Here is a 221,807-nt window from a genome sequence, read left to right as displayed (position 1 = left end):
AAGTGGTCTTTTTTCACTTTCAGCAGTTCATGATGACTAGAAGCACCTTCAGGTGACCAGTATGTGGCTTCCAAAAATTGCATATAATTACAGCTAGCCAGCATGTTCTTCTTAAGGACCCAATTTTAAACGTGCGATAAACTAGTCCTTCTGAAGTTTTTACGTTTGTTACAGAGATTATGGAGAGAGGTAGGTGATGCTGAAGACATCTAAAAGATCTTGTCTGCTTAAGGTTAAACACTTCAGTTAGGTGGGCAGGATCTCCCTCTGGAGGCCTTGAGAAGCACCTGACTCTCTCTGGTGATGTATGAAGCTGTGTTAGGCGCTTACTTCACGAGGTCTGTTTTAGTGACTGCCTAAAACTAAGCAGCAAGTTAGCTACTGCATGGCCAAGGCCAGACACAATGCTGGGGTAGTAATTACAAGTTATCGTAAAACTTTAGATATCCTAGCCCATGTTTCTTCATTGTTGGTGGCCTCATATGGCAACTCGGAGGCAGAACGCATCTAAGGTGAGCAGAAGGTGGTCCACAGGGCAGAGACACAACTGCTCACCTTCCCTGGACCATCTCACAAATAAAAGCTACCTTCTGCGGAGGCTCTTTGAGCACAACAGCAACATCCGCCATATCAAAACAATCTGTTGATCAATCTTCGTAAAACTCTTGATCAGTTTGAAAAGAATCAGAGCATAGTCTTTATCTTCATTCAGTGCTAGGACAAGCTCAGTAACTAGTGCAAACAATACAGATTTGATCCAGCTTGAGAACGGTAACCTAAATGACCGAAATGAAATTAAGGAACTAGCCTATTTACTCTGTCATGATCATCTCAATCATTTTGCCCAGAAATGAAGACTTAAGACAAAAATTATAATCCAGACTTGCCAAATCTCATACACTCAGCATGCAATTCAATCGAGCTGTTTCTTCTACCTTTTCCTCTGCAGCAAGACCTATATCATAGCACAGTGTTATATCCCCTCTCCCTCCTGAAGGCACAGCAAATGTAGCTCCTGGCAAATTGTTTAAACTTAACCCAATGCATCTGATACTTATATTCAATACTAAGAAATGAGGTACAGTGTTGTGCTGCAGCAAAAGGGCATGCTGCCTATTTTCATGCTCAGGAGACTTACACCTCAGTGCATCTCACCTTATTTAAAGAACCAAATTAATCTCACGTCTCAATACCAGTGCAGAGCTTTTTCAAAAATCAAGGCAAAGTAAAGACCTGAACGTCTGGATAACTTTTGACAGTTAGCCAGACTGCCAGCATCAAGACTTTCCTTCCTGAGGTGTGGGCTGCAATATGCTTTTTAAGAATTAGTGCCATCTTGCACTAGGTACAGAAATATTTCCTACAAACCTTCAGCATACACACTGCTTTCCAATAGGCTTTACCACGCCAAACAGACAAGAGTACGACTCCTAAGTTCTGGCAGAAAGTCGCTCAGAACTTTGTGTGTCCAACAAAGCTTTCAGACCAGAAACAATGGATGGCATCCCGTCCCTCAGGCGTGTCAACCGCACTGCTCAGCTTGGTGCGGTCTGCAAACTTGCTGAGGGTGCACTCAGTCCCACTGCCTGTGTCACTGATGAAGATATTAAACAGCACTGGTCCCAGTACGGACCCCTGAGGGACACCACTTGTCACCGATCTCCATCTGGACATTGAACTGTTGACCACTATGCTCTGGATGCGACCATCCAACCAATTCCTCATCCACCGAACAGTCCACCCATCAAATCCATATCTCTCCAATTTAGAGAGAAGGATGTTGTGGGGGACTGTGTCAAAGGCCTCACAGAAGTCCAGATAGACAACATCCGTAGCTCTTCCCTTGTCCACTGATGTAGTCACTCCATCATAGAAGGCCACTAGGTTGGTCAGGCAAGACTCGCCCTTGGTGAAGCCATCCTGACTGTCTCAAATCACCTCCCTGTCCTGCATGTGCCTTGGCATGGCTTCTAGGAGGATCTGTTCCATGATCTTCCCAGGCACAGAGGTGAGGCTGACAGGCCGGTAGTTCCCAGGGTCCTCCTTTCTACCCTTCTTGAAAATGGGTGCAATGTTTCCCTTTTTCCAGTCCCCAGGAACTTCACCTGACTGCCATGACTTTTCCAATATCATGGAGAGTGGCTTGGCAACTACATCACCAAAGAAGCCAGAGGGCTGACAATATGGATACTCTATAGCGATTTGGAGATCAGTGGAAGAGCAAAAGCAGCTGGCCAAAAGAGTTACCTAGCCAGGGAGCGGGTGAAGAAAGAATGGTACAAGGCTGCTCAGGCAGAAGGCAGCAGCCACCAGCACTGATCAAGGGACTAAAGCTGGGTCCAGCTCTGCTGGGTCTCTCCAGTGCAGGAGCATACCAGGTGCAATGGACATGCTAGTGGCATGAAGTGCAATCCTCTGCCCTCACAGCAGACAACTCTTTCTCTTTCAACCAATGTTTTTGCCAGTGCTTCAGCCAACAGCAGCAGCCACAGAACCACGCAATCCCAAAGATAATTCCTCCTTGCTACCTGCTTTTGTCCAAGTTTAAGGAAGTATCTCAGCACAGAGAGAATGGAGGGATGTTGCTTCCAAAGCCACACTTCACAAAACCACCTTTTGATGCTCTTTCTTCTCTGCTCTTGCTACAGCTGCTAACTGTATGTGCATAATGATGGACTCTCATCCACTTAGTAAAGAGGCCTTTGAGGACTGTAGACAGTTTTCTGAAAACATCAGCTCAATGCTCACTAGTTGTCGAAAAGGCACATACAGTATTAGGAAAAGAACAGAGAATAAAGAAGAAAATACCAGTTTGACATTGTATTAAGCCTTGTATACTGCCTGCATATCTGGTCATGAGATCATAGGACAATTCAGGTTCAGTGCCTCCAGAGAGGGCACTACTTTACACTTCTGTTTCTTAAACTCTTCCTGAAACTGGATGTTCCTACTGTCCATTATCATGGACAGAATATAAACAACATACTTTGGTACCACATATTCTTAGGAGGCAAAGTTTTCTGTGTACTCTCCTGCATCCTTTTAATAAAACACATTTCTAGCAATTTTCTTAGTAAAGTGAGATGAAAAATCTTCACATACATAAAACACCAATGCTATAATTCAGTAGAGGCCACCAAGTTCCATAAAGATGCTAAATGTTTTAAAACAATACATCACATAACATTTAAAGATACAATCATGTAGTGGATTTTTATTTATTATACTTTGATGTAGCCACAACATGTAGTCTTCAAATACCTATGCATTTTCATCAGCCATGTTTAGCACAAGTCTTCTACCATGGACACTTCTTAGAATCTCCACTGCTTCTTCATAGGTCATTTGTAAATCATATACTGCTGCAAAGATGTAATAAATGGCATTGATGTGGTGCTAGATCAAAAATATCCAAGTTCTCAGTGGAGTTAAACTAGCAAATGAATGGTATTTTCCCTCAAGGCTGACTGTTCCTCTCAACTTCCAATGACAGACCACCAAAGCAGCTTCATGGCTTCATTAGATCAGCTACACTATGAACTCCAGAAACAAAAGACAGTGATTGCCTATCCAACTTAAACAGCAGAATCATATTTTTGGCAGAAGCCCAGGTTTCCGAGCAGAGCCTACAGATCTGTGGAACAGCCCAAGGGTTGTCGTGGCAGCTATGAAATTCTGAACTAGTCCAGAAGACTTATTCTCTGTATGCAGAGAGTAAGTGCCTGCTTTATACATCTAACACCAACTATGAGCCAGATCATTCCAACTCAGGCATCAATTTTAGCACAAGATTTCAATTCAGCTATAATCACTAAGCTGCACTCTTCTCCTGTTTTATGCAAAATATAAAGAAGCTTTTTCTAAAAGTTTACAGACACTCACTGTGAATAAAATGTTCAAACAAAAGGCAAGTCTGTCTTCAAGAATTCACTTTCTGATAGGACTCAATATTTATTTTGCATTATTGCACAAGCAATCATTTTAGGTGCCTAGCACCTATTTTTTAATTTGTATCTGACCCAGCCTCCAGTCTTTTTAAGCCTCTTAATAAACTAGCAAGAAAATTCTTTGTCACTCATGTTACAAACATTACCTGAAGCAATATAAATTATATAAGCAATAACATTTAAAAGAAAAATACTAAATATGCAATATATCCTTGACAGATAAAGAAAGAGTATCTTGGGGATGGATTGGTGTGAATAGAATCATAGAATCATAGAATCATTAAGGTTGGAAAAGACCCGTAAGATCATCGAGTCCAACCGTTAACCTATCACTGCCAAGTCCACCACTAAACCATGTCCTCGAGCACCACATCTACCCTTCTTTTAAATACCTCCAGGGATGGAGACAGTGACGCTAAGCATCAGATTCTTAGTAACCAATGAAGTTACCACTTAATCACCACTTTCCTAATTACAAAACTCAGTTGATGTTGAAATGCTAGGAACTAAGCCATCTTTGACACCCTCACAGAGACCATGCGAGACACTTCACAGCTATCTAAAACATTCTAGTCATTATCAGAGAAAAGAATCATTGTCCAGTTTTTATGTCTAAATGTTGCATTAAATTCTTGTCTCTTCAAAATCACTTCTTCACTTGTCTCTTCAAAATCACTCCTTTTAATCATATGAATCCCAGGTATTCACTATACAGTCTACAGAGCGATCCACCCTACCAGAACAATTAATTTGGCCCATGGCCTTTTTTATTCCCTCTCTTTCTAGGATACAGACTTTTGTCCGCTCCTTGTCTGGAATAGCACTCATAACCAAAAAGCAGTTGTTTTCTAGTGCAGGATGGATACACATCCAATCACTTCTAACGAAAAAAAAAAAACAAAAAACCAAACAAACAAAAAAACCACCAGCAACAACAATCACCATAATATTTCACTGTGACAGTAAGAAAATTAGCATCTCTAAAGCATTTTCAGTCATATGGCATGCTTATTACACGGCCAAAATACAGGCATGCCCATGCATGTGACTAAAGGTAACCCAAAGTTAAAGCACATGCCTGCATTTTAGTTAGGTAACATGCCAGTCTGATTATTCCTGGAAAAAGGACATTAAATATGGCAATAAATGAATGTGTCTAAGAAACTGAGTGTGTCACCGCAGCTAGAATGGTGGCTATGAGTAGTAGAAATTACTCCAGCTGTTTCAGAGTCAAGTTCAAAGACATGGTATCAGGCTACAAAGTAAAGGCAAACTTGTAAAGAGAGATATCATCTTTGTTAGACCAAGAAATACAGATAGAACAACAGAATTTTTCTATTCAGAGGAATAGGATTATGGTAATTCCATCTGGTGCAATAACGAAGATACCTCTCCACTTTTTTTTTTTTGCTTTGCTAGGGTTTATCTTTAGATAAATGTGACATTTACAATCAAATAATTTATTATTATTTATTAGAATTTGCCTTCTGATCAGAAAAACCTCAAGGTTCCTCAGTATTGTAGGCAAAACTGAATTTTGCCATTCCACGGTCAGCAATTATTTCGTTCTGTCAGTGGTAATAGCTATTTTCTATTTTGCTTGTGGTGGCAATGCAAGAGGAAGGGAAGGATAAGAAGAGGCGTAGAAAAGTCTGCTTAGCTTTAATGTTCTGGGGATGGAGGTGATCTAACTTTGCTGGAGGGCTGGGACCTGTTCACGAGGGGTGTTACTCCCTAATGGCAAAACATGGAAGCACTGGGCCTGGACAAGCACAGCGTGGATGGCTGGAACGCAAATGCCTCCAAAATGGAAATGACTGAGTTTTCCCAGTGTTTTCTGCTTTTCCAGCATCCTCCTACAGTATGTCTCCCAGTGGCAGGTAACCCACCTTCCCAGAATCTCTTTTTCTTCTACCCTTCCCTCAGCGCAGAACAGGTGCCCCAACATTTCTCAGCCATTTCATGTTCTCACTGCTATAAGGCAGAGTGAGAAACTGGAAGAAAGGATGGCAGTGGCCAACCCAACGCTTCCCTGTTAGGCTAGAACTACTTTTACGCACCTAGAGACAACCTTGCCATCAGTGAATGTGCTAGATTATAAGCCTCAGTGCACACAGAAGAGCAAGTTACTCTAATTTCAAGTAGGTGCTACAGAACACTTTTTCATATTATGAAACAAAATTAAATAATAAAATAAATTTTAAATAATACTAAAACTGCAATGGGGAAATCTTCACCTAGGGTAAATAAAGTAACTTCAGAGATACTTTGAACCTCAAGATATAAAGATAACCATCTTATGATGAGGTACTTCAACTTTTCCATACATTTAAAGCTGACAAAATGAAACTATCAGGCAATTCTGCCCCCTCTGCAACTCAAAAAATACAAACAACAATTATAATAGTGCCCTTTTGCAACAGGAATCTTCTTCTGTTTATAAACTCCTTAGCATGGATGAAAATTTCCAGCAAGCTCTGTTAAGACCTTTGCCTAGAAACCCTCAGGCTCTTTCAGATGGGAGATGGCTTGCTGCCAACTTTCAAAACCTTACGAAGAACACCATATTCACCGAACCTTTTCACTAAAATACACCAGTGTTCATATGCAGCAATCACTTGCTATTTACCTAACCCTAATGCCATCTTAAGGGTACTTTTTCCATCTATATAATTTCTTTTCCGGATTGCAGGTAGAAAAACTAGGGGCTTCAGTTTATATCATGTCCTAAGACCTACATCTCCAACATGATACCACATCCATGACTTTTAATTTTATTTCAGGTGTGCAGTTCAGGACATCACAAAAGAGAACGCTGTTTAGCACTGTGCTGTTCAGATCTGATTAACTGACTCGATATTCCTCATACTCATACAACAAAGTGGAGAGATAAGAGATTTGCCTTCTTAAATTAATGGATGACTATTCACTGCATATACAGGAACAAATTTTTTGAGTCAGGTTAAGCTGAGCCCATCAAGAAAGACTGTACTATTACCAGAAACAGATTTAAATCATTACATTTTACAGCATAAAAAATTACATAGTAGTGTTCCACACCTTTATGCCTAATTGTAATGCAGTGGTGAGGACCTTAGTAGGAGCTTAGGGAGGCTAGGAAGTTTATACAGACAGACATATTACTATACAAAAACACGGATTATTCTATCATTCTATGTAGTTTAAGCAGATACTTACAGCTATTTCTGTCTTTCATGATCTTGTACTTTTGCATCTTTGCAGGAAGATATTTCCTCTGGCTCATCTTTGCAGCAATACATATGCACCTAATGGAAGATCCAGTTACAAGATTATCATTAAAGGGAAGATTGCATTTGATACAGAATTGTACAGATCTTCACAGAAGGCAGCCTTGGCTTTAACCGCAGTATGTTGGAACTACTATGCACACAAATAAAAAAAATACATATCACATAAGGATATAAAGGTACCTGTCAGGTGATATAATTCCCAAATTCAGGATTACACACATAGGCTAGCAAATATTAATAGGACATTAGTGGAACAAAAAAATAAAAGAAGATTAGGAAAGTAATGGCATTCAAAACAAATTTTAAAATATTACAACGGCAATATGAAAACCACAAAAAAATCCTATTTTGCATGAAATCCAAACCTTGCACCATTACAGTGCTGCATGAAGCTCACCAGTAACAACTTTTACAAAGCAGTCTAATTTCAGCTGCTCAAAATAAAAGTAAAACCTACATGCCTAAGTAGTGCAGAGTAAAATATTAAAATATTAATTTAATTGGCATTAAAATACGCAAGTGAGGCATTTCTAAAAAAATTATTTTTTGAATTTCACATATAGTCCCTCAAAAATTTTAATGAAACCACTGTTCATCTGTATTAATGTTAAAAAAACCCCCAGATTTAGAAAATGGAATTATTGCCCCCTGGTGGCAGATTAAGAATCGATGCAATCGAAGAAAACGATTTCAGATAAATAAGCAAATCTTTCATTTTAAGAATCATGTCTTGTACGATTAATGCCTGGAGTTATTAAAAAGAATGCACAGCCATTTACATATGCAATAAGATAACAGTAAACAGGGTATAATTTACATTTTCACCTATAAGAGTAATAAAGAATGTGGGAGAAATTTGATTTTCCACTTTATAAACTGTAAATAATAACACACTAGAATCAAACTCTTTGATCAACAGAATGCCACAGCCAAAACTCCTGATAGTCCAGTCAGTAACTTCAAAATCTATTTTTCATTTACAAAAAGAATTAGACTTTGTAATTTTCATGTAAATATAGAAAAACGTTCCTGAATCTGAATCCATGCAGGGCTTTTCTTCGCTCAGTTAGATACGTCAGCAGCCAAGGACAGAGAAGGACAGGAACAACAGAATTTGATCTTATGACTGGCTAGAACAACAGCATAGTTCAACGTTGATGCAATGTTTTCCACATGGGTTAATACAGAAATTCATGTATCCTAATCCTCAAATTATGAGTTGTTAGCCGCCTTCCTAATATCTGACTACCCAACAATCATCAAAATCCTATTCAATGATTTTTATACTGCATGGCACATTCCTTACACCACCCCAAACTAAAGCTGCCCAAGATAACTATTCCAAACCATTTTGCTGTTCCAGCTGAGAAAAAACTGCTTTATCACAGTGGGTTTACACAACTTTTAAGATATGACTTCCAGTCAAGAGTATAACAAAGGGGGAGAAATATTCATTCCTTATGGGACTACATTTATCACCACAGAGTAGTTAGCAAGGATCATGTTGCCCATACAAAAATGAGTGTTTTTACATTTCAGTGATGCGTTCCTTCCATGACAGGAAAACCTTTTGCATCTGCAGCAGTCTAAGCTCTCTAAGGAGCTTAGATCAGTATTCTAGGGAATACTGACAAGCAACAGTTGCACGATGTCTTTAACTGCACAACTCAAGGCTTCACGTCTCCTGAAGCACAGACATCGTGCGTTTGAGGAGCTGTAACATATTTTTCCCCCTTTTTTTCTTATAAATTGGTTAGAGCAACCCACCTTAGTTCTACACACCTCTACAAGGACAATTATTACCATGCAAGTAATTGAAGAAGACTCCATCCTTTATCAGGGCATCTGATGTATCAGTGGTGACATAAGCTACTCCAAAGAAATGTCTAACCTGAAGGGATAAGAAACTGCTAGTAAATTAAAATTAATTCAGTATTTTTTCAAGATAAGAGAGTGTTATTTGACCTCTCCAGACTGGCATATTAGAAGATGAACAAAGTTCTTCATGGCTTTGAATTCCTCATACCAGACTGGCAGTTTTACACACTCTCCAATGAAATTCACATTTCTCCAGAGCACCTGCCCTGAGGATGGGGAAGGGAAGTGACTGGAAATTTCACCTAAGGTGTAGGTGGGGGAAGTAAAATAGTTCACAAATTCTTTAAGCAAAAAGAACTCCATGACAGACCTATCTGTTGTACAATATGGTAGAGGACAATGAACTGCCATAAAGAGCAATCAAGCAACAGATCGGCGATCTAACAAGGAGCTGTGTTTTAAAGAAATGTTTTCGTCTGACAAACAGAAGTTACCTACTAAATTGGAAATTTTGAGATTACTGCTGATGCTGACAAATGAGCAAGGCAACAGTCAGCACTTGTAAAAGGTTATCAGAAGAAAGGGCAGGAGGTATGGAATTGGAATTTGGGAAAGGATCTGGGACCTCTTGCTGGGGGGTAAATGGACAGGCTGGGTTCAGACAAGCAACATCTCTTGGCTCCTCTCTGGCCCTAGAGGAACATAGCTAGCCCTTCACCCACAAACCTCTCCCAATTAACTTATTCTTGACATGGGCATGGGATCCTGGTCTCCCCAGTGAGTGACATACACAGCTTTGGCCTTCTCGTACTAGCAAGTCATGACAGAAGTAGGTTATTTGGCAAGCAAGCAATACTAATTATTCTCACACCTATTTACACGATGGTGCTTCGGCAGGGCGCTCTCCCCTTGCTCGCGCTGTACACCGAGGGAAGCAAAACCTCCTTCCTTGCTGCAACCGAAGTGCTAAGAACTTCCCCGTTTTAACCCACTTTAGCCCACCGCAGCGCTCAGGGGAGCTCCCCTTGCAGGCCGACAGGGCAGCGGGCGAGCAAACCCTTTTCTCCGCCGCTCTGGGAGGGTGATGAGAGCGGAGGAAGCGCCAATCCGGGCGATGCCGGGAGAAGTCCCCTCCCTCCCGGCGCTGGGCAGAGAGGACCCCCCCTGACGGCACACCTGCCCGCCGCTGAGGGGGCGGAGAGCCCGGCCCGGCCCCTGCCCCGGCCCCGGCGGCCGCTGACGGGCGGGAAACCCGGGGTGGGCGGGGCGGCGGCGGCGGCGCGAGCGCGCCGCAGGGGCCGGTGGGAAAGGGAAGCGGCCGCCTCGCCGCGCGCGCGGGGGTGCGGGCCCGTCGTCGCCACCGTCGCTCGCGTCGCGTGCGCAGGGGGCGGGGCTTCCGCGCTCCCGCCCGAGCGTCCGGGCGGGGCGGAGCGGCGGCCATAGCGGCTGCGGCGAGGCCGGGAGGGCCCTGCCGCCCCCTCCTCCCGGAGGTGGGGTGGGGATGGCGGCGGCTTCTTCCGACGTGGGCCCGCGGGCTCGTCGTGAAGGCCTCTGAGCGCCCGCCCTCCCTCCGCCGCCTCGCCTCAGGGCGGGAGAGGCCTCCCGCCGCGCTAGGCCGCGGCAGGCCGGCCGGGGGAAGGAGGAGGGGCCGGGCGAACATGGCCAGCCCCGGCAAGTGGGAGCGCCTGAGGCCGCTGCGGCCGGACACGCTGCGTGTGAGTGAGGTACACGGCGGGCGGGGAAGGGAGGTGCTGCCTGTGGGTGGGAAAGGGCGGGACGGCGCGGCAAGGCTGCGCGCCCAAGGCGGGAGGTTTTGAGGAGGTTCCCGAAAGTCCTTGCTTTCGCCTGCCCGGCGGGAGATGCCCGAGTTGGAAAGATGAGGCAGGCCCGGCCGGAGCGGTGCCCGAAAGGGGCGTTGGGGTGCATCCCTCCGTCGTCGCGCTTTAGCAGGCTGCCTGGGAAAGGACAAGGTAGTGATGTTAGTCATGGTCAAAGGGACGGCTTTCTTAGCTGTGTTACCTGTAGTCTCTTAATCGGGCTAAATAGGCTGTAGCTGTGTTTGAGAAAAACAGACTGCAACTGTGCGTTCTGTTCTCTGTGATGAACATCTGTGATGTTCAGGTTGTCGTCTTATATGCAGCTTCCACTGCTACTTTTAGTAATGTTATGAGGTAGCTAACAAAAACCAGGTCTACTTCTAACTCTGTGATACTTTTTAAAAATGTTTATTGTTATTAACCTTGGCTGTTGGGCTAAATGATATTTGGTAGTATTGTCTTAAAGCCATGAAAAAGTTTATGTAAAGTTTTACACTGGTAATTGGAAATTTCTTATTATTGGAGATGATGATTGTAAGAAACAGCGAGTGTTGGGCACAGCTTCTTATGTAGGTGTGTACATGAATCAACCAGAGGTGATGCTTTTCTGAATCTGCAGGAGGTGGAAGCAAGGACAGGCTATCAAGGAGAAAGATAAAAAAACCCGCTGTCTGGACACGTAGGTATGGTGCTAGGAAGGCCAAAGTTCTAGTGTTGAAACTAGCAAGGAGTGTCAAGGGTGACAAGAAGAACTTTTACTGCTACATTAGTGATAAGGGGGGGTGTGTGAACCTGCTGGTAAATGGGACAGGTGATTTAGGAAGAGCAGACTCAGATAAGGCTGAAGTACTTGGCCTTCTTGCATGGGCCTTCAGAACTGATGTCCCCTACGCTTTGTCTAAGAGACAGGATTCAAGGAGAGGAACAACCAGCAATGGAAAAATGTCAAGTTAGGAATCTCTTGAGGAATCTCAACCCATACAAGTCTGTAGGACCCACTTGGGGTACATCCTGAGAGGGCTGAGAGAGCTGGCTGATGTCATTGTGAGGTTGCTCTCTTATCATCTTTGAGAGGTTGTGGAGGTCAGCTACAGCTTCGTCTTCATTCAGTCCCTTGGAAAGTCATGAAGCAAGTTCTCTTGGACATTATTTCTCGGCATGTGAAGGAGAAGGCAATTGGGAATAGCCAACGTGACTATACTTGCAAACTGATTACCTTTGGTGATGAAATGACCAGATCTGTAGATCCAAAGCCTTTGATGTCATCTACATTAGCTTTAACAGGACTTCTGAAACAGTCGTGTGCAGCATGCTCCTCCTGGAGTTGGGATGTTACAGATTGTAGACTACTAGATGAGTAAAAAAGGAACCTGTCTAGATCGTCAGGCTCAAAGAGGAGCAGTTAGTCGTTCATACTTTACCTGAAAGTGGCTTACAAGTGGAGTTCCTCAGGGATGTATCCTGGCACCTGTCCTGTTGATAGGAGGAGGAGGATGTGGGATGCACCCTCGTGATGTTCATGGATGGGGAAGGTGCCACAGACAGCTAGGAACAGGCTGGAGGAATGGCTTATCAGGCACCTCAGACTTCAACCAAGGAAGCTGAAAATTCAAGTGTGAAGCCCTGCACCTGGGCCTGTACGCTGCAGTGGTACGGGCTGGGACCTGAGTGGCTGGGGGACCACCCTGCTGAGAGGACCTGGGGGTGCTGATGGACAGTGGGCTGAACACGTGCCAACGCTGTGCCCTGGCATTGAGGTATGTCAGGCTGTATTAGCAGGAGCATAGCCTCCAAATCAAGGGAAGTGATTCTTCTTCTCTGCTTGGCACGTACTAGGCTGCTCCTGGAATGCTCTGTCCATTTTAGGCCCACCAGTACAGGAAGGCTGTTGGTAAACTGCTGAGGGAGCTTGGTAAAGCCACCGGAGCCCTTCAGTACTCGCAGGGAAGTTAACAACAAGGTGGAGCCAGGCGCTTCACAGCTGTGCATGATGGGAGGCTGAAAGGAAATAGCCATGAATTGAAACAAAAGAAGCAAAAGAGGTTGCAACTTGATGTAAAATGAAACTTTTTCACTGTGAGAACAGGCAAGCAGTGGAGTGGGATGCCCAGAGAGGTGTAGCCTCTATCCCTTGAGATTTTCAAGACCCACTTGGGTAAAGCCTTGAGTAAGCTGCTCTGATCTAATGGCTGCTCCTATTTGGAGTTGGAGGTTGGACCAGAGACCTTCTCAGGTCTCTTCCAATTGGAATGAGTCTGAATTTGAAAATACTCCTTTTGTTAAATTAGGGTGGGGAGTGGAATGAAGTACTTACTTAGGCTTATCCTGTGAGTTTCTTGACCAGAGCAGACTCTGCTGCCAGTCTGCAAGTCTACTACAGAATAATTGTAATGCTGTATAATAGCGGTGTATCTTCTGTATGTGAGCTGGAATAGCTGAAACTTGTATTTGCAGAGTTTATACAGGTATCTCTTTGTGTTGTGACCATTGCCTGAGTGTTAGGGAGTTCGGTGGTGTTTCCTGCTTTCCAAGACAGAGGGAGATGTGCTGAGATTAAGGGCTGAAAATTCTAACAGGAATTAATGAGCGTGCATCCCTTCTATCCCGTGACACTCCTTCATCGTAATATCTGTTGAGTCGTCAGCACTCTGATGGCTGTAGCATGTGGAGTTGATTTGGGTATTTCCTCTGGAGAAGCTTCCTGTGTATATAGCATTTTATGTCAGTTATTTCTTTTTTTGTTGTTGTTTTTTTTCCCAGCCACCAATGATCAACCTGAGCGTGGATGATGACGTACAGTTTGTGAGAAGTAAGTTGCTGTGTTCTGTGTTTGAAGATTATTTATGAAGTATTTCATGCTTTTCACAATGCTGAGTACATGGTGTAAACAAATGATAAATTGTCATATATCTAATATAGGCAGAACAGGAGGAATGCTGCACATTAAATGAAATAACAGATATGAAGCAACACATTCTTCATAGTTTTTCCTCTTTAAATCTCCTGCAAGTATACCTTCCCACTGCTGTAAAGAAAATAACTTATGGGAAAAGTGAGTTAGAGAAAACTGGAACATTGTGCTGGCAAACATATGTTTTCAACCGGTATTAATAAATGTAAATACAAGCTTGAGTGAATTTGCGTTGTTTTGGTTTTTTTTTCTCACAAATTGAATAGTCTCGCACATCTCACAGTAGCACAGTCCAAAACTGAGTTGTTGAACCTGTCACTGCATGCTAAAGAGTGCACAATCGTGCAGCCATGGGATGGGTGTGATGTACTGCGAGTAAAAGTGCATTTCTCATTCATCCTGGTAAAAATACTGCAGTTTGAAGTAGAGTGTTTCCTAGGGAAGCTTCCTTACACATGCAGCCATGTGCACGAACACACACGCACGTGCGTTCTCTTGAAGCATTAGACTGGAATATTACTCAGTTTGATCAGGTATGAAATACCTGGTTTGCTTTGCAGGAGAAAAGACAAGTAACAGCAGGATTTGACAGTCTTTCATTGACTCTAGCATCAGATGAGTGCATGTGTACCATGTCTTTTTTGTGCTTTAAAAATACATACTTTTTTGTGCTTTATGGATACATAAATAACAATCTGAAGTTAAACAAGGTGTTCATCAGTAACTTCTCTGCTGTTTCTGCAGATATGCTGGTAATGGATACACATAGCACAGGGACCTCTCTTAAACCTGTGGTGTCCTGGTGTCTTTAGATCTTTGTGGCATTAGTAAATTAAACAATGGCATCACCGGTTCTTTTTGTCCTGAGGCCAAATAGTACAGCCAGATTTTGTCCATATATTAGGTTCTCAGACTCCAGAACAGATTGGTCACATCCAGGCTGAAACAGTCCCTGAAATGAGGCAAACTCCTGAACCATGCCTGAATGTTACCTGGGAGATCTACTGGTTAATTTGGGCCAAGGGGGGGGCGGGGGGGAACAACAACAACATTTTAACAGTGTGATGGAGCTGATGATAGAGCTGCAGTTCTCTGGCAGTGCCCTGACACTATCTATAGTTAATCGAAGGTTTCATTGGTATTCATTCAGTGGTCTGAGCTCCTATAGAGCATAGTTACGTACCTGTTAGTGTCCATACTAGCAGTCTGAAGTCATGAACGTTGAAAGCCTGAAGATGCATGCTTGCTATTAAGATACAATCATTGCAAACAAATGAAGGTATATGTAGTTAATAGACTTTATATGATGCGATTGCAATGTCAGCATTAATAATGACAGTGTTTTCAGCCTTTTATCTTCATTGCTACTTCATCACTATTGTTCTTCTAAGGAACACTTCATACTCGTGTAGTAGTTTACCCCAAATATTCTATCAAAACTTTACAGGAACTCTGAAAGTCAAAAAGCCTCGATTTGATGCATCCTTGGTTCATTTGACCCGAAAATTCATGGATCTTGTCAAAACAGCTCCGGACGGTGTCCTTGATTTAAATGAAGTAGCAACAACACTTGGAGTACGGAAACGAAGAGTGTATGACATCACCAATGTGTTGGATGGAATCCACTTAATTCAGAAAAGATCTAAGAATCTTATCCAGTGGGTGTGAGTTGGCTTTGAAACTTCTAATTTCTGAAACAATAAAACCCAACAATGTTGAGTAATGTTTATAACTTTGAGAGTACTTTTAAGCATATTGAATTACTTTTAATAGATAAAAATATTCTAAGTTCTTCTGTATCCTTAGGCTCTCTGAATTACTTACTATATTAACAAGTATCAAGTGCAAAAGCACAATGAAGCCTATTTCAGCAGAGTAAAGGATGCCAGAGTTCCTTGTTGTCTTCTATTAGTATACTTTGTGTTCAATAAACAGGATCTTATTTATATAGCCATACTGGACAACTTTCATATTCTTCTAGAGGTTCTAATCTTGACCAAGTTGTCGGAAAAGCACCAGAGCAGCAAAACCTTAAAGATGAACTTTCTGACTTGTCAGCCATGGAGGAAGCTCTGGATGAATTAATCAAGGATTGTGCTCATCAGTTATTTGAACTAACAGATGACAAAGAAAATGCAAAATATCCTTTTAACTCTTGCATTGCTTTAACACGTGGTTTTGGTTGCAAGTACTCAGGTATCTAGTAATAGGTGTAGGCTGATACCACAGGTATGCAGTAATACTTGATAATGAGTTTTATAATAGGAAATTTATCGGTTATTTTATATTGGTGTATACTAGTCACGTGCCCTGCTTTGCAGTATCATGTGCAATCTAGCCTGTTCTCAGGGGAGTGCTACTTCTGTGACCTTCCCACTGCAGAAGAATGGAAGTGGGGCAATAGTCCTGGTACCCTGACCATCACCTTGTTCTCTCCGTTATAGAATAAAGTTGTCTCAGGGGCAGGTCTTGACCTACCAGTGAGATTGAGTTGCTTAGTGAGATGAGAAAGAGGACCCAAAACAGAGTCCCAATGGCCTGTAGCCGAGAAGATCTAATGGTACGTTGGTTGTGTCCTAATACTGTTCTGTCTCTTGAGAGAGGTTCCAATGCAGTCTTGTCTTTCAGAGGGGTTTTGATAACAGAAAAGGGATTTCTTTTAATGTGACATAAACATTGGATTTTGGCTTTAGGTTGCAATAAAATATTACTTAGCTCCCTTGCCTAGCAGAATGTTAAGGTCTGTGCTCAAATGAAATGTGTCCATTTTCTGTATGATAGCAGGAAAACTTCATTACACTTTACTTGTTCTGGTTAAGAAAATAATTCCATAGTTTTCCAGGAAATTATTTACATGCGTAGTTATTAGAAAACAAAGAAGTAGTTTCTCAAGGGCAGCATTCCTCTGCTTTATGGAGGGAATGCTCCCTTAGACTTATGACGGCATCTGTGAAAACGGTTTGTCAAATTTGTTTGTTTTCTTAATATTGAATATCTCAGGTTTTTTTAAGCCTTTTCCTTCCTAGAAATAAAGAAAAAAGGTTTTCCACTTATCAGCTAATACTAAATTTTACAAAGCTAGTATTAAAGTAACCTGAGCTAAACTGTTTACCACTTTTCTTAAGCTGGTATTCTGCTTCAGCATATCTTACCATCATACTCTTTGCTTCTGCCTGTTAGCAAATTACTTTACAGAATCCTTGACCAATGTATACACTAGCTTATGTGACATATCAAGATATCCGTAGCATTCAGGCATTTCAAGAACAGATTGTGATTGCAATCAAAGCTCCAGAGGAAACCAAATTGGAAATACCAATTCCTAAAGAAGTAAGTTTTATACATTCCTGTCTTAAGGGAACAAAAGTTCTCTAATTTGATTTTTTGCAGCAGCAATCAGTAATTGACTTCCAAGTTCTTTGTCATGTACAGCAAGTATCGGTGCTTTATTTTTCTTGTGTTCTACTAAACAACGCTGTAGGGATAATAGTCTAAGAAACTTATTTGCAGTATTTTTTGTTTACCTAAATTATTAAACAATAAACATATCTGAGCTTTAGTTATTTGGTTTTGCTAGAGAGAATGGAACAGCTGTAATAAATGTTACTTATTTCCACTGTTGGTTTGTTTGATAATTGCTAGGATAATGAAACTTGCAAAGAGCTGTTATTGTTTGTATACTGAAATCTACAAAAATTGTAAATCTAATCAAACAAAGCAATAAGCATGATTTGATAATGATCTTAACAGCATGTAAATGCTGTCTTACTGCGTAATGAGTAGACAGTTATTGTTACTACAATACTAAAGTATGAAAGGCACAGTGTGGTCGGTTTCGGCCCTCTAGGGGCTCGTGTCAAGGTGGATTTTTCACAGAGGTGGGGGGCTGTGCCCTGTCCTCACCTCGTGGTACAACAGGCATCCCCCCTTGCAGGTCAGACAGAAGGGCCATAGCCTTACCCTCTGCTCCCAGTCCCACTGCGCCTGGGCCTGTGTACTGGGAACCCACAGTTTAAGGTAGTGCTGTGAAAGCGGGGGAATACTGGAAGCAAGCTTAAGATAACAAATGGGGCTTTAATTCTGTTTTCCTTTTCCGTGTGCATTTTTTATAATGTCCTTAGTTGTGTAGTCATCACATCTGCCTTGCTGTGTGCACAGAAAGGGAGGTGATATTGTAGGAAAAGGAGGTACGACTCAATAGAACCAGAAGACTTAGATCCACTGCATGGATCTGCAGTGGTTTCGCTGGTAAAAGCAGCTGGTGCTCATCCTGTGGAGATGAAAAAGATAAGATTTCAGAGGCTTCCTGAAGCAAAAGAAGGCAGGATTTTAAAAGCTGTACTTCAGAGAGAACAGAATCTTCTCTCTGTTGCTCATTTAATTTGATTTGCTCTGTGCCTTGCAACATGATGTCTGCTAAAGGAAAGCAGTAAAATTAACACGGTTTAGTTGCTTTGCTGTATTATTAAAGCTGCTACGTGCTCTGATTTGTTTTCTGATCCATGGCATTGACTTGTCAAGTTTTAAATCCTGTTACTCTTCCTAAATATATAGTAAATCTTGGTCATATATCTAAAGGTCAGTAACAAGACTAAACAAAGTTTCGTTTAGGTGCACGTTCATCAAAAAGGAAACCTTGTTAGCTTAATGGTGCTTAATAATTGGTCTACAAATCTCTGTAATAGTCGTAATTTATGTAGAACTAGTAACACAATTTTATATAGTTATGTCATTCTTGTATTTGTTCTGTTCTTAGTCTATTGGCTTAAAAATATGTGCAAAAATAGATAACTGATGTGTAAGATTTGTTCTTTGGTTTATACGCAAGTCGCTGTTTTGTAGGATTGCATAGAAGTACATGTGAAGAGCACAAAAGGACCCATCGATGTGTATCTATGTGAGGTGGAACAAGAGAAGCCAGGTGCCAAAACTTTTGAAGATATGGATACCGTCACTTCTGAAACTGAGCCATCAGTTCCTCCTGATGAAGGTAATGTCTTCCATTTACGTTTTTATCCCCATGTAATTTTTTTTTTGAAGACGGTCATACCATTCTGATAAAGTTGAAAACTGTACTGTACAAGTATCATTTTGTGGTCATAGTTTGTGGGCCAAGATGTGTGGGACCGTAGGAAACGCCTGAAAGAGAAGTCGATGCTGTTGTGTTATCGCAGGAGGTCAGAGCCAGGCAGGTGCACACGTAGCAAGGCACTCTTGTTCCCTGACCCCTTTCCTTCCTCTGCTCGTTCCTGGTTTCCTGTCGGAGCTGCGCTCTGCGGATGGAACAGCGCGTGTCAGTTCTCCGCTGCCTCGCTGCGGAGTCCAGCAGCTCAGCTGAAATAGTTGTCGTGAGAGTTAAGATGCTGTTTCAAACGAGAGCGTGCTGCTCTTGCTCGTTACTGCCCTGTCTCGGGGAGGGCAGACAGAAGAGGGGATGAAGTATTTTGATCTCCTAGAACAAGACTGGCTGGAATACAGTCTCTCAAGAGCCCCCGTGCTGCAGGATGTTGTGGTTTAAAAATAAATGTGGCGGGAATTGCAGTAGCTCAGAACACAAAAGATAAATTATTTTTAGCAGTGCTGCTTTATAGTTGAGGGCAAGAGTTGACTTCTTAATCTTAGGCATTTTTTTACTTTATTTTGCTTGCGAAATGATTCGGAATTTTATTTCCTACAATGACGGTAATCTTATTCCTTTTTTTACTTTTCCTTTCAAAGTGAGATCTCCGGGGGAAGAAAAAAACCAAACCACCTGAGATGACAGACTAATTACAACTCAAAAATCTAATACGGAATGTAAATACCTGTGTTATAGAGCTTTTCCAAAGCCGCTTGGATCTGCAAACTTACTAACCTGAAGTGTTCCAAAGTGTTTTAAATTTAAACCAGCAGTGGGTTGGTTGAGTGCTTTCACAGGATTGCTTATCTTCCCAAGTCAAAAGACAACAGTTCCTAGAGTTGCTTTTAGGAGCTCTGTTTTCATAATTGCATGTGATCTACAGAGCTTTGGGAAAATGGTATTTTTAGCTTATGAAATAATTGTAATTGACGGAAAACATAGGCCATTAATTACTTCTGAAAACGAAGATTTGAAAACTATTTCTGGAATGATCCATAATCCTTATGAGAATGTATATAATACAGAAATGCACTTTTCAGTTCTGAGGCTGCACTACTACTAAGCAGGACTGTCAAATACGAGTGTAACAAAGACCTGGTGTATCGGAAGCCTTCACTATAGGAACAAGATGTAAATATCGTGAGAGTTATGCCTTACACTGTGTAGATGCTGTTTGCATTGTTTGCATCCAGCTCTGCATGAACTATGGTATCAACACTGAAGTTAAAGAATTGGGCTTTTTGTATATATCTGTATCATGTCTAGGTAGTTACCAATGTAGATTTATTGAGATGGTTTGCATTTCAGCCTTTGTACAGCAAAGAAATAAAATAAGCTTATAAAATATGAAATAGTCTAATCGGTCAGTCTAATGAAACACGTTGGGTTGTCTTTGTTGGAATTCACGGGGTAACTACAAGCATGAAAACTGATGTGAAAATTTTAAGTCCAGTGCTGGCAGCTAGCAGTTAGATCTGGTTCTTGTGATGCCACAATGCTGTAGCAATTTTCAGAAGAAACATTATGATCAGTTAACTACTTAAATTGGTCCCTTCCACTTCCTAGAGTTTACATACAGCGTAGCTTTAGCCTAGTACCATGATCTCTTTGTGGCTTTAGCTTGCAAAAATACGTAAAATACGTTAGAGCTACATCTGTATTCATCCATCTTTTAGTATCTGTAAAATGAAGCTTCAGAATTGTGATACTGGGTTTTCTCAGTGAATTGACTGTCAGCGTACAACTGCTGTCCTTAGGCTCATTTCACTGCAGTACTGAGAAGTGTGCTTCGTAGTTGTCTGTGTGGGGAGGGGGGGTTGGTTGGCTTGTTTTTAAATCGGAACTCAAAGTCCTTGCTTTCCCCGTCACACGGTATCAACAACTAGCCATCTACTCAGAAGTGAGAACACCCAAGCTAATAAACCCCTGAACATTTTAACCAGCAACTCTACAGCTATTTTTAGACAGATGCTGCGAAATTAGATGCCCTGTATTCTACTAATAAATACAAATTCATAACAGTTGATGCTGAAGAACTTAAATATACCTAAATACAGACTGAGAGTTAATCCAGTTTTCTACAAGGTTCGCTAGTTCTGCAAAATGCATGGTATTATAGTATGCAAACTGGGAAATACACCGAGTGCAAGCCTGTCTCAGAAAGTAATCTTGACTTCTCGTGTACGTGCTACCGCCTTCCAGTTCCAGAATACAGGACTTCAGTGTTGGATACTATTTTTCTGCATCTCTGTAAAACGCAAACTGCAGGCTGAGCTGTTACAATTATACATAAAAGCAAAGTGAAAGCACATTTCATACCTAGGTCACAGTAAAAACGGGGCAGGCGCTCCTCCAATGAAGCTGGGGGCGGGGGTTAAAATTAAGAAATGATCATTTTGCACAGCCAGGTCGTCCTTTCCCTTCAGTGTCTGGCTTTTTCCAGATGGCAAATGTGCTATTTGCATTTTTACATTGCTGTTCTCTTTCAGTGGGGAGAGAGGTCTGTGCCCAAGAGAAGTGTTGATCCCCCTACACTGGTTCAACAACTTGGGATAACCTTTGCTTTGAAAGGTGTGAAAATTTCCAGCACCAACAACTAATGCTATGCCCTTGGGTGGGATGTTGTTGCGTGATGATACAGCGTTTTGAACTGTGGAGTAACAAGTGTACTTTTACAAAATAACCATCTTATAAATGTTAAGAAAGTCTGTTTTCAAAAGCAGAACATACCTACTTTATTTAATTGAAGCATTAAGATCTTTCTTTTTGAACAAACCTCTAGTGATTCTGGTTTTCTTCTCTCCTTTGTGCAGGTTTTCTAGCTGTAGAACTCACTTTTTAACTTCAAGCTACACAATTATCACAGTGAAACGGGAGAAGCTGTAATATGACAGTGATACTATAATTATTTTCTTAAATACATCTATTGTTTTAATAGCGCACCTTCAGTGGAACAAGTGGACTTTTGAAGATTAAACCACTCCCTGGTACTACTTGGATACTGGAGTATTGCGATACTGGAAAACGACGTACTGTATAAGCTCAGTACGCCCACTAGCTGAAAAGACCAGACTTGGACTGGAGGAAAAGTTCCTGAGTGATGCTGACCTTAAACACAAGTTACAAGCTCACTTAAAAAGTAAACGTGATAGGATCTTACTCTGAATTTGTATAATAATGCTTGATTTTTTTTTCTGAAAGGTTATTAAGATTAAAGTATTTTTGTTGAGTCCGCGTCTGTCCATTTTCAACATATTTGTATGTGTAAGCACTTCCCTCAGCCATTTGAAGACTGCCTGTAATAAATTAAAAAGCTCTAATAACGTTTTTGTCTTTCCTTCAATAAGAATGGCTGAGTGTATAAATGCGTTAATCAGCACCAGCCAGGATCCGTAATTATAAAACGGCCTGGTCTTGCTGACTCTGTAACTGGAACAAACGCCGCAAGTTGCCAGTCCAGCCCTTATTTGGTACGGGAAATCACTCGTCGGAGTTTTCAGATGTGAATTGCAGTTTTTAAATAATGTGATTTATAAAGAAGAGAGAAGATTGCTTTGCTTTAAATTACTATCTTTTGGAAAGCACTTAAAAGACAGCAAATTCCTTCATTTTGAGTAATCTTTTTGTTGTGTGTGAAGAGCCTCATTTATAAGCATAATTAAATTACGCTGATTTCAAAAGTCACTTTAGCTCTTGTAATTTTCAGTGGTGAAGTCAGCCTGCTTGCTAGAGGATCGGCTGGTCCCGAGGAGCTGGAGCTGTGAACCCTTGTGCTCCGCGCTCTCGGTGTATCGGCTGGCGCTGGCACCGTGCTGGGACTTGAGTAACCGCTGGAGTGCTTATCCGCAGCACTGATCTGCTATTTTTGGTTCCACTTCTGATCTGCCGGCAGTAACTTGGGAGAAGTCTGTTGAGGCTGAAATCACATAAATTATACTTGGTTGTGTACGGTTTGTATAAATCTACACCAGGCGTCTCACGCAGATGTTTACTGAAGGATTGGGATACTCACTTGTAAAAAAAACTATGTTCGGAAGGAAATCTTAATGATGTTTGGAGAGAAAGAGAAGCCTGGTTCTCTCCACGCATCTCGTACGTGGTTCCTTCCCTCCCTCCCATCCCGCTGCAGCCTGAGGGCCGTTGCTGCCTGGACGCCCGCCGCGCGCAGGTGGGCTCGCGGTGGCTCCCCACGAGGTGATCCATGAAGGAGGTGGTGGTCGTAATCGCCCCCGGACTGAGCGATGGGGCCACAGGAGGCCCTCCTCGAAGCTGTAGCAGCACATTCAAAAGATACAAGCTCAGGACATCGTTAGTCTTTTACTGACTTTTATTAGGCCTCTAACATTTCATTGCATCCTTCTTCAAAAGGAAAACCTAGCATTAGCACTTCAAATGAAAACTTTAGGAATCTAAAAATCTGCAAGAAGCTATTCAAGTTCCTGCAACAGTTTTGCTTTCAGTCTTTTGTAGGTTCTAATGCAAATCCTGAACAGATCTGCTTTTAGATAATGCAATATTCTTTTCCAGACAGACAAGCAATGTTGGTGGTACGGCTGTCATTTTCTAAGGAACTCTTTTTTTTTTTTTTTCCTTCTTTTTCCATCTGTAGCCGTAGAAGTGTCACAAGCAGGTTACAGCCGTAGTTGTTACTCCTCTAACATGCAGCCAAACCGCATATCATGAAAAAAGAAGCAAAAATTGTTAAAGATTTTCTTGCAGATTAGGAAGGTGTCAGATCAGATATAAAGTTTCAGCCAGCTCAGAAAGAGAAAACCTGGCTTTATATATATTGTAATTACAAGGCACACAAATTCTTAGGAGGCTTGCTGGCTCCTAAATCTAGGATAACATTTGTGTTCACAAACTGTGACCTCAACATAAAAGAGTTTGTTTCCAAATGTGAAAATAAAAGAAGTTATCTGTCAGAAGAAAAGTTCAAAGTCCAGTAAAAACATTTCAGAATTTATTTGGATAATAAAGTTTTAAAGGGGATTGTAAGTTAGAGATGGGCCCAGACCTTTAAGTGCAAGTTAAGAAGCAAGGACCTGCAAACTTGAAGAGTAAAACAAGGTCAACAGGCCCCATGTTTATTATACCAGTCGTTAACAGCAAAGGTTGAAGCTAGATACAGACTTCTCTAAAGACTGAGATTTCTGGCTGAGATTGAGCGTGACCAAAATATTTGTGAGACAGCTGGGATTCCAGCAGAAGAATTCTGGATCTAGAAACACCAGCAAAGGGAGAATTTCCCTCATTATTTGCAGCGGTAGCTGTTTGTAGGCAGTTACTTACTGCTTTATTTTCTTCACAAGCACGCAAAAAGAAGTTCTTGAGCACGGGTACCTGTATGAAACATATCCTACTAAATATTGCAAGTGGTAAAATTTTGGCATGGCGTCTGGAACGAGGGAAGGCATTAATGCGATTTTGAAAATGAGGACGCACAGTCCGTATCTCTAATGCTCTTATTGGTAAGATCCATCTTTCTGCAAACTGTGATGACACTGTCTTCTGGTGTTCTCATCTGCTAGGTGGTACTCTGCCTGTGCTCTTGCTCAGAAGTGTGCAGAAAATAAATTGCATGTAGAATGAATGAATGAACAAATGAATGAACGGAGGAATGAACGAGCTCCCATTTTCCCCTGCTGAGACTCCTGAACATTCAGACCATTTCAGACCATTTCTTCCTGACCACACAGCAGCTATGAAAGTACTGAGAGTAATACCAGACGCTCTGCTGTTAGCTGGACACTCAAGGATCAAACCAAGCTTCCCAGAAGTTAGTTGTGATCTCTTCATGATCCCTAAAACACCTACAAAACCAGGACAATATCCACACGCTGCCTCCACCCCTTACACTAAAGCTGGTTGCACAGAAGTCGTAGTCAAGAGCAGAGAGACGTGATTTACTTGATAACGCTGCTCCCCGCAAATCATCAAAGAACCTTTTTACCAAGCAATGTTCTCATCACCAACGCCGGTAATACTTTAGTTTTGTGTAAGAAACAATTTCTCGTGGCAAAAATCCCCCTGGTGTTAGAGACAGATTCAACCTTAACTGCCCAGCAACGTGTGCAAGGCCTTCAAACTGGTGAGAAGCTATCGGAGATGATGATTTCTGTCCTTATTCAGCTGAAGAGAAAACAAACACCTTTGAAATGATGCAAAATGATCCCATCCTGGGAGAATACTCGTGGGGGAAATACAGAGATTTGCCTCAGGAACTGCAGCATCAATTCTTCCTGTGATCAGAGGTTTGAAAATAAAAGCAAAATACTGTGAAAACATTAGCGTTGCCTTTCCTTTGAGATCAAACAAGTCTTAATTGCAGATTTTTCTTGGAGAACTGAATAAAGGGATAAATCCAAATGTCAGTCTTTCAATTGCCAAAGTTGACACATCAGTTGGCAGTCTCAACGCACAGATCGGTGGTTTTGATCTGTTTGGAAAGTATCAAAAATACTGACAGCCCTGGGCCACTGAGTAGCACAAAAGGAAAATACGGATTACTGTGTATTTATTGATTAATTATGTGTTTCTCCCCATCCAAAAGACTCTAGACTGTATTAAAAATTTACTGCAGATTGAAGCTCAGGAGTCTTACTTCTTTTCAAAAAGGAATTCAATTTGTGACATTAGATGATCACGCCATAGAGTTAAAAACAAGTATCTTCCATATGAAAATATCTTTTATTCCCAATCTGTAAAATACTGTTCCTTTATACATGGAGAAAATATAGACTGTTCTAATCTGGAGAGAGGGGTTGGAAGGCTGTCCAGATATTGTCTGTATGCTGTGTATTTGTCTCTGAGGATCTGTTGCCTAGAAATGAAAACAAGACAACAATAATTGTTTACATAGATGTTGCCTGAAAACTTCTCAGGCATTTATGCTCCCTCTGCTGGCTTTATGCCAATGGGCCATTTCTTAAATTGACAAGTGGGAGCTATTTTTGTGGGGTAAGGAGGGAAGTCTACAAAACAGCATTTATGATTTGGAGAGAAAATTATACAGCTGTGAAGGGAAAAAAAAATCCCCCCAACGCCACTTAAAAAGTTTTTTATCACCTTTGAAATGAAAAACTGATCAGGATGGCATCTGTTCATTCAATTGCTTCTGATCAGTTTAAAAAAATCAAGGTTCAACCAGAAATAGTCATTCAGCCACGTGCTGTATTGACAGCAAACGGTGGCTCTGAAATGGGCACGAGTGAGCAGAATAAATTATACTTGGAAGTGAATTGTTACACTTGCATATTTTGCATAGGTAATTCTCAGTTTAAAAGTAATAATGGATTCACAATGGTAACACTGGTAGTACATACGAATTACTGAGATACAGAACTATGATTATCAGAAGGATGAGATTTGGGGTTTCTGTTTCCATATAGAGAGAGTCTCAGTGTGGGCTGTCCTCTAAGGACAGTATTACTTACATATAAACCCATATATCCTTTCACCCCCACATCGCGCTGCCATCAGGCAGCTTGCTGCCTCTAGACGAATCATTCCTCTGTGCTGTGCCCATTTGCAAAAAGGGGGTGAGGCTGCCTTGATCTCCTTTGCAAAACCCTACCAGTTCTACTCTGCAGCGACTCCTAAGAGCGTACCGGCTTCCCCAGGACCTTCCACAGGATGCTTGTCCTAGAAACCCCAGCACCAACAAAGGCAGTCCTTGGATTTCTTGCTGTGCTTCGTGAAGCAACCGCGGTGGGTGCCAGGACCTCCCAGGTGCCCCAGGAGAGCATCTTCTCTGCAGACAGCACCGAAAAACTCTCTGCTATCTTGAAAGATGCTGTCCCACGGCTTATTGATGCCCTCAGTCTTTACTGCATGTCCTTTAACAAATTAAATGGCAAAATAAATTCAATGTTCCAAACACATAATCAAAATTAGCATCTTATCGACAATTTCAATTGAGAAGCCAAAGTTTACAAATGTACAAATAAATATTCTTTATGTTTATTTTACATATACTGGGTTTTTTTTCCTATCTGGCTTTTGTAATAAAACAGGAAAATGTGCAACATCTGATTAATCTTCAGTATAACTTGCATTTTGTTCAACGATGACAAAATTGTTCCCTCTCTGGGTTAAATAATCTGACATTTAAAAAAGCTTAGTGATAGGATTAACCCTTTCCTCACCCCTTTTTCATGTCCCAATACATCTTTTTTACAGTGGCCAGAGAGGAACTGCAATGGGTACATCCTTCCAGCATCGTGGCTTGCATGCAATAAACACTCGAAGCAGCCTGAACCGGTGCGGAGTTTCAAGGGCAACTTTGGCAAAAGGGTAAAGAGGGAGAAATTACCCACTATATCCAGCTGTGTCAGACAGGGCCCAAGCCCCACGCTGACTGAAGTGCTCGGCGCACAAAGACCCAACTCTACAGCCCAGCGCGTACGTGGGCCCGCGGCCACGCTGCGCCTGGGGACGGCCAGAGCAGCTCGCTGGCTTCCCAGAGGCTGCGGGGCCACTAGAGGGATGTCTGCAACCATCCTTCCACCCGCTTCCGAATTGCCAGACCACCACTTCTCATTCCTGACCAGTTGCAAATGACACTCGGCATCAAACTGTAATTGGAAATGCTGTAAAGAATCTATCAGAGGGCTGCTCGCCATGGCCTAGCGAAAGTATCTGGAAACTACTGATCTGGAAAGATGCGACGCACGCCGGTGCGCCACAAGGTTCAAGTGAGCTGATCAGAAATCTTCTGCTTGAACACTGTGAAATTCCAGTTTGGTGGAAAGCAAACGGCTTGCCCCCAGTTCCCTAGCTGCTGCTTTCCTTCCAGCACATCAGACACGAGCCACCCAAGTCTTTTTGACAGCCCAAGTTCAAGGACATCCAGGTCTCGGAAGATCAGGGGGGCTGGGCTGTGGCGGCACCAGCCGACACTCTGCGGGCTATGCAGCTGCCTGCCTGCCTGCGGTACCTGTTGCAGGGCAATCCTGGACAGCTGCTTGGAAAATTCTGAAAAAAAACCCAAATTTTGTTCTTTTCTGCAGTAAAATCGCTTTTCATGATGCCACTCTGCAGGCAGCTTCAGATCCAGCACTTGGTTTGGAGCTGGAATTCTGTTCTACTGTAACATTTCCTACACTTCTGTCAATTCCAGCTAGACATATCCTTTTTTTTTTTTGTTTCCTATGGTTCAGCTTGTACCTTATGGCATGGCATAATCTATCTAAACTATCAACAAGTTAGCAGTATGCTCAGTGACAAAAGTACTTCTTATTATTTTTTTTATTAGTTCGAAATTAGTTGACTAGAAAAGGATGAAAATTTAATAATGCAGAGTCCCCCCTCCTACAGGGACCAGCAGTTGGAACTGACCGGATGAAAGGGGCTGCAAACAGAGGAAAAACTTGGTAAGCTGAAGAAATAAGCATTAGTTTTAAGTGCTATAATAGTCCTTGTGTACCCCAGAACAGCCTAATTAATGAGCCCTAATTTATTACCCTGGCTGGGTAGATGGGTCGAACTCTTATACTTAAAAAAAGATAAAAATGTGGTTTAATTTAGGTGGAAAAGAAGCAGCATCGATTTTAAAAGTGGTAAGAGTCAGAGTTGGATGATTTATTTATTTATTTTAATAGTTAATTCCCCGGAAAATGTGGTTTCAGTCATGTCTAAACTATTTGCTTCAAATTTGCTGAATAGTTTTGGCTGGAAAAAAAACAAAGGAGGGGATAAACTCTGTTGGAAGAAAGTCCCCAATTACCCAATAGCTCAATGATCAGAGCATTTACTTAGGTAGCAGAGACCCCTTAGCAGAGGCTGGTTTGAGGCAGGCCACACTCAATCCTTCCTGTTACCACTGTGATTTTGTCCAGATGGAGAGGGATGGGGACGCACCTCCCAGGGGAGCGCGCTGGTTCCCAGGGTGGGAAGCCATGATTCTCATGCTCCTCCTCGCTGACCCAACGAACTCGGTGCCTTTGTGCAGGGCAACAGCTTCAACGCGAGGAAGAATTTCCCCTTTCTCCCATTTTCGGGATCCCCAGTCCTTTGACAGCTTCCCAAGAAGTAGAAATCTGCTTCAAATTCCCTTCGACAAAAGTAGGATTTCCTTATCCTAAGTATCTCCATGCTATGAGATTAAGAGACCGCCTCTCTTCTTTCAAGCATCCAGAGCAAATATTCTACATCGGGTCAAACAGAACATTTAATGGTCCACGCAAAGAAACACCTCCACGTTATTTTCTTTCAGCAAGGAAAAACAGCCAGTTTGCTTATGTCCAAACTGTGCTGGTTTTTATTATATTCAGTGTGGGTTTTGAACAAAAATGTAACCTCCACAAAGTCTTTAACTGGTCGTGAAATAGTTCGGTTTCACTTTTGTCCAGGGTGCGCTACGCTTCTTACAAACTATCATGTCTGCAGCCACAGAAACAAAGAACTGGAAACGACTTTGAGGGCTCCCGACGCCAGTCCCTACCATGCCGGTCACCACATCGTACAACCCTTTCAAAATGCACTGATCACGCTGCAGGTAGTTATTTTCTTGCTGCCTTTACTCAGATGAAGATTGTATCATCATTCATAGCTAGAAACTTTCTTATTTCCCATCTAAGTCTATCTGTGGCCAGTTTACAGGCATACGTTCTTCTGCCAGCATTGTTCTGTAACGCAGAGAGCTCTTAGCCTCCGTGCCTTGATTTCTGTGGTATATCTACAGACACCACCATACCTCAGTCACCCCTCTGCTGGACTTCACAAACTGAGTTATTCAAGTCACCTCCCATACAACAGGCTGCCTTGTTCCTTTACCTCTGCCCAATTCCCACTTTCAGTTCCTGTCCTTCAATACAGATGCACAGACCTATTTATGTCCTAGCAGTATTTTTACTTGATCTCGCCCTTACCCTATCTTACTTGAGCATCTTTGTTAAATTTTACAATACCATTTACCCTTTTAAATTCCACATTTCCATCAACGAATGGAAGCCTGCAGTATTTCTCCTCAGCTGTTTCCAAACAATAAGTTCCCACATTATATCAGAATTTCTTACTAGTCCCAAAGGGCACATCCCCCTATAGACTGTAGCATTTAATTTTATCCTATTTCTATCATTTCCGTCATTATAATCCAGATCTTCCAAGCAATATCCCTACCCTCAGCCCTCTGTTGATGTTGTCTTCTGACTCTGTGCAAACAGCCTGCATCATCAGCACACTCCTTGATTTTACGCTGGTAAACAAAAAGGTTCTAATTTCAAAATGTTAAACAAGACAGACCAAGCCTGGTGCCTGTAATTCCTACCAATCCAAATCTTCAAGGATTCAACTAATACCGTCCTATTTCACCCCATAAGGCATTGCTGTCCTACCTATAGTCAATTCTTTCTAGTTTAGGAATAGTATGTTACCCTCCAGAATGTTTTATAGCTGGATCTCCTACAAAGAACGCACATGAAAAGTTCCCTTAATAATTCCCATTAACTCTGGCCTTATCAAATTATTGATAACTCCTACCATATCAAATTATTTACTGAAGACAAGGCAAATGAGATCAGCTGCACATTTTTTTGCCATTATTTTATAGCTGTGATTAGTCTGGTGCGATGTACATTTAGACTGTTGCCTGTTTTCTTCCATATCTTTGTTATTTGCTAGAAATGTGCTTTTAAACATTGTACGCTACTGAGGTCACAGAAGGAGTTTGATAACTGTCATATTTGTCTCCTTTTAAGATACAGATCTATACTTATTATTTTCAATCATATGGCAACATCTGGGCAACAGTAATTTATCTGAAAATCACTTGTTATTGAAATTGAGATGCAGTTTTAGTAATTCCAGAATTCTGATGTTTATCTGACACTGAATTTATTAAAATCTTCAAAGCTTTTCTTCCAATTTGGTTGTAACTATAACTTTTATGACAACTTTCATAGCTTAATTCTGCTGACCCACATAGTGTTTTGTTTGTAACAGTTACCATCACCAAAGCCTAGACGAAGTATTCATTTGGACTGGGAGAAAACTGAGATCATTTCTACGCTAGCCTCTTCACGCAGTCGTCCCTTTTACAATCTGTCAAGTCCAGTGATAAAAGTTGTTAACAAGACGGTCCTTCTTGTTGGACAAAATGAGGAGAAATAGGAAAATCATATTTTTGCGAAATAGAAAGAAAAAAAAAGGGTTCCTGGATATTCTTTTTCTTTCTTTCTTTCCTTCCCTCCCTGTGCTGAGTGTTTACTTTGCTGCTCGACTCTGATGTTGCTTAAATACAAAACGACATAATTTCTCCAAGAGCGTAAACCCTTATCTGCAAAGCTATGTCTTCACTAGTGCACTCACGATTGTTCTTATTCCTATTTTACAGCCCCTGCAAGTTCCCCAAGAGTAGGCCCAGCAACTGTAGTTGTTTACACCCAGTATCAGCTAGACTGGCTTGTTTTCCCCACAATTAACAGTAGCTAAGTCTTGATGAAAAGCAGATCGTAGGAATGACAGTGCTAATATGGAGACACATAATGTGGGTATTCAGAGATGCACACAGAACTACAGCAATGATCATCTTTATTTAGCCTGTTCTATAGAAGTCATCTTCTACTGGCATTTCCCCCTAATTGCAGGGAGTGTTCGGTGCCCAGGGTTTTACTGTCACTTTCCAAGCCAGTTCCTGCATACTTATGGCTAAAGGCCAGATCAAAAGACGGATTTATTAGGTGCCTACAATGGCCCTTACACCAAAATCCAGGATTGCAATCCAAAAATAGTCTTCTCAATAGCCATCTAACTGTGAAGGTTGCTAAGTTTGCTACCTACCTCTCTGCCTCCACCCTGCTGAGTGCTCTCATCAGTAGGCTGGAGAGCCTTTTCTTCCTGGCCTCTTTATTTTCTCATTAATGCATTTTTACTGCATAAAGACTGCTTCAGCAGAATGCATCCTTAGAGAGGCAAAACCACATGCAAACCTGCAAGATAGTGGCTAGGAACTTCATTTGGAGGTGGAATATGCAGCATGAATTGCCACAGGATGGAGAAAGGAGAATACATACATGGGTTCTCACTCTGCTAAAGAGTTCCAGATCGGATCAGGATGGACATGCTGGTTCAGATTACATATCATCTGGGAAAACACAGGATTTCGGGAACACTTCTTATAACAAGTTCTGTTCAGTACACAGTTGGGCACTGCTTTCTAAAATGTCTGATTCTCCTCAGGTTTTCTATAAGGAGCCTATTTGCCCAATTCTGGACTTTGGGTTCCATTTTGGGAAGCAAGTATTTAAATGTTTGATCCAGAATAAACGATCAGAAATGCTTCTGTTCATATGGGTACATGTTCACTGGAAGAGATAAGTATTACAGGCATGCAAGTGATGGGACTGAATCAATCCTTAGTCCCCTTGTCAGAATTAAAAGGAGGCAGAAACAGCTTTGAGAAGCTATGGCCAGCACTTCCAAGGGACCAGCAGCTTTGCACCCTGCACACTTCCAATTCTGCAACCTTTACAATGTGTCACACCAAGGAAGTGCTGGAGATAATGCTCAGAGTAGAAATAAGAGTGGCAGAAACCCTCCTCTGCTCCGAGGTACTGTGAGGTATAAGCAGCCTACTGACAGCACGACAAGGAGGATTTCATAAATGAGTGCAGCCCCTTGAACTGCTGTGACTTACACCTATGGGCCGTACAGCCCCAAACTTAGCCTAAATGTAGAAAGCAGCAAAGGAAAACCTGAGGTCACTTTGTCCTTACTCTCCAAGCTACGCTCACCGCAAGTTTCCTCCTGAGACTTAAAGCAGAGAATCTGGCACATCAACATCACGTAAGCATTTCAATTAACCTAGATTCACAGTTTCACTTCTGTCTTCCCAATGCATCCAAGAAACTACGAAACTACCTTGTTAAGAAAAGCAATGTTAGTTAGCTGGGGCGAATCAGGTAACCAATTAAAAGAAAGACAGGCAGAGACCAAGGCCTGCATTATCAGGACACACCCAGGCATTATGCAGCCACTTTTGTTTCACACCTCCTTTTCTTGATCCTCTGGTACTTGTGTTTAAGATACTGAATTCAACACAGCACAGAGAGCACCAACTAATATTTCTGCATTTATCAGCTATATAGCAAGACATGCTGTTTGAAATAGTGGGAAGCGACGATACCTGGCATACCTATCAGAGAAAAAAGTATATTCCTTGCCAAGTAGAAACAGTAGATGTAGACCTTCACCTATGAAGTTTACCATATGAAGATATTTTCTTTAACATTTGCTTCATTACTTTGGTTTGCATTTAATTATACAGATGGCTGAGTGGTTTTGTAATTTTATAGCTGGCCTGTGCTAGTGATTGATGTGGTAGTGTCATTCTTACTGAGGGCTGCTGGTTTGGAAATACATGGGGTTTGAAAAGCTGCTTGTATTTAAAGCTGCTAGTTGCAATGCAACAGATGCTGTACCATGAATTAAATGAAAGAATGTTAAAAAATGGGTTTTTGTGGACTTTACATAACAATAATATTTGCACCAAGACAACACTGCAATCAGAAAATCAACAATGATGATGATTGTGGGTGACTGTGACTCCTTCAAAAACATGTGCTTTTATATCACCTAGACACAGAAGTCATGTACCTTTCTTCCCATCTGTTTTCATTAACCTAAAATGAAGTAAAAGGGTTTTTTTTTTAATACAGAAAAAAAAATTATTAACCCTTAGACTGATTAAACACTAGCATGTGAGAAATGAAATTTAAAAAAAAAATCACAATACACGTATTCCTTTCTGTCCCTATTTCATATTTGTGAATCTAAAAATAAAGAAACCCTTATGCTAGTGAAGTAAATGTAGATTATTTTCTGAAGGTAGAATGACAATCTTTAGCTACAACCTCCAAAGTCTCGAGACCTCATTATCTAAAAAACCACCTCTTGTCCTATTTCCATCACAACAACAATGATCAACTGTGACTTCAAACGGTCAGTGCAGCGTCCTGGATGCCCCAGAGGGGAGGGACGATAGCTATGCACCTTTGCCCATAGCAGTTTGGCACAGCTTAATTTTGGCAGCTTTCAAAGACTGTGTGTTTGCTTGGACTATTTGTTTTGTCCTTCTTACTCTGTTGTCACAATTTGGTTCTCAATCTGGATGAGAGTCAATTCACGTCTCTAAACAGAGATAGCCCATGAGATCACTGGCAACTCACTTAACTTTTCTATGCATCTGTTTTTCCATATGCAAAACATAAAAATGGACTAGATCCACATGAGATGCTAAACCTAAATTTTAGGGACCCTACCAATTAGTAGAATCAACTCGCCCATCAGTAGTGCTCTTATGCTCTCTCTACAATCCCTGCAGAGAGTGGGAGCCTAAGAAGAGGATTTGCAAAAGCCTTAACTAGCCAGCAGCAAGTGCTAAAAACATAGCAGCCTCTTCTCCTAAAACAGATGCACAGATGGGTAGTTTCTGTTCTTTTTCTTTTGCAACAGCTAGTAGTGAAAGCATGCCTGAGGTCCAGGCCAAATCCCTCTTCTTCCTGAGAAGGCTTGATACTTATGGAATACCCTACAGGAATGACCTGAAGCTGATGACTTTTAACCAATAAGCCCAGTTTACCAACTTCTTACAAATCTGCTCCTAAAAAAGGCCAGTTCTGAAAACAGTCAACAGCAAATTCCTGACTGCCTCGGGACACCTAAGGCATATTTGGACCGTAGACACCTAAAGAGTTAAATGACATTTCAGGGAGTAGAGAGGTGAAGGATCCAACTGTGGACTCATAGGCTTAAAGCTGCAGCATGCATGCCGAGAGGCTTGGACTTTGCTTTACAAAACATGTTAAATAACATTTGACAATTCACTGCATTGGACTTCGAAACTACAGTACACGGACCAAGTAAAAACAGTTCTTCCTTAGATGGTCTTTGTTAGGGATAGGTGTTATCCTATCCTAAGAGATACACGCCACTCTGGGCAGAAAAGGTAGAACTGTAAAAAGACAACAAAAGGTGCTGTTATTTTTCCTTCAGGACATGTTAAAACAGTGTTTTTCACAAATACTAAGGGAAGGATCTGACTTTCTGGGTGCTCTTTTTGCCACTTAATCACTTAGAACCAGCAATAAAGCTTCTGCTGATGATTTTGTTGAGGATTTGTGTCATACAAAGGAATTCAGCTGACTCTGCCATTGTCAATTTGTCCCTGTAACAGAGTAAAACTTGTTTCCTCAGTAAACAGATATGTCCTGAAGGCTGAAAGAACAGATCCATTGGGCAAGAATTTCAAGAAGGTACTGTTTCTACACACTTGCTTTTGAAGTCACAATCACTTTTTTTTGTATGCAAAAAGGGATGTTATGCTTATTTAAGAATTTGTTACCTTTGTTTAAATAGTGCCCTGAAGAATGTCACTAAATCATGTAAGCTAGATAAAGTAAAGATTAGTTTTAAGAAAGCTTATTTTATAGATAAGAAAAATGAGGAAAAGCGAAGCAGCTTGCCTATAGCCAAGGGGAAACTGAAGAGAGCTTAGATCTTCACATCACCCAGCGCTCAACTCAAAGCTCATAGAAATCACCCCCAAAACTGCTGTTGCCATTAGCAAAATCGAGTGTGGGCTCCTTATTGATCACTGGAGACACACTTCTCACGTTTGGTCTCTAGTCCAAACCTATTTTTAATCCCTTCTTAAAAAATCCAAAACATTTCTGCTGTGCCGCTTACAAGAAATTAGCCAATGAGTAGGCTGTACATGAAGAAATCATGTTACTTTTAGGTAATTTAGAGCTTTTAATGGTTGACATGCTAGGCCGTGTAACTTCATGATCCTACTAGTACCCACGTCCTAATCCTTGTAGCAACTCTACTAGTTGTTGCACCTACTTCTTTTATCTTGTTGCAAAGTAAACTGCTCAAGCAAATGATGTGGGGTTTTTGTTGGTGTTGCAGTACAGCGGATCCTAATCTGTTTTAGGGATGAGGTAGTCCTATGATACAAATAAACAGTGCCTCTCCCAAGCAGATTTTCACCAATTCGTTCAGAAAACTCACCAACTTGGTGAGGTTCACTGAAAGAAGTGCGAGTCACAACGCCCAATTTGCCTTTTCAAAACGTTCACGTGTGTGCGTGTGTTTCTGTCAGGTTCAGGGATTTTGATTCAGAGGACTGTAAAACATAATCCAGTTATGGGGTTTGGGTTGATATTCGGACCCAACCTTCCCTCGAGTTGGGGGCTGTTCAGCGCCAGGGCCCTGACTCAGAATATCAGAGAGAGTGATCTCACTCAAAACCATGTGAGTGACTCATGTATTTACTTTTCTTTGACTCCCTCTCCTCTTCCTTTCAAGTTAAAATATTGGCCCATTTTTCTGACATCAGCTCACTGACATCCAGCTACCAGCTGACACTCAGCACAATAAAACTGTTAACCTTTCCTCCCTGAGGTCCCTCCACCTCTGCAGATGGCACTTCCATGGCCTCTGTCGCTCTGCCCAGTCATGCTGGCCGCATCTCCAGGCTGCTGGATCCACAGTTCAGCCACCACCTCACCACGTCGTCCCGTGGAGCATCCCTGCCGTCCAACTCGCCTCCTCCATTCCCACAGCCACAACTCGAGCCACCAACGGCACTCTCCCTGCTACAGCCTGCTCTTGCCTGGGTCTGATAAACTGGTGCCCCCCGGGAAATGCCCACCGAGCAGTAACTGCGTCGGCACAGCGTGTGGAGGCTCCTCTTCCTCAGGTGAACGAGGGAGCTCTGCATTTTCCCTGCCACAGCTCCTCGCCTTCTAGCTCTCCATCCTCCCTCTCGTACATGCCCTGAAACGCTGCTCACCCGCTTTCTCAAACGTTTACTGTTTTTTTGTGTGCTTTACGCTACACGGGCAGGATAAGGTCTCGGGCAAAGCTCACCCAGCCACCACACAGCCCTTTCTCTCTCCGGCTGCTGTGCCCAGGCCCGGCCCCTCCGCCGGGCCTTGCCCGCAGCAGCTGCCTCGGGGGGCCGGCGAGGCGGGAGGTCACCTTGGTGCCAGGGCCGGCCGGCGGGCTGAGCACGGCGGGGCGGCCCCGACCCCGGCCCGGGCCCCGGGCCTCCCGTCCCGGCCGCGGGGCGCTGAGCTCAGGGTTATAGTTAGGCGGTGAGTGAGCGCTGAGCTATGCGCCGCCGCTCGCAGCGGGGCCTTGTGGGTAAGGGCGGCCGCCTCCGCGGCGCGGGGCCGGGGGAGGAGGAGGCCGGGCCGGGCCACGCCGGGCGAGGGGCGGGCGCAGGCGGCAGCAGCAGCGCGCCGCGGGCGGGCGGCGGCCGCACCATGGAGTGAGCGGCGGGGGCGGCCCGGAGAGGCAGCGGCGAGGCGAGGCGAGGCGAGACCGGCGGAGATCGCAGCTCCCGCCCGAGCAGCAGAGGAGGCGGAGGAGAGAGAGCCGGACTCCGACTCCGCGGCGGCCGCTTCCCCCTTCCCTCCCCGCCTCCCTGCGCCCTCGGAGCGGGCACTCGGCCGGTGCGATGGCCCGGCCGGCGGCGGGGAGCGGGCAGTGAGCCGGGGCCCGCTGAGGGACGCCCCAAGCAGGGGGAGAGGCGGGGGCACGGCGGGAAGCGCTCCCTCCCTCCCAGCTCCCCCCTCCCTCTGCCCGCGGCCGGGCGGAGCAGCGGCTGCTTCCCCGCGCCCTTCATGCCCGGGCGGCCGCCAGGCGGCCAACGGCGGCGCGCTGCCCTCCGCTCCCGCCTCGCTGCCCAGGCCCGGCCCGCCGCGGCCCCCGCCCTTCCCCCGGCCTCTCCGCCGCGCTAGGCCCCGAGCCGGCCCGCCGGGCGACCCCGCTCAGTCCCCTCCTCCCCGGCAGCGGGGGACGGTCTCCCGCCGCCGCTAGGCGGGCCGGAGGATGAGCCAGCAGCCGGCGGTGAAGATGTCGGCGGCTCCCCTCACGGCGGAGGCGCTGGAGTCGGCGGCGGGGATGCTCGAGGGTCGCCAGAGGAAGCTGGAGTCCATGATCCGCGACCCGCGCTCCCCGGTCAACGTGGAGAGCCTGCTGGTGAGGGGGCGGCCGGGCCGCGCCGCGCCGCGCCGCGGGGGGAAGCGCTCGGCGGGGTAACAAAGGGAGCGCTGCCCTCGCCTCGGGCGGGGGAAGGAAGGAAGGAAGGAAAGGGCTCCCGCGTCCTGGAGGAGCTTTCCTGGGGGAGGACGAAGGCTCCTGCCCCGGGGGTGGGGGGGCGGCGCCTCTCCACGCCCCCGGTCGCGCCGCCGGCGAGGCGGGCGAGGGGCGCCCGGCCACCTGAGGGGAGGCCCCGCCGGGCGGGGAGGTGGCGGGCAGCGGGCCCTCGGCCCCCGGGGCTGGTGCGGAGGTCTGCGCCGGGAGCTGAGGTGCAGCTTATTTGGGGGAAAGCGAGAAACGTCTCTGGAAAGATTCGACCTGGGGAGGAAAGCGCCTTTTTTTTTTTTTTTTTTTTTTTCCCTCTCTCCCAGCATCGTTTACACCGTTTACCTTCGCGCCTCGTAGTCACAGCGTGTCCGTTCCCAAAGTACCTGCCTTTGTGTGCGCTGCCGGGCAGCCGGCACCCATCCCCTCCGCCCCCCGTAAAGCCGCCCCCGGTAAAGCTGAGGTTTGCTGTGCGCGGGGAAATAATTCAGGAAAAGGACACGCCTAAGGGAGAGATGTAACTGGGGGGTCCTGGGGGGTCACGTTTATTTTCCACTGGGGCAAATTGATTCCTCTGTCTCCTATTTCAAATAGCATTTTTCTGTGTGAGTGTATGAAATATAATTTCCTTTCGTAAGAAATCCATGCCCTCAGGACGGAGTGGGGAGGGAGTTGTATTTCCCCGTTTAAAACATCCAAACCCTGGAAAGGCAGTGAGAGGGAGTTTTTATTATTATTACTATTTTTTAACTGAACTTAAGGGTCTTCAAACCTTATATTTCCAGTCTATCCCAAGATTTCCAATGTGTCCCAGTTCTGAGGAACAGAAAAGGGGGGGGAAAAATCCCAGTCCTTCCAAGAGTTGCTCAAGGCACTTAGACTGAGTCTTTTTTTTTTTTCCTGCTTTCAAATGACTCAGTTCTGTTTGGCCAAAAATACAGGAACTGACTGAACAGTATGTATGCCTGTGCTGTGTGGAGAATATAGGAATTTCCTATAACATCTGAAAAATGTTCTCGAGGCTTTAGTACTGTATTACTTCTCTCATAGATGTTCAGAGGCATAATGACACCCATAGCAGTCAATGAAGGGGAGTGGGAAACAGTGCTACATATCTAACTGGATTCAGATAAGTTTTCGCCTAGGCCAAAGCAAAGAGAGCTGCCTCTGGGCTTCGCTCCCAGCATTTTCATTTTGGTATTTTGCTAAGAAAACTTTGACCTGTGGCCAAAAAAGAGCAGTTAAAAATAGTACAGTCGTTCTGAAAAATGCATCAGGTTAATACATAACCCCAGTAGACTTTTTCACACTCTCTGCTTTTGTACTCAACAGTGTGTTTCTTTTATTGTCTTGCCTCCCCTGCCTTGGACATAGATTAGATACACTAAAAACTGTTTATGTTTTTGAAGAGAAGTTCTGATTGCAAAATTGGGACGGGCCTGCTTAGCACTTGATTATTTTGTTGTTGTTTTGTACACTTACAATGTAGACCACTTCGTGTAATACATCAAATGAGCAAACCATGGGAGAGTGTTAGCTGGATTGTAAATGCGTATTTTTTTATGGTAAAAGTTATCCCTTTTCTCTCTGCACTCTCTCTGTAAGTATTGTTTAAAAAATTAGCAACAAATAAAATATAATGCTAATCAATCAAATTTCCTAGCTTGTGCATTCTACATGTCTATGTATGAAATAATGAACTACTTCAGGTTTGTTTGTTTATTATTCTTATTTAGGAAATTTGCAATGGATTTCCTGTAAAAGCTTTTTCTTTTGGGCTTTCATATTGTTGCTTTATGCTATTTGACATTAATTTTGTATTGGCATTCTGCTAGGCAGTCTGAGTATGAAAACATCATATTCAAATTGCAAAATTTACTTGTTTACTAAACAGCTCGCTGTCAGTGTAAATTATCATAAGTGGAAATGTGTTTTCAGTTAAAAGTAGAAATACAGCAACAGAAACTAAGAGTCAGGGAAAATGTCTTAAAAAGACTAGCTGGAATGCCACTATTTCATCCTCCAAAAATAACATAACCAAAACTAAAAATGTGGAATGGAATTCAAAATGGAATTCATTTCCTTACACTGTAAAAAGTCATAAACAGCTGCTATTCTGCATTTTGTGTGCATGCTTTATTTTTGGGAAGCTGTAAAAAGCAAAAAAGTAACTGTTAATCTACAACACATGGTGCAAATTTGAAAGATGTGAAAAACTGAGGTAATAGGCTGTCCTTCTCTAGATACCAAATCCACTGCCTATCAAGAGATAATTCATTCAGTGGCTCTAAATGAAGAGACTTTCTTTGTGTACCTTCCCAACCACAGGATGGCTGACCACATCCATCTGTTTCTTCAGCAGGAGAACCTGTGAAGCCAAATACATTGATTGATTATTTTCCTCCCATCCCCCTTTTGGGCTCAAGAGAGACCATTAGCTTTTCTAATGTGATTTTTGCTATATTGTATGCCTTAACACTTGTCTATTTATGCCCATGTTGAGCATAATAATTTGTGTTTGATTAAAATATATCTTTGAAAAAGACATGCAGTCTCAATTCAGAGACATTAAAAGACGGAGAACTCACCATTTAGTTTGTCCTGGTAGTTAGTTATGAAGGCAGAATTTTTAAAAAATGCAAATGGAAATGTGTGGCGTGGTTATCACCACCCTTTTTCTGCTAAATTAAAAAAAATATTACCATAGAGGGCTTTCTGCTCACTAGCATGGTTCAAATGCATAGCCTGCACTTGGTGGGTTTCTTCTGGTTTTGGTCTAATAAAAAGATGAAAATGGGAACGCAAGAACTGTCTACACTGTTCCATGATAGGTTTCAGCAAAGAGCCCTACAAAGGGAAGTGGTTTTTGCAACCTCCTTCAGACATCCACTGAGTGCTCTTTTTCTCATTGTATCATGTTGAAAGCCTGTGTTAGGTTGCCTGTGCTAAGATAAATAACTTCTAATTGTCACAGCTTTCTATGATACGGTCTGTTACTCTTCTTGGTCGTGTAAGATTGCATTAGTGGTTATGAAAACCTGCTTTGTGTGTTACGTTTAGATTGTGCGGATCACTTCGTAAAACTACTGTATTCTTATTATTTGCTCTTCTGCCGGTTTGTGTCATCCACTAATTTAATGAAGTGACATTTTTATGTGTACTGCATGTACACATTGATGATAGCGCTTAATGGTATTTGACCTTGGGTGATCTATAAGAAACCCTTCTATAAATACATTCCTACTGAATAGTTCCTAGTTGACAGCTACATTTAAGAAGAGCCTAACGGTTCTCACATACATTTGTGTATTTGTGCTTTTGCATATATGTTCTATCTACAGTATTAACTGAGCTATTTTGTTATAGTATTAAATACATGTTATTTAAGGGTGCGTTGGTAAGTGTTAGCTGAACACTTACTGTGGTCCAAAGCTAGAGCAGATAGGTCAACGTAGGCTGTGTAAAACTAATCCAGACCTCCTTCCTTGCCATGTGTAATTGTATCACGTCAGCACATACTGAACTCAACTTCAGAGTTTTATGGTGGTGACGAACAGCTCTGATAAATCTTATCGTCCTCCTCCCTGGAGTTGTCTGCCTGGTGCTTTTGCTGGAGCTGCAGTCGACTGTGGTTGCCTAGAGAAAGGAACTGGTGTCTGCCCTTGGTCTTGTTCAGTTGAAGCCTTAGGATTTTAGCGTTAAGCTTAAACCTTGACATTACACTAGAGATGTAAAGTGTTGATTCTGCCTGTTCTGCTATGGTTGTGTCAGCCTTTGAAAGAAGGAGTTCTTAAAGCTGTTAATGAAGCAGTGCAGCAGTGAAATCGCGATCACAGTGCTGGGCTATGCTGGGAACACGTTCATGGTGGACTGAGAAATGGAGATTAGCAGGAGAGTGCTTAAGTGTCTTGGAATATACTTGCCTTAAAAAAACCCAAAAAAACCCAAAACCAAAACAACCCAAAACCTAACTAATTTGCTATTTATTTCTTTGTTAAAATAAAGCCAATGGGTAAACTGTGTATTTATACTAGTTTGAACATGAATAGATGTTCATCTAAGTTGATCCTTGCCGTTGAGACCCTAGAGTTTTACTCCTAATGAAAAGTGGGTTGCAGATACAGCTGTGACTCTGATCCTTTCGATAGGTGCATCTGTCCGTAGCAATCTCATCAACTGGATAGATGCCAACTTTATACCAAGAGTGTTAATTTAGCAGATCACTAGGCTGAGCTCTGTTAATACAGGGTCTCCAGGTCATCATGGCTGACACACATATCCCTTTGCAGGATTTTGGCCTTATGAGCTTTCAAAGTGTTTCATATTTAATATGCAAGTTGCATATTTAATATTAAAGTTGTCTCATTTTCCTAAATTTTTTGCTGTATAATTTTGAATCAGTAAGAACAATCTGTTGTGTTAATCTGAGCCAGCAAGCACAGGGAAGAGCTGAAAATGTAGCAGTTAGCAGGATCTGATCTGAAATTCATTGCCCAGTAAGTAGTCGAAAGGCCAAATGATTCGCTGTTCTTGAAGAAATATTTTTCTTCTTGTTTGTTATAGTTCTTGTGCTGTTAATTCTCTCTTAGCTCCTGTCTCTCTATAAATTTTCTATTTTTGATCTGTAATTTCAGAACATCTACTGCAGAGTTGAAAAAGATGAGCTTTAAAGAAACAGAATTGTCTTTTGTTCATTGTTCCTGTGTGATGGATTTATATATAGCAGTATAGTTAACTGGAAGAGGACAGTTCTATTTTCTGACAGTTTTACATATTCTTATATTCTCTTTTATTCCGTGCTAGGATTAAAGCATTTCACTTTTAGTTTAAGAAAGGAAAGAAGCCAGTTTGCTCAGCTTCAATACTTTTACTGCCACACATGAGATGCATGTGGATTTTGTGTGTGCATTCACAAGAGGAATGTTCTCTCCCAGTATTTTACCTGTATTGATCAGATTGCAGCGTGGGCCATTAGTATCCTTTCGTTGTTCACTCTCTGTAACAACTTAAGGGGGAAAAAAAAAAAAGAAGACAGCCACACTAAAAATTAGCACAATTCTCTTCTGCTTTATATGGGATGGAATAAAAATTCAGGGACTCTTCACTTTTCCAAATATTAGTAGCCTCAGTGTCAGTTGGAGAATGTGTGAAAATGCTGATTAAAACCTGTTTTTTTTTAAGTACATTTTCAGTTTTCAACTAATGGCAGAGGAATGCCAAAGCATTTGACTGTTTGCCTGGTAATGCAATCCATAACAAAAGCTGCCTAATTTAAAAATAAAGAAAAATGCTACCACAGCAGCCAATCTCTGCAGCTATCAATTGGGGATTTCTTGCCAGTGTTTAATCTACAAAATATGGCTGGAATTGTATCACTGCCATAGAGCAACTGACCTTGGATTTTAAGGATGAAAGTGAGTGAAGCTTGGTAGTAGAGTTTTACATAATGAAAGAATATAAAAAAAAATTCTTAAATGTATATGTTTTTATAACCCATAAGGATGGGTTTTGGGGGGGGGGGGGGGGTGGGGGGTGGAAGATGCTATATTGTGTCCAAGATTGTTCTAAGCTGTTATACTGAAAAGCACCAAATGTTTCTGGTAACAAATTTATTTAAAATACTCTTTTCTTGGTACATCCCATTGGTTAAGAACAAGAATACTATGTTTATATTGGCAGCCTTTGCTGGTAATAAACTTATTTTAATGAGTCTTTCGCTATGTAAACAGAATGTTGAATGTAGCGCTCAGTTCCGAAGCCATACCTACTGTGCATGAAGCTTTTGCTGCTACAGTAGTGAAACGTCAAAACACTCCCTGTATTGCCAGCAGCAGTGCATCTTCACAGCCAGCGACATTTAAGCTTTTGTAGTGCAGGTGAAGCGACACTTGCATCCTTATTTTGGAACATTATATTAATTACCTGCTAACAAAGTTTTAAGACCACATGCTTAGAAGGGTGATTTGGGCACCCCCTAATGTGCAGAGGCTCTATACTTGGAAGATTGTGATTCTGTGAATTTTGTCCAAATTTCACTAGTTTGGACAGTCTCAGTCAGTAACAGCTGCTTATGTGGTGTGGACTTAGCTTTTTCTTTTTTTCTGTGTTCATCTACTGAGAGAGGGGCCTTTTTTTCTTCTACGAAATATCATGGAGTTTAGTTGTTTTGTTTTACATGAAGGGATGGACGCAAATTTCTTCATTGGCTTGTGAAACATCCCTCCTGTTCAATCTCTGCTTCAGTTTTTGTAGGATCTGGAAGGTGATAGACATGAGAGGAAAAACAATCTGGATGCCACATAACAAATGTTTTTTCATTGTGCCTGTCTTTCATTAATTTTATTTTATGTAGAATGACTTACCTAAGTCAAATCTTTTGCAAACGGTCACCAATCACATATTTTGTGTTTTCTGTGTGCCCAGACTGATGCAACTGGGTTTTGATGTTAATGTGCAGCATTGCTATTTTAATGCCATAGTCATATCATCAGTGATTTTTGTTAGTAGGGTGGTGTCATTCGGACGGAACAGCCAGAGGGATAAGTAAAAAAGATGGTGTGCAGGAGGGTCTGAACCTAGTGCTGGCAATGCATGTCATCAGACAAATCTTTCTTTGTTTCCAACTATATGAAATGGAGATGATGAAGCTTTTTATTTTTTTTTAAACCTGTACTGGAGAAGGATTTAATATTTAGAATGAACTTACGTGATATAAAAAAGGTGATCACAGGGAAACTTTATGTCTAATTGTTTAATTCTGAACCTTGAAGATTCAAATAACTGAGTGGTTGCTTTATTGCCTCTTGACTGTTCTAAATCGTGGGTACTGATTTTATTAGTCTGTATTTAAAGTACAGAATAACAGGATCCTGCATAAAGCAGGATAAAGTTTGGGTGACTCATCCAAACACCAGAATTTTTTTATACTTTTCTTCAGGAGGAAATGAAGAGGAGGTCACATACAGACATGAAAGAAGGTTTGAACTGCGATGAAAGAAGAGAAGCTAATCTTTACCAAATAGTCTTTTTATTCTTTTTTTTTAATCTCAAAACAAATAATGTTGACTGTTACTATTACCAAATAAATAAATAACTAGAAGGAAAAAAAGAGGTAGTTGTCCAAAGTCTGTAGCTTAGTTGTTGATTAAATATCAAACATTGCTCTCTCAACAATGTAGATTTACCCTAGTGTGATATGGATGTCGAGAAATACCTTTGGCTGTTTCTTGGAAATTACTTTTTATTGAATGAGCTGTGAATTTGGAAAACATAGTCTACTTGTGTTTGTTGCTACTGTACAAGTTGATCCTCTGTATTTTTTTTTTTGTTCAAAGTGAAGAGTGCTGCATCGATAAATTCACTGCAGTGTGTATGTACATATCTTCGAAGAGATTATGCTCTAAAAACTATAATAGCACAGGTTTTGGTTGAGGGGTATACATACAATCATTTGGCTTGCCTATGCTATGAAAATTTCTATTTCATACCGAAACTAGTTTTAAACTGGTTTTCCCTGTGGTTTCTGAAACTGGTTTGTTCTGGTCTCCATTTTCAGTTTAGCATTGATTATGTTGTGTGCAAGATTAGGGAGACAAGCCTTGTCGTTTGTTGCATGTATAGGACACAGGTTTTTATTTGTAAATTACTTTTAGCACCATCTGGTATACAGGGGAGTGTGTGTTGTGGTTGACCTCTAATATGTGCAGCTAAAGTCATTTGGAACAAGCTGTAGTAAGTAGATATAAGATGTTATGGGGTTACTTAATATTGTTTCCGTCCCTTCTTACACAATTTTATAACCATGCTTGACTTCTGAATGCTTTTTTTGTGGAATCTTTAAACTTTTGTGATGGAATAACCATGAAGTCTTTTGCCTTCGGAACAGAATTATTCCCTCTAACAGTGCAAGAAGATGGAGAAGAGCAGGAAATAATACCGTGTTGGAAGCTGTTGGTTTAGTGAATGATGAAAACCTTTCTAATGCCAGCTGTATGCACGCACGATCTGTTTCCGTTAGTGAACATTTCAGGACCTTTTCCTCCAGCAGTAAAAGTCAGCCCACTTAGGCATTAAGCCATAATTTTTAATACTTGGCTTATTCAATTTAATGACCTCTTTAGGGTGTATAAGCCTGGATTGTGAAGTACCCCTCCACCTTTTTTTTTATTTTATTCTTTCATATGAAAAGTGACTGAAAACAACTACTTGAATTACTCATGTGGCAAGGAGGCACTGACAGTTTGGTATTGTATTGCAGCTACTGCTATTAATTTAAACATTATTCTATGTTTAGTTTTTTCTCTGTGGGTACAAAGTAGTTAGTAATCTTGTTAAACTTCAGTTGCATCCATGCTGGTATTATAAGCACCTGAACTAAGCTATAGATCTGATCGAGAAAGCTAAAAATAACTGCGTTTTCAAGACAAAAATGTATTCCTGTTGCTAAATTGTAGTTTCCTAAAGCCCTGATTTTAATTGCTGTCAAGTTCACTGTTCAATATTACTAGGAACAAATTTCTTGTTATATGAAATGTACTTCTTTTTTCTTTTATTTTTAATTCATTTTCCTTAATCCCCATCCCTAGGGGTTTCCCCACTGTTCATCTCCCCAGAATTGAAGGGCTTGTCTTGGCTTGGGAGATGATGGTGTTTATGCCAGTGAGGGTGGGGAGCAGCAGAACTCCAGTTGTCAAAATTCTGGGGGCAAAATGTGAATGTAGCAGCAAATAAGGTAGCAGAAACACTGTTTTGTACGTGCCTAGTGTTTGTTCTGTTTTGGGAATATTTTAAGCTTGAATTAGAAGATAAATATATAAGAAACAATAAATATACTAATACAAGCTGCATCTCCTGAAAAATACTATGATGGCAAATCCTTTTAATTGTACACATCCAGCCAGTTCTCTGTTTCGAAAATAATTTCTAACTGTTAGGATTATGAAGAAAACCTCTATATATGGACAGTATGATGAAGAATGGTTCGTGCCTGTAGAAGCCTGAAACAGTAGTGCTATGAGGTGTGAATCACTTCATCTATTTTAATGGTTGGCTGCCTCTGAAGAAAGGCAATTTAAGCGTCAAAATAAACTATTTCAGTGCTTTTCATTTTTTTTAGAAGAACTACCAGTATTCTTTCCCACGTGTGCCCTGCAGTGTTTCTCAAGTGCCAGAAGTCCCAACTGCCCCCTCTCTACCTGTCAAAACATTTTTGCCAAAATTCAGCATGTTAAAAGTGGAAAGCGCAACTTTAAAAGCAATTCTGTAAAGTATGGCAGTGTTCATTATTAAAAAACTCCTAGATTTATTTTATATGACTCTATTGCAGGACTTGTTTGACTGAATCAGAAAGCCAGAGGCAATGTTGAGCCTAACTATAGGGTTTATTTTAAGTTTTCTATACAGTATGGTATGTTTTGGTTAGACTGTATTGCTGAAAATGTGTTTGGTAATACAGTGTTCATTTTTTGAAATCACACTGTCTAAATTTATGAGGAAAGATGCACAGAGTGTCTTGCAGACTTAGATATAAATTGGTGACGTTTCAGTGTACTTGCAATCCAGGTACTCTTTTGTTAAATCAAAACCAAGCAATGTACAATGAGGTTATTTCTGTTTATCAACATGTTACATCAAATGGATGCTGAATGTGAGCGGGGAGAGGAATGGCATTATGTGTAAGCTGTTTAGCTTTTTTGTAGTATGTGGAAAGCAGGATTGAAGAAAGTCTTATACACATTGTATTCCAAGGTAAAACTTTTTAGTTACGTTTTGATGTGAAGCTTAATTTCTAGAGCATAAATATCAGAAGAGGCTACCATGTGATTGGACTCCTTTCTTGGCACATGGGAATTGTTGTTGGTTTTATACACTAAGTAATTTTCTGAATTGCGGAATTGGTATTGTTTTTACTGTCATCATGTCTTGATTTATTTTCTCATGTATGAAATCTTATCACTATTGGGTGAGTTGTCCTCTCAAATGGAAAAGAAGCAGGGAGAGGAAGAAACAAACATGTTTGATGCTGTAATATTGTAGGGTCAGTGGTGCTGAAAGTATGTACAGATCGTGAGAGGATCAAAACATTTTTTTTCTTTGTGTTTGCATGCAAAATAGTCATGAAAGTAAAATATCTCTGCTGTCTGTAAGTCTGCATCTATAACCGTAAACCAGGCAGTGTCGGGGTCCTGCCGTGCTCTGGCTGGCATGGTCTCGCCCTGTCCTAGCGAAGTTCTTAGCCTGCGGTTGTCCAAGAGCGTGCCGTGGTTACAGCGTGGGGAGTGGAGGTCTCGCACAGGCGCTGCTGTTTTTCACTTGCTGCTACAGATGTGCTCTTCTAAACCATCAGTCACCCTGAGCACTGTGAAGGTTCATTTTAAGCATAAATTGCTGATTATTCTGCTGGTTTTGACTTAATTACTAGATTAGGCACAGTGTGACAGAACTGGCTAAGAAATAACATGGTGAAATTCAGTACTACCATTCTTTCAGTAGAGCAAGAGGTAGTAAAGTAGAAGCAATAGGTCTTTTCATCTAAAATAATGCAACTCCAATTATCTGGTCTTATTCCTATGTTCACTTTCTGAAAATGCTGGTCTGTGAGTAAATGGATGTAGCCATATTCCATAATCCATAACCAATTTTTTGTATGTTCGTACTCCCTTGGACAGCGAGGTGTGTATAGCTAGTTGTATGCAGATTTTTCGTGAAGGGTAGGAAGGAATGACAAGAAACCCAAGTCAGTTAGGGACGCAACTTTGTCTGGAATGGCCTGAAACACTGGGGTCATGCTCTTGCCTAAATGATGTACAGTGAAGCTGACAAACTGTTTTTTGTTGATGTAAGGACTTTGTTTCCCCAGATTTAAATGCTGCTTTAGTAGACAGCTAGTAACAGTCTCTGCTTGCTGTAGGGTAGTGCCACACTGGTGTGGCTGTCCCGTTCCTAGTTAGCTCGTGGGTCTGTGCTCTGTACTTGGGTATACACGCATAGGATGCCTGCTGCAATACTCTTGTAAGAGACATACGTAAATTTTCTTCTCCCCCACAACATTTAGCCAAGTGCATACACCTCTTCTGTCCCTGGTGATCTTGATGCACAGGAGTTTTTCCTTCAAATGTAAAAAATTTGATTCCTCGAGGAAGCAGCTGATTCAGATGGCTCTTGTGGGAATTGATCTGCTCAGGTCTAATGGAAACGTGAGATAGTATTTGCCTATCAGAATCACTTGTTGCCAAAGGTTAAGGAAATTTTAGGAAACATAAAGTTATTATCTATGGGAAAACTATTTTTCAGTTATGGAACCATGATGAGCTTGAAATCTATTTTCTATTTTGTTTTGTTTTCTCAAGTAACTTGGGATATTCACTTAGCCCTGAATTTCTTGCCATATTTTTGTTTCACAATCATGGTTTTTTAATTCTTTGTATTCCAGGGACATATTTGCACAGATCACGTTGGAATAAACACAGGCTAAATAAACTAAAAAATATTCTTCCATTTTAAAATTCCTTTTAGCTACCATAATCTCAGCTGATATTTTTAATACCAGTATGTAAACAAATTCTGACAGAATTGTAATTTAACTGTCTCATTAAAGGCAGGCATGCATGTCTTCTGTTAAATGACATGGTGATTAAGGCAACGTTGCATTGGCCAAATGTATGAAGATAACGCTGCTACCTTGTAAAGCTGTTATCTGTTGGAAGAAAATTTTTATACCTGGTTTAAGTTTTACAGTACAGGAGTCTTTCCTTGTAATAGCTTTATCTTGAAAAGACTGTGTCCTACAATTTGAAGATACAAGGTACTTTAATTGTCAGATTGAGACCAAAGTTCCTGAGGATGTGGGTTCCTTTGTGAAGATCTCTATCAGCCATAGACAAAGACCTTTAGAATGTCTTTCTGTCTTTTCAGATAAGCTCTGTCGTCATCCATATAAGATCCATGAGTAGTCAAGGGATTAGGGAAACCTTAAAATGCTGTAGGGTGCGGTATCTGTTTCTGAATGACTTCTAGAAGCAGAAGGAGATGAGATTTTGCAGACACGAGCTTACTAAACAGGCAAGTATGGTCCTTGGGTCAGACAACTCTGGTCAGCGATGTGGAAGTAAATACAGCAGTAATTAAGACTAGCCTAGCTATTTTAAGGTAGTCTATAATGTTCTGAAGGAAGGAGGATGCAACAAAGACGGTGACCCTTTTATTTTTAAAAAGGTGGGCACAGCAGAGGACAGACATGCATTCTTAGTGGTATGTATGTGCAAAAATTATTATCAATGGAGCCAACTTGGCTTTTCTGCCTTAGTAGCACATTTAGAAGAGGAGTAGACACGATCGCCTTGATAGTTGAAATAAGGTTTTCTGGGTTATTCTGTAATAGTCCAGATTTTAATTTTTTTAAAAGAGGTATGTTTATTTTTGTATTTATTTAAGGGCTTCAGTCATTAAGGATAGTCACAATCCAGTTTTTATATATTTAAGAAAAATATACTCATCTTGCAAGAGTTTCTAAATGAACCAATAAACTTGTATACTGTTGGAGGGAGAAACCAAGCAGCTTTTAGTATTAGAAAAGTAAGTACTCAGAAATCTGAAGAAGGTAGAAGTTTCTCAGTATGGGAAACTGAGCCTGAGTGATCTCAGAAACTTCTTAACTTGTCTTTCTCCCTTAGGTTCCATTTAAAAACAAATGGCTAACAGAGTTCCACAGGTAGTTTCGCTATCAGTTAAAGAAGTAGCTCCACCTGCTTCCATGGGGCACCACCTTGATGGTGACACAAATGTTTGTGCTGGTGTGTTGTGAAATGACTTGAGTAACTAAACTGGATTAAAACTAACCCGAATCATTTTTCCCAGTTAATCCTGGCAGATTTGCAGAACACAATGGTAACTACCGCTATGACATTTAAAAAAACCCAAACAACCCACAGTCCTAAACCTGTCAAAACAAACGAGAAAATCCACAGTGTATCTCCTTTCCTCAAAGAACTAGGTTTCAAATGGATGGTGTGTTTATTAATTAAAATATGCAGCTTACTTTTTTTGAATGCAGGCCATCATCTCTGTGTCCTGCCACACTGTCAGTAATGAAACTTTGCAGGGAGCGTTGGGACAAGAACGAAGCTCCGTGTACTCCTGTGCAAATACTGCAGCTACTTTCAAAATTGCAGAGAACGTAAATTCAGCTAGAATCTGCTAATATAAACTTAGAAGAAAAGCAAAATAGAATAAAAGAGTGAAATAAGTTCTGCTATTGCATTCAGACCTATGTAAGAAAGTAATGGGGTAATAGCACACTGACTTACTAGCCTACATACAGAGGAAATTGTAGAAACTGGAAAGGTTTATTTTTTTAAAGAAACTTGTATAAGACCAATTCCTTTTAGTACTTGTCTACTTTTGAATTCAGGTAACTTAAACCTATTTTTTGTATTGTAGTCTGTCGCTTTAATCTGTTGTTTCTTCCCCCCTGTTTTAGGAAGCAACAGGATTATGTGTGTAAACAAGCTTGTTTTAAAGATGAATACTGGCTCATATTTTCTTCTGAAAATAGTGGAATCCATCAACATAAGAAATGCCAAAATGCGTAATTGAGGTCTTAGCTGCCAGTGCTTATTTGGAAGTTGTTTTTAGTGCCATGTTACTATTGCTCCATCTCCAATATGTACATTATGTTACACTGGCACAAAGCAGACTGATATCAGTGCAGCCTGCTTTGATACCTGACTGGATTAGATTATACAAATACTAATTTGCCCTTACACTTGTGCAGTGTTTTCTGATTTCATATTCTCACATCAGGGCAGCAACATCAACTACATCAGTACATCAGTAATGTTATATTGAGTCAGAATTGTTTTAAGTTTAAAGAGAAAAAAGTGTTACTTCTAGGTTGTTAATGGAGAAGTGGGTATGTTTATCACAAATAAAACTGTTCTAAAGGTTCCATGGAAAATAAACATTTAATTTTACAGCTGGTAAAACAAAAAAGTATTTTTAATGACGGATGCCATTTACAAATTATTAAGAAAATAGCTGATTATTGATGTAGACTGTCTTTTTCAGTACTGATGACAGAAGTCTTTAAGAATCACAGAAGGGTTTGGCTTGGAAGGGACCTTTAAAATCATGTAGTCCAACCCCCCCACCATGGGCAGGGACATCTTCAACTAGATCAGGTTGCTCAAAGCCCCGTCCAACCTGACCTTGAACTTTTCCAGGGATGGGGCATCCACAGTCTCTCTGAGCAACCTGTTCCGGTGTTTCACCACCCTCATTGTAAAAAATTTCTTCCTTATATCCAGTCTGAATCTCTTTTAGTTTAAAACCATTACCTCTTGTCCTATTGCAGCAGGCCCTGCTAAAAAGTCTGTCCCCACCTTTCTTATAAGCCCCCTTCAAGTATTGAAAGGCCGCAATAAGGTCTCCCCACAGCCTCCTCTTCCCCAGGCTGAACAACCCCAGCTCTCTCAGCCTTTCCTCACAGGAGAGGTGTTCCAGCCCTCTCATCATTTTCGTGGCCCTCCTCTGGACCCGCTCCAACAGGTCCACGTCTCTCCTGTGCTGAGGACCCCAGAGCTGGACGCAGGACTCCAGGTTGGCTTTCTGAACTGCGAGAGCACGTTGCCGGCTCATGTCCAGCTTTTCATGCACCAGGACCCCCAAGTCCTTCTCCTCAGGGCTGCTCTCCATCTCTTCATCCCCCAGCCTGTACTGATATCGAGGTTGCCCCGATCCATGTGCAGGACCCTGCGCTTGGCCTTGTTGAACCTTATGAGGTTCACGTGAAGGAACAGGCCAGTAGTTTAGTGGAGTTAAAACTTGAATTGGTATTCTTGATTCTTTGAAAATCTTACAAAACTGTGAAATATGATTTATGGAGGGAACAGACACTTCCAGTGTCACCACAGTCAGTTTTATGTTCAGTTTGTTTCCTGTTTGTAGCCTGATATTAAGCAATTCAGAGCCCTGTTTTGGTAACAAAACAGGTTGAGGGTGGTACAAAAAATATTTTTTCACCATTAGAGTGCAGGAACTGTGACTGGCTCACTTTCTGTAGATATTGGGTCTCCTGGTCAGACATGCTAAAGGAAATTTTCTTTCAGAGAAGTATGTATCACAGGGGATGGTATTTGTCAGTTACTTCTATAAAAGTTCCTTTTTTGACAACACTAATGTGAAAAATCAAATACAGCAAATCTAAAATCTGTATTGTTATACTATGCAGATGTTCCCAAAATGTGAATTTATCATCTATTCACAAAAAAGGTGACACAAGTTTCTCTGTCACAGTGGGGAGTTTCTTTGGGTGTTTGTATGTTCTCTCATATCTCTCTTTTATTATAAATTCCTTTCTTCAGGATAAACAGATTTGATAGCTAGACTAGGATTTTTTTATTATTATTATTATTTAACAAATCATGTAAGTGAAATGGATCCTAGAGAGATGGATTCCTGAAAGTCTTTTGAAAGGCACTTTGGGGCGGGGGGAGTGTTTTTCAGAAATATTATTAGGATGCAGTTTTATAGGCACTTACATGCATGTTTAGCTTAAAACATTTAATAGATGCAATTAAGTGGGTAGGACTACTTATGGGCCCTGAATTAGACAAGAGGTTGTTTTAGTGCAGAGGACCATGGACTTGGTGATTGTTGCTAGTGACTGTGTAACTTTTCTTTTTTGTCATCCCTTTGATATGTAAGACACTTGTTGTACCTACTTCATTCTAATATTTCTTTTCATCTTAGAGCAACATGGAGCCATTTCAATTGAGACTAACAAATGAAGTCTATTTCCTAATAAAAATGTTTTGTTTAAGTGGATTCCTGACATCTTAGACCTAATGTTTGAATGTGGGTTCTGTTAGCATGTAGTTCTGTGAGCGTAGTCATTACTGCTTTGAAGCCAAACAGTTTATCTTATGTGAAATTTAGTAATACATTCAATAATTTAGTAATACATTCAACTTATTTCTGTGGAATTCCGCCCCTTCTTTCTTAGGTATTTCATTGTATCTTTGGAGTGAGTTTTTTATGCCTTATGAAGAAGTAACTGGAGGAAGAGGAAAGGTCAGTCGTCCTGGGCCCAGTGATGATTTGATTTTATTTTTTTCAGACCGCAGATGTTTTGTTCTGTTACTAGAATATCTGGGTGAAATTTGAGTTGGAGTGTAACTGGAATATTTGCAACTGTGCCGCTATGATGAAAATCACAGAATTAAAATTACTGATTTATCACATCTTTAAGTATGAACAGGTTGATAGAACCTTCTTATTATTTTTCTTAAAGGGTTGTATTTTAAAGACATTGAATGTTTTCCATGGTACTGTCAGCTCTTCTTTGAGATCATTGGTAGGAGCTACAGCGTGTCTTGTAATGCATATATATATGCGCACTTGGACGTTAATATTTCTTTATGTTACTGAAAGTGAATTTTGGCCTGAGATTTGTTTCATGTGCATGACTTGAGTAGTTACAAAAGTGTGTTACTCTTCATATCGCCTATGATTATTTAGGTAATTGTTTATTTTCCGAGTTATTCATCCACTTTCACAAATATGAATATGTAACACTGGAAATAATAATAAAAAGTATTTTTTAATGTTTATAGTGAGGAAATACATGCATTACCTGTCTTTTCTTTCCTCTGAGCTTTTCAGTAAGTTTAATCAGGTCATATTGGCTGACAGGTGTTCTGTCCTGTTCATCTCATTTTGCCAAGCATTTAGTGAAAATTACTTCAATTTTATATGTAGTTTGCTCATCTTAGTGCAAGTTGCACTACCTTTATTAGGCTAGCCTTTGAAAAGCAATTTCAACCCAAATTGTCAAATAATAACCAGCTATTACCTCTTTTTCTCCCCTTTCTCTCCATATGCACATGGTCCATCTTTAAAGAATAAATATATTTTAAAATTTTGAGATAAATTATACTATTTCCTAACTGCTTATTTTATAAGTAATTGTGGTAGCTGCTAACCTCTCTATTGTATGTAGGAGAAACTTTCTGCAACAAACTTCAAATGTTGAAAGAGCACACTTTAGTGTTATGAAGTGCATTTTAAAAATGAGTTTGGCATAAGTGAAGAAAACTATGATCTGTCTCAGACTTGCGGGGCTGGCTGCCCTCAGAGCTCCTGCAAACTCTTTGTCTTTTGAGTTTGGGGAATTATATTTGCCTTTCTGTAAGCTGTTATGCTGGCTTTCTCAACTACAATATTTGGAGACAAATCTTGTAGCAAATAAGCAGCATCTGACTCGAAAATGCAACTTGCACTGGAGAAATTGGTGAGCTTTTCCGTGATCCTTAATTTGTGTGGAATTTCATTCCCTAGTTTTGGACCAGTCCCTCAAAAGCTCAGGCTTCTAGATAGAGATGATAAAACTCATCTGTTGTAGAAAGCCTCTTTGCTCAAGAGGAACATAATTATAGATGAGGATCTTCAGGTGGGAGACTTCACCGATGTCTTGATACTGTAAGGTGCAGTTCATGAACACAGCGTTTCTCGAGGAGTGCTAAGATCAGTCTTGAAAGTCTAAATCAACCACAGGACCCGAAGGCGAATGTATTGAGACAGCTGGTCTGGCTGTGGAGGAATATTGCAGTGTTTTGTACAGCAGGATTAGGCTCCAGAAGTCTTCATGTCCATAAAATTGTATGGCAGTACTCCAGCCAAGATTTAAGATAAGTGAATAACTAAGGCTTATCTGCAGAACGGAATAGGAAGTTGAGGAGGAAAAGTGTTGTTCAGATTTTTGCAGGGTGGGTTTTTTGGTTTTTGGTTTTTTTTTTGAAGGGTAGGCAGGGAAGAGATTTTCAAGCTGACAGTGCAGATGGATGAAACTCAGGATAAACATTCTTTCAAACTACTTAATATAAATCCAAACAAAGCTTTTATGAGAGGAGTCATGACCATTGTCTTAAATAGAATGAGAAAGAAAATCTATTTCAAGAGGTGAAGTGATGGTACCATTTTTCTATAGAGGATAGATCAATTTAAAATAGAATGATTTAAATGACAATAGTTTGTGATTAATCTTTTCCCAAAATATATACTTATTAACATAGCTCTGTGTGTTAATTTACAGCTCAATGTGACCCTTGTGCAGTGTGTAAATATAACTTTCTTACAAATGACCTTTCTCTTTTTCACTCTCTCTAAATTTCCTGCTCTGTTTCCTAAGCAAAAGAAGGTACTATATTCATGCTTGAACAGTTTTATATTTAATTATGTAAATATTCACTGTTTTGACCTTTTGCTATTTTTTTGTTTGTTTGTCAGGAATTAAAGGATGAACTTAGTGGATGACTCTTTAAAATATGTAGGGAGTATTTTGTTCTTGAGACATCTATCTGTCCACTTGGATGTGAACCATAACTCAGTGAAATGCAAAACATTTTCTATGGATAAACTAATAGCTATTGGTAGTATGCATAGCATATTTTTCTTACAGAGTTATGAAAATATTTTCTGTTCTTAAAATGGACTGATTAGTATGACCAGAAACAATCACTTCTAAAGACTCGATACATCTCCTTTTCAATTGAAGTTGTATTGGTAGAATAAAAGAAACAAGTTCTTTCTGGCTTTTGGTTTGGTTCCCCCCCACAGTTTTTCAAGTTTGAATGAAATTAAATTTTCTCAGGAGTAATTCCCCGCGCATCTAACTTATCTGTCTTGGTTGCTATATATTTTCTGTCGCCTTTCCACTGATTACGTTACTTATCTGACCACGCAGTGAGCAGGTTTAAGGAGCTAAATGGCCAAAAATGAAAACTGCAAAAGACCTGTCCAGTTCAGGGAGCTGAACTGGCTTGCTCAGGATGAGAAAGGCATCACTGCTGAGTCAAAGGAGGGGTGGGGATTTTTGTTTAGGGGATGGGGAGACTGGTTTAGACTGTCCTGGAACTTCATCCTCAGACCTTGAATAGATCATTGCTGTATGCAAACATATGCTGCTTGACTGGTTAATCTGCAACCCTGAAAATTACTGTGGGTTGCTATAATTGATTTACTCATTGTTAGATGCCTGCAACATACACAACTTTGGAAGCAAATGATAATGTTAACCTGCTTTCGAAGTTTGTTTTGAGAAGAGTCAGGTGGAGCAAGTGCTTGAGACATCCACCTTAACTGCTGAGGATATCACATTTCACTTAACTATAGCGTAGGCTTGAGCTTCTGATTTCTCTGCAGTTTTTATTTAAGTGCTTCTTGATAGCGTCAACAATGTAATGGCTGTTTTCTGCAGTTTGGGGCAAATGGAAGGAAATAAGCTTCCAAGGGTTCTTTTACAATTGTCCTTGATACAGCATGTATATTAGAATGCTATAGAATTATAATTACTTCATATGAAAATTAGCGGGATTGGTCAGTCTATATGAGAAGTACAAGCTGTTGACTAAACTCCATCTCAGAACCCCTCCCAAAGAACTACTTTTGATCTTTTTTTCTTCAGTGAATTAAAACAAAGCAATTACCAACATATTTTATAATTTCAACATTTTCACATTTGTTATTTGTGGAAGTCCTTCAGGCTTTGTTAAAAGACGTAGCAAATAACTACTTCATCGTGTATTCCAAGAGTCGTTTATTACAACTTCTAGGCTTTTTCTCATTTTACCTTTAACACAATCCTATTTAAATGATTTTAATAGGCTATAATATGTTTAGACATAAGTTTCAAATTTATTAACTTTATTTTTTAAAACTTGCATTTTAAAATAACTTTTATACATTCTGTATGGTTAATGTGTGCAATATCCGTTACAATTTGTTTTGTATAAGCCAGATATTTTGAGACGTTGAGACCTGGAGGTGGGCGATGTGGGAGGGAGAGAGTGCACAGATTTTATTTATAAATCTCTTAGGTGCATTATTGTTAATGTCATGTTAGGGAAGGAATTTATAAGAGGGGAGAGCTTGTATTAATGTTCTCGTGTACTTACCCTTTTTAATGAAAGGCTTAATTGGCCAAAAGCCATGTCTTGTTCAAGAGGTGAAATGGCATCACACAGCTAAAACTTAAAGATTGGAAAGACTTCTGTGTTAAACTATGAACTGCATTCCAAGAAATTATGGAAAATAAATACTACGAATGTAAAGCTGCAACTTCATATGGCCACCCAGGCGCTCTGTGGGTGTTGGTGTTCTAAAACCCCAGTGGTCTATGCAGTGATTTTGTCTCCTTAGGAGATGGTGCCAGGCGAGACTGTCTTTTGCTCCCCAGTCAAGTTTTTGAAGTGTTCTTAAATAACATTTCTATCAAACGTTTGCTGATTTACTGACAGCATTTTTCAGTTATGTTGGGTACTTCTCTTGAATTTCACTGTGTAGTCTTGCCCACTGAAAAATTCTCTTTGAAGCATATGGAAATTAGATGCTTATAATAAAGCTACAACTTACATTAACCACACAATTTTAGTTAATACTTTCACAGAAAATGCTGAGATAGTATCATTCAATGCAACAGACCTCCAGAACCTCTTTCTAAGTGGTTATTAATAGTATTTAGAATTTCTCTGCTTTTGTGAAGTTGGTAGAGTGCCGTTGTTCAGCCGTGAAGTAGGCTTGACTATTGTTTTTGCCATTGAGTAGACTAAAAACCGAAACAACTTCAGAGAGCAATCTAAAGAAGGCGCTAAGTTCAAGGAAAAACTCCTGGTGTCCTCCACAGGTCTGTGTGTGCATCTAGGGGAAAAAAGCTGAACTGTTGTAATGTAAAGAGAAGAATTCTGAAAATTATTATTGAAAAGCTTGACTTTCCTAAAAACTCCCCAATATTCTAAAGTTTGTAGTCTGTTCAGTCTGAAAGTTTGAAAAGGTCTTCTACTGCATGATCTGATGAGAAGAGCAGCGTGCATTATTAATACAGCAGACCTCTTCACACATAATGAAGGGAAGAAAAAATAGTTGTAGGAAAAAGTGACATGGCAATCTGGACTGTGTAGGTAAGATGAGTTTAAAAAGCTGTAAGTGTGCTGGCTGAGTAAGACATTGCAACTCTGAAGAAGACATTCGGCCGTGGTCAAATATTTCATATTAAGATGATGACAAATTATGGCAATAATGCAAGATCAGTTTTGAGGGAATGAAATTTTGTCTGGGAATCAAGCTGAGATGGAGCTATAGCAAGGAAAGAAACCCCAAGAAGGAAAAAGCAGGAGACGAGGAACCCAGGAACATGGCTTTGTTAAATAACTACTTCTGACATTGTGTTACTGACACAGTTAAAGCACCACTTTTAAAAAAAGCCTTAAATATTAAAGTGAGACAGTTCCGCTGACTTCAGTAGAAGTAAAGTGAATCTTGACCGAAGTGCCTTATTGCAGCATGAAGTAGTAAGAAATCTATAGCTTTTCTTCCTTCTTTCTGTAGCATAAAGATCTGGTGCAACTTGGTTTGCAAGTGGAAGTTGCAAAAGCACTTAGCTCATTTTCAAGCCCGCTGTGCAGAATAGCTTACCTCTGCATTTACGGGGACAGTACTTCATGTCCCTCTGAGTTGCCCAAAAAATCACAGCATAAATTTCCATTGATCTTTATGCTTCTCTCTTACCTTAAAATGTGCATTCAGTCCATTTCTGTCCTGGGAAGGACCTAGATCTTTTAGTGGGACGCGAGGTGCCAGCGGGAGGGTTGTGCAGCTGGGAGGCAGCTGTGTCATAGGGCTTTCGGAGGGCTTGTTGAAGGTCTCTCAATGCTTCCTCGTTTTGACTTGGGGAGAAGAGTTAAAAGGAGGGAGTTGGTTTACTAAGATCATGGCTAGTTGGAAGAATATGCTTAATTACACTATGCCATAACTATGTAGTCAGTCAGAAAGTGAGTTTGCATTGTGATTTACATTGTCACAGTTACATTGAGTGTAGCTTGCACTTTTTTCTGTTGTGAGTGTCAGAGTTTAACAAATGTATGATATCACACTTCGAGTTAAGTTTGACATATGCATAATTTGGATAAATTACAAGTCACTGTAATGTTAAAAATGCCTGCTTTTCACACAAACATTCACACAGTAGCTCATGCAGATGGCTATGTGTTATGTAGCACCTTCTTAAATTTGAGGCAGATCAGGAAATTAAATAATTTTCCCATCTAATCATGTATTTACTAGAGGATAGTATTTGAGCAGCTGTTCACAGGGGTGGGCAGGTGCCCTATTCTGCTTTTGTTCAACTATCTCCTGTAGTTAGTGGAATATATTTTTAAAATGAAGCAAAGTATGATTATAATTTCCTAAGCATTTTAGAAGATGGAAATGTCATACTGTTAACTTTGCACATACAATTTTAATTGCAGCAACTGAGGGGGTAGAAATTAATATATAGCAAAGCATGGTTGCAGGTTTCCATGTATATTATAAAGTAAGATCGGATTGCAAATTTATAGGTAGCTTCAGAACTTGGGAGACTTGTGAAAATGTCTTCTCAGTATGATTTCTACTTACTTATAGCTAATTTTGCCATAGTAGATTATTTCTAGCACTTTTTTTTAGTACAAAAAATGTAAAATTGTACTAGTAAGAGTTTTCATATTTAAAATATTTCTCCATGACAAAGGGAGTGAGTTAATATCTTCATTAGCATTCTTGTTTGTTGGATAACACAAATGTAAATGTAAAATTGATATGCAAAACAGCATATCCTAGCAAACAACCCTGATTTCTGGTAACCTGCATTTTGGTAAAGAGGGATAACGTTTGTTCAACTGGAATAGAATTCCATGTCAGAAATAAGGATAAGGCTTCTGCTCCGAGGGCAGCGTTGGCTTTCATGTGTAGCTGAAGGACAGTCTCTTAGTTTTGAAAATGTTTTTCTGTGCGTTTGGGGATATTTTTTTTTTTTCTTCCCCTCTGCAGTTTTCAGACGGGCAGATGTTGCCATGAGGTAGGGGGGGAGAGTTGGCAAATACTGGTGGGGAAGAAGCTCCAAAGGCTTCTTGGCACAGGGGCGGAATTCTGGCTCTTAATCCTGAACGTGTAAAGGGACCTGAAGCCCGTGCCCCTGCCCACACCTGTAAGCGTGGAGGAACGGGACCGGAGTGGCTGTCCCCTGTCCGTGGCCACGATTCCTGCCTCGCTCCCAGCAGCGCCCGGCGCGTCGCAGAGCCCCGGCTGGCTGCGGGGGAGCAGGGTGCTGCCTCCCGGCTGCTGCCATGAGGTACGCTTCTGCGCAGCCTCAGCTGGTGGCCACAAGAGCAGCGGTTGGCCTTGCTAGGAGTGCTTGGTGAGGGTGAAGTGACAGATCCCTTTTGAGCATGTATTTGGATATAGTATATTTTGCATATTTGGTTCAAGTTGTTTGAGTTTTTTAAAGCCAAATAACAGCCTGTAAAATTCAAGTCAGCAGATTAATTATATAGTAGGAGGGTCAACTTTCATGCACAGTTCTGAATGATGGTGGTCCGTGAAGATTTTTCCCAAGTTCAGAAAAAGTTACAGGTTTTATTACTTTGAAAGATACTTCATAAAAAGATACTATGCTTTCTTAGTTTATTTAAAGTATTCTTAATATATACAACACTTAGCACTTTTAACAAGTCTATTTATTCAACTATAGACAAGGGGCACTTCAAGTAAGTACAAGGTTTCTAAGTGCTGAGTAACTCCTGACTGCAGAAGCCCCTGCCAAAGTGGGAATAAGCAGGTGATATCACAGAAAATGATGCTACTGAGCTGCTCTAGTTGCTTTCATGCATAGGTAGATGTTTTCTCACTAGTGGATGATACTGGTACACGTTTGCCTATTGTAATTTATGGCACCTCACAAACTTACCTTTGATGTTGAGGCCATTTGCCTTTCATTCGCAGCATACATTCTCCTGCTGTTTTGGGCTAATAAAGGGGTGGAAATGCAGCATTTTTGTTAAACTGATTCTATTTCCCAATGAAGGAAGTTAGTCACTTGCCTGAGTGTTGAGTTTGCAGCATGGATGAGATATGAGCTATGACATTGGTAGAGTGAAAATTAGGAAGAGGGAGGAGAAAGGAAGCACATCAGTAATCTTGTGTGGTTGTGCACCTACTCCAGGCACAAGTCTCTGTCTAGAAGTCTGCCTGCGTTTCAAGTTACAATGGGAAGCGCAAGTAACAGCTGTTGAGATCATCCACCTTTTCATTTGCAGTGCAGCGATAAGGCTGTGCTGGACTTGGGCGTAATCTTCACTGCCGGTATTGCTCTGAAACAGTCATGGGCATAAAATACAGCTAACAATCTGCATGGGGGCTGAGGGAATGGGCGTTTTCACTGAGGAAGACTTCGTTGGCTTGTTGTAAAGTACCTTTCTCTGAGAACGTGGGGCACTTGTGATTCTGAAATCAGGGCTGTCTTCTTGGCAGAAGATAGGACTTTTAAAGTTGGCTTTTTTTCATTTGACCCGTACCCTACACAGCCTGTGCTGTCTACCTGAAAGGCATCCCATTTGCCTGTGCCCTCGTGTCTGAGGTGCTGCCATCCCCACTCTTGCTTTGTAAGCCTACTGGATTGCTTATCATAGAATCATTCAGGTTGGAAAAGACCCTTAAGGTCATTGAGTCCAACCATTAACCTAACATTACAAAACAACAAACTTCCATTTCCAGATTATTTATCCCCACATTATTCCCATGGATATAATGTGGGGGATCCAGGAAACAATTTACAAATAAAGAATCATATACTGTGTGACGTACATGTCCTGATGAATGACCTGAAAGAAATCTATCTTACTGGGTCAACAAACAACTTTAAGGGACATACTTTTTTCCCCAGTTGAAACTGGGAAGGACTCAGATAAGAGGTTGTAAAATCTGATAGTCAATTTATGATGCTTTATTGGTGTGCTATTTTTTATATAGGTATGTAGGAGTACCTGCAAAAAAATTACATGGTCCTTTTAGTAAAGAAATTTATGAACATAAAATTGTAAATAATTTTAGAACTAGTTCTAAAATTCTAACATTGGTTTGCGTTAATAGTATTGTAAAATTTTACAGGAAAGCTCACTTTTGAAATAAGCAGCTTCAGTTTCTCCCACAGTATGGTCCGATGGTAGTTAGGCAGTTAAATGTCCATTTAATTCATTTGCTGACTTTTTAAAATTTTAATATCTAATTACAATTTGTTGTATAGTTTAGTAGCTAATGAGATTTAAAGTCAATGCAGAGACATTGGTTTATAATTTGAATTAAACAATTCAGATTGAAAAGGCCATAACAATTTTATCTGGTCCTCTCTTCCTTTTGCCCAAGTCTAAGCGATAACAATATTTAGAATTCCTTTCAAAATGTCTTTGGAATGATCTTTGGCATTTCCCTGTGTAATCCTTCTCTATCCTTTCATCTTTTTAACACTTCTTCCCCTTTCTTGTCTGCATTATGTCTGCTAAAAGTCTGGCCTGTTTATTCTGGTCATTTTTCTGTAAACCTGGATTTTCGGTACCGTGATTTACTGTAGAAACCTGTCTGTGGATTTTCATTCTTCCAAATCCTTCGCATGAACAAATGGGATCTAGTTTTCAAGTCAAACTTTCATCAATATTTGTGGTGATTAATGTTTCAGGTCTTAAATATCTCCTAATTTGATGACTGCAGTATTTCTTAGCCTATTTAACACTTCTTCGCCTATCCTTCGTAGAATGGGTTTTATGTTGCTGCTATTAGGCAAATACAGTTAAATGTACTTTTCAAACAGGCACTCCGTGGTCAGTTTATTATTCAGAAGTTTTTAAGTCACTGCAAGATCAGACAAAATGGCAGAGATTAGTTGCACATTAGTGAATTTTCACAAATAGTTGTTACTGTGGTGAAAACAACAACTGAAATTCAGTGTTTCTCAAAAGTACACTTAAACATGGGTGATTCGAGAACATAATGAAGTTACGTATATGCTTTCGAAGAACTGACGTTATATTTTCAGATAAATGAGTCAGCATAAAGGATTACTGCTTCTAGGAGTTCTATTTTGGTATCTAACTAAAGTATTTCCACTGAGAGTGATGGCATTCTGAGTGAAGAGATGGCTTAAATATAGAATTACATAGTGTGTAGTACAGGGTGATATCAAAATTTAGAAATAAGTATTAGAAAGTAAGCTGCATTGTGGGTTATTGCACCTTTGTTTTAAGTAATTAAAATCAACACACTGAGTTTTTATAGTGCTGGGTTTGTGCATTAGTACTGAAATGTTTTCTTGTGCGTTGAAAGTAAAAAGAGGATCCTTTTTATCTCTCACCTGCATTCCTTCATCTTCCTGATTTGTGTCCAGGAAGTTCGGGACCAGGAATTCTCTTGAAGACTAAAAGATGCATGTCGACTTCAAAACGTAGTGGGTTTGGACAGGATTTTTTCTTGAGAGCTTGAAAACTTGTATGTCCATCTGAAAATCACATTACAGGTCCAATGGCTGAAAGGATGAACGTGCATACGTACAGCAAAAACTTTAATTTTACTTCATCTGTAATGAACAGAAGAGTGAGTGTACAATAGCTCAGGAACATGTTTCTTACTGTGAAGAAAATATATTTGCTCTAGTACTTCTAGTTTCAGAACAATTTCACAATACTGCTTGTGTTAGTAAAGATAAGTCTTCTTTTGAGTTGGATTTGAAAACAGTAATTTCCTAGGTTGGTAAAATTGTGCAACTAATGCTAAATTGAAAATGGAGATAGCTGTTCTGTCTTAAAAAAAAAAAAAAAAGACACTGCAGTTCTCTGAAAGATAAATCTTATATTTAAAATATTGCTGCAACTTGCAACTGTTTTCGCTCTTAGCAGTAAAAGACCAAGGAAGTGCATTATGATTTTGAACTTCTTCTAAAAAGACTACAGTTTCCTTTGCTAATTTGATGTGATTCCTTTTCAGAAATGCAAACAAAAAGATCTTGTATACATAAGCACACCCAACTGTTTGATTTGCACCTACAGCTGGAACACTTGGGAAGAAGAATGTTCTGGGAACTTGTTAGGCGAATGCCAGACCAAGTGTCCCACTTTTTCAGAGTTGCCATCTAGAGTATTACCACAACAAATAGCCTTTTTTTTAACTAGAATGAGGTTTAACCAGCTGTAAAATTGATAATCAGTCATGGTATTTCAGAAACTGCAGTGTGAGTGGGTTTTCCATTGTCTGTGCAGTAATGAAAATCAAGTTCCTAGAGCACTGAATGTACCTGAGATGTTGTTTTTAAACTACCAAAGAGAAATTTTATACGCTTAGTTCCCTTGGTTTTGTTTTCACTGAGCAAGAGATGAAGCTGCATCCAGGAAAGAGGATGCCAAGCAATATTGCACAGCCACCCGTTCCACGCTGGAAGGATTATCATCATGTGGAAGGGGAAGTGAAGTAAGGTTGGGCACTCAATCTTTTTTCTATTATATCCTAAGTTTTGAAAATTTTTCCTCTTAATATAGCTGTATGCGTATGTAGTTGAAATGCCACTTCCAAGATTTACAAGTTAGCTTAAAATAGATGCAGTATGACTTTAAAACGTCACTAAATGGTAAATAGTTTTCTTGTTCTGTGTATTGCTAAGATTAGAAAAATCGTTTTATTCCACGCAGGGCTGATACTAAGTCCTTTCAAGGGTTTTCTGCAAACTCATAGCCTGCTTTATAGCAGTGGCACTTGATTTGGCTGTTGCCAGAGCTGGTATTTGAACCCAGCCTCCCATTTTCTTATGTTTGAGGCAAGATACCATGTACTGCTGGTTTCAGAACAGTTTCTCTTAGTCTCTGTTGTCAAAACTCTTTTTACATGTGTATTTTTGAGTTTGACACCTGATGTCCTCTTTTGTCCAGAGCATGTAATACTGAGGCTGAAAGAAAGTCTCTGTCTTATTTCCTTAAAATTACTTATAGGGATTGAAGCAGCTTGTGTAGGAATAAAAAGGTAATTGTCCAAAGTAGTAACATGAAAGTGAATCACTAAAATGGAAACTAGATTGAATCAGGAGTTTGTCTAGCCTAAGTACCCTGTTTCCAGCAATAGCCAGTAGCTCAGAAGTGCCGGGGACGGAGTGCAGGAGAAAGACTCTTCCTATTCCATTACATTCTCTCAGCCTGTGGAGACAAGGCAGCTCGGGGACTCTCCAAGGTAGATGTGGTGGTTTTCTGTCTCATAGCTCTTGACAGCTTTATCTCCCTTGAATCGAATAGCCTTCAGCCCAATGTAAACTTCTTGGCAGCAGAAACATCCCGTGACAGTAAGTTCTAGCTTAACTCTATGATGTGAAAAAACCCCTTCCTTCTGTTTTGAGTCTCTTGCGTGCTAGCTTCATTCGACTTCCATCTTCGTGTTAATGGGAAGCTAGCCAGTGAGTCTGAGTCACCACATACGCAGGAGACCAGGTTCCAGTTGATTACCTGTGATAGTCTGATGTTGTCTCTGCTTATTTCAATTTGTGCTTATCCGTCAGGCATCTCTTGTCTTAGATCTGATTGCAGTACAAAACAAAACAGTCATGATCTTCCACAGCCAGTCCCCAGTCCCTGATCGATGACACTGTGCTAATACAATTCACGATGAAATATTGTTTCACAAAATATCCTGTTAGCTCTTCAACAGCAGTGTCTAGCCAAATCATCTGTGTTATATCTGGAGATTTACATGGCACCCTGTCAGTAACTGAGCTCTGGTTGAAACTGTTTTCAGAATTGAATGAAAATACCCATCATAGGATAATTTAGGATGCAATGCACCTGTGGAGGTCTTCTGGTCCGAACCGCTGACACGCTCTTAAGCAGGTTCAATCAGATTATGTTTAACAATTAAGTTTTGAAAATCTCCAAATATGAAGATGCCACATCCTCTCTGGGCAACCTGTTCCAGCGTTTGACCGTGGTAGAAAAAATGCTTCCATATAGCCAACTGAAATTCCCCAAGTGGCAACTTGTGTCTGTTGCCTCTTGCCATACCCCTCTGCCTCAGGCCTACTACTGACTCACGGCCAGCTTCTTGTCCACCAGGACCCTCAGATCCTTTTTCTCAAAGCTGCTGTCTAGCCAGCGAGTGCCAGCCTCTCCTGGTGTGTGGTGGTATTCCATCCCACGTGCGGGAGTTTGCATGTGTCTTTGAACTGCGTGAGGCTCCTGTCAGCCTATTTTCCCAGCCTTTCTAGGTTCTTCTGAATAGCAACTCTGCCCTCCAGCATATCAGCTGCTGCCCCTGGTTGTTGGTATCCATGAAGTTGCTGAAGGTACACCGTGTCCTAGCTTGTGGGCTATTAGTAAAAGCATTAAACAATATTGGTCCCAGTATCAGTCCCTGGAGTATGCCAGTGGTGACCAGCTGCCAAGTTGGACTTGATACTATTGATCGTGATGTTTCTTTGAGCCTGAGGGTCCAGCCAGCTTTATACCCAGCTGATTGTTTGCGTACCTGATTGGCCTGTGAGATTACTATAGGAATCCATGTTGAATACCTTGCTGAAGTCCAGATGAACAGCATATGCTGCTCACTCCTTGGGCACTAAAACAGTCATCTCATTATAGAAGACAATCAGGTTGATTAGGCACAATTTGCTTGTGATCAATTTATGCAGTTATCATGTGTTTGGAAATGGTGTCCAGGGACCTGAAGTTAACTGGAATTCTGGCCTGTTCTGTAGATCTTCCATGTTGCCCTTGTTGAAGATGGGCATGACGTGCTCTTTTCCAGTTAACAGGAACCTCCTCCAGTTGCTATGACCTTTCAGAGGTGGTGGAGAACAGCCTGGTAATGGTTTTGATGGGCTCCTTTACCCCCCTCAGATGGATCCATCAGGGTCCCTGGTGTGGAGCTGTGTATGTCCCACAGTGGCAAAGAAGGCATCAAGTGCGTCTTCTGTCTCTAGGTCTCCTACCCCACTGAGAAAGTGTGCCCACATTTACTTTGTTTTGCTGCTGATTTATTCATAGAAGCCTTCCTTCTTGCCCTTCTTACCCTTTCATTGCCAGGATCTGAACCTGTTTTTGTGGGCGAGGATGTACATGTATGTCTGTATATTCTGGTTTTCTAGGGACAGTGTAATTCTAAATGCTTCCCAGTTTAAGACAAACAGGTTTAATCACAGTCATTCAGATATATAGCTGCTCTTTTATGCTTGGCACAGGATGTTTTACAGTAACCAAAGTGACACAATATGCGTATTTTATTATGGTCTTGTGTGGCATTTGAGTATTTCACAAACACTGATAAAGTGATGTTTTTTCCTCACTGAAGCAAAACTGAGGTGCTGTGTATTAACACAAAAAGTATTTATTTATTATGGTTCGTCTGTTCAAGCTGCAATAGTTTGGAGTTTTTCTCTTGGCTGTCTAGTATTATATAACATGTAGCTTATTTTTAAACATGGTTCCTTCTGATATAACTTGCAATTAGCATTAAAAGCTTCGCCAAATTGATTTATAAAGCACAGGGTATAACACCACCCACTGACGGGAACTTATGGCTAGATAAACAGATAAGAAGTCAAGAGCTGTTATTTTTCCCAGTTCATGGTCAACTGTGGTAGAAATCTTAAATTTTGTAATGAATTCTTCTGTTAGCGACTTCTAAAACAAGGTTCTGCACTTACCTTGATGTCTTTTAAACCTTAAATGGATTTTAGTGACTGAACAAGTAGCAGTTCTTCCATGACTAAATTAGTTTATTGGTGAAGTAGTTGAAAAATCCTTCAGAAGAAATTTTCTGCTGTCTTCTGTGGCCCTTCGCATCACCTCCTCTTCAAAGAAAGAAGGCCAAATATCTTAATAAAGGCTACCCACAACTTTGGGGAGCAGTTGTTTGCAATGTGAAAGTCCTGGCTGATCTTGTAGGTGAAACAGCCAGCTAACAGAGATTTGTGCACAGAACAAACTTGTTGCTCAGGGAATTGAAAAATGAGTAATTTCAGCAGCAGATTGTAGTAGGCACTGGCTTCCTCAGGCTTTCTGAAGTAAGTCTCCCAAAATCTGCAGAGGGGAAGTTCCTGTCAGCCACACTTCTTTGCTACTGCTTTACTTCATACCTTTTTACAGTAAAGAAATTCCTTGTTTAAGGACTATCTTTATCTTCTGCTAGGCCAGAATTTTTGGATTCATTGGTATAAAACCTGATTTTAATGGTGCTGACCCGCCTGTGCTCAGGTCAAAGGTAGTTGTAGCATCACAGAAGAATTCAGCTTTGAAGACCTCATGAGGTCATCTAGGTTCAACCCCTGCTCAAAGCAGCTGCTTAGTGTCTATCCCAACTGTGAATCCCGTCTCTTTTATACAGGACAGCCAGTTATGTGGGTCTGATAGGTGGGGGAGGGTTGTTTTTTTACCGTATTTTTTTTTTCTTTTTCTTTTCTGGCAGGTATTTCAGGAATAGGAAGTTTCTTGAAATTATTTCAAACAACAAAGACAGTCTTATTCTTTTTGTTCCACAGAAAAACACGGGAGATCAAACACTTCTAGTTGGACTTGTCAGGAAATCCAACATGTTCCTTTCCACTCCTAGAGACTGAGGCTAGTGACCTCTTAAATACCTTTTTATTATTGAAGTTGGTGAGAAAACTTCAATTCTTTGCTAATACCTCATCATCATGGATTTTACGTATCATGGAGTTATTACTCTAGTCAGTCCCTAGAAGCGTATGTATTGAGTTTCAGCAGAAATCATCTAGAAAAGTTCCTGTTCTGCTTTAAAACCTAGAATGTTGCATTAGTAGTCCTGACACAGGAATTGGAATTGAAATGGTAGTTCTGTTATTTTACATACTTAAGCATTTTTAATATTTACATAGTTTAACATATTTACATGTAGGCTTATTTTATGGGAAAATGCATTACCTGTTTGAGAGACAAAATTAATAGTGAATTTGACTGCAGTCTAGGGTCATCAGTGAAGTTTGCTTCTAGGATGTACGTTGGACTGTGGAACACGGTATCGCAATGTGTTAGTTTGAAACTCCAAATGAATATAATGTCATGTATGAAATGGGAATTATGCTATGTGAACACACTCTTCTACTAAAAAAAACCTAAAAATCATTTCTTCAAATGAATTCCATAAAATCTTTTTTTTTCGAGTTGTATCCCCTTTTTTTGTCAATAATGGAGAAAATCTGTGTTAACTAAGATTGTGAGCAGATACAACTACTTTCAAGAATGTCAGTTAGACTTAAAAATAAGGCACTCATATTTCAAGAAAATACTGTATACTTTACTAATTAAATAAATTAAAATGATTGTAAATAATTTCCTTTATTGTCAAATCCATTTCTGTGAGAAAGGCATTTTTTAGGGCTGCTTAGCTTTTTTTTTTAATTAAAAATAATCTCCTTACTAATCAATCATGCATATATATTATTGCAAAAATAAAAACTTGTTTTCCTGATGTTGATACTCTTTTGCCCCATTTATTTTAGATATTGGTGATGGGTATAAATGGATATACATATTAATTTGTTTAAATTCCATTAATTTTCCTTTAGTGTCATTAGGTAGCTACTTATGCAAAGATAATCTTAAAATAATTGTTTTGTCCATATTACTAGACAGTAGACCAAGAGTAGTTTAAGGTTGAACAAGATCTTTTCACTCATCATTATTTAAAATTAATTTTTACCCCTTTTGGTTTTTTTCCCATGTCTATTTAATCTTTCCTGCTTTCTCTTACCTGCAAGCTCCCTTTCTTCCAGCAGTCATTTTTACAACTATTGACTTTTCCAGAAGTTGTCCACAAAACACGCCTGTGTGTTAATATGTGAGCAGCAGCTAAATGGTAGGACTCTCTGGTTTGACTATTTCTGTTTGACTTGAATTGTTTCTCCTCTGGAGCAGAAACAGAGCCTTTTTCTGCTAGTGTATGGATCAGTGCATCCTGATACCTGATGGATTGCTCTTGATATCTTGACCTTAAAAAAAAAAAAAAAAAAAAAATCCATCTGCAGCAATGTGTTCTGCGTTTCTCCATACCTCATCCAAATTCTGTACTCCAAAATTAGACGTGATTTTGATTGCTTCAGTTTTATTCATCACTTTAACTGGAAATCTGGGCTCATGGAATTATGGTGGAGTACAGCACTTATATTTTAAGAAATATCTGATGCAGCTGATTAGAATATGCTGCTGACATCAAATTTGCAGTTAGGCATGAGATAACATGATAGGCAGGCTATTATTTTTTGGGTTAGAAATGTTCTAAAGAGTGATTTTAAACAGTTGCTGATATTTTTAGTCCAGGGAAATTTTCTAATCATTTGTTCTGAATCAGTGATTAGAAAAAACCAAGTACTTCTAGTCAATCATGCTTTTAAGGGAGGAGGATTCTAGGTGATACCTTGATTTTTTCCTTTCAAGCCTTGTTGTTTGCAATTCCAGTTATTGTAAAACAGATTGTTATAATTTTTATTATTTACTCTAATAAGTATCCTTTTTTAGTTATTAGGTCGTGTTCTTGCATCATATTTATCCAAGTCTGCTAAACAGATTAGTAAAAATATATAATATAATGCAACTATTTGCATTATGTGAAGGAATATATAACAAATATATTTGTCCAAAAATAAGCTCAGAGTGGAATCAAGGGATAATGACCCTGATGGTGTAATGTGCAATGGCTAGTTGCTGAAACTAACTGCACAGACTGAACTGTTTGAAGGTACAAAAAGATAAATAGAATAATTTTCATTATGGAGAAGCAGGACTTATTTAATATGAAACAAAGATGGCCTTGTGGTCAAAACATGATTTTAAGAATAGACTGTACATCTGTCTCCTACCTCGACCACATATGAGCTCCCTGACCTTTTATCTGTGTTCCTGGTGTTACCTCTGATTCCTGTAGCCTTTGGAAGCCCTGATTAGGAGAAGAGAAACGAATAAGAAGCTAGATCTTGCATTTGGATTTTTATGAAACAGCAGGTAATTCCACTTTTTCAGGGTGTCAGAGAAACAATTCCAGGCACGGGTTTGTTTTCTGTGCATTTGTGGATAGTCTTTGCAGTTCTAGTACTATTCTGCTTGATTGCTTGGGAAATCTTCATCTGAACTGATGCATAAATGGCTTGCTGTGGGAGAGTAACAGTCGAAATTACCAGACTGCTTTTGTTCTCTTGTTAAGGAGCTAAGCTTGCTATTAAAGCGCTTGGAGAATTCCAATTAATAGGAAATTATCTCTAGTGTTATTTTAACAGGTTTGCAATACTGGGCTTCTGTGCACACTGATTTTTATTTTATTTTATTTTTTTTCTTTGAAAACAATAAGAATTCTAAAATCAAAGGTAGCTAAAGAACCTGGAAGTGTACAGGGACTTCAGATGAAAGCAGATTATGCTGAACTACCGAATTTTCCATGGCTACAGTGGTAACCAGCAAGACATGCAAGACCAGTTTTATTTTATTAAGGCTATTAAGGAAATAGCAACAACTGATTTGGAGGAGAAAATGCATTTTTGTAATGGTTAAGTGTTAATACATGGTTTTATTAAAGTGAATAACATTTTAGAGATTATTCACAGCTGCTGGCTTACTCCTCTTTCTCAGTCCTCTCTCTTTGGCTTAATTTACTGCTTTTGTGTGTTTCTTCAACTAATTTATGGGAATTTCAGAGATCACTAGTAAAGTCCTCTTCACAGAGGTAGGATCCACAGCTGGATCTACTGTAATAAATACTTTTCTAACCTGTGAATCTCTTGTGAAGGTGATCTATCAGCTTCATTGGGTAGGTATATCATGTCAGTTCTTTGCTACTGCTATTTAGAATTTTTTTCCTAATCTGTAACTTAAATCTTCACTCTTAATTCAGCTAAATTTTTACACTGTTTCTGGGGATATGAGGAAATGTCCATCATCATCGCTCGTAACAGCTTTTTATGTTCTGAAAGAAGTTGTCTTGTCTCCTCTTAGGCTAAACTTTTTAAAGTTTAAAATCTCTGGTCTTGACAGTCTTCCCTAGCACAAACCTCCTGCGTGAACCTCCCTTCAGTTCTTTTCCAGCTTGTGTTCTGCAGTCCTCTGTATAGGGATTCACAGAGCTGGACACAATATTCTGGCTTAGGCTATAACAATATCAGCAAATGATTTCTGATCTTTATTTACAAAAGAACATTAGTTCTCTGTGAGGTCTTATACAATGAACCTCCTGTTTATGCATCCTAGATGGGACTTCTAGTCTGCTATAACCCTGCATCTTTTTCCATTATCTTCCTGTTTACTCATTCAACGGTTGGACTCGATGATCTTAAGGGTCTTTTCCAACCTTAATGATTCTATGATTCTATTCCCATTTTCGTGTTCTGTGCATTTAATCTTTTTCAAAAGCATATGTTGGGGGGGACTTTTTCCCCTCTTTTCGTGCTTATTCTTTGAGTTGCATCTGATGGATTTTTTTCAGATTTTTTCCTTCATTTTGAGGTAATTTTAAACGCAATAAAAAGCATGTGCTCAAAACTCTGAGCTTGGTATCATTTGCTGATTTTTATTTGTTCTTAATAGATAAGTTTCTTATTCTGTTGCTTTATTGTGGTAATGAAAATATTCTGTAGAACTGGAACAGGCCAAACCCAGGGGAATTTCTTTTTGACACACTTTTCCAAGTCCTGATAATTACCAAACTCCTGATAATTACCTTTCGGACATTTTCTCCATGATTTCCTATACAGTATTTTTTTTACTTGGCTAATGAGAATGGTGAGTCTTGTGCTTTATTCCTATTTTAAGATGTTATGCTTTATTGATTACATCATATGTTCTGCCAGAAATCAGTTACATGACACTATTTTATTTTTGAGAAGAACACAAAAAAACCTGGATCTTACATGTTAATCTTCTAGGTGTTTACAAATTGATTAACATCTTGTTCTAACTCCCTCTCCCCAAGTATTCTGATCGGTAGTTTGCAAAGCCTTCCCCCTTTTAATGGTAGTGCTTTGGTTTGCCCTTTTCAGTCCTGATGACCTCTCCTATTCTCCCAAGTTCTCAAAGAAAATTGATTAAGACAGTCTCCGTAAATATTTTAGAGTGAATTTCAGTTGATCTTGCTGTCCTCATGCAACATTAAAAGAAAAAAAAAAAAGTTGAAGAAAACATGGAAAACTTAAGCCTTCTGTGCATTCTTTGCCTTTCTTAACTCTTAATGGACTTTTATTTTAATCATTCTTACATGACGTATCTTCCATTCTTTCCTATTGTGCCTTGTAAACTGCAACTCATTACACACCTTTGCCTTTCTGATCTTTATTTACATGCTTTTGCTGTTGCATAGCGTTGTTCCTTAAAGTTCTTTTTGTTGCATCTTGAACATAATGTTGTGATTATTCTTTTTTTTTAGTATTTAAGGATGAAGCTATTTTTGGTCTGTTGTCATCCTATCGTTACTATGGAACAGTTTGACACTGTGCCTTTCAAAGAGCAAGGTAAATTGTATAAAACCATTAAAATATGCGTGTAGGATGCAGCACATGAGATGACGGTCCTTAAGGAGTATTGCTTGTATGATGAAGAAAAATTTGCATGTATTCAGTAGTAGACAACATAAAAATCATTTCAGTCATTTAAATCATTTCAATATTTGTTTACCTCCATATACAGAAATCAGATTGCAAGTAAAACCTGTTGTTAAGTATTTACATACTTATTTGTGGATAGCAGCTGCTTTTAGGTTTCTAAACTGTACCTACTCAACACTGTTAAAACTTAAATCTATTAATTAATGTAGAGCTCTTAAAGAACTTCTAGAAAGCAAGACCTCCCAACAGTAAATATTGGCTACATTATCATGCACTGTATTATTCCTTCACATACTAATTACTCTTCAGTAAAAGAAAAATGAATTGCAACATATCCTAATGAGCACTGAGTAGGGTAAGCTTGGGAAAATGGTATATTTGCCTTGCATATGACCTTTCAGTTGGTTTTCGTATTGTATGCTTTTACTGAGCTGTTAGCCTTATATCTAAAGGTAGCTTCTATGATATGGAAAGAAGTAATCGCGCAGGGAAGACCAGAATTAATTAAGGGTCCATTTGGCATATGGAAGAATATAGTGGGGGTTTAATCCTGGTAAAGTCATCAGATGATCAGTTCCTGTGTGCATGGATTTAGGAAGTTCTGCTTTAAAAAGCATGTAGGTCAAGTTAGAAAAATGTAATCTGAAGTTACAGACTTTTCTATCCTTACTTTCCACTGCAGCATAGATTATTAAATTTTATTTGAGGACTTGGAAGGGGAAAGGAATAGTGTTTTGGTTTTCTTATATGTAATGATTTAGTGAACTTTTCATAGAATCACAGAATGGTTTGGGTCAGAAGGGACCTTGACAGATCTAGTCCAACTCCTCTGCCACGGGCAGGAACGTATTTCACTAGATCAGGCTTCTTACGTTTTCCAATCATTGCAGGATTATGAATTGTTTCCTGCAGGTACTAAGGAAGCAACTGATACCTCCTCTGGTCAATTGTCTTACTTTTTGGTCTTGAGTTTTACTTCTTTCTCATCATGAAAGTGGAGAATAAATCGAAGTAGCCAAAGCTGTTGTGACATCCTGTGGAGTTTACATGTACATATCAATGTTAGACAGGTTCAAATAGCTATTTTAATTTCAGAAATTCGTATCAGTACAGCATGGTTTAATTTGGTGAGGACTTCAGTGGGATTGCCTGGAATTAATGTTGAGCTGCTTATTTAGAAGCTACCGTTATTTTTCGCTATTACTGCCCCTTTTGTCAGAAACAACATAAACATTTACTTCCCGTATCTCCTGAACGTTTCTTGCCTGGTTTTTTTTCGGTTCATTCAGGTCTGTAACAGTGCAAGCTGTTTGCTGGGAAAGCCACGCTCCATGTTGTTACCAGAGGTGGTCGCTGCTGCCAGAGTGGCCAGGAACCCTTCTCCTGGTGTAGGAGGGTGTTGAAAAATATCTAGTTTGGACTTTTCTCTTGGAAAAAAACCTGTGGAGAATGTTCTAGCAAGTTTGCTGTGAGCAAAAGCTTTTAATGGGGGCAGAGCTGTCTTTGCCAACAGTGCGGTTGTTTGGAAGCTGCTATTTTTGGCCTGTTAGCTTCTGAGCCTTTTGTAATAGCAGAAAGAGGAAGCGAACAGTGAAATCACTTTAATAACATATTTCCTGGTTGGAGTGACTTATCTGTGAGGCCTAGACAGAGGAGATGTCATTTCCTGGATTGCTTCTCTTCAGTTTGAACGGTCTGTTTTACTGTGTAATCTTTTGACCCAACTTCTTAATTGTAGTGCAATTTTCATGTTAAGTAATGTAAACTAGGCCTTTTAATGAAAATGTGAAGCTTTAAGGAAACACCTTTTGACAAAATGCTAATGTGCAAGACAAGTCTTTCATAAACTACTTGTTGATATGAACTTGAAAACCCTTACCTTAAAATTATGTTCAAGAGCTCAAAATCTTGTCTTTAAAAGACTGATAATAAGGTTTGTTCACAGGGATAAAAAAAATTGTCGCTTTTTCTATTCTTTATGATACTGATACTACTACATGATACTCCCTTTGATGCCAACTGTAGCTGACTGTCCTCAAGAGTTAGGACTCTTCCAAATAGTTAATAGGCAGTTGCACTGTTCTCAAATTTCTGTTCATTAGTAGCTACTTGTGAAAATTGTTACCAGAAGTCCATGAAAAGGAGACAGAAAGAGCTAAAAAAAATTAGCTGCAAATATGGTTCTCAGTTTTTATATCCCACGAAAAGGTTGTGGAAGTGGAATGACACAGGGGAAAAACCAGTGACATCTGAAATGATAATATACAGCTCAGTTTAAATTGGAAGTTAGGTTGTTTTGGACCTTGTAATCCAATTTTACTAAAATTATTGTTGAGGATTATAACCATTCTTTTCCCTGACTTTGTGTATAAGTAGAACACACTATAAATGTTTTACTTGGTCAACCTCTAAAATATCTTTGCATGAAAAGCATTAAAATATCAGGTGACCTCGCTTCTTTCATTGATTTGTGTTAGCACAGAGTGCTTTTACATCTCCCTTAAAATGTCTACCCGGTTGTTAGTGATCATTAAAATACTGTTTCAACAGCAATGAAAGAAGAATGTAGAAGAAGTGATAAATAAGGTATTAGGCTGTGAAGAGAGAAATAGAGTAAGAAGGTACTCAGAGCTCTAGAGAACTATTTTTTTTTTTTTTTTTAATCTGTGCAGTAGAAACGAGAACTGTAATTCATCAGAAGAAATATGCTCAGGACTAATTATGAAATTCCAATTGTATTAAGGGATTCTAAAGAGTAAGAAGGACTCTCACTTTGATACTGTAAATTGATACTACAGTCATATATTAATGCAGTTATATTGCAAATATATTAATGAAAGCATAGCTTCAAGTCCTATTTGATGTTGGAATTAGGTGTTGTGTGTAGACTACCAGCTAATTGGAATTGAGACTTCATTGTGCTAGGTAAAATCATAAAGGATGGCCCTGCTGTTCTCCATCAGGGCATTCGGAATGGTCTTTTCCTTCATGTCGCAAGGTGAAGACCCATATTTCTGCTGACATACTGTGCTACAGAATGAGATATCCTTTTTTGGAAGGCAGTGTTTGCTAAATAAAGAGTTTGGTATTGCACATTCTATTACGTTATTTTGCAGGAAGTCACCTCAAGTCAGAGTACTTTCCGTTGGATTTGTCCAGGTTATTGGGCAGTTCCTGTGCAATTCATGCAGTGACTAATCCATAAGTATTTAACAACTTTGGTTTAGTTTTATTGTATCTTTCGTAAAAATGTCATCAAATTTAAGAATAGGTACTAAGTCTTCTGCCCCTCTGAAAGACGAGTACAATGTCCTAGTGCATCACTCCTTTATCTTTAACGGGTCTTGCAGGAACAGTTATGGTCAAGGCTAAAATGATGCCTATAAATATTGTTCTGAAACTAACAGTTGGTACTGTATTTTCTTTATTTATTTCCCTTTTTGCTTATTAACACTGTTTTATGTTTGTTTTTGTAAGGAAGTTCTAAAATGTGATGTGTAGGACCTTCATGACACAGTTCATGTTACACAGATTCAAGAGTAAAATTCTACCTTTTCTCTGTGCAGCGGTGGATATATTTTAGGTGTTACATCACAGAATGGTTGAGGTTGGCAAGGACCTCTTGAGATCATCTAGTCCAACCCCCTGCTCAATGCAGGGTCAGCTAGTGTAGGTTGCCCAGGACCACGTCCAGTCAGGTTTTGAATATCTCCACTGATGGAGACTCCACAACCTCTCTGGGCAACCTGTTTGAGTGCTTGACCACCCTCACAGGAAAAAAGTGTTGTGTTCAGATGGAATTTCATGTGTTTTACTTTGTGCCCGTTGTCTCTTGTCCTGTCAGTGAGCACTACCTTTTCTTCATTCCCTCCCATCAGGTACTTATACACACTGATGATATTCACTGCCCTGAGTTTTCTCTTCTCCAGGCTGAAGAATCCCAGCTCTCTGAGTCTTTCCTTTTCCAAGAAATGCTCTAGTGCCTTAATTTTCATGGCCCTTTGCTGGACTCGCTCCAGTAAGTCCCTGCCTTTCTTGGTTTGGGTAGCCTAGGAGTGGACACTGCCCTCCAGGTGTGGCCTCACCAGTGCCGAGGAGGGATCACCTCCCTTTACCTACGGACAATGCTTTCCCTAATGTAGCCCAGGATGTTGTTGGCCTTTTTCCTGTGAGGGTGCATTGCTGGGTCATGGTCAGCTTATTGTCTACCAGGACCCTCAGGTCCTTCTTTACAAAGCTGCTTTCCAGCTTGTCAGGCCCCACCTGGTGCCTGGGGTTATTCCTTCCCAGATGCAGAACTTGGCATTTCCCCTGGTTGAACTTTGTGATGTTCCTCTCTGTCTAGTTCTCCAGCCCGTCAAGGTCCCTTTGAATAGCAGCACGATCCTCTGGTGTGTCAGCCGCTCCCCCCAGTTTTGTATTGTCTGCAGGGTGCAGCAGGTATAATGAAGGTAATGAAGATATTAAACAGTACAGGCCCCAGTGCTGAGTGCTGGGGTGCACTACTAGTGACTGGCCTCCAACTGGACTTTGTGCCACTGATGACAGTCTTCTGGGGCTAGTCTTTCAGCCAATTTTTAATCCACTTCATTTGTCTAATCCATACTTCGTCAGCTTGTCTATGAGGATGTTATGGAAGACAGTATCAAAAGTCTTTCCAACATTGAGGTAAACAGCATCCATTGCTCTCTCCTTGTTCACCACTCTAGTCACCTCATCATAGAAGGCTATCAGCTTGTCAGTTATGATTGCTCATTCTTAAATCCATCCAGTCGCCTTCTTATCCTTTGTGTGTTTGGAAATGGTTTTCAGGAGCATTTTTTCCATCAGTTTCTCAGGGATCAAGGTGAGGCTGGCCCGCCTGCAGTTTTCTGGATCTTCCTTCTTTCCCTTCTTGAAGACAGCAGTGACGTTTGCTCTTTTCCAGTCTTCAGGAACCTGTCCCTGTTGCCGTTACCTATCAGAGACTGAGAATGGCCTCTCAATGACATCAGTCAGGTCCCTCAGCACTCGTGGGTGCATCCTATCAGGGCTCATGGACTTTGTATGTCCAGTTTGTTTAAGTGCTCCTAGTTGTGGAGCACTTGGTCCGGGCACCTGGTCCTCCTCCACCAAGTGTAAGTCTTCCTAGCTTCAGACTTTGTCTGGTCTGAGGTGCCTGGAAGGCTTCCTGAAGGCTGGTCTTACGAGTAAATGCTGAGGCAAAGAAGACGTTGAGTGCCTTGGCCTTTTGCATGTCCTTTGTCACCAGCTCCCCTGCCCCGTAGCAACAGGCCCACATATTCCCCAGTCTTCCTTTTGCTGCTTATGTACGTGTAGAACCCTTTCTTGATGCCCTTCACACCCTTCACCAGATTCACCTCCAGGTCAGTTCTGGCTTTCCTAACCCCTACCCCTGCACGATCAGACAGCAGTTGTCCTCCTCCTGGGTCACTTGCCCGTTCTTCCACCTCTTGTGCACTTCCTTTTCATGTCTGAGTTCAGCAAGGAGCTCCTTACTCATCCATGCAGGCCTCCTGCCACCTTTGCTTAATTGCCTACTTGTCCGAATGGACCTTTCTGAGTTTTCACCTTTTTTGAAGTTTTATGCTTTATGCAGTGTTCTAGTGCATCTGTGAGGCTCTGATGTTTTATAATAGTTATGTCAAATATAATGGATGCAATCTTCTTGTCACAGATGATCCTAGTGAGATGCTAATGATGTTTCCCTATCAATTTAAAAAGAACAGTAAGGCAAGCTTGTATTCTGTGGCCTTTAGTAGAGGGAAATCGTCTGTGTAGGAAATCACACGAATACACCTCGGGTTATTCCTCCCCAGATGCAGGACTTGGCATTTCCCCTTGTTGAACTTTGTGATATTCTTCTCTGTCCACTTCTCTAGCCTGTCAAGAATGCCTTTGAATGGGCATTTCTTGAGCAAGTGCTGTTTACCGTATGACTGCTACTGCTACTTCCCAAGACACTTGCATTTGTTAGGAGGTAAAAAAAATAAATAAATCGTAATCAAATCTCTTAATTTTGAAAATGTGCTTAATCATTAATGGGTTTTGTGGTGAAAAGCACCATCTCCAGAGATGAGGTAGTCTTATTTGTGTATGTGCATGTTTAGGACAGTCTGGCATTCAAAATTTATTTAATAATCTTGGGCTTTGCCTTTAACTGTATCCAGGTAGTTAGATTATTAGAATGAGTATAATAATTGTAATGAGATTTGCAACAGAAATGATCCCTTCCCAGATATATTAAAAAAAAAAAAAATCAGGAGGTTCTTAGCTATAGCCTCAGTTATGAAGACGACTGAAAAGCTGTCTAGTTCTGTTGGCTGCCTATTAATAAATGTGATGTGGTCTCTGACTTAAATCTCTGTGATGCCCTGTCAAGGCTCAAAAACCTGAAGAAACAATCTCAGGATTTTGTTCTTAGGGCAATGAACAAAACTGCCAGTTCAGGCAGAACACTGGAGATTCTGAGTATGAACGGAGTCTCTGGCTCTTCTTAGTATCTGAAACTAGTTTTTGGTTTTGTTTGTCCTTGTGTAACTGGAAAGGGCTGTGTGTTTTGAGGACTAATTTTTTAAGATTTTGTAGGTTGCTGAAAGGTGGAATTGAGTAAAGTCTTGTAACAGGCGTTGAAAATACTATTTTTAGTTTAGATTTTGGTGATCTCATCTCTTGACATTTTAAGACGTCTCAGTTGTTTTCTGTGGAGGAATTGATAATTGGTAGCAGAAAGGCATGTAGAGTTCTGGCTTGTCTTCTGTTGAGTCACTTAGAAAAAGTAATCTAGTCTTGTGAGCTTGAATTATGTGGTGAATTGTCTTCTTAAGTTTAGGTCATGTCTTGCTTCTAAGAGGAAAAATGTGCAGTTGGTTTTTGAATATGCAGAATGAAAAGGTAGAGAGAATGTGATCAAAGCAATTACATGGATAATACTAACATAAAGTTTTTAAATATGTAGGAAAAGTGTAATGGAAATAAGAAAAACAGATTGAACTGAGTATCGTAAATCAGTGTTTAATGAGTAAGATTACTTACTGGTTAAGATTAAAACTACTACTCCAGTTTAAGTCCCAGTGCCACTCATCAGTGGTAATGTATCTGTACTGTTTATAGACCAACTTGGAGCCAGTCAGTGTGTGTTGGCTCCTTTGCCGTGACTGGTTTATAAACATATTTGAGAGCTTGTTTGATTTGCCTGCTAGGAATGTAATGCATGCTTGAATAATATATAAACAGTCTTGGTGTAGTAGTTTTAAGAAAGTTGTTAATTATGATTTTAGTACTCAATTAACTTCTTTTTATTTCTTTTCAGGATGGCTTGAATTCTTTGGTCCTTGATCTGGATTATCCAGCGCTGAGGAAGAACAAGAACATCGATAATTTCTTAAATAGATGTAAGTTAGAAGCGGCCTTTAAACAATGACATGGTTGTGATCTCAGTCATAGGAAGCTGAGTGGTCAGAAATGCATTGCTGATGTTCATTTTACTAATTTTTGTAACTCTGAGCTTCTATATTCAGAAGGCTTTGGAGGACCATTTGTTACAGAGAGGTTTCATTTTGGGGAGTCATTGTATTGCTGAAAATATGTTGGAAAATACCAGCTGTAGATTGTAATTTTTACAACTACAGTTGAAAAAATCCTTTTATGTTATTTTTTTATCTTAAGTATGTGCTGCAACATAATTTGCAAAGCATATCCCAGTTACTATTCTTTAGGAATTAATTACTCAAAATGTCGACATTGTATATACAGTCTTATTTAATGTAACAGAGAAGCTTTCTGTTGATTTTTAAAACTAAATTATTGTACCTTAAAATCTGTTGGTACATTTTTGAACCTTTGTGTAAATGTTTGTGATTCTCCCTAAATTAATTGTAGACAGGATCTTGGAGTTTATTGCTCATATGAAAATGTAAGACTGTTACATCAGAGTAGCTGTATTTTGTCTTTTTAAAGTGTTTTCTGTCATGTAGATAAACAATTTTTTTTTTCTTGTAAAAATAGTGGATTATTTGCTTTAAAATGTTGAGTAAGCCTTCTTGGAACAACTGTCTTTTGCAGTGAGCTTATTTTGAGATTTTTATTTTTTTTTTTAGAAAACCTTTTGTACTGCATATTTCAAGGTTACTGTGGATGCAGTCTTACCAGCCACTCCTCTTTTGATTCTTTACTGGTAGAGCTATGTGTGTCTGCCCTCTGTTGCTCTGGGACTCCTTTGAATATCCACTCACGCTCCTCAGTTAAATGGTGGCTGGTGTAGTCATTTGTGGTGAGTTCTTAAGTTTGGGATTCAGTGCTTCTCCGTGAGGTTTAGCAGAGCCCCATGGCTGGACATACAGCTTTACAGTTGCCGGTAAAGTCTTATTTGGAGAAGTCACTGAAAACAGAATAAATAAGAAGCAGCAGATGAGGAAGGAGAGACATACCATGGGATTTTTCTCAGTTTGAGCTCAAAGGAATTCAAGCAGATATTTATGAAAGAAAGGATCAGGAACAGCATTTTAAGTAATTTTGTTACCTGCAACTGTACATCATAAGTGTGATGTGAGGGAAAAGCCCTATCTACAGCAAATACAAAAATGATGTAAATGACAGTATCAGTAACTTTTATGAGCTGTTCATATTCGCCTTTACGCTACAATACTGTTGTTGCAGTAGGACAAAATTAGAAACCTTTTTCTAATCAGAAGACCAGTATGTTCTGGTATCTGGCTATTAAAAATAGCAACTATGGGCAAACAATTTAACCTTGGAAACAGGTTCTCGGGGTTTTTTTTCTGCAGCCCCTGAACATTCTTCCTTTCTGTCTTCCCTTTTATGAAGGCACTTGCTCCTTCTCCTACTCCAGCTTCTCTCCCATTGTTGTAGTAAATATTGTTAAGCATCTGATGTGGCCTGCAGACTACCAGCAATGGCAGAAACCCCAAAATATACTTTGGTTCACAATTTTATTACTGCCCTTTTTTTTTTTTTTTTTTTAAATCAGCTGACAGTTTACAGTTGAAATAACCAGGTAGATACTGAGATGCATTACAAAGAAATTCACAGTAGTTAATTCAGAGTTTTCAGGGGTGCACTTCATCCTTACCTGTGGAACTTCAAAAAAAGCATGTAAGAGCTGACTGTTTTGGCTCCCATATTGTGAGGCCATGCATCTCTCTGAAGAATCACCCATGTAACTTCTCTCCTGTTTCCATACTGCCTGGGAGAGAATGAAAAATAGTGCTGCATATCTTCTGATTTACACTTCAAAAAAAAAATATTTCCGAAAGGAGAATTTCGTAAACATTTGAAGCTGGTAATATTTTGGCAATGCAGCTGAAAGAATCAGTCCTACCACAACGATCTGTTTCAAAGTCCTTTCCGACACAGGTGTGTGTTTGGTTTGTTATCAGCCAGATTGGGGAACTGAGCAGAATTACTGCAAAGAGTGGGGTGGTTCGTTTGTTTGTTTCTTGTTACTAAAGCTAGTCAGGCAAAAGAAAAGCAAAGATCTGTTTCTGATTTTCGTATTGCTTCACCGGTATTTGTGCCAGCACAAAGGGAGCTGCTCGGGTGCAGGAAAAAACAGGAGGACAATTGGGTTCTTATTGGCATTGCCATTTTATGCGATTTAAAGTTGCTGAACCCATAGCTCATGTCTTTTTGGAAACTGTTCTGAGGGTAGCAAGTATCAGTGGAAAGGAGGAGCGTACACGTGCTTGCTGAAGCCGCTCGCTAGCATGGGCTTGGAAGAATAGTATTAAGAATTTATGCAACAGTAAGTTGTTGCTCTCTAAGGTTAGGGAGCAGTGAGTTCTTGTCTCTTCTGATTTTTCTTGGCATCTGAAGAGCTGTAGCAAATGCCTAGATGAGAATTACTGTCAAAAGGTTCTGACAGACTCTGATGAGCGGTCTGTGCCGGGGGCCTGGAGCCTGCATCCCTCCTCAAGGCTTCCTGAGGCAACCGCGCAGAGGCGGCGGGGCCGTCCTGCGAGTTAGCGCTCTGTAGTGCGAGGTGAAGCAGCTGAGGCAGAGTCGTTTCTTACGATTGTTTTAATCCATGTTACACAAATCTTCAAAAATTATGGAGAACACTGCAATAATCATCACGCTTTCAGTCAATTTAATCACTTAATTCTTCCACAGTAACGCTTTGAGAAGGAAAATTTTTTTCTGCCATATTCCCAAGGGTTTGAATACACCCTACTTCAGACCTACTGCAAATTATTACTAATCAGGTTAATGTTTTATTAATAGCTTATTTTAATGTAAAAATGAAACAGTTTGCATCTCAGCTGAGACATTAATTGATTTTCAGCTCAACTCATAGTTTCAAGCTGAAACTCAACTGTTGTAACTCATTTCACAAAGCTACAATTTATTAATTGCCTGTACTGTAGGAGTTTGGTATATCCTGTTTCTGTGACCACTTTGCAGAAGCAGCCTCTTCACGTGTTTAATATGCAAGAAACTTTTTCATTGCCTGCTTTCCCTTACTATTCTGATTTCTTACCACTTTCTCCAAGGCATTGAACCAAAGTAAAGCATATATTTATCATAAGAGGCACATAAGTATCTCATATAAAAGTACAACCATTCCTTTTCAGTCTTCTGTATTGCTTTAATCAACTGTTAGGATTCTAGTTAAATTGCTGCTTTTTTTGGAGTATTCATGGGACAGGAAGGCATAACGTAATATTTAATTCCCAAAACAATGAGAGGAATCTTATAGTCCTCTGAGAGCAAAAGCTAGCTTGCTTATTTCAGAAAAGAAGCTTGAGCTTTCCGGCATGGGCTTGGTGTAAAAGCTCTTTCTTGGTCTTTTCTTTTCCTGTTCTGTCAGCTAGGCTATGACAGCAGGTTGAGTAAATTCTTCCAAGTCACTTTTTGTGCCATCTGAGATTTGCCAAGTGTTAAATCGTGTTTTAGTGGCTTGTGCCTTTTTTGGTGGTCTCCCATGCAGGTACTACACAGCCTGTTAGCTGCTTTAACTTCTGGGAGCAGAAAGTTAAACAATTAAGCAACCATTTTAAGCAACAGTTAAAAATATTTAATGATTTATAATATTCTCATCAGGAATAGAAAGGCATGAAGAATGGATTTTGAGGAAGTCCAGACAGCAGCACAGGGAGTGGTGCCATCAGCAGGCCTGGTACAATCCAGAAGCCTGGACTCCCTAAACGGATCAGTGACTTCCTATGCATTAGCCAGCATCACTCAAAAATTGGAAACCTCTATTGTTAAAATGATTTGGTGATGTTTTTTGAGGCTGGCAAACTTCTCGAGTGTAATGGCAATGGACATTTATAGTAGAAGGAGCTTTTAGTACAGGTGTGTCACTCGTGCAGTAGCTTTGCTAACCCCCTGAATAAACTTCCTGGAAAGTTGCTTTTGCCATTTTCCTCTCCAAACAGACACAGCTTACTTAGAAGATTTATCTGTTAAGATGAACTTCTTGCAAAAGTAACAGTTCTGGTTCCTTCCCTTAGGTTTTGTCATGTCGCTTGAAGTTGCTGAATCATACGGCAGCCATGCAGTTACCAACAGAAATGCGTTATCTGGCATGGTGTTAATGCCTGTCATGGCTGTAATTCTCTCTGCTCCATACTTCCTGTCAGCGACACAGACGAAATGTCAGATGCCATGAAGAATCTTAGAAATTTAGTGCACTGCAGATCTTACATTGAGTTAATGAGCTAATTGCCCCTCTGTTTTTCTCTTGGCTTTTTTAAGCCACTCCTTGCCCGGTATTTGCAGTCACCTTGGCAGGTTGGGCTCCAGTTCCGTTCCCCATGATAGTTGTTCTGGTAAGAGTAGCGATGGGAGAGGTATCAAACAAGCAACTTTTCCCAAGCAGAGCATGAATTATAGCCACAGCGTTTAAGACAGAACGTCTTACATGTATAAACAAGTTATATGTCAGTGTTATTAACCACTTTTCCATTTGGGTAGCTGGTAGATAAAAAGCAATTCAGTTCTCCCACCAGGCTTACTTTCACTAAGTCAGGGATGTGTCCTCTGCAAGTCAGAGTACTGCTGCTTTCTGTTGCCCTATCTTCCGCTTCTTTCTTCTATGCAAGATAAAATACTTCTTGTGTCCCCCTTCCCTTTTTCTGGAGGGGGAAATGCTAGCCTGTCTGAAGCTTCTGCTGCTTCTGCAAGGTCTCCAGCAGCTTCTTGTTCCTCACACACCTTTGACCAGATACTACGTATGCGCTCCTAATAACTTCAGTCTTTCTGTTGTGCTTTGTGTTTGTTTTTGGGCGGGTGTGGGATTGCAGCACTTCCTGGCTGTACTTCAGCTTAACTTCTGGCTAGACTTTTGCCTAGGGCAGCAACTTTTGACTTAATGTACTCCATAGAGGCACTCATTGACTGACTGTGTCTGGTCTGTGGGGATAAAATTGCACTCCCTTGCATTTTTATTCCTCTCATATACACACCCCAGAACTGCCTGATACACATTCTTTTTGACGTTTAAGAAAATAACCTGGATATGAGCTTTTTTTTTTCCCCCCTAAAAAGCAGGAAAGCTTGGTTTTCTCTGCCTCCCCACCCCCCTTTACTCTTCTAGTCAGGTATTTATTCCATTTTCACAAGCACTTGTAACCTTCAGCCACATTCTTGCTGCCAGCTGTCAGTGACTGATCCAAACACTCTGCCCTTTCAGAAAGTAAAGCTTCATTTGTTTGAAGGTTATAGTGCCATTTTCAAGTAGTAAATCAAAAGCTGACTTTAAACACTCATGCTATCCGGCATTCCTGGTTCTTCCTGTGTTAAAGAAGAAACCTGAGTCATAGGTGATGACATTCTCACATTTTAAGACTTTTTACTCAAATGTCACAATATTTTTATAAGATTCCATTATATTCTGGGGCTGGGCAGTCCATCTAATGTCTGCCTTTAAACCTGACATTTTTCTTTTGCTGGGCTTCGTGCTGTTGCCAATTCATGAGGCTGTAAGATACAATCTGTGGTATCTGTGCATACAGATACCACAAATGTACAAACTCATCTGTGTGATACCTTCTGAAAATTCAGTCCTCTAGTAAAAGGATAGTGTTGGAAAGGTCTCCAGCACCTTGAATTAGATCATGTTATGTGATATATGAACCGAATCATATGATCCAGCATGTTGCAATTATGACATTGCTTTAGGGTTTCTCTGAGCTTGCCTTCTTGCAGCCCGTTTCTTTCAGGTTAGTTCCATGCTTTGCTTATCTGTTCTGTGTCCGTTAAATTTTATGACAAAATAGACGATCCATCTGTATAACTGATACCTCCACAACACCTCCATCCCTCGATGATGATGATTATTTTTAACTAAGATTATTAAATCTTTTAGTAGAGCAAGGAGGATTTCTCCATCCTCAGCATTTCACAGGGAGGATAAAACTGGTAACTCCTCAGTTGGTATCTCATTTGCTTACTTCATATATTGTTGGGTTTTTCATTGCTTAACTGCAGTGTTTAATGCTTAAACAGTTTCACTGGAGCTGTATTAAAATGGTTTATAATGTCTGTATTATAACACAGAAGTATTCCTGTGAGTTTCTAACAAATAACGGAGCTGTGTAAAACTACACCCTACTCTTTCAACATGTTTAAATCCCTGCCATCTCAGCTCACACCTCTGAGAACATTTGAAACATCTCAGAAACGTTTGAAAATACATTCATGTGATTCCCCTCCTTCGTGAGATGTAACGTCGTGTTCAGACATGTAATCGCACATTCTCTCTGACTTGAAATTTGCTGCTGTTCCTTAGCTACTGCTGCTTCCTGTGAGTTTGCAGATGTCCTTCTTGTCTTGTGCCAAAGCTTCTGATTTGCAATTAAGTAAGCTTCCAAGCACAGTCTTCCCTTTTCAAACTACAAAATGAGTTCACATCATGAACAAAATAATAAACTTGGTGCGGGTGAAGCCCTGTTGCTGTCCTGTTCTTCCTGTCTAAGCTTTCAGGATTCACTGTAGAAAACAGCCTCAGCATTCTCTCAACTCCTTTTCCTGGATTACTTCACAGTCTTAATGGTACACTGAATGTAGCAAATTTGTCTACTTCTGCAGTTTTAATTGCCTCCATCCTTACAGCTTTACTAGCAGACTCTTCCCTGATTATTCTGAACTTTTTTTTTTTTCCTTTAAATCTCTCCCCTTCCTCTTCACACCTAATCTTTTCCTCAGAAGAAGAAATTTTTAGTTGCACTTTTGTGTTCCGCAGGTTAGGAAGGACCTCTGGAGGTCAGCTGGTCCAACTCTCTGCTCAAAGCCAAACCAGTTTTGATGTTAGATCAGGTTGTTCAGCTCCTTGTGCAGTTGAATTCTGAAAATTTCCAAAGACAGAGGTTTTGCAGCTCTGCCAGACGGTCTGCTCCATTCCCCAATTCCAGGGATCCTTTCACTACGAAGTAGGATTTCTGGTGTTCCAACTTGCCTTTTGCCTCTTGTCCTTTCACTTTGCATCTCTTAAAAGGAAAACCTCCTTTCAACCTCTGTTGAGGCCAACCATTTAGACTTCCTTAAGCTGAACAATTCCAGTTCTCTCAGCTTCTCTATGAGCATCATGTGGTCCCACCCTCTAAGCATCTTGGTGGCCTTCCATTAAGCTAGGGAATGTTTTGATATTTTTCTTGCAATGAGGAGCCCCAAACTAGACATAGCATTCCAGATGTGGTCTTACAAGTGGAAAACAGAGGGGAAAAATCACCTCCCTCTACCTGCTGGCTATGCATTTACCAACACAGCCTTGCATGCAGTCAGTGCAAAGGCTTGCTGCTCGTTGCTCTTTGTTCATCTTACTGTCCACCAGGGCTCTCAGGTCCTCTTTTCTCTAGCTGGTGAGTGCCATCCTGTACTGTTGTGTGGTGGTGTTCCATCCCAGGTACAGGACTCTGCATTTGCCTTTGGACTTTGTGAGGTTCCTGTCAGCTCATTTACCCATCCTGTCTGTCCCTCTTAGGAGCAGCCCTGCCCTCCAGTGTATCAACTTTGAACTTACCGACCATGACTCCAGCAAGTTTTCCACCCACCTTGTAATTTCTCTGTGCAACCCATGTCGGCCTGGTTTGGCTACAAAAATACTTTGAGATGCTGTGTTGAAAGTTGTGCTACAGTCAAGGAAAGGAAATGTGTACTCCTCTCCCCTTGTCCACCAAGACAGACATCTCCGTATGGAAGGCAGTCTGGTTAAGGAAACAGTTTGTCCTTTTTACATCCATTCTGACTGTTCCCATCCTTTCTTGTCCATGAAGTGCTTGGAAGTGGATTCCAGCAGGATTTGCTCCATGATCATCATGGGCAGTGAGGTTAGGCTGCTGTTCCAGCCTGCAGCTTTCTGGATTCTCCTTGTTGCCCTTCTGGAACAGAGACATGACATTTACCCTTTACCAGTCATCAGGAGCCTTCCCAAGTTGCCATGACCTTTCAAAGGTGATAGAGAACAGCCTAGTAATGGTGTTGACTGGCTCCTTCAGCACGCTCAGATGCACCTCGTGGCCCGGTATATGTCAAGTTTGCTTTATTGGTCTTCGACTTCCCCCACTGTGATAGTTCACTGCCCCACACCCTGCTGTTAGCTTCGGGGAGCTGGGAGGCCTGTGAGCAGAGCTTGCCAGTGAAGTCTGAGGCAAAAAAGGCATCGAGTACTTTGATCTCCTCCATGTCCTTTGGCACTAGATCCCCTATCCCATCAAGAGCAGCGGGCCCACATTTGCCCCATTCCTGCTTTTATTGCCAGTGTATTTATAAAGGCTCTTGTTTCCCTTCATAACCCTGGCTAGTTTCAGCTCCAGCTGAGCTTGGCTTGCCCAATTCCATCCTTGCATGCTTGGGAGATTCCTGCTGGGTAGCCCATCCCCACTTCATGTTCCAAACCTTCACTTTTTGTGCTTGAGTTGAGGCAGAGGTTGCCCATTCAGCCAAACTGGCTCTCTGCCATGCCTGCTCGATTTCTAGCTAACTAGAACAGACTGTTCTTGTGCTATGAACATGTCATCTTTGAAGATCAACCCACTCTTCTACCCACCACAGCAGCTTCCCACGGCATCCTGCCTATGAGTTCCCTGAACAAGCTGTAGTCTGTTCTCCTGAAGTCCGAGGTCTGCTGTTTTCCTTCCTCCGTTCTCTCAGGGTCTTAAATTCCACCATCTCACAGTTACTTCAGCCAAGGCTGCCACCAACTTTATCATCCCTGGCCAGTTCTTTCTTGTTTGCGAGTATTATATCAGAGTGCCTTCCTGATTGGGCTTGTTGCTCACTTGGGTCAAAAGAAAGGTTCTTGATGGTCAGGCATCTCCTGGGTTGCTTGTAGCCTGCCAGGTTGCTGTTCATGAATATGTAGGAATGGTTAAACTGTTTACTAGATGTTCGTTATCATTAACTCCCTGCTGACAATGTCATCTTTAATGCCATACTGAGTTAACTGTACCTCTGATCCTTTTTTTTGCTGTACTCAGATCTGAGATCCTGCCTTTCTAGGGATCAAATTCCATGATCTTTGATCCTAAACAGGGATCTCACAATATACACCTCTAGTCCTCTCTGAATATAAGCATCCACAGCTCTTAATACAATTGCATGCTCTTCCCTGGTAGAGGTCTTGCTTCAGCCAACCTGTTTTGCTGTGTTTTGTTCTTCCTCTAAGCATGTGTGGGGGCAGTGTCAAAGCTTGTCATGCTTAAGAAAGATTACCTCCAGTATTATGGATTCCATTCATTGCTCCCATTATCTTTTGTCCTTGTAATAAGAATAGATTTTTAAAATGCATTTAGCCAGGAATGCATTCACTAGCATGCTACATTTACAAAATTAAAGGGTCTAGGACTTTGCATGTTTTTAGAATTTGTCAGAGGTCAGAATTTCACTGGTTTCCCTTACAAATTCCCACAACTGCCAACAAGAAAAATACTGAAAGACAGAGCTTATCTGCAGAATATTGCACCAGAGGGTAGTTGAACAGAGCATTATAGACCTAATTTTAAAAAGTGGAGAACTACATATGCCGTGAACACTAAAAAGCACTTTTGAGATTGCCAGCAGTTACATAAACATACGTAAACTTGTATTAATATTTCATATGGAATGAATGAGTGGATCTGAAGTCATATCCCTACATGATCTGAAGTTGCATACGAAGGTTAAGTTATATTCCTCACCATTTGGCTGCTGTTGAACCCTCCAGGTGTGTAGGAGCGGGTTGCACCTGCAGTGCTTTTGTGTGTACCAGGTACTTCACGCTCCTGCGTTATCAATGGAGTGTCAGTGGATCCTGGCAGCACAGCGGGTGGCAATGAATAATTGTCTGAAAATTCAAGACAGGCATCTCTGGTTCTTTTCATTACCAGCATTTTCCTGTAAGCTTGTGAATGATTATTAGAAGCGCGAAATGAGAGTCAGTAAAACCCAAAAGACATTTCAGTTGTTACAGCTAAAGGTAGATGGTTAATGGTTTCCAAACAATAATGAAAGGGGCTATTAATAGTGACAGCAGATTTCAAGAATTACCACAAAGGCTCTAAATTATTTAAATAAAAATAGCTTATTTTGACTATAAATGAAAAATGTTAGAGAAAATTCTTGTATTCTGTTAATACATGCATTATTGATTTGATTTGTTTTAGATGAGAAGATTGTGGAAAAAATCCGAGCTTTACAAATGAAAGCTGAAGACTATGATGTTGTTAAGGTGATTGGAAGAGGGGCTTTTGGAGAAGTGCAGCTGGTAAGAATGTAATGATTTAATGATTAGACAGATTTATGGCTCTAGCCCAAACCTTTCCCAGTCTTGCATGCTTTATATCTAAAAATGCATTCTTATAAAGAATAAGTGTTATTTTCTTTCTATCGTGAGGTCATTTCTGTGCATAGCAAACAGTACATCCAAGTTTAAAACATAATGGATTGGAAGGGAAGGACTTGGGAAACAGTTTGCTATCCTTTGATCAAAATGGAAAAGGCAATGGCAATTCTAAATTTTTTTGGCCACAAGCATCACTGTACAATAATATCTGAAACCTTCCTATGAAAGAACAAGCTAAGAGTGCAACAAAAAAAATTTGTTTTGCTCTTACAATTGTGATGCTTGCATTGTATTTAACTGATATGACTCATGTAAGATTTTTTTAAGACTCTTTTCTTAACACTGTTCACTCAACATTGTATCCTATATAGTATCTAATGTAAAAATGGGATTATTTTTTAAATTTATATTGCAGAGAAATTCTATTAAAAAACCCAATCAAAATACAAAAAGTAACTTAGTACATCATGCATGGTCTGCTTTTCATTTAATTTTGATTTTTTTCTGGACTTCCAAGTCGTACTGTGTGATAAATAGCACAAAAATTTGAACATATGTATAAGATGGAGTGATATGTTGGTTTTGAAATATGCTATGAATGTAAGCACCAAATAGAATCTGAGAATACAAACACCAGGGGCAAGTTATCAGGAGCTAACAGATAACTGCGTATCAGCTGATGCACAATAATTTTCTGTGTAAGTGTTTTCAGAGGAAGAGAGATGTGAAGCAAGTCAATGGAAAGGGGAGCAACTACTTTGCAGCAACTGAAGCTTGTTATCTTGTTACCACAAGGTAACAAGCATTACCCTTTTGCTTGTGCCTTTTGACATGGAACTGATATTTTACTGTTCTGCACTAATTTTGCACTAGGAAGCTGGGAAAATCATATTGTCTTGTAACGTACAGCAGTTTCGGAAAATACAAAGATGTTTTGGAGTTTTGTTGAGGAATGTGGCAAGATCTTAGCTCTGAAGTACTTATAGGAGGTATACAACATATAATGGCAATAAATTTATTACCCATTTATAAAATTATTTGTATTTTCCATATTAGTATTGGTGAAATTGGTTGGAACTGGGGAAAAAACCCTGCAACTAACCTAACGCTATTTGCATGACACATGGGTAATTTGCAAATTTAGATGTAATTCATGTGGCAGTTAACAACATTTAATCAGCAATTTTTGTTCATTTGTTTCATTTTCTAAGGCAACTTCATCCCAGTGTGGCTACATGAGAATGTAGCTCCCTCTTCCCTGTTTCTTTCTTGATCATTTGCACTTTTTTTTTATCCAGAAGGATTTCTGAAGTATGGCAAGGAGTATTTCCAAAGATCCCCACTTTTGAACAGGACTTTAAAGAATTAATATGTATCTTGCATATGCTTTTATGTCGTTGCTGGCAAGAGTTTAAAAACAAACCCAAAACCTTCAGCAGAACCTTACTTGAGAAGGGGATGTTGCAGGGAACTTTGTAAGAAAGCAGTCTATTCTTTATCTTTTCACTGACAGTCATGTCATTTTCTATTAGGCATTTTTATCATTTTATAGATCCACTTACAGTAGCTAGTAGAGATGCTTCTTTTTCATGCACTTGCATGGGAAGTCAGCAAAGAATCAAACTGTAAGGAGTAGGGTTTCTTGTCCATTTGTTGGGGGAGGAAGATGAAAAAGAGAAGATCCCAATAACAAAAGTCGTGCGGTTTTTTGATATCGCACTGATATATTTTGCTGGAAGCATCCAAGAGAATTGTATTTTTAATGGGCTTCAGAAATCAAAATACGTTGTTTTCATGCGTATATTTCTAAGAATTTAAGGGGTTTTCTAAATAATTTTCCTTTTCTTTTTAACATTTCATTTTAAATATAAGGTCTTAATTTGTTCTGGTTTAGAACGGAAACTTTTTTTCTTGATTCACTGTCATGCACAATTTAAATTCTAAAGTAGAGATGATTTTTCACATCTCACAGAGTGTATGTACTGCAGTTAGGTAGTTTGAGGGGTCTGAAAACAAACTTCTCATTTGCCTCATCATTATAATGTAATGGTAAAATGCATAGTAACTTGGTCATATAATGATGTTGTTTTGTTTTTTGTTGTTGTTATGTTTTTGTTTTTTTTTTTTTTATTCTTTAAATAAGCTCTTCGAGCCCCAAAATAAAAAAGCTAAGAATGCTTGGTACTGGATGGGAACTTCTGTGGGTTTGTATAGAGCTCTTCTGTACTTCATGCCAGTTTCAAAGAACACTCCTTTTCTGGAGTGTAAAAATATAAGTAGAAATCATAATGTTATGTAGTCTTACAGCTAAAAAGCAGTGGGTTAATAAATACAGCTGTAGATCTGAACTAATATTAGCTGGTGATGAGGGCAGACATGCCTAGATTTTTTGCCTCACAAGGTATGATACAAGTTTAAAGTATTGAGCTAAGCTATATCTATTTCTACTCCATTCAAAATGTTAACACCACAGTTGCAGATGATGGATTTGCAGTAATCAAAATATTTTGCAACACATTCTGGGATCAAAATAGAAATTTGCTTCAGTGGGGGCTAAATGCAGGAAGAACCATAAATAAAACATGATTAAGTACATGAGTTAAATGCATGAATGTCATGTTATCAGTGTGTGCCATTGTGCATAAATATTTGTAGCACAAATATTTGTTAAATATTTGTAATATTTAAATATAACAAGCCAAAAGATGAGTATGTTAACATAGCATAAAATAGCTCTGACCTCCTTCATTTAATTTTGTTTTCCCCAAGCTTTCTGCTCCAGCATAGCATTTTCTTGTGAAAGAAGTGTGTGTCGAGATCAGCTTTCTGGATTCTAGCAAGAAAGGAAAACACATTCTTTGCTGTTGTATTTTACAGCTACATTTTTTAAAAAAGCCTCGTGCACCCCCCCTCTTCCCCCCCCCCCCCCCCCGCAATTAAAATTTCAGTCCAGTAAAGAAAGATGACTCTGGTCCGAGCATCTGACTATGGTGGAAAAACAATTTCCTATAACTCCAGAAGTATTAAACTACTCTTGAGCTCTTGAGCTCTGGCCTCTGGCTTTGCTGGGTCTGTAGTGATGGGGAAAGCTAAGAAAATAATTGCCAGCTGCCATGCTTCTCTTATGCAGTGCTGTAAATAAAAGTGACTGGTATCTAGGGCAGACAGAAAAATTGAATTATGGTGCTTAATATGTTATTTGTGGTTTATGCAGAAACAGTAATTTATGAAAGCACATCCTGAGTACCTCTTGTTTGTTTTCACTTGAGGAAAAATCCTCTTGATTTGAAATTGAAACATATCCTCAGTTCCTTCTCCCAGGTCTAATCACAAAGTACTGTAACGGTGCAGTGATACAGCAGACTGACTTCATCATGTACTGGAATAGAAAACTAAAGCAAGGCTAACTCTTTCTTGTATATGGGTAGTAAAGGATGATCTGGGTGACGTTCTTTACTATGTGCTTTCTTAGTGTTGCAAACCAGCGGTTGTCATGGCCTATGTGAACAGGTGCTGATTTAGTTTTTTCCATTAAGTGCTTTGTTTATTAGGTTTAGTTCCCCAGCCACTGTTGATGTACACTTCTGTAGTAACACAAATAAAGCAGTCATGTTTTATTACCTGAAAATGTGTCAGGACCTGAACTGTGGTACCCTATCTGTAGTAATTTCTTATGGCTCTATTAAGTATTTTAAGATATTTGTGATTATTTCAAACCTTAGAGTTCATTTCACAGCTCCACTCTAGGATCTTCATTTTGTTTTACCGTAGAAGAGATGGTACCGTTATCAATACTACGTACTCAGTCTGATAACTTCAAATGGCTATGTTATTTTCTTTGCCTACAGATTGTCTTCTGACGTGAATGCTGTAGAAATTATGGATGCATTTTGTGCATACTTGTTTCTTGAAAGTCTTAGATTGATGAAGCAGAGTAGAGGGAAATTCTTATTTCTTAATGCATTTTCATAAGTTAAATGAGGCCATGTTACTCAGTGCTGATGGCACGAAGGGATTTTCCTACCTATTTTGAGAGTTACTCTGGTGAGCTGCAGTTTAAATTTGGCAGTTCATTTAAACAGTTGGAAGAAATTGAAACATCATGACAGTTTAATACATGAATAATCTGCTATATGAGCCAATACACGTATGTACAAATATAGCTCTGGGTAAAGAGCACAGTGGCTAGTAGCTAAATAGGCTGTCTCCAGGGGCCATGGTGGTGATAGGAGAAGTAATATCCCCGGTAGGTCTGTTCACCTGTAAGGCATGCCAAGACACACTCAGCCTTTGGGCGTGCCAGTATGCTAGTTGTTGCTTTGGTTCCTTGATTTTTGTACAGAGAATGAACCTATCTTGACATTTTCTCAAGAAATAATTTAGCCAACTAATAACGTATTGGCACTACCTCAGAGCGGCGCACAGGCTGTGATTTCTGGTCCCCGTATCCCTGTTTACTTTGCTTCTCCTATGCCTGAGCTTGCTTCAGGCTGTGCTGGCTTTTCAAGACTTTTTTTTTCCCCAAGTATTGGGAGACAACTATTCTTGTAAGTGGAGGCAGCTATACTAACTACATCCAGGCAAGAGTACACAATGATCTTAGGAATTGTAAGCTACTAAATACACTCCAGAGCTTTATGTGAACTTTCACAGAAAATGCATCTTCAATTAGACAATATCTTTTTGAGGTTGCTGGTCTTTGTGTTTTTCTGGTTTTGAGCAGGATTACAAAAGCTCTACTTCATGACATATAGTTTGTGGTGTACCACCAAGTCTTTGTAAATAATGCCATGTAGGATTAGTAAATGGGAAGGAGGTAGTTTTCAAAATCCTTTTTTAAGACACCGTCAATAGCTGGTTAATTGTTAATGTCTTAAAATATACGCGCTTACAGAGTTGTTAATGCATGTAGATAACGTGTTTCTGTTTTGGTGTTTGCTTGGAGGTTTTTTGATCTAGCTATACAGAAGATTGTTGGTTAGTGTTAAACTATGCAAGATGCTAATCCTAAAACTTTTGTACCTATATCTTGAGAGCAAAAAGCACCAATTTCAAAAACAATAAGTTCATAAATAATCCTGTTTCTGTTGATCTTCTCACTCTTTCCAAGATCCCCCCTGCCCAAGGCTCCTCCTATTTCTGCAGATCTTCCTGTTGGCTTCAGCAACATTGATGTTTACAGCTCCTCAGGAGCAGGAGACTGATGCTCCCAGATTTGTAGACCAAATAGGTGCCTCTCTGAAGCTTTGTGCTGCAAACATAATGGACTTGAAACATCAGGAAAAGAGCCTATTAAACATTCTTTCAAATAGCGTAATTTAACTTGGACACTGTGTAAAACTAAGAGGTTGGGGGATATGGTTTATTTTACTAAATGTGAGGTGTTTAAATGCACCAGAAAGTCGTAACCGTTTGGTTCTGATTTCACAAATTAGTCCACTAATTTTTTTATTTTCATGTGAAGAAAATATGCAGTAACTTAAGATGCAGTTAATTTCTTTTTTCCGCTGACTCAGACATCTTACAGCTGAATACTTCTTACCTTGATTTCTGTAAGCAACACTCAAGAATGTTAAAAAACTGGTCCTTTAGTAGTTGTTTCATAAATTAGCATAAATCTAACATTTCATTAACAGGGTAATGACTTTACCGTTTGTGCTTTAAGGATTTTGTTTCATGTCCATATTTGGATGAAGTTTTCCTAAATATTTTCAGATTTTGTCATAAAAGTTTTAATTTCAGTTTTTCAACAAGATTTATGTTATGAATTTTACACCATTTAAAGTGAATTTAATAACTACTTACGAAAAAAAATAGGAGTAATCTTTTTTGTGAAAAATAAAAATTGGAAGAGACCGAAGTGAACATGAATGAATGCAATGGATAGGTGGTGTTCAGAATAAGAAATTATAAACAGAGGTTCGTTTTATTTCTCCTTACACGATGGAACTTTTGAAGGGGGAATACCCAAGCATTTATTTTTTCTGTCTGATTTGAAGTAGGCATGTTCACTCAGAAAATGTTAAGAAGAGCAGTCCAGTTCTTCGGAGAAAGATGGTACTTTTCTCATTCTGAGTTTTGGATTGGGTTTTTTTTTTTGTTTGTTTGTTTGGGTTGGATTTTTTTGTTGTTAGGGTTTTTATGTTGGGTTTTTTTGGTTTTTTTGTTGGTTGTTTTTTTGTTATTGTTGGGTTTTTGTTGGTTGTTTTGTTTGTTTTTTGGGTTTTTTTTTAAGCAATTTCAATTTGAGTAAGCAGACTACTGGAGTCAGCTCTCATTTTTATGTTCATAGCCATAGTGAGGAAGAACGTATGCTTGTATCAGTGCGTCCTCAATAAAACAGCTACGTCCTAAGAGCTCCTGCAGCCCCGAGGCACATCATTCTCGTGGCCCTGCAGCTCCTCTTCTGGGGTTGCAGCGGCAGCTGCGGCAGTTGGCCAGGCTCTGGCGTATGTTCCTTCATTTGGCATCCTTCTTGTTCCACCCCTGGTATGTTTTTTTGGAGCAGCTGTTAGGTTTTTCTTTCCGGGTTTGGAAGTTCTCAAATCCTTACCCTGTAGAAAATTGGGTATATGAAGACCTGGAGGCATCTCATCCCAGAAGGCAGTTTGCATGTAGCAGAAGTATACTATGCTGGTATTCAGTTTTTTTACAAGGCATTTTTAAAAAGTTGTTTCTCTTCTTTCTGAACCAACAGGTTCGCCATAAAATGACACAGAAGGTTTATGCAATGAAGCTGCTTAGTAAATTTGAAATGATCAAGAGATCAGATTCAGCCTTTTTCTGGGAAGAAAGAGATATCATGGCCTTTGCCAACAGTCCGTGGGTGGTTCAGGTAAGGAAGATAAGTAAGAGTAAAATAATAATAAAGCCATAAATCTTTCCCAGTCTTGAGCTGATTTTGAATTTACATGTCAATTCAAATAGTGGTTTAAGTTCAGATTTTAATTTTTAAAGATACATATTTACAGCAATTTCATGGAGTTTTGTGTATTTGTGTTAAAAAGTAGCTTAATTTACATTTGATTCACTACAAATGCACCATAAAATGGAATTCAACAGATTTTTTAAATATCCACATAATTATTTGGAACAATAGGGAGGTTACCTTTCCATCTAAGAAAAAATCTGTATAGAAATGTAGAAACAAATGTCAACATTATTTCCAGGCTTTCCTCATGATACAGTCAATCACAGGCAGTTAGTGTTAAGAGTGCTTTAAGTAATTACTGTCTTTTAGGTTGTGATTTGGTGAATGGTTGAGTGCACACTCCTGGTCTCCTGCAAGACAGGAGGTTGTAGCAGTGGTTTGCTTGAAACCATCTTCTGTTCAGTGGTCAGTTACTGCATCTCAGCTCAGAAGTAATATGCAAGTAATGGAGAGCTGACTTCTTCAGCCGGTCTGGAACACCGTTGCAGCTGTCTCATGACATGTATCATCATCATGTTTGTAATATGAATTATGCCTTTGGGAAGAATTAGTACTAAATATTGCCATTTGTTGTAACTGGTAAATTACACCAATTAATAAAATGAGTAGTGAAAGCATATGCTTAGAGAAATTGTTAGTACTTCATTTTGTTAAATAATTAATACGTTTAAATGCTCTAACGTACATTGTCATGCTTCTGTATATTTGATAAGTAAAGACTGGCCTTCAGCTTTCCATATATTCTTCATAACCCCTTAACCTCATGTGTAAGAAATGTTTTACAAGGTTTTTTATTTAGATGTTTTGCTCTTCTGAGCATATTCTGTGTTCTTGCCTATATTCAGCAGAAATATGTAACCAAATAGATGAGTTTTTATTTTGTTCATTGTTTTTGTTCTAATGACAGCAGTTGTCTGGAATTGTTTTTATTTTTCACATGCAGTTGAGAGTAACGAGAAATGTATGATGCTCAGTTTTCAAAGGAAGGTGTAGCAAGCATGATATAAATGTGTGTGCATTTGTAAATAGCAAATGAATTAAAGTGTAGTTGCAATTGTGCCTTCTATGATGAAGTGTACTACTGTGATATATTTAGATAATGTGGTCCAGTGGGATAGGACATCGAGCTGGTTTTAAGAAAATGTAGGTCCTGTTCTGAGCTAGAAACTGGGACACATCACACTGCTTCTCTGTGCCTTCTTTTTTACGTGAAAAACAAGTGAAACCAGAGCCCTAGATTTTTTTTTTTTTTAAATGAAATCCCTTGAGGGCAATAACGAAAGTGCTGTATAAAGGCATAGTGTTGTTATTTATTGTTGTGTTATATTGATATCTTTACATATGAGAATACAGGCACTATTTTGAAATTTAATTTAGATTTTAATGACCAAATGCATTATCATATTATATATTGTATATACTATCCATTTGTGAAAAAAAAAATACAGTGCAATATATATGTATTAAAATATGTATTTATAATATAGGTCTTCTGTCACTAATATACAATAAATTTTAATCTAAAGGTCAAATCTCATTAATAACGTTCCTGCCTTTCACGGTTCCTCATCCTCCACAAACTCCCTGTTTTTGATTTCCTCCTTTCCACACATCCTCTTTTTCAGTTGCTTTTGAATTTTGTGTGGGTAGCTCAAAGATGTGAGTAGTTTTAGTTTTCAAGGTAAAGGAGCAGTATTCCCTGAGAAATAAGGTGAGAGACTTTCAGAGACTTTTTCACACTGCTCATGGAACATTTAATAGTAATGCTTTTTACTGATTTGGTCCATTTTCAGACCTGGTCATCACTGGGTGAAATCTCTAAAACTTCAGCACTCTAGGTCTGAAATGCATTTTAAAGAGACTGAACTTACTTTCACTATCATGCCAGTAGGAAACATACTAGCTGCAACCTGTACCAGACCGTTATTTTATTGTTAAGGATAATTTCTTTGTATTGTGTTACAGTTGTCCTCAGGAACATTTTTTTTTCTTTCTTATTTCAATATATGTGTTGATTTAGGACAAAATCAGTAGTGACAAGTGTTTTTGTAAATAGGTACAGAGATAAGGAGATTTATAATATACTACATTTAGAAATGGTCTAAGATGCTATTCATTGTTGAGCTATTTTCAAATCAATACATGATGCTCCCTTTCTCAGATTTGGTATTTTGCATTTTGACTCAGTGATACTTTTTAATGCCAAGAAACATGGATATACAGAAGCTCACACTACTAAAATAATCAGGATATCTTTTTCACTTTCTTAAAAATGAAAATGAGGGGATTTTGAAGTTCAATAGATTTCAAGGTACTGTCATAATTAATAGAAAATCCAGATTATCCGAGTATAAAAAATAAAGCTACTTTACATCAATCTTGAAAACATATGCTCAGGTTTAATGAAACTTCAAGATGAAGTGCTTTATTCTTTTTCCTAGCTGTCTCTGAAAAGTAATTGTGCTTTTTTTCTCTTCCTTTTTTTTAATATTGCAGCTATTTTGTGCCTTTCAAGATGACAAATACTTGTACATGGTAATGGAATACATGCCAGGTGGAGATCTTGTAAACCTTATGAGCAATTACGATGTGCCTGAGAAATGGGCCAAGTTCTATACAGCCGAAGTTGTTCTTGCTCTTGATGCAATTCACTCCATGGGCTTGATACACAGAGATGTGAAGCCTGACAATATGCTTTTAGATAAATATGGGCATCTGAAGCTGGCAGATTTTGGCACTTGCATGAAAATGGACGAAGTAAGTATGCAACTGAATAATTCATCATCTACAAAACTGTAACTCTAAGGTTGTTTTCTTGTGAATGTAATATAATATACCCAAAGGAATATTAATCAAATGTCCCACTTGGTTGGAAAGCTGTTCCTTGTCTCCTAGTTTTAAATACAAGGATACTTTAAATAGTGTAACCTTGTCTATAATAAACTGATCTGGCACACGGAAGAAGGATGTAAACTTGCTTTTTGTTATTTTTGAAAGCATGCATGTTTATGAATTTCTGAGGTTCAATTTTTGCCAAATGTCTGAAAAGCTTATGAGACAACTCCTAGTTTCAACATTAGTAACCTTGGAAGAGTTCATAAACTGACATATTTCTGTAAATGAAATTATTTTACAGGCAAGATACAGTCTCTATTTTTTTTTTTTTACTCTGTCTAATTGTTCTCATAGCATCCTCTAGCGGTCATTAAAATGAGGTCACAGTAAGGCAGCAGTAGTATGTGATACATTGATTAAAATTTATGTTAGCTATTTGTCAAGACGTATGTTTTAATTGTCCAGATTTTACCATATATAGCCAAATACACAGTTTTCTAATGGGATTGTATAAGAATATTTTATTTTTAACAGGATTTAATACTTTATCTTATTAAGGGAGACTTAAAAATAAAGCTACCTTTTGTAGTTTGCACTTTTAAAATCTTCCCTGACAAACAATGTTATGCTGTAATTTACACAATATATTCGTCCTGTGAAAAATTGTGACACATTCTAAAAAAACAGTGTATGAATGTGTGTTATGAATTGTCTGGCTTTTGAAAGGTTTCGGTATTAGTATTGGCGCAAGGGTGATCCTTTTAAGCTTATTTGCTTTAATGTGTTAGATTATTTTTTTTTCCCTGTATTGTTTAGGTGGTGCTTGATATAATCTCTGCAATCTACTTAATTTGCATTTGCATCATTAACTTAATGTCTCTTCAGCTGTATCTAGGCGTACTGTCTCTGGTTAGGGTTTTTCTTTCCTGTGACAACATATTAACTTCACTGAACAACTACAGCTGTTTATTGAGGTTCTGTAGTCTAGTTTTGTTGATATTGTAGTTGTTACTCTAAAGGCAGATAGATTGTTTACCTCCACTTTGGTGATTCACTTGCCTACATTTTAGGGGACAGCATTTACTTTAATAAAAAAAACAATAGTACTTGATCTCTGAATTTAGTCCTTAAAAAATGAATCTTGGTTTTGAGCTAATAGGCTGTAGATCTTAAGGGAATCTGATGTTCATCAGAAGAGACAATTAAAAAAGTACCAGAAAGTTCATAATATAAATCTACAAAAAAAAGGGTGATCCCTTATGCTATTTTAGGGATCCCAGAAATGGTGAACCTAAGCCTTTTTTTCCTTCTTTCTTTTTCATTGTTATTGTTAAAAGAATGGAATACTAAAATGTGGTTGATCATATTATAAATGTGAGAAGTGCATGCGCATTTCTCATAAAGAGTTACAGTGAGCTCCAGTTTGGACTGGGCATCATCAATGAATCAGTGATCTCCTAAAGAAGTTAATTTTTTAACAGATTACATTTTAAGTTCCTCATGTTTCTCAGACTCAGTGGAATGATGAAAATTTTTTATACAGGAAGCTTTAGAAGTTGAGAGGTTCTGGATTGTCTCCAAATCGCATGCTACTTCTTACAAAACATGAACACATCCCAGCTGTGTAAATAATATTGGTGTTGGCAGGATGATTTCTAGAAAATATATGCTTACCCAGTACTTACTTATTTTTTCGGATTTGGAGTTCTTTCAGCAGTTGTGCACATTAGCATCTTCCTTATGCTGTTGAGAGCCCAGGAAAATTCTGCGGCAATTTGGTGAGAGACTTTTTTGACCTTTGCTGTGGAATTGAATTCAGTGTCCTCTTAAGTCTTCCAGGCCAGTCCAGACACTTGCAGCAGAATTCCTCCTTACCGCTATGTGAAAAGAATTGCTGAGTGTTTTAGTGATCTTTTCCAACATAAAAGGAACAGGCATGTTTATGTAACTCAGTTGTGATGGTTTTGGGGTTTGTGGGTTTTTTTGATTTTTTGCCTTTTTTTTAAATCTGCAACAAGGTGAGTATTTCTATAATTGAATAAAGAATAGAGTTGGCCTCAAAGGTTTAGTAGGAATTGTAGTTCCCTTTTGGTATTTAGGTATGATAAAGTAGCCCAGGGCAGGTTTCACCAGACTCTAATGTTCAGGTTTACTGTAAGAAACTAGACAGTAGCATGGTTGGCTTCAGTAGGTATTGTAGAGCCAGGAACTGCTAGTGCTGCCTGGCTCAGTACATAATGCTGTCTTGTGCTAACTGAGCTTTTAGAAGAGCTCAGGTTTAGAGGATATCTGTTGAAAAGAGATGTGGCTGAAAGAGGGTATGTTTACCATTTGGGATTATCGCCTCAGCTCAGGCAGTTTAGCTGAAAGAAGGAATGTGTTCCTCTTTTTAGAACTCAACTTATTTCTCATTGAAGCTCGTCCAAGACTGCTGGATACTTCTTGCTTCAGGTCATTGCCCGCAGCACGCTGCGCAAGCCCGGGTGCGGTGTTAACACCTGATCTGAGCTATCCTAATGTTTCCGTACAAGCACTCTCCAGCTCTTGTTTACTGAAAAGAACTTCGTGAGGGAGCGAAAGCCAGATTCGGTGGGTGAGGAATTGTTTGGATGGTTGCATCCAGAGCGTAGTGGTCAACGGCTCAATGTCCAGATGGAGATCAGCGACAAGTGGTGTCCCTCAGGGGTCCATATTGGGACCAGTATTGTTTAATATCTTCATCAGTGACACAGACAGCAGGATTGAGTACACCCTCAGCAAGTTTGCAGACCGCACCAAGCTGTGAGTGGTGCGGTTGACACACCTGAGGGATGGGATGCCATCCAGAGGGACCTGGACAAGCTGGAGAAATGGGCCTGTTTGAACCTCATGAAGTTCAACAAGGCCAGGTGCAAGGTCCTGCACCTGGGTCGGGGCAACCCCTGATGTCAATACAGGCTGGGGGATGAAGGGATTGAGAGCAGCCCTGAGGAGAAGGACTTGGGGGTCCTGGTGGATGAAAAGCTGGACATGAGCCAGCAATGTGCACTCGCAGCCCAGAAGGCCAACTGTACCCTGGGCTGCATCAAAAGAAGCGTGACCAGCAGGTCGAGGGAGGTGATTCTGCCCATCTACTCTGCTCTGGTGAGACCCCACCTGGAGTCCTGTGTCCAGCTCTGGAGTCCTCAGCACAGGAGAGACGTGGACTTGTTGGAGCGGGTCCAGAGGAGGGCCACGAAAATGATGAGAGGGCTGGAACACCTCTCCTGTGAGGAAAGGCTGAGAGAGCTGGGGTTGTTCAGCCTGGAGAAGAGGCTGTGGGGAGACCTTATTGTGGCCTTTCAATACTTAAAGGGGGCTTATAAGAAAGGTGGGGACAGACTTTTTAGCAAGGCCTGCTGCAATAGGACAAGAGGTAATGGTTTTAAACTAAAAGAGGGTAGATTTAGACTAGATATGAGGAAGAAATTTTTTACAGTGAGGGTGGTGAAACACTGGAACAGGTTGCCCAGAGTGACTGTGAATGCCCCATCCCTGGAAAAGTTCAAGGTCAGGTTGGACGGGGCTCTGAGCAACCTGATCTAGTTGAAGATGTCCCTGCTTATTGCAGGGGGGTTGGAATAGATGATCTTTAAAGGTCCCTTCCAACCCAAACTCCTCTGTGATTCTCAGCCTTGGTCCAAGACAGTGAGTCATTCAGCTCTGATGGAGGTCCCCCTGAGGATGAAAACTGAACTGCTTTGTCTTCAGCAATTTAGTAATTCTGAACGATGCTAGGAAACACTACAGTCTCATCACCAAGTTGTCATAAGCTATGAAAACATGCTATGTCTTGTGGACAGCCTTTTTTAAAATTCTGCACTGCATATCTCTCGTAGCTGCAGGAGCCTCCCTTGAGATCGAGTTCCAAGGTCCACCTTGATCTTTGGAGGTGATGAGAAAAGTCTCAGGTGAAACACTGGCCCGAGACTCCCAAAAAGAAGCTTTGTATGAGAGCTGCTATAGTAAGTGTGCTACTCTGGTGTAAAACAGAGGCTTAGTATTTGAAACACAGGAGTAACACTTTGTCCAGAGAAAACAGCACCATTTAGATCTCTTCAAATGCTGAAGTACAGAAGGCAGAAGTCATCGTGCAGAATGTAGGGACTGTCAAGATGCCATATACTGCACAGAGAGGACTTCCCTGTTTATTTGGCTTTGATGCCAGAGATCATAGAAGCTAATCTGACTGTGGTATTAAGAGTATCCAGTACTTAAAAATACATACAGAGCAACACCCAAGTTCTTTGAAAGAACCAGTGTGTAAACGAGAGGAACAGAAATCTGGGAATATTATATTCAGGTGATAATGGACCAGCCTCCCCAGGGAGGTGATAGAATCTCTGTCGCTGGAGGTTTTCAAGATGTGATTGGACAGGGTGCTAGATCATCTCATCTAGGCTCCCTTTGCCACAGCAGCTTGGGTCAGATGATATTTCAAGGTCCCTTCCAGCCTGGGCTGTTCTGTGATTCTGTGAATGCATTTTTAGATTTGTTCCTAAGACAGAAAGTAGGGAGTTTTATGGGGAGTAAGTGCAACCAACTCCACGTGCTTCAGAGCGATACAGTCCATTGAAAACTGATGTTAGCACACGGGGCCCTTTTATCTGTAGAAATATTTTTTGTTTTACTGTTCAATTCCTTGACATCTTGTCTGAAAACTTAAGGCGTTGTTACCTGGAGTTCTTTAGCATCTGTAAAGTCATTGGAAAGAAGCTTTCTTGTTGCTAAATACCAGCCATCAGACTTGGGTAGGGCTGGCCTTTTTTTAGCACAACCTTTGCTTTCTTTGCATAAGACTTCATAAAATATCGACATGTATAGCATATTAAAAAGTGTTCCTGTTTTGGTATATTAATTATAGAGGAATGGGAAATGGGGTGTTATGAAGTGCTTAGGTGTCGAGGTGATGAGGCTGTGACTGAAGCTGAGGTCTGCAGAGAAATCTTTCAGAACTCTTTCAGTGACTTTGTTTTTAAAGAACCTTCTTACCCAGGGAGGGATTCAGGTGCCTTCACTGTGTGAAGACTGAGACTTTCCCTTGTTGTAATTTGGCATTTGGCTAAGGAAGAGATAGACATGCACCAGTGCTGGAGGCCTCATTAAGATGCCACAGTCCTACGCACAGCAGAATCACGTGAGCCCAGAGCAATTCCTCCAGTGCTCAAAGCAAAGAGAGGCTTAAGCTTCAGAGAAGACCTGTAGGTTTGTGCACAGAGTGCTGTTACAAGCAGGATGATCAAATCGTGGTTCCTGCCATGTGCCAGATCCATTTTTGAATGTTCTCAGCTTTAGATTTCTGGAGCCTTTGAGCATTACTTTATTTCCCAGTGTTAAAAAGTGTTCATCTGTATTCTTTGTACAAAGAATGCATTAGGTCTTCTGAAAAGAGTTAACTTCATTTTCCTATTCCAGGATTATCAAGCTATGCGCTATCTGGTTCATAGTACAGAAAGCAGAAGTTAACCCACTCATCATTCTGGAACTGAGAAGTTAAAGCTTCCTTCAGGTTTTAGTTTCAGCATGGAGTTGTAGAGGATGATAGGCATTTGCCAGGAGGACATTGGAAGTACTCCTTAGGTCTCTGCAGTACTTAGTCATCACTTTAGTTTTTGCCTGCCAGTTCATGACTTTCCAGGATTCTGGTTTAGTTTTTGGCACTTCATATTGTGTGTGAAAAGAAATATTGTAATTTGGTCTCTAATTTTTACATGCCAATACAGCTCCCAAAGCAAAATGTTTCTCTTCCTTTCTTCAAATATGTATTTTGACTTTAGTTGTTGCTGCTAATACTCTGTATTCGTATTCAGCCAAAGCTGACAGCAAAATGCACGAAGAACTTTGTAAGATAATTTAGAAAAGATTTGAGGTTGAGAGACAGAATAAAAGATGAGTGTATTTTTGATACTTCTCTAACTTCATCCAGGATTTAATTTCATTCATCCATCTGGTCTCTCTAGAATGAAGGCCGTGAATTTGATTAAAGGAAGCAAGGCTTGTAACCAGCATGCTGGCAGATCTGATGATGCTTCTGCGTCATTTAGTCCCTGCATTTTTAGTCTCTTGGTGTGAAACAAAGAGGATGAAGAATCATTTCATTAATACAACTGTTTTAATATGTTAACAAAATAACTTTTTTTTTTTTAAGGAAAAAAAAGCTTTGCTGTTATTTAAAAATAGCTTTTCCTTTTATTTTTTTCCTTTCTTTAAGTAAAAAACAAGGTGTGACTATAAAAATTTACCTGTAAGTTGATTTATTGTCTGAATTAGACAAAACTGTTGTGTATCTGCTATGTAGGGCCTAGAACTTATAGCTCGTCAAAATTACTCTGAAGTTTGTCCCTGAATTCAGTGAGGTAAGGAGCAGTCCAATATGGTGTGTAGCTTCATATTGAAACCAATGGTAAAAATAATAAAATTGGTCAATTTTTGAAAGATGTAATCACGAAAAACTGCTATGGAGTAGAAGGAGAGAGCACGTTATCAGGAATTGTCATTTCAGTCCATATTGCTTCTGGAGTAAAAAATAGAGACTTTCAAACACATTCCTCAAACCAAATATTTTGGGCTATATTTTTTGTGTTTTTCTGGTCTACTAATAGACTAATTGTTTAAAGACTCAGAAGTATTTTTAATTCAGCTGTTTGAATTCTTACTGTTGCACAGACAGGTATGGTGCGCTGCGATACAGCTGTGGGAACCCCCGACTACATATCACCCGAAGTTCTGAAATCGCAAGGGGGTGATGGTTATTACGGACGGGAATGTGACTGGTGGTCTGTAGGAGTTTTCCTTTTCGAGATGCTAGTTGGTAAGTAGTGATTGCTTCTGCTAATGAGGTTATCATTGAGTCTTTGCTGTGCCTGTAGCTGTACTTTGCTGCAAGGGGGCTGGCTGTACCTCGCTATCTAACAGCGTCTGACTTTGGCTGATGCTGTTGCTCCATTCCTGTTCTCTTTGCTCTCTGTCACTCTTACGCTGCGCCAGCTGTTTGTGTGCTTGCTCAGTGATTAGTTCCCCGACTTGGTTCAGCTTAAAACTAAGTCTTAGAATAGTTTTAACTGGGGTCAGCTACCTCATCATTTCATGAACGTTTGTGCCACCTCAGGGGTAATATTGAGTTTGTAGGGATGCAGAGATGGGAAAGGAGGCGGAAGGGCAGGACTGCCCTTTTTTGTTGTTGTCTTCTCTTCTTTTTTTTTTTTTTTTTTTTTACCCTTTCTTCCTTTTTTCCTTTTGTTCCTGCACCACCCCCCTTCGCCCCCCGCCCAGCAATGGCTTCTGTTAGGTCAAAATGACTGTGGAAGTATGGCTTGATTCTTTCTTTTATCTTGAGTCAGGATTTTCCAGTAAAATATACCGGACTGCTATGGCAACGAACATAGAATATAATCTGTTAAGGAGATGAGTCATCTGCATCTTGAAATACAGTGATGATCAGTATTATAGTCTAGTAGCAAAATACTGATTACAGAAGGATGGAATTGAGCGTATAATTATTAGAAATCCAGATCAGCATGTTGTGGGAATATTGCAGATCTGATGTTTCTGGTATCCTGAGCCAGGAAAGACATTTGTATATACGATGCTATTACAATCTCTCTGTCTTTCAGAATTAAGGCATTTTGACTTAGAAAAAGTGTGTTTTATAATTAATAGTGTCTCATAAACAATTTTAGCAATAAATAAAATTGTTCAGTTACTAAAATACTGGACATAGCTGTCCAGAATGTGTTCTCAGAGCCTCTTTTTTTTTTTTTCCCACTTGTATCCGAGATGGAGGGTTTTCCCCTTTTTATCCTTCTAATGAAAACTTTTTTTTAAAGTGAAAGTGGAGAGGTACAGTTTTTGCAGGAGCTAGATTATATGAGGAAGCCTATACCCGATTAGGACAAAAATCCATCTACATTTCAGTACAACACACTGGTTTTAGTCTGAGGTTTCAGTATGGGTTGCTAAGCTTAAGGGCTTTATTTGGTGTAGTTATTCCTAGAGTTTGGAGCTGTGTTAGAAAGTTTCTAATATTTCATAGGTCTCATGTATTTTTCCTCCCAAAGTATGTCTTACTGTAATATTTGAAGCTATGCTATTTTTACTACTTTTTTTTTCTTTTTTCTTTAGTACTGAACGTAATTTTTTTTCTTGTATATACTCTAGACTGGAAACTTCACCTTCATTAACTCTGTGATTTTTCAGACAACTTTTTCTGATGGGAGTGAAGTAACAGTTTTGTTTCTGTTTTGGTTTTAGCCATGCCATAATCCTACGTGTGATTAACACTGTACCCTGTCAGCTGAATTCTTATCTTCTTTCTTTGTGCTTTTCGTGAAGCCTTCTTCCTGCTGGTTTTTTGGGGGGTTTTTTGTGTTTTTTTTTTTTTAATCTGAGCCTCTTTCTTCCTCTGAAATGGATATGTGATTTTCTGTCTATGCAGTCGTCTTGAAATGTTAAAACCTGCTTCACCTTTATATTGGTAATTACAATTACAGGGCCTGGTTATGCCCTGTAGTTTTTTTATTTGTTGTTCTCAAATCGTCCTATTCTGATCCTGATTGGATTTTCTCTCTGACCGCAGACTTTGATGACCTTGATTACAAACACAGTATTTGAGGCTCAGGTCAAATTCATTTGACAAAGTGTCTAGAAAAACATGCAGTTTCTCTTCAATAATGATGTCGCTTTTCTGGTCCTTTTGTTTTGAACTAGGAATAATGTTACTATTCAAGACAGATCTTCTACTCCCACATACATATTGTTAAGAAACAGGCACTGATAAAATGGTTTGGAGTATTTGATACAGGTTAACTCTGACCTTTGATTAAACCCTTATCCCTTTATTATCCCACAGTATTTTGACTATTGAAGATTTCTTCTTTTTCACCCTCAACAACCTGTAACATAAAACAATGTTAGCGTTATCATTTCCATTCTTAAATAGCCTTATCAGTTTCAAGATCCCATTAACAACAATTGCTTTTAAAAGCCTTTGTGGCCTTTCATACTTGGTTTTCTCTTGCTAATCTTACTCGGCTTCTCCATCTCCCACACACTGGTGGAAAGTATCTATTTTGTTTGTGTTTACATATCAGTTTCTGTCTATGGTCTGAAGAAAGCATAGAAAGCGTTCTGTTGTTCTGGTTTTGGTAAAGAGACCGTACTAATGAAAACGGTACTACTTTTTATTGTGCACTTAACTAAAAGCTAAAATGTTGGTCAGAGGATGAAGCCTAACGCTACTTTAGTTTGGTGGCTTAGGGTAGTTTTGAGGTGTGGCCTAGGTTAAAGCTGCTTCTGAGACCGGAGACAACTGAGAAGGGGAGGGTTTGGAAAGAGGGAGGCAGCAGCAAATATCAGGGATTCCCCCCTCCCATGTGTTGGTATGGCAACCTAATGAATTTACTAAAAGTCTAGATATTTCATTCTGGAGAGCTGCCTGGCAGAAAAGGACCTGGAGGTGTTGGTTGACAGCCACCTGAACATAAGCCAGCAGTGTGCCCAGGTGGCCAAGAGGGCCAATGGCATCCTGGCCTGTATCAGAAACAGTGTGGCCAGCAGGACCAGGGAGGTGATAGTGCCCCTGTACTCGGCACTGGTGAGGCCGCACCTCGAGTACTGTGTTCAGTTTTGGGCCCCTCACTACAAGAAGGACATCGAGGTGCTGGAACGTGTCCAGAGGAGGGCAACGAAGTTGGTGAAGGGTCTAGAGCACAAGTCTTATGAGGAGCGGCTGAGGGAGCTGGGGTTGTTTAGGCTGGAGAAGAGGAGGCTGAGGGGAGACCTTATTGCTCTCTACAACTACCTGAAAGGAGGTTGTAGCGAGGTGGGGGTCGGTCTCTTCTCCCAAGTAACAAGCGATAGAATGAGGGGAAGCGGCCTCAAGCTGCACCAGGCGAAGTTCAGATTGGATGTTAGGAAGAACTTCTTCACCGAAAGGGTAGTCAGGCACTGGAACAGGCTGCCCAGGGAAGTGGTTGTCTCCATCCCTGGAGGTATTTAAAGGACGGATAGATGTGGTGCTCGAGGACATGGTATAGTGATGGACTTGGCAGTGATAGGTTAACGGTTGGACTCAATGATCTTAAGGGTCTTTTCCAACCTTAATGATTCTATGATTCTATGATTCAAGCTGGTAACTACTAATTTCTTATTTTGCCATAAAATGACAGAAAGAAGCTAAAGGTAGGATTGTTGCATTTATGTTCCTTTTGAAAGCTGAATGTTTTTTGTCCATTGGTCTGTTTGTACATTTTTTTCAGCTTTTGAAATTTTCAGTATGGTGTTGGAAGGATGCAGTCAGCATGCTGACTGCCCTGCTGGGTGATCCCCGTCTGCACGCAGCACACCAGGGCGGAGGAAAGAGCCTAGCTCACGCGATTGATTGTTCACCTTCTCTATTAAACCTGTGGCTTAGTTTTGAGAAAGGATTTATGTAAAAGTTGCAGCCTCTTGATTACTGACCCGAACCATTTGTATATTCAGAATGTTGTCAGTTAACTTGAACATCAGTTACCTTTATCAATACTGATTTTTTTCAGTTGTCCCAATTTTGCCTTTCTCAAGGATATTTGCAAAGAAACTAGACTGAACTAAAGCCGATGCTGCAAACCTTTGGGTGAGAAAGGTCTATGATTTTAAAAGCCACCTGCCCATGTTAATAAGGGCACCCAAGCTAATAAAATTTATCAGTCAACAAGATTTATTAATATGGGTTTTAACAGAGCAGTAACACAATGTGAAGGCTCCTGCTCAGAGCTGACTTGCCTTAGGCAGCTCCAGGGGTAGGCAGGGTAGACCTGTGTGCCTCTGAAACGGTCTTTCGTGGATTCCCTCCAACAAATGCACGTTAGCAAATCTTTAATGAGTTTTGGTCTGTTATACCCATGGAAGCTCTTAAAGATGGGGATTTACGTGGGTGTCACCCATCACGTAAATTAGACAACACAGTGATAGTCCTCAGGTAGAACACAAGATGTAATTCATTGGGCAAAGTTTTGGTGGTGGTATGCAGGATGGAAAACAGTTTAGTTTTGTTACATTTTGGGGAAGGAATATTTTTAGTAGTATACATTATTTTGTACCCTGCATTCCAATTTTTTTTTTTTTTTAATAAAAGACTATTTTAGGTAAAACTGCTTGCAGCCTTTTCTTTGTATCTTTTGTCTTTTTTAACTTACATGACTTGAACATGACTCAAAGTCACAGTCAATTTACTATTTTTTTTCAGGTGATACTCCTTTTTATGCAGACTCGCTAGTAGGAACATACAGTAAAATTATGGATCATAAGAACTCATTACATTTCCCGGATGATGTGGAAATCTCTAAGCATGCAAAGAACCTTATCTGTGCCTTTTTAACTGATAGGTAAGTGCATGTATTGCTCTGGCAGTGTTTTTATTTTGGATGGTATTAGCACATGTACACTGTAAAAATTAATTCCCTCCATTACTTTTCCTAATCTCTGTTCAGATCTCTTCTGCAAAATGTCCTGCTCTCTAGTTTTTCTTTTGGGGTGTTTTTTTCCAGGTATTGTATTTTATTTCTATGAGCAGTTCTGACAGCTCTTGTTAACAACACAATTTACGGCAGACAAATCCTTCCGATTGCAGTGTATAATACAGTAACAAACCTGTAAGGTTGAAAGTAATTTGTAAGCTCCAAGGCAGGGACCAAATTGTGCTCAGTGTCAAAGTGGGTGTTACTTAAACAAATGAAAGCAAGTACTTTTATGAAAATAAGCATGTATTTACTAGTTTGTTTAAGCTTTCTTAGAATGTTTGAACTTTTTTTCATTTGCTTTGTTGTATTAATTGACAAGTATAGCTAACAAACCAGCAAGGATATTGTTTTGGCTATAAATAGATCCTAGAGGTCTCCTGTTGTGGAACTCAGGCACATTGATATTACGCTGTGTAAGCTTGTTCTTGTTCACTTACGTTTCCTTTAGTTTCAGAAAGCAGAGATCATCTTCAATTCCTCTGATTTAAAAGAGGAGTGCTGTAAGTCCATAGTTAACTCTGGATCAGTGATGCCTTCTTATGCTTTCCTGTGGTCACTTGAATTTGGCTACAGCAGAGCATCTGGCCTTTATAGAATGAGGGATTACAAAAAAAAATTGCCTTATAATGGTTTTTGCATTCAAAGGGAGATTGTTTGCTCTATTGCGCAAGATCACAGTTACTCAGGAAGGATGTGCTTTAACAGTGTTTTTCACCCTTAGTAGCTGAAGGGTAGAGAGAAAATATGAGTAGAATTTAATAATGTAAATGCGGCGAGGTGTACTTCCACTACGTGTGTCCGTCTTCCTGTTTAATACAGTGCTCGAGCAATTTATTTGAAACAGATGCCTTCTTTCCGTATGCGTGATCACTGCTGAAGCACTTAAAGAAGGAATAAGCATCGACCCTATGATTTACTATTTCTTCTACACGCATTGTTTTCATGTCCTGTTCTTGTAGATAGTTTTAAGAGAGACTCTTCTGGTCAAACTAAAAGTTTCTTGTTGTACTTAAGATTTACTTCACTGCAAATACCAGCAAAAGATATGTCAGTGTTAGTTATGGAGCAGAGGATGGAATTCTTAAAATATTTATTTCAGTCCAGCTTTGAATAACTGTTCTGTGCAGTAAGTAAGTTAGACCTTCCTTCACTTGCGTCTTAAGGTTTGTCATGTGGTTTGGCAGACATGGAACTTCTACAGTTTTTTTTCCCCCGAGGGTGTTGGGTTTTTGTTTGTGTTTTTACTTTTTTCTTAGTTTTTGCCTCAGTACTCTCTTTCTTGCTTTACTCCCCACGTGGCAGACTCCAAAATCTGGACATTTTAGCAGTCGCAGGGAGAGTGCATTCTAAGAAATAGGGAACATTTTACATAAGAAACTGCAGATCAGTGGTTGGTGGTTTTAAATTTTTTTTTTCATTTGACCATTAAAGTGGTTAACACAGGCAATCTTTACTGAAAGTTTCTTTGCTGCTTATGAGCAAGTCAGAATTTAAATAACAAAAAACAAGTGTTGTTTTTCCTAACGTGAATTTGGCTTAATTGCTATGTTTAGGGATGTGCGACTTGGGAGAAATGGGGTAGAAGAAATAAAGCATCACCCTTTCTTCAAGAGTGATCAGTGGAACTGGGACAACATTCGAGAGAGTAAGTAAATTAGCTTTAAAGTTCTGTTTTTATTCAGTATTTGCAATAGTAGAAATGAAGAAAACTTTAAGCTGTATAAATTAAGTATTTTCTGTCTATCAAAAATCTTGCTCAAACTTCTGTATTTATCATTTGTATTATAAAAACTTAACAGTAAGGGTTAGCAAATACACATTTTTCCTACTGGAATTATCCTCACCTTTATCATGCTTTTAATGTATAGATTTCTGTTTTGAACAACAGAACTGGATGTTTTAGAATTCTGACTAAAAAGAGTGCATGTTAGGTTCTGTTTCTTTGTGGCTTTTGTTGTTTTGTTTGGGGATTTTTTGTTGTTTGGTTGGTTTTTTAACCTTCTGTAGTTAAGACAGTAGTTTGACAGTGGTCTTGTCAGTTTTACCGCTTTTCATTTAAGGCGTTGTGAACTTGATAGCTTTAGGCAAAAAAACGAAGTGTGTCAGTTCAGATCATGAGCTTGATCGTAACTTCTGAAGTCATCTATTTACTAAAGTTTCTTAAAATGATGATTGTATTTAGAGTGCTATTCCCAACTGTAATTACCTTAGCAAATACATTTTGTTCATTAAATATTCTATGCATTAGGCAACTAATCTAAAAAATAGATTTCTCTAGAAAAAAATGTTCACAGTAATATTTACAGATCTGCTGCGTGGTTAATACATATTTAATGAGCAGAACAACTTCTGTTATAGGTTTTTTAACATTACAGAGATACGAGTATATAGTAAGTGGCTGAATCTTGGAGTGAAGTTGATCTTTTTTCCCCTTTTTATAGCTGCTGCTCCTGTTGTTCCTGAGCTTAGCAGTGATATAGATAGCAGTAATTTTGATGACATTGAGGACGACAAGGGAGACGTGGAAACCTTTCCAATCCCCAAAGCCTTCGTGGGAAACCAGCTGCCTTTTATAGGATTTACCTACTATAGAGACAATTTGTATGTGATACGTTAATATACATTTTTAGAAATAAACCTGCAGATTTTTCTTATATCCTATCCTTTTTTTCACTCTAGATACGTAATTTATTCATTGCATTATATTCATATATGTCCAATTTTGAAGATACAAAATGCAGAGTTTTAAGTAGAATATATCATTTGCTACTATTTTGGTTATTTTGATGACTGTCATTAAATACAGTATTTTTATATGCGCAAAATTATATAGTCTCTTAAAAATCTTTTAGGGTTAAAATACTGATAATTTGTAATTTAGTTGTAAAATGGCTTTTTATTAGTAGCTTTAGAATAAAGTTTATACAAGATAATAGCTTGCTAAGACTCAAGTTGAATAGTTAAGAAATAATTGTATCAATTAAAAATTTTAAGCTGCTATGGATTTGAAAACATACGGTACACTTCACTTGAGAAAAGATTCAAATCCAAAAGATGCACTTACACTGAAATAAAACAAGCTTCATTCTGAGAATAGCATAGGACAAATTAAGACTTCAGAGAATTGCTTAAAATGCGTTGATTGGCAAGGTTGCCAGAGTTGTTGAAAACTTGAATAAGAGCTGGAGGGATTTGTTTTTGTTTTTGACAGGTTGCTAAGTGACTCCTCTCAGTCTTGCAGAGAAAATGAATCCGTGCAATCTAGTAAAAATGAGGTTAGTGCCTTTTTTCGTAAGTATTAATGATATGAATAACTAATTTTGTTAAGTCTGTTAAGAAAAGACAAAGTCTAAAATAAGTTTTCAAGAAATTTTGTGGGAGGCTTTTTGTCTTTTAATGGTCCTCAGTAAAAATGTTACTTTCTATTTACAGGACAGCAAGGAGGTAAGTATATTATTTGAATTATGAAAGGAATAAAAAAATTCCTACATAATTTGTGTGAATGTGAAATATCTTAAAAGTTTATTCACTAAATTGTTAACAGTAAATCAGTTGTATTTTGAAACAGTTGTACCCAAGCATTAATGTACTATAGTATAAAGATGAACGAATACAGATTTTTCTCGAATTCTTTTGGCATCTAGAATTTGTTTGGAAAACAAATGTGTAAGGCTCTGTTTGCCACAAACAGCATCACTCTTGGAAAGGTTGTGAATTTTGGCTCCACACTTGCCTGAGTGATTCATGACTGATTTATTCAGAGTTTGCAAAAGTAAATTGTCACCTGCAGTGATAAAGGAATGTTTAAATCATGCTCTCGGTTGAAGTGAGTGTGTGGAGCATGTTTATCCAGCTTTTGAAGATGGACAATTGAACTTAAATTTGCAGATGACAGGAGAATGCTATGGAATTTTCATGTACTTACTTCCTCATTATGTTACTTAAACATTTATGTTATTCAAGTGTAGATAGTATATTGTTAACATTTCTTAAAACTCACAACTCCTTTTCAAAGTTTAAAAAATAAGTAGAGGAAACGCATTCTGTATTGACCAGCATAAATTTAAATGTTTATTAGACTCCATTCCTTCCTGTCATTGCTGAATAGATGAATAGTTTTAGGCATTGCTGAATAGATTAATAGTTTTAGTTTCCCTTTCAAAAATAAATGCTGCTGTTTAAAATACATAATGTCACATTCATGATATTTGCTTTATGTTGTGATAGTAAACGTAGTTGGTAAAATTTTGCATTTCACTTCTGACAACTTTTTTCGCTTGTATTTTCTCAAGCAATGAATCTCCAGTCTTGGTGTCCTTTTCAGTGTCCCTGTTCTGGGAATCTTCTAATTGTAACAATTATAAAGTGTTTTAGAAAACCACATTTTTACATTTTATGTTTGGAGTGTAGAGGAGAAGGGGGAAGGGAGGAAAATAAATGCATCTGAAAGCCTGAAGACATGCGATGATTCCAAAATTTATTATTTATAATTTGTTTCATGAATATTTGGGTATGTGACTCACAATTTCTTGTAAATATTTGAGTAAGCAAAACAAAGCATTCCCAAAGTTAAAAAAGTGTTTGTTAGCTTCTGTATGTGTTAGACTAAGAAATTCTTCTTTATGTGAGGTCATTGAGCATGCTTAGTAATATTCTCTGAATATTGTCCAATTTGGTAATGTGCCTCCCGTTTTATTTTTTAATTTTATTTAGAAAAGACTATCCCAAAAATTCTGCTCCAGTGGAAAGTCTCTGTCTACGGAGAAAGAGTATTGCAAAGGGCCAGTGAAATATTCTTTGCCTGTAGAAATTTTATGACTCACAATCTGTGGCACGTAATTCTGTGATGGTTAGATTTAATGTAGCCTGCAGCAAATTTTGTTACTATGGATCCATATCTTTAAAATCATCAGGATTAATAACTTGTAAAGATGTCTCCTTCTGGTGATGGTTTGAACATAATACAGTGGAAGGTTGAATTCATTTTCCTCGCTTTCCCTTTTTTGTTATTTAATTGAATTATACTTGTTTCATGTGACAGCATTTTTATATGTGGGCCATGCTTTTTTGACATTTTACACAGTTTCAGAAAAAACTAAGCAAGCTGGAAGAACAGCTCAGTAACGAATTACAAGCCAAAGATGAACTAGAGCAGAAGTACAGGTGAGACTGTTTTGATATGTTTGATATGTTTGTAAAGAAGTTTTATTGCACCTTTTGGTTTTGAATGCTTAAAAACATTTTAATCCACTTTAGGAATTCCCAACCCTGCAAGCAGACCTCGCTGTAAATTGCTGGCTTAATTCTTGCTACTCCTGTGACTACTGTTTTCTTTTTTTTGCCTTAACTCTCCGTAAGAATCTCTCTATTGTTTGAGTGATTTCCCCAGTCCTTGAAGTTTCATGTGATTGCTGAAAATAGAGTATCTTCCATAAAATTAGCCAGACACATCCAAACGTTCTAATTTCTGTATAATCAGCAGGGTTTAAAAATATTTTTCAAATTTCTTCAGGTCTACTAATACTCGTTTAGAGAAGACAGTGAAAGAGCTAGATGAAGAGGTAAGTCCGTAGTTATTTCTTATTGGAATTAAGACTTTAACATTTGTGTGAGGCTTTTTTCCTTAGGAAACAGCAAATTACTTTTGAGTAGCTGTGTATTTATAGCAAGTAATACCAGTTGATTTCTTGATATTCACAAGCATGAAATTGTTGTCGCTGCTAAAATATTTTCATTGTGATTTCCGTACTACAACTACACATTTGTTTCCAGAACCCATTTTTTAATGTGTTTTTAATTTGGAGGACAGCGTAATATGAGTAATCCATATACAATTCTAATAACTGAAGATCTGAGAGTAATGTTGTTAGAAGAGGAAACCCATTCTTTGCACTGTTCAAACAGTGTCAGTAAAAGGACTCTCTTTCTTGCCCAGCTTTGCACTTTAGCGCAACTACAAATTTGTCATATTGTCAGTGGATGTGTACAACTTAATGTAGTGCTCATCCAGGTGCATGCTGAGGCCTTACAGAACATGTGTGTTTCTGTGTGTCCTGAGTTGCTGCTAGGTTGGTTTACCAGATTCATCAAATCCAAACGATCAAAGAGTTTTTAAATTGTAAAAGCTCCTGGCCGTAGTCATCCTGGGCTGGGTTTCACCACATGTTCTGATACGCTGTGTTTGCGGCAGGCAAGCGGACTGTGTCTTTCTCCGTTACAAACTAAACTGAGTGCGTGAGCTGTCTTTTTATCATTTAAGTACCATGCTTCTGTATGTAATTAGTGGTGGTTTTTTTTTTTTTTTTTTTTTTTCAATATATCCAGATAACTTCAAGGAAGAATGTAGAGTGCGCAGTCAGACAGTTAGAAAGAGAGAAGGCTCTTCTTCAGCATAAGAATACAGAATACCAGAGAAAAGCAGAACATGAAGCAGATAAGAAACGCAATTTGGAAAATGAGGGTATGTTGAGCCAGGCTTGAAGGGTTCCGTTTTGATGTGGGTTTTTAAAAGATAAAATAAATTAATTATAGCTCAAATTAAAGCTTTTTCATGACAGTGATTAATAATGTTGAATTATTTTTTTTTATAGTTAACAGTTTGAAAGACCAGCTTGAAGATTTAAAAAAGAGGAATCAGAACTCTCAAATATCCAATGAGAAAATCAATCAACTACAAAGACAGGCATGCCAACTTTATATATGTATATTTTAAAATAATAGCTGTTTGAACTACAGATTTTACTAGTAGTGGAGGGAGTTAAAATGTGTAATGGAGTTTTAAAAGTTGTTTTTTCTTGTCATGTTTTGGTGTTCCAAAGTAATCTTAAAATACATTGCTTTTTATTTCTGTAATCCATAAAATCTAATATTCTGTGGCAGAAATGGTAGATGTTATATTTTAATTGTTTCTGAAGTATGTTTTTATCAATCCTTAGTTGGATGAAGCCAATTCTTTGCTGCGATCAGAGTCCGATACTGCAGCCAGGTTAAGGAAGAACCAGACAGAAAGTACAAAGCAAATCCAGCAGCTGGAAGCTAATAATCGAGAACTACAAGATAAGAACTGCCTGCTAGAGAACGCTAAACTCAAACTGGAGAAGGACTTTCTCAATCTTCAGTCAGCTCTAGAATCAGAAAGGAGAGATCGAAGTCACGGATCAGAGATAATCAGTGATTTACAAGGTACTCCCACAAGTGTTCTGAAGTTAAGCTCGCTTCTTGTTTCAGAAATAAAATTAGGTTTTGATGATGTTGTTTGAGCTTCAGATTGTGACTAGATCAGTGTACCGTTCTATACAATATTCTCTAAGTGTGGACACACATCTAAGAGAAAATCTGTGATAACATCTGTAAAATGTTATTGATAACTTTTAAAATCACGCTGAAGGGAGATGTTCTTAATAATCAGAATTAAAAGCTGTTACATTTGAAAATTTTTATCTTTAAGTAGATACAGTACATTCTTTTTCCACACCCTGCCCAGCCTCATTGATGTTTTGGTCATTTTTAGGTCGAATATCTAGCCTGGAAGAAGAAGTAAAAAATGGAAAGAGTGCACTAGCTAAACTGGAAATGGAGAAGAGACAACTGCAGGAAAAACTTACAGATTTAGAAAAGGTAACGGCACTTCTAAGTGAACATTGGTGTTACGTTCTTATGGAATTTTTAAATTTGTGCTTTTATTACTTGAGACATGGAGACAAAAATCTATGCAAAAAATAAGCCTTGTTTTTAGTGTTTATTCTCTTTCTTTGATTTTTTTGTTTATTGTTTTTGCAATATGGGAAGTGAGGAAAAAAAGACAGCATTTCCCTTAAGTTCATAATACGCTACACTTCTAAAGTACGTGTGCTCCAGCATGTAGCTTAACAGTGCAGAAGTAACATTTAACCTGATTTTTTTTTTAACTGTCAATATTGCCAAAATAAAAAAGCTTCTGCTAATATTTTTTTCGACAAATGCGTTATTGAAACAAAAGCATTGAAAAAAACTCTTCAGTAAACTTTATCTTTGAGCCACTCTTATTACAGAATGTTGGCTGTTAAGGCAGTAATTCTATAATTGTTTGCAACTGGGGATGTCGTGCATTTCTGGAGCGCTTTGCCATCCGCAGAAAGACATTTGTAGAAATGAGTTCTCAGTTAGCTCCTTAGAGTCTGAGCTGTCTCTTATACTCTTAGCATACTTCCAAGCAGCATGTTACTGTTGTCCAAAATTTTTTCTTTAACCTGCTGTATTTAATGTTTTATTTCAATGTAATTTCTTCTTCAACAGGAAAAGAGCAACATGGAAATAGATATGACATACAAATTCAAAGTTATGCAGCAGAACCTTGAACAAGAAGAAGCTGAACATAAAGCCACAAAAGCACGATTAGCAGACAAAAATAAGATCTATGAGTCTATAGAGGAAGCAAAATCCGAAGCCATGAAAGGTACGTATTTGACATCACAGTTGGACTTAGGTGTAAATTATACAAAGTAGATAATATAATCTTTTAATGCTAGTGGAAGGCTAAGTGTAGGCTTTTTTCCTTGATTCCCTTGTTCTTTTTAAATATAATTAGTGTAAAAATCAGTCATAGTCCCTTTGTCCTTGCTTTGCTAGGTTAAAGACACGCTGCTTTAGTCTCCGAGTAAACAGGTTCTCCATTGCACACACCACTAACTTATTTTCTGTGCCAGTGTATTCTGAATTAATTTTTCTTAAACTTATATTACTAAAACTGCTTGAAATATTTTTGTTACGAGCTTATCTGTGTTCTTACTCAGTGTAGTCATACCTCTTCATGTCTTCCTAAATAAAATACATGTCAGCAACTTCACGATTTCAATATGTAGACCAGATAGAGATAGAAATAGCAAAGCCTTTGCCAGGCTTCCATAGCCACGGTGCATATTCTGGTGCATCTCATGACAATTGAAATCTCTCGGAGAGAGGGATAACTACCAAACAATTCCAGAAGATGGCTCTTACTTTTGAATTAAATGGCTTATGTTTATTGCAGCTACTTAAAAAGCTACCTACAGATCCTGTCCTTCCAGATCTTCAAAAGAAGCACAAATGATTTAGTAATAATGGCTGAATCACTTGGCATATCAGGTTCCCAAACAGCTTCAACTCTTTAAATGATTTCAAATTATCATAGTCAAAGCAACACTTCAGTAGATTTAGATGGATTATTTTAAAAAATTCACCCTTTTTATCCATCTCAGATGTGGTGCAGATAAACTGGAAGTTATCTTGAAACTCAAAAGTAGGAAATAGCTATCAGTCAGGAATGTTTGCAAAAGCATCCTCTTGGAGTGGGTTTACTGTGAAAATTTTAGTGAATCGCTCTTCAGCAATCTTTCTCTTCAGTGTTAAAAGGTTAAACATGTTGCTTATTGTTAATACGGGATAGACCTCCTCCTCCCTTCGCCCTCCAAAATCCCCTGGTTTACACTGACTGATGTCCTAAATCTTTTGCTTCACAGAAATGGAGAAGAAACTTTCGGAAGAGAGAGCTTTAAAGCAAAAAGTAGAAAATCGGTTGTTAGAAGCTGAAAAACAGCGCTCCATGTTGGACTGTGATCTCAAACAATCACAACAGAAAATCAATGAGCTCCTTAGGCAAAAGGATATACTGAATGAAGATGTAAGGAACAATGACAGAAGGAGTCTTGAGCGCAACCTGGTTTTCAATGTCATAATATTTTCCCTGTTATAGCTATATTTAGGAATGTTTGTGAATGAAAATGGCAGCAACTTTTTCCTTCTCTGTATTTGGAGCTTTAAAAAGTCTACTTTACAAGAACAGGGTTTTTTTCTGAAATATTTAATCATTACTGATCTTAAAAAGTTTTTCTTCTGGAATGTAAAATGCTGTGAGATTGACATGGAAAAACTAGCTTATTTATTGTGTGCTAATGCCTTTATTCAGGAAACAGCTTTGACTTATCAAAAAATGTGAGCATGTTGTACAGAAGTGTAGAGGAAGTCGATAAGGGACACTGTTTAAATGTTGCTTTCCTGTGTAGGTCTGTAAAATTCACAGGTTTCTGTTTATTTTTCAGGTAAAAAACCTGACATTAAAAATAGAGCAAGAAACACAAAAGCGCTGTCTCACTCAAAATGACCTCAAGATGCAAACGCAACAGGTCAACACCTTGAAAATGTCAGAGAAGCAGTTAAAACAGGAGAATAACCATCTTCAGGAAATCAAATTAAGTCTGGAAAAACAAAATAATGAACTCCGCAAGTATGTAGAGTTGTTCTATATCTTTTAATAATGTGACTGATTTGTAATTATTTCTTGGCAAGATCTGAGAGCAATACAAATGTAACATATTCGCTGCACTGGATATGCTGTCCTACAGTGCAAAACTTAATTGTTGTTTAAAATAATTTACAGTGATTCTAGTTGAGATTTGCCCTAGTGATTCAGCAATGAATAGATTTGTAGGAAAAGATGTTTGTTATCCTGAAAACCGTAAAAAACCCAGCTTAAAAACCAGAGTGTGAGGACTTCAGAGAAACGCTTATTTAACAGAAAGTCTAGGTACTTTTTTTTCTTACATAATATAGGACTTCAGTAAAGAGGAAAGTTACTGGCATTGTTAGTCCAGGAGAGCTTATTAGAATGGGAGATTAATACTAATACAGAGCTGTGAGGCATAACCATTGGAAATATGCAGTACTAATGATGTTTAAACACATCTGTTGGGCCTTCAAATACGAGTTGTGTTAAATCCCAGCAGTTCTTCAAGGTCTTACAAGCAATATTTGCACCTGGTAATAAATATATCTATTTTACATAAAGAACATTCTTGTGAATGAAAAGACAAAGTTTAGCACATATATCAGATGAATCTCATTCTTAGCTCCTTTAAGACTTCTGATGATTCATCTCTTTATGCTCTATCTTTTCTGTCAGCAAGATGCAGTTACTCACCTGGAAGGCAGCCACATGTGACGGTTGCTGTAATGTGAAACACTGGCAGAAATCTTTCCTGCTGCATTACTGTTCTTTGTTATGGACTGACTAATTGACTTTCTGAGTTGTTTTAATAACAGATGAATTCAAGAAATGATGCGTGTCAAAGAATACAGACATGTTTTCACAGACTGAGCTCTAGCAAATGAGACACCCAAAACAATCTGTCAGACCAGTGACATTTTACGTGGAAATAAGATTCTGTCGGTGGCCGTTTGCCTTACCAGTGTTTCTTACTGGTTAAACTATGTGACACTGTTGTAGTTAGTGTGTTAACAGTATTAAACTGTTCCCTTATTAGTGCTGTTTTCTCAGCTGTACAAGTGAAAAAGAGAGCTGGTACCCAGAAGAAACCTCAGGTTTAATTGCTGACCATACTTTGATCAGGAAATGACTGAAGATCTTAAGAGTGTGAATGCTATCTTTTCTATTTACTGGTTTGGGATGTCTTTATATCTTTTCTTTTAAAGTATGTTATTCCTTTCTAGGGAACGTCAAGAAGCAGATGGACAAATGAAAGAGCTTCAAGACCAACTTGAAGCTGAACAGTATTTCTCGGTATGTTTTATGCTTCCTTATTTTTATAGTCATCTTTTTACTAAGTACAATGTTAGCTTTTCTTCTTCCTCCTCAGCCATCAGGCATTTTATACCTTTAATCTAAAGCTAATCCTTTTTCTTGTGTCCATCTTTAGTTTTGTCTGCAGCCTTGTCACCACTCCTTGTTCTTGATCACCGAGTAGTGTGAAAGAGCTCGTGTTAAGAAATGTCCCAGCTTGGGAAGGGAGTCCCAAACACAGTTTAGGGGGGGGAGGAGCCAAGCAGCTCATTTTTCCACAGTGTGAATAATTTTCTGCATATTTCATGCCTTTTGCATTCAGCATTTTGTCCATGCTGCATGGAAGAGAAGAGCTGTATTTTCAGAATCATGTGGTGTGATGAAACATGTGCATTAAAGGCTTGGAAGGAAATTTTTGCATTACAGCCAAACTTGGTAGAGATCTGTGGTGGGTTGACCCTGGCTGGACACCAGGTGCCCACCAAAGCCACTCTATCACTTGCCTCCTTAGTTGGACAGGGGAGAGAGGATGTAATGAAAGGCTCATGGGTCGAGACAAGGACAGGGAGAGATCATTCACCAGTTACCGTCACAGGCAAAACAGACTCAACTTGGGGAAATTAATTTATTGCCAATCAAATCAGAGCAGGAAAATGAGAAATAAAACTAATTCTTAAAACACTTCCCCTGCCCCTCCCCCTTCCTGGGCTCAGTTTCACTCCCGAATTCTCTCCCTCCTCCCCCCCGAGCGGCACAGGGGGACGGGGAATGGGGATTGCGGTCAGTTCATCACACGTTGTCTTTGCCGCTCCTTCCCCCTCTGAGGGAGGACTCCTCACACTCTGCCCCTGCTCCAGCGTGGGGTCCCTCCCATGGCAGACAGTCCCCCACAAACTTCTCCAACATGCGTCCTTCCCACGGGCTGCAGTTCTTCACAAACTGCTCCAGCGTGGGTCCCTTCCACGGGGTGCAGTCCTTCAGGAACAGACTGCTCCAGCGTGGGTCCCCCATGGGGTCACAAGTCCTGCCAGCAAACCTGCTCCAGCATGGGCTCCTCTCTGCATGGTGTCACAGCCTCCTTCAGGCGCATCTCCCTGCTCTGGCATGGGGTCCTCCATGGGCTGCAGGTGGATATCTGCTCCACCATGGAGCTCCATGGGCTGCAGGGGGACAGCCTGCCTCACCATGGGCTTCACCAGGGGCTGCAGGGGAATCTCTGCTCTGGTGCCTGGAGCACCTCCTCCCCCTCCTTCTTCACTGACCTTGGTGTCTGCAGGGTTGTTCCTCTCACATATTCTCACTCCTCTCTTTGGCTGCAGTTTCTCAGTTTTTTTTTCCCACTTCTTAAATATGTTATCCCAGAGGTGCTACCAGCATCGCTGATAGGCTCGGCCTTGGCCAGCGGTGGGTCTGTCTTGGAGCTGGCTGGCATTGGCTCTGTCGGACATAAGGGAAGCTTCTAGCAGCTTCTTACAGAAGCCACCCCTGTAGTCGTCGTCGTCGTCTGTCCCCTCCACCTTGCCATGCAAACCCAGTACAAGCTCTGTTGGGAGTTTTTGCTTTATTGTGAAAGGTACAACAGCATAAATAGGTATTGTATTTAAAAATCATCGTGAGCGTATGGAGGTTAATTTATAGTAACAGTGCACAGCCAGTCGCCCTGCAGGTAGAGCCCAAAAGGCTTGTTTCAGAATTAAAAGAAACTTAAAACTTTACTGTGGTCTTTACATCAGTGAGGACTGTCTGAAGTTTTAGTAGATCAAAAAGTTGCACACATTAAAGGAGAGAAAGGGAGAGTTGAGGTCAGTTGACTGCTGTGGATAGGCCAGAGACTGTCTTGAAATCCCTGCACTAAATGCACTTGCAGTTGTCTGTCACTTTACCTGTATACAGTCATTTGAGTGTACAGAGCAGTACAATTTTTCTTTCATTTCCTCTAAAGCTCTAGATTTGTATCCATTTCACAGAAATTTGAATTTCACATGCTTTTCTAATCTGTTTTTTCCCTTCTTCCTGTACTTCTTTTTGCTCTTTAACTGTTATGTTGTTTTAATGGGTTTGTATGGTTAAAGTCTAAATTTTACCTCCCTCCCTCCCTCTGACAAAGATCTAAAATAGTAGAAAAAAAAATTTACTGATTTTCTTTGTTTCTGATACTTCTGATTTTCTATCAAATTGTGGTATTCACATTGAGAGTCTCTTTAACAGTATGTTTACAAACATATAAAATGTATATCATACATCTATCCATTCACAAATACACCAGTTAAAAAAAACAAACAACAAAAAAGTAAAATAACCAAAACACATTTGGGAATGATGATGATGTTTAGTTAAATTTAGAGAAGGCATTGCACTACTATACTCTAATTGAGTGTGTGATTAAAGAATTGCACACAGTGTCATCTTGTATCATTTTTTTTGTGTACCTTCGAGCCAGAATATGCAAGTCACATCCTTTTCTATCCAATCTTAAATTCTAGACTCTGTACAAGACGCAAGTTCGAGAACTTAAAGAAGAATGTGAGGAAAAGACCAAACTGTGTAAAGAAATGCAGCAAAAGATACAAGAGTTACAGGATGACAGGTAGATTTTACGAGTTGGACTACTAATATATAAGATTAGGAAGGCATTTTGTTCTTTTAGTCTTTTTTTTTTTTTTTTTAAAACCCTCCCCCCTGCCATAACCTCCCATTTTTTAAGTTAATGGAGTTAATAGTATGTATCAATAATTTGCAGAGATTCCTTGGCTGCTCAGCTAGAGATTACTTTGACAAAAGCAGATTCAGAACAACTTGCACGTTCCATTGCTGAAGAACAGTACTCTGATTTGGAAAAAGAGAAGATTATGAAAGAGCTGGAGATTAAAGAGATGATGGCTAGGCATAAACAGGAACTTACTGAGAAAGATGCCACCATAGCCTCTGTGAGTAATAGGAATTGTAATTTTGGTAGAAGTTCACATGGGCTTGAGTTTTATTTGCAGTTTGAGTTATCCATTGTTATTTAGCATACTTTGAGGTAATTGATATACAAGTATATCAGATATTTTATAAATATTTATTTTCTATTTTATTTTCTATGAATGAAATAGAAGAAATATCTTATCATGTTTCTTCCATGCATCTCTGATCGATCCTTCTTCTGTGCCCATACCCCTCTTACAGCTAGTCGTCTTATCCTTATCCTGGTTTCACTCTGAAGCATTTCCTTCTGCCCTGTAATGCTTTCATATGCCAAATGTGTTTTGTTACGTAGTCACGTGTACTTCTTCTTTTGTAGTTGGAGGAAGCAAATAGGACACTAACTAGTGATGTGGCTAATCTGGCTAATGAGAAGGAAGAACTAAACAATAAACTGAAAGAAGTACAAGAACGTATGTATTCTCTGAACAAAATGTAATTTAATTTGAAACCAGTTTTGTTCTTTAATAGTACTGGTTTTCTTTGTAATGAGCTTTCATAGATTTTTTTTTTTTTCATTACCTTGCTACAGAAATTACAAAGCTAAAAGAAGAAGAAGCAAATGTAGGAAATATTAAAGCACAATTTGAGAAACAGTTGTTGAATGAAAGAACGTTGAAAACCCAGGTAAGCAAATGTATCTAAATGAATGAAGAGATAGTATTCATGAATTCAAATAATTTTTAATAGAAAACTTTCCATGGTAAACTATTTATATATACCATTAACACTTTATTCTTTTTTGCCCCTGAAACAAATATATTGATCTTTTTTTTTTTTTTTTGCTTCTACTGAGTAGACTTTCAGTGTAGTGACACTGCAGCCTCATGATTTATTATAGAGGAACTCCTAATCCAGATACAGTCCACCAGCAAAAATATTCATTTCAGTCAAATGAATTGGTATTTTACTGGTTTCCATCTTGATTTATATTCCTCTGTAAGTTCCATAAAACAGTATATTTCTGATTTTAATCCAGTTTGGGTTTTGGAACAAGTGGTGTTTTAATGCAAAGATGCATTTTGGGGCTAGCTAATGGAAACAGAAGAGAATATTTAAATGAGTAGAAGTGTTCAAAGCAAATGCTTGCTTAATGTGAAAATGGCATCATTACCTTCTTTTCAGTTTTGAGCAGTACCTTGAATTAAAGCAACTTTATAGTACCGGATATGCAGGGGTCTTAGTTTACAGTTACAGATTAAAAGTGTCTGGTTGTGGATAGGAGAGAAGACTTCATTTCTTCACGATATAACTCTGTGTATTTATTGGTGTGTTGTTTTTTCTTTTTTTTTTTCTTCCCCACGGGAAGGCTGTGAATAAATTGGCTGAGATCATGAATCGGAAGGGTCCAGTCAAACGGGGAGCTGACACTGATGTACGGCGGAAGGAAAAGGAAAATAGGAAACTGCATATGGAACTGAAGTCTGAACGAGAAAAGTTAACCCAAATGATGATCAAATATCAGAAGGAAATCAATGAAATGCAGGCAGTAAGATCCTTTTGCAAATATAAACATTGATAGCATTTTCTGTAACTCTAATTGAATTGGTACAGGCTTTAAGGTGGTGTATACAGTCTCTATTCCTGAATTTCCCATGACCAAAAGAAATATGCAGTATATACACTGAGATGGGCTGCAAAGTCTGTGTAATTTTCTACTTATATTTTCTCTGAGTAACTGAGTATTGTGATAATAGGAAATCTTGTAATTTGTCCTTACAGCAAATAGCAGAAGAGAGTCAGATACGGATTGAACTGCAGATGACTCTGGACAGCAAAGACAGTGACATTGAGCAGCTTCGTTCACAACTGCAGTCGTTACACATTGGTCTAGACAACAGTAGCATAGGCAGTGGACCTGGAGATGCTGAGGCAGATGACGGATTCCCTGGTATGGTAATTTTATTAATATTTCTGCATTAATTGGTTTTATATCAGTGTTTTACCATAGAAACTGAAGTATTAAATTAACACTCTGATGATTCTGTGGCTGTTCATCTTCAGGTGTTTCTACCATCTTATTAATGCTTTGATAGTGATCACTATCCACATACTAACTGAATCTGTCTATAATCATACATCATCTTACATTTATTTAAAGAAATTTCTTTAAAAAAATTCTATTGCACCCCATTAAAACTAAATATTTTTTTTCATTTTATTGTGGTGGTTACTTTGCAATTACTGTGTAATGTGATGAAACAAAACTAATACTCTCTTCTTAGACATTCTATTTTGACTTCTTTTCTACCTTTTTCCTCCTTTATGCTTTATGTTTAGTCCATATCACTCAATCCCACACTATGGAATCCATGTCTTTCACCTACCAGCACTCTTCTACCTCTGTCAGTATTGCCACTAAGCCTTCCAGTTCTCGCATGCTTCTCGATTCCGATTCTGACTCAGAGGAAGAACCTTTGTCTTGTTCCCACAGCCCTACAGAAGTTGATAGCACAGGTGACATCCCTGAGAACTGTTTGGTTTTGTTCTTATTGTGTCCTTTTCTCTGTTTTAAAACTAACACTATTAATACATTATTAAAAAAAAATAAATCTGACAGTAAATACGCTGCAGTAGCAGTAAACATTGCCATCAGAGGCAAGAAAAACTGCGTGAACAAATAACTGGCATGTTTTCTCTAAATGTTTACAGATGCTTGCTGCCATTTATAAACCCACCATTTTTATTCAAGCATTGAATAAATGAGCCTTATGACCTTGTTTTCAAGGTAGCCTCTATCCAGTATCTGCAGCTATCTGTATGACCCTAAGATACTGGATACCAAAAAGTCAAATCTTTCTGTTTGTGAAATGTGGAGACATCTTAACTCCTCACCGTCTAAACGTACATTACTTGCTTGTAGAAATTCAGTCTTCTGAGTATTACATTGTTTTGCCTTATTTTGAATCTTGTATTTGATTCTTACATGGTAAGGCAAGCAAAATGTATTTGTTTTTTCAGATACATAAAGCATATAATGAAATGATACGGCTCTGGTAAAACAGAGCTTAGTTTTACTAATTCTGTATTCATTTTATATGACTACACATACACTGTGTTGAACAAAACTTCTGTTTAGTGTTAATGTCGGAGGTGGGTTTTTTAATTACGTTCAAATTTCTAGATTTCACTTGAGGTTCCTTTAAAGTGTGAATATCTTTCCACTGAAGGCAAAACTTGTTTTGGAATATTGACATTACTTCATCAAACCAGAGTAAAGAATGATGCATTTCCTCTGTTTTCCTCATTCTCCTGATTTTTGCTATGAGGCTTCTAATAAAAGAATTGTTAAGTACATACCTAATTTTTTTCCTTGTTAGCTGCTGTTGTGGTATCTGCATGGTTTTGTTTTGTTCTAAAGTAAAAATCATATCTAAACTAGGACTTTTTTGTGACATAATTACAACAGATTTGAGGTATGATGGTTGTGTTTTGTTGTTCCCCCCCCCCCCCCAGGTGCTTATAAGCATGTACTGTGGAAATTTTGGAATATTCTGGCCTTTCTCTGATCTGTTAGTATAGAATAGACACCAGAAATGAAGACGTGTAACCAGAAACTCTCATTTTGTCCAATTTCATGTGGTATTGTTGGAGGTTACAGAGAAAAATGGGAAAAATATTAATGCATATTTTTTTCACACCATTAACAAACTACACGTGCTTCCTGGATGTGGGGAAGGATTTTTTGCATCAGCATTATGCTTGCCACCCTTTGTATCAGGTGTTGAAAGGAACAATTTAAACACTTTAAAGTGGCAGGTATGAGGCGAAATATACGTTATAGAACTACTTCATGTACTTGGTATGTACATTAAAATGTGTCATCAACAGCAATAAGCATTGAAGCAATAAACTTTGAAGACAGTGCATATCTGAATAAATAACCTTGCTTCAAGTCTTTCTAGACAAAATGAGAATTCTACAAATATCTAACAACTATTTGTTACGCTATGTTAAACATGGGCAGGAGCCTGCAAATGCCGTCTGATGAGAAGGAAAATAGCTTTTGCAATTTTGGAGCATGTTTATGCTCCTTTCATGGTTTTGTGTTTGTTAATACTTAAGGCTTCAGTATTTTTGACCTGGAGGTTCCTCAGCAGCAGTAGAGGTTATCTGCTAGGGTGGGAAGCTCATTAGGAAAATATTATTGCAATTGAATAGCCCCTCTTAATAAAACATAGGGGAAAGAAATGCTTGTATTAAGTGCAGCTATAAAAATAAGGTCAAAGGCTATGCAATACTATGTAATAATGAGCCCTGGGGAAGTGTGATCCTGGTGAGCTTTTGGTTACTACTGAAATGTGTGTGTCAAACAACAGCTGAGCTGTTAATACTGCTGATAAATCCAATCTGACTAATGTGCCAGTGTAATATGGAATATTGCAAGTGAGTGAAAGGGCAGTTGAATTTAGGCAAGGCCTAAGGATTAGCCAAAAATTACTTATTTTGGATTAAAAAGCCTAGGAGATTTAGGCAGAATTAGAAAAAAGAAAAACTAACGGAGCAAAAAATATGAATTAGAATACTAAACTTATGAAATGTTACCGAGCGTATAGAGGATATGGGTTATTGGTGGTGGTAGTTTGCCTTTTTTTGTCTTGAACTGGATGTTGTGTGGTCTGTACTAATATCTTCAGACACTGTTTTAAAAGGTAAAGGTTGATAGACATAAGCATTTTAAGTCTTGAAAAAATTACTAAAGGGAATGTGTGTGCTATAATTGCAAGTTTGCTCTTCCCCTTCTTCCTCATGCCTACTACTTTTTTGTGATTGCATTGTTGGTTATTGGCTGTATTCAGGAATACACCATTTAATTTATTCCTGAACATTTACTATGGTAAACTTTGCCAGACCTTGTCGTTTTAAATAGTTCATGCTCTCATGTTTGCTCTGTTGCTTTATTATTCATCTTCGATAACTATTTTAAAATGCACAGGAGTCTCAAAAATAATGTTTTGTGAATATTTATGTTCTTTAATAAATATCTCGTTTTCAGAATCAAGATTGGAAGGCTGGCTATCACTGCCTGTTAGAAATAACACTAAAAAATTTGGATGGGTTAAAAAGGTAAGAAAACCAGATTTATGATCTTGTTTCCTGTGTAGTCTGGATTTTAAAATAACGGCAGGTTTTCAACACTTCAGTTTTTCTTTGATATATGTTCTCTCATTACTTAAATGTATAAAATATGTTAGCTGGTATAGCTGTGTCTGAGAGGAGCAGGTTAAGACAATTGTAATAGGTTAAGACTCTTCCTTGTCCAGCCAGAGGTGAAAAGAGCCATTCATGCTCTTCAAACATTTGTGCATTCAGCCATAAGCATTCCCGGCAGTATTACGTAGCTGGAATTCAGCAGAGTCTGGAAGCAGATGCCCTTGACAAATTCTTTATTTAGAAGATAAAACTAACAACTCCTCATCTGCCTTGTGTGCAGCCTTCACTCGTCTACTGCTTTTCAGTAGCCTCTTTGATGTAACTACGCAGTTTCATACCAGTTCACTTACTGCTCAGTCAAACTGTTCATTCTGGACAAAATCCTGGAAATAGGAGGTCTTCTAGGTAACCAGCTTTTTTATGAAAATTGCTAGCAACGCTGGTAAGTATAACAGTGAGCTTTGTGAGTATGATCCCTATTAGTTGTGAACTGCACATGTAAAATAGACATTGTAAGATGACAGTTACTCTCACTGCCAGTCCAAGTAAAATAGAAATGAAAGGCTTTTACTTTCTTCCAGACTTTCATTTTTATCTCTTCATAGGTACTTAAATCTGTTTAAATAGTATATAACAATATGATATATCCAATGTATAACATTGTAGAAAAATATTGCTGTGACATCTGTGGTAATTGCTGTGACATCTTTGACATCTGTGATGAGCTTGATTGAAATGTATATTTCATCCTTTTCTGTCTCTTAACAGTACGTAATTGTAAGCAGTAAGAAGATCCTGTTCTATGACAGCGAACAAGATAAAGAACAATCTAATCCCTATATGGTATTAGATATAGAGTAAGTAGTATCACGTGAAGTTCCTTCTGATTTGTAGGTGAACTTTGTCGGAAAGACTTGGACAAAAGGCCTTTTGAGGTCCAGTCTGGGAGCGCAATGTCAAATGGGGCATACTTCTGCAATTTGAACTACAGAGCTGGGAGCTTAAGTATCCATTGTAAGCAGTGGTGCAGCAGTCGTGTGGTGCTCAGTCTGATACGGGTAGCTCTCTTGAGCTCAGATGTAACTGAACTGCTTCCACTAGCTCAGCTAGACCTACCTCACCTACACATTGTAGCAAAAAAACGTTAAGAAAAGTGTAATGGACAGGCTATAATTTGCAGTGGTTTTACATTTTCATTTACAACATGTCCTTACAGGTGGGTTGTATAGTTAATCAGTGTATTTTCTTAATAAATGCAGAATGTGGATATTCAGAGGTTGGAGCGTGGGGAGAGGATTGTGCTAGAAAGCTACCAGCAATCGTTAAAGTCACATGATGGGTTTTTTCAGCACTGTTGTTTTTTTCACAAATACAGCTGGATACTTGTGGCTTTATTTAGGGGTTTTGGAAGTTCATGTGCAGGATTGAAAGACAGGACTTTAATCAAGTGATTATAAATTTGTACTGACAAATCTTTAATGGCTCTAAGTCTTAATGTGGTATGTTATATCCTAACTTAATCCATCAATTTAAATTTATCATTTTGGTAACATTAATTTTTGTCCTTATTGCAATAATTTCCTATAGCAAACTCTTCCATGTCCGACCAGTCACTCAGACTGATGTGTACAGAGCAGACTCCAAGGAAATTCCTAGGATATTCCAGGTATTCAGTAATAAATTAATGTTTCTAGTGTAATAGAGATGGCATTTCACACGTTGTCAAAAATATTTTCATAACTTTGTCTAATGGAATAGCTACTAAAAAAAGAACTTGAAAAAAATCCATTCCATTGTATTTCCGCAGTCTTTCTACTTAATTACTCTGAATTTCCATGTCATATACAAGTACTGAGATTATTTTGCTTTGATTTTAGATTCTATATGCTAATGAAGGAGAGAGCAAAAAGGAACAGGAATTTCCCGTGGAGCCCATGGGAGAGAAGTCAAATTACATTTGTCACAAAGGACATGAGTTTATACCTACTCTTTATCACTTTCCAACCAATTGTGAAGCTTGTATGAAGCCACTGTGGCATATGTTTAAACCTCCTCCTGCTCTAGAATGTCGCCGTTGCCATATCAAATGTCACAAAGATCACATGGATAAAAAAGAAGAGATTATAGCACCTTGCAAAGGTAAATAGCAGGTATTTGAATATGCATATAGTCACTGGAGTTACAGGGCATTCTAAAAGATTAGAGGATTCTAGTAGTGGTCTGACAGCAACCAAACATGAACAGGTAGGTTTTTCTTTTATTAGTACATAGCCATCGGAACCTTTCTAAGGGTGTCTACACGAGGATCAGCTCACTGCTGTGAGTTAACGGCACGTGGCCAATACACGTACATACCCGCTGTGTTGTCAGCATCATGCAGCAAAGTGTGGTGGTTGCAACACTGGTCACGCTGCGTGTTGTGCTGGATTGCTATACGAAGCAATAGCGTTAGTGCGTGTTATGAAACAGATGATGTTCAGTGAAGTTTACTCCTTGTGACTCAGGTTACATAGTTTCTTGGGCTCAGGCACACCTCTGTGTTACCCTTCCTTCTTTTATTCCATGTGAGTGTGTATCTTCCATAGTACTAAGTTGTTACCCTCTAAATGTAAGGAGGAGGGACTGTCAGCAACCAGGAAACAAAATTTGGCAAAATCTGGTTCACTTTGCTTTTGATTCTCTGCTGATTTCTCCTTGTGTTGACTGTGAGAGTATGGTAATCTGACAACTAATTTTTGATGTGGGGACATGTTTAGAATAATAACAATATTAATTTTTATTTTAAAAATTCTTACTACAGTGTACTATGATATTTCAACGGCAAAGAATCTACTACTGTTAGCTAATTCTACAGAAGAACAGCAGAAATGGGTGAGCCGACTGGTGAAAAAAATACCCAAGAAGCCTCCAGCACCAGACCCCTTTGCTCGATCTTCTCCCAGAACTTCCATAAAGGTACAGGCAAACCAGTCCCTCAGACGACCAAGTCGACAGCTTCCTCCAAACAAACCAAGGTGACACAAGAGCTGCTATTTAGTTTATTGTTTTAAACATTTTACTACAATTAATGTTGTATATGTTGACAGGGACAGTTGACCACAAATGTTGTTGACTACTGACATGTGATCTAGCATGTCATCTTCTATAAACCTCAGTTAAGTTATAAGAAGAGTCGCTGTGTTTGTTCCCTTGTTTAAAGGACCTCGAATTACCTGCTAGTTAACCCTACTGTACTGATAATTTATCCTATTGCTCGTATGTGTAATAGGCAGAACTTGTAGCATCATCTGTAGCCTAATAGTTCTGTGAACTGGCAGCTGATAGAGGAAAATGGGGTTTAACTAGGCAAAGGGTCAGTGTGAGGGGTGTGAGGATTTAAAAAAAGAAAAGAAAAAAAGGTTTAAAAATTTTCAAGATGGCCACTACTGTACCTGATTTGAAGTTGAGCAATGAAGTTAGATGCTTGTGGTTCTAATGAACCTTGGAGAGAATTAGGTGCCTTCAAAAAGCAGTCTAGAAGGCCTTACACATAGCAAAAGACTATGTGTCTTCTGTTTCTTATTGTTTGGTTTTGAGGCATGTGTTTGAATTCCTGCCCTGCTCTAAGGTTAGACACCTGATTGCGGATTCGTATGTTAAAGTGTGTTTCATCTGACCAAATGTACATATCTATGTCTGACTCCATTTACAGCTGATATTTAGGAAGAGTTGTTTTCAGGATTCATGTCCTCCTAGCATAGGAAAGGAGCATACAGCATGCTCTTGGACATGTAGAGTGAGAAGCTAGTTCAGATGAATCTCACCTTTGCGTCTCTGCCCATGCGGGTTCCACAGCATGGAGCCCGTTGCTGCAGTAGTAGGCACCTGTCTGAGCATCACTCGCACTTTTTGCAAGAGAGCAGGAAGATGGGAGGTAAGGGATCACCATTTGGTTAAGCAGCTGGAGCACTTACCAAAGGGTGGCAGAATTAGTTTCAATTCCTTATTCAGCCTAGAAGGACTCATGCTCATGTCTCATGATTCCTAAAAGAATAGTCTTACCAAATTCCTCTGATTTGGGAAAAAAAAGTCCATACAAAAACCAGTAATCTATTACTGGATCAGTTTTAAGGAGCAAATTCCTATGCTGTATTGTGGAAGTGATAACATTCTGCAGGTAGTGCTTATGTGATAGCACAGTACAGAATTTCTGGTTTTTTTCAGTTTGCTTTTTTCGTCACCTAGAGTACTAGCTAATACTTGGTTATATCAGTCCCCAGTTGTTGACAGCCTATGAAAAGTTTGGTCTGACTTGTTTTGTTTGTTGCAGTATTCCAGCAGCAACGGACAGTTCAGCAGAGGCTTAACATTTTTCCCCAGAGAGATAATTTGGCAGTGGCTAAACAGTAGTGCTCTCCTTGTTTCTGTGACCAGAGTGCTACCAATATCTAAGCTGGCTAGTTGAAAACTGGGTTGGGTGAGTTGCCAGAGTTACAGTGGGGAATGCAGTGTAAGCATGCTCTTACTGTGATGTTGCTGTTATCCCAAAACAGCCTTACGCTACGAAGACTTAGATCTTAAAAAAAATACTGGTATTTTAATGTGTGGAAACGCATAGTGAAAGGACTCAAAGTAACTTAATTTCACTTTCCTCTTAACTTCCTGACAGTCAGATTTTTTTTTTTTTTTTAATTTACTTTACATACTCTAAAAGACAAAGTCTGACCTCATAATTTGCATTTTAAATGATTAGGGTTTTTTATTATAAACATGAAGGTAAAATGTTTTTTAATTACTACTTAGTGACTGATTATTGAAGGGTTTCTTTGTGCAAAACGAACCAAAATATCAATGACTGGATTGAAGCATGAAGCAAGGAAACATTCATGACAACTTGGGAGACAAGTAAAATGCTTTTCTTCTGTATGGTGTATACAATCTAATTCATTAGTTTTATTCTGTTTCTTATTGTTGACATATAAAGGGTATATTATAAATTCTGATTCTTTTTCGACAGCTGTTCTTAGGTGCTCATAAAATAATTTTTCTCCTCATAACACCCTTCTTTCAATCATCATGACGTTTTTTACAAAATGTTTTCATAACACAGTGTTTACTCTTACCCTTCTTTTTAGTTGTGGTCCTCCTCCAGTCTGAATCAGTCTCTAGTGATTTTTTTTTTTCTGTGTATTTTGTAATGGTGGGAAGAGGAGAGAATGAGCATTTTTACATGTAAACCATTTTATTTTTGCAATTAAACTTTCCCAGTTAGCTTTGCAAATGTACCTAACAGGTGGAAAAGTGTAGTTCTGTGAGGTCATCTCACCTGTCACCTTGCCAATGCAGGTCTGTCAAACCAGTGGAAATTTGTATGGATTTAAACACTTTTAATTAGAGACCACATACTTATAAATTACTGTAATTGCTATGGCTAATTAGTATCTGACTGGTACCTCTATGAGGCTTTTGTGCAAGGGCTTACCATATGGAATAATTAATTTTCTGTTACAAACTTTATTAAGAATGAAGATCTAGTTGCCAGTTAAATCTGGGGACTGTGGCTGGGGACAAGCTGGAGATGAGCCAGCAGTGAGCCCTGGCAGCAAGGCAGGCTTTGAGACTGCACCAAGAGGAGCACAGCCAGACGCTTGAGGGAAGAGATTATCCCCTTCTGAGGGAAGACATGGGCCCCCAAATTCAAGACAGACATTGACAAACTGGGGAGACTCCAGTGGAGGCCACCAGGATGGTCAGAACAGAGGCTTGAGGGAGCTGGGCTTGTTCAACCGGGGTGCAGGACAGCTCCAGCGGGGTACCACAGCAGCCTGCCTCTGCCTGTGGGGAGGGTATCGAGGAGATGGAGCCAGGCTCTTCAGTGCTGCATGGTGGGAGGGTGAGAGACAAGGAGCTCGGTTGAACCGAGGGAGATTCCAGCTGGATAGAAGGAAAAGCCAACACAGGCAGCTGGGCAGGGAGGTGGGCTGGTGAGGCTGGACAGGCTCCATCCCTGGAGGCTTGCAAGACCTGACAGGACAAAGCCTTGAGCAGCCTGGGCTGGCCTTGTAGCTGACCCTGCTTTGAGCAGGAGGATGGGCTCAGAGACCTCCTGAGGTCCTTGCTAACCTGCACAGTCCTATAAATGCGGTCCCTGCTAGGAATTCCACGCAGTGATTGTTTCTCCAAGGTTTTCATGCAGTTGTTCTTCATAATGATTTAAGAAAGGGCAAACCAGTTTTTGATACAGACTATACAATTTCTGCTTATCCATTCAGTTGGATTATGCCAAAAGGATAATTCCAAATTGAAAAAAATCAACTTTCGTATATTTTAATGCCTAATAAATTCTTTAAGTGTTTTAGAAATTACAGTAGCCATAGTTTATAATGAATGAACATTGAACCTTTTCAGGGACATATATCACATTTGAAAGTGTAAAAACTTTAAAACCTGAAAACCCAAAAAACCCCTGAAACCCATTTTGTTTAAAGCATGTGATTAACTATATTAAACACTTAGCATGTTTTAGTTAAAACACACTGAACTCTCTGTTAGGGTAAGGTTTCTATCTCTGCCTGCTATGGTTGGCGTATAATCCTGATTTAAAATCCGTTGAGCTCGCTGGATTGATGACTAGACTGGGTTTCGTTTCTTGTAGCTATAACAATTGAGAAGTTAGTACTTAAGATATTTGCCTAAGATCCTTCGATAACAACAGAAAGAGATGAATGCCTCTAGACAATGATTCATCCCATCCCAAAATGAATGCCTAAACTAGGTAAAATGACTCATTTGCTGACAAGGTTTGCCTTGCTTGCTTTGTTCTATATTGACCTTAGAAGGAGCGCAGGCAGTGACACCTAGAGAACAAGTTGATATATCCTCTTTTTTAGCATTGCTTAGCTTTAAATAATGAGCTACAGGATAGCTGTATAGTGTAATCCCACTGTGCTTGGGATATAGTAAAATCCTACTGTATTTGTTTGTAAATTCAGATGACGCTATTTTATTTGATATTCTGTTCAGCAATCAAAATTATTTGATTGTATTGGAAAAATTGTTAGCCTTGCGTTATTGTCCAGAAAGGGATAGTGAGAGAGCATAAAACTGCACCTCAGTCAACAAGAACAGCAGCAAAACAGAAAGCAGCTGATTTTATGAAATGTACATGTTGGTGTTTTCTGCTGAGATTTTTTTGGGAAAAATCAATATGGTAAGTGTTCTATAGAAATGAATGAGATAAATTTCCAATTAATACAATATTCCTGGTTTACATAAACACTAACTGAATCTTCATATTCCATGATAGGCGAAGGAAGGAATCCACCTACCTTAACAGAGTCTTTTATTTAAAAAGGTTTAATGACAACAAATGGAATTTTGAAGTCTTTTATAGAAGCGTGACACACATTAAACATCAAACCCTCCTGTTGCAGATTACTTGATCTGGCATTTAAGGACTGGGATTGGTCATTTGATGATGTTGATGATATTGATGGTGATGATGATGATGATGATGACGATGTTTTTGATTTCTGAAGAAGTATAAGGGGTAAATCTAAATAGCGAGGAATGAATTTGTTTGCCTTTGAATACAGCATGCTAAGTTGGATTTTGTTTCTCAAAGCAGAGAAAAAACAAGATCTCATTTTAATATTTTAAATAGTAAAAATGAGATTCTGTTCATGATGTTGATGAATTTTTAGAGGAGTCATTTTCATTAAAACGATGTTGTTGCCTTTGTTGGTGTTTTTATTTTTCTAATTTTAGATCTTTATTCAAAATTCATGTCTGCCTGCCTGAAAAGAAAATATCTCCTGTTGTTAGAGTAGTTGCCCATCTATAGTCCTAATACTGCTAACCTCTGCAGATAATTTTTGAAGGCTAAAAGGGAGATTGGAGCAGTTGGATGTTTAGCTGAAACAGAATTGGTGTTTACAAATACTTTTCATTTTTAAGCTTTTAACGTAAACTGACTGGTCCACGGCTAGCAGACATGAAATCACCGGAGTTCTGCATTTTGCTTTTCTACCTGTGTTATGAAGTGAATTTGACTTTGCTTTCCTTTGCAGTGCTGTGCTTTCTGGGTACCTAACCATGCATTTCAAAACTACGTAAACAAATGGGCTTTGCAGCTTCTGCGATACGGTTTCCTTGACTGCTTTAGAAAAGATACGGCCGTTTTATTGATCTAATTTGTCCCATGGCTTACTTAAACATGCAGTGTGAATGTACTGGAAATAGTGATAACTGTTTTACAATTCTCGATGTTTAATCATTTTACATGTTGAGGCAATGTTTTGTTTACACAGAAAAAAACCCTAAATGTTCAATTCCTAAGGATTCTTTTAAATAGTACATAAGGTGTGTCTCAGCCTTATAAAAGAATGGGCAATGACAGCAGCACTAGGGCTGTACCTCAGCTGTGTACTCAGTTCACTGAGATACCAGCTCTTGCAGAATTTAACTGGCTTAGTGTTTACAGTAACAAGCATTACATTAATTAAATATACTGCATCTTTATGTATTAAAAGCTTAAAAATTACTAATCTTTTATAGAAGTGACTATTACATTGTGCGTATTATACTTTACCCTCATATATTACAAGGGGGTTTAATTGATTTGGGATCATAATGCGGAAGGATGTGCTATACTTAAGTAACGATGCTGTTGATGCAGAGGAATGGTGTTTCTCCCAAGTATGCTGATGAGCCCATCTTAAATGAAGACTTTGAGGAAGTATATTTTTGTCAGGTTTACATTCATTGCATTTACTGACCAAACTTCCTGCTTCTTTTTCAGCTAACTGCTTTCCGTGAATGCAGACACAATTCAAGGTGATAATTTTCTTCCTGTTACAGCAAGACTGAAACATATCCCAAAATATATTAAAAATATATATTTTCCTGAGAGATTGTGCTATATATATCAGAGGTTTACATTTTTGCTGCAATATAAATTACTAATCTCTGAGGGTTTTCCTGTATTCTCCTGAGTGACTGATCAAATGAGGAATGGTTGGTAAATAGTAAAAGGATATGTTAGGTAACCTTTTAAACTCTGTTCCACAAAAGCTTTCTTGGCAAGACACATACACTACATTTCATAAAAGGATCGAGAGGAATGAATATTAAAACGGAAGAAACTGACTTTTCAGCTTTTGTAAAGATGCCACCAGCATGCCTGCAAGAAGAACAGGAGAAAGATTAACCATAGTGATATAGACTGCATCTGTAAGAAGTGACCATTATACTGTGTATATATATTGTACTGTAATACCGCAAGAGGGTTTTAAAAATCTTTCCACTTTATTTTTTTATGCTTATTAATCAGATACCGTTACTTATTGCAGTTGCAACTATGCACTTGTATAAAGCCATAATGTTGAAGTTTGTATCATTCATACACGTCTATCAAAAGCTGCATGTCAGTGTTCAGCAGCTAGTATAACTTTGAAGTATATACTAGTTTCAGCTATGTCATCATGGGCAGTCCCATTTTACCTGTCTAATTGCCTTAATTTAATTTTTTCTCAAGTTTTTTGCCCATTCTCTCTATTTAAGAAAAAAAGAAGGTTTACCAGCTCTTAGGATGCAATTTTGCTTTGTGGCAGAAAAAATAGTGCACTATTTTTACACCTAGTAAGTATATCAATGTCAGCCTATTTTGAATGTATATCGACTGGTTTTAAGGGTGGAGAAGTCTTGGTTACAGAAACAATGTCTAATACCATTGGAATTACTAGACCATTTGCTTGTACAGGTAACTGCTCATCCAGCCCTTTTTACAAACCTCAATATTAGTTATTGACTTATATTAACCCTCATTAAGTGCTATGAAACTTCATTTTGCCTTGTTTTTGCATACTCTCCTAGATGTGTTTTTTATTTCTGGAAAAAAAAAAAAGAATCTGTGACTATTTTTACATTTCACAACACATTATCCGAGGACTGTCACGAACTTTAAGAAAAGTAAAACATACTGTAGATGTATTTTAAAATTTTAAATCTGGTTCTCTAGCACATAGCTGTAGGCGTAGATAAATATTTCAGTAGTGTGTTTTGAGAACTGATAGCTGGGAAGAAAGGGCCTCAGAGGCACTTAATCTGACTTTTTTTTTTTTAAAACCTGGAGTTGTACAAAAAATATAATTTATGTGGGCTCATTCATGATGTGTTCATAATTATCCCAGAAAATGCATGTTTTATACAACTACAGTATGTGAAGTTAAACATATCGACAGTAAAAAATGTAGTCTCCTATTTGGTCTCTTTATATATATAAATATATATATATATTTAAAATATATATATATAAAAAATATTGTGTGGGAGTGCAGTAATTTAAAATATGATCTAACACTTCAATGAAGGAGGACATTTCACTTTAAAATTTTGTTTGTTTGTTTTTGTTTTTTAAAGAGTGTTGAAATGTTTGGAAGGATAGGACCATGATTTATTTAACACTATCATGAAAGGTGGACTTGGAAACACTGAAATACTGAAAATGAATAAATATATTTACATTTTGTAACCTCTACTACAGTTCAGCTTAACAAAGCCAGAATGTATTCAGTCTTCTATTTATGCACTCGCAAAGTAAAATGTTGTTTGTGAGTTCTTAAATTCAAAACTAAAACTTTCATATAATTTCTGTTAGGTATTATAACCCAGCGCACAGCTACAGTGTTTTTCCCCTGCTTGTTTTGATTTACAGAAGGACGGTATATTTTTAGGTAATGCAGATTTGCATAGAGTACAACATTAAAAATGTATACAGTAAAACTGTTTCCATTCACTGAATGCATAAATATTTTATATATATATATATATTAAAACAAAGTTACATTGTGGGAAGTTCTATCCTTTTCTGAATTGGAGAATATTATATATATATTTTTAAATAAACTATTTGAGTAAGGTAAAATAGTTCCTGAACTTGAGAAGCTGGTATTTAATTGAAATATTTAAGTACCTAGGCAAGTAGTGCGGCAGATGCGGGAAAGGCAAGGGCTGCTCAAAAGGAAGGCAAGCAAAGGCCGCGTGTGGAGGAAGGGCAGCTCCAAGGGAGCTGTTCTGGCAGACCATCAGGTGCTGGGGCTGCATCTGTTCCACTTGCTCTCCTTGGCTTGCCCTCATTTACTGTGAATCCCTGGGGCGCCACTAAGCCTGACATTTTAGGAAATGTACTGCTTTATCGTATTTACTAGCCACAGTTTATACATGAACAAATAGTTATTAGCTATACATACAGCAGGCTGTATTGAGACGCTATTGTAGAACGATACGGGCTGATAGGGAGCGCTGGAGGTCCTCTGGTCTGACCTCTACCTCAAAGCAGGGCCAACTTAGCATAGGTTCCTCACGGCCTTTGGGTTTTCAGTGCCTCTAGGGATGGAAGCATCATAGCACTTCCCAGTTTTCCTTCATGCAGTGTGCCCCAAAACAAAGGAACAGCGGGGGCTTTGTTGAGCTGTAATGTGGAGATCATTTGGACAATGGTATGATGTGCACGAACCGTGTCTTGTACCCAGGACTCAAAAGGCAAAGCTGCTCTTCTGTTCTTCTCACTTGTCCTTCTGCTCGAGACAGAGCTTCCATCTGCTGATCTATAGCATGCAAAGAACTCTTAAACGTTAGTTCCTGGAGATTGTGTTGTTTCCTTATTGTCCAGTGGTAACCTTTTAAATTTTTTCAGAGAAGAGCATATTCCTGAACTAAGGCATATTTGTCTTAAAGTCGCTGACATTTAAACACTTTCTTTTTGTAACAGAGCCGTCCAAGCAAACAGGACATTTTTATGGCCTGGATGACTTTATCTATAGAAATTCTCTCATTGCAAGTCCTTTTCTTTCACAAGAGTAAGCAAATAGCATAGCCACGCTGCAAATTAACCTTCGGGAAAAATCAGGGGTCAAACTTGGAGCCAGAAGCTCAGGACACTTGTAGGGAAGTTGCGCTTTGTTTCCCATCCAAGAGCTGACCAGCACGGAAGCAGGACGGGAAGGCCCCATCGGAGTTACCGTGTCAGTTGTCACAAAGACCCTTCTGCAAGAAGATTTCCCTTCTGTCCTAGCTGTGTACTGCAATTTCCTACTTCTGGTGGTTCCTGCCAAAGCTCGACCCCTGACAGCGCTGCCAGCGATCCAGCACCAAGTCTGCATACTGAGGGAAACGTGGTGGTTCGTGTGCTTCTTGGCATGGTTGATGCTGTAACCAAAATGTGACGTGGACCGCAGTACCATGCAGGACTTGGAAACATGCAAGAGGCTCAAGTATCTTAGCAGTCAGTGACAGTGGCCAAATTTAAAACATCACTGAAGTTTCACTGCAAGTGTCTAAATCTCTCACTACCCCTGTTGAAGATGCTGAACCTCATATTTTTGACAGGCATTCAGTGGCTCTCTGAAGTCACCATGGCCAGAAAAGCTGCCACTAGAAATTGTATGCTTTTTCTCTTTAGTTTCTCGGGCAGTGTCAGATGATCATTAGAAATTTGAGCATTTGCGTTTATAATCTTACAATGTATTAGTTTCCCATCTAGCTTTGAGAGTCATCCTTGGAAGAGGATTTATGTATCTTGGTCTCAAGTGCCTTCACCTGTCCTGTGCTTGTAAGGCCGTATTGGGGATGCTGCTGCGTAAAGGGGGAGCTTGTACAAAAAGCAATTTCTTACCTGGATAGCTCTTACAAACCCTTACCACCTCCTTATTCTGTTTCTAAGGCAGGAGAACGTAACAGTCCGTGGTCCAGTTCAGGGAATTGGAGTATTTCAGTTTCCTCCGCATTCCTGGTTAGTTTTCCGCGGCATTCATGTTAAAGTAGTGATTAATTTGTTTTTTCATAGAATCATAGAGCATCTCAAGTTGGAAGGGACCCATAAGGATCATCGAGTCCAACTCCCTGCTCCTCGCAGGACTACCTGTAACTAAACCATTTGACTAAGAGCATCGTCCAGACGCTCCTTGAATGCTGACAGGCTTGGTGCCTTTTCGGTGCATTACAGGTGATCTTCAGAATATTTTATGGAGTATCATCTCTGCACATGCTACACTTCAAATTGAAAACGTCATTTGTTATTTTTTAAGACAATCCTATAAACCACGTAGGGTATTATCAGCATCCCATGGGTCATGGGTTTTTGCCTACAGCTTTGAAGTATGCCTCGTGAGAGTGGGAAGGAGTTTTCTTTTGGATCTCTGTAAAAGATGTTGATGGAGCGGTTCTGAAACTAATTCATGTTTTTTGTTGAAGTTGCCTATGCATTGGACAATGACGTACTCAGAGATGCTCATCTGAGAAATTAGACAAGTCTATTGAGATGTATGTGGCAGAAAAGAACGCCAAGTCTAAACGCATCAAATCTAGTTCTCCCCAGAAACTACTGCAAGGAATGGAAAAGCTCACTGTACAACCATTGCTCCAAGAAGTAGAGACTCAGAGGAACTGTAATTTATTAGCACAGGGATGCTAATTACCAGGCCTTGTTAGGAAGATTGGGGTCTTGGATCTTTGCCCCTTTGTAGGCAGGAAGCATTGTTTTACAAGGATAAGAAAGTCAAATCACTACCTGATACTTGCTATTGCAAGTGTGAAGCTAGATTTGACCACTGCTGCTTTTGCTCTAGTAGCCGTACAGAAGCTCCAGGATTACAGTGATCTTTCAAAATGAAAGTGACAGTGAAGGTAGCAAATTACAAAGTTGTAAGTCTATGTAGTCCTGCGTGCCTTAAAGAAATCTGGAAAGACGCATCTTCATCCTGAAAAGGACAGAGAGCGCAGCAACTGCATGTCCCTGCAGCCCTTTCTAGGTTGCTCGCAGGAGCTACGCAGAAACGCTTTCACAGCCAAGGCAACCGCGTGTGATGCTTCAGTCCTATCACCCCATTTTGAGGTCCAGGCCTACCAGCGTTTGTTCGGTGCTGGGAGCCTACTTGTATGTATAGTCTTATATTGTCATGTCCCAGTGTGCCTCTTGTGTTATCTGGTTCTTCTTGTCATTTGTCACCACCCCTGCTAGCTCTTTGGGATTTTTTTTGCCCAGGGTGCTATTGCACCGCTTGGTAAGCATGGCCACCCAACAAAAGGTACGTCAGGCTTGTGGGATCACTGCCAATCCTCCTCTTTTCCTTTGGCTTGCCAACTGCTTAGACTTGAAGCACTGAACTGCCATGTGAGCGCTGTATCTTGGATATGTGCTACTTTTTGTTAACGAGTGAATAGGTAGAAACATTTTTCAGCGGTATCTGAGCTATTTAATACCTGAACTGTTTCGAGGCTGAAGGAGCCAGGGACCCCACCATCTGAACCCTTTTTTTCACACCGCTGGCCCTAGCGTCGTCTCTTACCTCAGCTGTGTTCCTTTTTTCAAACAGGCTCTGTAAGCTGATGTTGCAGCTAGGCGCAGGTCCGGCTGCATCCGCCTGCGGGGTCCCGGGGCCTCGCGCGCCCGCGTGATGTTGTCCAGCATTTCACAGCCTTGGTGTACTGGGGGCTACCCGAGACTCGGTAGGATCTGTGTAGCCACTTGCCTGCCCTGGACTGATGGCAGGGCTTGGTAAATACAGTAAGGGAGCTCCGCTCTGTGCTTCCTGTACTGCTCAGAGCTACAGCAATGGGAGTTTTATTACTGGGAAGGTGGGCGTACGTGCAAGCTTAAACAAACATCAGCACTGAGAGAGGAAAATAGCCTTGAGCTGAGACCACGAGGACTGCAAGTCGTGCCGATGGCGCGTTTCAGGGGAAACAATTTCAAATCTCTCAAGATTAAGTCACTGTCTCGGAAGTCAGCTCAGTGGAATCTGTATGTAGTCAATTGCTCAAAGGTAAAAGAATTTCGTTACAGTAGTTGGGTAATGCTTTACACAAGCTCAATTTGTGCTTCATTAGAGTCCTGATTTACAGGACAGAGGGGACACTGAGGCATAGGAAGCGTGTTCTGCCATTTATGCTTTTGGTATAGCATGAGACAGGTCAGCATCTTGGTACTGCTGGCCAAAGCCTCCAAATGCAAAAGCAGAAATCGTGTACATCCCAGAGCAGGCCTAGACGCAGCTGACTTGTAATTACAATAAGGTGGTAAGTAGAATTTATTTTCATCGTGGATCCATGTTACTATTCAGTTCTAATTGTATCATCATTAGCTGACTTTTCTTGTCACATTTTAGGCTGGTGCACGTTCTGTCCTTTAAATTAGTTTCCAGAATCTTGGCAGGTAAAACAAGATGTCTGCCCTCTTAAAGCTCCCCTCCTGTGAGTCAATAATACCACTTAATATACAGAACGACTTGTTTAGGCTACTGACAATTTAAGACAGTTATAATGAGCTGAAATAACAAAACAGGGCATGAACAACATTATGACAAATATTTAAATTGTCCTTAAGGTATCCCCAATTAAATTTCATCAAGAGTGTCATGTAGTGTAAAAAACCTCTTGTTTTACCCCCAGTCCAAAGATGGGATTTTTTTCCAAGACAGAGACGGTGCTTGCCCCAAACCACGTCCGAGTGGAGTGGAATAGCTGACACCTTTCACTTGAAGAGGTCTCCGTCCCTCTTGCTGTCAGGTGGGAAACGCTTGAGGCCCCGCGGGGCTCGGGTCTGCCAGACTGCCGGGGTCTGGCGCTTGGATCCAGCACAGGCGACGAGCTGGCAGGTTCTTACAGTAATGTGGCTCCCAGACACCTATGTGACATCAAGATCCATCATCTCCGAGAACTCTTAAGTATCTTGGAGACCTCTAGCTCAAAATCAAGCAAATTAAATTCAGTACAAACCAAGAATTTTATAACATCCTAATTTAAGGGTTTTTTTTTCAGCTTCCTCACATTCCAAACTGGGACATCCTTAAACCATTATTAGTGATGAAGGCAACGTTTCATGTTGTGCTTCATACGTAAATACGAATCTGAAGTATCAAAGAATCTGGAAGGGAATGGAACAAAGCAGCCTGAAAAGAATTAGCAGGGAAATAATTGTTATTCACCATCATAGAAAACAGATGGCTGGGAAACTACCTCATTGGAGCTTCTCATTTATTATAAGAGTTCATCCTGTGGGATCGGAGGTGTTTATTTCCTTCCCCTTCCCTAGTTACATACGTCCTTAAATGGGTGATGATTGATTGGTGAGGGAAGAGTGATTTTTACCTCACTTAGAGGACTGAATGAAGGCTTCTTACAAGTTGTAAGCTGTTTGGGACCTTTTAGCCAATTGTGAATGACTTTCTCCAAAGAGTCAAACCGCTCTCAGATCCAGCTCCTGAGCCGCCACAGTGGAGCCGCGTCCCCGCCGCGGGTTTAACAGGCCCGAGGAGCAGAGGCGGGCCGGGGAGCAGCTCCCTGCCAGCGCGCACTGGCGGAAGGGGCGCCCGTCCCGGGCGGCTCCGCGCAGTCCAAGCAACACCGCCTTGTGCTGGATTAGAGCAACGCGAAGAAACACGTCTACGTCTGCGTGATCCTGCACTGCGCAAAACGCCGAGCGTCGCGGAGGCCCGCAGGCTGGGGGAGCGATGGTTTTGCATTTGCGTCCGACGCTCCTGTTCACCGAGGGCAGTTCAGAAATAGGCTTTTGGGGAAATTTTACTTTACGCACCTTCCACTGTCTGCTCCTCACTTTCAAACCTGCAACCTGTTACCTCTGGAATCGTGTCCTCATGCTTTCTTTGGATAGTAAATCTCACGATAAATGTTTTCTCTTTAGTGCTGTTAAACGGAGCTTTGTGGCGAAGCGCAGGTTGTAGCTCATCAATGCACAGTCACAGTTAGTCGTATCCACAGCTGGGGAGATTTGGGGTTCAGTGGGCTGTACAAGAATTCAGATCTTGTCTTTTCACAGGCAAGAATCGCCTACTTTTTGAAAGCCCCGAGAGGCCCCACACTTTATCAGCCAGGCCAGGAAAGGCTATTTCACCCTGCGAGCTTGCTGTGAGCGGGTGCAGCTGCACACCGGGTGTGTAACCAGCACTCCCAGAGGATCCGTGAACGGGGACGCGTTACTTCCAGCCCTGTTGCTTGCTGGCTTACACGCACCGCAGCAAATCCAGGATGCTTTCCCTGCCCGTCTTTGGTCCGCTGCTGCATTACGCAGCAAAGAACTTCCTTGTGTCCGCCCCGATACTGCTGAGCGGCAGCTTTAACGAGGTTTATCCTCCCCATGTATCTTGTATCTAGCTACTGCCTCTAATCCAGCTACTGAGAAGAGCGTGGTCCATGTCCTGGGAAACCACGGGGTCTGCGCTTTCACAGGGCTTGCCCAGGACTTGCCCATACTTCTTCCTTACGAAAGTGAAATAAATTAATCTCGGGGGGGGGGGGGGGGGGAAGTGTGTAAAACTATTTACTGCTACCTTCCGATTTGTTCCATATCTCTTGCAGCTTGAATGAGAACTCATGGTCCAGCTTTCCAAGTCCACAAAATTACTTTACCTTAAGCTTGTGAATTACTCAGCTTTGTTTCTTTTCCTCATTCTTTTTCCCCGCAAGTTTCTAAGATGATTTATTCTAAGTAACCTGTAAAGAACTTTTCTTAAATGCATTTTCAGCATTTTATGACAGAAAAAAACCCACCTTGAAGTGTTGATCCTCAAACTGAAAATGGAGTGTCTTCATTTTGCTACAGCATCACTCAGGAGTATGAAAGATCTCAATAACAGACAGGGTTTGGATCTTTCTCTATCAAGAAGAGGCTTTAATTAAAAAAAAACAAGATGAGAAGTAAGTGTGGTTTTTTCATTTAAGATGCTGGAGCTCTTTAGCATTTTACAGGTTCATATACAGCCCAATGCTTCAGATAGTAACGTGAAAGCTGCCCATTAATGACCTGTAATGAATATTTCATTTTCTCTCCATATATGGAAACAGAATAAAAATTTAAATGGAATGAAAATCAACTCTAAGAATGACATTAATCAGTTACGAAGAATAGCATTTATTAATATGACCTGGAAAATGTATCACACGCCACCTGCCACCATTTAGACCGCTTCAGATATTTTACACAGCTTTAGTAAAATCAGTAACAGGATGTTTACGGGTATTCTCTCAACCAACAGAGAAACATTTATACATTTTATTGGAGCAGTAAAAAATACTCATCTTTGAACTTGCTCTCAGTAACGTGAGATACATGAAATCCTATGTCCACTGACATACCTCCTCCCACCCCTGCCCGCTCTAAAACCAGGGTTTACAAAGCAGCTGTGTTTTCTGACGGTGAGGGTCTCGGTCCGATTGCTGAGGGAACGCTGGCGGAAACATCTGCTTTTCCAGATCCCGCTCTTCCACAAGAGTCCAATGATTTAGCATGTTGCAAGGAAAACCTGCCTCAAATGTAGTCAATGCAGTCTTCCCACAGTTTTCAAGGGTGCCTCGGTTTTAAGATGCCAATCAACAGTAATACTGTAAGAACTCTCTTGAAAAGGCATATCTTGTCATTTTGGAGAACGTAATGAGAAATGAAGGCAAGCTATGTGATTACTTCTGTAACTTTTGGTTGGAAAGGCATTACTTCCAAAAGCAAAATCCCCCGTTAATAGTTCTCAAGAATATCCTTTTCGCCTTTTTAAAATACCTACTACAAATGGATTAAAATCTCCAAAGTAAAAATTGAAGTCTTCAGCACAGACAGGCTAAAAACTAACAAAGCACAGAGCAGTATCCTCAAAACCTGCTAACCACTGGAGAGGAGTCTGCTTTGATGCATCAAGGTGCACGTGTACACGGGCCACTGTCAGCACGGGTTGCGTTTGGGGACTCTGGGTATCGGTTCGGGAACTTCTGCTCGAACACAATTTCTAACTCTGTTGGTCAAAGTTTCATTAATTTCTATACGTTCTAGTCTCTGCTGTTCCCAAAACAGTATGTTCAGTGAATGAGAGCTCAGGTTGAAAACGAAGAATTCATAGTTGAGTTTTTGCTCTTATCCTAATAAAAACTGGATATATCGAAGAAAGTGACCATGGGTATCCTGTATCAGCTGTATAAATTGTACTATTTAAGTGTTGCATGTAAGCGCTACAATCCCAGCTGGATTTGTGACTTAGTAATTAGAACCTTATTTTGAATGGGGCCTTGACTCAGATGTTCTTCAGCCTAAAATACAGATAGTTAATGTCGAACTAATTGAATTGCTTGCAAGAAGGCAAACATCTGTTGTTGTTTTTCAAACTCGCAGCAGATGCGGAAAGATGAGTTGATATGTTGGTACAAAATTGCTCTTGTATAATTGAAGAAAATTGCTTATATGTAACCAGAAAGTACTGAAGTGATACGAGAATATATAAACATCTAAATACGAAATACCTTGTTCATTTAGTAAAAAAATCCAGAGAAAATGTGGTATCAGTGAAACTTGTCTTAAATGACTAATAAAAATATGCTGCTTAAATTAAGTATCTTATCAGAATTATTTCTAAGAGAAAATAAGCATGACTGTACTAAGTATGCTTAGGGATAAATACTAGGCTTAAGAGAGAGAGAGAGCTTCTTCAACCTTGGTTCTGTTGTTTAACCATAATTGTATCAGGTTTTTTTGGTGGTAGCTATGTTGTGTGCTGATGAGTGTCTTCTAATCAGTCTTTTTAGTTTTCCTGTAGTGCAGGATTGTGGCTGTGACCCAAATATTGAGAATGAGCATGGTTATGAAACGGATGAGAACTACAAGGGAAAAAAACATCTTGTAAGCATAAATCCAAAAAAATCAACTGCTGTCATTTTCAGAAGACGTTTTGTAAACCTTCGCTGGTGTACAAACAAACAGGCTGGTTCCCATGCTGCAACTCTTTTCAGTCAATTACTTCAAATTAACCATGTTCAGGAACCCAGAAATTCTCAAAGTAAATATAGCCGAGAAGAGCATTTAGCACTTGCGAGTGATATCTGACAATAACACACTACAGTACCTCTAATTCTTTTGTGACAAAACCAGGAGAATAGTACAACTTTGAGTAGCCTCATATAAATTTATATTTACATTTGAAATTAAACTTGGAGCCACAGCTCACACATCCTTTATAGCTGCATGTGTTGTTCATAATAAAGGGATTATTCTCTACTGCCATCTGTTAAGTTTAGACTTCAGGCAGACAGGCAATACTTGTATTTGACAGATTTTAATGAGAGGAAATCTGACAACTGAGGAAAAAAACAGTTTTTCAGTATCTTGATTAACTTTCAGATTTTTTTAAACCAAAATAAGCATAGTATCTCTACCTGTGAGACCACAGTTTGAAGTATAGGTATATCTAATATCCATTTGGTAAATGGAATATTCACAGGCATGTACACAAAACTTTGTTTCAGAAATATGTGATATTTGACAGTTCCATACATGTGTATGAAACCAAGATGAACATGCTGAAGTGTTCAGTGTTAGAAGTTAACGGGAAACATTTTCCATTAGAGCAGCGCCGTACCAATGCTGCCATCTCTTCCATGTTCCAAAGTGTACTACTGTGCTATATTTTAAAAAGCAGCTTTAGCCAGAGGCAGCTTTACTTTCAAGAGCCAGCTTTTTACTTTCATGGTGCTTTCCTTCCTTCCTTCCTCCCCTCAATGTACCTCTCGCACCTCTAATCAGCGTAAGGGTGTAGCCGGGGGTGAACTGGACTCGATAACTGACCTGGACTAAATTTCTGCGTGTGCATTATGCCAATTTTTTGGTGATCCGGTTAACTGCATGGCCCCAAAACTCTTACTCTGGCAAAGAGAAAGCAGCAAGGACGGGGCGGGGGGGAACGACTGATTGAAAAGGGGACTTCCTTTTCCAGTGAAAGCGCCACTCAAACTGCTGGTAAAACTAGAGCCTTATTGTGCTGCAGAGGACTGCTTAAAAAAAAAAAATCCATTCAAATGATGTTTCTGATGAAATATCAGTTTTGAACTAGAACAAGGATCTGCCAAATAAAGTACAATGTCATTTTGTTACTGTTCTTACATCCAGAAACTCTTGATTTCGAACCATTTATTGAAAAATCTGCTGCACTCCTTAGCTCTTTCAGTTTTGTCAGGATGGTAAGAAGCTGTTAAATAAATTTGCTTTATAATGAAATCACCTGCAAATTACATATTTTAAGCCAGTTTGTTGTGAGTTCCTTACCAGCCTACCATTTCATTTTCAGCCTGCCATAAACTTTCTGAATGTTGTGCCTAAAACTATTCATATACTAAGCCTAACTTTAAATAGTTTTCTAGAAGAATTTTTTAATGCACAAACCCCACAATAAGGAAACACTTATTATTTGAAAATCTATCACCCAATTATTACAGATTTATTCTCAATTATTACAGATTTATTAAGTTGTATTTTACTAAATTTATTTATTTATGTATTTAAATATTAAAGATTTTAATGCTTCATTCTGCTATTTTCATAATTAAGTTAATTTTGTAGTGCTTTTGCCTTTTGAAAAAAATAATGGCTTTTGGACCACTCGTCACCATGTGATCAGCATAAGCAGGTTTTTTTGTTTTCTCCAGGCATTTGACTGATTTGTAACCCTGTGCTACTTCTTTAGCAGTAACTCCTTCCTTCACCACGCTAAACCACCAGGGTCATGGTTTGTTCTTCTGTGACCAGATAACTGCTTTTACAAAAGAGCTAAAAACGACCATGACAGCTGTTCTCTTGGAAAGGTGGGCAATTCCGTACTTTACTCACCTGCGAGATCATTTGTAGTCACTACAGTTGTAACTATTCTTGCTGTAAATTGAATGAATTCTGATTAGTGGACTAGATACGACACGTTTATACCTTCAAAAAAATGATGAAATATAATCTATTTTTCAATAGAGGATAATCTTGCATGAAAATATAGATTGTATAGACATTCCCCACTTTCAGTGCATCTACTCTTCACTATTTTAGCTTCAGAGATCAAGCTCTCAAAGCTGCCTGACACTGTATTAAGAGTCTCTTTAAATGAGAAAATCACTGATCTAATTAGAATTGTTATATCTATATCTGTCTCACTAGATTGGATGCGCTCAGAGTTTACTGCTTCTCTTTCTGTTCAACTGCCTGCTTCAGCAGTTGAGACTGAGCTACACCCACAGTCGCGCTGGCATGACTACACCATTGTAAATGTTCACATGCATGCTTTTAGGCTTCTGCAAATACGAGGAATTCAGCTTTCCTTCCCACAACAAATCTAAACATTAATTATCTCACATTTGCAGCAGACTAAAACCATTTACAAAGTTTATTGCCATTGTTCAGCGAACATACCACAACTTCTAATTATTGACTTAAAAGCATTTGTTTCACAGGGAAATAGATCCAGCATCGCTATGTTTTATAGTAAGAATATTTTAAACAAGTTTTGTGAATATGACAAAGGCACTTCTGACAAATAGCTGTAGAAGAACTGTTCATGCAGACCACTAGGTAATTAACACATGAACTGTAGAAATGACTCGTCTTGGTACGTTCTTAAATTCTCCTCTGCTGAGAAATGTATTTACATGTAGTCATAAAGGTATTTAGCATTGAGTATCTATTTATTTGTAGATTACTTTTCAGAATTAGCGTTGTCTGACTACAAAATTTAGCACCTTTTCATGCTGGATCACTAGTAATTTTATTAAATCCTAGAACATTGAAACCTTTTCTTTGCAAAGACACTCTTTCAGGTATTTCAACTGTATTTGCAGGTTTTCTAAGTCAAAGTGTCATTGTGACTGAGCTGGTGTCAAGGATAAAACTTGATTTCAAGAGACTGTGTGGTATCCGAGTCTCAGAAGTCGGCACTAAGGGAAACTACATTAGGCAAGACTTTTACCTACCGCGACTGAGTGAAGATCTAGTGAAAGAGGCATTAGGAGGAGATATGGCTTTAAAAAATGAAAACTCAGTGCTTCGCACCAAGTTGCCCATAGCTTACTTGCGGAGGTATATGCAGCCATACTCCAGGTCAAGGCGCTCACTTGTCCAGAATCTTTTGTCTGCCAGAGACACCGCAGCTGAGCCAGCTTACTGGCCGCACTGATCAGCGTGCACAAGTTCTGAAAAGCAGGTTAAAAGAGAGAAAGAACTGCCTCTGCCATTGTATTATCCGAGTGTTTGGCTTACGGCTGTTAGTATGTAACTGACTAAAAACCAGGACTAGCTTTTTCATTTAGAACAAAAAAAATATACTTCTTCAGTATTTTGCAACCCAAGCATTTCAGCTTCTTACTAAGGAACCGTGAAGCAAAAAATTAAAGTTGCCAGAAGCGAGGAACTGATTTCTGAGGTACCGCCCAGGAAGCAGCTCAAAGAGCCCAACAATCGCTACTGCTGTTGGCAAATGCTTGACAGAGGCAAATACAATGAGAAGCAAAGAAATAAAAAAAACTTTCAACCTGCTACATAAAACTGTTTATGAAAGTTAGCTAAAATGAGAGTGATCTAGTCTAAACAGCAAGGTTGATTCAGACCATCTGTTACCATTATGTCTGGCAAACAAAACCATAAAAGAATGAGAAAACTGACAAGAATGTGTGGAAAATGAGTCCAATTGGTGGGAAAAAATAATGAAGGGAACAGACTATTCACCCTGTCATCCTTTTAAGCAGGATTCTGCAAAGGCAGCGGGTAGAGGGGACCTCCATATGGGTCTCTGGCATGCCTGGATTTCCCATGCAAGGAACGACTGGTGTTAGGCTTAGAAGCTTTTATCCCCATTTGTATCATCTTTTGCATTAGCAACTCCAGTTCATCACAATTAAATTTTAACTTTCTTCTGATAAAAAGGGCAAAGACCATCTTTAACATATGTAGGGCATTATCAGATTATATTTTTCTTGCAAAATTCTAGGACTAAAGGGAAAAAAGATCTTGTGAAATATTTAACTTTCCCTATTTCAAATGCTTTGACTGATGCTCTATTCTTTTCCTCTCATGTTAAAGGTTTATTAATGGAGATTGTGACATTAGGACTAAAGAAGCACTCTTTTTCAACATCTTAAACCTTTGCTAGTTTTAATTAAGGCACCAAAATTAACAACTTTACCTCAGAACATACTCTTTTTTTTTTTCCCCATAGAGTCTCTATTGCCAGTACTATGTTTTCCAGCTACTCACAGAAGTGAAACAGCTGTATTTGAAAATTGGGCTTGTTCTGAAAGCTAAGCCACATGATTAATTCCTCCAAAAACAAATATAAGGAGAGATTTCACTAATAAAGACATCCAGAAAAAAAGCCATTTCATATGGGGACCTAATTTTAAATAATTATGCAGCACTTACCATGGCCAGGTCTATTATCCACTTCCGCAGTGTTAGCATGTACCAGCCCCCCCAGAAGCTTATATTATGTTAAGTTTCAAAGCACTGAAAATTCTAGGATAGCAAAGCTCTCAAAACTGCCTGGGGAATTAGATGTTTTTAAACATCTGGAAATAATCTTATTGCAACTTTATAGCAGACTATACAATCTAGATAAAATATATTAAGCACTTGTTGAAACACTAAGTGTTCCTATTTTTCACATGGTCTTTGGTTGAACAGTGCCTGGCATTTCTCAAGACCTGCTCCAAAGCACGAGATGAGATTTAAGCCCGATTTAAGCCCGAGTCCTCTTTAAAAAAAAACAACCACACCATACACTGCTGTGTTCATCATAGCAAGTGCAATCTGCATGGGTAGGAATCAAAGAAAAAAGATTCATCAGTTCCACCCTGCACCTCTAGCAAAGATGTAAATTAAGAATTGGTCTTACTCCTTATCAGCTGTGGGCCTTCTAAAGCATAGCTACATATAAAGCTTACTTCTCGTAGAGATTTTACTGTGATCCAAGAAATCCACATGTAAGTGTGGAATGTATGTTGAGGAGTGGCTGAAAATGATTTACAAGGGTAGCACAAAACGAATGATGACATAGCTGCTATGCAGAGAACTACCAAAGAAGCTACATAAACCAAAATTCCCAGAGTTCAAAGGATACAGGACTGCATAGAACAAAGCTCGTTTCGTGTTTCCACTGAAACGCAGAATAAACAAAAGGAGAATGACATCTGAAATAAATAAGAGATGGCTTGTCAGAGAAGGGAGAGAAAGGCCCTGAATGCAATTCTAGACAGAAGGAAGTAGTTTCACTGGGCACCACGTCTATGGAAACTGGTTTCTTACAGGTTTGTCTCTCAAATTTGATTGATGTCCAAAACACTGCAAGCTCCAAAATGAAACTTTTCTCAGAATCTGGAGCATTTGTAAGGTCTCTCTCCCATGTGGAGTCACTGGAGAAAGGATGAGCTTACACTGCAACTCCACTCCATGTGTATTAGTTAGATCTTTCTCCTCTACCTGACCATCTGTTTTCATAAAACAGGAATTTAATTATATTTGAGACGTTCATTCCTTCTTCCCGCCGACCCCAGCTTGAACTGGTCAATGGATACATGTCATCGCAGTGGAGTACTGTATCTACAAGTCTTGGAGTGCTGAATGAGCCCCGTTTTATTTCCAAAACATGGCTTAAAAACATTACCTTGTGTAATGATGATGGGATATTCCAGGTATGTCTGCAGAGGGTAACCATAATAAATCTGGTACCTCAGAAACACAAGGAAGCTGAACAGAAAGACACAAAACAGTGTGACTGCACGAAGGGACAGGACAGCTCCTTCACAACTTCTTTTTTACTGTTTCAGTTGTGCCAAAAGGCTCCAGATAGGTGTAGTCCCTGCTGTCAAACTGATCAAACAAATACGAAGACAAAGTGCAAGCCTGATGATCTGTAGTCTATTTTTGTTACCCCCAAACAGAGATGTAGAGAGCTGCCCACACTTCTTGTCAAGGTCTTTGTGTCACAGTGTGAAAGGCGTGATTTTATTAATTACAGCTGATGAGAAAGAAAGAAAGGTTTCCAGACCTAGAAGCTACCTTCTCTTTGCAACTGCCTTGGCACCTCTGGGATAACTCTGATTTTTTTATTTATGTCGGTCATTCAATCTGTACATTAAGCAAGTTTTACAGGAGTAGAAAACATCTTCCAAGCTGCCTAGACTACAGTGTTAGAAGATTGCCCAGTGTAGCTGTACTGGTCACACTCAGAGCCTGTTCTTAAGTGCACCAAACAATGGCAGCTCTCCTTCCTGCTATTCCACAATATAGTATCTAAAGGGAATTGAACTTTTATCATGTTTTCTTTACTTTCTTCAACTTTCACACAAGCCCATGTGGTTAGACAGAAACTTCAAGGCTGCAGAGAAAACAGAAAGTTTTATAGGGCATATAGTTTTATGTAAAGAAAAATTGATGGTTTCCAGCATAGAAAGATGGCGTAAGGAACTGCCTGCCTTGTAAGAAACTGGCTTTTACAGTATTCAGAATTTAAATATCTGAACTTCCTAGAAGCCTTATTTCTTGTACGGTCAAATTCTACTCCTTGCCACCAGCACCATGCTTCTGTGTCACTCCTCTGCCAGGTCACTGCATTCTGACTCTGCAGAACCATCCCAGTTTGTACCAGTAGCCCCAAAGCTCTCTGCAGCTGAACCCAAAGTCTTCAGAGGGTGCAGAATAAATACTCTACTAAATAAACAAGCAGTCCCAATATATGTTTCAAAAAAGCCTTGTTGCAACTCTTCCAAAACAGTTTTGCCCAGAGCAGGCGCAGAACCCGCAGCGGTGTGGGTACCATGGTTATCACACAGGCGCTGAGGAGACATTTACGGCTTCTCCATGCTCATCTGAAACACTACTTACAAAGCCTTTCCAATGCACACCAATGCACATGAATGATTTTAAAATGTTACCACCGCTTTTTGGCTGGGACTGTTGGGGTAAGTTATCTCTGCTGCAGCTAGAATTTAGTACCTGTACTCTGAGGTGTATGAAGGGTAAACAGCAACAACAGGGGTTCAGTGCTGTGGAGAAACACGGGCAGCCAACGGCCACGGCGGAGACCGAGGAGATCCCACGCAGCTACCTGCAGAAAGCTGTCTGTACGCCTATGCTGCGCCAGAGCCGGGCCAGCAGCTGTGTCCCTAATGGAAGACGAGGCACGGGCGCGTTCAGAAACAACATGCCAGGTTCGTGAGGTGATTTTTCCGAACAAAACGCCCTTTTTTAGCCTGGTGCAGAGAGCTAGCAGCCAGCCGGCTGGATGTTCTGGCCACCTCCATCCCTCCGTTAGGCAAATACAAGGCTCCTCAAGGTATTTTCTCTCACATGCTTCTACCCGCATTTACATGTACGTGTACAGAGATTCTGTATTTATTTTACATTCCATACAATCCTCTTTAAGCAAGATTTAATAAGTCTAGCCCATGTAAGCTTATTACAGACTGACAAATCTTTGGAGTTTGACAAGGTCTGTAATTTTCTTAGAGAACGATTATGTTTTACCTGTTTGGGTGAGAGAAGTCTGTCTACCTGGTGCAATTACCTGCACAACGAGGCACACGGACCATTTAATAACCTAAATACATGGCTTAAACCTAACAGTAGGTGTTGTCTCCAGCTACACGGGTGGTCTGGGTTGGTTTTGGGCACGTTAAAGAAGATGAGTTTCCCTTTAACCAACAGTGCAGAAGCGCTTTAAAACAGGAAGTTTCTGCTCTGAAGCGCCTGCACCCGGTGAAGGCAGGACGCGGCGCGCGACAGGCATCGGAAGGCAGCAGGCTCTAACCGTGCCACAGGAAGGAGCGGTTTTAAAACCGAGGAGAGCAAGGCCTGCTCGCCGCCCCCCTCACGCAGCCACTCAGCGCCCTCTCACGAGTGACCGGAGCTGCGAAGGAAGGAACTTCATCGCTAACTGCCGCGGCAAACCGCCCCTCGCCGCCCCGGCCCCCCCGCCCGCCGCTGAGGGAAGCCCAGCTGAGGCGAGGCGCTCCCGCCGCACCCCAACGGCTCCTCCCTCCAGACCGGCGGGGGGCCGCCATGTTGTCCCCGTGTGTCCCCCCCCGCCCCGCCGCCGCAGCCTTACCCGGCCAGCTCGAGCAGGAGGCTGCCCCGGCTGACCCCCCGCGCCGACCTGGCCGCCAGCACGGCCGCCAGCTGCGGCAGCTTCATCACCGCGCACACCGCCCAGGTGCTCCAGTGGGCCAAGTCCAGCAGCGTCGGCGCCATCCCCCTGCGCTGCGAACCCGCGGCAGCCCGGAATGGGGAACCCGCGGGGTGGCGTGGCGGGGTGGGGCGGGGAGCCCGCCCGGCCCGGCCCCGCTGGTGCTGGGGCAGCCGTCACGGAGCGCTCATGGCGCCCGCGCTGCCCGGGGCGCGGGCCGTGGTGGCCGCCCGGGCTGTGGGAAGAGGAGAGCCGGGCCCGGCAGCGGGCCGCCCCCGCTCCCCGTCAGCCGCGGGCCTGGGCGCGCTGCCGGGCGGTTTGGCAACCGGGTAGGCCGGTGCGGCTTCCTCGGGAGGCGGAGTGCGTCTTGACAGCCGCCTGCGGGGGAAGGGCCCGTCACCCCCCGGTCCCCGTCCCGGCGTGTTGCCGAACGCCGCGGCGACCGGGGGAGCGGGGCGGGAGGCACCCGGGTCTCCCTCCTCGTCTCCTTGCCGCAGGCTGAGGCCTCCCCACAGCTACTGCTCCTCGGTGTCGGGGCCGAGAAACGTTAAGCTCCAGCTTGGGAACGTTGGTCCTGAAATTACTCTTTGTTACCTTAAACAAAATCCACAAAACAGTAATTGTCAGAGGCTGTGTTGGTGTAAAAGGCTAGCCACGGGTTGTGTTTGCTTAGGAGTGGTGTAGGTCAGTGCTTGATTTGGAGCCATAAGCTGAATTTCAGTTTTCCCCCCCAAAGTGGAGTTTCCAGTGCCGCAGCTCCGGTGTTTTTCATGTCCCGCTGTCTGGATCGCTGTGGTGCCAATTCCTGCAGTGGGGATGGCGCAGTTTTGACAGCCTCACTTTTGGTTGCGCAGAAACAAGGTTCTGCAGAATTAAAAGTTCCTGAATGCTGGACTTGCCAGATTATCGGAGATGGAGCAACTTCCCTGGAACATACACCTGCCCACCATACACAGTTATACACGAAAATAGTAAAGCACAGTTCTTAAAGCTTTTGTACTTATCAGCTTGTCAGAACTAAGTAAGAGCAATTATCCAAGGAATAGACATTTGTACTGATCACACACATACAGAATCTTGGCTCTTTCACGCCTGCATATGGCCAGGACTACTCAAGAGTGTCAAATCCATACCATTAATTCAGACTTTTACCTACAGCATAATTGCTTTAACATGAGGGGGTTTTTGCAGGCATAAAATTTCTTCTTTTTCATTTTAATGAAAGTTGTATTTCCGTATGACTAAGAGTTCTTAACAGGGTTTAGTTTCAGCTCTTTTGCATTTCTTGCAAATTGTTTTCTGTTGTTTTGATAATATGATTTGACAAACAGGTTTATTGCATTAATTCCACATACCTTTAGTGGTATTTTAAAACAATATTACTCATGCTTAATTTGTAAATCATGTTGCCCTCTGTGTAATTAATTCAGTCATAAAAAAAGAAGCAGGTACGTAGGAGTACATAAAATCTCAAAACTCTGATTGAAATACCCCCACCCCCCCAAAAAACCCAGAACTTTAATTTAAAAACTGTGTTTCTGTTAATATAATTCAAATTAATCAACCTTTTCAGAGACAATAAACTCTAAAAGAAGAAAAGAAAATTTTAAGTTACCTTGAAATAATAACTGTTCCAAGATTTTCTTGACAAACTGGGTTCTCAGCCTTGTGGGAGTATGATGTACTTGAAAAAGAGTTGAGTAACCCATCACACAAGATGAAGTTATCTCATTTAAAATTAGGTCTGAGGTGTAAATGTGTCTGTCATGTCAGATAATCTGAGAATAATAGAGAAATATTTAAGGTAGAAGTTGTGTATTTGCATTACTGTGTGGATGCCAATCCAACAAAATGCTGTAAAAATATCAATAATTCACACTGCCTTGTATTCTACTAATCAAGAAGCTGAAGTGACTTCAAACTATTAAGCAAGTTCATGAGCATATTTTTATTCAACTATTTTTGTATTTAAAAAAGACGTGAATGTTTACCTGTAGTCAGCATTTCAGCTTTTTAAAAAATACATCCTGCTTTGCACTGCAAGCAGTCAGTTAAACAGAATGATTTACTGTCCTTCCCCTGTCGTGTCTATGTAATGATACTTCTCTACGTCTGTTTACTGCCCACTTTCACTTAAGTAGCAGCTTAGGGAAAGAACAGACGTCACAGTGCTGGACAGCCCTGTTCAAGGTTATGACAAAAAAAAATCAATCTATGAAGAGTATAAGAAGTTATTCATATTTTGTTTATTTAGCTTTAGATCAAATCTCAGACTCTCTTTCTTACTTGGTAAGTTGCAGCAGAATGCAGAACCATTTGAGATTACAGTTCAGTGAATAAATTCATTACATTCGAATCTACAGTGCAGATTGCTTGTTCCGCAGCAGATGGGCAGTGGTTTAACACTGCTGCACCTCAAATAGGAATGCAAATGTTGATTCCTGTTAGAAAAAAAATAGAGAATGAAAATAATCTTTATGTAATAACCAAAGACAAAAAGCCAAACCAGAATTTTTTTTCCAGTAATGATGTTGGCTTATCATATCTGAGTTTTTAAGCAAAATAATGCCATGAATTTTGTGGTTTTGCAAGGAATGCAGAGTGCTCTCTTGTTCGTTATTTCCACAGCCTACCATGCTAGCAGGGAATAGTTCATTTTATAGATAGGTGGTGTTCTAAGCTCTAGGTTAAAATAAAGGAAGTTCCACAACTGGGGAACCTGTAGGGATGGAGATGACCCCCAAGAGACGTGTGGAGGAAGGCTGGGGGTGGGCAGAGCTGGCCAGGGACAGCAGGTTGCAGGAGGCTCGCTCGCTTGCCCTGGGAAGAGAGTGTGACACTGTGAACACACAGCCCGAGAAAGAAACCGGAGGAATTAGACATATCTCACAGTTGCAGAGCTGTGACCTCTTTGGGATCACAGCGACAGGGTGGCATAGCTCACGATGAGTGCTGTGATGGAAGGATTCAAGCTGTTCTGGAAAAGCAGGCAGGGAAATGAATGCAAGTTGTGTTCTACACCAACAAGCATCTCTTTGCCTGGAGCTTTCCACCGCTTTGGAGTGAGCAATGAGCCAACTGAGATCTGGGGGGTCAGGATTGGTGGGGAGACCAGCATGGGGGGCATCGCAGGGACACCTGCTATAATCTGCCTGGTCAGGAAGAGGAAGCAGAGGAAGCCTTAAATAACTAGAAGCAAGCTCACAATTGTAGGCCCAGGCTTTTTCTGGGAATGTAGAATCATAGAATGTCCTGAGTTGGAAGGGACCCACAGGGATCATCGAGTCCAACTCCTGTCCCTGCATAGGACAACCCCAAAATTCACACCATATGGCTGAGGGTGTTGTCGAAATGCTTCTTGAATGTTGTCAGGCTTGGCACCATGACTGCCTCCTTGGGGAGCCTGTTCCAGTGCTCCACCACCCGCTGGGTGAAGAGCCTTTTCCTAATGTCTAGCCTAAACCTCCCCTGGCATATCTTCCTGCCGTTCCCTTGGGTCCTAGCATTGGTCACCAGGGAGAAGAGATCAGTGCCTGCCCCTTCTCCTTCCCTTGTGAGGAAGCTGTAGACCACGATGAAGTCTCCCCTCAGTCTCCTCTTCTCCAGGCTGAACAGACCAAGGGACTTCAGCCACTCCTGATGTATGTAAAATGTAAAATTGCTCTGACATCTGGAGGAGCCACCGGGTGGGATAAAAGCAGTCTAACCAATTTTTGTGGGGCATCAAGAACATTTTTTTTTGGACCCAGATGCTGGATTTGTTACTCAGATACAAAGAGGAACTAGTAGGCAATGTACAGGTCAAAGGCAGCCTTGGCAGCAGTGACTCCCGGACCTTAGAGTTAAGATGCCAGGAGAAGTAAGGAAGGCAAGTAGCAGAGTAAAGATCCCAGGCTTCAGGAGAACAGAATTGGGCTTGTTCAAGAAACCTGCCTGTCAGTATCCCTCAGGAAATTGCTATGGGGGGCGACGGAGCCTAGAAGAGTGAGTTGATATTCGAAGACACCATGCTCGTAGCACAAAACCAGTCTCTCCAGTGAGCTGAAATGTGAGCAGGCATGGCAGGGGAACAGCTTGCCTGAATGGACAATGCTTGCCTGAACTCAAACACCAAAAGGGAGGGTTTGGAAGGTGGAAACAGGGATGAGCTACTCAGGCAATACAAAAGGATTGCCCAGGCATGCGGGGATGGAGTTCAGAGACCAGAGCTCCATTGGAGTTGTAATTGGCAAAGGACATGAACAACACCAAGGAAAGTGTCTGTAATTACTTTGGCAGCAAGAGAAAGATGAGGGAAAATGTGGGCACACTCTTTGACAAGGTATGGGACGTACTTAAGAACAGCATGGAAAAAGCCAAGGTTGTCATTGCCTTTTTTGTCTCAGTTTTTACTAGCAAGGTCTGCACCCAGGCCTCTCGGGTTCCCTGAACCTGGTGTCACAGTCAGAGGGAGTGAAATACTAACCACGATGGAGGAAGACAGAGTTGGGGACTGCAGAAGCAAACTGAACAAAGGCGGCTCCGTGGGACCAGAGGGGATGCATCTGAGGGTGCTGAAGGAGCTGGTCGACATTATTGCAAGGCCACTGACTGTTTTTCGTCTTTGGCAGGTTGTGGTTATCAGAGGAGATTTCCAGATGCCTGGAAAAAGGCAAATGTCATATCTTCTTGCAGGAAGGAGGATCCAGAGCATGACAGGCTGGTCAGCCTAACCTCAGTTTCCAGGAAAATTATGTAGCCAATACTCCATAATGGCCTCCTGTGGCTCTTTCCAAGTGCCTGAAAGACAAGATGGTGATTGGGAACAGCCAGTTTGGATTTACCAAGGGCAAATTTTGTGCCTCAATCAGCCTGATGATTGCTTTCTCTGAGAGAGCTGGCTTGGTGGATGAGGGAAGAGCAGTGGATGTCATTTACCTTGACTTTAGCAAGGCCTTTGGTACGGTCTCACTTAGCATCTCTGTAGTGAAAGCAGGGAGATGCAGGCTGGATGGGAAGACCACAAGGCTGGTGGAAGACTGAGCAGCTGGGCTCAGAGAACAGTGGTTAGCAGACTGAGATCCAGTGGGTGGCCAAATTGTGGCTGGAGTTTCTCAGGGTCTGATACTGGGGCCAATACTGTTGTAAGTTTTGCATTAACAACCCGGCCGAGGGGTGGAGTGCATTCTCAGCAGGTCTGTAGACGATACCGCGTTGCGGGCAGCCTTTGACACTCTGGGCAGTTGAACTCGGAGGGATCTTGGCAGGCTGAAAAGACGGACTGACAGAAAACTGATGAAGTTTAATAAAAATTAAAGCCTGCAGCCTCTGACAGAGTAACCCCATGCATCAGTAAAGGCTGGGAGCCAACAGGATCCAAAGCTGTTTTAAGGAAAAGGACATGGGGGTCCTAAGGGACAGCGAGTTGAATGTGAGTCAGCATTGTGGCCTGCTGGCAGAGATGGACAACTTCATCCTGGGCTGTGTTAGCAAGAGCATAGCCTGCAAGTTTATGGAAATGATCCTTCTCTCTATTTGGCACTTTCAAGAGCACACCTGGAGTACTGCTGAACACTGGAACAGAGGCCCAGAGGGGCTCTGGAATCTCCATCTCTGGAGATTTTCACAACTCAGCGGGACCAGGTCCTGAGCAACCTGATGTAGCATCAGTGTTGGCCTTGCTTTGAGCAGGGGATTGGCCTAGAGGACTCCAGAGGTCCCTTCTGGCCAACACAGCTGTGATGTCACGTACTTTATTCCTTATGCAAGCTACATATTTGAGGCCCCATTCTGCTACTGGAGGCATCAAGGTAAAAACAAGGTAAAAATGATCAAGATTTAAAAAAAAAAAGGTAGGACTGTGACTCAAGCTACTCTTCCTATTTGGTTGTATTTGCCAAACACTTTCGTAGTGCCCAAGGACTGGAAGTTTTACTATTGACTTCAGTAGTAAGACTGAGGCAGAGTTGTCACAAAAGCTCGCCATGAGGAAGGAAGGAGGTTATCTCTGGGCTGAGAGACTCCTCGGTGGCAGAACGACAGTGTTTCAACACTGATTTGAAGAACCTCCTCTTACTAAAGAAGTACAGTGATCCCTCTGTACTTTGTGTTGGAGGTTATGTTGTACAAGTTTGCATGATAGGAGTATAGAAGAAACACTGGAGGTTGCATGTAGTTCATTGGTTTTGCGTGCACTATGTTATATATATTTGTGGCAAACTGAAAACATGGCTGTATTTATATACGGTTTACTTGATGTTAGGCTGAATAGAAGCATCACAAATTGAATGAAAGTACTGTAAGCAAAAAAAACCCCAAACGCTGTTGACTCAGTGTTGTTCTGTGAAATGGTTTATTCAGTTAACTGAAGGCCTGAAGGCCATTCTGGGTAATGGCATGTTATCTAAAATAATATGGTTAGCTAAAATGTAGTACTGAAAGAGCCTAGAATACCAAAACTGTTCCCTCCACATACACACTTAAAAACCTAACCTAAAACTAACAAAGCCAAAGAACTGGGAGGAAGAAAATAGAGGGAAAATCTGTTAACTACTTTGTACTGGGACTCCTTAAATTGATTTCCATATTAAATTTGGAATTGTCCCTTTTGTGTAGAAAATCTACACTGAGCTTGTAGCCCAGAGAGGGGGTTGAGCTGTAGCATTTGGATCTGGAACTGGCGTTGTTCTAGATCCATGCTTACATCTGAATTACTCAAATAAGAGGCTTCAGTAAGAGTTGAGAGTGTGAGTACGTTATGGCAGCCCTTACTAAGGTTGTGGTGTGTGACACCTCTTGCGTTCTTGCTGGAGTTCTTATGATTCTCCCAGAGCGTGCAAATGGATCTGCCAGCACTGAGGAGCAGCTACAGCATAATCATGCTTGTTCCAGCAAAGATAGTCGGCTCACCAGATCTGAAACACCACCACATGCTGGTTTTGCCCCATGGCTTTTATGTTTTTCAGTGAAAAGCAATTGATAGCCCTGTGGTAATATGGTGCTAGCAGTGTGTCAGCATTCTGTTAAATTTTGCTGTAGGAGACTTTATATAAACATTGTGTTTTCAGTCCACTTGGCTTTTAAGAGAGATAATCACGTAACTGCTAATAAGCATTGTAATAGTTGCAGATGGTTCTATGCTACATCATTGGTTTGGTTTGTTTCTCTTTTGGAGCAGTACCTGTAGTTGAAGTAAGAGTTACTGCATGAATACATGTGTTAATTCACAGATTATATAAAATACATCCAGTGATGATAATTGGTCATTAATAAATGGGGAAAACAGACACAGAGTTTGAAGTGATCAGGTAAAAGTCATAGAGTGAAACCAAATCTCATCATTTTTGTAGCTATTGTGCCTGTATCTTTGCAGATGACTTCTCAATGCAATTTATTGATCAGTATATGCCAACTGAGAGTTTCCTCTTGGCATTCCCTGAGTTAAGAGACAGTTAAGAGACATTTGCAGTGGTTTTGCAGCTGCATTTGCATTTGCATTTGCAGCTGCATTTGCATTTGCAGCTGCTCCATCAGCCTGGCATAAAGGTCTTGTGCTGAGGTGAAGCTGTAACCCCAGACACTTGGAAATTCCATTTCTAAGTACTGGTGGTTTTGTGGATGCATACAGCTTCTGAGCGAGGCTTTGAGAAGGTGACAGGCTGAACTCAGTCTATGGCATCTGTGCCCTGTGACAGAAGAGGGCTGTGGGCAGGGCTGTGGTTGACAGAACTGTGCAAATGCCTCTTCAGCCTTTGGGAGAACTTCTGAGTTTCTTGGAGGAGCATATGTGTTTCAAGGAATTCATCCAAGCAAACATCAAGTTTTTTGAAGAGGGAAAAGCACACCTGACATGGATTCAGAGTAGCGAGTAGAGTTTTTAAGAGAGACATCCTACTTCAGGAAAGGTTTACTGGTTTCTGTCTGGGCAGGATTTAGGAAAAGCAGCTCGAGGCCCTAACAAATTATTGTTGATTTCTGAAACCAACAAACCAAAAACTACCCCGCTTCAGAAAACTATTGTCTGCTTTAAGATGAACTTCAGTTCAAAAATTTTGTTCTATAGAGTGTTCTTTGTAGAAGACAAACAATGTGAATGTGTATGCCCATAATACATACAAACATATGGTGCCTGGACTGGCAGTATTGTCCATCTAATGTTCATACAAAACTCTCCTCTCCCTTCCCTATTCTAGGAATCTTACTGTTTATGCAGTAGTTTTCACAGCATGATGAGACCTTCTTTGTAGGAAAACCCATTTTGTTATTTTGCTTACTGTAGAATAATTTAAAGGTCAAGAAACAGTTTTAAATACAGCTTCTAAGAAACACAATTGGATTTACAGTCATCACTGATCTTATAAAAAAAAACTTTATAGTTAAAATGCCACCTGGGAACTATATACAAAGACTGTTCTAAAAGTATGAGAAATACGGATTTATATGAACTTGAATATGTTATGTCTTGTTAAAAAATATATTTTTCATACTTTTTTATTGTAAGTGGAACACAAAATGCGAAGGCAAACACAAAATTTGGAGGCACTGGAAACATCTATGCACCAAGTTACAATTAGTATTAACAATCCTCAAAAGTCCACTGGAGAAAGCAGTGTATCTAACTGAAGAATTACATTAATATAGCTACCCACTTGTGCTCTTTAACCGAAAGAAATACAGAAAATGAATCATCTAAACATGTATAATCTCTTGTTTGAGATCTGGCAGCAAAAGGGAAAAAAGCTTATAAAACTGAAGCACAAGTGATACATCATAAGAACTCTTTACAAGAAGCTTACAACACAGTTTTATATCTACACAGTCTCTTTAATAAATGGAATTTCCACTGATTATTTGCAGATTTCAATGCTGTTATCATCTCATCCAGTCTTTCTAAGAGAGTCTGCTTATGTAAATAAGGATTAGTTGGCAAAGTTAATTATGGTAAAAGAAAAATGATTGTTAAACGTGGGATGAAAATGGCATCTAGAGGATATCTCTTTGCTGCCTTCTACTCGCAGATGCTAAGGCAGTTTTGATTAGGACCTTGGATATTGCCAAAAGGTCTTTTCTGGAGGTTGCTGTATGTGGTAGAGGGATCCAAACTAAATTCAGAAACATAAGGCTGGGTACCAGAGGAGGGCTGACTGCAGAGGCACAAAATAATCTGCATTTCCAGGGAAGGTGTAATAATTGAACAAAACAAGGTGTCCAGCTCTACACAATGTTCCCATATCCCATGAATTATCAGATCTGTTCCACATGGGAGACTTTTCTCCTCTAAACTTTTCCCTTAGAGATAGTTGTTAAGATGTCATGTGCTTAAGGGTTGCTCTTGATTTCAACAGGAAATAGGAATGAACTGGAGTTTTGGGGGTGAACAGAGCTACTCCTATCCAGTTGTTGCCCACTAGTATTTTAGAGGCATTTCAGTGGGCTTAATCAGAAGGTCAAGGTATTAACTTAATTCCACATCAGAAGAGGTAGTACAGTTGTGAGTTGCTGTGATCTTGCAACAAGGCACAGAGCTACATTTTCCAAGGTTGCACACTTCGATGATTAAGCCAAAAATCTTTGCATATTTTGGCTCCACTTCAGGTATACCTACTGACTTTCAAAAAAATCAGGACATTAATCTGTATTTTAGAGGTGCAATCTATTTAAACCTGGTGCAATTGAAGTAGGATATTTTTAATTCTTTCTGAATGTGTTTGAAAAGTCAGGTTTGCAAAGTGTGTTCTGATCCCAGCAACTCTGGTGTAGAACACAGAATTGGTGAAAAGCTCTTCAGATTATCATTCAATTTATACACTCAAGGCAAACCCTATTAAATATGTCATTCTTGATGGATGTGTGTGTTTAACCCTCAAAGGTGGAGATTCCTCAGGGAGTCTATTGCGGTGCTGTATTAGCCTTACCACTAGCTTCCCAAAAAGTTAACAGGATTGTTCCTTGCTATAATTTAAGCCTGTTATTTTTACTATTGTCTGCCACTTACGTGAAGTACAAATGATTCCTTTTCTCATTCCAGAGCTATAGATATATCTAAAGACTGCTGTCCTCTTCCCAGACTGCTTTTTCTCCTTCAGGTTAAACTTTAAGAGTCTTTTTAATCTTTCCTCATAAGCCATATCTTCCCATACTCCAGTTACCATCATTGCTTCGCTAGACTCTGCTCAGTGGCCCACATCTTCGTGGTAAGACATGGGAGGTCTTGTCCAAAACTGGGAGAAGTGCTTCAGCTGAAACAATGCCAGTGCTAAGTGAAGTGGAAGGATTAAATCATGCACTGCTTAGATCATCCTGCTTCCCGTACTCTCAAATTTTTGGGAACTCTCTGGGAGAGGGATTCTCTGGATTCACACAGAGCAGACAGAGTCAAGAATCTGGAATTATTTAATGTCCCTTGAAATTAAAAAGGAATTGTGCCTTGCTATAACTTAGTGTCCTTTTCAGTGGATTACTTGGTGTGGAGTGAGTGCCATCTGGAGGTTAGGAAACATGGAGCTCTGTATGCTTTCATGCTGAAAAACAAAATCCCCCATGCTTTATAAATTAAATGTTCTTACAGGGGTAGGAGCTCCAGCCTGACAGATACTGGACATCTGCCACTCGGTACAGAGTTTGTGACCCATAGCAAGAGCTGAGGCTGCTCAGTGTGTCTCAGAGTAAGGCATGAAAGTGTAATGACTTTTGAGTATTATGCAATTCCCAACAAATATGTAACCTCTGAGTGGCCTGTGCAGTTCTTGGAAGAAGCTCTGGACAAGACAGGGACAAGGAAAGGCTTGATCTGCACTCTCCTCTCGCTCTTTCACATGTTTGAAGACAAACCAGTTCCTGGTGCAGTTTTCTGTTCACAGGAGAGAGCAGAAAGCATTTTAGCTGAACAAGAAGATGTCTTTTTTAAAGAGTAGGTTGCCATTTGGTGCGTTTGAACACAGCTGTCTATCACAATTCATGCCTGCACAGAGTGAAATCAGTCCTCCTCACCTAGGCTGACTGCATGATGTGGTCTTCCTTCTTTAGGCAGCTTAGCTGTCATCTTGAAAGCCTTAATCCTCCAGTTCTCACTGTGTCAAGGAAGCCAGGAGGAGAACTGCTTGGTGCCGTGACTTCAGTGAGAGGGATTTGGCTCTTTGTTCTACAGTGTCTTTTTTTTTTTTTTCCCCCAGAGACCACTTGGATGTTGACAGTGATCACACTGTTCCACACCCCTCTTGTGCTGTTGAACTGCCTTCTGATGCTGAAGTCTAATCATAGAAACAAATAGCCTTAGTTGCAGAGCATAAATATACACATCTCCACCTCAGTCTGGTGAGAGATTGCAGCCTGTTGTATCGAGGCAATGCTAATGGCTTCTATGTTGATCTCTACCTAGGACTGAGCATGATCCTGTAGAAGCTACATACAGTTCAAAAGGCAGATGTACACTCTCCATGCACTGCTGATTACCGGTTTTTCCCTACAGAGCAACAGGTCATAAACAAAGTTTGTGTCTGTGTAATGAAGATGCAGTAGTAAACAGGCTTTAGGTATTGTGGCGATTTAGCTTGTTGATGGTTTCCCTGGGCAACCACAGATTTTAGGAACTATGAACCTGTTAAATTCAAGGTTGATGATCCTAAGAGCGTAAGACAGGTTGCTGAGCCAGCACGCCTTCAGAGAAAAATGTGAAAGCCTGCTTGTCAATGCATTTCCATCAGCTAAACCAGGAGAAAAGAGTAGGAGAAGGGAATTTCAGAGCAGCAAATCTAAAGGAACAAAAAAGAAAACCAGTGTGAAAAAAATTTGGTCTCCCTCCCTCAGCAGGGAGGGGTGAAAAAGCAGAGAGCATGCCTCACGTGCCTGAAATTTCATTCTTTAGAGCAAGCTTAAACATGCAGATGACAGAGGCTGATGAATCCTTGGCTAACTACATGAAATGCAACAAGCTGCTGCATTTTATTGCACTGGCTTTCAGAACTGAAAGTACGCTGTTTATGTTGGGACTCATCCGAGCGGGTGTCCATTAATTGTTTATTTTCAGGAGGTAAAAATTCAAGAAGAAATTGCCTTTTGGCTGTAATCTTGTTCTTTCTGATGTTAGTGGCAACCTTACTGTAGACTTGCATGGGAAGATGGATGAGATCTGCAGTGCTAACTCTCTGTATATGGCCCAGTCACCCCAAATATGAAGAGGATTATCTCCTGCGGCATTGTTGAACAACATCCATCTTTGCTCTTGAAAGAAAACCCATGCTAGACGGTAGTATTGGTCTCTCTGAGAAAAAGATTGAAGAATTTTTTACGTGCCATGGAGTCTGTTGGCTAGAAGCATTCAACTTGCTTTGTTACTGTTATGTTTATACTGAAGCACTAGGAAAGCTGGAGCTCACCATCAAATTTTCTCTTTCGTGCTCCACTGCTGAAGAAGTAATCCATGTTTACCAGAGCCTTGCCAAGTTCAGTGTTCATTCGACTGCCAATAGTCTGGTTGGTGGAGTTGGGAACTTTGGTTGAGAACACGGGCACATAGTTTGGCAGTGGCTTCTGCTCCTTCTTCTTACCCTGGATAAAACAAAAAGGCCATTAATAATTTTTCAGAATTACATCCATTGCTTGTTACAAAAATACAAGTTACTGAGATTATTTATAATACCAGCACTTTCGCTTTTGAAATTAGAATTTGAATGTACTTAAAAATGTCATACTGAATGTACATGAAAGTGTTGAAGAAATAAAGTAAACCGATTGTTTTTTCCTGTCATCTTGCATGGGAATAGGATAACACAGGGAAATGAATAATTTTCAAATGTGTTGCATAAAACGTCAGCTGGGACAGAAGTTAGCCTGCTCTAGAATGGTTGTGATGTGGGAGGGTTTTTGCTTCGTTTCTAGTAAGTGGCTTGGATTTCAGCATGATGACATTATCTTACGTATTTTCTCCTAGGAAGCTGGTTCTTCTAGCACCTGTCTTTCTGTGGAGTTGTTAACATTGAAACAGATTGAACACATGCATGTACTGTATTTCTTTGTGGCGTAGGTAGCAGATGAAAAGCACTTCAGTTCCCTTTTATTATTCCTAAAGATTTTAGTCTTAAAGCATTTACCGATTATGCCTAAGTATGCTTCAGTTTGAAATATTAGCCTAGCTCAAATTGACAAAAACTAAAAAGAGTGTGGATTACAGTTGAATGTTTGTTCAAAACTTACCATTTGGTCATAGTCCTTTAGGAAACTCCAGTTCTGGTACCTTGGAATAGAAGTAAAAAATGCAGTGTAAAATTTTCTGTCCTTAAATAAAATGGTCATTGCTGGTTGTATTTGAATGCCTGGTTAACTGCTGAGTTTGATACTTACAGCCCAGCTCTTACACCTGCAAACTCTTTGTACTGAAACCTGTCTTTTCTGTAGTGAAGCCCAGGGTTTTCTTTATTCCCATATAGAGCCCATACCACATGAGGAGCGGGGTTTTTTTGCTAAAGGAAGATGAGGATAGTACATCTACAGTGTATTCCTTGTGCAAATGCAGATAAATTAGCAAAGTCCTGAATCACTCTAGCAAACTTTTGTCCCATACCTTGAGCAAGACACAGCTGCTTATTTTTTAAATGACCGATACTCTGCTGGCAGAAGTCCCTGGTAGGAATTCCCAGAGCCGTATTTGCTGCAGGCAAACACCTACAGGAGTATTTTGTGTAGACAGGCAGCTGTGCTAGGAGCAAATGGGGTCAGAAGACCTGAGTTTTGCTCTTCCGCTGTGTTCTATACCTGGTGTGGGACTACAGGGCAGGTCCTTTGGTTTTCTGTCCTTTGCTTTCCCTGGCCTGAAATGAAGGAAAACAGAAGTTTCACCTCCTATTGTAAAAGTACTGTGAGGCCAACAGACAAACAGTTATCTACAGCTGTATTTGCAGCAGGGCTCAAGGGACACCTGGGTTGACTCTCTGAGCTGGTTACCTGTGTCTATGCAGTGCTGCATCTAAGCTCATTGATCTAGTGCTGAAGCTGTACGTTCATCTGAGTTGAGCTCGTCTGTACAGCACAGCCATGTACCACGCAGGAGCACTGGATTTCTGTGCTGCGCTCCCCCGTCCAGTGCAGGTACGCCCTAAGTGCAAATAAATGCTAATCTCTGCTGCTTGTGTTTCTCGCTATATGTCTTGGTATACCAGCACAGCATAGAGGTTCTACAATTTTTTATCTTGCTATGCCAGTCACTATTTGAACATATCAGATTTAGGTGTTACTGGATGGTGCTAATTACCGAGAAATGCTTGGGTCTCCGGCATTTACCTATATCCACTTCAAGTCAGATCACCAACACATAGCAGCCTGTCCCCATCATTGTTTTTGGGATGGGGATGTGGAGCTGAAGGACAGGTCTCTGCAGGCATATGTAGTCCGATGAACCCAGCTTCAGGCATCTGTCCTTCACATATCTGTCCTACCCTTTTACAAGAGTTTCTGTCTTCGTAGCTAGGACTGGAGAACAGGACGACCATCAGCAGTATGATGTGTTATCTTACTTACCTGTGAAAGTGAGTTTGCACCAATATCCATGACTGTGAATCCCACGGGGCAGGCAGACAGCGTCCCTCCTGCTGCCTTAGCTAGGGAATGGGTATGGAACATGCTGGGCCTGTTTGAGAAGGGTCTGAGTGCACAACTGGGAGACAGTAACATTGCCACCACGGCCTCGGCTTTGCATGACTCAGAGTCCTGGCATCAGCCTTTCCCTCAGGTAAAAGGAGCCAGACAAGAGTGCAAATGCATCTCTGGGGAAATCAGAGCTGTGATTTGTATCATCTCCTCCAGAAAGCTGAGAAGTACAGGGGTTTTCAGACGATTTCCCATTCTAAAAAATCCTGAGAGTGATGATCTTTTTTCTTGCTTTCCTTTAGCTTGGCTAGTGTGCAGTTGGAACTGGATCTGATTTTACTTTTACCAAGGATATTCTTCTAATAGACATGCTCATGATGTGTACTAAAGTATGAACATAAACACTTACTCAAGATATGTGGCAGAGACAGAAAGGATCTTAATTTTGGGTTCCTTCAGGTCACTGGTGTATACACAGTCAAAGCTTAGGTTGTATGTGTGCAGTTCAGTCTGCTGAAACGCTGTAACAACGGGGCATGTTCAGCAGATTTACAGATTGGGAATACAAAATCATATTTTGGCAGAACACGCTGTTCAGTTTCCGTTTCAGCCATTTCCAAGAATATGAGAAGAGGTGATAATACCAGTGTGGCTGCAATAAATTACAAAGGTTGACACATTTATATCTTCATTGTGGAAATCTCTGTAAAGCTAAAAGATACTTAGCATGCAATTCTTTGCATCTCTTTTCTTAAAGCTTAAACCCAGCGTGCCAGGAGATACTAGCATAGAATTTGTCCAGTGAAGGAAAACAGAGATAATACAATCTTAGAAAGAAAGGTGTTAGGGTTGGATGCAAAGTCCCTGCAGCAGAAAGTTTCCTTTGATAGTGTAGGCTTTGGATCAAGCCCTAAGACTGTCAGGGAGCATCAGTACCATTGTCAAGATGAGTAGAAGAGGCATGAACTGGAACAACTGACTTACCAGATTCTTCTTTGTCTCTGTTCAGCCTCCACAGACTCTCTCCAGATCTTATCCTGTTGAACCTGGTCCTGCTGCAGTGCTGCCTGCTCGTCTGCCCAGGCCCGAGCAGCCGGTTGTGCAATGACAGGTCTTCTGGGTTGGGTGCTGCCGGGAGACACAGATGGAGCTGAGGCTGGTTGCCCCAGAGGTGTGGTTGCTGGTTGCCGAGGCCTAACCAAGGTATTTCTCCTGAATCCAGAACCCTTTCCCAACTTGTCCATTTTGACACTCACTGTATCCCCACTATTGTTAGATATATTGTGACTGCTAGGAAAGTTAAACCTGCTATTGTTTGCGCTTTCAAAGCTCCTTCTCTCCTCACGGTTTCTGTTAGCTGCTGATTTGGAGTGCTTTCAGAAAAAAACCCGCACACAGCAGAACTGACAGGCAGTGCTCGGCAGTGTTTTACTTCCCTCTTATTTAATGCTCGTTTCCTGCGGCTTTATGTTGCTTCGTTGCTTGAACGCTGAAGGAGTTTTCATGGTAACAGCAATTTTGTAAGAAACGACTATTACCGAAAGCCATCAGTTCTCCAGCTGTAACCAGCAAACTCTCAGCTTACGAGGCGATTACTGCTGCTTGCAGCTGAGACCACCCCTCTAGTCAAAATCCTCAGAACAATAAAGTCTGGTTTAGTAGCAAAGGGTGCTGTGGAGATTGCTGCTGAGTATGTTAGGAGGACTTTTGTTGTGGTTATGTAGCAGAAGCAAAATCTCCTGAAAGCTGCTGGTTTCCCTGGTGTGTTTACTGTCTCCATTGGAAACAAGCCTGACTTGTGAATATTCACCAGAAAGGGAGCAGGGACCCAGTGGGACAGCTGCTGGGGCCTTGAACTCTATTTGGGGCAGAGCTTGTTTGTTTAAAATACGGTATTTGAATGAATCTGTGCTTTGAAAGCTCCTTATTTTCTGATTTAAAAAAAAGAGCAGCCAGAGATCATCAAAAGTCCATTTTAAGTACTTAGAGATTTCTGCAGAAGGTATTAAGCAACTATGAGAAGTAGTTTTTAAGTAACTTTAAAGGATTATTAGTATACAAAGTGAGAATTTTCAAAACAGTGTCCAAAATGTCAGTGTTTGGCTTTACAGTCAGCCTGTTGGGCTGTTGTAGTATGAAGTCACTTCCTCAAGTATCTGTGGCCTTGTAGGTTCTTGTGTTATTTTAATTCTAATCCTTCCGTCAAGTCAATTTCTGCAAATTAAACATAATAATAAACTAAAAATTGTTATTGAGCTGAGTGCATATAGCTTCCAAATAACTACTTGTAGCCACTGAATAAACTGGATGGAAAGATTACAAGCAAGTGTTTAAAGTCTGTGCCACTGAGTGGTGTCTGCAAAGATGCAGGAGCTGTAACTGCCCTGGTTTTGATGCAGGGCTACGAATTGCCTCTCCGAACATCTTACTGAAAGTGAACTCATAGGTTAAAGCCAGATCTGTTGGTCTGAGACCGCACAAGCTCAGAAAAGAAGGAAGTCTTAACTGTTTAGTACTTCTTTAGGCTTTAAACAAAAATAAGCTATGAGTCTACATGCAGGTATTGGACACTTCATTGTCTTCAAGCCATTTCTCTGGAATAGATGGGAATGCAATCATGGCTGTTTAAATAAGTTAAGTTTTTAAAAATGCTATAATGATATGACTTTAAAATGTAGCTGCTGTTCCAAAAACAGGTCACTAAGAGCTGATATTTTGAAAATTATCCCATTTTCTGTTGGGACCAGAAGTCATTAAGGGAGTGGTTATGCACCACTGAAGCACATCAAGGTGAGTGCTAGGATGACATTTCTGGGCGTTACTCTAGATTCCTTACTGGATATACTAGTAGTCCATTTAGGCCTTTTACTAGATGAACAGCTCAGCAGAACTGCTGCAGATACTGAACTGTTTCCCCTCATATTACCATCTGCCAGTTCAGCATTGTATTTGTTCATTATAACAACTCGGGGCATTTAAGCAGGGAGCTCATTTGAATTGGTACGACTCATTTACTGTGTACTTCTTTTCATCCTGTAGTAGAGTTTATTTACACTATTTCTGAGTGTCACTGTAGGAGTGCTTAGGAGTCTGTTTTAAGGTTAGTTTATCTGACAAGCAGTGCCGGTGCCCATCATTCTGAGGAAGAACTTGACTGAGGTTAGTCTTTTGTTGTTGCCAGACAAGTGATGATACACACTACAAATTAATCTATGAAAAATATATGTGAGTTATTTCCCCCTGTCAATCGAAAAAATGTCTAGAGAGGCTTTTTATGAAGGAAAAAGTTCAGGTGTTTAGATAAACCGTTTTTATTTGACCACAAGAGGGTATTGCAGTATCAGTTATGCAAGATTTGAACTAATGTTTGACTTTATGAGCACTACCTTATATTTAAAATACACATTTCTGGAAATTGATTATTTAAATTAAGCAGTAGTTAAGAAAATCAGATTTTGTATGCCAGTATTTGATGTCCTGGTACAGAGGCAATTTCTGAGCTGTTTTTTCTAAAAATTGGGGTGTTTTTTTATAGTAACGAGCTTCTTGAAGCTTGAGAAGTTCTCATTGATTTCACTGGGGGACAGGGGCTTCAGAGGCTTATTCCAAAACACTGAAAAACTTAATGGAAATCGCTTGGTTAAATGCGAGAATACATCAGTTACAGAAAGGAGATAATAACAGGAGATGAATGTGTTGCTGCTTTGGTTGGAAGTGCATGTTGGTCCAGGATGGGTGCTGTCAAAGTCAGTGAGACTCTGATCTGATTTTCCCATGTGGTCCTACTTGCAGGAATAAGGTCTGAAATCTTTTTTAGCTCATTTGTCTTTTCCAGATTTCTCCTTTACATCCAAGTCTTCTACAGTATATATCCAATGTTGGTTTGCACTTTTTTTCTAAGTCAGTACTGTGTTGGGATACCTTCCTACAAAAGTTATGTCTTCTAAACTTTAAGTACAGTGTTGCCAAATGTTCATGCCATGTTTTGTACAGTTCAGACCATGAGAGAGGGAGCTAGAAGGATTTCTCCCACTCCTAGATCTGCTGCTGAATTTAGGAGAAGATGCATGGTATGCCTGCCTGTCTCTCAACAAGCCCACCTGTAAAAGAAGAAAGATCACAGCCATATCACAGTTATTTGTGAAGAACAAATTTCCGAGGGGTGTGATAGTGATTTGATGGACAGCAAAGCAATTTTCATATAAAGAAGTTTGTGTTTGTGAGGTATTGCAGAGATTTAAGAAACACACACATTTAAAAACACAAGTGCAGTGTATATGTCACATGTGATTAAGGGGCAAGAGCAAGATCATCAGCTGGAGGAGAGGGCAGCTCTCCAGAGACCAGCTTTTGAGAGCAGATCACCATTACGAAGATCTCTGCCATTTCACGAATGAGATGGAGACTCCCCATGTAAATCTTTCGGTGTGAGCAGTGTTGCCTGCCTCGAATAGTGACATTTGCATTGTCATCATCATCTTCCTCAAATGAATAAAGATCAGTCAAGTCAGTCCAGATTGCAGGCTGGAAGATGGGTCATGGTGCCGGTTAGCAGAGCAGGGTGTTAGATGATCAGTCCGAGGATGCTGAGCACCCAGTAGAGAAGTGATGGATGGCAGAGCATTACTGCGGCACTTTCTCACCGGCCCTGGGCGTTAACCAGCAAGGGCCCTGGGGAGCCCGGAGGTGCCAGATCCTGCTGACAAGCTGTGTCTTGGCCTGGCAGGAGCAGAGTGCCTTGGGTCACTATATGCAGCCAAAATGAAAACAAATCCTGCAAGCTGTCAGTTTGGAGCAAAACTCCTTTTAAACAATTAGGAAGCTGCTTGATTAAAGGCCTCATGCATTAAGTTTTGCTGTAGCTTTCATAAAAAAATATAAACTTCTTTCTTGTCTTAATGGAGTTCTGCTGAGAGAGCCTGGCAAGTTGCGTGTCTGTTGCGTCGGCAGTGTACAAATACCACGGAAGGAATGTCTGCTTCCAGTGACACAGAGTCTGACACTTCAAAATAAAATCAAAGCTGTAATGCAGACTGTAAGAAATCGTTGTGAATTTTTTTCTTCCCCTTCCTTTAATATAAATTCTAGTATTATGAAATATGTTGGCTACTGATATGTAGTTTGCTTTATTTGAAACAAAAATTATTTATTTGAAAAAATATTACTTACTTGAAAAAAAAAATCAAACAGCAGCTATTCCATAGAATATACACACCTTTTATATTAGAGTCTTCTACTTAAACCTGCTCCCTGGGCATGGTGATAGGATTTCAGAGGGGGAGTGCTGCAGGGCTGGTGTGTTAGTAGGGATGTTTGGAAGTATCTGTTTTGAGGAGAAAGAGCTCTAAATATAACAAGTGTTCCTCACTGGCTGAGGAGTGTTTCAGTTGGTATTTCATATAGTTTTGGTCTTAGAGGCTAGATCCTGTCAAGAAGTGCAATATTGCATGAACAACCGAAGTTGTCTTCGTTAGTCAGAGTTGTTCAAGTTACATCCTCACCACGGCAGGGAGCTCTGGTAACCGCATAGTGGAGCTTGGCTTTATTCTGTTACCCTTGCTATTTGCTTGCACAGTTCATTAACAGGTCTAAGAGAATTTCAGTGTATAAACCGATTAAGTACTTCTGAAAAGGCTGTGCTTCATACTGCTTAAGTACCTAAGGCAGCAGTTTGACCTCTGAAGTCTGGCATAGTTTTGCTTTTCTGTGCTCCTGTGGTATGCATCTGTTAACAGTGTCAGCTTACAGGTCAGTTTATAACAGCCAAGGAGAAGGTGCTTCACAGATACTACAGAGATTCAGTTTTCTCTCTCTGCTACCCGGGGCACTGTAGTGCTTACAGAAGTATTTTATCCTGTGAAATACAATATTCCAGGTGTGTATCACTATATATTTCAGTGCTCAAGATGCTGTTCAGTTATTTTTTGAATTATTCTCTGTTTCTTATCTGTCTCCTCCAGCAGCTAAGAGTCTATTTGTTGATCTGCACTTTAATACACTAAATATTTCACTTTCCATCTGCTCACCATATTCAGAAAGGACATTAACTTTCTGGTTTGATGTGGGATACCAAAAATTCTCTGCTGCAAGTTAGGCAAAGTTGTTGAATTGGGGTACCTAAACTTTGTTTTAAATTGTGTCTCTGGCTATTAAAAGGAAGGGACCTGTTTTTTTCAAACGTTCTTGACCTTTGTGAGTTCTGTTGGCTGAGAATTGAGCTATGTCCTTTTAGGTTTTTTCAAGATAAGTGTCAGAGTCTAAAATTGGGAAGCCTTGCCTGAACATGTCAATCACAAGCTTTATCTGTTTTTCAGCAAAGCTCTTAGCATCTTCATTGCAGCTTTCTATTAGTGTAGGTTTCCTTCTTAAATGTAGACACTAGCGTTAAATCACACTTCAGGCTGGTGTCCGGCCAGCTCTGACTGTTGGGGATTAGAAGGAAGTTCTTCCTAAAGCCAGGATGTTCCCATAACTGGATGTAGGGGGTTTTGTGATAGCCTTTTCTTTGATACACTAGAATCTGGTGGCAAGTTTCCTGAGATTGTAGGAGAATTCAGGTCTGAAGGGATCTCAGGAGGTCTCTAGCCCAACCTGCTCCTCAGAGCAGGGTCAGCTATGAGATCAGACCAGTTGCTCAGGGCTGTATGCCATTGGTCTTGAAAGCCTCCAAGGATGGAGACTGCATAATCTTTTTGGGTAATGCATTTCACTGCTTGGCTGCCCTCATGATGGAGAAGTTTTGTCTTATATACAGTCAGAACCTCTCTTGTTTCAACTTGTGCCCATTTTATTTCGTCCTCCCACCAGGCACTGCTGTACGCAGCCTGTCTGTGTCTTTCCATTGACCTCCTTGCAAGTACCAGGAGACTGCTCTTGGGTCTCCCCACAGCTGTCTCTGCTCCAGGCTGAGCAGGATTTGATCACCGGTGGCTTTGCCTGTGTTACACAGATCTGTCAGACCTTTACCTAACTCGCTCTGTTCTCTATCGCCGCCTGATTTGACCATGTACACTGCTCATGCCCAGCAGGACAGATGCTCCATGAGACCTAGAAAGGCAAGTAACAGAGTGTACTGGGAAAGCACAGTCCATTTTGCAATTCTTTTCTTGGATCACCTGCACTGTTCTGTAGTTCAGTTGAGCCTTATTCCTTCTACGGTTGTAAAGAGCTGCTTTGTTTTGCTGTGGAGCTGGAAACTTTTGCTCCCTGAAGAAGGGGACAGCCGGAACAATGTGAAATCTTCCTGGATGTGTTTGGAGCTTTGTATTTTTAGCTCAATTGTGCAACAGTTCACGTGTGAATACTCAACAGTAAGGCAAAAACAAAAGGAAAACAGCTGCAGCCCAAGACCTCAGGGCCAGAGCAGCCAAACAGAGTTTGAAAAGCTTTCAGACCAGACTTTCATTGTACCAGATGCTTCATTAAAGATCCTGTTATGGTTTAATGAAGAGATTGGGAGCCTGGCTCCTAGGATGTGCTATATTCCAGTTTTCAGGACAGGTCACGGTTTTTAGGAAACCTTTTGCTTAGGTTACTGCTTAAGTTTAGAAAGCTTCCAAAGCAGTAGACAGCTATGCAATTAAAAATACAGTTGCAGAATTAGGATAAAATCCTACTTTCTTACAGCTGACCACTTAATGAGAAGAGGGCAAGACCTTATCCTACTTTTTCTGTGAATTATCCACATAATCTACACCCGTGCAGTATGAGGATTATATGCCCCTCTTTAAAAATCCAGCTTTGATCACAGCACTGACATAAGTGCACCTACCAGCCTCTTCCACATAGACATCGTAAAAAACTTTTCAGCAAAACTGAGATTGTGCAAAATTGTTGACCTGTTCAACCTGAAATATTTCATCTTGAAATATAATGAGATCAGTGAATCTTTAATGAATGAGAAGCAGGGTTTCCAGAGTGCTTCCAGGTTCTGGAGTCCTGGGACAGAGAGCAGCGTAAAGCCAGCAGCCTGACAGTATGGAGAACCCCATTGTTAGGTGAGGTCTCCTACAGCTTCCAGCATTCCTGCTGCTGAACAGCAGGAATCTCAAAGCTCTGGGATATTGGGCTACCTGCATCCTTGGTTTCTGGGCAAACTACTCAAGGCTATTAAAAGATAGCAACCAAAATGGGGATATTCAGATGTGCTTTTTCATTCTTGATGATCTGCTGCGGCATTCCAGGTCATTGGTAGTTTAAACCATGACAAGAGCATTCTGCAGATCTTCATTCTTCTCTGCTGTGCATGCTAAGGATCTTTTAAGTGTATTCTAAATTGTTTAAGGCTGACTAACCTGTGCAAAATTATTTGGGTCAGTTGAGTTAGTCACACACAGAGGCATCTACTGCCATTTAGAAAGCCCTAGGATACTTGAGAAATCCATAGCAAATCTGCAAGAGACCTCTGTCTTTCTGAGAAAGCAGGAGGGAAAAGCAGGAACATCTGGCTGTCAGATTGCCCTGGATGACTATGAGTGCATCAATGTTCACATCTGAGATCCAGTTAAGAGTGTTTTTCAAGCAAATCTCCCAGTCATTTCCACTTACTGTATTTTGGGTTGTGCCACGGGGTTGTCTTGGGACATGCAGGCTATGGGGACTCCTGGATTGCTGCTGGGGAAGGCGAGCTGCACTCACTCTCCAGCTGCTCATGGGCATTAATGCTGCTGGCCAGGAAAGAGCAGGCAGCCCCTGGCCCTCAGGGTGGATTAAACGTCCTTGTGAGTCCTTAACAACAGTTGGCTTCACTCCGCAGATCCACACTACCTGCTATTGTAGGTATGTTCCCTAGACCTCCGTTCCCTGTAAGGGTGGTGGAGATAGATACCCTTATGGAGTCCTGCATGCAGATGTTGAAAATGAGATTTCTTAATATGAGAGAAAGGTATAACTACACCTACACTAGGAAAATAGTGCCTGGCCCCGCTGTCTGGGTGGGAATCGGAAGCATTCCCCGCCTTAGTGGAAGAAGTTTGTTATTAAGTGATTGCATTATATTGCATGATATTTTCTTACTGATTTGCTGTTTAAAAAGGGACTTAGCCAGGAGCAAAGGGAGAATTTGGGTGGGACTTCATAGAAAAAATAACTTAAATTTCCAGTCTTGTGTTGGAGGAAATTATGTGTTTTTCTCTTCTGTTTGATACAGTTTACATTCCTAATTCCAGCCATTCTTCTTTTGTAAGAGTTTTGTTTATATACTTGACCTGACAATTGGAGGATTAAGGATGTGTTTGGACTGCCTTTTTTGCAAGTCTGATTATGAAAGCCACCTATGCCATTAGCATAAAATAAAAAGCAGAAACTTTCTTATACTTGTAGTTCAGTAGGAGAGCAGTTCACAGGAGCTAGAAGTTTTGCTGGTGAATGAGAACATCCATTTTTGAAATACCCTGCACTAGCTCTGTGGTTAAAATGGTACCATACTCTTGCAAAAGGCTAATTTAGGGACGTAGCAACAAGCATCTCTGTGCTGTATCTCTTTGCTCTTTGCCTGTTCCCATTCCTCCAGAGTCTCATTAACTTGCCGTAATGTGAATATTCACCTATGCTGCATATCTTAACTTGCACAAACCTACAATTTTGCCAGAGGACTAGAAAACAGCAACAATCAAAGCAGACTCCTCAAACTGCTGCTTCTTTTTAAAGCTTTTTTCACAAAATACAGATTAAAATACCACTTTTAACCTTAAAAAAAGAAGTTCGTCTTGCTTTTCTACATACCTTTGTTTATGGTGAATGTTCAAATTCTTTTCCTTAGAATAAGGACTTCTCAGCGCCATGGTGTGTGACGGCTGCTTTACTTTCTACTTTCTGTTTTATGGACTCCACTATTGGTACTGTTGTTAGCTGGGAGAAGTAAATAGACTTTGAGCAAAAGATCACACCATAGCAACCCTCAGTTTTTGTTTACAGTTCAAATAAACGTCTGTGCCGTGGAAATTTATGTCCTGAGGAATTTTCTAAATGCTAATTGGTTTAATAACAAAAGGATTAATGTGGATAAGTTGAAGACAAATTTACACTCAATATTTAAATGGTGAATATTTTTTTTTTTAAAAGCTGCCAGTAAATAATACATCACAGCCACTTAGTAGGAAGAGGGTGTTTTTTGACTTATTTATCATACTAGAAAGTGCATGAAAGTTCTGAGGGAGAGATTCATGTAAGCACTCAGCAGAATATGCGTTCTCCCATTAAAATCAATATTAAAACTCCCTTTGCTTATGGGAGCAATTCTGTGTATGTTTTGAAAACCCAAACCTGTCGGTTTATAATTTCCTCACCTTTTGGTTAAAGAAGTAGCTCTTACTCAAGCAAAACTTTTGTTGACTGAGCTGGACATTTTGCTTGAGAAAAGCTAGTGGAGTAAGTTCTATGCCTCTGAAAATCCTAGCTGCAGGGGGATTTTCGGCCTTTAAAGGATATGCCAGGAAAGGACATTTTTTCCTTTCTGCAACTGATACTAAGACACTGTTGCTAGCAGTGCTTTGGGTTGTTTTTCTAATATGCAAATTAGAAAGATTTTATTCCAAAGGGTAATCATTCCTTAGAGATTTCACCCATACATATTGGTCCTTCAGCTGGCTTGCCTTTCTGTTTGGCCAGTGGTGCAGGAAGTATGGTCAGGGGAAGGGTCAGTCTGGGATGGAGTCACCATTTTGGAGGATCTTGTATCTGGTGCGGCCTTCCTGGGTTTTGGCACGGAGAGTGGCTGGAGAAGCTGATTTGGAGGCAGGGCAGGGTTACGTATGTGATGATGTGCTTCTGGTTTGGTTCCCGCTCATGTCTGTGTGTACTGTGGGATATCAATGTTTTAATTTAAATACAAACATGGTATCTGGCCAGCTGATGGCATAGCTTCTGATGATATCACTGGACAAATGAAGCATGCGTAATCCCAACCAAAACTGGGCCAACCAGCAGGTCCAGTGGTTGTGAGCTGGGTTCACTGTTCACAAAACAGTTGCTTTAGCACCAGAAGCTGTGTTGCAATGCTGTTTGGTGTTCTTAAGCAACGTGCTAGATGTGCCATTGCATGGTCGGAATTTAAAAATATCATCTAAGTAGCAAATCTGACATCTGTGATCCTCAAATGAACCAGATTAAATGTACCTTGTAGAATATTATTTTCTCTCTGGTGAAGACCTGAGGGTCAGGTGCAACCCTTGCATTCATTCTGGACATCATATAGGGCAGAGGGACTATATATATAGGAACCAGGGGCCACCAGATATAAGATACCCTATACCTGCACACCCTAATGAGCTCAGCAGAGTGGGGTCACTTTTTAGGCTGGGGGTGATGGGCACAGTGTATCTCTGTGCGGACTGGGGGTGTTGGCTGGCTGGTACTGGAGGGGTGGGAAGCCTGTGGGGCAGAGCATGGGGCAGTCCTGGGGACAGCCAGAGAGCCTGGGGGGAACCGTGGGGTGAGGTATGACATGGGTGGTGGGAGGCAAGTGTGGAGGTGTTGGGGTAGCATTGCAGCAGGGGTGGTACTGATGAATATTTTGGGGGATGTGGTGTGTGGCACTCATGGGGGGGCCGTGCCTGGGGGTATGAGCACAGAGAACAGCATGCGGAGCCGAGGAACAAAGGTGGGTTGAATATGGAGTGGCTGGGAAACTGGGAAATCCTCAGGGTACCTCCTCCCTGATAGAAATTATCAGAAAAAAATAATAGCTAAGAACGTCAGTGGAAAAGGAGTCTTGAAATCCAGAGGTAGCTGATTCCCACGGAGCTTCCAGGGCGATGCTTGCTCAGAGCCCGCCCGCAACACGCACAGATGCAGATTTGTGCCTCTTCTCTTCCAGCTTCCTTACATCACATAAAGATTACCTAGGTGAGGGAAAAGTCAAGCTTTTTTATATAGCACTCACTGCTATAGAAACCACTAGCTCCATAACAAGGTGCCCTGCTGTGGAGGCGCAGCCAGCAGCAGCTCCGGACTAGGGGATGCTGTAACCTGTGCTGTCAGTCTTCTGTATTTTCAACCAAAGCCCAGCTGACTTCTGAACCACTGCGTGTCTTTCACTTTTGCACCATGCAGCTTTTTAACGTTGGAAATAAAGACACGAAACCTCAGGAGTAGTTCACGCTAAAAAAGAAATCCATAGCTTTGTAATATGAGGGTTTATCTGCTATTTTAAGTCTGTTGCAACGTGTGGATGACATTAAGCCTCTGCTGGTTTGAATTATGGCTGTAACTTTCCCCAGAAAGTCATTGTTGGCCATTTCTGTGTCTCTCCACAGGAAAGAAAAGGCAGCACTAAAGGAGGTCATACATGGAAAGCATTGTGTCTCCTAAGCTATCCATGATACTGTTAAGATAAAAAGTCTGTAAAATGACTGTAACTCTGATGAATATTTCTGAAGTCAGAGGAGGATGGAGCCGTCAGCTATGAGGGGAGAAAAGCAATCTAGTATTGATCCTCAGTCAATAGAGCAATCCTGCTAATGCTTGTAATTCTAATTTCTGTCACTAGAAAACAAACAGAACAAGAAGAGAGAAAACAAATGCAGAACATCCCAAAGACATCTGAAGTGCTCTCTGCTAAAAGTAAAACAGAGATTGGATTAATGAAATGTATTAAAGCCATAGATGTGCTTGCTTCTTTAGAGGTTATAAGATCTCTAGATGAAGAAAAAGGGAGCTGCTTTATTAAAACCCAAATTCTGGATGTTACAGCTGAGGCAGTATCTCAAAAGCATTTACCTGAGAAACGGATCTGCAAATAAATACTCTGATGAAAACAAAAAAACAATGTGGAAGGTACAGTACAAAATGAAGTTCTCTTTTCGATGACTAGAGTTAGCTTGTCTTGAGCACAGTCCTGTGGCCTGTGTCCTCCCTGAAAATAGATGTCCAGGAAGCCTGAACAGGAGCTTTCTGCAAAGGAGAAGAAGATGAGGGTAGGCAACAAGGACAGGGATTAAAAACAGTTGGTTGCTTCCATCACCAGTACTGCCTCCTGTTCATGCTTTAGCCTCCCACCCTGCAGAGGGGGCAAAGCAGGGGAGAGGCCAACCCTTTTTTTCCCTTTTAAGTGATTTTTCCAGTGGCTGCACTATGTTTAACTCATGCAAAACAGCATCCCAGACTATAGGCAGCGAAGCTGTAGGCAGGCGGTGGTGGGAAGATATTTTGCGGACAGGTGGGGTAGGTCTCACCTGTGTTTGGCTTAGCAGAGCCTCCTCCTGTGATCCAGCCAGGTGCGTTAACCCAGCCAGGGCCCAGCGGCGCCTGAGGGTGCACTTCTTGCAGGAGACAGCCTTGCCCTCACCTTGTGCCAGGACCCTCCTCAGAAACACGACAGAAGCTTGTTGCAGAGCACCAGGATTCGTTTGGCTCCCAGTGTTAAGTAATTAGTTGAACACTTTTCGCACTGGAGATAAAAAAGCCCTAAAGGTTTTCACAAGTATTTTGCAGTACCCAAAGCTGTTAATTGCTCCTTTTCCCATCATTTCCCGTTCCACAGAGACGCGCTCACCTCCAGAGTATCTTTACCTTCTATAGAGATCTTCCGCTTACAGCAAGTTTATCTTCATTTTGCTGTTTTCTACTTCTTTCTTCAGATATCCTAAACTAATATCCAGAGGTAGGCGGCTAAAATTCAGCTCTTGATGCTGTGCCTTTGGCCTCAGCAAGAGTTTGCATTTGACTTTCATAGCCCCGAGCAATGGCAGTTTCATTAGGTTTGACATGTTCTTTGGCTCACAGAGAGCCCTGCAAAAAAATTAATAAATTAGGCCGCTTATTTCGACAGCGACTTGTTTGCAGGTTTAGCAGCTGAACTTATTTTGGGTCCCAAAACAGTCATCTCAGAGGAACCCCAGTGTCCCACTAGGAAAGTACTGAGTGGGGCAGAGGCAAGGCAAGGACTGTGTACGTGGGCTGGGGAGCTACAGCGGAGGGGAGGGGCGAGAGCTTCGAATCCTGGCCTCTACTGCTGCAAGTTAGAAGCTAATCCTGCAAGTTTTTGCATTGCTTTATCCTGCTCCTCTCATTTCAGACACTAGGACAGGCTATGCTGTACGCCCAGCAGCCCTTCCCCTTGGTTAATAAATGTCGCAGGGGTAGAAATGTCACCGCAAAGTGTTGATGCTTCTCCAGGTACCCCTGAGTACCTTCTGCAAGCCCAGGGTGTTCTTGAATTGTGAGACCAGTACAACTCAAGACAGAGACAAGCGGACACATGGGGTTGACAAACTGCCATACACAAGCTATTGGAAAGTGAATGCTGAAAGAAAGATGCTGGCCTTCTTTGAAATCGGTAGCCTATATCAGGTGTTTTCAGAAGTAAAGATGCTCTAGAAGTATTGAAGTTCATCCTCTAGGAGGATGAGGATTCTGGCAAACTGCAAAACCAACTCTCTCTAGAAAGACTGCATGATTTATACACCCACTTCTTCTTAGTTTTGAATAATCTAGGATTATTGCTGCCAGACAAACTAAATTAGTCCTGTCATAAGCTCTCAAAGCCAGGCAATAGCAAAACCAACTCGAGGGGTTTTGTTTTCTTCTTCAGTTTTTCAGGGCTTTGCAAGCTGTGGAAATGATGAAACACCTAAAATGGTGCAAGAGAAAAGACTGTATAGGATTATACTAAGTAAGCTTTCTGGTGGGAAGCATGCAATTATGTATTATGTACTGTCAGCACATGGAGCATGATGGGACTATAATTTTACCTATGTTATTTCCCCTGGTTGCCAGAGAAACCATACTAAGAAAAGTCGAAGTGCTCGTGTCCTTATTGATCTTAACAAACTCTCGCAAACAGCATGAGATGTTATGATTATTTTCTCTTCATTGAGCTGATATCTGATGTCACACATACCACTGTCAAAATCAGCTGGTTTACCAGTTCAGAAATCTAACCATAAAACTATATTAAAAAAGCTACGCTGAAGGAAATGGAAAAAGCACGTTAAATAAAAATAGCCATGCATATGAATGCTTTCCTTTGCCTTTTCTTGAAAAACCATATTGATGCAGATTGAAATGAGAAAAAAATGGGCTGCCAAGTCCAGGAAAATTAGTCCTTGTCAATTTTAAGGTGAGTGCGATGGTGATGAAGGTCTCACTGATGGCCGGTGGCATGCACGCTGCAGGGAGCTGTGTTCGGGGAGGAGCAGGAGCTCTTTGGAGACCTTTGTTTCTAACCACAGGCTGGAGCGGGTTTGCTTGGCAGCCTGGAGAAATAGCACAGCGGTGTCTCTTGGATGATTGTAGGAGATGCAGGACAGGGAGGACAGCAGCAGGGACCTGCCACAGGACAAACAACTCTGAGGCGGCAGGAGCAGGAGGGGAGAGGTAAGACAGAAGGACTCTTCATCCCCTCTCCCTGTGAAACCAGTGGCTGAGCAGGTGGCTGAAGATTTCTTCTTCCTCCTCCTTTTCCTCTTCCTTCTTCTCCTCCTCCTCTTCCTCCTTCTCCTCCTCTTCCTCCTTCCTCCCTGTCAGAGTCCCACAGGGAGTGGGGTCTCTGGGGCTTTGTGGAGGAGCAGGTTAATGGGACTGCACCAGGGGAATGGGGGAAAGCTGCCCATCTGGCAGATCCAGGAGTTAAAATTTTAATATGGTTTTTTTTTCCTGTTCCTTTTCTGTCCTTTGAGAAGGAGTGCTCTGGGCCTGAAGCAGCAGTATCTCCATGATCGATGCAATCATATTTTTCCATCCAGAAAACTGAGCCTACAGACAAACAGGGAGAGATGGCTAAAACGAACCTAAACTAGAGTGGCCGCAGGCATGTCCCATGCTATTTCTGCAGCTACTCGTAGCAGCGGCCTGGGGCCTCATGCCTGAGAACCTCTGCTGAGTTGCAGATACAGAGAAAAGAGACTTCTTCTTGAGTCTTACTATTAGCATATAAATAAAAGCACAGGAAGGCCAGAGAGGAGTTTATTTTGTAGGGGAAACTGAGCAAAATACCAGATTTGGGCTTTAGTTGTGGGACTAGAGAGGTTTTTGGTCTTTTGGAGCATGCAACCCATGGGTATTCCTTCCCTCAAGTTCTCATGTTCACCTCCAAAGTCTGTGTGTCCCCTGTTGCCCTCAGATGATGGGCAATCATGGTCTCCCTGGGGAAAATACGGCTGTCCTGGGAGGCTGGGACTGGGAAGGCAGGTCTCAGGTCAGGAGAGTTGGCGTGGGCATGGCATTGATGAGCGTGGCATACCCCTGGCTGGCCTGCAACTTTTGTCGGGAATTGCAGGACAAAAAAGCCAGTTCAGATTTATTCAGGGTGGTGAATGCAAGGCAAGTCCGAGCACTTGGGAGCCTTTAGTGAAAACTGAGAGGTGGACGCGCAAGAAGAAACGTTAAAGTTGGGTTTGTGTGTGTGTGTGTTTGTCTACCCTTTCCTAAAGCTAATGGAACACGCAGGTTTTCCCCTCATTTTTGGAAGAATTTTCTCAAGTAGGTTTAATAGTATGTGAAGAAGAAATGACAACACCTCCCTGCCTGATTTGCAGCCCACAGCTAACTTGTAATGAGTTTTTCTTAATAACGTTTCAGTTATTCTCCTTCCTACTGAGGGTGAGTCCAAGAAATAAGGAAAATTTTTACAGTCCTATTTTGAAATGTCCCTGTGCAGAGTAACAGTTGGGATGTCAAGTGGCTCTGGTGTTTGGAAATTATGTCTGACAGCCTCAGGAAAGCATGAAAGAGAGCTGTCCTCTCAAAGCCTGTGAATAGTCATCCCAGTAACAGGTATATATGAACAGCCCACGTTTGTGTCCAAGAGAGCTTTTGGGTAACTTGTCTTGATGGAGATATGATGAAACTGAAAAGAAACCATTTTTAAGTAGGTATTTGGAGAACAGAAAACATTATTCTTACCGTTTCATATAATCAGCAGAAGAAACGAGGTGGCCCCCACTGGCCAACCTCCCTGCTGTAAATCCTCTCCGAATAAAATTTCATCAGAGCTTCAAAAACATCTTGAGAAATCTTTCATCACTGAAAGAAAGTCCCTAAAGATAGCTAAATGGTTTTCACATTACAACAGTAGCTGCTAGTCCTGAGAGCCACTTAGGGTGGTGGAAGTGGTTTTCAAATTATTTCAGCCTCTCCTCCTCCCATGCTGGTTTAAGTCTCTTCACGAGGCGTCCGTACCCACCGCTGAGCGTGCAAGGGAGGATGGAATGACATGCTTACTGCAAATGGCCTCTTGCATCACATAACACATTGAGCAAATCATCAGCCATAAGGTGGCTGGTGAAATTGGATCTGAAATTATTGCAAGATCTATCATTAGAGGCAGTTATTACAGTATATAGAAAATTCTCCACATATACCATTTTCCCATTATTTTCTGTTTGCTGTGCAAAATGTCTCTTTGTTGAAACATACCATCTTATCAATCAACAGCGCCGTTCGCTGTGGCCGTACTGTGTATTTTGCCTGTAACTCGTAACAGGATCATAATTGTGTGACTGACACAGCAAACAAAGTGGCCAGCCATTGATCACTGCATTTCTGTGTGCTTTTATGTTGGTGCTTGATTTGTAGCTTAGTTATGAATTTACATAAACCTGATCATTTTAATGAAAACTTGATTCAAACAACCACCCCAGCATTTTGTACTATTTTTGTTTTCTTTCCTTCTTTCCTTGTACATGATGTTGGCCCTATTTTGTTTTCAGGCAGGTGGTGAAATGAAAGTTCTTTACAATTTCAATATAATAAATCTGTCTCTGCTTGACAAAATATTAAGGATTTTTTAAAAACGTCGCTTACTCAGTATGTGTAATTGAACACATACATGTTCTATGAATACATCAGGACACGTGCATTATGCATGAACGTTCCCATATTACACAAAAAATGTTGAAACAAACCAGGTTTTGACCAAACTCCAAGGAGATTCCAGGACAAGGCAGCCTTTATTCTCATGTCTCTTTGGGTATATGAGAAGCCCTGAGTTCTGTGCCTGCCTACTGTTTCTGTTGTAGATTGGGGCTCCCATTGAGAAGATGCTCCCTGGGCGTCGGGGATGCCTTGCAGGCAGACTCCACCGGCTAGGTCAGGCACAAGAAGATCATCACAGGTGTGTTCCTGGGCTGCAAAGCTCTGCCAAGGGGGCAGCATCTGGTTCCCCAGGTAGAAAGCTACTCTGAGAGACCCTGTTCCTGGGACGTGGGATAGCTCTTTGGCTGTTCCTATTCTGCAAGGTGATGTGTTATGCTGGGCAGACACACTTGTAGCTCAGGACTGCATCTGTGTGCCTCTGGAAGACACCCTTATCCCCGGTGTTTAAAAGTATTAAGAGTCTATTATTCAGGGCATACGTAATTCAATACAAATAATAACATGAATAATGGTAAGCAGCTTCCTTTCTTGGCATTGAGCCAGGTAAATGAGACTTCTTTAATTTTGTGGTATCAGAATTGACTCAAACCAGACCTCCTGTACTTAGGAAGAAATGCCCTGCATACACAGTGGAGTTTAAGCACTTTCCTTATTAGAAAGTCATGCCCTGTTCTCTGGAAGTCAGTAGCAGAATTCCCATGATCAGAAAAAAAATATCAAATCCCTAACCAGACAATGCAAAAGAAAAGCACAACTGCGTTGTAGTTGTTGCTTAAGGGTGCAGTCAAGCCTTGAACATGCTGCCCTGTTTACAAGACGTGGTCTGAGAGCAATCCCAGGCTCCTTGTCCAGGGAGCGCCCGCCGAAAGCCCGTGGAGCTTCGCTGGCTAGGAGGGTTGCTGCCACATGTTCTCCCAGCAGGTCCATTGGGTTGCTGTCATCGGTAAGAAGGGTGTTACTAGCTCATTTTGGGCAGTGTTTTGACAAGATGCTGGATGTGCAATCTCACAGAAGGGCTAAAAACAGCAGTGTACTCTCGGCACAGACAGGCTCTTTGTAGAGGTTTGCTGCCAAACTCCGAAGTCGCTTGCTGCTCATGGGTGGAGAGGCATTTTTTGATCCTGAGTTTTATAACTTGGCTATGTACTTTCTAGCTGGTGGTATAAAGCAGTTCCTGAACACATGCTGCCAAATTTCAAGTTTCTGCTGGAAAACGTTGTAAAAAAGCAAACCAACGAGCAAATAATATGAAGGAGAAAAAAATTCTGCTCTTCCCTAAATTATTTTTCAGAAATTGCTGAGCTGTTTTGGTAGAAAGTTAAAAAGAATTGGTCTGAGGTAGAGATCTGACAGGGATATTTTCAAGCATAATGATTAAAGTTTATAATCACAGAATTTATAATCACAGAATTTTATAATCACAATATTTATAATCGCAGCAAACCTGGTGTTTACAACAGGAAGGTCAAGACATCCTGACCCCAGGCAGTACAGCCAGTGCCCCTGCAATAAGTTATCGGTCTCTGCGTGAAGAATTTGTGAGAGTTGGTTTCAGGTGCACTTGCCCTTGCACAGTCGTGCAAGTGCTGACCACCTGCCTGGAAAAACATTGGTTTATGATTATTAGCAGTTTGGGCGCTCATTGCTTTTCAGTTGGCAGATAACGGCCCCTGGGGAGGTCTGGCCGCGGCTCCGTGCCGTGTCCGGGTACCAGCCAGCAGAGGGGAGCCAATGCCGCGCATCCGTCTCTGCCCGGCGCAAGAAAGCACAAGCTGCAGAGGAATGAATGAATGTCTGCCTTCTTCGCATTTCCAGCTGCTCGGATTTTTAGTTTCCTGCTGTGTTGTGGAGGTGCTGGAAGTGGGCTTTCTACTGAATTAGGAAATTGAAAAGTGATGTGTTGATGACATAAATATACATGAATTCCCAAAATACTGAAGAGTACACGTTCACACCCTGAACATTTTATACTAGAAAACGCATGACATGAAACTGTCTCAGAGCCTCTAAATGAGTCTTTAATAAAACAGGAGCTTAATGAACCAACATTACAGACAAGATCTTGAGAGAGAGCTGCATGTGTGATAATCACATCCCTGCTAATTTTATTCTACTGGAATATTCCAAGTGTCTCTTTTTATCACAAACCATAAAGGGCCAGACATAAATGGACTGGAAAATATAATTTAGCGGGCTGTTTCTGTCCCTTGCTTATGTGATGACTCTTGCCTCCTCTTCAGTTGGTTGAGGGAGTTTCTGACTTGTTTTGCTGGCAGATTTACCCTGCACAGAGCCTGCAATCACCCGCTAGATTTAAGGGGTAGCAGAAGGGCCCTGCTCTGCTCACAGACCACGCTCCTTTTCCCAGCGGGAGTGGAGGGCAGGAGGGCAGTGGCAGGAAAAGCCCCAGCAGTATGGGTGGGATCGATGGAGAGAAGAGCACTGCTTAGGGGTGAAGAGGGTGCAGGGTCAGTGGTTACTGTGCAGCATCAAAGGAGTAAGGGAGGATGCGCCTTTCGTGGCACTTTTGTAAAAGCACTTATTAAGGTGAGAGAGGTGATGTGGGAGAAGGGAGTCACACTTAGAAATATTGGTGAGAGCGGCTTTTGGAGTGGATGGCAGCTGAAGGTGGAGAATATGGATTAGTGAGGTTAAAAGAGTGGAAGGCTGAAAGGAGGCAGATCAAAACGCGAGAGGGAGGAGGATGAACAAGGACAGTGAAACAGGAGAAAGATGAGCACAAAGCAGTGCGGGTTTCTGGTGTTGCCACGATGCCTGAGGGCAGCGAGTTTTCTCAGCTCTCGCTGTTCCTCAGCTTGACTTCTATAAAATGATGGTGGCTTGACTTTATGAGATCACAGGATTATTCAGGTTGGAAGGGGCCTCACGAGGTCATCTTAATCTTTGGCATCGTCTTCCTTTCCCTCTCTCTGTCTTATCTGATTAAGGCTTTTCTGTCTCTTATATGTAGTGTTACCACACTGGTTTTGTGTAGATATAATTGCTATATCACAAATAATAATAAAAAACCTGTTACCCAGGGAGCTCAGGCTTGTAGATGCACCAAGTCTTGCACCTGTGCAAGGCAAAAGGAAAGACAAAAACAAGCAAAGGGGAAGGGTAACGTTTCTTCTGACTTTAACGTGGTTGCATCCATGTTTGCATTGCCTAAATTTCTGCTATAGCAGCAAACTTCTGTGTTACTTACTTGAAGTGTACTTCCTTGTCGTTCTTGACAAATCTCATCACAGGTGTAATGCAAATGAGAGATGTACTATACACATATCTTACGGCATGGAGGTGCTTTGCGTCACAGCCTCTGCTCAGACCCAGATAAATGTGAATCCTGGACCGTAGTGCTTGCTTTACGAGAGCAAGCAGTCAGCTTCCCTGAATTATCCGTCAGCTCCAGGAGGGCTCTGTTCCCTTTGTGTTTTGTATAATTATGCTCACTATTGTCATTATTATTTTCAGACTTGCACTTGCTTTCTGAGATTTGTTAGGATACTCCTACTAAACACCACAATTATTGCTTTAAAAACATGCTGTTCTGCTGTAGTCAGGCTTTGAAGAAACCAGCAGTGCCTAAAAGGTGGAAAAACTGCTTGCCTGGAAGGAGGAAAGTATTTCAGAATACTTCATCCTAAAATATCAGGGTCATCAACACAGAGAGTAAGACGAAGCAGTGATTCTCCTCTCAGCTGGGGTGGGGGGAGCAGGGGTGACTGCCCAGCCCTTGCCTTTTCCCTCGCCGGCCCCACGGGGAGCCTGGCAGGACTTCTTTCCCCAGGAGCCACAGTTTCAGATAACTTTGCTGGAGGACTGAAACGCTCCCTTGCGGGGCTGCTGGGGTTGTCTCGGCAGCCCGTGGCACGGTTCCCGGCACCACAGCCGCTCAGATCGAGGACGGGGGCCGCAGCATCGGCTAACCTGCTTCTGGCTGCCTGGATTGCTGCACGTTTTGACCTCGCCAGTGGGCGTTCATGATTGCTGTTGGAGAGGCTTTCTTGCTGCAAGCAAGCGTTTCTAACTCTTCTTTTATTCGGGGAAACCGTGCTCTGGAAAGATAAAGTGTACACGCTGAATGGGGAAGAAGAAAGACACTGATCTTTTGCTTTCTGCCACTCATTATTAAATTCCCTCTTTCTTCTCAAAGTGAGCTCTGTTTAAGGGTGTCCAGGAACCAGACAGATACACACACACATACATATATAGAAATAGTACCAGTGCTCATACCCATCATCCCTTCTGGAACATAATTTTAGCTCCCCTCTCCATCCACTGCAGATGATTTTTAAAGGGCAAATGTCATTTGCTCAAGGCACGTTAAAAAGCCTTTCTCTGCAGGCTGACTAAGCCTTTCAAGTGCCTTCAGTGGGCCACAATTAATGAAGCACAAAAGAATAATCATCTGGTTGTTTAGAGAAAATGAAATTATAGGCTGTTATGAGCCAAAGTGCTGTGGTTTCCCCAATGTCTCCTTCCACTTGATCCAAAAGAAAATTCTTAACAGAAAAAAAAGATTGCACTTGAACGTTTAGCTGCTACAAGTGGTTAAGCCTGGATGCAATATACATACAATTTTTCATATTACAAAGATACTTTTCTTTCTGCCTCCTTTTCCTGTGTTTTCTGCTAAGTGAAATGGGGGTGAAGTCAGCATCAAGTCAAATTTTGAGTTGTGAAACCTCATCTCTGAGGGTTATTAAAATTTGGCAAGATGAGCTCATCCACCCTGTGTATCTTTGGCTCAAATGAGCCAGGAAACACTGGAAATACTGGGAAAAAACCATAATCTTAAGGCCTTCTGCCTGATTTTCAAGACCTAACTGTGAAAGAGCCTCTGGATGCATTTCTAAGCCCTCTTTGGACTGCTCTTCACTGCTCAGACAGACTTCTTCAAGATGCTTCATTATCCGAGAGCAGGCAGGTGGCTGAACGATGACTGAGCAACTGTGCCACTGTAAAACAAAAAAAAGGCAATAAACTGGGTTTCCTGTAAAACAAAGACCCTTCAAAAGTAGAGAGATGCTGTTCACATGAGCACTCACTGACAGGCTCGAGTGCTCACAGACCTCGCGTGAGAGCCAGGCTGCGGCTGAGGGGCAGAGCATGCCATTGCACAGCTATAACCTCAATTATATTTTATCATCCAGGTTACAAAAACATGAGTGACTGAAGATTTTTGTTCAGTGCAGATTCACAGCCATACAAACAAAATCTTTTTTTAAATCTTCCATCAGCATTCCCTAAGTTTCTACCTCCATCCTTTGAATTTCATAGACATATTTCTTACAGGCAGCAGAAATGAAGCCTGGCCTTTACTGAGAAGGAACACTGGTATCTTCTGCCTTGACCTCGAGTCTCCTGTGTGATATACCTGTCGGTTTACAAAGGGGTACTGAGATTTCTCTCCAATTCTCCTTCCTAACTAATCCGTTTCTGCGTCAGTACTACTGCAAAGCTATCCCTAGAGCCAGTCTTTCATGAATCAGAAAGACTTTCTTTCTCATGCTCCACACATCTTCACATGTGGCTCCTTTGCACTGTAGCTGCAATAAACTCTCGGAGGAATATCCCTGGCAGTTTGGCCACGTCTCTGCTGCCAGCCATCTAACAATAATCTCGGATGTTATTCTAACATCTGGGATGGCTCATTACTGTAGGAATATTTGAAATTCTCCCAGTCCCATCACTCTGGACCAGCTACATGGGAATGAGTTACATTTCCCAGAATATCAATATCAGGTTAAAAGACAACTGTTTATTGATTCTGTGTCTTGACTTGATGCTGGGAGTTCAAATATTTACAGACTTCCACCTTATAAGACTCTTTTCATTATGGAAAGTAAGTCATGCAATTTAAAGTAAGTGCAAATTAATGAAATGAAGAGCTCAGAGTGTTTCTCCAAATTAAAGAAGCACTAAAATTTTATTAGGCGTGTAGGTGCAGTTAAAGTTAACAAACCAACACGATTTTGATTCAGCCTGGTGTACCCTTATTATCCAGCCACAGACTACCAAGCACTCCATTCTGCAATGGGACTAGTTCCATTTTACTTGAGTTACAATTCCTCTTGTACCTCTCCAAAAGCTATGGAGGATTATGCAAATTTAATTATGCTTGATTGGAAATCCAGGGGTCTCAGCACATGGTTACATTTTGGAGCTACCAGATGAACCAGAGATCAAATTCATGTGAATTCTTTGGCTGCATAGGTGATTTGGTTACCTATAGAAATTTTTCTTGCATCATGTCAAATCTTATTTTTCATTTTGAAGATAGATAGTGTGTTTTGTGAGTCCACCAAGCCTTTATCTGACCTCTGCTCTTCTTCAGCCCTTGCTTTATATCTCACATAAGTTTCTAACTGTGATAGTCTCTCTGAATGGATTTGTAAGTAATTTGCTGGGCAACAGGTGAATTAAGCTAGTTTTTAAATAAGTCCCTATATATCAAACCAGAATATACCTTTACTAATGTGTTCTACACATTGGGAAGAGAGTAGATGGACTCTGCAATGATTGAACATTCCCAACTGCATGCCACTGGCCACTGTCCTACACAGAAATCTCCTGGAACAGTTTTCTGTATGAGAAACCCTCAAAACCTCCAGAAACAGAGAAAAGTTTTGCTAAAAATACTTTTCTCCTAACCAAACAACTCCCAAATGCTCCCAGTGACAACAGCAGCAGTTGGATGAAAGTCCCCTTGTTTGTCCTGATTCAGCCTCATACAATTAGAGATCTTGCCAAACCACCTTAATCACTTGAGTATCCAAGGAGAGTTAAATAAAAATCCCCACTTTATTGCCAATAAATAAAGGCAGAGAAAATATAAGCCCAACAGAAAATCATGGGAGTAAATTGTATCACCCCACAGCTGAATGAGCAGAGATCTTCCTTCCTGAAGTTCAGCATGTGGAGAGGTACAATGTGAATTTTATTGCTTATCATCTTGTTTATTTTGCTGTCTTGAGAGTTATTTTAAAGGATGATGGGACAGAAGGAAGGTTCCTTTCAGAATTTTAATTTCTGCTCTCAGCTGGTAATTTGCTTTTCCATTTTCTTGTGTTTTCTGGGTTTATTTTTCATGGATGATATAGTATGGCTGGAAGAGTAGCACTTCCAAACAAAACTCACTCTGTTTTGACCGGTGTTGGTGTACAAGTAGATCAGTTTTACTCGAGCGTGCTCAACATGTGGCTGACAGCTTGCTTGCAGGGGCAGCTCAGCAGCAGTCTGGCTCCGATGGCTCTGTTACTGTAGATTCGCCCTCTGATTGTACGTCTCCTCCTGCATGGGATGCCTGGGCCCAGTGTGCACTGCGCCCTGATGATCCTGGAAACATTGGGCTTGTTGCGGGCATCCTGCACATACGAGGTGAGTGCTGGGCAGTGATTTCTGGGCAGTGCTGACTTGGTACACTGGCGGCCTTTCAGCTGCACCCTCCGGCCTTTGCCTTCTCTCAGACCTTTCCCTGCTAGACTACCAAGACCTTTAGTGCCTGCAACTTCTTCTCCAGGGAACTCCTTAAATACTATAATCAAGATAGCAATCTGAGGGGAGGATCAGGCTGATTGTAAGTGTTTCTCCTGTTATCCCTTATATTGCATTGCCCAGAAAAGGGAATTGGGATGTTAACAGGTCTCAGCCTACCAGAAACACGCTGTAACAAGTTTGGCCACTCAGAAACACCCACAAAATGTTCCTGGCTCCCATTCTTTTTTGTATTTTGTGACCCACAGAAGACCAAATCTAAATGTGAAATATTAAATTAATGCAGAAACCTTTAAGAAAAGTTTCTGTGTGCCCTTAACATGCAAATAACAATAATGAATGATTCTGTAAAGCATTTGGATCCTTCAGGGTGGTTTCTAACACGTTTCTTTAGCACTACAGAGGCTTATATTAATATCAATGTCCTCAGTGTCAGACCAATCTAATCTCACAAATAATCTTATCTTTCTCATTTCCTAAATATCAGAACACTCTTCTGACCTTCCAGATTCATTCCAATTTGATAAATTAACACATCTCAGTACTTTCTCTTTTGCTGAGTTAACAAGTGCTGAGGTTTGTTTTTGTGGCAAAGGCAAATAATTCTTCCTTCCACTGTGATAATTAATAGTGTCCTCCACCAGTACAGGCTCACAGGAGACCTGTCACTTTCTACGACTAGTACAATTATGATCAACATTAGAGAGTACATTCCTGTTTAATTTTCTTAATAATGAGTACCAGTTCTTCTACTGTGACTGCTGAGGCTGAATGCATGCTTTTTAGAACAATAATTGATGTGTACAGTACTATTCATCGGCATCAAATGCTTATTCTTAAACATTGGATAGCTGGTGATGCTTTAAATTCTGCCTTAGACCTTTAGAGAAAATATTACTGTCTTTATGAAGAGACATGTTATACAGAAGCTGCACAAAGTCAAACTGTAGTTGAAGTATTTAATAGGTAGTTTGGGATTTCATTGGTGTAGCTTCACTGGGGTCCCGTAGAATCAGGCTTGCTGTGCAGCATCCATCATAATTTACTGGACAGAGACAACAGTTGCAATATGGTTTATCATGTTTCAAATAATGTGGTGACTGTTAAAATGTGACACTGTTGGTTTAAACCTGCAGCATACTCTGGAAGACCTCAAATCCTGGAGACCTTCCTACATGCACAGTATGGCCTGTAACTGCCCTCCTGGCGGGGTCTCTCTGGAAGGAAGAGCTCCAGTGGCTGCCTTCTGCTTTAGCAGCTTTGAAGTTATGATTTTGGAGGTACTATGCCTTCCTTCAGAGGATCTCAAAGACCTTCCCATCTTTACTGGATGCAGTACAGTTAGCAGCCATGGCAGAGCAAGGCAGTTGTGTCTCTGGATGAAGTTACAGGTATTAGGGCAGGGATTCCTTGTGATACCAAAACACATCAATTTATGCTTTTCTGTGTAAGCATCTATAAACATACTAACGTTTCTAAGCTCCCAGTAGAAGCTGGTGGCTGGAGGCAGCAGCAAGTTTTCCATTTCTGAGCTGCCCACAAGGGCTGGGGGAGCATCTCGTGTTTCTCTTTGAATGTTTCCTGAGGCAGCGTCTGACTGCAGGGCTGGAGCAGTCTGCTGACGGGATCTTCTCTGGGTCCCAGGGCGAGGGGTGGGCTGTGTGGTGGGAGAAGGGTCCTTCTCCAAGTACAGCCATTGCCAGTGGCGAAGAGGTGTGCCTGAGGTAGGAAAAGACTCAGCAGAGAGTTGAGAGAAAAACAGCACAGACACTGCTGATGGGTGTGTAAGACTGGCAAAGGATTTACCAAGGTTTATCATTTCTGTACAGAAGAGTATTAGAAAAGGCTTATTTTCTGAAGCTGTGATTAGAGGGAGAATCCTCAGTGTCGGGTTGATGGTCCCTTGGGTCTGGAATGATTCCCAGGGTTTGAAAGAGAAAAAGGGAGATTACAAAGAGAGGACCCCAGTGAAAACCTTGACAAATTGTTCAGCATGTGGTCCCTAACCCCCAGGAAAGACTGAGGACATGGAACAAGCACTGACTGGGAAAATGATTGCAAGGGGAAAACGAGAGGTGAAAAAACCCCCGCCGCTCATTGCAGTAAGAGCCATTGTCGAAACAGACCCACGTTCCCCAGGGCCACCCATCACTCAGTCCTGTGCTCTCAGGTGGTACAAAGCTCTTCCTATACCTTACCCCGTGGCACTGGGCTGTCTGAATAGTTGCAACACTACAGCATTAAATCTGTCTGTAGCTAGCTGGAGGTTTGGAAGCAGTATTTGAAACCTGGGCCTCCTGTATTTTTGTTAGAGAAAATGGTTTCATAAGGAAGAGTTTGCAAAGAGCCCACATTGTCTGAGAAACTCTGTCTTGACAGTCATGCCAAATACATTTTTTGGTTAAGTTTATTTCAAGTAGCAGGTGTGATCTTAGGTCGTAGTTCAAGGTCAAAACCAGCCAGAACGAGTAGCCAAGGAGAGGAACTGATAAAACATGACTGAAGGCACGTTGCAAGCCTTGTGTCTGTACAGCACCCAACGGGCCCTGGTCTCATCCACAGTCTTCAGGGTAATGGTGATGGCAAAGTAATGCCCAAGTGATCTGGGGAGAGAGGCCACTGCTGTTTTCCGAAACTGAAATCTGTATGCTGGGGTCTCCTGCATCTGCTTTACTTTGAACAGAATACTTCGCTGTCTCTGGGTTGTCACCCTGGTCTCTCTACCATGCTCAAAAATACGTGAAGTCAATGGGGAACAGAAAGATTTTAAAGCATCCCAAACATGTTACAACTCATTCTCCCAAACTGGACCACCCTGAGGGTACCAAATCCATGATTTATTTAGGTTCAGGGCCTACTGAAAGTGAGATTTTTTCAAGCCTGGGAGCAGAATCAATACTGGGTCACTTAGGTGCCTACTCACTGAATTCACATATCCACTTCTTACCATGAGCAACTACTTATTCATCCACAAGGTGAAATGTAATAACTTAAAAATGTTAAAACAATTGCAAAGAGCAAACAGCAAAAATTATAGCTAGGTGATTCACAAATGGAAATAAATAAATACACAACATAAATTATGCACTGCAGTCATTTGTTCAGCTATAGTAATAATGTTTTCATGGGCAGGGATAGTCACCCTTACAACCTGTATGAAAGAAAAAGATCTTACTCTAACAAAAACATTCCCAGGATATTAATATTTATTCAGATTATGACATTACTAACCATTTTATGGAAATCTGGAAAACTTTTAAAAATATATTCAGTAACATTTTTTTTTTTAGGAATTAGTAATGCAATTTTATTGCACTCAGAAGGTATGTGGGATCTCTTTAAAAGCAACCCCCACATTACACTCCCCTCTAGCCCCAAACAGGGTGTCTTTTTTGGAGGCAGTCCACTAACAACATAAAAATGTCTCGTGTAAATGCCGCCTGTCTTTCTGACCCTATCAGCTCAATCAGATGCTGTAGCATTAGATATAAGTGAGAAATGCCAGATTCTGTATTGCCCTATTGTTGCTGTCTCTGAAATACTTCATTTCACTTACAGTTGTGACTCTAGGTCTCTGAAACCATCAGCAGCTTTGCTTCCTATCATGTCCAGTTATCTCTGCCAGTGCTGTGCTGGGAGGAAAGGGTTTTAACCCCAGCAAGCCTAGGCAGGACAAGCTTCAAACAGGGAAAATTTGGAACTGGTTTAAAACAAGAGCCTCTGAAAATGAACCGTCCTTGCAAACGTGGCTTGGCAGAGCCCCGCTGTGTAAAAACGGTCCGTGCTTCACAAACTGCCTCCAAACTGCCTGGGACTATTAATCCTCCCAACGCCGCAGTGGCTCGCAGGAGGATTTCCCTCGTTCTCACGTGCCAGCTCACCTGCGCTGTACAGGAAAGGATTCAGCTTCAAAAAACAAGATTAAACCTCATGCAATCCCATTACAGGGCTGTGCACACATAGCTCTCCTGCGTCCCATACTGTCTCACTCAGCCATGGTCCTTTGCTGCTGCAGCAGAGAATATCCCTATTAAGACATTTTTTTCTGTAGCAATAAATTTCATTTTGTTCAGGGAAAACGGGGATAAAAACAACCATTCATTAATGAAAACACATAGGAGATTTAAGAAACTGCTTCTGGGCATTTTTCTTGGGTTTGTTGTTGTTTTGAAAGAAAAATCGAAAGATGTCAAAGAAAATATTTTACAATAATGGGAAAATATTTATTTCTGCCACCATTCTTTCTGTAGGCAAAACCCAGTAATTTCCCTCGTGTGTTGTCCCTAATATGTACTGGCTGGAGCTGGGTGAAAGAATGGCTCCGCGGTGTGCGCGGGAGCGCTTGTGGCGGGGCGGGCGTCAGGCGTTCCCATCAGCGCAGCCCTGGCAGCACGGGGCACGGAGGGGGACCCGTTACTGCACGGTGCAGCCGCTGTCCTGACGATGCTGCCTTCCCTGGCAGCTCTTGTTGCACTCAGGGCATGACCCGTCTTGGCTTGTGGTCACATATTCATCTTGTTCCTCCATCGTACCCACAGTGTTTCCTGTTTCCAGGGTTGATAAAACATTTTCCTTCCATCATAGTGGGATAGAGGGCTTTTGTCAGTGTTTCCAAACAGTGAATAAGCACGTTAGGAGAGTAGATTGGTAGTAACTGAAGCCCTAAAATTTTGCAGCAAGGAATTAAATGCGATAACTACCATTGCACTGAGATCACGTTTGCTACGTCTGCTTATTAGCTCATATCTGAGAAGCTAAACGGTGCCAGGACCAGCTCTCTGTGCAAAACTGGCACAGACTAGCCCTGGGTTTGGAAAGGAGAAGAGCCAGTTTTGGAGCATGGGCGTGCAGTAGTTCTGCATTGAAACAGAAGCTGCACTGAAATCGCCTGCTGGAAGTAACTCCTGGAGATCTCTCTGTGCCGACCCCTGAACCCTTCTTAGGAATTGCTTGGGGTGACTGTAGGTGGCCTGGCCAAAACTGCACCTGGGACCCTCCCACCAAGGTGACCTTCCTAACACTACTCAGTTTATTAATGTGAATGTGGTTGGCTTCGGCAGAGGAAAAGATGAATAGCTGACAAAGGCAACAACCACTAGGGCTAAAGATGCATGAGAAGGTGGCAGTGGAAAAAGAGGCAGAGCCTGCAGAAGCACTAGGTGAAAGGAACACAGCGACAGGTTTTGCAAGGGGCTTTAGAGATACTACAGGCTGCTGTTGATAAATGTGACAGATACTGAGGAAAACAGGAGATTTGTCATGCAAATGTCCTTGGGATCCAGAGGCAAATTTTTTTGGAGGAGACATCAGCCAGCAGTCCTTCCCTTTCGCTTCCATCACTGCCTCTTCCAGTTACCTCAGTGATTTAGATCAGTTGCAAACAATGCATGATGGATTAACTCCTAATATGAGGGTGACAGCAAGAGCTCTTCGCTAACCTTCAGATGAGCAGCTGCTGTGAAAAACTACGTTCCCTTTGAGCCCCACAAGTTATGTCCGTACCAGTAAACTAAAGAAGATGAAGACATGGGCCAGCACTGGCACGTGGCTGTCCATACTGTGGGATTGCTGCCACATCCCTGGCACAGCCTTGGGGCTGCTCCAGCTCTGCCACGCAGTGCCTGGGCACGGTGCGTGGGTGAGCAGGATCCATCCCTCTAGGCAGTGTGGGTGCTGGGGACAGCAGAGTTCAGCTCTACGGGTGCAAGCCAAGCCGTGCCATTCACCCTCCAAACTAGACAACGTTCTGGGCATGGAATGGGTTATTCACTAATGTGCATGTAGCATATTTGGGCGAGAAAATTTAATTCATGTTTCCATGTATCAGGACAGCAGTGGAAAGGCTAACTGTGTTTACAGAATGGTTCTTTGCTGCCTACAAAAGCCATGTACAGAAAGCTAGTTGAACTACACCATAAAAATGACACTTCTTCTCTTTGGTCGTTTTGTATGGCTTTCACCTAGGTAAAAAGATTCCTTAAAAAGTTTTTTTGGGTTCGTTTTGGTTTGGTTTTCTTATTTTCTTGTAAATAAAAAAAATCCCCATAGAAATGCCATCCACTGGAGATGGCATCTCAGTCAAATCCAGCCCTTGGGAAAAAAAACCCAACAACCCACAAACAGAAAAAATTAACAATATTTCTTTGAAAACTATTGTATACACACAAATAGTTATGTCCTACTTTGTGCACTTATTCTTCTCCGGGAGGTGATACCATTTTCCGTATATGGTTAACTTCTTAAAAGAAGCTATAACTATTCATTCATCTTTCTTCTGACCTGAAAAATATAGTAAAGTGGTTTTACTTTTCCAGCAGCTCAGTGTTCACAATTTTCACAATGCTCAGGATACTGTTATGTTGCAAAGGTTTTTTTATTCCCAGCACTTTGATTAGAAAAGCTGCTTCTTCATACATAAAGTTGCAAGAACTTTATGTGCTTCTGATGCTATGTCACCAGTGGAACACATTATATGATTTTCCATTAAAAATGCAGTGCAATTCACTGTACTTAAAGGAACATTAATATCAAATGAAAACTGATTATTATAATCAAATTTGGTATCCATTTCACAAGGAGGAATTTCATGACCAACAATTATTATAAGCAGGAGATGAGAACATGCAAATAAACACAGATGTGCCTGGGATACAATACTCGCGGCAGCTCGTCGCCTAGGCATGACATTTGAAATTTGTATCCCAGCCTGAATCTCTTGGACCTAAATCCACATGTAGAGTAAAAATCAGATAGGGCAACAGAACTTGAAATAAGGGATATTTTTCAGCTGAGAATTAAAGGTATGCTTCTGTACATGTGTGGTAGTTACTCTTGTCCAGACAATATTGATGCGCTCATCAACACGGTGATGTAACTTCGACATAGTCAGTGGGGACAGAATGGGGATGCTAGCACTGATCTGCTGCCCACTGGCATTCAGTGGCATGTATAAACTTTCACAGAGGAAGCACAAACATATTAGTGTCAATAGGTGATTTACAGATTATCAGCAATGCACCAAGATCCTTTCTAGATCAGAATGCAAACCACCCCAACTTACTTCAGTTAACACTTAAGGCATGCACTGAAACCTGTTGCTACACATGGAGAAGTGTTGGTCCACTTCAGTTGGTCATCTGTCATTTGATTTTTGCTGATTCGTGACTGAGAACCCAAGCACCCTGCCTTCACATGAGCCAAATAACAGTGATCAAGAAACTATTTATAATTTTTACTTTCTCCTGCTAATGGAGGGAAGGGGAAGGCCTACATCAGGTGTGAAACAAAGCTTTTTATTCCATAAGTTTTTCCTTTCTTCTTGGTGTTTATTGTGTGCAGGAGGAAAACACTCCCCAGCAAGTTGGAATGATCCTGACATAAATCATCAGACCATTTTTTCCAGGTCATTTGTTACAGCCAGTTCTCATTAGGAGGATGTTAATTAGTTGACAAGATCTAATGATCTGCATTTGTTTCTTTTATAGCTTACAAATTGCCACCTTGTAAGACTGTCACTTTAGAGATTGCATCGGCTCTTTTCCTGGTGAATTCTTGCCCCGCTGAGAATCAACACACTGGGAGGTGTCCCCACACCTGAGCCCAGGGAGGTGCTCCTTCTCCTAGGCTGTACCTACCGGAATGACTGCTTGGGCAGGACTTCATAAACAGGCCCTGTTACATCCAAGAGAAACTACACAAGGTCAGTATAGTACCACTTACTGTGAAAAAGGCTGCTGCTGATACCCATCGATATTGCGTGGTATTGCCCATGAGGACCCAATGCCTATGGGTTCAGCTGGAGTTTGTTTGAAACCCCACCTGCCTGTTTCTTAGACTGTCATCTCAATGGTGTTTTACAAAATATAATTAATAAGCACTCCTTGTTTCCCTTCTCTGCACATGGCTTTCTGGACTCCTGTTGTAGCTGCCCTCAGTCGTGATTTTTTCAGGCTGGAGAGTCCAAGTCTATTTAGTCTCTTCTATGGAGCCATTTTGTAGTTCTCATCCTGTTCCCTAGCACAGCCGCTCTGTGCCCACTGTGGGAGGTGAGCACAGACCAACACATGCCCTTGTTTTAGGCATTTGTGTAGCTGCACTTCAGAACTGCTGTAATTTTGGTCATCCCCTTCTATACAGAGGTGGGCTCAGTGGCATCCCCTGTGCGCCTGGGGTGGGACACTGCAGACACTGGCCTGAGGAGCCACTGAATAACACTTGAATAAAATGAACTCTCTAGCCTCTGTGCTGCCCCCCCAACAATATCAAGCTCAATTCTAAATTTAAGCACAGAAAAGACAAAAAAGAGTGTGAACTACTCCATATACGGTCAGAGAGGGACAATATTCACATTTTTTAACCACCAGAAAGCTACCAGTTTGTGGCTGATCTAGTTAAGCCAAGTTTCCATTACATGTGTGTTAGGCAGGGTTTTAGCACTGATATCACTGAATGCAGGATCAAATGTCATCATTATTTTAGCTACTTATGAAGCATCCAGATACCAAATTTAATAAGCTTAAAGTGTCGATAAGAGAATGAGAAGAAAGAGAAGGCAGATCCTGAGCTGGTATGAACTCTCTTGTCTCTACTCAACTGATCTCAAGGGAGCCTTAAGCCAGGTGTGAGGTGATCTGTATGGCCTCTGCTCCAAAAAGTTTCCAGCTCTGCTGTACATACCATGTATCTTGCACAAAGTCTGTAATTGAAAGTATAAGCAGGAGCAAGGGTTAAGGCCTCTGACCATACTCTTTCTTTGCAGAGGACTCATCCACCACACAAGTTCCAGGTGTGTCTGTTTACCAAAAACATAGAGAAGACTTAGTGGAGAAAGGCCATCCAGAGGAGCAGAAGACTGTGACCTGTTTAGTCAGAATAACAAAGACTGGAAGAGGATAAATGTGTAAAGTAGGTAGCCATCATTAAGCCCTCATGAGCACTAGAGGAGATTTCATGCACTACTTGAAGTCACACCTCTGTAAACCCTGATGCTGCAGAGTTACAACGTTTTTCTTTTGTAGTTTTAGATCATCCAACACAGTAATTGGTATTCTTATCTCACTTCTTCTGGATGCTGTGCAAGAATTTAATTGTGATTTTGAAATGTAATAATACAGTATCAGTATTAGCAATATTGGGAAAGTTAATGTTATTTCAGTCAACTAATTTCTCTCTAAAGACCGTTTTATTAAAAAATGGTTTGGAGTACATAGTACATTAAGTGGTATAAGCAGGTGCCAATAAAATTCTATTCATGTACTTTAGGTCTGAAACTGGACATTTAAAGTCTGCTGGTTTACAGTGGAAGATTGCAATGCTATTTTTTATGCTCTAATTGTGGCCATTTCCATCAGCATTTGCCACTATTTCTGTATAAGCACAGGAATCTTGCCTAGTTTGACACTTGTGGACAATCCTGTAGCTTTGCCAGTGGCTGTGTCTGATGACAGGAGAAAAAATTCCTCATCAAGCCAAGCATCCAGGACCAAATCCGTGGTGAAGAGTTTGCAGTAGTGTGGAAGAGCTACATTAGTACAAGTCTGTGCAATCGAAGTAACAACTTCTCCTTTCCACAGCACTACAAGATCAGAAAATGAATTTGTGTTTGTACAGCTGTAGCACAGGACTGACAAATACACAGACAAATGCCACACAAGAGAGGAAATAATTTGACGAAACTCATCTATATCATGTTAGGTGTTGTAAGGTAGGAGTAGTTTCAGTTTTTAACACAGTATGATGCAAAAAATTATTTGTTTTTAGCAGAAAGTATTTCTTGTGTCTCAGCAGCAGCAGAAGAGACATATGAGCGGGCACATGGATTGCCAGTTCTCCTTAATCACCATCACTAGCCTTTTCCTTGGAGAAGGGTGGGCAAGGAAAAGCCAGGAGAGGCTGAGTGTGTTCACCCACCGCCCGTGCTGGTGCTGGCAGCCCAGCAGGCAGCCTGGGAGCCTGTTGGGAGGTGGGGGACTGGCTGGAAAGGCTGGGGATAAGGCCCAGGGGAGCAGACCAGGGTGCTCTGAAAGTATAACGGGCTTATACAGAGCTTGCTGAGCGTGGACATGCGTTTCCCTGCCACTGGGCCCACTCACCCCAGCACAGAGTCCACCCCGGCATGGAGACCAAGGCCTTCCTTACCTGCCTGCTGAAGCACTGGGGCAGACTGAAGGGCCTTATTGTGATGGAGAAGAAAGCCACGTTCTTTTGCAGACGGTCTAGCAGTCGCTATCCATTTCTGTTGCCATGGATACAACAGTGAAGCAATAACATTATTCAGGATTAGCTATTTTTACTGTAATTACACAACAGAAAATGATTAAACTATTCTTTCCTCCTTGTCGCCCATAGTTTATCTATGTGATGTTTCAGGTGCCTATACTGACACCCCAAGTATTCAGTCACTTGCGATTTGGGGTTGCTGCTCTGCCAGGGAGCGTGCAGCACTGACAGCTTGGGGGGTCCGATGGCTCTGCTCGGCGGAGCAGGCAGCAGACTGCAGGCAGGAGCCCACCCAGCAGCAGCACGCAGCTGTGCTGGAGCCTGGCACCGCAGGGGACTCACTGTGGCCCTGCTCCGTGAGCAAGAATTAGTGTTGATAAATACCTTTTTTGCTGTGGAATTAAGCGCACTGCAGAGTTAGCAGAGATTACAATCATCAGGCTTGCTTTGAATCACTCTCCAGGAGGGAGGTTGGGATTGCCCCTGAGCTGTGGGGCACAAGCTCCCAGCAGCGCAGGACGTTTTACTGCCCACCGCCTGGTCAGGTATGGTGTGAGCACCCAGCTGTGGTTGTTGTCGATGGGTGGTTAAGCCTCTCCACGAGTGCTGGGGCTCCCCAGCTCTTGGCTCATACAAAGCCATTGGAGCAGCAGAGAGTCCTCTTCTGAAATTTTGTTTGGGGGTGCCACTGTGCACACTGCTGCGGGGCATCCTAAATCTTTCTCTGGCCACGATGGCACGTGGCTGGAGTAGTTCAGGGCAGTAGTAGGCGGTGAAAACAAAGACTTAACCCTGATTTTTGACTGCTGTGATTCTCCAGGGCCCTCAGTCTAAGATCCCTATGGCAAAAGTCTTATAGAATTTAACAGAAAATAAAATACCTATAGATGTCTGTAGATTTTTAATAAGCCTGTAAGATTCAGCTATGGACTTGTACAGAACAGCAAAGGAATCATTAAAAGATAATACATTTTTATTTGCTTCTGTTAGGCTTTAGAGAAGTTTTGCTTGGCCACTGCCCTCATTTTGCCAGCAGTTGTATAGCTGGTGTGTGCAGCAGCTTGTGTCCATCTCATCTTGCAGCGCAGGCGGGGGGACGGGATCACTAACAGCTCTGTGCGAAGACAGGTCTATGAAAGCAGAGTGGAGGGGAGAACCTGTCAGGCAGCTAGCATTAGCAAGTGTGACTTTGCCAGTGAGGATGGACGAGCAAGTGACCGCACTGCATGATAACCAAATGCCGGAGAGATGCTCCAGAACGGGGAGTGGAGGAGCGTGCAGGCACCCGGGGGCTGGAGTTGTATCCAGCCCAATTGTGGAAAAGTACATCAGGAAAATGAAGCGCAGATACTCCAAGCCTCTTGATCTGTCCAGAGGTATCCAGCCATGGGTTAATCCATATGTCATCCTGTACCAAATCTAAGAGGGAAGAGTGTTATCACGTAAACCGCAAGAGCATATCCTCTCACAGCATGTGTCTCCTGGCAGCTCTGTGCTGGACTCCACATCTGCCTTAAAATTCATAAAGAGAAAAAAGTACTTAAAAAAAAAACTTTTAAAAAAAAGCATGTGGAAACCCCCCTTACTGGACATGAGAAAGTTTTATCATTGCACCTACTGCTGCTGCGGTTTAGAAGTAATGAGTTTTTCAACCTCTGCAGCACTGATTATTTTTGACCATTTTTTGGCCATTAGCTACGCTGATCTAATAGAAAGAGGATGTTGAGCCCGGATTTGAGAAACATGGATTAAATTACTGAGTTTTCCCTGGCCTCCGTGGGGCTGCGTCTGACTCGGTTTCTGCACCCCGTGCCAACCCACCTCCTTGCACCGGCCACACTTGGCTGCACAGCTGGGGCCTGTCCGGAGCCCCCAGAATTTCCTTTCCTTTCCCCTCTGTGTTGTATTTGGTCATGGTTCAGGAAGAAGACTGTATGCTCAGGGAATCTGGTAGCTGCTTTCACAGTTTAATAATAAAAGTTATTTTTAAAATTGCCCCAAAGAGAGTGGCATAAAAGGACATTTGAACTGATGAAAATTTTGGAGAATTGAGCGCTTTATTTGATGCTTTTTGATAATGAACTTTCTAGTCTCGATGCCATTTTTGTAATTTTTCAATTTACAAAAAGTGATTGAACTTAATTTACCTAAACTTTCAGCCATCTTAAGGTGTTTCAGGACTGCATATTTCATAGCTGATTAGAAATAATGAATGCAAAAAGAAAACGGGATGAATGATTCAATGCAGAGCACTAGAAGCAATTCCAATTTCTGAGAAACGGGTATTTAGAAATGAACTAAATAAGAATGAAAGAAAGAACAGGTAATTCTCCTGCATGAGAGCCGTGCTCCAGCACTGTGGCTAACTCATAGGGAAAAATTCAGAGAATTTCTAATTTACTCAGCAGTTTTACACAGAAATGCCACTAAAAATTCGAAAAGTGTTGTATTGAAAATATGTTTTAGATTGGTACATGGAAATTCCTGGCTGTATGTGAAGAAATAATGAAAGAAATGGGAAAGTCATTTAAAAAATAGTGAAGAGGCAACTGCTAAATTATCATCTTCACCCACTGAGCTGTGTGAACCGTATCAGGTTATGGGAAACACAGGAGAGGGTGTTGCCTCTGCTCTGACTTCTTTGTTGCCATCAAATAGACTCAAGTCTTTAATTTCATTGTTTAATATTAGAAACTGCCTCCGTGTGAGCAAGCATGACCTGCTCTTCCAATTTGCTGAGGACCAGTTCACTAAGCAGAACCGAGACAGAGATCCAGCTACATTTACCTGGTTAAATTTAGGCATCTTATGTTTGGCATTTAGCTTTCATTAGATCAGAATTATTTCACAGGATGTGCTGTCTTTCTTTACTGAGGCACATGCCAGCATTCACTTTACTTCCATTAACATATCACTCTTAATCAAAGCCGGTGTTCAGACCGCTCTGCATCCTGTCATCTTGCCAATCATTAATGCTCTTCACAGGAGTGTATTTTTGCCCTACTTAAAATGCCAGCTAATTTTGCCTGGGTCCTCCGAGACCCTAGTGGGACACATCCCTGCTTTCCATCTGCTTGCTCAAGTCTGCAGGACTGCAGTCCATTCGCACTCCTCTGCAAGACCAAGCACTGGCGGGAGTCTTATCTTTAAGAAAAAAGCAGACTTTTCATGGCATTAACAGTAGTACTATCTAGTTATGAAAGGCTAAGCTTGACAGTGCCCTTAATCCAATTAAACCTATGTCTAAAATGATGTTGTTATTTTGGCCTAAGCGATCAAGCAGTGCTTGGAATCTTGCGTTAGGACAGTCAATAAATAAATAATGATTAGGATTATCAGAAAGATCTTGGGTTTATAATCAGTTAAGGCCTACAATTGATTAAGACCTGTAAACCCAATTATCTCCAAGACCAGAATTCTTCAGTTTCAGAAGACCGGTCCTGTCATTTTGTTATCACTTTGTAGCAGTGGATGTTAGTTGAGTGACATGAAGATTTTAATTAGAGCCAGAAGCTTATACATGAAGAGATTAAAATAAAGAAACAAAAATGGGCTGTTTAATGTATTTTATCAGTTTTAAGGATTCTCTTAAAGCACTTGATGCCTCTTTCCTCAGGTCGCTGTGTTTACAGATTTTTGTCTCTTTATTTCTCATTTTGGGAGCCAATTAATTTTTTTAAGGATACTCTTTTGATTTATAGTTGCAAATGTAAAAAGCTACAGACCCATTGCTGACAACATTTTCCCAAGTTGAAAGTACATTTTAATAACTGGGCTCTACATACCCAATGGCAAGGAAGTTTTTGTGCAAATTCAGTTTTACTTGAGAAGTATAACAAGATTATAACTATGTGGAAATTACTTTAATGGACACAGATTTGGTGGTTTTAGACAGAAAGCTAATCTGGAGGAAATCTTTGTGGAGTTCAGTGGTGATAAAAACACTATATTTTGAAGCACAATAACATCCACTTGCAGTTTCCCTTATCAATTTAGCTCTTCAACACTTTGGAATTTGCTCCATGGGAATTAGCAGGATTAAGCCTTTTAACATTATTAATTCAGCAAGGAGTTCCTTTCATTCTCTGTTCCACGTAGCTCTGTCCCTACCTTGCAAATGCCGTGGTACTTTGAGCTTTCACGTCTCCAGATTTAACTATTCAGGTTTATGTGAGAGAGACTACCTTTCTCTCCCTTCATCTCATCTCCCCAAATTTATCATCAGCACCCCTTGCCTAATGATCAGACTCACTTTTCATGTCAATCGAAAGATATTCCCATGGTCAAGGCTCTGTGGCAGTGCAGTTATTTCTTGGGCTGTGGAAGAGCCATTGCAGGAAAATCCACTGGCTGTCTTAGGGTGCAGTTGCCCTGATCTAGAGCAGGTCTGCCTAAGTGCTGTATGATCCAAATAGAGTGCCAGCCGTTGGCTTGGGTTGGTCTGGTTTTCTTCTCATTTTTCCTTCTCACAGAATTGATTTTGGTCACATTTACCCATATAAAAATGGTTACCACCATTTGTTGTCATCAGTGGCTGCTAAAAAAAAAGTAAGTTCTTGTGTAGAAGACTGCAGGTGGGAATGTAAGGTGTGGGAGGAAGATATGGAAAACCAGAAGAGGACAATGACAGAGCTGGAAAATGTGAGATAAGCAAAAGAGTTTGGGAGGGCAAGAGGACGTCAGGACAGTGAATAGCTGGGAAAAACTGCATGGAGTAAGGCCAGGGAAGAAGATAATGGGAAACTGGAGGAACCCTTAGCAGGAACAGGAAGAAATACCATGAGAAGAGCAGAAAGTCTTGCAGATGGAGTAAGAAGCAGATGTGGTTTCCTTTTCATGAAGGAAAGTATGTACATGTGACTCACTGAAGGCAGATTTGCAGGTAAACGTGACTCAGATCTGCAATCAAGCGAGTTAATTTTCCCCAAGCTGAAGTTCTGCCAGCTGCAGCATCCAATCATCTCTGGCTGTATCTCTGAGGTATTTGAAAGGCGTTTCTGAGGCTAGCTGTGTTTACCTGCATTGTGTCAGGCCAGAATATGTAGTGCCTCTGCAGATCTCTGTGTGAGTCCAGCCTGTCCTTGCGGTCACATTATGTGAGGGTGTTGGGTGAATCATGATGTTGGGTGCCCATAGCCTGATTAGTGTTTTGTTCTGCAGCAGGTGGGATTCACAACAGTCTGGGTTTGGCTCAGTTTGGATGTACAGGTCAGTGGAGACCATGACAGGTTTCACACCTCTCCCAGAACTGGCCAGATCATGTACAGCATAGACAAGGATCCTTCCTTTCCCTTTGCAGACCAGGTGGACACACGACATCACTGCATTTCCTCATGGCGTACACCAGGTTGAAGGTCTGAATTTCGGACCATTTTTTTCATTCTTCTGTTATGGAGCTTCTTTGGGGATTTTGCAAGATTCCTTCCCGTGGGACATTCCCCCGGGACATTCACCCCCCATGCAATGTAAAATGGAGTTCAAGCCAGATCCCCTCACTGGAGCAACTGAAATAAATTGAGCCTAGGTTTCATCTGAAATCATTGTAGAAAAAGAGGCACCTTCTGGTAGTGCTTATATCTTCTGTTATGGATAGCTAGGACGGGTACTCCCAGGTTGGACTTTGGAGATGATCTGCATCTGCTGAGGTTGTGTAGAGAGAGGTGAGGAAGGCTGACCTCAAACTGGCTGCCTAATGCAGACTAAATGCCCAACTATATGGTTAAAATTTGGTGAGATAAAGCTCAATGTATAATATGCATACACATTTCTTTATGAATTAGAAAGTTTATTTCAGTTTGTGGTAGCAGCTCTATTAGGAAAAGGTGTGGTTTTGTTCCCTATTGCGGCATCAGAAACAGATAGCCTAACATTTTAATGGAAATTGGTATTACATTTAAATTTGTGGAAGATTAGATTGGGTCTTTTCCAGAGCTATAGTCATTTCTTTAAATCTGCTTGGTAATTCTGAGTTATCATTGTTGCATATCAACCACCTTCCTCCCTCACAACTTCTTTTCTTCCTGAAGGTATAACAGATATTAAACCACATCATTTTGGGAAATACATGTTTGTATTATTCATATCAGATTGTTTGTGAATAGTAAGTAATTATTCTACAAAAAGATTAATTACTTATGGACCAGACTTCTGTATGAGCTTGGATTTCTTTATTCTTATTAGGAGTTCTATAAATAAGAAATGTTATTTGTATTGTTAGCTGTTGTACCAAACAAGGGCCTCTTCTGAAAACATTTCTTCCAGCTAAGTATTAATTCAACAGACATCCCTGTCTTTCTGTTTTCAGCACCTTTTTTAAGATTTGTGAAGGCAAACACCTAGTTCCTTTAGGCTCCCTTAATAGCCAATGGAGAAACATAGACATTTTTACAACGCAATTCAATTACCCTGTTGTGGACATTTAGTTGAGAATGAAATAAATCACACCCTGTCAGTGACTGTTTCTCTCCAAGGGAGCATACATTACTAGATCGTAGACATTTGGTTATGAGTCCACCCTTGTTTTGAAGGTGTGTTATATATACACAAATATATATATATATATATGCTATGTGTGTGTGTATATATGTGTGTGTGTGTGTATACGTGCACATACCGTACATATAAGTTGTCTCTTAGTTTGAATATATGCTTGAATTTTTAGTTTTACTACTCCTGAAGCATAATTTCTTGGTCATCTCCCAGACTTTTGCTTCCTTTTTCTATGCAAAAATATGATCAGGCTGAAATCCTTTCTTTTCTTGGTGAGATGAAAAGCTCTCCTTTCATATGTCTTTGTGCAGGACCAGAAGTCACCCCGGCCTCAGGGCAGGGGGGGTGGAAACTAGAGCAGAGAAGCTGCACAGCTATGAAGCTGTGACCAACAGTGGCTAGTAGGAGAGTTTGAGGGCTTTACTCAAGGCTTCCCCTGGGCAGAGGGAAGGGAAAAGCTCTTCAGGCTCAGGAAAGCTACCAGCTGAATCAGGCACTTGGATTTTTTTCTTAGATTTAGAAAGGACCTTCCATCAGAAAGATGCCGGTATGTTTTTGAGCTGGTATGTCATACCAAGAGCACATGCCTTGGAAGTGAGATTTCAAATCAGTTTTGTCTTCTATCCTTAACTTCTTAGGCAAGATTTGAAGCACTATGGCTGATGCTAGCTTCTGAATTGCTTGCAGACTCCTATGACTGGTACTGCGCTATTTGCTCTTTACAAATCAACAAATATTTGGGACATCTATTGTTCACATTTTTTTTTTTTGCATGTATATTGTGTCTGTAGGTAAAGGGCAGGTGTCCAAGGACACAGCCTCTCTCTCCTCAGGCTAGTTCATTCAGAGATGTAGGGAGAAGGGAAGACAGAGTAGGTATTTGTTTTCCTTATGGAGAAATCTGTTACCCAGGCAATTAAATTAAATGCCTTGGCATGCTAATGAGTTTTTCTTTTTCCCTCCATCTTTTTAAGACATTGCTATTCTTCCTCTTTTTTCTCAGATGTCCAAATGTGCAAATAATTACTTGCCTCTGTCTGCTCTGCTGAGGTTCATTAACCATTGCTGGGCTGTAAATTGAGATTCAATACCATGGTTTCCTGAAGTCAGAGGAGGCTGAGTCATTAAAAAACGACTGAGTACACAATGTGGTGGGGTGTAACTTTCTGCTCCTGTCACAGATAAACACTCTTTTACAGCACTCATGAATGACTTATGCAGTATATTTGACATCTGGAGACTTTGTGGCCATTTTGGCTACTGTTCTAAATATTATCAGTTGTGAGTGCTTACCTTCTTAATGTTTAGCATCTGGACTGAAATGTCCTATTTTTCTGTAAAGGAGAAAAGCCTGGAGGACTGGAGTCTCTTCTCAGTTGTTAAAAGCAGCTAATCCAGAAAGCCTCTGGTAGTGGTCTTTCATTGCATCAGAACCCAAAACTCTGCAATGAGTTCAATCTTCCCAGCCAAGCACAAAACCAGCAAAAAGGTCTGCTGCACGCCCCTAGATGCTTTTGCAGCACCCAAGCAGTCACTGACTGGTGCTTTCTGCTTTTGCATTGCAGTTAGTGCTTGTCCTCAGCAATAAATTTGCAGATCCACCAAGTTTCATGCATTATATGTGAGACTAAGTTATCTGGCCCTGCTCAGTCACTCCCTCTGCCATATTTCTGTCTCACGTACTATGAGTGATGTCTTGCAACATCTCACTCTCGACTCCCATTTGCCACACGTATCAGATCAGCGTGTGTGATCTCCTGGTCACTTGTATCCAGCAGGTGACATCTGAGGGCCACAGAGGCAATGATGTAGCAAAGCCTGGAGGAGCCTGTCTGAAAAAGCATCCTGAAGTTACGGAAAAGTTAATCTATATTTTTAAGCTCGAAAATAAGCTTTCTACAAATCAGGTTCTTCAGAGAAGGAAATTGCTATTGTAGAAATTTTCTTTGCTTTTGTAAGTAATGTGTAAGTGTCCAAAATGACATATGTTTTGGTATTAGACTCTGTGTTCTTTACACCTGTGTTTCCCTACCGTCTGGAGTGCCAAGCTGTCATTCACCTTCCCTTTGCCTGTAAGCAGGCAGGTAATCAAAAAGAGGTGCTAAAACCATAGAGAAATGGAAACTGTCAGGAAGAGAGAAAAACATGGGTTAGCTAAGGGAGCTGAAGAGACCAGGGAAAAGGAAAATGGGAGATAATCTTCTATATCCACCTACCAAGTCCTTGAATCCTTAGTTCCTCATCTGTTTGGGGCAAGAGGAGTAAGGTAGGTAGCCTCATCCAACCCAACTGCTAGCAAGAAGTAACAGGGACACGGAGACATCTCTCTGTGCCTATTTAGGCCTCTAGGGTGAAGAACACATTGAAGACTAGATGAAAAAAACAGGTAAATTTCTAAAAAAAAAAAACAAACAGTAACTCTTGAGCCTCTCAGCTAACAGGAACAAGAGAAGGGACCTGAAAGGGGTTTGAATCTTCTTCTGAAGCAACTGTTATGGGGATGGAAATGGTCAGTGACTCCTCAGATATCACTCAGAATAACAGCTACTCCTTCCAGCAGCACCATGGCCATCCCAGCCCCAGCCCCATTCATGCAGCATATTTTTTGCCCTTCCCTGACCTCCTTTTTCCTTGGGGGTTGGAAGGCTTAGTGTGACACCATGCTAAGGTCTGAAGGTAAAAACGCTCTGCACAGAAGCTTGAGGGACACAGAAAGTTTGAGTCAAGGAGCTGGTCTGACACCTGAGGAGAAACTTGGAGGAGTAACAGCAAGCAAACTTTGGGGAAAATTTCTTTCTTCTTGGAAGTGCTCAGTGAGCTGCGAGATAGACAAGGGAACATCCTCCAAACCCACAGCGCTCGCACCTCGCTCATCCAGCCGCTTGTGCTCATCCCTGCGCCGTGCCTGAGACATGAGTTCGGGTTTCCCCTGCGCTCACGGCTCCTTTGAGCTGCAGGGGCTGGGAGAAAAGTAAAGCATCCAGCCTGTCCTGAAAAACGAGACTCACAGCAAAAGCGGCTATTTTCAAGATGCTATTCTGATGTCACTCAGTTCCTCTCATGAAGTCATCGCATAATGCTTGTTGCTATAGCAACCTGTTAGTCTTTTTCACTGTTACTCATGCAACACAAATGCCTATAGGTGTGTCACTGTTGTGAAGTTCACCTTTAAAATGTTCACTTAAAAATATCTCTTCTATGCAGTATCTCCCTGGGACAAAGCACACAGCTTTAAAGAAATATTATTTTTGAAGAAAAGCCAGCTCCAACTCATCCTGTGCTGTCTGAAGGAAAAAATAAGTAAACTAGAGGAAAGAGCGTTCTTTGAGTGAACCAGCATTTTAGCTGAATACTTTTCTCTTTTACGTTCAATATTTCCAAAAGCTTTTTCAAGAGCTCATTGTAATCACTTAGCTTCTGTTTTTGAAAGTCTCATTCTGTGTAGGCGAGTTCAAACAAAGCACCTTCGACTATTGTGGTCAAGCCTGCGGCTTTCTGTATTTGTATTTTTTAAGGAATGGTGATAAACAGAGCAAGTGCCCCAAGGAACAGTGTTTATCATTCTTCTGGGCATTATTAAGCTCATGTGAAATATATGTCGCTTTGGTAACACTAAAGACTAGCAGGAAAAATACCAGTACAACAGATCATATTATGGATGGAAAATCTCTTTCAGTGGCATTGGAAATGCTGGTGCTGGTTCTGGACCAACAGTTAACTCCATGGAAGCAATGAAAGGGTGTAAGAATGACATTAAGCCAGACAGATTTAATCATCTTCTTGGAAATATCTTCAAACATTCTGGGGTGTAAACAAGCTCATTGAAATATTTATGGTCTTGCATTGTCACTTACTGCGGTGGAGTGTGAGAGTTGAGGGGACCCCATGACCGTGCTGCCACAGACCTCAGCACTCAGCACTCATCTCCTGCTCCTTTCCCAGTCACCCTCTCTGACAGCAAACACTCTACAGATTGCTAATAAAAATCTACAACAAATGGTGCCAAGAAGCGTGGGTTGGTCCTTCAGAGATGCCTTTCTCTCTCCATTGACTATAGGAGAAGCCTAGGGAGATAAGTCTCTGATTTCAGGGCCAGATGGAAGTGTGCAAAGCTGAGATGGGACTGTCCTGGTCTTGGTGGCTT

The 221,807-nt window shown here is 40.6% G+C and overlaps 4 protein-coding genes across 13 annotated transcripts; 2 read left to right on the top strand and 2 right to left on the bottom strand.

Annotated features, from left to right (window-relative positions):
* The first annotated feature begins 10,351 nt into the window (after positions 1–10,351).
* E2F6 (E2F transcription factor 6) lies at positions 10,352–22,113 on the top strand. 8 transcript variants are annotated; one of them, XR_015708581.1, is made up of 9 exons: positions 10,352–10,761; positions 13,615–13,663; positions 15,213–15,429; positions 15,747–15,906; positions 16,982–17,095; positions 18,608–18,755; positions 19,484–19,561; positions 21,374–21,455; positions 21,823–22,113. XR_015708581.1 is itself a non-coding variant. In XM_087776202.1 (8 exons), exons 1-7 carry the CDS (start codon positions 10,696–10,698, stop codon positions 19,519–19,521), a joined length of 792 nt encoding a protein of 263 aa, XP_087632328.1. In that variant the 5' UTR covers positions 10,352–10,695; the 3' UTR covers positions 19,522–19,561; positions 21,823–22,113. The 8 variants fall into 8 exon arrangements, 6 of the variants coding, with proteins under 6 accessions (XP_087632328.1, XP_087632327.1, XP_087632326.1 ...); XR_015708580.1 differs by having other exon boundaries at positions 21,698–22,113; XM_087776202.1 differs by lacking the exon at positions 21,374–21,455.
* A 14,984-nt stretch (positions 22,114–37,097) lies between these two features.
* ROCK2 (Rho associated coiled-coil containing protein kinase 2) lies at positions 37,098–150,397 on the top strand. 2 transcript variants are annotated; one of them, XM_087773738.1, is made up of 32 exons: positions 37,098–37,874; positions 81,719–81,800; positions 92,010–92,110; positions 98,886–99,023; positions 101,616–101,876; positions 108,639–108,783; positions 113,197–113,335; positions 115,024–115,115; positions 115,912–116,071; positions 116,682–116,745; positions 118,554–118,633; positions 118,983–119,031; positions 119,795–119,930; positions 120,061–120,152; positions 120,406–120,652; positions 120,981–121,087; positions 121,745–121,904; positions 122,947–123,107; positions 123,526–123,710; positions 124,934–125,003; positions 127,487–127,590; positions 127,744–127,930; positions 128,287–128,380; positions 128,500–128,594; positions 129,277–129,456; positions 129,690–129,858; positions 132,964–133,034; positions 133,890–133,978; positions 134,709–134,787; positions 134,999–135,260; positions 135,922–136,135; positions 141,901–150,397. In XM_087773738.1, the coding sequence occupies exons 1-32, from the start codon at positions 37,725–37,727 to the stop codon at positions 141,902–141,904; spliced, it is 4,167 nt and encodes a 1,388-aa protein (XP_087629864.1). In that variant the 5' UTR covers positions 37,098–37,724; the 3' UTR covers positions 141,905–150,397. The 2 variants fall into 2 exon arrangements, with proteins under 2 accessions (XP_087629864.1, XP_087629865.1); XM_087773739.1 differs by lacking the exon at positions 141,901–150,397 and adding an exon at positions 140,534–141,870.
* Positions 150,398–150,426: 29 nt separating this feature from the next.
* On the bottom strand, positions 150,427–161,378 carry SLC66A3 (solute carrier family 66 member 3). The gene is made up of 7 exons (XM_087773736.1): positions 161,006–161,378; positions 158,564–158,646; positions 158,021–158,090; positions 157,324–157,381; positions 155,978–156,098; positions 154,756–154,797; positions 150,427–152,753 (listed from the first exon to the last, which is right to left on the bottom strand). Exons 1-7 carry the CDS (start codon positions 161,146–161,148, stop codon positions 152,665–152,667), a joined length of 606 nt encoding a protein of 201 aa, XP_087629862.1. The 5' UTR covers positions 161,149–161,378; the 3' UTR covers positions 150,427–152,664.
* An 8,149-nt stretch (positions 161,379–169,527) lies between these two features.
* CIMIP5 (ciliary microtubule inner protein 5) lies at positions 169,528–185,473 on the bottom strand. Of its 2 annotated transcripts, XM_087775752.1 has the most exons (4): positions 185,366–185,473; positions 176,627–176,770; positions 174,254–174,293; positions 169,528–173,608 (listed from the first exon to the last, which is right to left on the bottom strand). In XM_087775752.1, the coding sequence occupies exons 1-4, from the start codon at positions 185,422–185,424 to the stop codon at positions 173,417–173,419; spliced, it is 435 nt and encodes a 144-aa protein (XP_087631878.1). In that variant the 5' UTR covers positions 185,425–185,473; the 3' UTR covers positions 169,528–173,416. The 2 variants fall into 2 exon arrangements, with proteins under 2 accessions (XP_087631878.1, XP_009463725.1); XM_009465450.2 differs by lacking the exon at positions 185,366–185,473 and having other exon boundaries at positions 176,627–176,886.
* Positions 185,474–221,807: the final 36,334 nt, after the last annotated feature.

Source organism: Nipponia nippon, unplaced genomic scaffold, assembly GCF_047370975.1.
Source record: "Nipponia nippon isolate SJK-2023a ecotype South Korea unplaced genomic scaffold, ASM4737097v1 scaffold_4, whole genome shotgun sequence".
Taxonomy (NCBI): Eukaryota; Metazoa; Chordata; class Aves; order Pelecaniformes; family Threskiornithidae; genus Nipponia; species Nipponia nippon.
Note: the sequence above shows the minus strand (reverse complement) of the source record. Positions and strands in the feature narration are given on the sequence as shown.

What these genes read in the sequence shown, in the direction of transcription:
- E2F6 (XM_087776202.1), top strand. Translation starts at nt 10,696, where the DNA reads ATGGCCAGCCCCGGCAAGTGGGAGCGCCTGAGGCCGCTGCGGCCGGAC. An exon ending in ATGACAAAGAAAATGCAAAA is followed by an intron (nt 15,907 to 16,981) that starts TATCCTTTTAAC and finishes CCAATGTATACA; the next exon opens with CTAGCTTATGTGACATATCA. An exon ending in ATCAGTTCCTCCTGATGAAG is followed by an intron (nt 18,756 to 19,483) that starts GTAATGTCTTCC and finishes TTCCTTTCAAAG; the next exon opens with TGAGATCTCCGGGGGAAGAA.
- ROCK2 (XM_087773739.1), top strand. Translation starts at nt 37,725, where the DNA reads ATGAGCCAGCAGCCGGCGGTGAAGATGTCGGCGGCTCCCCTCACGGCG. An exon ending in ACTGAAAGAAGTACAAGAAC is followed by an intron (nt 128,381 to 128,499) that starts GTATGTATTCTC and finishes ACCTTGCTACAG; the next exon opens with AAATTACAAAGCTAAAAGAA. An exon ending in AAAGAACGTTGAAAACCCAG is followed by an intron (nt 128,595 to 129,276) that starts GTAAGCAAATGT and finishes CCCCACGGGAAG; the next exon opens with GCTGTGAATAAATTGGCTGA.
- SLC66A3 (XM_087773736.1), bottom strand. Translation starts at nt 161,148, where the DNA reads ATGGCGCCGACGCTGCTGGACTTGGCCCACTGGAGCACCTGGGCGGTG. An exon ending in CTCCTGCTCGAGCTGGCCGG is followed by an intron (nt 158,647 to 161,005) that starts GTAAGGCTGCGG and finishes CTTTCTGTTCAG; the next exon opens with CTTCCTTGTGTTTCTGAGGT. An exon ending in GACTACAAATGATCTCGCAG is followed by an intron (nt 152,754 to 154,755) that starts GTGAGTAAAGTA and finishes TTTCCCTTGTAG; the next exon opens with TTCTCATCCGTTTCATAACC.
- CIMIP5 (XM_009465450.2), bottom strand. Translation starts at nt 176,886, where the DNA reads ATGGACAAGTTGGGAAAGGGTTCTGGATTCAGGAGAAATACCTTGGTT. An exon ending in CAGAGACAAAGAAGAATCTG is followed by an intron (nt 174,294 to 176,626) that starts GTAAGTCAGTTG and finishes TTCTATTCCAAG; the next exon opens with GTACCAGAACTGGAGTTTCC. An exon ending in TAAAGGACTATGACCAAATG is followed by an intron (nt 173,609 to 174,253) that starts GTAAGTTTTGAA and finishes TGTTTTATCCAG; the next exon opens with GGTAAGAAGAAGGAGCAGAA.